Below are 266,050 nucleotides of genomic sequence, written 5' to 3'. Positions count from 1 at the left end.
TACGTTCTATCAGCCTGTCCGTCCATCCATCCATGCAGTGGGCTTCCCTCCCCTCCACTTCAGGCAAACCCAAGGCGGCACAGGACGGCCGCCTCAGTCCAGGGAAAACCTGGGTAGTCTCCCTTTTCTGATGACTCTGAGGTGAGAAGAATGTATTCCACAGACCTTTAAATTGCCCAACACGGTCTCAAGCCAGTCGTTGACAACCTCCGCTCCCACGTCCAGTGCAGCGACCTGTGAGCTCGCCCCTCTCCCCAGGGCCGAGCCCCAGCGGCCCGCCCCGCCCACCGCCCAGGCCTCCCGGCCGGGTTGGACTGTCAGGTGGCACTGTTTCAGGACCCTCAGTCCCAGTTAATCTTGAAGAAAACTGAGCCCATGCTCATACCCACCTCCTTTGCCAGGGCCTTCCCTTCGCTGGTGGTACGTAATTTTAGTCTCAAAAATACCCCTTAATGGGGCTGCAGGAAGAAAGGGCTCAGAAGGAAGCCAAGGGGAGTGGACTCGGGCTTCTCCAGGCCCATGTCCCCGGTCAGAACACAGACAGGAAGGGTAAGCGTGGGCCGCGATGCAGATACGGCCCAGGCTCCCTGGCAGCCTCTGCTTCCCTGAGCCTTGGAACAGGCTTCGGGGAGACGAGCCCCGCAGGCTGGAGGCTTGGTGCCAGCACGTGGGAATCCGCCTTCCCACACCCAGCTGCCTCCTGGATTCCAGTCAAGCCTCCAGGGGAGCCCAACAGTGAGACCCAGACCAGGGCCTGGGGCAGGAGGGCTCTTCCTCCTGCAGGGCGGGGAGCAGGGGGCCAGGCCTGGAGTCCCACTCCAGAGTGCTGCTCTATCTTCTCTCCCCTCCCATTTCCTTACGTGTCCCTGGGAAACCGTGTCACCCTCTTCAGGAGGAGGGAGCTTGTGGACCGCAGCGGGAGGAGCCAGGCCAAGAGGGAACAGGTGTGAGATGTGCAGCTCTCAAACTCCAGGATCCTGTGCCTGCCACCTGGGATGCAGAACCCCCGTGTGGCCAGGCTCCTCGTCCAGCGCCTCCGGTCCTCACCTGGGCCTCAGGTGCACTCCGCGCTCCATCACACGCATGCCTGCTCTGATCCCCTGTGCCAGGTGGGCACCATCTCAGGCGTCCCAACCCTGCCCCCACCCTCAGACCATCAGGTGCCTCCACCTCCACCCAGCACCTGCCTCCACACCCCTAGGGGTCCCACCTGTCTGCCTGCCCCAGAAGAAGGAGGCGTTCCCATTCACCATTGGGTGACACGCACCCCTGGCAGCTGGGCTGACACCAAGCCCAGCGTGCAGGCCCCTCAAAGGCCTCCCCCTTCAGTCCACCAGGCCTGGCTTCAGGGGGCAGGAGAGGGGGATGTGCAGACCACTGCTCCCTGGCCCCGCCCTGCTTGCTGTGTGTCTTCAGGCAAGTTCCTGCCTGCCTCTGGGAAACCCTGACTTTCCCATCAAACACGGGGGTGAAATCGTTGCAGGGCAGGAGTCTGCCACCTCACAGAAGCCCTCCACCCCGACCAGCTGACTTGGGTTTTCTGGGGTTAGAAGAGAAGGGATTTAGAATCCCAAACCCTAAGTCTCCAGAAGCCTGGCAACCAGGAGGTGCTGGGGTCCCATGGGGCCTCACCAAGTGGCATGGATCCCACTGGACAAGGGGGCGGGAGAGGGGACAGCCCTCCAGGTCTGGCCCTGGCCCACAGCCCCTAAACCCAATGCCACTGAGTGGACACAGAGCTGAGAGGTCAAATCCGCTTTAATGGGGAGTGGCTCCCAGGTCCTGCCTGGGCCCTGAGGGGGCGGCGCTGGCCGGGCCCGCAGCCTGCTTGCCCTTGCTGCCCTGCCTCCCCTTCTTGGTGGTCGAGCTGCTGGCCTTCCTCTTGCTGGGCAGCTCGGCCCGTGGCGCCAGGGCCACGGGATTGGTGGGGGGGGGCCCCAGGCGGGGCGGCGGCTCCTCGTCCAGCGCCTTGAAGTTGAAAAAGTAGTCCACGTTGGACACGGTGTCCAGGATCTCGGGCACGCTATAGTCAAAGGACAGCAGCTCTTCCGGCAGGTGCAGCGAGCGGATGTCGCCGGAGGAGTCATCCCCGCCACCCCCGCTGTCGGGCAGGGCGGGCCCGGGGGCCTTGTACGGGGTCCCCTCGGGCTCGGCGCCGCCCGGCAGGCAGTCGAACAGCTTCATGGCGTCCTCCAGCAGCACCTTCTCAGGCAGCACAAAGGCCTGGGCTGCCTCGGGGATCCGGGCCTCGCCTGCCCCTAGCGGGGCGTCCTCGGCCTCGGCCGCCCTGGTCTCAGCAGGGCCCGGCGGGTACAGCTGGCCGGGCCCAGTCCCAGGGGACAGCTCCTTGGCGGTGAAGGCCAGGGGCTCACCAGGCCCATGCAGCTGGCTCAGGCGGCCCTTGAGGTGGCCGTAGGTGCCGTGGGGCAGCGTGGCCTCGGTCGGCAGCGTGAGGAGCAGTGGCGGCAGCTTGCTCTCCTTGAGGGGCGGCGGGGGCAGCTCTGTGAAGGCCGGGGGCCCCCCTTCCCCGACGAAGCCCAGTGCCTCGGGCCCAGGTCCCTCGGGTGGGAAGTAGGGCAGGAGGTACTGGGGGCCCCCGGGGGGTGGCTGGTAGAGGGGGTACGGCGGATGCAGCGGGGGTGGCACCGGGGCCTTGAGGTAATGCTGGGGTTCCAGGAGGTAAGTGCCTGGCGAGGCGGCGCCCCCCGCCAGCCCCCCGCTGCCCACAGCTGCCAGCTTGTACAGGGACGACTGGCCGAAGTCAGTGGTGGCCCACTCGATTCGGTAGATGCGGGGATCAAAGAAGCACCCGCAGGGCGCCATCTGGAAACCTGCGGCCAGGGAGGACGGCCCTGAGAGGGGCAGTTGTGGGATCCGCCTGGGGATGGGGGAGTGGCGGCCCACACCGTGGGGCATGTCTGTGGAATGAAGGACAGGGACTGCTTCTGGGGTCCATTTGGGGGACAGAGACATAGGCTTTGCCTTTGGGGACCTACTTAGGGGTCAGGCTTTCGAGGCCCGTCTGGGGAATGGCAGGCACAGCCCAACCTTGGGAGGCTCGCCCACCTGGGAGCTGGGGACACAGGCCTGGCTTTGGGAGACCTGAAGGACAGGAGACAGGCCTTGCCTTCAGGGCCCAATCTAGGGGATGGGGGACACAGACCTTGGTGCATGGGCTCCTTTGGGGATCAGGGACACAGTCCTTGCCTTTGGAGAGGGGTGCCATCTAGGGATGGGTGGGGCAAGATGGCCTAGCCCATTTCTGAGTCATCGAGGGTCATGGTGGGACCAGTACCTGCTGGAGGGGCTGGAAACACCTCTTTCTCTGGGCTTGGGGGGTGGTACAGGTTGGAGGAACCTGTGGACAAAAACAGGCAGGTGGGGCTGGTCCTGAGGCTGGCAGGCAGAGTCCTGGTCCCTGCCCCATTGGGTGCCCCGAACCCCGACGCATACCTACAGCGGGAAGAGGTTCTGTGCAGGCAGGGGGGGGCTGGCTGCCCAGCCGCTCGGTACCATCCAGGCCCTGGGGACTGAAGCCGTCTTGGGGAGCTACAGGTGTGTAGAAGGGTTTGGGGCGCTGCATGGGTGGGCCAGGAGGGCAGCAGGTGGGAGCACAGGAGGCCCACCCGGAGAACAGGCTCAGAGTCCTACGGAGTTCTGTTTGTCCGGTTACTCCGGGCAGCGGGTTCCACACCGCGGCCCGCCCACTGGTCAGGTTCCGAGAGTGAGGAGGGGTGGGCAGGGGCAGTCGGGGAAAGCAAGGCAGCCAGAGACAGGCATTCCAAAGAGCAAGGCAGGCCCTGGGCCCCATCTGCCGCCTTCCGCCTCTGCCAGCAAGGCCTGCCCGACAGCTCCGAGGCCCCTTCCTCCAAGCAGCCTGCTGTGATCCACACCCACGCAGGCTGAGGCCCCCCCCTCTCATGAGCCCCTGTGGCTTCTTTGTGGTCAACGCCGCTCTGGGCACCAGCAGCCACCAGAAGGGGGACTTTGAGGAATGAGTGAGGAGGAAGGGAACTGCAGACACAGGGATGGCGGTAGGGAGCTCTTGGGAGCAAAGGGAAGCCTCAGGGTCACAGAAAGGCTGGGGTTTTAAAAGAATAAAATTTATTGTGTTCGCACACAGGGTGAGGGTGAGACTGGCTGGGCGCTCAGATGCCCCTCCCACCCCCACGGCTACTTGTACGCGTTGGCCTTGTGCTTGGGCAGGAAGATGAAGCCTGGCGGCACGGGTCCCAGCAGCAGCTCGCTGTGAGGAGGGCAGGGAGCGGGGTCAGGCCTGGGGCTGCCCCCACCACCTGGCCCCCAGCCCCACACGTCAGTTCCCCAGGCACCTGATGCGGATCCAGTCGGCCGCCCTCTGGCTGGCCATGAGCGTCTCCAGGTAGTCACGGCCCAGGTAGTAGGGTGGCCGCTCGTTGATCCTCTGTGGAAGCCGCTCCAGCAGGCCCACGGGCACATATCTGCAGGCGGGGGCAGCGGGACAGGGTTGGGCCCAGCTGCCCCATGAAGCCCCCCCAGCCCGGCCCGGCTGCCCCGCCCACCTGCACAGGAAAGACAGCCACTCAAGGAGGAAGCGACGGGTCTTTTCCACGCCCTGCGTGTCCGAGCCCCAGTGCTCCAGGCCGTAGTGCGTGAAGTCCCGCAGGATGTCCAGGCGCTCGGACGAGGAGATGTCCCAGTGCCGCTGCTCTTTGATCTCCGTGAACAGCCATGGCTTGAGCAGGGCACCGCTGAGGGCAGGAAGTGGTCAGTGGGCTTGGCGGCCGGAACCCCAGCCCTCAAAACCTCGGTCCCAAACCTCCTGGCCCAAGAGTTCCAACCCAAGACCCTAAGCCCATAATGGCAGAAATTTCCACTCCTCCCCACCCCTCCCAGCAGCCACCTCTGACATCTCCCTGTCCCACACCGGGCAGAGCCACTGGCTGGGGACTAACAGAGCAGTGGAAGGCAGGTGGGCAGGGGCACCAGCTGCTGGGACAAGCCCAGATGCGCCCTCAACTTCCCCGAGCCTCAGGCCAGGCGCTCGGGGGGTGAGGCCAGCTGGTCTCTGTGCCGCCAACGCCGGGGCATTTACCGGGCAATCATGATCCCAGCGACACCAGTCTGCAGGGCGCGGTTGGCATCCTCGTACGACAAGATGTCCCCATTTCCTGAAGGACAGAGGCCAGGGCTTCAGGGAGAGATGTGCAGGCGGGAATGCTGGGGCTTTGGGAGTTGTTGCCAGGCCAGCAGACTCCTCGGGGCAGGGAGGGGGCCCCAGCAAGGGGTGGGCGTGGGGGTGTGGCCTTTGGTGGGGAGGTCTGAGCTGAGTGGCTGGGACCCACCGAAAAGGGGCATGGGGCTGGCTGCGGTCACACATTGCTCGATGTACTGCCAGTCGGCCAACTTGGTGTAGCGCTGCTCCCGTGAGCGGCCATGGAGCTGGAGGAGAGGTGGCCGTGCGGGGAGGGAGGGAGGGTCCAGGGAGGCGGAGGGTCAGACAGAGACAGAGAAAGAGAAAGAGACCCAGAGGGATTGGGAGGGACCAGGCTGAGAGAGACAGAGAGAGAGACAGACACACAGAGACAGAGACAGAGACGGAGGGAGAGCCAGAGACCAAGAGAAGGAGCAGAAGAGGGACCATTAGGAGGGGATGAGCCTCAGGGGCCCCGACCCCCGCTGCACTCCGAGACCCACCGTGACCAGCGCCGCCCCCCAGTCCCGCAGCTCGGGAAGCAGCCGGTGAGCCAGGTTCACGCGCTCCTGGACGCCCGTGCGAATCTTCACCGTCAGCGGCACATCCAGCACCTGTGGGGACAGGTGGGGTCATCAGGGCCTGAGGCCAAGCAGGAGGACAGGGCAGGGTGGGGGCAGAGGGGAATCTGGGGTTGTACCTGGTTCATGCCGCGGACGATCTGCTGGAACTTGGCGGAGCGGTTCATGAGGGCGCAGCCCCCGCCCTGGCAGAGACCAGCGGCTGGAGCTCTGGAAGGCAGGACCCACACTGGGCCCGACATCCCTCTACTGCCGCCCAGATGGGGAGACTGAGGCCCAGAGGACCCCAGGTGTCCCCAGGGATTCCGCCCGCCCACACTCTGCCCTCCCTGGGGCTCTAGGGCCAAGTGGCCGATACCTTCTTGTACACAAGGTCAATGGGGCAACCGACGTTGATGTCCACGAAATCCACCTCAATGGTGCGGTTCAGCAGCTCGGCACACTTGGTCATGGTGTCAGGGAAGGCGCCCTCGAGCTGTGGCAGGTGGCAGAGCGGGGGGTGAGAAGCCAGGCCAGGCTGCCCCTCCCTGGCCCAGTGCTGAGGCCATCAGCTCCTGGAGAGGCGCCCGGCCTGCGGCTGAGACAGAGGGATCTGGGAGGTGACCTAGGGGAGCCAGACTCAACCTTACTCTGAAATTTGGCAGCTGAGAGCCCCTCCCATGAGGAAGCACCAACCTGGACGCCAAAGACATCCTCGCATGGGTGGCGTTTGAGCAGCGCCCACTCAGACGTCTGGCCCTGCAGCAGGTTGGTGCACACAGCCATCTCCCCGCACGTCACATCGGCCCCAAAGCGCTTACAGATCCGCCGGAAGGGAAGGTTCCCACACTAGGGACAGCAGGGGACAGATGCACATGTAAGTGCATGGCAGGCAGGGACCCCAGACACCTGCCCAACCCAAGACCCATAGGGCAGGGCAGACAATGGGTACTGGTGGGATAACCACGCTGCCACCACCCGGCCCACCCCGGTGTGGCTCCTACCGTGGTGAGCGGGGCCAGGTACAGTTTGCCACTGATGTCCAGCTGGAGGCAAAGAAAACGTACAGTGAAGCTCCACCCTCCACCTTGGTTTTCAAGGCCTCTCAGGCGTTCCTTCTCCCTAGTCTTTGCCCACATGCTTTGCCCTGCCCCCACCAGCCTGACTCCCTTTCACCTCTGCACCTCTGCACAGGTCAACCAATTCCTCCATGAAGGATGTTCTTTTCTCCACATTCTCCTCCACTAGAGAGCTTCTACTCAACCATCAAAACCCCGGTCCCCATGCCCTCTCTTCCATGAAGCCTCTCCCACTGCCTCCTTCTGCCCGAGCCCTGACCCTTTGGGGCTGGGAGCAAGTATCCAGCTCTATCTGCCCTTAGCACTGCTGGTGTCCTCAGCAGGGAGCCCAGGACACATACCCGCTTCTTCTCACAGGGCCGCAACCTGACTACATCCTCGTCTGTCAGAGGCCCACAGGTCCTTAAAGGGCCACTGGGAGTGACAACGATGCCCGGCTCCTGGGGGGCCTGCTGGGCGTCACAGTTGGCCTGCCCTGGGGCACCTTCAGCCTCTGTGGTCTCAGGGACAGTGGCAGAGGAGGCAGGGCCTGGCAACTGGCCCTTGCCCAGCTGGCGCAGGGCCTGCTCTGCACGCTCAAAGCAGATTTTGCGTTTTCTCAGCTGCTGCTGCAGGGCTTTGTCCAGGCCATTGCGGACAGGCGGGGCCTGGACCAACCCCTCCTGCACCAGATTCTGGCCCTCGGGCCCCAGATGGGCCCTGGCAAAGCGGCAGGTGACGCCATAAGGGCACCTGCCGAAGGTCTCAAAGAGCACACAGCAGGGGCCCAGGTCAGCTGGCTTGGTCTCCAGGTAGCGGCCCACGTCGTGCAGGAAGCGGCAGCGGTCCCCAAAGAAACATTTAGTGGCCGATTCCTACAGGGAAACAGGGTGGGCAATGAGGAAGGACAGGGAGATGCTGAGGCAGCCAGGCAGCCTGGGTTTGAAACTCAGATCCCTCCCCTCCTGGCTGTGTCCTCGTCAAGTCAGTAACCTCACCAAGCCTCAGTTTCTTCATCTGGAAGGTGGGTACAATGGCTTACATTACAGCATTCTGAGGACTGAATGGGGGGCAGAGAGGCATCTGAGACTTCCTGGTGACAAAGACACTCACCTGGATCAGGGAGGGGCACAGCCTGTTCTTGTCATAGTGGGTGGGCTTCACATGGGGCCGGCCCTTGTTCTGACCCCGGGCCCTCTTCCGAGCCTGAGGCTGCTCCCCAGGCTCAGCTGTCTCCTCTGGCTGCCCATCCTCTGTCTGCTCATCCTCCAGTCGGATCCGCTTGGCCTCAGGCTCAGGCAGGTCATTGCCACCAGGGTCTCCTGCCTTGGTTTCCTGGCTGGGCTTCTCCTGCCCTTTGGCTTCCAGGAATTCATGGAACTGCTCCTTGGTGGTGAGGTATCTGCCAGCACAGAGACAGGGGGAAGGAGGGTTTGTGGAAGAAGTCTTTCCCCTGAACTCAGATTCAATGAATTTGGGGGAAAGGGCCTGAGGACACTTGCCCCTGCTTACATGCTTCTGCTGATGATGTGCTCACTAGTTAGAATAGGCCAGCTGCCAGCCTGGAAGCACCTCAAGGCCACTGAGAGGACCTATTTTGTCCCTAGGTCCCCAATGCCCAGACTGTTGAGCCGAAATACAGGTATGAACCTGGCCATGTTAGGCTACAGGAAACTACAAGTCCCAGTGCCTTGTAACGGGTCCACAGCCGCCACGTTCCCACACGCCACGCCATCAGGCCTACAAGCCCCGGCACGCCGCGCGGCACTCGCGCCAGGCTCAAGTCCCCGACTGTTAACAGTGGCTGGCTGGAGGTGCACATGCGCTATTCCCGCCATACGCTGCGACTCAAACCCCGCCCACCCGAGCATGCACCGTGGTGTCCTTCGCGCATGTGACAGTTCCCAACGTGCGCGATCTCCGGAGCTCGCTGACCCTGCAAGCCGCGAAAAAGCCCAAACAGAAGATCCGGCGAGCTCCCCGTCCTGGGCCGCTGCCCCATCTCCCGGCATGCACCGCTCGGGCCGCGCTACGGAAGCCGAGAAGGCCCCGTGAGCTGCTCCCCCTGCCCGGGAGACTCACTGAGGTTTAATGGGCGCCACCCCCCGTTCCGGCTCGCTGGCTCGTGGGCCGCCACCACTACCACTCTCTGCTGGAGCCTCCGCCGCTCCCTCCGCCATCAGCCCCCCCTCACGCCCGCTCTGGATTGTTGCGGGAAGGCCTTCCGGGTCGCGCGTGTATCTCCACTGGTCGTGTTGGGGAAGCGCGCATGCCCGGGTCGCTCCAAGTGACGCCATTGTATACGCGTCGAAGTAGGGGGCGGAGCCTAAGTGGGGGTGGGGCCTCGGGTTCGGATATACCTCTGAACCCTTTGGCTGAACCAGAAATGTTCAATGATTCTCTAGGGGCTCTCAAACTGGCCTCTCGCAGGCCACAATCGACCTACGGAGGTGTTCTGTTTTCCTGATGGGGTTTTAAATTTTTTTCAATTCTGCTACTTTTATTTGGGGCATGCATGCAGCAAATAATGTGTTGAGTGCATGCGGACTAGACGCTTCCTAGATGCCCGGGATACAGCAGTGAATAAAAGACAAAAAAAAAAAAAAATCCCTGCCTTTAAGAGCTTACATAAGAGTGGTAAATCCAATCAACGTAATACATACGTAAGATATACTGTACGGAGACGGTAATGAAGCAGGGAAGGGGAAATGGGAGTGCCATTTTTCATGGTTGCAATTATTAATAAAATGGTCAGGGAAAGCTTCTTCACTGAGAAGGTGACATGTGACTATTTTTGAAAGGAATGAGGGAGAGAGATAGGGGTATCTGTGGAAAAGTGTTCCAGGCGGAGGGAACAGCCAGTGCTGGAGAAACAGGGAGGCCTGTGTGTCTGGAGCTGAGTGGGCGAGGGGGAGAGTGGGAGGAGGTAAGCACACCGAGGTAAAGGGGGCTTTTACTCCAAGGGAAGGGGGAGGGCTAACAGCCAAGGAGGGCAGAATCTAGTCATCATTTTCCACAATCCCCACCATACCGTTGTACCCTCCTAAAGCCCCCTGTTTCTGGAAGAGCCTTGATGCAGCACAGGGACCTCAGGGCTCTAGGCAAAGCCTGCCAGCTTCAAATGGCAGAACTTCCACTTACCAGCTGGGAACATTGTCCTTTAACTTCTCCGTGCCTCAGTCTCCTCGTCAGAAAAATGGGGCCAATAAAAATATCTCTTTCAGAAAGTAAGGATTCGATAAATAACAGTCAATAAATGTTAACGACCACTGTCGTTACTATTACTTTATTGCTATTCTTTGCCTTGAATTATGTGAACATGGTGCAGGGTGCAAAAAACCAATCCCTCAGCTGCCCTTACCTTTCACTGCTAAAAGTGACAATGCTTTCCCTGGGCAAGGAAGTGAAGCAGGGACTGTGTTCCTGGAGTAACACATGGGGAGATTGAAGCTCAAGGAGGGAAAGGATTTGCCAGAGGCCACAACGAGCTGGGAACTAGCTTTTCCAAGATCTGGGAGAAAATGGGAAGGGGGCCTTTTCCATCTCCAACCTCGGCTGCCCTCTATAGGACAATCTGGGAATAAAACAGTTGAATGGGGGATTCTGAAACCACAGCATCCTTGGGGGACTTCTTACTCAGCCTCCCTTTCCCACCTCCAGGGAAGGGAGCTCATTTCTTCCTGAGGTGCTCCCCATTGCCCTCCGAGGTTCTAGTATAGTCTCCCTGACATCACCCCACAGGCACCCAGACCCCTCAGAAGTTGGCCTCCCCTCTCTGGGCCTCAGCCTCAAAGGAGAACCCTCCTAGGGCTCCCTGGCTCTCCCCTGCCTTCTCTGTGTAAGGCAATCCAGGAAGGCTTCCTGTAAGCGGGGTCAGGGGGGAATAGACTGGCCATTAATACCCATGCATGGTGTTAATCTGATATGCTATTAATTGCTTGTTATTATTTATTATATTATGATAATGGTTTAATAGTACTCACTCATCAGTACTAGATAGTACTGAGTGCTTACTGTGTACCAGGCTCTGTTCTAAGCTCTTTTCATGTATTAACTTGTTTATTCCTCTCTCTGACCTTGTGTGGAGGGAAGGGGCATTCATTTCAACTCCACCTGAATCCATGGGCTGCAGAGGACCCTGGCCCAGGGGCTTGCCACTGTCTAGCTAGAGGCCTGGGAATCAGCTTCTCCTCCTGCCTCTCCCCCCACAGCCCATCAGTCACCATGTCCAGCCTACTTTTTCTCGAGAGTCTCTCTCCAGTCCATCCCCTTTCCCAGCAAACCACCTTCCAGATCTCAACCTCCCATTCTGCCTCCAACAGCCTAGCCTCCCATAGCTCTTTCTGAAACACAGATCTGACCCTGGCCCTCCCCTGCTCCCAGTCCTTTCATCGCTCCCTACTGCCCCTGTGCCTTGTACCACAGCCCCCAAATTCCTGAAAAATCCCTGCTGCCTTCCCCAGCTTCACTGGCCTTCATCACCTCCTCACTCCCTAAACTCAGGCACCAAGTTCATTCCAGACTTTCTGTGAGCCAGCCTGACCTCCCAGCCTTTGCATATGCTGTTCCCTCTCCCAGGAAGGCTGTTTCCTGCACCCAGTCACCTTGCTCATTCCACTCACCCTTCTGTTCTCAGCTTCTTCTCTGGAGAAGAATTCTTCATTGGGGATCTTCCCATTAAACTATGAGCCCAGAATGGGTGGGAGTTGGGTCTGCCAGGGTCACTTTGTGTCCCCAGCACTGGGCCTGCCACATGGTAGGTGCTCAGTGAATGCTTACTGAGTGAACGCCTCTTGTCATAGCTAGAGAAACTCAGGCACGGGGGTAGGACCTGCTCAGGGTGGGATGGAGTCCCATCTTCACTGAGGCTGTGACCGGCAGCTGAGGACTTCCCAAGTGCCACCATGGAAAATGTAGGGACATTGAGAAAGCTGTCCTCCCCACCCCGAACCAGATCTGAGTCAGACGAATGTCTGACCTCGGCTGATCTAAGGAGCAGGAGGGAGGCAGGTGGCACTGGGGCCCCTGAGCAGGTGGGGAGACTGAGGGACCCAAGCAGGGGTGGGGCCGGGCCTGGGGGAGGTGCTCCTGGCGCTCTCTTGGCCTCTGTCTCTTTCTTTTATTCTTCCTGTTTCTGTGTTTCCTTCCCTCTCTGTATCTGTCTCCTATCTTTGCCTGTCTCTTTCCCAGAAAGACAGGTCTCATCTCTATCCCCACCTTTCTCCCTCTGCCTCTGAGCTCTGTCTCCCTCTCTCTTGGCTGCTGCTCGCCCCCCATGCGTCCCTTTCTTCTGGCGACCTTTCCCTCCCGGTCTCTGTCTCCCTTGCCCTCTCTGTCCCTCTGGGCGGGAGCTGGGAGGAAGCGCGGGGCAGGTGCGGCCCGGGCTCAGTGCCCGGGGCCGCCAGGGCCGCCCCGGATTTGTGGCTGCGCGTCCTTTATCTGGGGCTGCAGCTGCCCCTTATCATCTGGCTCCAGGACACGAGACCAGGATTAGGGCACCCTGGGCCAAGGACGGGAGCAGGCAGGCCCTGGCGGGCGGCGGGCGGAGGTCTGCCTAGGTGTGTGTGCGGCGGGGTGCCCGCAAGCCTTAGGGGCTGAGGCTGCTGTGGGCGTCTGTGAGTGTGTGTGTGTGTGTGTGTGTGCGCGTGCGTGTGCACTGTGTGTTTCTGTGTGACAATGTGCACACATATGCAGAGCATGAGTGACTTTGAGGGGTGTCTGTGTGTGTGTGATTGTGTGTCGATGGGAGTATTCATGTTTCTACGAGCGTGTGTCTGTTATGTGTGTGTGCGTGTATACACACAGTGTGTACACATTTGTGGCTTGTGTGTGGGGGGTTGCCTGTGAGCTCCCCAAGGTTCTCAGCCCCAGCCCCGCCCCTCAGGTGTGCCCCGCCCCCATCCGCCTCCCGGTTAGCCGGTCGTGTCTGATGGCTTTCCCGCCTTGCTGACCTGGGGCCCCCAGCGGCAGAGCCCTCCACCTGTGACCTGTGGCTGCAAATGGCCCTCTGGGGACGGCTGCCGGCCCTGCTTTTCCCATCTTCTCCTGGAACCGGCCGGCTCCTTTCTGCCGCCCAACAGGCCTCAAGGGCCCCATCCGTGCTGGTCAGAAAGGCTCCTTCCCTGGTCCCCAGGGCCCTTGCTCTGACCCCTGGCCAGGAATGGGTGTCCAGCTGTGTTCCCTGTCAGGTTGAGGCCTCTCCACACCCTCAGGGTGAGGATAACTTTGTCAAATTAAGAGCCCGGAAGCCTGGTTTTGGGGAGTCTCTTGGCAGGTAATGAGCAGCCGTGTGCTGGGCTGGCTCAGTGACCCCAGGCAAGGCCCCTCAGTTCTCCAGAGGAGAACAACACTTCCCACGGCTGGGGGTTGGCACTGGGCCCAGAACATTGGAACCATTTCACAGATGTGGAAACTGAGGCACAGTGAGCTCAGCTACCTGCGCGTTGGGGGGTGGAGTAATGCTCAGTGTGTGGAGATGCTCTGGCTGGGGGGTGGTAGGAGGGACAGAGAACACAGAGGGCGCTGGACCACCTCCACCCCTGCAGGGCTGGTTCCTGGGGGGTCCTGAGGTGCAGCCTTGGGCCTGCAGGCCTGGACCAGCTCCTGGCGCTAAGATGGAAACTTCTCCACCAGCCAAGTCTGCATCTTGGCAGCAGCCACCCGCCTCCCAGAACCTCCGCCTGGGCCTCCACCCGCGAACAGAACACTCCCCTTGGGAGCAGTGACCATCTAGGGAGGGCAGGGGACAGGGGTGGAGGAGCGGCTGGGGGCAGTGGCTGAATGTTCTGGAGTCATGTAGCCCCAGATTTGAGGTTCTTCCTTGCTGTGTGACCTTGGGCCAGCGTCTTGACCTCTCTGATCCTCAGGTTTCACAACTGCCGAGTGGGCACAGAGCAGGCTGTGGGGAGGAGGTGTTGCCTGGAGCTACCGGGGGTGACCAGTGAGGAGTCAGTAAAGGAGTGGAACTAATTTCCCAGCAAACAGATGGTGGGAGGGGCGGGGGGGCAGGTGGCAGGGTCTGGGTTCTGGCTGCCCCTGTGCTGTCCCACCCCTGCCTCAGCCTTGCCCTTGGGGCCAGCAGGCTCTGGAGGGGCCACATGCCCTTGGGTGCCCCCTGCTTTTCACTGAGCTTGTTTCCCCTGATCCATGCGCTGAAGAGATCGCAGCCCCTACCCAAGGGCTGCACTTTAAGCGTGGGAGGCTCAAGGCTCAGTTCCACCCACCCCTGCCCCTCAGCAGCCCCAGTCAGGAACAAGGAAGGTTTAAAAATAAAGCATGGTAAATATCCATGTTTCCGGCAAATAGAACCAGCCCCTGAATCCCCTTGGCCTCCCAGGCAGCCCAGCCGGGCCTAGACAGCTCCTTGAAAGAGGGGGTGGGGACCAAGGGTGGGTGTGCCTCTGCATGCTCCAGTTCCTGGCTACAGTGTGAGTCAGCCAGTGTGACAGGGTGTCTGTCTGTCACTCCTTGTCCAGGGGGTGACAAAGTGTATGGATGGCGACCGAGAATGGCCGGGGTGCTGGGTTGTGTGAGGTGACACACTGGTGTATGAGGACATCACACCTGTGTCTGGTGTGATCACGTGGGGCTGGCTCTGAGCAGGGCAGGTCTCTGGGGGTGCTGAGTGTGACGGGGGCCTCCTCCATGTGTGTTTGGACACCATGTGTGTATCCTTGAATGTGGAGGAGTCTCCTTCCAGGTGGGAGTGTGACCGTGTCTCCCGGTGGTGCAAGGCAGGCGTGGGTTCCGGGTGTCCCCACTTCCAGCCTCCTGACCCACCTTCCCTGAGCCCCACCTCTGCACCCCTGCCCCTGCCCACCCCAGAGGAAGAACCAAGTCTTTCAAGTCCCTGTTACCAGGGCAACCATTTTACGAGCGTCCACATGGTGGGCACATGTGTGTGTCCTGCACCCCATGTGTCTGCAAGCCCCCACCCCCGTGGCCTCCAGCCCAGGCCGGGAGGCGGGCACAGGCATTGTGGGGTGAGTGGAGGCAGTCGAGGGGCAGCTGGTGACAGCTTAATGATGGCTGCCTGGGCTGGGGGTGGGCTCCTGGCCTGGCTGCGTGTGTGCAGGGGGGCTGTGCTTCCTGGACACGCCAGCATGTGTGCGCGCATGCGCTCGTGTGTGTACCGCAACAGTGTCTCCGTGACTTTTGTGTGCGCGTGGCTGTGGGTGGGGTGGACACACGATGCTCAGGGGTTCCGTGTGTCAAGAGGTTTGCTGTGAAAAGCAATGCTACGCTGTCTCCTGGAGTTTCCCCTGGAGCTGGTCCAAGGGCCCATGGGCTGCTAAGCGTGTGAATATTGAATATTGCACATGTCTCTGTCTCTGCCGGGGAACTGAGTGGGAAGGGGCTGCGTGTTGGGGCAATGAGAGCTCTGTGTCCGTGTGCATGAGTGTGTCCAAATGGGAATGAAGTATGACACCTATGTGAGTGTGTGTCCGTGTGGGAAGACTGGGTACGTGACCGCTGTGTGTGTGTGTAGGGATGGTGCTGTTCTCAGAAGGGTGTCCGGGAATGTGTGAAAACCTGGATGGCGCTGGCTGTGACCTGGCCTGGACCAAGATTTGAGGGTCTGCATGAATGGCCACAGTACACTCTTGGCCAGGGTGTACATGTCACTGAGAGTGAGAACTTGGAGACACCAAAAACGGCAGACACTTGGGCACTGCACACCTGCAGCCGTCATGGTTCCACATACTTACTCATTCGGTCCTTACAGCAATCCTGTTAGGATCTACTACTAATAGCCCATGTTACAGTGAGGAAACCGAGGCATGGAGAGACGAGCAGACCTCTGCTCTTTCCATCCTGGGCTGTGATCCGGCAGCCGCAGAGCCGCTGCTTTGACACATGCTCACCTTCATGCCCTCCACCCACCCACAAATTCACATTCGGGCTACACACACCCCGCTCACACGTCCAGCGCGCCCTACACCCGCAAGAGCCCGGGTACAGCAGATGAGGCTGCCTGAGTGTCCTCCATCACCGCGGACACTGCGTAGTATGGCAAGTTGTACAGGCCGCTGGAGTGTGTGTGTGTGGGCGCGTGTGTTGGGGGTTGGGGCGGCAGGGTGGTCCTAGGAAGACCTAACGCCCATAAAAACCCCCAGGCTGCTGGGATCAGAGGAATGCAGGCAGCCTGAGCCAGAGTGAGGAACCCATGGAAATCAGGCCGCGGGAGTGAGAAACCAGAGCACCCCGCCCCAGGAACGCAGGCGGCGGCCGGGACCCCGCGGGCAGCAGGAGCCTGAGTGCAGGGGCGGAGGGCCGGCCTGCGCGGCGGGTGTTTCTCCGTAACTAGGCCGAGGCGGGGCGGGGCCATGGCGGGTCCAGCCCCGCCCACCCCGCCCAGTCCCGCCCGTCCACCCACCCCCGAGTCAGCTTGGTACCGCTAGGGGGCGCAGTGGGAACGTGGAGCCGTCGGGGAGGGGGACGGGTGGATTTGGGCTCGGCGGGCGGGTGGGCGCAGCGCTGGGCGTTGGTGTTCAGGGAAGCGATGTCGGGAGCCAGAGGTGGGAAAGGCATCCCCTCAGGATCTGGCTCTGCGGCCAGACTGGGGAGAACTGCCTCTTGATGAGAGGCGCTTGGGACAGCGGGTATAGTCGTCGTCTGAGGGTATCACTTGCTGTCTTAGAGGAAAAGTTTTGGTCTCAGTTCTCTGGAATGCCTTTCTTAGGAAGGGGCTTTCTTTAGCTTTCTGGAAAGAGGACCTGGGTAGGAACTGGGGCCCCACAATCTTCAGTAGGATGGGGGTGGGGATTCCGGGTCGTTTCCACCGTCCAAGGGAGCGCCATGGCTCAACATTCCCTGGAGGGGATCTGAGGGAGGCGTTGGGGCGTCCCGGATTTACAGAAGATGCGCCTTCGGGGTTCCTGGAATATGGGTGGGAAACAGCTAATCTGGGGGGGACGCTGTTTCTTGAGGGGCTTCCTTGGTGAGGGGACTTCTTGGGGCCTTGCTTTCCAGAAAGGTTCTGGGCAGGACGAGTCGAGGGCATCTGGCAGTAAGACCAGGTCCTCAGTGGAGTGGAGGACCTTGAAGGTCTTGGAACTGGCGTCAGGAGTGCTGTGGTTCTTATCTCAGGAGGGGATCCTTGGAGGGGGGCATCTTGGGGCACTGGCTTTTCTAAAGGGGCGCCTCTGGAGTCTCCGGGGCCGGGATACATCGCCGTCTAAGGGGTATGTGGCCCCCACACTCCTGCCACCTGCGCACTTCGGGCCCCCCTCCGGCGGGGCCGGACGGGGCGGGGGCGGCTCCCTGTCCCGGGAAACCCGAGCCACCGCCCCTGGCCCCGCCCCCGGCCCCGCCCCCGGCCCCGCCGGCCGAGCTGTCCGCGGCGGGAGCAGCGGAGGCGGCGGGAGAGCGCGCCGTGGAGCCGCTCCGAACGCCGGGGCCCCTCGCGCCGCCGCCCCGGCGCCCCGCGCAGCGCGCCGAGGCCGCCCGCGCCGTCCGTGCGCCTCTGCGCCCCGCGCCCTCCGAGCCGCCGGCCGTCCAGGGCACCCCCTCTGCCCCAGCCTCCGCCGGGCCAGGATGGCCGCAGCCCGCGGCTGAGCAAGCCCGGGGGAGCCCCCATGGGCCGATCTGCGCTGCGCCCCCCCCGCGGCCGCCCCCTCCGGCCCGGGCCCCCCCGGGCGCCGCGGGTCCAGGCGGCCCGGATGGCGGTCGCGGCGGCAGGGGCAGGGGCAGGGGCCGGGGCCGGCGCGGGCGGCAGGCGCGGCATCCACTGACGGCTAGTCGGGCGCCCGGAGCAGGTAAGCAAGGGCAGGCGGGGGGACCCGCAGGAGAACTGGCGCGGGGGGAGGACCGGCCCCATGGACAGAGGTTAGGGGGCTTCCAGGGATTCCGGGCAGACGGGCAGCTTCCTGCCTCGAGCCGAGAAACAGGGTCAAGGGGCGACAGGTCCGCGCGTGGCAGAGGAAGGGGAGCGGGAGGGTTATCTTAAGCGCCTCTCCAAGCCAGGGTCTGGCGGTGAAGGGTGTGGGGGGTCCCTGTCCGACGGGGCGGGCGGGCTTTTGCCTCCTCAGACCCCCATGTGTACGTCTGAAGAGGGGTGGGAGCCAGGGCAGCCAGAATCCGCTCCCCAGCCTCTAGGAAGGCGAGACCCAGACACCCCTTCTGCCTTGTGGTCTACAAGGGGCTGCGGGGGCATCCACTTCCCGCAGACCCTGGGCGGGGGGCTGCCGTCGCGGCCCAGCTGCACGCATAAGTAAACATCTGTCAGTGGCTCGTTCCAGCCGCGTTCCCTGCGCGCCGCCGCCGCCGCCGCCGCCGCCGCCGGGGACACGGTGTCCTCCGGTAAGGGCCCAGCTCTCTTGGCCCCTGGAGCCGCTTATTAAACCACAAGAGGGCGCGAAACCATGGGGGGGCGGGGTCCCTTAAGGGCAAAGACCGGATTTGAAGGAGAGGGGGCTACGTCTTCCTTCCTTGCCTTTTACAAAAGACATCTCTTGCTCAGGATGGTCTCAAAATTCTCCCAGAAGGTGCGGTTTGTCAGTTAGTCTTTAGGCCGAGGGGCCTGCAGACAGTGCGCAGATGTGGGGTGGGACCCGATGGGTAAATGGCCTCTCCAAGGGGTGGTTGTCACCACTGCCCCCTCCCCAGGAAGTACCAGCATATACTGTGGTGCCACTGGCCCTGCTCAGCAGGCCTGTGGTTACCTGTAAGGCAGGGCCACCAGCCCAGATCTGGGGAGCAGGGCCCGGGCCCAGGGTTGAGGGTGCAGATGGCCAGACCCCTGCCTGCCTGCCCTACATCCTTTTCTCTCTGTTCCATGACACTCTTTGTCTGTCTTCAAGAGCCCCAGGCTGAGGAAGCCCCAGTGAGGCGTGCCTGGTCTAGGCGGATGTCAGTGGGGGGAGACTCTAGCATTGCCAGCTTCTCCCCACCCCCAGCCCCTTGCTTAGGGCCCTTTGGGCACCCCTCCCCACTCCCTTCCTTCGAGGACTCCTGAGGGTTCAGCCACCACCCCCAGGCCTTACAGCCCACTCCCAGCAAGCTGCAAAGAGCTCGTTCCAGGGGCGCAGGGAAGAAAACAACTGTGCCCCCTGCAGCTGGGCACAGTGTCTGAAATTCTACCATCAGTACTTGTCCCTCGGGTTACAGGCCTCAGTTTTCAGGGGACAAGAAATGGATATAGCTTTCAAGAGTCAGGGACAGGAGAAGGAACCAAAGTTTGCAACCAGGCACAAGGACATAATCAAGAGATTGTTTCCACAAACATTTGTTGGACAGCGATGGTGTGGCTTACTCTGTTTGGTGTCAGACTCCCGGGCATTGTCCTTCAAGGAAGACAGACTTAGAGCCCAGAGTGGGGAGCAAAGGCTCTACCTCAGGGAAGGAGGGTCAGGGGAGAATTCCTGGAGGAGGGACATTGGAGCTGGGGCTGTGAAGGATGAGCAGGAGTTTTTCACATGAGAACGGAAAGGGTGTTCCGGGTGGTGGAAACTGCATATGCAAAGATGTGGAGGCAGGAATAGAATGGGTAGTTTTGGAAAATTCAGGGGGCCTGGGTGAGTGTAGGAAGGAGAGATTGTACTGAAAGGTTGACAGAGAATTGGGCTGGTGCATTTGAGGATGAATACCTGGTGGGGGCTGGAAAGTCAGAGGAGAGAGGAATGGGTCTTTAATGCAACTGGCATCACTGGGCCCAGCTGTCTTCGCTGGGAGGCCATGGGGTTCCTCTGCAGACGCAGCTTTCCTGGTCCCCCAAGGTGGGGCAGAGGGGTTGAGACCTCAAGGCCTGCAAAGGGAGACAGGGTCTTCCTTCTGCCCAGCGAGCACGAACTGAGCACTGCACAGGTGCAGTGGGAAGCTGGCCCTCTCCATTTTGCAGCTGAGAAAATGGAGGCTGAGCAAGCTGGAGGAATCTTTCCTTCTTGCTCCATGTAATTCCAGAGCCCTAAGCTACTGTGTGCCAAGCTCTGTGCTAGGAGGAAGCAGAGAACAAGACAGGCACTTGGCAGGGCGGGGGTTGGGGTGGGGGTGTACTGGAGGCCAAACCAACCAGCCAGCCTCCTGGACTTTCAGGGGAGGTAACGGCCGCCAAGGAAGCCTGAGTGGGGCCTGAGGCACTTTGGTGAGGGGTGTTTGGGAGTGGAAAGATTTTCCCTTCAAATCCAAGTGAAATTAGGCTTTGGCTAGTCCTGGGAGAAATCCAGCAGGTGGATCTCACCTCCCAGTTGGGGGAACTGAGGCCCGAAGAGAGGGCACTATCCACGTTTAAATAGCTCAATATGTCAGGGACCCAGGGCCCAGGTTGAACCTGGGGAGATGGAAGAGGTGACTCAGGTCCCCTGGTTGCCAGGAAACCAGTGTTAGGGTTCACGCTGCACCTGGGGTCTGCGCCTCGGTTTCCCTCTCTGTCAGGTGGCCAGCTTTGTGTGGTGTCCTTCTGGCCACTCCCGGAGCACCCACGCCCCTGGCGCCACCCACTGGGCCCCACGCCAGCTGCTCAGTGGTGCCAGGCCTCATTAGGCTGATCCTGTTATCCCGTCCCAGGGCGGCCCCTCCTGCCCGCCCCAGATGCCTGTGAGGCCGGTCCCAGGCCGGCCTGGCTAAGCCACCCCAGCCTGGTATGGTCAAGGTGGGAATTTTACAGGCCAGCCGCAGAGGGCTGGGCCAGAAACAGCGGATCTGAAAAGCTGGCGGCCCCGCCACACACACACACTTCCCTGCCCAGCCTCCCCTAGAACACTACCGAGAGGCGGCGGGTTTGGGGAGAGCGCTCCAGGCACCGGTGGGGCACGGAGAGACGACCCTGTCTCCTAACTCATCTCCCCACGCTGCCCTCTGGCTCAGTTTTCTCCGCTCACACTGGCCACCTCGAAAAGCCATGGTCCTGCCTCCAAGCCTCTGCTCTTGCGGCTTCCCCTGCCTAGAACACTTTTCCTAGGTCTTTATGTGCACTCAGTGCAAATGCTGCCTCCTCTGAGAAGCCTTTCTTGGCCACTCAACCTAAAAGCACCCCCCTCCATCACTATGGCTTCACCTTGTTTTATTTTGGGGTTCCTGCTGCATGGTCAGCATCTAAATTACCTTCTTTCTTTCTTATTACCCATCTCCCTGATTGGATGGTGAGCTTGGCCAGGGTGGGCCCTGGTCACCCCGAGTTCCCTGGCTGGTCCAGTACACAGTAGGCAGTTGATAAATGTGGAGTTAATGTGTCAGGGCAGAACCCAGCCTGCCACACTGGGCTTTCTGCCCCATGGACCCTCTGTTAACTTGCCACTTCTGCTCTGCTGTGTATTTGAGAAAACCTCTTCCCTGGATCTCAGCCCCACTGTTCTCCCAAACAGCAGGACCTATCATGCCCTCCCCGCTTCTCCCCTCCCCCTCAGCACTACCCTGATTACTGAGAGCCCAGGGGTGGTGGAGGCATTGAGAGAACAAATTTCGAGTCAGATCCGGGTTCAGCCACAGCTCAGTCACTTAATTTCTGTGTGACCTTGAGCAAGTTGCCCTACCGCTCTAAGCCTCAGTTTCCCTGTGTGGTAAATAGGGCTAATAACAACAATATCTTTTCCAGGGACTACAGGAGAAGTAAACGTGTGGAAAGCACTTAGTATAGTGCTTGGTACTAAATAAATGGAATAGCCAACATTGCCGGGTCTTAATGTTATTATTCTTGTTCTTGTTGTTGTTAGGAAGGGCATATGGTACAGTGGTCAAGAATGTGGAGGAGGAGGCATTGCGGCTGGGGCTTTGAGGGATGAGTAGGAGTTTGCCTGATCACTTGCTGTAAAATCCCAGCTTGGCCATTTATGCTATTTGACCCTGAGGAAATCATTCCAGTCTTTTGGGTCTCAGTTTTTCTATGTACAAAATGGAGATAAAGTGGTTCACACTTCTCTATGAGTCACTAGTGTAAAGTGCTTAGAACAGCACCAGTAGTGTTGTTTGCTAGTGCTCATATTAGCTATTTTTTAAACTACTATTATCATCACAAAGCAACCAATGCAGTCTTCCCCAGAAGCCATTCTTTCTGTCTGTCCACCTCTCACCTTCACTTTGGCAAAGGTAGACCCATAACTCCTTAAGACAAGCTCAGGACCCAAGACTTGATTCTCACGGGAGCAGGGAGCCAGTGATGGTATAGTGATTGGGCAGCAGGCAGCTTCTGGGTTGGGGGAAGAAGAGGAGAGGCTGGGCCCCTACCTCTGGCCAGGCCTTGCAGGGTCTGCTGGGGGTTTCTGTGCCTGCACCCTCCCATCAGACTGCCTCACAGGCTGGCCCCCGGCCCACACAGATGCGACATCGGAACCAGCTGTGCTAACCAGATGTTCCTGGTTTACCCCCAGATGTGAGTTGCTTGTGCCTGCCCTGGCCTCCTGGTCCCCACCGTGGGGTAGGGCTGGGCCCTGGGGCCCTCCAAGGGAGGGGGCACATTTTTGTGGGCTGTGGAATTTGTCTCTTGCAGAACCGAGACTTGCCTTAAGAGAAGCCCAAGTCCCACCCCTCAAGGGGCCTCAGTTTTCCCACCAGTGGAACCTTAGGGAACCCCCAGGGGCCATCTGGGGGAATAGGCCCAACTGCCAGCCCCAGAGCTGTCAGCACCAATGGAGGAAGTGGATACCAGGCCATGCAAACACATGTGTCTGATGCCCGGGCCCAGCTGCTGCCATTGGCCAGGCCTGCAGGGCTTCATGGAATTAAATGGCCCACCAGATGAGGAGGGTGTCTGTTCAGCCCGTTGTACAGCTGGGAAACTGAGGCTCAGAGCCGGGGAGGAGCTTTCCCCAATGTTATCCAGCCAAGAAAAGGCACAACAGGCATCCAGATTCAGCTCTCTTGACCCCAAGTGCTACAGCGTCCAGACACGCCTTTCCTCACTGGCTGGCCCGCATGTATATGCCGCCCCTACATCTGCCCACGTAGCTTCCCAGCTTGGCTCGTTCTGCCTGTGGGCAGCGATGACAGCTCCATTAGCCACCGGGTCATTCCAATAGTGCTGAGTGGCCCCCATCAGGCCCTTTCTGAAGATGGGGAAACCAAGTATAGGAGGATCAGAGATGTGTCCAGGAGTGAGGTGCAGAGGAAGGAGAAAGGCACTTGTGGAGGGAGACACCACACAGGCAAAAGCCTGAAAACTGCGGACTGAATTATCAAAGTCCACCCTTGTCTTGAGAGGTCTCAGCCTAGGCTGTCCCTCCTGAACCGTCTGCCCAGTGAAGACAGACATGGACCCAGGCATTATGCTGGCAAGGCTGGGTAAGAGTGAGGGACCTGTAGCTGGGGAGGGGGGTGCCCAGATGGGGAACAGGAATGGCTTCCTAGGGGAAGGGCTATAGAAGGTGGGACTTTGAAGGATGAGTAGGAGTTCGGCTGATGGAGACAGGCCCCAATTCCAGGCCTCGCCCAGACTAGAGGGGTAAGTGGATGGAGGGAGGGTTATGTGAAGCAGGTTCCTACCTGAGGCCAGGAGCTCTGCAGTACAAAGGCTGTTGACCCCAGGAACAGGTATGCCTGGCGGGTGTTCCCTGGGAGGTTTATGGAAATGTGGAGCCCTGGAGTGTTGCCGGGACATCAAGATAATGAGAAGTGTTTCCTGGCACCATCAAGAAAACTGCCAGAAACACCCACACACCATCACCCTAATTGTCTGCCCTTTGGATAATTGGAAGGACCTGTCAGGCTGCTGTCTAGGGACTACTCATCGCCTCTTTAAGCCTCAGTTTCCCCTCTGTCCTTGCCCTAGCCCTGGGGATTCTGTGGCTTCCAGGTAGAAGTGGGGGACTATTCCAGATCCCTCTTGCTGCAGTTCAGGCTGGCCTGGCCCTCAGGAAGGGAGGTGCTCCCTTCCCCGGCAGTGAGGATTCTCTAGGGTCTGGACACTGTTGGGTTGGGAGGGGGCCCCCGGACAGGCCCAGCCTGGGCAGCGTTGGTGGCACTCGAAATGCCAGCAGGCGTGGGCCAGGGCTGGGTACCAGTGGCCAGGGCAGGGTAGTTCTCACCTGGGTCCCTCTGCCTCCCCCTGCCTCCCCCTTTTCTGTTCTCCTTACCGTGTCGGGGACGGTCGCTCTTTCCCCATGATCTCTGCAGCCGAGGACCCGACAGCACTGTTGACGCATGTGACACTGGGTGCGCATGCGCATATGGCCCGGATGTGGGATGCTGAGGATGATGAGCTCGCCTGTATACGCACAGGTCCACATGCTCACGGGAGGGCTTGGAGGCGGTGCATATGGGGCGTGCCCGTTCTGAATGCAAGAGGTGATGTCTGTCTCTAAGAGTGCAAACATGCTTGAGTGTGTGGGAGTGTATCAAGGGCGTGCGGGACCCCTGCGGACGTGAGAGAGCGTAAGGGCACCCAAGTGGGTGGGAGTGGGGGAGCTCCCGAGGGCAAGTCAGAAGGAGGCCCACCGATCATCTGTGAGCATGTGCGCACGTGTGCAAACACACGTGTGAGTATGGTAGCATTCAAATATGATCATGGTTGAGTGCTGTGTGAAACACCCACGTGTGAAAATGTGAGTGCAAAACACGCTAGCAGGTGAGTGTGGTGGTGTCCAGGTGTGTGAGTGTGAGTGAACCCACCTACCCATGACACAAGCACACGGATCGTGTGCACCTGGTCTCCTCCTGCCCCGTCCCCCGCCCGCCCTCCGCCACACCTGCTCCCAGTCAGGTCCCTGCCAGGGACAAACCAGTTGGGTGACCCCCATACAGAAAGGCCCATTGTTAACAGAGGCTTATCAGCAGCACCTGCCGGGCCCCCTCCACCGGTGGCCCCCTGCTCTCCTGGCCCCCATCAGAGCTCCAGGGGGTCTGCGGCTCCAAGGCTACCATGGGCTTTTGTGGCTGGCCCATTTCTGGGCATCATCTGGTCTACCCTCTCAAGCCCCCTGTTTTAGGCTGGTGCTGTGCAGGCATCTTGTTCCAGCCTAACAGGGAAACCAAGGCACACTACTCCAAGACTTGGGTGTGAGGACAGGTGGGAGTGTTGGGGGGGCCAGAGGGGGCTTTGCCCACGTGAGGTCTTAGGCCTGGGGGTATTTCCCTGCCTGTCTCCCCCTCCTGGGGTTGGGGGGAGGCCACCAGAGTTCTTAGTTCTGTGACCCTGGGCAAGTTACTTCACCACTCTGGATCTGTTTCTCCAACTGTAAAATAGGGATTAAGGACACCTGTGAGGTTGAAATGACTTAATAGTGTGTGCTAAGTTTGTAGAACTGTATTTCATATAAAGTAGGTGCTCATTAAGAATAAAGGCAGTGGGTTCAGGCACCTGACAAATGCAAGGGCTAACCTCAGCTTGCTGTACAACCTGGAGAATGAAATCTCCCTGAAGCCCACAAGGTCTTGCATGACCTGCCCCCATCACCTCCCAGTCCTCCCCTCCTCCCTTGTTCACTCTGCTCCAGCCACATGGGGTTGCCTGCATGATTCCTTCAACAAGCTTGGCAGGGTCCTGCCCCAGGGCCTTTGCACTTGCTATGCCCTCAGATCTCCAGGTTGACCCGGGGTTTGTTTATATGACCCCATGTGGGGGATCTCATTCTCCACCAACACCACCAACAGTACTAAGAATGCAAGTATCAAATACCACCTATAGTGGCAGGTCCTCAGGACGAACACCCAGCATTTTCTCCCTCTATGTGGTATGTATTGTGTCAAGGAACTGGGTATGAATCCCAGATCCTTTCCTAGCTGTGCCCTTGGCCAAGCCCCTCCCTGTCTGTTTTATGCCTGTTTCCCCAGCTGTAAAATGTAAGTCATAGTGCCGCCTTTGTGGGCTCAGCACCAGGTCAGATACACAGCAGGCGCTTAATAAGTGTCCTCTTCTACTTACTGTCTGGTGATGTAGGTTCTGTGCTGGTGCATCCATGGGGCGGAGGGAGAGGCGGTTCCAGCCGCTCTGCTCTTAACCACGCCCTGGGAAGGACCCATGCAAATCACATGCAAACGAGATGCAAATTGCACGCAAATAACTGCTTGCTGCAGCGCGGGCCAGCCTGTGCGGCCAGAGGCGCGCGCATGGGGGCGCCCGGCACCCCGCGGCCAAGCCTGGGCGCTGACCGCCATCCAGCCAGGCTTTCAGCGCTCCGTGTAAATGTTTACACCGGGCCAGCCGCCAGGCCCCGTGCAGACCGACACCAGGCGGCCAGGCGAGGGAATGTAAACGCGGGCTAGGGGCCACCCATTGGCGGGGAGCTTCTCAGACAGGGTGGATGTATGGGGGTGCGCATGGGTTATTAAACATCTACTGTCAGCACCCAGCACGACGCGACTAGGCAGCCACAGCACTGAGAAATCGGTGCCCTAACGGCGGAAGCTTAGGGCATTGGGGGAGGGGGGCCCAGCAGGGAGGCGCAGTCCGGGAAGGCTTCTTGGGGGAGGCCCCATCCAAGCTGAGACTGAAAATGGAACGGGAGTCGGGTGGTGGGGAGCCGAGAAGAGAATGTTCTGGTAGAAGGACTTGTGCAAAGGCCTGGAGGTGGGTTGAGGTCAGCTTTGGTTCATCGCTGCCCAGTTCTGGGCATCAGTTTGGAGGAGAAACCTAGGCTCAGAAAGGGCAGGAAGTCACTCCTGAGGACATCAAGGTCTCAACCTCAGGGTTCCTGCTTCCCAGACTATTCTAAGCACCACCTCTCCTCACCATCCAAGTCCCACAGTGCCCCCTGCTGGGAATGCGCTCACCTCCTTCCTTCCACTCTTCCCCAAGCTCACTGGGCTCCAACCACCTCAGCCTCTTGGCTGGATTGGCCAAACTTGGTTCAGACTCAGGACCTTTGCACTGGCTGTTCCCCCGGCCTGAGTTGCCATTCTCTTCTGCCTGGCCAGCTCCTACCTTTGTTCGAGTCTCAACTTTCCTCAATCCTCTGGAAGGCGCTCTGGGATCCCCCGCAGATGGGGGTGATTCTGGTTACCCCTGGCACAGAACCCACCCCCTCCTTGGCAGCATTTTTCACAACCTTGTTCAGTGGTTCCTTGATGAATCACTTCTATGTTACTATTGCTCATTAAGCAGGAGTGGTTCAAAATCAGGGGCCCCACTGTATCCCCGGTGCCTGGCCCAGCACTCTGTGTCCTTTTGTTGCCTGACAGACACACGGGGCCCGCGTGGCTGACCATCCTGTGCACGCAGGCTGAGGATGCAGCGCTGGAAGGCGGCGGCCCTGGCCTCGGTGCTCTGCAGCTCCGTGCTCTCCATCTGGATGTGTCGGGACGGCCTGCTCCTCAGCCACCGCCTCAGACCCGCGCTGGCCCCGCTGCGCCGGCCGCCTCGCACCCTGGATGCCCGAATCGCCCGCCTGGCCCAGTGTAAGCCCTTCCCCCTGTCTTGGGTCAAATCACCCCCTCCCCCTGACCTCAGAGCGGCCACAATGGTGGAATTTCATGCAGTGGAGTAGGGCCACAGAGGCTTATTTTAGATGGGGTGGAGGGAGGGTGCAAATCCCTCCAATGGCCTGGCAGGGGTGTCGGAGGGGATGGCTGCTGGGAACTGGGGTCTCTCGGCTCAGCTGTCACGAGGAATTAGGCTCTAGCCCTGATGGGCCAGGGGGCCAGATGGAGATTAGACCTGGGCGTTCGGCCCAGGCCGCCCCTGCAGCGTGGCGGGGGGTGGTGGTGGAGGGAGAGGGAGGCTGGACCTGAGGTCCTAGTGACCTGCATGGGTGGACAGGGACCAACGGGAGGGGGAGACAGAGAGAGACCTAGAAATGGGGAGAGAAACAGGCAGAAACGAAGAAGCACAGAGACAGAGAGAGATATGGGAGAGAACGGTGTGGAAAAAGGCAGGAAGGTAGAAAAGTGGAAATGCCTACCCCAGGGGTGTGGCTGCCATGGCCCAACTCCCCACTCGCCCCTGGCACCTGCCCTCTGCAGATTCTTATTGGGTCACGGTGGTGCCTGGGCCCCGACCTCCTCGTGTGCGCGCACACATGTCTACTCGTGCACCCTCATGGGCGGATGGGAGTTAGGTGCAGGCGGGGCTCGTGCGTGGCCCGCCGTGGGTAGAGGCTGTGTGCACGCCTGTGTGCATGTCCGCACCCGCCCTGCCGGCCCACACAATCCTCCTTTCTTGTCTTCACAATGGACAAGGGTGGCCTCGGGCGCAGGCTCCACTTCCGTCCCCCACCTCGTCCTCCCCTCCAGACAGCACAGTCCTTCCCAGGGCACTGGGTCCCAAAGACTTGGGTGGACCCTCCCCCACCGCCCCTCAAAGCTATCACTCCAGGCCCTAGGGGGCAAAGCACCCATGGTGGAATTTCAGGCATGGGGGAAGTTCTCGGCCCATGGTTGGGTCCTGCCTGCCCCACAGCCTGTGCCTGGACCCAGCCCTACTGAAGGAAGGGAGTAGCTGCTGATCCCCCAAAGTCCCATAGTTCTAGGCCCTGGGACTAATACGCTGATGGTGGAATTTCAGGCTTGGACCACAGTGGGTGCAGATCTCACCTCTGTGTTCCAGACCCTGTGCACTGGGCCAGGCTTGCTGGAGGGGGGCAGAGACAGATATACTAGAAGATTATTCACTGTTTATCTGAAATTCAAATTTAACTCGGCATCTGTATCTTATCTGGCATCCCCTGAGTTAACTCTAGACACGCACCTTTGGGGCAGGCACACTCACTGGTGGAATTTTAGGCACCAGAAATAAGCAAGGCTCAACCTAACTCCGGAGCAGGCAGTGCTAGCCACCCTACTCCTGCCCCTGGGCTTCAGAGAACTCAGGAGAGGCTACTCAATCACCCCCCACTTTCCACTCTCCCAGCCCCAGCCGGAGAGGCCTCATTGAGAAGACAGGGAAACTGGGGCATAGAACAGGGCTGTCACCTGTCTGAAGTTGTCCAGGGCTGCGAGTGGCAGAGCTAGCTCAGAACTCCGAGCTTGTCTGCTTTCTGAGACACCCTGGGGGCACAGACACCCCTCAGGGTGACAGACAGCCCTTCCCTCTCTGGCCTCCCAGTAAGCTATTTCTTTTGACAGCCAGGTGCGCCAGCCTTGGGGGCAGGTGGGGGCTAAACTCAGGACTTCCTGTCCCAACCGCAAGTGTGGCTGCCACTTGATCAGGGGCTGGGAGCCCCCTGCCTGCAGATCCACTGTCAGTGCTGCCTGCCATTCCAACGTTTGCACTTCTCTCCTGGGGCTGAGGAGAACTGGGCCAGGGCCAGCCACTTGGGAAATAAATTTAGGCTGCGGGGCCCTGGGAATCTGTGGCCCGGGGCACCTCCTGGCGGCTGTGGGACAGGAGAGCTGGACTTGGGCCAAATGGGCACACGATGGACGCGGCAAGGCTGCTGTTTGGGCTTGTTTTCTCTCCCTCTCTGCCACCTGCTAGTGGTGTGGCCTCAGGCAAGTCTCTGCCCTTCTGGATGCAATTTCTGGAGACGCCAGAGAGTGAGCTAGAGACTCATGACAGCTCAGCCAGAGTGAGGGGTTGGGGTGGGAAACAGCACCCCAACACTGCTTGGAAAGGATGTGCCAGCGTCCTGGGGCAGCTAGGGCCCAGTGGTGACAGGGATTTGGATCACCCCTCCTCTGCTGAACCCTCCTTTTCTTTTGGGGTGAGAGCAGCTCAGTGAAAAGAGGCAAAATCCCCAGTACCTCCCTGCATAGGAATGGGGTCCATAGAGATTGCCGGGGGTGTCCAGAGGGCAACACACCGGGTCAGCTCAGCTCAAGGTAGGGCAGGCTGGAAAATGAGCGAGGGTACCCAGAAAGGATGCGCCAGGTTCTGAGCAGCCCATCATAGGTGTAGGGTCCAGAGAAGGGTGCTGGTAGCCCTGGGGACCCAATGTAGAGGTCTGGATATACACTCCGCCCCCTGGGTGCATGGGCGGGAATCCGAAAGCGAGATAAGTGGTCCGGAGAGGGTGCACTAGCGCCTCCGCGACTCCACAAGGGTCCATTTTGCAGGGGAACAGCGAGGGAGGGTAGGGGCTCCTTCCCACCCACCCACTGACTCTCCCCCACCCCCTTCTCTCCATCCCCTCGCAGACCGTGCACTGCTGCAGGGCGCCCCGGACGCCGTGGAGCTGCGCGAGCTAACGCCCTGGGCCGGGCGGCCCCCAGGTCCGCGCCGTCGGGCGGGGCCTCGGAGGCGGCGCGCGCGTGCGCGGTCGGGGACACGGCCGTGCGGGCTGCGCGAGCTCGAGGTGCGCGTGAGCGAGTTAGGCTTGGGCTACGCGTCGGACGAGACGGTGCTGTTCCGCTACTGCGCAGGCGCGTGCGAAGCGGCCGCGCGCGTCTACGACCTGGGCCTGCGGCGCCTGCGCCAGAGGAGGCGAGTGCGGCGGGAACGGGTGCGCGCGCAGCCCTGCTGCCGCCCGACGGCCTACGAGGACGAGGTGTCCTTCCTGGACACGCACAGCCGCTACCACACGGTGCACGAGCTGTCGGCGCGCGAGTGCGCCTGCGTGTGACCCTACCTCACTGGGCCCGGCGAGACGGCGGCCACGCCCCCCGCCCCGACGGCACCCACCGTCCCGCCTGGCAAGCCCCGCAGCAGACTGCCCACGAGCAGAAGATGCCGCCGAGGCCTCAGGACTCTCGCGATAACTGTACTGAGATAAAGTGTGGAAAATCGAGCCCGCGTTGTGATTCCGCGCCCCGAAGGTGCCTACCTCTTGGGAAGGCATGAGGGCGTGTATGAAGGATGCGCCATCTCCATTGGGAAAAGGGGGACAGGTGCGGGTACCACCTGCAGGATGGTGGGAGGATCCCATTCGCTTTAGGGGAAGAGGAAATTAGATGCAAAGAGGGTCCTGTTTCCGGGGTACAAAAAGGAAAGGGGTGAAGGGGAATGTCGGCGGAGACCTTCTTTCCCATCTCTCTGCAGGCCCCTGTGCCCCTTCCCCGCGTGTCCCATCCCCATCTCCCCACAAGATGAGGAGCCTGAGGTCCAGATGGACCCATTCTTAGTGTGTCCCCATTCCCACCTCTCCTCAGTGTGTGCTTCTAGGGGGAAGGGGGAAAATTAAGGTTGGTAGAAAGAGGTGGAGTCACTTTACAGATGAAGAGATTGAGGTCCAGGTGGACTCGGGCCTCCCTCACTTGGGTGGGCCTCTGGCCAGTCAGCCCCCACCAGGGTGAACGACCACCAGGGTGAACTCCGAGCCACTGTCTCCTTTGACTAGCTAAAAATAAACACGCGCTGCCCATCTCCCTGGGGAGATAGGTCTGGGGCGGGTGCCAACCCCATCCAGCCCCAAACTGGCGCCTGCTGGGGCCAAGCCGGGTCCCCAGGGACTTAGGTCCTGGGCCATAAAAGCTCTGGCCGGAACTCCAGGGAGAATTTACGGCGAGCTCCCACAGAGGATGGAAAAAGAGCTGTGTGGTGTTTAGATTTGCCTGTGGTGTCACCTTGATGCTTGGCAGGCCCAGGACAGCGCTGGGTGTTGAGTTCCCAGCCGGTGGGGAGGGTCAGTAGGTCCCACAGTCAGAGGAGGGGCAGAGAAGGAGACGAGTGCCATGAGCCTGGGGGGCTGTCACTGGGGAGACCAGATGGCGTAGACCCTTCCTCTTCTTCCCCTCAGACTGGGGGGGGGGGTCTCCAGGGTGCAACTCCCCCTTCCCCCAGACAGCTTTCCTGAGGGTATGATCCCCTCTCTTCCCTCCTCCTACCTGACTGGGGCTCTCCAGCCCCTTCCCTCCTTTACTTTTGTGTCTCCTAGACTGGCCCCCTCCTTCCTTTTCCTACACATCTGCACTCAGGAACACCTTCTAAACATCACATCCTTCTCAAATCAAATCCCCATCCCAAACCTGGAGGGCTCAAATCACAAAATGCCCCTGGGAGTTTCACCCAGCCCGGCAAGAACATCCCCAGCTCCCTAGACCCCTGGCTGGAGACACTGAAGGCAGCTAACAGGCAGGACTTCCCAGGAGCCCCGAGCGGTGAGGCCCCAGATGGTGGGTGGTCTGCTTGGAAGGCAGTTTCAGGGCAGGCTGGTTGGCTGGGGTCCTCACCCACCCACACAAACTTCTGACTCTAAGGTTTGGGGTGGTGGATTCCTACACCATTTGGGCTGACTCAGCCCAGCCATAGCAGAGAGGCTAGAATTCCCAGACACTGGGGAAGCTGAGCCTCAGTTTCCCCATCCTAGATAGCCCTAAGCCTCAAGAGAGGGAAGTTGCTCAGCCCAGGACGCACAGCAGGAAAATTGCCAGGTCTATGGCCCCTAAAGCTTGGCTGCCTTGGTGTGCACATGAGTGAGCCTGTATGTGCGCGCGCATGCGCGCACACATCCTTGTACCCTCCTAGGGACTCCTGAGACTTTGGCCTCCCCATCTCCTACCCAGATCCAACCACAGGACACTGGCTCAGCCCACCAGAGAATCAGAACATAAACAGAGCTGTCACCACAGACCCCCCCCCCGGGCTAGGGCTCTCATCAGGGTGCACACACACACACACTCTCTCCCTCTCTCTCACAGGGCATAGAGACAGGATAGCACACAGACCTACGACCCACATGCTTACACGCTCAGTGGTTGATCACACTCAGAAAGAGCTGCCCTCAAAGTCACCTCATCTGCAAAAACACAGGGTCGCACATTCAGTCACACACAGCCATGGACATCCATGTGTGGTCATCATTTGTCACACCCACTCTCAGTCATACGCACAGCATCACACCCTCTCCTGTCACCCTCCTTCAGGTGGCAGTCCCCACCCCTCCTCTATCCTTGCGCTGGGTGTACAGGGTCCCCTTGTCCCATCCCTGCCCCACGTGGATGCCCAGACAGCTCCCACTCCCACCCCCTCCAGACCTTGGTCTCCTCCTTTCCAAGAGGCTTGACCCCAAGGGTTTTTCCACCCCTCGACGTCTGGGGCCGGGCCGTTCTTGGGTGTGGGGTGCCATCCCGGGCACTGCAGGCTGTGGAGCAGCATTTCTGGCCCCCTACTCACTCAGTGCTATCAGACCACCCCCGGTTGTGATGACCACAGATGTCCCCAGACACTCCGAGTGTCCACTGGGAGCAGAGTTGCCCAGAGGGAGAACCGCTGATCTGGAATAAGGGGGGGACACACCAGTTTTCCTCAGAGCGTTCCCATCTGGAAAGTGGTGTCAGTAGTGCCAACCTGCACACCCCAGAGACTGTCAATTAACAACAGCAGCAGTAATCTCCAGCACACCCACCAGAAGCATCGCCAGCGGGCAGGACGCCGAGGCCAGTTCCCCAGGGGGTGAATGCCTTGGTGGCAGAGGTCCCCAGCAGCCATGGCCCCTGGCAGGTGAGCCCCCCCAGCAGGTGACACTCCTGGCTAGCAACGTCCCAGTGAGGCCCGAGTCCTGGCAGCAGAGGTGCCCTGGGTGAAGTCCCAAGTAAGTGAGAGCTCCAGCAACCAGCGTCCCCAGATTCCCAGCAGGTGAGGGTCCCAGCAGCCCCCGCCCCCGCTGGCCTGCTTAGGTGAACCAAGAGGAGATGCTGGGCACCATCTGGTAGCTGGGCTCCTGCTGCAGCCGCCAGCAGGCCTTGCAGAACATCAGGGCCCAGCTGAAAGCCTGAGGCCACAGCATCTCCCGCCAGCGGAAGTGGCTCAGGTAGCGGGCCGGGTCCTTGGGGCTCTTGAAGTTGTCAACGTGGATGAAGGCTTCAGGGGGGCAGGAACTATTCGTAGTTGCTCTTGCTGGGGCCCAGCACCGCGGGCACGGCCCAGGCCTGCAGGGCATTCTTCCATAGCTTCTCCGTGATATAGTCGGGGTGCAAGGAGTTCTCGAAAGCGAGGTAAAACTCGTACTGGGACAGTTGCTGGGTCATGACCGGCCGGGGCCGCGGCTTGTGGCGCCTCCCGTACACGCCCACCTGGAGGTGGGCTTGCAGCTTCTGGTAGCGCCGTACCTTGGCCGAGTCTGCCCTCCAGCTGGACACCACTCAGGCCACCAGCTTGGTCTTGGCTGAGATGTTGACCAGCGCTCCGACAGGCTGGCCAGGCCATGGCTCGAGCCAGCCATACGGCATGAAGATATCCGAGTCCCTGCGGTAGGACATGGTGAGATTAAAGTATCCGTCCAGGCCTTCGGCTGTGGGGAGTTGCTGGGCAATTCCATGCTGTACCAGACCCAGCGCTGGCCGGGTGGCCGCGGGGAAGGCGGGAGCTGCGCCTTGGGCCTGGAGCTGACCTCTCGGTGATGCACGAGGACCACATCCGCCCGAGGGCACGCCCTGTGGTTGTCGGGTCAGCTGGCAGTCGTGGGTGCCGGGCCGCATCTCCAAGCAGCGAGAGAGCCACCCGGACGTTGAATGGCCATGTCCACAGCAGGAGGAGCAGGGGCGGGCGGGTGGAGGGCCCTGCAGTGGCCTGGCAGGGGCCCCCTTGAAGGCCATTGGCCTGGCCAACTCATTGAGAGCACTGGTGGGTGATCCCACCATGGTGGCCGCAGACTCAGGGGACCACCTGGGCTTGTCTTGGGACACACGCAGGTAGGAGAAGAAGCACAGGGCCAAAAGCAGCTGCAACAACACCGCAGGGAGATAGTGGTGCCAGGAACATTTTATCTTGGCCCAGCCTGGTGGATCCATGGGTCGGAGGAACTGGGGAAAGGGGGAGGGGAGAGTGGAGACTGCATCACTGATAACAGAAATGATAGCACATGCCCAAGAGGCGGACATGGATTATCAAAGTTAATCTTCACGAGTCCTGAGGTTGGAGGCACTGTTATTATTCCTGTTTTACAGATGAGAAAACTGAGGACCAGAGGCTCAGAGCCAGAAATGGCAGAGCTGGAATTCCAACAAAAAGCGTCTGTCCCCAGAGTCCACATTCTCCTAGCCGCTAAGCTCCTCGACCTCTGGACCTGGGATGGGCTCCCATGGCTCTCAGGTCCCACCTTGACCCTGCCCCCTCCCAGCTTTCCCAGATTCTTCCCCAGTCTGGTTATGAGGTGCTCCCCACTGTCCTGGAGTTGTGGCTTGAATCCAAGTCTCCGTCTGGGAGGGGTACAATGGGATTGGGTTTGAAGGTTATGTGAGGGCTCACCAGGTAGAGTAGGAGATGGGGCAAAGGGCGTTCCCAGCAGAAGAAACAGCCAATGCGAAGGCCCGGAGGTGACAGTGAGTCTGGCCAGTTTGCGGGGAGAGCAAAGGAAGGGCTCAGGACCTAAGTGCCCAAAGGTGACCCCTATGATCCCGCCCTGGTGATCCTGGGTGTCTCTCTGCCTGACCCCTTTCCCCCCAACTCCCTAGTCCTTCCTGTCCCCTCAGGCAGTCACAAAGTCCTCCCAGTCCTCAGATCCCAACCACTGGAGCAGAAATCTGGGACCCCAGCCCTGCCCCTCTCCACTTCCTGTGGCCCTGGGTCCACCCATTTTACAGATGAGAAGACTGAGGTTCTGAGCGAGCGGTATGTCTCTTGCCCAAATACACACAGCTAGAGCCATTATGATCCAGAATCCAAACTCTCGCCTCTTAATGTAATTCCAATCACCTCTCCCACTTTGCAGGTGGAGCTCCAGTCTACAGCCTAGCGCTGTCCAGTGGCACTTCCTGCTGTCCTAGAAATGTTCTATATCTGCACCATCTAATTTGGTGGCCACTAGCCCCTCTGGTTCTCAAGCCCCTGAAATGCAGCTGTTGTGTTGGAGAGTTTTTAATGCTAATTTAAATTTAAAAACTGATAGTCTCCGTCTGTAAATCAAAGACAACTTCAAGATAAAAAGTAAAAGCAAAACCCAAAGCAGCCTCCAAGACCTGACTGAATATCTGGAAAACTTCGCAGTCCATTTGGTACATCTTGGAGACGCATATGTGCTCCGACAATAGTTTTTATGGCATCTGATTACAGATCAAGGAACTTCCATGAAACTGAGTGTCTGAATTAGGTGTGCTGTGAATGTAAAATGCACACTGGATTTCCAAGAGTTAGGATGAGAGGAAGACTAAAATTATCTCAATACTTCTTACATTAATTACACACTGAATTAATACTTGTTTGGATCTATTAGGTTAAAGAGAGTATATTTTAAAATTAATTTCACCTGTGTCTTTTACAGCTTTTAAGTTGTAGCTACTAGAAAAAAGTATTAATTATGCATGTGGCTTGGGTTATATATATATATTTCCATGTTCACAGCAGCAGGTTTTTTAAAAAAGTCTTAATTTTTTAATGGGGGAGGGGTAATTAGGATTTATGTATTTATTTATTGAGGTACTGGAGATTGAACCCAGGACCTCATGCATACTAGGCATGCACTCTGCCCCTGAGCTATACCCTCCTCCAACTTGGGTTATATTTCTATTGGGCAGCATGTGCTGCTTTAGACTTTCCAGAAAAGGGAAATGAGGGATGATAAGTCATAATATCAAATACACTTGCGGGGGAGTGTATAGTTCAGTGGTGGAGGGTGTGCCTGGCATGTACAAGGTCCTGGTTCAAACTCCATTACAAAATAAATAAATGAATAAAAACCTAATTACCTCCCCTAACTGAAAAATAAAAATAAAAATCACACTGACCCTCTGGCCAGAGAGATTGGCCCAGTGGCTACAGACATGCCTGCAAGGGTGTTTTAGACCAGCTGCATGCCCATCAGCTGGCCAAATTAGGATCCCTTCTGACAACAGAACACTACGCAGTCATGAAAAATGAATAAAGTGGCCATATTGGCACAGCTCAGCAGGGTGGATCCAGGTTTTCTGGAAGCTAAATTTCCATCTTTTGGGAGCCTCTCTAAGAAACAGCAAACAAAATGGTGAGTCCAGACTTAGATACAGAAGCTAAGGTTTTTTTAGGGGGCCCTGAAGCTTAAGCTTCATCTGCTTTTTGGTAAGTCCACCTCTGCCTGCTATAAAACAGTTTCCAGAATTAGATAGCTTGGTCTAAATCTACATTATCCAACCCCATGTGGCTACTGATACTGGTTATGTGGCTAATGCAACAGAGGAAGTGAAGTTGTGAATGTCAGTAGATTTCAAGTATAAATTTAAAAGCTGAAGAATGTAAAATAAATTTTTTTGATTAAATACAACCTGTTTCACTCCAGCCATTGAAAATTTAGCATCCAAATAAATAAAGATGTGGTGCACACACACACACACACACACACACACACACACACACACAAAAACACTGGAATACTACTCAGCCATAAAAAAGAATGAAATAATGCCATTTGCAGCAACATGGATGGACCTAGATGTTGTCATACTAAGTGAAACAAGTTGGACAAAGACAAATATATGGTATCACTTATATGTGAGATCTAAAATATGATACAACTAGCTTATTTACAATACAGAAACAGACTCAAAGACGTAGAAAACAAATTTATGGTTACCAAAGGGAAAAAAGGATAGGAGAAGGATAAGTTAGGAGTTTGGGATTAGCAGATGCAAACTACTGTATATAAAATAGATAAACAAAAAAGGTCCTACTGCATAGCACAGGTGACTATATTCAATATCCTATAATAAGACATTATGAAAAAGAATATATACATATGTGCGTAACTGAATCACTCTTCTGAAACACAATATTGTAAATCAACTATACTTCAAAAAAAAAAGCCAGAAACACAATATTATAAATCAACTATACTTCAAAAAAAAGCCAAAAAAATTTAGTGTCCAAGTAAAGATGTGCTTAAACCCCCAGATTGCCAAGACTTCATATAAAGAAAAGAATGTTAAGTATCTCATTAGCAATTTTCTTTCTTCGTTTTTTTAAATAGAGACACTGGGGATTGAACCCAAGACCTTATGCATGCTAAGCATGTGCTCTCTACCACTAAGCTATACCCTCCCTCCCTCAGTAATTTTCTACACTGATTATTTATTGAGATGATGCTTTGGATGTATGGGGGGAAATAATATATATCATTAAAATTAATTTTACTGGTTTCTTTCTATTCTTTTCAATGTGTCTGATAGAAAGTTGAAAATTACAGAGGGGGGAAGGTATAGCTCAGTGATAGAGTGCAGGCTTAGTATACAGAAGGTCCTGGGTTCAATCCCCAGTACCTCCTCTGAAAATAAATAAATAAACCTAATCACCCCCCCATAAGTAAATAAATAAAATAAGAAAAAATGGGAAAACTGTTTTTTTAAGAAAATTGAAAATTACAGATGCGGCGGAAATCAGTTTTGTAGTTCCTCTGAAAGCTAAAGACAGAACTACCCACTCAGCCAGCAATTTCACTCCGAGATAATTACCCAAAGGACTCGCAGAGATATTTGTACACCTGTGCTCATAGAAACGTGATTTACAATAGCCAAAAGCTGGAAACAACCTAAACGTCTATCAGAGGATGAAGGGATAAACAAAATGCGGTCCATCCGTACAATGGAACATTATTCAGCCTTAAGAAGGACGGAAATCCTGGCACACACTACACTGTGGATGAACCTTGAGGACACTACACTCAGTGAAATAAGCCAGACACAAAAGCACACGTAGCATCCGGCTCCGCTTCCATGAAATCCCTAGAAGAGGTACATTCACAGAGACAGTAGATGAGGGTTACCAGGGGCTGGGAAGGTTGGAAGGGGACTGGTGAGGTTTTGCTTACTGGGCGGAGAACCTCTATGTGGGGGGAAGAAAAAGCTTGGGGAACAGCGCTGTTGGTTGCGTGCCACTGGGAATGTACTTATGCCACTGAACTTAAAAAATCTGATAAAACGTCAGATTTTATGACATGTATATTTTTTACCACCATCTACAAAAATACTGCAATATGGCAAAACCCACTGAATTGTACACTTTAACTGGGTGAATTTTATGGGGTGGGAATTAAATCTCAATGCGGGTGTTTTATAAAAAACACCGATAGTGGGCAGGCTGCTTCCGTTGGGCAGAACAGGTGTGAACCTCCAGGGGAAGAATGAGGGACCGGGCAGGTGGCCTTGTGTGATGAAAGGGAGAGGATTTGGAAGTGCGTGGCCATGCCAAGGTTTCTGGAAAGACACCCCAAAGACAGGCCTTTGGGGAGACGGCCCGGGGCAGGAGCGGAAAGGAGGCTGAACTTCGACCACATGCTACTTCGTGCCGCAGGGCTTCTGGCCATGCATAGGAGGTTAATGCATGTAAGTGTCATTAAAATGAATATAGTCTGTTTGTCCTAGGTTTATGGGAGTTCCTCCTAGGAGGCCCTTGGCAGGGACCTGCAGGAGTGCAGAGTCGGGGATGGGGGTTTGGGAGGCCAGGGCTGAGATCCCACCCAAGTAGAACCCAAGATATTTTTTCTCCTAGAAAGGAACTGAAAAACGCCACTGTACTGGGACACCACAAAGATCAGAAAAACCAAACCAAATCAACCTCCCCCCACCACCCCACCCCGTATCCCGGGCCCTCTTTTCCCACAGGAGCGGGTGGGAGGGAGGAAGGGCTCCAGAGGGCTGATGGGGGCCAGAGAGCAGTGGCGGCTCTAACCCAGAATTTTGCCAGAGAGAGGAGGAGAGAAATGCTCTGTGCCTCCTGGTTTGGCAAGTCGACCATAATTTCTCATACCCTTTCTACCTCTGGGTCACCCAATATTCAGAAAGACCCCTGGAAGTGCAGCCCCCAGGCCCTTCCTGGGCGGCAGCCGATGCCTCCTGGAGAGGGTAAATCTTCCCAGGGGGCCTTACCTGGTGGAGGTGTGGTGTGCAGGGCAGAGAGCAACTGACACGGAGGTTTAGGGCCGAGGCTGGGCTGGGCTCCCAGGATGTGGACAGTGCGATGCCAGGGAGGAGAAGGAAATGGACCTACAGCCGCAGCACAGTTCAGTCCAATGCCCACACCTGCCGTCATGTGACTCAGGGTGTCCTGTCTGCCGAGCCCAGCCATCATCAAAAAGCAAAGTGTGGGACTGGCCAAGATTTCTGCCTTAAGACCTTAGGAGGGAGGGTGTGGAGGAAGCTAGGGACTAGAGTCACTGCCCTGGCCTCCCCTGTGGCCTCAAAGCTCCCAAAACTTTGGGCATAAAGCTGACCCATCCATAAAGGGAAAGGGCCAATGCAAGCCACTGGTTCTCAAAGTGGCTTCTGTAGGGGACCCAGGGGTTCCTCGGAGGGTGGGGCGGGGCAGGTGGGCAGAATCTCTAGGTTCCTACCTTCACTTCCAGCAGATTCCACCCTCTCGTTCAGTCTCAGCCAGCAAATGTTTCTTGAGTTCCTGCTACGTGTTGGGCCCCAGGAACATCGCAGGAAACAAAAGAGCTGAGACAGATAACGCGCAGGTAACCTATGTAAGCAAACACAGGTTACAGCTGGCAATAAATGAGGAGGCTATGACCTGGTGTGGACTTCCTGGAGCTGGGAGCGAAAGTCTTATAAAAATCCTCTAAGCGAAAATGAGGCAAGAGCTTTCCAGGCAGAAGGGACAGCCTATGCAAAGGCCCTGAAGCAGCAAGGAATGGCAGCCTTGGAGGCAACCTGGTAAAGCGGGGACTTCACGTGCAGGAGCACTGAGCTCCGTCCAGTTGTGGTCAGTGGTGGATATTTAACACAAGGGCGATAGGGTGCCATGGGTGGCCTCAGCAGAGCAGTCCCCACCATGTTGACGCCTGTTTTGAGATGCTCTCTCAGGCGGCCACGTCGGGGACAGGGGTCGGGCACAGTGCAGAGGCAGGCAGGCAGGGGAGGGCGAGGCTGCAGCAGGTGAGTCCAACCCTGAGGTCCAGCTCTCAGGTACCATGACTTCCCTGTTCCCAGCTGAGAAATCACTTCTGTGAGGTTGTTTCCTACTGCCTGGAGCTCCACCATCTAAGGATCCAGTTCGTTTCAGACTGGTGGAGGTCCCTGGAGGCTGGGGGTCCCCCTCAGGTAGGACATTCACAGAGGACACTGACCCAAAGCTGTTCGTGGCTCGTTTCTGGAAGGCAGAATTATCTAGTGACTTATTAAAATATAACTTATGGAGGTCACTGCGTCCTTGGCCCAAGGCCAAGCCTTGATTGACAAGCCTTCAGCCTTCCCACAGCCACCCTGCCCGTTTGGAAACTGAAGGCCAGAGAGGGTCACTCAGAATCTCAAGGGCACTAAGAGGTCTCCATCTCTACAAGCAGCTTGCCAGGAACACTCTTTACCCCTGCCCCCTCGTTAATTCCTAGTCATCCTGCAGAGCTCGGTGCAGATACCTCTTCCAGGGGGCCTCCCCAGCTTCCTTCCCTGTCCCTTGAGCAGGATCAGAGCCCTCCTCTGGCTCCCACAGTTGCCTGGTGTCCACACACTTGACCCAGGTTTGGCCACACTGTATCGCTTCCCCTGCTGCTGAGCTGAAAGCCCTGTGGGGACAGCAAAGCTGGAAGAGCAGGAGGGTGGGGAAGAGAGAGTAAGGAAGTGGGCTGTATCTCAAGGATTTAAAACCCCACAGCAGGTCTCTTGCAGAGGGCTGGAGGGCACTGCCTATTCTGCATTTAAAAACAAATTGAAGCATAGTTGATTTACAATATTGTGTTAGTTTCAGGTGTACAGAAAAGTGATTCACACACACACACACACACACACACACACACACACATACATACATATATATTCTTTCATCATTATAGGTTATTATGAGATATTGAATAGAGTTCCCTGTGCTAACTTTGTTGTTTATTCCGCATTTGTTATCAGAGTTTGGCTGGCTATGTCTGCGAGTGTGTTGGGCTGGGACCCAGGTCCTACCTTTTACTCACTGATGGATCTGAGGCAAGGGACCCCCTGCTCTCAGCACCTCAGTTTCCCCCGTATATAACCCAGGGCCTGTGCTAGCACCACTGGGAGCACTCACTTCCTGTCTCTAGAGGAAATGAGCTCCCCATCGAGGGGAGGAACCAAGCAGGATGGCTCTGCTGTGGAAGGAGTCACAGTTCAATACCACTCTGAGATGTCCCTGAGGAGCCAAGGAGGGTGTTTATCGGCCCTGGGGCCAGCCAGTAAGGTTCCAGGTGGCCTCTGTCCGACAGATCCTGAGGGGCCGAGCCTGCAGCCAGAGGGAGGCCCCCGGTGCTGCTCCTCTCCCACCTGCTTCAGGGCCCCATGCCTCAGATCCACTGGGCACTGCATGGCACATGGGTGGTGGGGGCGGTGCTCTCCATAGGGGGTCCCCACGCACACCTAGTGTCCCGGGAATTCTAGCTATCTGTCACTAGGTCACTGGTGGGGTGGGGGCCGATGCACAGGCAGCCAGGCCGGGGGCGCTGACAGGGATTTTTCCATCCACCAACCTCCAACCCCGCCTTGCCTGGGTCTCCCACAGGCCTGAACTCAGCCCCACAGGGCAACGGGGGCTGGAGGACCCGACTGCAGAGAAGGGATGGATGGTGACTGGGTTCATGGGGGGCATTTGGGGCTTTTGAGCACCGTCACTCTGACCACACACACCCCTCTGGCAAGTCCTGTCAAAAAACAGGAACCAGAAATGAAGCGCATGTGTGTAACAGGGATACAGGTCACCTCCTCCCCATCCAACCTGCCCCTCCACCCATTGGCACTGGCCAGGGAACTCCTACGCCGGGGATATCATCCCTGGCGGCCACAGGGCCACTTGACCCTCCTTCTCAGAGTGCCACCTCCTCCAGGAGGCCTCCTGCCACTGTCCCTCCCATCTTTCTAATTTCATGGCCTCAAACCACCTATTTTGCCTACAATTTTATTTCAGATTTTATTGACATTTTTGCTGGCTTCTCACAGCTGGCGAGTGCTGCAGGGAGGGGGCTGGGATTTGAACTGAGACCTCCTGGCCTCGGAATGTGCAGCTGGACCAACCACCAGCCCCTGGGGTCCAGCCGTTGTGGGGCAGAGGAACCCCCTGCCCAAAGCCAGAGGGAGCCGGGCTCATCCTGAACGTGCTGTGTAAGTCTGGAGATTTCCTGCCTCTGGGGGATGCTTGCCCGGCGATGCCAGGCAGGGCTTCCCTGGAAAGGGGTTGGTCCCAGGGCCCAGAGTAGGGGCGTCTGGGGGTTCCCCTAAATCAGGCTTGGGATGAGCTGGGACCAGCGTGCAGTGGGACCACCTGCACCCCCAGCCCAGGTCTCTGCCTGCATTGGACCCTCAGTGCCTTGCCCAGCCTGGGCTGTGGGTGATGGAGCTGCCAGCCCGCTGGAAATTGCATTCCCCTAGGGCCTCAGGCTGAGGGCCAAGGGGCGGCTGGTGGCTCAGGAGGGCAGCACCCCCACCCCCCGGCCGGGATGGGTGACAAATGAACCACACGTGTGACATGGGACACATGGGAAGGTGACTGGGGTGAGGATGGAGCTTGGGTATGAGGAGAGGCTACCCTGGCATCTTCCAATGTTGGCCCAGGGGGCCAGGGCCCAAGGAGGGTTCCCAGTCTCCTCTGAACCTCAGAGAAACCTCTAGAAAGAGGGAGAGAGAGGGAGAAAGAGAGAGGTGTTCAGCTGCCAGACATCAGCTCAGTTGGAGGCGGTGACCACCTTGGGCCCACCCACCCCTGGGGGCCGGCCCTGCCCCAGCCTGCAAGGACACCCTAACCTGGCCCCCAAGGTCTGCCTCCTAAGACCCTGGCTTGCAGCCAGCCCACGGGGAGGGCCCCAGGTGTGTGGTGTGGGCGGCAGGTGAGCGATGGGCCCAGCGAGGCTGGCTCAGGCCCGGGGTCACCGGAGGGCCTGTCAGGGGCCCCCTAGGCCCCCCAGCCCCTCACCCGCCAGTGCCCCTCCACCCTTGGGCCTGGCTCCAGTCACACGCCTTGCAGGGATCTCCGCAGGCCCCCTGTGCAGGCAGGGACGCCGGGGCTCCAAGAGTGCCAGGAATTCCCCTCCGCCACCAACTCAGTCTCCCTTGGCAGTCTCCAGAGAGCAGCAATTTCCTCCAACCTCAGAAGGCTCTGGAATGTGCAGGAAGTCCTCATTTAAAGTCAGAATCCACCTGCAGCCTCTAAGTGGTGGGGCTGGGCTGGCACCGGGCCCTGTCTATCTGACCACAAGAGCTTTGGAGAACAGATTTTGCTCTCTGGCCGGTAGCTGTGTGACCTTAGGTGAGTGGCATAGCCTCTCTGGGCCTCAGTCATGTCAACCACAGAACAGAGCCAACACCCTCTTCAGGTGATTATCCTCCCCTACTTTCTCTGTGGGGCGGAATTGTGCACAGGCGCTGGAAACCCATAGGCCTGGGCCCCTGGCCCTCTTGGGGCCTCAGTCTCCCCTCCTGTGATATTGTAAGGAATGCGGCCTCTTCCCGCCCAGCGTCACGGTGCTGGGGGCTGCCTGGCAGGGAGGGAGTGGGGGAAACTCAAGGTGACAGAAACCTGGCGTCCCTGTGCTGCCCGCCCCCGCCTTTCTTCACCCCAGTCCCCTGGCACGTTGGGGTCTGCCTGCCTCTGGCACCCCAGCCCTGCCCGGGTTCATGGGGCTTAAATTTCAGCCCATGGTGGGTGAGGAGGCGGGGGCCGGATACGCTTCATTTTCCAATTTCTGGAAATAAAAGCTGTGGGGCCACCTATTGCTGAGTGGAAAAAAAGCCCATTGCAAAACTGTGCATGAAAAAACAACAGGTCTGCGTGCATCGCCGCTGCCGAGGGAGAGAGAGAGAGAGAGAGAGAGAGAGAGAGAGAGAGAGAGAGAGAGAGAGAGAGAGAGAGAGAGAGAGAGAGAGAGAGAGAGAGAGAGAGAGAGAGAGACAGCAAATTCCAGGGGCGACACGCGCTGGGGAACAAAGGGCGCTTTCTCTAGCTCTGGAAAGGTTTTGTGGAGCGTGTGTGGCAATTTCAGAGTCGGGAAAGCCAGGGAAAGTATTTTGCAAGAAAGAAAATGGTTTGGAGAAGATCTGTCGGGACAAGGAGATGGAAGAGCACGGATTTCGTTGGTTTGTTTTCGGAGGATGTTTTCCAATTTCCTAAGACACCTGTCCCTCCACTGGCAAAACCCTGAGCCAGAAATGCGAGTGACCTGGGCACCGGGCCCGGCCCTGCAGGGAGCAAATGGAGACGCCACGTGTGGAAGATGTGCCCAGAATCCCCCCCACCCCCAACCATTGGTGTTCTCCAGAGAGCAGCAATTTCCCCACACACAGGCTCTCCAACTGTTCCGGAAGTCCTCGCTTACAACTGGAATCCACCTGCAGCCACTTGGGTCCCCAGCCCAGCTGCAGTCCCTGGCTCAGCCCCTTGGCCTGAAGGGCGACAGTTCTGGGGGTGGACCTTGGAATGATGGTAGAGCCAGGCAGGAGGGAGTTAGGTCACATTTGGCTCATCTTCTGCTCAAGACCCTCCTGTGGCCCCCACCACCCCCATCATGATTCCAGAGGCAAAGCCCACAAGTCCTGCTGCATCTCCCCATGAGCCTCCTCACGGTTCAAGCCCCAGGACCTTTGCACATGCTGTTCCCGCTGTTTGGAACTCTCCCCATCTTGACACCCACATGAGTCCCTTAAATATCTCCCTCTCAAATCATTGTATTTCTAATTGCCTTGCCAGCACTCCACATCTCCTTTCTCACATTACTTTTCTCCACAGCAATGACTACCACTCAACTGGACCATGTACTGGACTTATCTGCATGATTTATTGTCTCTTGCCTGTCTCCCCCACCAGAATTAGCTCCATGAGGGATCTGGGTCTCCTTTGCTCCCTGCTGAGATTGGAGCATCCTGAACAGTCCCTGACACACAGGAGGGCCTTAATAAACGCTCCTTGACTGACTGAGGGAATGAATGAATGAACGAACAAACGAACGTACAGTACTAAGCACGCTGGAAAATTCTCCAGTCTCCTGGCTTGTCCTTGCCTCTCGCCAAGACTGGGAGCCCTGTGTCTCCAGGAGGACTTGGCACTCAGTAAACAGGTGCTGAATAAATTACGCCGTCTGGGAGTCCACAGAGACAGAAGTTTGGACTCGAACTCGGGGAACTGTAAATGAAGACTCTGAGGACTCTGGACTTCGGTGCAGGAGGGACTCCGCCCACCCTTTTCCCTGCCCCCAACCCTGACTGCCCCTGGCCACTGGCTGTCTCCAAGGGGCCTACAGGTGAGGCACTTGTGACCTGGGGTGACACTGGGCGGGCGACGTGGGGCTCGGATGGCGCTGGATGGCAGGCACAGGCAGGCAGGCAGGCAGGCGAGGAATGCTCTGGCGGACAGGAATGAATAAACAGGCTCCTTGGATGTCAGAGGTTGGGGGGTGGGGGACGCCTTGAACCTCATGCTTGGCTGAGGATGTTTGGACAAGGCAGGCGGCCAGGGGGTGTCATCAGTGCTAAAATTAGCCTCCAATTCCCGCACAGCCCCTCCCTCCTGGGCTGGGAGGCCAGGACAGGCCATCACTTACGTGAGTGCTAACTTTGCGCCAGGCCGGTCTCCTCCGGCACATGAATGCATTGAATCCTCTCAATGACCCTGACTGTCAGTACTATTAACAGTAGCGTCGTTATTATTATCATCCCCATTTTACAGGTGAGGAAACTGAGGCACAGAGAGAGCACTTGGTTCCAAGGCACACCACTCAGAAAGGGCAGGGCTGCAATTCAAACCTGGGATTCAGGGACGGTGCCCTCACCACCAGGACCTTGCAGAAGGTGGGAGAGATGACAGACCCTCGCCCCGCAGTGGGTACTTGTGAGAGGTGCACATGTGACAGGGAGGCCCCCTAGGGTCCTGCAGGGCCGGGGTCCCTCTGATCGGTCAGTGTTGGCCAGCATCTGGGTATTCACCCATAGCGCGGGGAGGCCAGCTGAGGCCCGCTGTCCACCCAGGCAGGATCAGAAAGGGCTGCCAGAGAGAATCCAGCTGAATCTGAAGTTCAGTTAAACATGAATCATGTTTTAGTGTAAGTATGTCCCGCGTATGAGATGTTCAAATTTCACTGGCCATCTGTATTTTTATTTGCGGGCCTGATTTTAGCTGGGGGGGGGCCCTTGGGAGAAGGGGGACAGGAAGGCAGGGAGGAGGTGCTGGACGGCAGGGTGACTCCTGCTGAGCGTGTGTGTTGGGTGGAGGGAGGACCAGTTGGGAAGGAGATGGGGAGGGGTTGCAGGCCTCTCTGCCCTAGCCCCTAGCCTTCCAGGGCTGCCTGCTCGGCCATTACTCATTTTTAATGGTGGTCACTGGGGCAGAGTGTGAGCCGGGAACACCTGGGCCCGAGGCTCCCGCAGCAGGCGGCCTCACTAATGGGGGCTAGAGGGTGAGTAGGGGTGGGGGCTGGGCGGGGGTGTGTCCCTGTCCATCAGGGGGCCGGCCTGAAGCAGGAAGGGTCCAATCTGGGGCAGGGGCAGGAAGGAGACCCCCACTGCACCCTGCCATTTCCTTTCCAGTTGAGATGGGAGACCAGAGACTGCATCTCTGGATATTTTACTGAGGTCCTCCTGGGCCCCAGGTTCCCAGACGCAGAGCTGGGGGCCGGGGCTGCTCTGGCGCTCCTAGCCTCCCCTACCCTCCGGCTCCCCATATGCCAGCCTCAACCAGGGTGGTACCCATGGGGTTATGGCACCCTCACAGCCGAGCTGGGCTGAGGAGTGGCAAGTGAGGCCCCGACTGGCAGCAGCGCTGGTGCTGGAACCCAGACCTCTCACTGCAGAACTGGTGCTCTCAGCCATGCTCCCTTTTCACCCCCGGAGCCAGCCTCCATGCTGCTCCTCTTGCCTGGGTTATTCTTTCCCCCTTCTCCTGGAAAGCTCCTATTCATGCTTCAGCACCCCTTTCTCTAGGAAGCCTCCCTGGACACCCAGGCTCGATCAGGTTCCTTCTCTGGGTCCCCCTCTGCCTGTGCAACCACATTACAGCCCTGGTCAGCTCAAGCTGTAACTGCCTGGCCACATGTCTGCCTTCCCCACTGGACTGTGAGACTCGGGAGGGTAGGCTGGGTCTGTCTTGGTCACCACTACAACCCCAGTGCCCAGGACAGGGCCCAGGACTCTGCAGGTAGAAGTGTTCTGGAGTCAGTCACAGGGCCTTGGCGTTATCTTCATTTGCTGTGTGACCCTGGGAAAACAGCTACCCTTCTCTGAGCCTTGGTTCCCCCATCTGCAAAATGGGGTATGAGCACTTCCTTCCGAGCCCGAATCACACAAAAGATGTTGCAACCAGGCTTGGGGCCAGGAGGAAGCTCAACAAATGCTTATCCAAACATTGAGACGAGTTGAAACCACAAAGCGGTGCCACCACACACCCACTGAAAACGGCCAAAATCCTGAACACCAACGCCACCAAATGCTGACAAGGATGTGGAGCAACAGGAACTCTCATTCATTGTTGGTGGGAATGCAAAATGGCTCAGCCGCTCTGGGAGGCAGTTTGGCGGCGCCTCACCAAACGGAACATACTCTCAGCACACGATCCAGACTCACGCTCCTTGGTATTTGCCCAAAGGTGTCAAAAACTCGTGTCCACACAAAAACCTGCACACGAATGTTTATGGCAGCCTATTCACGATTGCCAAAACCTGGAAGCCACTCAGATGTCCTTCAGTAGGTAAACGGATAAACCACTTGTGGGACATCCAGACAGTGGAATGTTATTTGGTGCTAAAGAGAAATGCGCTACCCAGCGGTTACAAGACGTGGAGGAACCTTAAATGCCCATTATGAAGAGAAGGAAGCCGATCTGGAAAGGCTATATACTGTATGATTCTAACTATAGATCATTCTGGAAAAGGCAAAACTATGGAGACAGTAAACGGGTCGGTGGCTGCCAGGGGTGGCAGGAGGAGGGTGAAGAGCCAGAGCACAGGGGATTTTTAGGGCGGTGAAACTGCCCTGTGTGATGCTACGGTGGTGGATGCCTGTCGTTCACTGTACATTTGTCCAAGCCCACAGGACATGAACGCCAAGAGAGAACCCTCATGCCAACTGTGGACTTCAGTTTATAACAATGTATCAGTATCAGTTCATCAAATGTAACGGATGTAGCATGCGAATGCCAGAGGTTAACAACAGGGGAAACAGTGAGTGCACTGGGGGAGTAAGGTGCTATCTGGGAACTCTGTACTTTCTGCTCAATTTTCCTTTCAACCTAAAACCGCTCTAAAAATATCAAGTGTATTAATTTGAAAATTTTTCGGGTAGGGAGTGCACCAACCCACGTGCACAGTGACATTTGCTACAGGGTTTTCATCGCTGCACTATTTCAAGCAGCAAGACTGGGAGGAAGGAAATGTACTTTGTTGGGGCTGACAACCCCATCACAGGAGGGAATATTATGCGGCTGTTAAAAGGCAAGAGACCATTCTTGATGGAAAGGAATCCAGGATGTAGTTATGAGGGAGTCGGATGGTCTGCCGAACAGCAGGGACAGAGGGTGTGACACCGTCTGTTTGTCTGGGGGGTGGGGACATTGCTGAGAGGGAAACAACCCAGCTGGCGACCTCTGGGGAGGCTGGGTGGCTGGCGTCTTTTCTGACCTTTCGTATGTTTTAAGTTGTGTGGCCTGAGTCTGTTTTACCTACTGAAAAAAAAACCCTGTGAAATATCTTCTAGAAAGAATGCTGTAGGGAAAACAAAATGGGCGAAATAAAAGCGTTTGGACAGGCTTTAAAAGAAGGAGGATTTGGGGGTGGGTTTAGGCGGGGCCGCGGGTCTGCCTGCCACCCCTCGTTTGGGCCGAAAGCCCTCCTGCGGCCCCCGGCGCCTGGCCCTCGCCCGGGCTCCCGCCTTTCTTGCTCTGTGTCAGGGGATGTTCGGAGCCCAGCAGCGGCCCTGGGGGTGAGACATGGGCTGGGCTGGGACCAGGCCTGATGGAGCCCTCACGGCTGGGCCGACCACCCAGCACCCCAGGAAGCCCCTGGGAGGCTTGGCTGGCGCCAGAGAGGGACCTGTGAGTGCCAGTACGTGGCTGGGGGTCCGGCCAGGCCTCTCTGGGAGTCACATCCAAGGAGGAGAGGAGGGAGGAAGTGTGGAAGGGAGCTACTGGTGGGGGAGCTCAGGGGCTGCTCTGTGCCTCAGTTTCCTCACGGGAAGTCACTTTCTGACTGGGAATGCCAGAGATGGCCTGTATGCAGAGAACTGGGGGCTCCCCTGGGTTCTGAGCTCCAGATGTTGAGCCAGAGAGGGTGAGAGAGGGCAAAGCTCTGTGCTCCACTTCCGGACCCCTGGAGTGACGACCAAGCTGGTTCTGGCTTTGAGGGCAGGCTGGGGCCCCTCATCCCCACCAGAACCCAGCCAGGAGACCTTTGGGTCTCCCTATTCCTGAGACCCCCAAACTCCCATCTATGTGGGGACCCTGTGGGCATTCAGGGCCCGGGCTCCCTCCTGGGACAGCCATTTTGGGGGGACACACACGGGCCGGGACAAGGGGAATGTTTTTAACCAGAAGCGCCTCTATGGGGAAAGCAGTGTGGGTTTCACGATATCTGGCAGGCAGCAACTCCCACGGCAAGAAATCCTGCCTGGCTTCCTGTGTCCACCTGGGAAACATGCCTGGCTTTGGCCCTTCCTGTCTCTTCAGTCACCCCCAGTCCACCCCACCCCGCCATGTGGCCTCCCAGCTGGGATGCGGGCAGTGCACGGGGCTTCTATCCTCATGGCCTTTGCATGCTCTGTTCCCTCTGGCTGGAACACCCTTCCTCCAGTCCCCCCGAACCTCCCACCCCTGCGCCGAGGCTGGTTTCTTTGGGTTCCTCCCTGACTTGCCCCAGGGAGAGAGGACCCACTGTCCCCACCACCCTGGCCTGGCCTTCACCTCACCTTGGTTTTCCCTCTGGGGCATAGTTTGTGTTTGCTCGGCTGTGCCCTCTGTTTTCCTGTTCTTCCAGACCAGACTTTGAGCTCCAGGAAGGTGGGGACCGTATCGGGCTAGTGGGCTGACGTGACCCCAGGCCCCAAACTCCCCCTGACACATGTAGGTGCTCAAGAGATACTTGTGTAAGTGAATTCTGAATCGTGACCTCAAGACTCTCACATATGGATGGTCCCTACTTGCCCTCCCACCCCCGCTTCCCACAGCCGTCTTCCCTGGGAGTGAAGTGGGAGGGACCCCACTCAGAACAGGGCTGGGCTCTGCGGTGCTCCTAGGCGGGGTGCTGACCCAGGGGTATAACGACCAGGATGTGCGCCAGGCCTTAAGGAGACACGCAGTCCACCAAACAACGCACACAATGATGACACAGGATTTAGAAGCCGACAGGTGTGATGGACAGAATCAGAGGTAAAGAGCAAGTGGGGCACGGCTGGCTGGGTAGGATGCCATTTCAATATCGTGTTAGGGAGGCCTCGGTGGGGAGGTGACACCGGAGCTGAGAACTGAGGGAGGTGAGGGGGGAGCTTAGGGGACATCTGGAGGGAGAGACAAGTCCAGGCTGAAGGCACAGTCCATGCAGAGTCCCTGGGGCAGGACTGTGCCGGGCGCGTTGGAGGAACAGCCAGGAGCCTGTGTGGCCGGAGCAGAGTGAGGAGGGAGGTAGGGAGGGCAGGGAGGGGAGGGGCAGGTGATGCAAGGCCTCGTGGGCCTCAGGGAAGACTCGGGCTTTTACCTTCAGGGAGGTGGGAGCCCTGGAGGGCCGTGGGCAGCGGGGCGGGGCCTGACTCGGGTGCTGACACTGGCTGCTTCGGGGAGGGCAGACTGGGGATCAAGGGTGGGAGCCGGCGACCAGGATGGAGGTGAGTACCCTGGTCCAGGTAGGCGATGATGGGGGCTGGAGGGAGGGAGAGGTGGGCAGATCCATTATCGATTCTGAAGGCAGACGAGCGTGAAAAGGGGTGAGAGGGCCAAGGACCAGCCCCCTAGGTCCCGCAGGGGCAAATGCCCACCCTCCTCCAGAGGCTCGTGCGTCCTCCCCAACCCCCAAACCCACGTCCAATGTAACTTTTAAAAGGCATTTGCGGGGGTATAGTTTTGCTTTTAAAATCACTTGGCCGCAAGAACATTTCCCTTGTCCCACTGGGAAACCTTCCAGAGGCAGTTTACAACGTTCTTCCCCAACAACAGCTGATAGCAGTAACAGTAATACTAGTGGTAATGATAAAAGGACTCAAGCTGAGTGGCTGCTGTGAGCCAGGCCCTGCGAGGTCACCTCCGGGGCCTCGTTCCCTCTCATCTGTCAAACAGGACCACCTGAATGGCTCACTCTTTGGGCTGCGGGGAGGGTTGGATGAGCTGCAGAAACAAGAACAAGGCCGCGTGGACCGCAGGGCCCTGCTGACGGCGGGGAAAGGCCGGAAGCTTTGTCCTCTGGTCTCACTGGGACGGCTCCTTTTCTCACACCCGGCCTGGCCTGGACGGCTGGGTCAGTCCTTGCGGCCTCATCCCCGCTGGCAAGTGTCTGTAGGGCTGGGGCCCTCGGGGAGGTGCCCACTGCCCCCAGCCCTTCCCAGCTCACCTGTGCCCCCTCACCCCCCCAATTCCAGGCCTTTGCTCCTGCTTTGCCCTCTGGCTGGGACGCCTGCCTCCGTCATGCACATCTGGAAAGACCTCTTCATTCCCGGGTCCTCACTACTCCACCTCGTCCAGGAAGCCCTCCTGCCCCTCCAAGGAGGCGCCGGCTCCCTGAGTCCCTCCCTCTCTTCCAGTCCAGACTGCTTGGGGCAGGGAACAGCTTCATCAAGGCAGGGCGTGGGGGTAGACAACACTGGAAGGATCCTTCTCTGCCCTCTGTGGGGGCTGCTGTGGCAGGAGGTGGGGTTCAGGCAGAAGGGTGGGAGGGGATTGGATCCTCTGGACAGGGGCGGTCCCCACGGGGCCTGCTTATGGGGATGATGTCAGTCCCTTACAGCCTAGTAAATGTTTATGGGCAAGGGGGCCTCGGTTTGGGGCTCCCTGGAGACCAGGAGGCAGCTGCTCCCTCCTGCCCCATTTTGGGGGGCCTGGGCTGCTGGTGGGGGGCCTGGCAGACCTGCTCCAACACTGGCCGCCAGCCCGCAGAGGGCTGGGTGGGCGGCAGCACGGCCCAGGTCTGAGCCGGCAAGAGGGGAAACCGAGGCTGGGAGGCATGAGGGCTGGCTGGCTGTGTCCTCCTCCCCTCTCTGGGCCCCAAATCCGGTGCAGGGTCTGGGCTTTGGGAGAGCCGGGGGCTGAAGAAGGGTGTGCGGGAGGGGGAGGCCCAGGCGCATCTGGTTCTGGAAGCTACTGCCGTGCGGGGCATTGAATAGGCCCCCGGCTCAGTCCTCAGCATCCTTGATGACGCTCATCGGTCCTACTTAGAGCAATGGGTCCGACTCTGAGCATCTGGCACCCCTGCTCCCCTGGCTGCGGCAGGTGGGCCAGATGCGGAGGGAGGGGCCAGCGGATGGAGCGGGAGGCAGAGATGGAACTCAGCTCCTCTGAGGACACTGAAGGGCCACAGGGCCGAGGACCTGGGGGTGACTGGCCATGGTTCTGAGCGTGGTGGGCTCTGCCCTCTGCCGGCCACCACGGAGACAGACTAGGCAGGTGAGAGCAGGGGACCCCACCCCCCGGAAAGGCATGGAAGGGGCGCTTCCCTGGGGCAAAGTCATCTTCCCTTTTGGGGAACACCTCTGAGGGAGGGACCGTCATACCCACTTGCCAGGTGGGGAACGGGGACAGAGCCAGGGAAGAACCGAGTACTGGGACTCAAATGCAGGTCCGGGAGCCCAGAGCCCTCTGTAAGGGCTCAGACGGCCCCCTGGGCCCTCCCCTCCCAGCCCAGGGGCCGGGGCATCTCCAGCCTCTCTCAGGGGCTCCAAGTCCGGGCACAGGCACCGAGGCCTGGGCATTAGCCCGAGCAGGCACCCACTCCCGGGAGGACGTGCTGGGCGGGGGCCGTGAGGAGCCAGCGGGGCGAGGCCAGCCCAGCACGCCGGGACTCTGCTCTGCCCACGTGTAGCCTCAGAGGCTTAACACCAGGGTTAGTTACCACCTGGGGTGGACAGAGGAGGAAAGCAAGGCTCCGAACTTGGCTTTCAACCATGTCCAGGCCCCTAGGGCAGGCTCGAGAGACAAAGGAAACAGGACAGGGCCAGACACTGGCGAGGGGGCGTGTGAGGGCTGCAGCCAGACCACCTGTAGCGCCCAGATTCCCCACCAGGACCCAATCCTGCCCTTGCCCAGCCCTTCTCCCTAGGGTGGGGCCCGGGAGAACCCTAATTTATGGCCCACTGAGGCGTGCTGGAACATGCCGGGCCTTCCCTGCTGGCTGCCAGGACGGACAGAGCCAGTTCTGCAGAAGGCCCGGGGGCCGGGCCGCGCCAGAATTCCGGGGTGGCCTAAATCACTGCGCCTGACTCGACGCCCTCCTTTCAATGCCACTGTGGGCCCCTGCCCGGCAGGCTCCTGGTGGCCTGTCACCCACCTGTCATATGGGGATGTGGCTCTGGGGCCAGGCCATCCGTGCCTCTACGCTCCAACGCCCAGGAATTCGGAAGTGAGCCGTGTGTGGGGCCTGGGCGTGTTTCCCACATGTTGTTGGCTTTGGGGGGAGGCCCAGAGAGGGACCTGCACGGGGGCTGTAGGAAGGGCTGTGGGTCACGGGGCCCAGCTTGCCGGACAACCGGCTGGCCACCTGCAGGCTCCTGCCCGCCAACGGAAGTGGCTGTGGCCCGGCGACCCCTGCCTGATGCCCGGCTGGCGCCACCGGCCCTGTCGGGCACAGACCCAGATGCCTTATCTCCCACTCCCGTCCTCGTCTGCCCGAGCCTCCCTGGTGCCGGCCTGAACCCCAGCCCTCTCTGGCAGGGCTTCGCCCTGGAGAAGGAGGGGAAGGGGAGGAAGACTCACACAGACAGACACAGAATTTATTTTCAGACGAACTTCAACCTGCCCAATGTCCTGGGGAGGCAGCGGGGCTCACACCTTGGGCTCTGCGAACACCTTCCAGCCCTCCATCTGGCCCATCTTGACCAGGGCAGCCATGATGCCCATGTACGCGCAGCTGGCAGCTCCAATCCCGAAGCTGTGGGCTGCGAGAGCGGGAGAGGTGGCATCAGGTACGTGGTGGGGCTTGCCCATGCCCGTCCCAGGAGCCGGGCTGTGACCCTGAGAGGACGGCCCTCCCTCCAAGAGTGGGCCACTGGCACGATGGACTCCTCGGGGACTGAGTCCCCGGACCCTCCAACTGAAGATGTGTGTGGAGACGGAGGTAGGCTGTTGCGTCCAGCAGGGGTCACGGGTGACATGTGGTGGGTCCCAGCCCGGGTCTGCCCTGTGGGCCACGAAGCAAAGCAAAGAGCGCAGGATGCCCGCTGAGGAGAGCCGCCACAGAGGGTGCGGGGCTCACACCCCACCGCAGACGCAGGGGCATGTGCCAAACCCAGACCTCAGCCCAGGTCTCGGAGCAAAGGCCAGGACAGCGCAAGCCTTCCTCCCCAGCGCCCTCCCAGGGGCCGCAGTGCTTTGTCTGCATGGCCTCCTTTCCTCCCGCCGCGGCCCGAGGCTGTGGGAGGCGGGAAGAGCGGTGTCTGCTTCCTATTCCCTGCGGCTCCGTTGTGCCAGGCTGGCCCGGGGGCCCCGCCCTGCCTCCCATCAGGGTGGCATCCTTCCGCTGGTTCCTGGGTGACCCGGGACCACCTGATCCCCGCTCTGAGCCTCAGTCCCTGCACGTGTAAAGTGGGGGTGGTGGGAGCAGCTCCCCAACAGGCTGTGCAGTCAGTCAACTAGCACCGCCATCCCTGTGCTCAGGGGCTGGTGGCGGAAGCAGGCAGTGACCTCGTGTTCTCTGACAAGGCACAGCAGACAGAGAGATCAGAAGTGAGGGCAGACTGCACATCGGAGGGTAAGGAGGGGGAGAGGGAGCTGTGATGACGCCGAGGGGAGGGCGTTCAGGCAGGGACACAGCTTGTGCAAAGGCCCTGGCATGTTGGAGGAACAGCGAGGAGGCCGTGTGGCTGGAATGGAGAGAGTGAGGAGGACAGAGGGAGGAAGCGAGGGCAAGGAGAGGACGGGACAGGTCGTGCACGACCCTGGGGGCCACGCTGAGTGTCACGGAGCCACGGGCGCGCAGGAGGTGCTTAGATGGCGGCTGTTAGTACTGTCAAACTGGCTGGGGGCCGAGGTTCAAAAGCACTGGGAGCTTTCAGGACAACTGTCTTCCCCTCTGCTGGGGTGAGCATTCTGCACACCTGGCCCCTCCTGGTCCCCAGTCTGGGAGAGAATGGAGAGGGAGGAGGGTCAGCAGAGTCAGGGGTGGGGGTTCACTCACTGCGCGCTCCCAGGGTCAAGCCTCCGGCGCAGCCTCCGATGAAATAGTTCAGAGGGTCATCGGGCTTCTCTCGGACCTGGGCGCTGATGCAGGAAGTGAGGCCGAATATGGCACCGATGGCGGCTGCAGGGGCAGAAGAGTCTGAGTCAGGGGCCCAGAGGGGCGTTGATGACCAGATCGGTGCCAGGAGGACCCCCAAGAAGCCGAGAGGCCCGCAGGCCCGCTCACCTGCGGTGAATGTGTGCCGCCCTGTCCTCGCCACTCCCTCCAGGAAGGAGCCCGGGGGCCAGAGTGCGATGCTGTAGGCAGAGACCATCAGGCCTACAGGACAAGAGGGGTCAAGCGGGTCAGACCTGGGCCTCCAGCAGCAGCCCAGCAGGGGGAGGCCCCTCTGCCATCCTACACGCCAGCTCCCTTCGTCCCCACGGCACCCACCACGACAGCTCCCAGCACCACCCCTTGGCCAGGGAGGGACTGTTACAGGGCTCACCCAGGGTCCCACAGCTGCTGAGCTGGGACTCGAACCTGGCTCTCCTGCTCCAAGGCCTGAGCCCTTACCCTCACTCCAAGCCACCAGGCCTGACCGATGCTAGCTCCTGCAGAACACTGCCTGCGTCACCGTGTCTGGCCCTCCGCCGGGCAGCAGCCCAGCACACGGCAGACACAAGGATGAGCCTGGGGCCTTGGCGGCTGGGCTGGCAATCTGGTCCCCCTCCCATCAAAGGTTCCATTCTGCTGTGGGGCCCAGGGCTCCTTGGCAGAGGCTGGCTTCCGGGGCTGCCAATGCCTCCCCCTCATGGCGGCTGGGCCCCCTCTGGGTGGGCAGCTCAGCCTGGGCTCGTCCCTCACACCTGGCTGGCTTGGCTGGCCACCCTGGTCAGCTTTTCTGACTCTGCTGTCGCCCTGGCTGCCCTGCCCCTGATGTTGGCTTTTACGCGTGAGGGGCTCTGGTTGAGGAGGCGGTACCTGGAGCCAAGTGCCGGGTGGGTGGCAAGGATCAATGTTCTGCCCTGGGGCATCCTGAGTGAACGCTGACCTGGGCCAGTGTGTGGGTTTGGGGAGAGGCTGGGGCACTCTCGGGCGGCTTCCCCAACGAGACCCTCCTTGGTGGACAGGTAGACCAAACCCACTTGGCTGGTTCTTTGCCACCAGGACAGCCCAACACAGGGCTCTCCACCCGCCAGCTGACCCTGCTCAGGGCAGACAACCACTCCCCTCCTTACAGACCCTCAGTGTGGCCCAGTTGCCAGCAGAGACCCCTGGGACTAGCCCATCCCAGATAAAACAGAAGTGGCATCTGCCAGGCGGCTAGGGCTCCCACCACCCCATCCACCCCCTCAGGGCCCAGGGGGCTCAGTCTCCTCTTATCTGTCACTTGGCAGGAGGGGAGGGGCCCTCAGACATGCATAGCGACTTGCCCAACGTCACCGGCAGAGCAGCTTGGAAGCCAGGTGGGTCTGACCCAAAGGCCAAGTGCTACCCTTCAGTGGTGCCCAGGGACACAGGCCCCACCCAGTCCCCAAGACTCTATCTTCTATTGCCTGCAGGCCCCCAGATGACCTTCCCAGCTGAGCAGTGTCCCCCCAGCCTTGGCTGGGGTTCATCTTCAGAGCAACCCTGAGGACGGCCAAGATAGCCCTCGCCACTTCACAGATGGGGAAACTGAGGCCCAGGGATGAGGGGGAAGGAGCCATATACACGGACGGCTCCCATGGGCAAGGCGCCCATCTGGGAACCCTGCAGACCTCATTTCTCCCAATCCCACGATGAACCCTAGGGTCCCTGCTCACCCTCAGAGGGGCTGAAGGCTGGGAAGAGGGTAGTAGGCTGGAGTCTGCTCTGGGGCTCCCCACCTCCCGCGCCTAGCAAGCTCCCATCCTCAATCTCTCACACATGCCCCCACCCAGCTTGTAAAGAGACTTAAGTAGAAGGGGCTTCCTGTCCCGCCTGGACCTGGTGAGGCGTGATCTCCAGAGCTGGGCCAGGAACGAGGGAGCCACTGACAAGACTCAGCAGTGGTCCCTGAGCCCAGTCACGCAGCAAGCCCTGGGGGAACCTCATCCACCTCACCCACACACGCCTGCTGTCCTGGCCAAGGGACGCTCGGTTCGCAGGCCACGCTGGACGGAGAGAGGGCCGCCACCATCCCACATCCCCTCACGAGTCCTCTAACTGGGAGTGGATGATCTGGAAGCCCCGGACTATCTCTGGGTCCAGGACTGTCCCCCCCAACCCCCAGCTCTCCTCCAGCAACCATTCAGTAAGTGATGCCCACCTCTGCTCCAGGAGCCCACCTGACACCTCTGGCGCCACAGCCTCCCTCCCAGCACGTAAGGGTCTCAAACAGGCCCCCTTCAACCCCTGAGAAGAATCCCCCCAGCCTCTCCACTTGCTCCTGGCTCCCCACTGGCTTCCTGAAGTAACCTGCAGACACAGTGTACATTCATTCATTCACAAACAGTAACTGTGTGCCCACATTCACTCATTCATTTGTTCAAAGGCACTCATTCATTCTAGTTACTATGTGCTGGGCTCCTCTAGAGTCCAGCCCCCTGCCCTCCAGGGGCTCATTGTCTCAGAGGAGTTCTCTGGGGTGAGGACCAGGGGAGGCAGGGGAGGGAGGAGGGGAAGGGAGGGGAGGATCCAGGAGAACCGTTTAAACCAGGTCTGGTAAGTTGAGTAGAGCTGGCCGGTGAGAAAATGCTGGTGGGGAAAGTGAGCAACACACTTGAAGACCCCTGGGGCGCAGCCGGGCTCACGGAAGCCAGTGACCACCCTCAAATCTGAGTCTCTCCATGACTGCCCGAGACAGCACCTCTGTCCAAGGTTCCCACCCACATCTGCTCACACACCCTCCAATGAGCCCCCACCTAGAGACTCCTCGTTCACTCGGCAGTACGCCACTCCTGGGACGCGCTGTCTTCCCCAGTGGCCCCTCAATGGGGTGTGCATCTGTGAGTGTGCACGTGTGCTCCCCCTCACAAACGCCAACCTTATGTCCTTCTCAGTTTCGACATCCCCTAAACCCTTCACTACTCCAAATCTCCCTGCAGGCCCTACACGCCTCACAGGTGACGTCCTCCTGCTTTAATCTCCCCTGAGACGCCACCAGGACCCCCCATCAAGTTCTGTGGGGCGCTCCCCAATGTCAGCGTCCTACAGTATGAATCCACCAGAATGACATACTCCGACAGTGACCTCTCCACACACACTGCCCAGCCCTCCAGGGCTCTTGAAGTGCCCCCAGAGAAGTGCCCCTGACCATCCTAACAAAATGTTATTCCAGTAGATTGCACATAACCCATTCCCTGGGACTTCCCCTTCAGCTCGCTCCTGAAGACCCTTCATATGGACCCTGGAGGCACATTTCTTGCCCCAGTAACCCACAGGAGCAGATTAGCAGGCCTGGATTCGCAGCCCTGGCTCCAAAAGGCCCCTGGGGAGTGAATACACCTCCCTAATTTTGTTTCTGCCTCTGAGAAATAGAGATGGTAATCCTGGATCTCACTAAAGATGCAGAAAATGACAGGGATGATTAGGTCTACCTGAATGCAAATGCTGCCCAGTGTAGACTCAACTTCTGCCAGGCCCTGCTTCAGGAGCTGGAGACACAGAGGTGGCTGAAACCATCATATCTACGCCTCAGGCTGAGACTGGAAAGGAGCCTGGAAGAGGCGAGACCCTGGGGTCTCCCCTGCAGGAGAATGCCAGGGCTGTGGGTCCCCACACACCCTTCAAGGCTACCCTTATAATAGCTGCTGACCCACTTCACCTATCGTTTCCTCAGCACTCCTACCACCCCTCTGGTGGCCCCAATAAAAGCTTCAGATGTCTCTGACCACCCAGCTCTCCTGGACCCTAAGAAGACTTCACCCTACTCCAACACCTTCTCAAATGTCTCCCCTCAGACACCTCAAAAATAACCCATAATCCTTCCAAATAATCTCAAGTCACCCAGTTGGGAAATCTCAGAATCTTCCAGCTCCTGCGACCTCAATAATGGCCTTGCCCTACTCAACCACTTCCCCAGAGCCTGGTGAGTGCTTCAATAATAAGCTCCACATCCCAGCACCCAGAGATTTTGATGACCTCATTGACCAGCTTGTCACATGGACGACGACCTCCCAGGGCCCCTCCCCCAACCGGCCAGACCCCCCCCCCAACGTCTATCTCACACAAGAGTTCCCCGTGGTGGCCCCAGACACCCCGACGACGACCACGTATCACTCCACGAGATTCTCAGCCCCATGGGACCCCCTCGGACAGCTCCCAGGGACCCCATGATCTCTCTGCGCCTTCTGAGTTAGTCCGTCATCCCTACAAAGCTTATCTTGCACAAGAGCCCCCCAGCATCCCAAGGCCGCCCCAGACACTCCGACGAAAACCATATGCCACCCTGAAAGATCCGCAGCCCCTCCGGGACGTCCGCGGGCAGCCCCCAGTGACCCGACGACCTCCTGGCGCCCTCAGCCCTCTGAACCCGGCCGGCGCTCACCAGCGGCACCACCGATACTGGTGCTGGCGTAGGCTTTGCGGTGGCACTCGGTGCCTTCGGGGATGTCCAAGTACTGGTGAAGAACCGTCTTACGCATGACCGCGCACCCCAAGTCCCGCACTGCAAGACCCGCCGGCTCCCAAAGCCCAAGGGCAGATGCCGCTCGCTCTCGCGAGACTTCCTGGGCGGCGCGCGCAGCCTCCCGAGAGGGCGGGCCGGCAACAAGCGAGCAACTTTATTGGGCGCCGCGGACGTGGACACGGCTTCGCTCAGGCGCTGGGGTCGGCTGGCATAAAGGAAGAGTGCTTGCACCCCTGGCCGACTTCTGGAGGGGAAAACTGAGTGCAAACAGGATCAGTAAAGACAGGTGTCGCTAGTTCCAGTTCAGAAAGTCCTGGGTCAGGAATGGTTTGAGTCCCAGGTGTAGGGCCTAAGTAGGGGCGGGACTATCAAAGATACTAGGCCAATCCACAGGCACGACATTGTACGAGAGCGCGCCCAAGTGATAGGAGCGAGACGACGTTATGGGGCGGGACATGGGGAATGTGGCCACTCCCAGCACCAGAATCTGTGGGGAGGCGTGATCACGCCCTACGGCCCGTCTTAAACAGTAGTCTGAACAGCGTGTGACTATTTAGGGGCGTGGCCAGGCTCAAGGGCTTGACGCGAAAGCGTCCAATCCCAGTGCTAGGATTCTTAGCGGCACGTAGTCTGTGCCCAGTTTGTGGCTAGTCCAACCCCTGGGCGGGGTGCAGAATGCTCTAGGCTGGGTGTGGCCAGACCCGAAACATAATCTGAAGGGGAATTTGACCAATCCGGAGTTGTATAGTTGTCTGAGAGGCGTGGACGTGGCCAATGGCGAGAAGCGCAGCCGGTTCCGGGGGGCTTGGTCAGGCTTGTGGGCTCTGACCAACAGGGCGCGTTAGCTTCTGAGTAGGGCGGGGCCTGTCTCAAGGAGTGACCATTCCTGTTGCCAGAGTCTGAACTGGGGCGCCACCAGAGGACCGGGCCAATCTGGGGCGTGGTTTGTCAAGACCTTGGCCAATCTTGGAATTAGGCCGGGCTCAGGGGCGGTGTCTCGAGTTGCCGGAACCAGTGAGGGTGTTTGGGTTTGAGGAAGGCGCGACCTAGTCCTGGGGGCGGAGCCTGATTCAGGGGGCGTGGTTGAGGGTGGTTCCGGGCCGCCCGTGGGCGTGGCCGGGCCTGGACTGCGGCTGGGGCCATGTCAGCGCCGCCGCCCCTGCAGATCCGCGAGGCGAACGCACACCTGGCGGCAGTGCACCGGCATGCGGCGGAGCTGGAGGTGCGACTGGACGCGGCGGAGCGCACGGTGCGCGCCCAGGCGGAGCGCCTGGCCCGCCACGACCAGCAGCTGCGCGCCGCCTTGGACGAGCTGGGCCGCGCCAAGGACCGGTGAGGCTCGGGGCCGGCCAAGTTGACTTCTCGGAGGAAGTGGGCAGAGGTGGAGCCGAGATTGGAAAGGAGGACCGGCAGGGGAAACCGTGTGCATTCTCGTGGAGCTGTACTATTGGTGGGATTGAAAAAACAAACACAATACTTGAATTAGTCGTCAGTATGTGAAGTTGAGAGTTGTCACACAAACGTGGGTATCTAACTTAAACAGGGGCCATTTTGATCACTAGGCAAAATCAGCTGGTCCTGAGTGATGCAGGGACCCCACCAACCACCTGCTATTGGAGCCATGGCAGGTTCTTGAGGAGGGGAGGATGGGATCATATCAGCAGTTTTGAAGAGTCCCTCTAGAAGGGTTAAAAGAGATGAGACAAGTACCTAGGGAGGAAGGAGGCGCTAAGGACTGGGTGGGAAGTAATTCAGAGCTTGTTGGATTCCTTACATCTTCACTGAGCACCTACTATGTGCCAGGCACTGTGCTCGGTATTAGGGCACATCTGTAAGACCTATGCAGCCCTGCCCTCAGGCAGACACACTGCTAGGCACTTACAGTCTGGGTGATCGGGGTTCTGATGGAGGGCCACACGACTCTGAGGGGGCCTGGCGAAGGCTTCCTGGAGGAACCGCTGTCTAAGGTGAACAACAGGAAAGGATGTAGTGGGGAAAGGGAACTGCAGGAAGAGCTAGAGGGATGGATGAGGGAGTGTGTTAGTCGGCTGAGGTTGTCGTTATATAATACCGTGGACTGGGGACTTAAACAGCAGCAAATTATTTCTCACAGTTTTGGAGGCTGGGAAGTCCAGGATCAAGATGCTGACGGACTCAGCTCTTGGGAAAGGTCCTCTTCCTGGCTTGCAGATGGTCATCTTCTGTGTCCTCACATGGCACAGAGAGAGCACGCTCTCTGGTGTCTCTTATAAGGAAATCCTCACGACCTCATCTAAACTTTACCTCTCAAGGCCCCATCTCCAAATACTATGACATCGAAGGGGTAGGGATTTAACACATCAATCTGGGAACGCGAGGACACAGACATTCGGTCCATGGCAAGGGGAGGGATGCTTTATCCTGACGGGGATGGAGGTTGGGGGCAGGGGGACAAGGACCTCTGGTTCTAACTGCCCCATCTTGCCTTCCTGCCAGTGAGATTGCGGCTCTCCAGGAGCAGCTGCTGACCTCCGAGGCTGCTGTCCAGAGCCTGCAGGCAGCTGTGCGCCAGAGGGACAAGCTCATTGGGCAGCTGCAGCCCCGGGCTGAGCTCCTGCAGGACATCTGCCGCCGCCGGCCACCCTTGGCTGGGCTGCTGGCCTCCCTGGCTGAGGCCGAGCGCCTGGGGCCTTTGCCGGCCAGTGACCCTGGCCACCCACTCCCTGGTGGGCCCAGCTCACCCCTTGCCAACAGTACTGGGGAGGAAGAGGACAGGGACCACCTCCAGCCTGTGGTGTTTGGGACCACTGTGTGAGTCCCAGAGCAGATTCCAGAATGGAGAAAGAGGGCCGTGATGGGGACTTTTTCCACTACCATGGGCATCCTTGGGTGTCACCAGTATCCCAGAGAGGACCTGGTGACAGAGCCATAATCCTGTCCAGGCACCAGAGCCTGCTATAGTCACAGGTTTCAAATGAGTGGCCTGCAGGCCAAATGTGGATGCTTAGCCCGGACAGAAGTTTTTTTTTAAAAACCAAAACTTTGAATCAATCACTCTTGTTGAAAAACTGGCAGCGCTTAAGCAAAAATCTGGATTTCTGGCTTCAGACTGGACTGTGCCTGCCTGGATTGGAGTCCAGGGCACCCTCTTTAGCCAGAGTGTGAGTTTCTTGGCCCCCTTATCTCTTAGGGCCAGATGTCTGGCTGCTGAAGCATCTGTCTGCGACCTCTCTTTCTCCAGTGGAGGCAGATGGCATCAAGTTCCACATCATTTGAGGTTTTCTCCCCCACCCCCTGTTGCCTTGAGTCTTGTTCCTTCTGAAGCTCTCCCCATCCTAAATCTTTTTCTAGCTCTTCATCCCAGCCCAGAATTGGGACTCTCAAGCCTCAGGCCATTTTTCAGGTTGTATGAAGACAAACTTTAAATTCTAGGTATTTTTTCCCCTAATTCTGTCCTTCCCTTAGTCCAGGGAAGAGTGTGCACACAGGATACGTTGAGATGCTGGCTTTGCTGCCCAGGCAAACTTTGGGCATCCTGTAAAGCTTTCTCCGATAGCGTCCTGCCTCAGGGCCTTTACACAGGCTGTTCTCTCCTCCAAGAATGCTTGGCCCCAGATGTCACATGACTGGCTCCTGGTTACTCAGGTCTTTGCACAAATGTCACCTCTGAGGCCTTCCCTCAATCACCTTATCTGAAGTAATCCTTCCCCACTCCCCTCCCACTGCCCCATTTCCTTTATGTAGCTTCTTACCATCAGACTGTAAGCTCCATGAGGACAGAGACTTTGTTGTTTGTCACCAGCACCTGGCACACCCTGGGACCTCAGTGGGAACAGGATGGGTCTAGGGGCCCTGCAGGGAGCCAGGGGTCCTAGCACATCTGAGATCCTCCCCTACACACCCCAGCCAGTGCAGCTTTTGTAGCAGTAACTGGCTTATTTTTTACATTCCCTAGAGAATCTATTTTTTAACTCCTTATCTCTACTCTGCCCTTCTTGGCCTGAGACATTTGGGGCACTTTGCTTTTATCAAACCAGGGAACCCTGTGCCCTCTGCCCAGCCCAAGTGCCCAGCCTGGTACCAGGACAGCTGTCTCCTGGTCTCCTGAACTCAGGGAATTGTCCCACCAGGAACCGCTGTGGGGCACAGCCCCCTCAGAGCCCAGAGCGCAGCGTCCATCCCGGGCCCCAAGGAGGGCGCCGCCTGCTGTCTAACAGGGACCCCTCAGCATGGTTAACAATGGCCCAGATTTCTCCTCGGGATGAATAAGGATTGGGGCGTGTTGCAGTTTGTACGAGGGGAAGGCAGGCTGGGGCCTGTCTGAGCTCAAGAATAAACCAAATGATTTCCTGGCCTTGGTTGTTCCTTTCTTCCTGGTGCAGGGGCTGCAGGTGGTCCCTGTGCAGTTCCTGGTCCAGGTTGGGGCCCTGCTGGGTGGGAAGACATGAGTTACAGTCCCGGGAGGTTGTGCAAGGCACCCTACTTGCCAGCATACCGTGTATCTGGTCTCCTCAGCCACCCATGGACACAGGCACTGCCCCATTTTACAGCTGTGGAAAGTGAGGCCTGGAGAGGTAAAGTGAAAGGCCCCAGGGTTGGGAGGGCCCCAGCCACTTCCAGTTTTTTATTGTGGAAGTTCTGATTCTCTTAAAGATGCGGAGATGCCAAAACAGAGCTATCATTATTGTGGTTACATCTTTACAGTTTTCTATAGAAAAACAGTTTGACATTTGTAATCCTCATAAAAATAACACAATGGACTATTTCTTTGCCTACCCAAAGAATTTTGGACTGCAGCAAGCCACAAGAATTTCTGCAGTAGAAAGTCACTGCAGTTTCTCATAAAAACGATGGTGCTGCATCAGCTGTGGCTGGAATCACAGTGCCTGTCACACGTGAGCCACAGCTTGGATTCTGACTGCAGCAGCAATTTTTGACACCGCCATTGTGCCATGTCCAAGTCCAAAGTTTGAAAAGCCTCTGATGAGCTCTGGGTCTCTGGGTGGTGGGTCCCCCAACAGGGCCCACGTTTTAAGTCCTGGAAATCCAGCATCATTTGTGATCCTGCCTGTTGGTGGAGCGCTCTCAGTTGGCAAAGATGTCCAAAGTCCCCATCGCAGGCGCTCTGGGATGGCGGCCTTGGTTCCTCTCGGGTTATGTGTGTCGGGGGGTCAGGGCCGCTTCTCTGTCCAAGACCGCAGCCCCTGGCTCTGCTGCTTGTTACTCACCAAGTGACGTTCTGAGAACTAGAAACCAACCACCAAAACACTCATATTGACAAAAATACCAGGAATTACTCTGTCCAACTCAGCGCTGAGTCTGGAGGGCCCAGCTGTTTCAGCTCAGCCAGCACTGGTCTCAGCACCTCCTGCTGGACGTGGGCCTGGGCCACCTCAAGCCCTTTAAACTCGGATCCCTCAGCAGCTTTGGCTGCTGCCCTGTGAAGAGCAGGGAACTGGTGAAGCCCAGAGAGGGGAGGGGACCTGCCCCAGGTCACACAGGAATTGGGCCTTGCCTCCCTCCATCCAGGACAGTGGTTCCTACAGGGCTGTAGCCCAACCCTCCTCCCTGTGGCTAGGACATGACTGTCCTCCCCCGCTCCCCCCCCACTCCTAGTCCGGGTCTGGCTCTATCCCAGGCCTGGGGGTGACTGAGCAGGACAGTAGGTGGGCAGAGGTAGCAGCAAGAGCAGTGCCCTGTCCCTCTTGGCCTGCCATACACCCCCAGAGGGCTGTGCCTAGGGCCAAGAGGCCCTGGCACAGAGAGTGTTACAGCTGGGGCCCCTCCCAGTCTCCAGGGCACTGTCCCTTAGCAACAGTCCTGCTGGGCAGGACGCACTGCCAGCGTTGGGCAGAGAGGCCATCTGGAGGACTCCAGGACAGACAAAGGCCAGGTGAGTGAGCAGGGGCAGCTGGCCAGGGTGGGCTGGCAGCACCGGCCCAGAGCCTGGCTGGCTGAGCAGAAGGCCCCTGGATCTCTCTCCCACTCAGCTGCCCAGAGATCATGGATGCTGTGGACGCCACCATGGAGAAACTCCGGGCACAGTGTCTGTCCCGAGGGGCCTCGGGCATCCAGGGTCTGGCCAAGTGAGCTGTCCCCTCACACCTTCCTGACCCCCCAGGCCCACAGACTGCTTTCTAACTGTGCCCCCGCCCCCCAGGTTTTTCCGCCGCCTGGACCGGGATGGGAGCCGATCCCTGGATGCGGGGGAGCTCCAGCGGGGCCTGGTTGAGCTGGGGCTGGCGCTGGACACGGTGGAGGCGGAGGGTGTGTGCAGGCGCTGGGACCGTGATGGCAGCGGGACGCTGGACCTGGAGGAGTTCCTGCGGGCGCTGCGGGTGAGGCTGGGCTGCGTGATCACAGCCAAGTCCCTTCACCCTGCCACCCGGGGTGCCGAGCTCTTGTGGGCTTATCTGTGGCAGCGCTGAGCCTCTGGCAGCCGCCCGAGCTCTGCACCCCCGGTCACCACTTCCCCCTTCCCAGCCCCCCACGTCCCAGGCCCGGGAGGCAGTCATCACAGCTGCATTTGCCAAGCTGGACCGCAGCGGGGATGGCGTGGTGACGGTGGATGACCTGCGGGGGGTGTACAGCGGCCGCGCTCACCCCAAGGTGCGGAGTGGGCAGTGGACGGAGGAGGAGGTGCTCCGCCGCTTCTTGGACAACTTCGACTCCTCTGAGAAGGACGGGCAGGTGGGTGCCTGGAGGACCGCCCCTGCCCAAACCACAGGTCCCCTCTTACGGCCTGTCTGCCCCCAGGTCACGCTGGCCGAGTTCCAGGACTACTACAGCGGCGTGAGTGCCTCTGTGGACACGGATGAGGAGTTCGTGGCCATGATGACCAGTGCCTGGCGGCTGTGAGCAACATGCACTTCCTCAGCTCGCCCCACCATAGCATAGGACCCCCCCCCCACCAAAACCCCTGAGCCAGGGACCCTCTCACCTGGGGTTTGAGCTGAGCAGCCCCCGGCTGGGGGATGGAGGGGAGTGTGGGAGGCCGCAGAACTGGCTGGACTAGGTCTCCAAGGGCTGCTTGGCCACCAGGTGTTAATGGGATAAACGTCCCAATGATGGGTCACTGGCTCAGGACCCCAGGGAGGAAGGCCCTCGCTGCCCACGCTGTGCTGACCCCAGGCCTCACCAGGTGCCACAGGTGCCCCGCACCCCAGATGCCCTGCTCAGTGAACCCTGCCAGCATCCCCTCCCTGCCCCACCCCCATGGTTCCCCGGGAAGCCAGGCAGCACCTGGGTGGGGAAGCAAACGGCTCTTCTGTGAAGCGAGGCTCTGCACGGAGGTGGCCAGTCTTGGAAGGCAGCTGAGCTCGGTCACCTGCCCAGGTGTGGAGCGTGGGGCAAAGGCCGCAGCCCACAGGCAGGCCAAGCTGCTGGAGGAACTGCGCCCGGAGGAGCGGAGGCCGTTCTGGGCCAGGTCATCCGGCTTCCTGAGGCCCCTGGGGCACACAGGAGGCCAGCGTTTTAGTTAAAAGTTTTAATGTAGTTCCCAAATACATTGCATATGACAGTCTTACATAAACGTTCCAAAACACATGGGCGTCATCTGGTTTTACTTGTCACTAGTTGGCTAAGGCTTAAAGCAGAGACGTGTGACCGGATCTGCTGGGAGGCCCTTTGGTGTCTACCCCCGGCTCGGGCTCGGGCTGACCGGGGCCAACCCGGGGTGTCGGCGGCACAGCTGTGGAGACGGCCTTTTCCTGACCCTCCGAGGGCGAGGCTGGGCAGCTTCCCCTGCAAACCCTCAGAGCCCTGTGCACGGAGACCTCTGCAGGCCTCTCCAGGAGGGTGGTGCCCGGCTGGCTCTCAGCCACGCTCTGGGCAGGGGTGGGCAGAGGGCACCTGCTCCTGTGTGTGCTGTGAGCATAGGTTCTGCCTGTGGTCTGGGACCAGCCCCCCGCCCCCTCCTCAAAGGCCCTGCTAGGGTCCCCCTCTGCCTGTCACAGAGGCCCCCAGCCCTGCATGGTCTTGGGCAGAGATGGCCACGGCTGTGAAGGAAGGAGCAGCCAACAGCAGGAGCAGGCTTGCACCTGGGTGCCCGACGATGGGCGACCCGTGCGGGGCGTGGCAGACAGGAGGACGGGGCTAGTGACCCTTTTCTCGATAGGCTCTCTCCAGGCCTGGGGCCCAACCCCTCAACACCCCACCACGTCGCCTGGAGGAACCCTGGTGGGGAACGAGTGGGGGCTGGCTCCTCGAGCAGCCCTCTGAGCACCCCCAGCGCAGGGCCGGGGCCGCAGGGTGAGGATGCAGCCCACGGCGGAGCTGTGCTGCTCACCACGCGGAACCGCCTTACTCTAGGAAGCCGGATATGAAGCCTGGGGGGGGGGAGGAAAGGAGCTACAAGTACAACCCCCAGTCGGAACGCAGGAGATGGGAGGTCAAGGTAGCAGTTAGCAGGACGTCCAGCAGGCCCAGTGTTTACACTCGTGTGGACAGACCCGGTGGCCTGGGCAGGCGGCGGGGAGAGGCCGGCGGCACGGGGAGGCGGGGAGAAGAACACGGTGTCCCAGTCCCAGTGAGAAGCCGTGACAAGTCTTAATGTGCCATTTCAATTCAAAGGGGAAGGGAAGAAATGTTCTTTTTCGCTTTGCTCATCAATATGATGAGGTCTCGTGTCCCAAACCACATTCAGGCAGTTCCCGAGTCTGCTTCTGAACGGGACGTGCGGATCCAGACTGTGGCCAACCCAGCGGGGAGTGTGGTTCCCGAGCCCCGCACCTCGACGCTGCCGGCGGGAGGGGCGGGTGGGCGGGCGGACAGACGGACAAAGCAGCAGGCTCGCGGGCAGCCGGCTCCCGGCGCTATGTGCTCCCGGCTGTCTGCCCGTCCCCTTCGTCGCCAGTGCCTGTGGGAAGCAGTGGCCTCACCATCAGGTCCCCGCCCTGGACAAAGCCCCATTCGCTGGGGCCAGGCCCCCCACGCCCAGAGGTCAGTCCTGGGACCGCCCGGCTCACCGCCTCCGGTGGCCCCCGATGGGGCCAGGACGTCGTCGTCATCACTGTCATCCTCGTTGGACGGGGCTGCTCCTGGCTCTGGGGCGGGTGTCTTGGCCTCCTGCTCCTGCTCCACGCGGCTGCGCAGGGCCAGGATGCGGTGGTGCAGGGCCGCGTACAGTTGGCCTGTGTCCTTGGAGCTGGCCTGGGGGAGGCGGAGGCAAGTGCCAGGTTATGAGGCCGTGTGGGGAGACCCCCTTCCGGTCAATGTGGTCAGTATGGCCGCCTCCCCCACCATACTGGGACGCCACAACCCCCAGGCTGGGATTGGGAAGCAGCCTGACCTCTCCTCGCCAAACCTGGGGACCACCAACCGAAACTCCCTCAGCCCCTGGGCCTGTCTTCCTAAGGGGTTCACAGAGCCTGTGGCTGCGCCAGCCCTCAGTGAGCCAGCCCGATCCACTCATTTTGGGGACTGGCCTGCCTAGACGCCCCTCCTCTCCCTGGCCACACCACAGCGCAGGCTGCAGGGTGCTGTGCCATGGAGCTCCCCTGCAGAGGGCCACCCCTCAGTCCTGCCTGGTGGAGCCTCCCTTCTGAAGGGGTTCAAGGGCGCACCACCCTTGTCTGGGGGGCTGTGTGGGCAGCTCCCTTGCATGAGAGGCTGGCAGCAGCGCAGCCTGAGCCGGGGCTGCTCACCGAGATCAGGAAGACCTTCACGCCCTGGTCCTCGGTGTCCATGGCTGTGATGCGGATGCTCTTCTCACTGGCCTTGTCTATCTGCATCTGGGCCCACAGCTTGGTGTTGAGGATCAGCCGCAGGCTGCCCTGGGTCCGCATCACTGCAACCGACAAGGCTGTTCAGCCCTGGTCCCCCAGCCACTGCCCACAGCCAGCTATGAGGACACACAGGGTCTGGAAGGGAATCCAGCACCCCAGGGCGAACTACCACGATTCTCCCAAGGTCCATGAAAGCCTCCCACCTGTCTGCTGGACAACAGCCTTGGCACCACCCGCTCCCTGGCCCAGATCCAGAGGCCACGCCCAGTGCATGGAGCAGGTCGGGGCAGCTTCCCTGGGGAGGTGGAGAGCAGGAGGCAGCGGGAGGTGCGCTGCATAAAGAGGTGGGACAGCGTGGGCTGCACACGGTGGGCACGTCATGAGGCTGATGCCCTCTGACTGTCCCCCACCTGCAGGCCAATGCCCAGTCCCTGCCCTATGTTGTTTCCTTCAGGAGAAAGGTCGAGGCCAGCTGCTGTTCAGAGCTCCCATCAGGAGGGAGAAGACAGACTGAGAGCAGCACATGGTGGAGAAAAACGGGGGCAGACCTTTCCTCTCTGGAAATGCATGGGAGACCCCAAGTTCTACCCACAGCAGGCCCAAGGCCAATGTCACCCTGGCCGTGCCCTAACCCCTGCCAACCGCATGGACACAAGTGACCCCACGACTTCCTGCCAGCCCAGCTCTCCCCACTGGAACAAACCTGGAGAGGGTTAGCAGTTGTCACCCCAAGCCGGGGCTCCAACTGACCGGATCTCCTCCCACTCACCCCCGAGCCCTCTGAGCCCGGCCCCCAAGCTCAGTCTGCCCCTTGGGGTGGGGCTCGGAGGGAAGGCTGTGTTGGGGGGAAAGGAAAGCGCGGCTGGGATGGTCTCAACCAGGGAAGGGGCACGGCCACAGCAAGGCTGGTCACTGGCTGATGACTGAGGAGGGGAGCCGAGAGCTGGGGCTCAAGACACTGCTCTCCGTCCATGTGGGCATCAACAGTCTCGCAAGAAAAAGTGAAAAAGAAATCGAGAGACGTCTACAGGGGGAAAAGGAACGGAGCCCAAACAGAAGGGCCATTGTCATTTCTGTTCCAATCTTGGGATGATTCTGAGCCCAAGTGCATAAAAACGTTACTGAAAGGATGCAGTGGGACCTAGGCCTGGGCCAGGAACTGCTCTGTAAAGGCCAGTGGGCAACTTTAACTTGAGAGGATAAAAAAACCAAAAACACCAGAAACACACATACATCTCACACATCTACACTTGATTTTCTTTAAATGTGTGTGTCTATGAACACCCTCCCCGACACATGCACCCCTGTAACAAGCACACTGCTGGGTATACGGTTCACATACAGGAGGCCCCAGGACCACTGTTCACAAGACCAAAAAATTAGGAATGATCCAAATGTCCATTGATAGGGGAATGGTTAAGTACATTCACTGTCAATAGAGTATTAATGGAGAAGTTTTTCAAAAACAGCCACGTTTTAAGGAAAATTGAATGACAGAGGAATATACTCACAAAATAGCAAGTGAAAGGGCAAGAGAAAAATTCACCCCCACTTTCTTAAAAAAGATTCACAGGACAAGAAGGGACTGCCAGAAAATACTTAGAGATTCAGAGATTTTAGTGGATATCTGACTTCCTCCTTTTCCTTTCTACTGCAAAACAACTGGCACATTTACTATCAAAGACTAAGTTAAAAAGCCATGAAACCCTTTTATCCACTTGCACACTGGGCAGGAGGAGAATCACAGGGGCCCACAGTGCCCCGGGCCCCCCGCGGGAGCCGGCCGCAGCTCACCCAGTCGGGACTGTAACGTGCCGTCCTCAGTCGAGGCCATGTCGTTGAGCCTGAGCAGCCCCCGGCCTCGCTCCACCCACGACTGCGAGGTCTTGTCAAAGACAAACAGCTTACACTGGATCTGGAACACAAGGCGGGCCTCTGGGTGAGCAGGGGTCCTGGCTGGGCAGACGGACCCTGGGAACCTGCACAAACTACCAGGGTCAACAAACTACGGTCTGGGGGACACACCCGGCCCTTGGCCAGTTTTCATCCTGCCCTCAAGCTAGAATGGATTTTACATCTTTAGAGAAGAATTAAAAAAAAAAAAGAAAGAATCCTGAAGGAAATGCAAGTCAGAACCACAAAGAGATACCACATCATACCCACTAGATGGCTATAACCAGACAACAGACGGTAACAGGGACTGAGGAGGGCGTGGAGAAATCGGAACCCTCAACCTCGCTGACAGGAATGTGAAGTGGTGCAGCCACTGTGGAAAACAGTTCTTCAAAATGTTAAAATGGAGTTACCACACGGTCCAGAAATTCCACTCGTAAATATCTACCCAAGAGGAACGGAACCCGTTCCACACGGACACTTGCAGGTCAAAGTCCACAGCAGCACTGTTCTCAACACCCTCAAGGTGGAGGCAAACCCAGTGCCCCCTGACAGGTGAACGGATCAGCAAACGTGGTTCATCACCACAGCCATGCAAAGGGGTGGAACACTGACACACGTTACAACGTGGATGAACCTCGAAAACATGACGCTCAGTGAGAGAAGCCAGAGATAAAAGGCCACGTAGCGCACGATTCCTTCCACGCATAAGAAATGTCACAGCAGGGCACATCCATAGGGACGGAAAGTGGGTGAGGGGCTGCCGGGGGCTGGGGAGGGGCTGTTAACGGGCACAAGGTTTCTTTTTGGGGGACTAAAAAGTTCTACCTTAGTGGTGACGTTTGTACAACTTGTGAATATACTAAAAACCACTGAGCTGTATGCTTTAAAGGTGAATTTCATAGCATGCACTTTTTATCTCGCTGAAACTGTTAAACATGAGAAAAAAAAAAGCAACAGAGACCATACGTGGCCCTTCACAGAAAAAGTCTGCAGATCTTTAAAAGTCACTATCTCTCAACGTGGATGGATTAAGAAACGCCTGTGAGCGATGTAAAGAAATACCACTAAAACCGCCTTGTTAACAGCTCCCTGATGCTGTATACACGTGGTGTACAGATACACCCAGGCACGTGCGAGAGGAGGAGGAGCAGAAGGAGGCTGGGCACACTGGCCGCGCTGCCCTGGGAGAGGAAGGCGGGTGGGCAAGCCTGCAGGATGGCTGGGCCACGGTGATATTTCCCCCTAACGACCGAGCACAGTACCCACCCTCGCTGTGACAAGAGCAGCACAGCTGCTGGTTCTGGGCGGTAAGAGCAGGCGTTACCACAGCCCGTAATTCCCTGAACTATTGAGAATGTCTCGAAGAGAGCCTTTTGCTCCAATACAAAGAGACACAAGAAGCAGGGTAGCACCTGCTAAGCTCTCAGCAGAACTGTGGGGAGGTGGCCGAGACGCCCCCTGATCCGCCTCACCTGCAGCACGTTGCTCTCCGCCTCCTCCCCGGTGATGACTTCCACCTTCTCCAACAAACACTTCCGCGCCGTCGCCTTGGTGTAGGCCGCAGCTGACTCGGCCAGGGACTCTGCAATGTTATTAGCTAAACGACATTGACTATTTATTTGGTGGGGGGTAGGATGCACCTCAGAGGACACCAAAAGGGGTGGGTCCGGCCTCAAGGGTGCCAGTGACCCCTGGCCGCCACACCTGGGTCGGAGTGGACCTCGGACATGCCATGTAACCCTGCCTCGGAAGCTGCAGGGAGACCACCTGGGAGCAGCCAACGTGTCTCCAGATTTCCCATTTCCCACTTGGGACAGACGTCAGAAAGACTTCTGAGAGGGCTGTGAGAGAAGCTCCCCTCCACTGCCTCAGGGCGTGAGGAACAGGTTGACAATTACCTCAACCCTTCCCCGGGTCCCCGGGCAGCAGCACAAGCCTCACTGGTCTAAGATAAACGAGTCCCCTCCCCACTCCTGGAAAGCCAGCATGGCTGGAGGATGTCTGGTTCACGTGTGGTTGCTGCTGCTGCCGCCAGGTGGTCCCGTCCCTCCGTCCCTCCAGCGCAGGGTGGGGATGGACAGCCTCATCACTCTGTGCCCCTCCCGTCACTTTGTGCCCCTCCCGGAAGCCAGAGGACGCAGACATACCTTTCTCGGGGGTGGCCTCCTGGGAAGAGGACTCGGACCCAGACTCGGCAGCTGTGTTTTCTCTGTTGGCATCTGAACTGACCTCATTTAGTTTGGGTGGGCTCTGTGGGGAGGGGAGGCACATGGGAGGAGGGCGTGTGTGGGTGGTGCCGGTGGTCGGGTGGCTGCGGAACAGGAAGCCCCTCCTGGCATGGCCCTGTCCGGGTAAAGAACTTTCTGCTGACAACAGCTTTTCCTTCCTAGCTTCCGGGACCTGCCGAGCCCTAGCTCCACGCCCACTCAACGCTCCTCAAGTATTATAAGACAGCCCCTGCTCAACACCTTCACAAAATAAGCAGCTCTCAGTCCTCACAGATCGCCCTGGATGCCATACATGCACTGCCCCTGGAGCCCCACGTGGGGCCTCTACGGCATCACTGGGAGGTGTGTGCCACCAGCTGACCTCAGACTGCCCAGTAATCTTGGCCTGTGAGGCAGGTCTTTGACTAATTCATCAAAATTGAAAAAGGACAGTGCTGACCCTTGAGAGAAGTAGGGGGCTCCTGAGTGCAACACACGGAGACCAAGATGGCAAGAATTAGGTGGGCCCCAAACAGCACCTTAGCCACACTTACCATGGACCCAGCCGGGCCATGTATGATTGGGGAAGAAAAGGAACACAAATAAGGGAGCGGGTCAGCAACCCTAGAAGCCTGCCCTGGGCTGGCTGGGCCCCCTGGGACCAGGAGACGGCCCGAGGCCACCCACATGCCTTGGCTGTGGTGTGTCAGGAGTGCAGGGGACACTGCAGGGGTCCCTGCAAGACCCCCAGCCCCCATTCTGGCTGCAGCCTTGTGGTCGGGGTGGGGCTGCCCCCCTTGATTCCAGAGGTGGCTCAGGGTGGTCCCAGTGGCACATGGCTAAGGACTTCGGCCTGATGGCTGTCCCCACCACCGCTCTTAGCCAGGAGGAAGCGTGTCAGCATAAGGAAAGACAGGAAGCGTGACCCTGGCTCCTGGAGGGCCTCCCTGGGCTGCCAGTGCCCACAGCCCTGCCCTGGTTTGAGCTGCTTCTGTGCTGGGTCTTCTTTCTCTTACTTTATTTGCAAGACAAAGGGTTCTACTTTCACAGGAGCCGATGCAGCAGCCACACCCCACACGTGCCCTAGACCCAGGGGAGGCTCTGAAAGCCTCCCGGCCCCGAGGAGCACCAGTCCCCAGTGGGGCACTCACCAGCACACGCTCGCTCATGTTCTGGCCAAACACGAACTTGCTGCTGGCAGCGTCGGCGCTGTTGGCTGAGTTCTCTAAACTGAAGAGAAGATGTGCTATGAGTGTGTGGTGTCACACAGGACAGCGCCAGGCAGGTGTGCCGCCTGCACGTGCCATGGGCGCACGGTCTGAGTAAGTGAGACCCAGACACCTGGTGTGGAGAGCACAGTCAAGGCCCCATGTGGCCTTGCAGGATGGGCTTGGCTTGCCAGGGACAGGTGCCTGCCCCAACACCTCCCCTGCCAGGCTGCACCGCACAGCAAACACAGACCCTCAGCTTCCAACGCCCAACACACCGGACACCCGCCTTCCCCTCACCCTCGGCCTGCAGGTAGGGGGCACCACCTCAGAGGCCGAGTGCAGGGTACTCCATCCATGTCCAGGAGGGAAACCCGCTGGGCAGCAGGCTGGGGCGGTGAGTCTCTGCTGCTCTCTGGCCCCCTCCCCTGGCCCACACCAAGGAGGCGACACCTCCCACCAGGCTGTGGGGGGGCCACACAGGACAACCTGGGTGAGCTCTAGGCCAGCGGTGGCTGCTGGGGCTGTCACACTTCATCCAGTTTAAGGTATCACAGGCTGCACGTGCCTCCCGATTTGGGAAACGCTGAAGTGCAAAACATGCATCTTAAAATATCTGATGCACTCTGCAGACTGGGGTCCAGGCAGCCAAGCAGCAAGGTCACTGCTCATGCCAGGCCTCCTGGAGCTGAAGCCCATGTCCTACTGCTCTGTGTGGGTGACAACAGGCTGCCGAGCTACCACCAGCCCGCTGGGTCCCATTCTGGGCACGAGGTCTGGGTGACAGGGCTCACTCTGAGGGCTAGACTGGACAACCCCATAGAACTGGGGTGTGGCCTCAGGTGCCTGAAGCCCCCCATCCTGGCCCCTCAGCATCTGCACCCAGAGGGGAGGCGGAGGGGCTGGAGGGGGACTGGGCTTCTTCTCTGAGGAAGGCCCAGGATGGCTCCTGGCCAGGGGCTGCCTCCTCCCTGGGCCCTGAGTCGGGGACAGTGGGTGGCTATGGACCCCTCTGAGGCCAAGGCTCTCCCCACGCAAGGCTGGCACCAGGCCCGAGGTACACACCTGGAGCTGATATACTGAAGGAAGTAGTTGGTCGCGGCTGGTGTTTCTGAACTGGGGTGTCCAGCGTTCTCCATGTCCGCTACTTCAGTGTTCTCGTTTATTAACTGTGAAGCAGAGACGAAATGCTCAGTGCTCGGAGGACGGCAGGTCCTGGAGCTCTAGCACTCAGCCTGTCTGCACAACCCTTATGCTGCACCGCAGGGCTCTGTCCACGTGCGTACCCTGGGGTGCGGGAGTCCACAAGGCACTAGGGAGCGTTTTCCATCTTATCTAAAAAAAAAACACCCTCAGGCTGGCATCTGGTTGGCATTTTCATCAATGCTCCTGTGCCGAGAGATCACAGGTGGCTCACGAATCTCATATTCTAAGGGATTTATTACAAACGCACTAGGAGCAGCGTTTCCTGAGGGCGTCCTTCATGCTGCTGAGCCAGCTCTGTCATGTGCTAGCTGATGTGATTCTCCGGTGAACACTGAGGGGGGATCAGATCCTTATTCTTAAACAGGCAGGAGAGGCTCAGAGGGGTTAAGAAACCACGGCCGCAAGCTGCCCTCCATGGAGAAGCTGGGATGCGATCGTCTCCAGACCCCCATGAGACATGGCCCCCGCCCCAATCTCAAGGCAGCGAGGAAGACTCAGCCTGATGGCCCAGGCCAGGCCCCCACCTCCTGCTTCCTCCTCCCGGGAGGCAGCAGCCCCCAAAGGACTCATCATTTTGCTAAAGCTGTGCAGTATCAACGCCTGTTTTGTGCCTCTCAGGGAATCTGTGCTTCTGTCGGACAGTGAGCACCAAAGGATGAAGCATGCGGCATGGCTGGATGCTTTCTCTGCACAGGAAAGGCTTTTGTTTCCTTGTTTCAGGCGTTCTCACCCTCTGTGTCACTGTCCCCAGGCCTGGATCATTACCTGGGGGGCCATCCTGGGCACCGTGGGGTGTTGCTCAGCATCCCTGGCCTCCTCCGTATCAGTGGCACCTACCCCTCTCCTTGTTGTGATAACCACGAATGTCCCCAGACACCACCACTGACACTGCCCCTCAAGTTTCCAGAGGAGCTTCTTGCCAGATGAGCTACTGGAAATAGCATAGAAAGACCTTCTGGCCCCATGGCTGGGAAAGGTCTTCCCAGAGGGTCAGGGCGTGGGGTCCAGATCCCAGGTCCCTGCCACTGCCAGATGCTCCCCGCCCCCGACTCAAATCCAGACTAGACCAACACACCTGGGGGCAGCCAGGACGTGACAGATCCTGATGCCTCCTCTCGGAGAGAAAACAGTATCTTTCCACCTGCCCTACTTGAAAAAGAGAAGGTGACGGCTCTCAGCTGGGGGTGATTTAGTCCCACGGGGAACATTTGGCACCATTCGGGGACGTTTACAGTTGTCACAACTGGGGACAGGGAGAGCTGTGCTCCTGGCATCGGGGGGAGGTGGGGGGTGGTGGCTGCTGCTCAACACCCTACAGTGCTCAGGACAGGCCTCCAGCAACTAAGGACCCAGCCTACACCTTGCTAGTGCTGAGACACAGAAACCCTTCAGTAAGGAAATAAAAATCTCTCCAGTGATGTCGAAAGCATGGGATCCTTTGCTACAAAAACATCAGTCCTCAGGGCCAAGTTGCCCCACCCTCGGCCTGGCTCCTGGGAGAACGAGGGAGCCTGCCGCCAGGAGCCACTGCCGAGCCCCAGGCATGGGGCGGGGCGGGGCAGGCGGCTGGGCTGTGTGCCAGGAGCCGGCCAGGGCATGGAAGGGATGCAAAGCAAGCAGCTGCTGGCTGCTGAGTCATCGGACCACCCCAGAAATGGTGCCCCCCCCAAAATCCTGGGGAGGCGAGAAAAGATCAATTCACTAGGTCAACAGCTTGACCAGTCCCTGGTCATGTACCTTAACTCTGTCCCGCAGGTTCTGCCCAAACACAAACGCCTGCTGTGCGGCCTGCTCTCTCTTCCCACAGTCCTCCTCCTCAGAAGTACTGTTAGATGCGTTCTTCTGGGGCTCCTTCTCCTGGTGAGAACAAGCAAACACGACAGCTGAGAAGACGGGACAGAGCAGCCTGATGAGCAAGATGAGCCACCTCACACGACTGCATCTGCCCAGCGCGTCTCCACCGCACACGCCCTGGGCAGAGGGACCAGCAGGACCCCTGGGACCGGCTGGGCCAGCCCTCTCCAGGGAGGGGAGAGCACTCGGTGGCCGGGACGCTTGTCACCGGGGACACCGGTGGAGGTCAGGGCACGTGGTCTCCCTCCAGCTCAGAGCTGCACGGCTGACTTCCTGCCCTGGAGACCCCAGCCACCGCTTTCCGAGAAGCAGGATGTTGAGGAAATGACTCTCTTTCCAATTCCAGTAACTGTGATTTGAGGGTGGGGGGCTCAGGGACATTTGAAAACTGGACTGTAGACCATCGATTTCACCATCTGGGCATGAATATCTAAGTGGGGGTGTGGGGGGCACGGGACCTCAGGCAGCAGCTTATCTGCTGAGAGGGGCGGGGCGGGAATAAACACACAGGTGCAACCTGGCTCTGCGTACGGAGGCCCTGCTGCGAGACTGCTACTTGGGTTTCAAGTCTGTCTCTGCTGACTGCAAACGTAGGCTCTTCGTTAAATGCCCCTTATTTTCCAGCTGCTACGCAACGCTACAAGAAAACATATGCTTCTGGCCTATATAATCCCAGGGCCCCAAAGGACTTTTTTTTTTTTTTTAAAACAAGCAATTTCTGAGCTGACTCCCAGGCACAGTCCTTCTACTAGAAGTAGCACACGTATGCGAATCCCTGAGCTGCTCAGCTGCAGAAGAGGGAGGGGAGACGCCCATCCAGGGATAGCAGGCCGAGGCCCTGTCAAAGCCCTGCGTGCGTGGGAGCGACTCGAGCCCTGGGCAATCCGGCCCTCCATGCAGAGCCCTTCTCATGGCCCCTTTCTCTCAGAGCCATAGAGTTCCTGGCAGTCTGGCTACTTGGCCAGTCAGCTGCAGGGACACAGGGACACCTCTGAGCAAATTCAGATGCCTCAGCACAGGCCGGCTCGGGCACTGCTCAGGGCAGCCAGCAGTCCATGCACTCGGTGAAACCCTCCCCGCCCCGTCGCCGACGGACCTCAAGTGCTGGTGCCTCGTCAGAGGGACTTCTCCGGGCAGGGTTGTCTGGCGAGGCGGATGCTGCGGCTCCTGGGCAGTCTGCTGGGATGCTGACCCCATTGGTGCCGCTGCTCGGGACTGAGGGCAGAAGGACAGCCGGGTCTCAGGGGCTAGTGCAGTAACCCCTCAGTGCTCCCTCCGAACCCTGGGCCCGTAGTGTAAAGTCTCCTTTTTTAAGGAAAGGATCTGGTATCACTACTGAAAGTCACAAATTCTTAGGTTAAAAAAAAAAAACCCAAACTAAAACTGAAACCTCAGAAAAGTGAGAATACCTTAATGCTTATTCCACAAAGAACCATGTGAATTTTCAGTGTATTCACAAACAATAGCATTAAAGGAAAAAAAAAAAGAAGAAGAAAATATATTTGGGGAACAATTACGGGTTTTATAAAACCGGATTTACTGACAGAGTCTTTATTCTATGCACTTTCCCTTTTTTTAAACAGTTGAGATTATACAACACGCACAACTTTAAATCTGGCTTTGACTGTTCAAGCATTGGACCAAAAAATCTCCCAGGTAATTAAATGCTCCACAAATGTTCAGTTTCTCCCAGGTGGGATGCCGCACCGTTTCCGATCAAGGTTTTGAATAGCAGGGGAAGATTAAGAGAAAGAACAGTTTGTCAACAGCGAGGAAATCACGGAAGAACTGAACCCACTCCCTGTGCAAATGTAAGAGACGGGCGGTGCAGGAGGTGTGTCTAACGCTGTCAAGTAAGACGGCAAAGTGCATCTGATCAAATCACTCTTCCAGGCTCTTAGACACACAGAGCTCAGTTTTGCCTGCGAACACGTAGGGACAAACCCGCCCTGCTCCGGGGGGGCCAGCCTTCATGATGCCAGCGGGCGCAAGAAGCACGTCCTCCCAGCAGCCGTGGCCTCAGCGCTGCAGGGAGATGGGAAACGCCTGTCCCCCTGGCTCATCAGGGATTTGAGGATCGTTTCCCCAGCGCTCTCCTCCCCCAGAGCGTTCGGCAGAGAGGGCCAAAGCCACCATGTGGAGACCCAGCCGTCCCAGGGAGACGCTCCCGGGCCGTGTGAGCCCAGGCGCCAGGCCCGGCTTACTCACCCGGCTGAGAGAGCGCCCTTGGCTGAGGGGCCTGGAGCACCGCCGGGCGGAGCACGCTCCGCTGCTGCTCCTTCGGCTTCTGGCTCGGCAGACCTGGGAACAGAGATCAGCATGCCCGGGCCCTCAGACCACATGGCAGAAAGGCCACCCGTACCCTCGCTGGCTCTCGGGTGCTTTACAGAAAAATCAGCCTCAGGAACCCATCTGTTGTCCCTCCTGGGCTGGACTTTCCAGGGAAGCACATTAAAAACTAAAACAAAACCCAAGATATTTCCCTTTCAGACCAACTCTGGCTGTTGCTATTTTTACCTGTGATTAAATGAATCCCCATGACGCTGATCCTGCCTGCAAACGCACCCAGTAGGAACAGTAACCCTACAGAGGGAGCCAAGGGATAGTCGTTCTCAAGTGTGGGGCTCAGGGTCACGTGCAGACAGCGGGGGAAACAGTGATGCCACAGCTGACCCAGAGTTTAGGACTCTGCTCGCGGTCGCAGGTCGCAAGGTACCCTTTGCACCTGCTTCTCCAAATGCCACTCTGAGAAAATCCCTCTGCCAAACATACAGGACAAGGCCACAAGAAGGCTCCCGGCCCTGCACGGGCTTCCCCGCTGGACCTGCTGCGCTCGGACAGCACCATCGCTGGGCCCTGCTCACCAGCAGCCACTAAACTGTGCACACGCTGCTGGCTGGGGTGAACGGTGTGGCGTGCTGTGGCCAGAACGCTTTGCAGAGGCAGTCTGAACCAACTGAGCTCTGGCCAGGCACAGAGCCCAAATGTCCCACACCAAGCTGAGCCTGCCCCCTGCCACTGTCTCCGCAGGGGGCGGGCTCCCAGGTAGGAGAACCTTCTGGGTCTGACAGGCTGTTTGACGAGGCTGTCTGGTGCTCACATGTCATCAGGTATGTGAGACGACCCAGAGAGAGGCAGAGCCCAGAGCACAGGCAAGTTGAGGCTGCCAGGCCCTGGAAGGGGGCGAGAAGGCCACTCCACGCTCCTCTTCAAAGGCGGACACCTACCTGCACTGGGTGCCTGGCCATGGATGAGTGTGGGCGGCTTCAACCGGAATCCACTGCTCTTTTCCTCTACAAGCACAACACAGAAGATAAAAGCATGCCTGCCTAGGCCGGGGAAGCAGAACTGGGAGAGGTCAGGGGCAGGAGAGGACTGTGGTCTGGGCCTCAAGGGAGAACCAGGAGAAATATCTCCAAGTCAAAACAGCAATGTCGAAGCCCCCTCTGATTCCCTAGTCTGTAAGGCAGCCTGGGGCAGGGGGTGGGGAGAGGAGGAGGGCCGCAGGCAGGGCCGGTCAACCCACGGGCCACCTCCCCAGCTGCCTGCCAGGGGCTGAGGGGCTAGGAAGCTGTACTGCACTCGAGGGCCCTGAGGGACGCCAGGGAGCCACAGAGTAAAGGTCCCTGGGGCCTGAATCCCTTTGCAGGAGGACATGTCTTGCCAGAGGACATGTCTGTCATTAGGAAAAGCCTCTGTGCTACCAGCAGATGTTGGGGAAATGAGACACGCTTTCTGCGGCGAAAGAGCAGATGTGGCAGCCGGTCAGCTCGCTCTCTCCAGATGTGCCGGAGCGAGCGCTTCACCGCGCGCTCATGAGAGCACAGGGAGGCCCGGGAGCAGGAGGCGGGGTCGCCCGCAGGCCTGTGTCTGGGCTGACACCCATGCAGGGCTGACAAATACAGGGGCTCCTGGGGTGGCTCAGTCTGGCTGCAGCTCAGCCACGGTGTGCAGACCCCTCACTCTCTACATCTTGGTGACTCTGCCCTCCTCAGAATTGGGCAGCAGGCGGGGGTGGGGGTCAGTCTAACGCAATCCAGGACCAGAAGGATCAGCATAAAAAGCTTTGTGGCTCTAACAGCACAGTCTGCCTCAGGAAAAGCACGGGGACAGCAGCATTTTGCTCCACCAGAGCAGCCGCGATTTTGTGTTAAGGTCTAATTCATGGGAAAAAACCCTCGTCAGGGCTCAGGGAACAAGATCAATACAGAGAAACCAGTTGTGTCTTTCTACATACTAGCAATGAACAATCCAAAAGTGAAGCTAAGAAAACAATTCTGGCAGGGAGGATGTAGCTCAGGTGGTAGAGCGCATGCTTAGCAAGCATGCTAATAAGGTCCTGGGTTCAATCCCTAGCACCTCCTCTAAAAGTAAGTAAATAAACAAACCTAATCCCCACCCCAAAACAGGAAAACAATTCCATTTATAAAAGAAAAAAAATACTTAGGAATAAATTTAACAAATAAAAACTACAGAACACTGGTAGAAGTACAGATTTAAATAAATGGGAAGATACCCCAAAAGGTCACATGGTACATGGTTCCACTGTCATGAAACGTCCAGAACAGGCAAATCCACAGAGACAGAACTGCATTCATGGCTGCCAGGGGTGGGGAAAGACGAAACGGGGAGGGACTGCTCAGGGCACAGGGTCTCTATTTGGAGTGACGACAATGTTCTAAGGTTAATTCCGGTGATGGTTGCACACCTGCGGATATACTAGAAACCCTTCAACTGTACACAGAAGCATACCACAGACACACCTTGTTAGCCCAAACTTTCAGGTATGAAACAAAATCAAATCTGGGTTCCCAATCAAACAAGAGGCCCCCTTCCTGCTGTCTGCATGTACGTGAGCCAAACTGCTCTCCTTGGGCAAAAACAGGGTCATAACAACTCTAACTGCTAGCTTGTTAGTACAGAGGAGCTGAGCCTGAAGGGCTTCCAGGGGCCTGCGCTGGTGGGGTTGGTGTCTCTCCTGTAAGAGAGGGGTCATAAAAACCACACTGAGGAGAGTCAGACAGCCCAGGATACGTGGGAAGACGGGCTGCCAGATGTTCCTTTGGGGAAAGGAAATGCTGAATTATATTTCCAAAGCTCAGGATTACTCAGAAGATGATCGGCAATTTAGAAACATAAAAAAAAGAGATGAAATTCATAATTTAGGTAAGTTTTAAAAAAAAGTCCTTAGAGCCGGCTTTGCAGTGTTCACACTGAGGCTACAGACTGATCTCCACCACTCTGCTCTGATCCATTTGACCCTTGGGATTGACCCAGGCTGACCAGCAGGGGAGACAGGCCCAGACAGTCCCTGCCACTGACCATCAGTCCCGGGCATGGTGCCTGGCCCACCCCACCCCGCAGATGCACAGGAAATCCATGCTGAATGCTGCAGTAAATCGACACACAGACAGACAAGGCGTGCCACACTTCTGATGGCAACCGGGGCCCTGGGACAGAAGGGGCCCAGAGCAGCAGGGAGGTGTGCTTTTGGGGCAGCCGGAGGCCCCCGTCGCAGGCCCCATCTCCACTAAAACAAATGCAGTCTCTTCTCACAGCCTCCGGAAGCTCACTTTCCCTGCAACACAGTCAGGGTGCAACGAAGAGGCACTGTCTGGTGGCCAGAGCACCACCATGCACGCCATGGTCACAGCGGTGCAGAGGCCACTGTACTGGGGTCTTCTCAAGGGCACATGCGTGCCCGCCCCATGAACTTGCTGGAGGAGGAAGACACTCCCTCTGGGGCAACCCCTGCCCTCCTCCAAATCATGCCTGAAGCAAGCAGGCTTCTTTCTGAGGGCGCATTTTGCCTGACCTCAGAGACCCCCAAATGACGTCTGAGGCAGGCAATGCTCACCCTTGAGGGAATCCTGGATTAAACCAGGAGGACAGATCAGAATTTAACCTGATGTGTCCCAGAGGTTAAAAAGAATCCAAGAGAAGGCTGTCTGGTGGGGACTGGAGCAAAGAGTAAATGCATTGAGGACAAAGGGAGCCAGGTTTCTTACTGTCAGAAAAGAGAGTTAGAAATATAAAGGGGGGAGCCAAAATGAACCCTGTTGGCACAGGACTGGAAGCATCTATGTGAACCTGGGGTTCCCTACACATGCAGATAGAGAGAGAGAGACAGAGTCAAACCAACTGTCAAAGTTCTAACAACTCGCCTCTTCCCTTGATGGCGCCCTCAAGCCCAGTATGACTTATCTCGCCCTCTTTTGAAGTCGGCAGTGAATTTATATAAGGCAGGTTGAGTTACAGAATTCGGGTGGTTACACTTGCTCATTAAATCTTTTATGAGGAATTTCAGCCACGTGGGAGAAACTTTCAAGAAATCCTGGAGCTGGGTCTCTAGTGAAAGACCGAAAAAGGAAGGCTCCACATTCTTTGGAAAGGATCACGCTGTTTTCCTTAAAGCTTTAAAGCTGTGATTAAATATATTTATCCAAACGGATCTAAGTGATATGAATGAATGTGAAAATTTAATACCCAGAGAATGGGTCTGGAGAATTACACAAGCATCAGAGCGGTTACCGCGGGGATGCGGAGCGGGAAAGAGGCAGGCAGACACTCATACTCGAAGTATTTCCGATTTTTTAATGATACTGATGCATTATTTGTGTAAAATTTTGAAAGATGAGTATTACATTACAGCTTTTTTTTTAAAGGACTCGAAACCCCTCGTACCCAGGCCCGGCTTGCAGAAACAGGAGTAAGGGCTTATGAAGCCTGCTTCATACTGGATTCCAAATCTACGAGCTGACGAGTTAGGAAACATTTAGGAACTGAAAAAGAATGCTGATTTCAGACTGTCCATTCCTATTCAAGATCTTATTTTGCAGTATCAACTGCTGTCCATCCCAGGAAACCCCCAGCGACTGGCTGTGACAGGCAAAGGGATGGGAGGGCTCACCTGGTTCTGAGTCAGAATTGCCTGCAGATGGTTCGCAGAAGGTTGATGGCATAAAAACATTGTTTTTTGATACTGTTGACAAGGAGGTGCAGGCAGGGGAGGGAACAAGAGGAAAAACAGCATGAGTAGGCGGGCAGACATGCACGGGGTCACTGCTCCCACCTGAGGGGTCATCTCCAGGCCCCACCGTTGGGGCGGGGGGTCAGCACTGCGAACCTGGCCTTTAGCTACTTCCAGTAAAAGTGATACCCTGGGATTCTTTCTACAGCAAAAAAAAGTGGGTCTTCAGTGGAACCACCTCAGTCAGTCTGATGTCGAGCAGTCAACTCTGGTCTACTGTGGCTGCCTGCCTCGTCCTCATGCCGCTGTGGGCACAGCCAGGAGGGAAGGAGACGCGTCGGATATTCTGAGTCTCCCGTGGGGCTGAGCCTCAGCCCTGCTCCTTGTCACCAGTTGGGGCTCACAGGTTGGCTGCAAACCCCCTCCCCTCAACTGTTTAGGGCCTTACTTTACAACCTCAAGTGCTTCCTAGGGTGCGGCCCAGGCAGTAACAGCAGGACTGAAGAACTAACTGTGTGGACAGAGGCAGCAAAGAGGAATCAGAGCGCAGTGCAAAGACCATGCTGTCAAGTGCGGCCCTGCTCATCTCTCCGCTCCCTGATGCCTGAGAGCCCAGTGTCCCCTACACGGTGACACATGAGAGGACCGGAAGAATGCCTGGCAGTCCTTTGCCCCTTCAGCCTATGGCCACAGCACAAATCACCTCCTCTCCTCTCTGCCACACCTTCTTGGTGCAGGAAATGTGGTTCCGCAGGGGACAGTGAATGGAGGGAATACAGTCAGTGGCCGGAAAGTGTAAGGCCTTCCATAGTAAGGCCCATGCAACAAGTGTGCAGAGACACTTAAGAAAAGGATGTCAGCTGCGGCCTGGACTGCAAGTCGTCTGCAGGGCCCCTCAGGCCACAGCCTGCCCAGCAAATGACAGTGCCTCTCTTCAGGGGGTTGTGAAAGAGGATGTGGCAATGCCCCAAATAAGTAGTCAGGGAAACAGGTATGAAATCAAACGCGTCACAGGGACGATCTGAAAAAGACACTTTCTACACTGTACATCCCTGTGACGTGCGTATCACTCTTGTAAGCAGAAACAAAGCTTCCAGGAGTGTCTTTCTCCCTTAAAGGGATATCCTTAAGGCTTACAGCTGTAAATGTTTTACATGAATTCCCAAGAATGAACTTTAAGCTGGGTAACTGGAGAGTATCTAAGTCAGTACTGTGGAGCTCATGGGACTTTGGCAGAGGGGACCGAGCCGGGGTAGGGAGCAGAGGGGGCAGGCCCTACCGCAGCTTTCACCCTTGAACGTGCAGAAGCGTGCCCAGGCTTGCAGAGCCTCCCAGTAAGCAGCCCCAGCATCTCCCTCTACCCTGGGAACCTGCCTCTTTCCGCACCAGCCTTTGTACAAGCCCCCAGGCTGGTCTGCGGGGCTGTGTGTGAGCAGAACTTGTCTCCATCTGGTGCTTCCATGCCCTGGGGCCCGGCCACCTCCATAGGGACAGGGTCCCAGCCTGGGCTTCTCAACTGGACCGCTGAGGTCTAGGCTCGTGGCTGAAGGGTCAGGAGAACACCCTACTGCCCACACCTCAGTCTCCAGACACAGCCAGCCAGCAGCCTTGCAAGGCAGACACGCACCGAATGGTCAGAGCCCTGATGGTCCTTTTCAGAGGGAGGTTAGTCCACTAGGCCCCACCCCTGCACAGTGTCACGGTCCCGCGTGCGGGCTGGGGAGACCTGGGCTAGGCTCAGGCGGCTCTAACCTCGCTCCCAACAGAGACAGAGTCTCAGGCTGATTCTAACTGGATGAGCACAGGAGACGGACGACGGGTCTGAGACACTGGAGGGGAACAGCAGGCCCACAAACACGGACGCTGTTACTGTCCAGTGAGGGTCTGCAACTGTTACCTGACTGTGAAGGTGGGAACTGGGTTAAAGAGGACGTCCTTTCTCGCTTGACAGGAGGGCAGTAATTTCCATCTTCTCGGTCAGAATCTACAAAATACGAGGAGGGGGAGAAAAATGAGGCTGCTTCCACTTTTACAACCAAAGATGGTAAAACATGTGAGAGATTTCCTCACCTTCTCCACCTTCGGGGCTGGAGCCTCCGGCTGACCTCTGAAATGAGAACACACGTCAGGGCAGTCAGAGGGCCGGCCGCCTAGGGCCCAGCAGCTCCTGAGTCCCGCCACGGATGGGTCCAGAAACGGGGTGCTGAGGGCGCACGGCATGAGCTCAGCTACTCGAGTCACAGACGGACTTTCAACCTAACACTCAAAAGACTCCCCCCGGGAACCTTCAGCGTCTGCCTTACCAGGCCTTGTGCCAAGGCATCCTCTTAATGGCTGGGAAGACACTCACAGCACCGGATCAGTTTCCTCGTTTCTCCACCAGGTACAGCTAAGTGGCGTGCCACCCCCGAATTCAAACAGGGAAACTAGATTGGATGTGGCCAGAGTTCCTTTTGCCCAGAGCTGGAAAGCGACCCTCTCTCCACTCTGGGGGGCAGCGAGACACTAGCTGTGGTGGTTTCACTCCCTGCCACGGCACACCCTGCAGTGTGGAACCCTATTTCAAGGTGGCCTACTGTTTCCAGAGCAACCAAGAGCTTTAGGCCTTGGACCAAAGCGTTCAGAACAGAACCACAGGTACAACTCAGACTACAGACCCGCTGAGCAGTCACAAGCTGAGAAAGCTGGCTAAAGAATTTCCTCCTTAACCTTTGGTTTTAGAATGTGAGCAACCAGCAATTGAGAAGACTTAAAATGAGCACCCCCCCACCCCACCCCAGGATAATACACAATCCCTCTGGGACTTACAATTCCTCAGAACTGAGCAGCCAAAAGCAGACTTTGAAGGGTGGACATCATTCCACCGGGAGTACCGGTTTCAGAGCAAGCAGGGAAGCCAATTTTCTTATTTTCAGAAAAGCCCCTCAAGGCTCAAGTTTAGCCAAATGAGGACCACCTGCCTCGAGCAGCTGTTTGGGGTTAACTGAGATGACGCCTGTGAAAGTGCTCCGCCTGCTGCAGGCAGCACGGGGGAGCAGTGACCGCTGTCAGAGAGGGAAGTGCGGACGAGCAGCCGGGGGCGGCACATGGTCCCCGGAAAAGGCTGAAAAGTATTTCCAGCTCCACAGGCCACATTTGGGCCACGTGTTGTAGATTCTTTATTTTTGTTTTTCCAGTCCTTTAAAAATGTAAACACCACCTTAGCTCTCAGGCTGGAGGACAAGAGGCCTCGGGCCAGATGCGGCAGGCCCGTCCTCAGGATGGTGAGCCCACAGGGTAAGAAAGGCACCCAACTGGTCTCCGCCCTCCCCGCTAGGGACCGCCCATCAGAGGCTGGGAAACACACCCTCAGGGCCCAAAACAAAGTAAAGCACCCGAGGAATCAAGCAGGCTGGCCCCTGACAGGCACAAAGGGGCAGCCAGAGCTCGAGAGCTGAGGTGAAGGCCTGTGGAGCCTAGTCAGCATCTCCCTGCTCGGCCACTTCCTAAAGATGAACCCGGGCAAACTGTGTCACTGGGCCGGGCTTCCCCTTCCTCCCATGGAAAACGGAGGTGCTGGCGCTTCCTCCGCAGGGGGTGCCGCGGGGCAGGTGGAGCAGGGCTGCAGCTCAGGGTGGGTGTGAGGAAGAGTCAGGTGAAGGACCGGGACAGGGACTCTCGGAGGGGTGAAGAAGAGGGTCCAGCTCTCTGGGGGCTGAGCCACACCCCTGCAGCACCATCCTGCCGGCCACACTCACATCCTGGAGCCTCATCCCCAAAACATCAAGGCCTCCTGTCCAGAACTTCCCCACCTCAGGTGACACCCTCAAGGTGAAGCTCCAGGTACCTCCCCCTCCTCCACAGCGGCCCAGCCATCCCCAGCCCGCCCCCGCCCACGCCAACAAGCATTTCGACTCTACCAAACCAGCCCGTGGCAGCCTCAAGGGGCCTGTGGGATACGCAGCTTCCTGCATGGCCGAGAGGGGGACAGGCGCAGAAGAGGACTGTGGTCTGGGCCTCAGGGGTCACGGGCCTGGAGAACCAGGAAAAATGTCTCCAAATTAAAACAGAAATGCCGAAGCCCCGTCTGATCCCCTGGAGACGGACACTCTCTCTGGCCTCTGCAGACACTGCTCCCTCTCCCGCTGACACACTCCTGTCTCCACTCTCTCTTCCCTGACCCCCCAGATGAGAACAAACCCTTCGGGCTGGTGGCCTCACGGCTCCCTGAGCTTCTCCGTGGTCCTTATCCCAGTCATGTGGTCTGTGTCAGGGTCCCCCAGGGGCCTCTAAGTTTCAAAAGTGTCCTGGCCTCCAGGACACCACGGGGGCTCGCATGGCTTGGGTTTAGTGAAAGCACGTGGACCCCACGCACTCCGCCGGCCTAGGAGAAGCAGCCAGGGCACGCATCCCCCAAGCTATACACAGAGCAATGGACCTGAGAGCTGTGAGGCCTGAGGCTGGCTGCCCACCACCTCGCTCTCCAGAGGCCTCCTCGCTGGCTCCCTAGGTTCATTTCCACACGTGTGACGATCCCAGGGTTTTTCCTGCTACCGGAACTAAATGTATCATGTCCTGTTTTGTGGCTGAGCAAGTGGCCTGTCCTGGAGCCATCCCCCATGCCCTCAGGACTGCGAGCTCTGCGGCTGTCAGGTCCTCTCTGCTGCGTCCTGCTTCTGTCTGGACGTTCAGTGTCTGATCCCTGAAACTGGGGCACTGAGTCTCCAACACTGTGACCAAATCCTCTCTTGTCCATTCCTCCTCCGTGCACTCCCCTACGCTCACGGGCCACTCCGGCCAGCGGAGGCAGCTCCTCTCCACCCAGCCCTCCAGCCTCTCTCGGGCCTCTACCCTGCTTGTGTGTCACAAAACTGGACGCTATCTACTGTGTCTGTCTGCTGCCGCCGTGAGGCCCTGCCCTGTCTGTTCCGCTCGCAGCCCATACACCCAACACTCAGGACACCACACGAAAGACGCTTGGCAAGTTACCTACTGCAGAAACGGAGCCGTGTCCTCTGCCACAGCCCTTTGGTCACCTGGAGAGGAAAGGGCACCGGCCAGAGGAGATCAGATGCTCCTAGACCCCCCAACCCCAGGAGACCCTTAAACCCACACCCTGAGTCTACTCAAGAACCAGCCCACAGGCCTGTGGCAGATCTCCTGGTCGTGGAAAGGCTGGGAGGCCAAGGCCTGGGAAGGACAACACAGGAAAAGTTCCCTACTGGGAGGACCTTCCAGAAGCTGCTGGAACCCCCTGTGGGGTCTGAAACAGCCGATTCAGAAGCAGTGAGCAAAGTGACACCAGCAAGTCTGCTCAACAGGAACTAGTGTAAGACAGCAGAGAGGCAGAACGCAAGGCCAGGTCATGTCCGCTTGCCTTTGGAGAAGCCGGCCCGACAGCTGACATCCTCCACAGCTGTGCCTGCGCCTGCCCTGGCCGGGGAAAGCCAGAGCTTGACGCCCGGGCCTGGCTGCTTCCCGCTGCCTTCCCCCAAAGCAGGAAGGGGCCTGGTGTGGCTGCCGTGGCCCCACACAAGGCCAATGCCAGCTCTGCCCGCAGACACAGCAGCCTGGTGGACAGGGCCTCTTCCACGTCACACTCATCTGGGGGCCACCCCTTGCCCAACCAAGGGAGCTGTTCTCCAGGGGTCAGTCTGGAACATGTCTGGACACACATGGGGTCAGGCTCTGCCTGTCCAGCTCCTTGGACCCTAGAAGCCTGCAGCCCAAAGCCCAGGGGCCACACTACAGGGACCCCATAAAGAGGCTCTGAAGAGCAGGCTTTCTGGATCTGCACGTCTGGGAGGAGCGAGGACACAAGTAGGGTGTGGAAGGCCCATCTCCTCCGTGTCTTCCCACCCCAGAAGCCACCTCTGCGAGGATTAGGGCTTCAGGAAGTCACCTGGGGGACGCTGGGCCCAGCACCCATTCGGGACACTTTGATGAAAATATCCTTGGTTAACACTCACATGAGGAGACAGAAGAGAAAAAGACCAAAGACAACCCTTGAATGTATTTTTCTGGTGTCAGGACAGCACGAACAAATCAGCACGCCCGGACTGCGTGCTGGGGGCGCGTTAAGGTTGGGGGCGGGCGGGGCAGGCAGTGTGCGCTCTTCTCCCCTCAGAAGCCACTGGAACCTCGGGAGGAGCAGCCCACTCTATGAAGTGTGCAAGTCCCTATCGTAAAGTACAAAACAGGGAGAAATGTCTAACCCAGGATGGGGCAACCATAGGCGTGAGATGCTTCTGTTCTTTGTATAAGGATGAAACAATGAAAATGACAACTGTTCAGTTTATTAAGGATTGCCACTTTCCCCCAAAACGTGGCTCTCCAGGAAACAAGGTGCCAGGCCGGTCTGGGAGGAGGGAGGGTGCTGAGACACAGACACAGACAAACGGGCAGTGAGCAGGAATGAATGGCACTGCCTCCCTGACAAGACCAGAAAACAGGGCCATGTCAGGGAGATTCCTCCCAGAAAATGCCAGGTACCATCTGGTCTGCCTGGGGCCCAGTGACCCCCACCTGGACTGCCTGGGACTCGGTGACCCCACCTGGACTGCCTGGGACCGGGTGACCCCCTCCTGGTCTGCCTGGGACCCGGTGACTCCCACCTGGACTGCCTGGGACTCAGTGACCCCACCTGGTCTGCCTGGGACCTGGTGACCCCCATCTGGTCTGCCTGGGACCCGGTGACCCCCATCTGGTCTGCCTGGGACCCGGTGACCCCCATCTGGTCTGCCTGGGACCCGGTGACCCCCATCTGGTCTGCCTGGGACCCGGTGACCCCCACGTGGGCTGCCTGGGTAGAAAGCTTGTGGGCTGCGTCTGCAGGGAACGAACGCCTGAGGAGAAAAGCTACCCAAGGGAGGGGCCTGCTAAGGTGACTTCGTCTTCATGGACTACAGGCCAAGACAATGCTGTTTATTCTGTGACTGAGGGAACCAGGTCAGAAATCTGTACCAAAATGGGACACCGAATAATGGAAAATAGAGGCGGCCTCCCAAGATTCGAATGTTGGGCAGGCCGGGACGAGGGTCAAAGCCCATGCAGACGCCAGAGGGTGGGGGTAGGCTGCCCTGCAGGCACTCGTCCCAGACTTTCTAAGTTTCCTGGTGGGTCTCATAAACATGTGTTAGGCTTGACACCGCCTTGGCTCAGAGCTTCAGTCCAGCGGACTTCAGCCAGGCTCGGAGGTAAGCACTGAGAACACTCACTTTCTCTGGATCAAACAGAGAACTTAATCTGGATGTGGTTTGGTCTCCTTCAAGCTGCCTTCTGGGAGCCAGGAAGCCTGATATATAGAGACTTTTTCCTGGTACTGAGCCTTCAATGGCCAGAGTTCTGATGAGACCGAAAGATGATAAGGGCCCTTTATAAGCAACAACTTAGCAAGCCATCATTTATTACAAAGAACTCGCAGCTTTAATTCCCTGGAGGGATAGCGGAATAGAGAACAGACGAGACTTGAGGGATGAGACCCGCTGGGGAAAGTGGGCGTGTCCTGAACTCCAGTGTGGTACAGAGCCGGCTCCCAACCTGCTCTGATGCAGAAGTATCTAGCCCGAGTTAGCCACAGAAACACATCAACCCCCGAAGAAGCTGGGATCCGGGTCCATCTGCCCTGGTTAATGCCCTGACTGACCTAAAAAACAAAGATGACTTTGCCTTGAGCAGGCCCAATCAGTGGAGAAGCCAAATGACGGGAGCCACTAGCAACCAGACAAGGTTTCCTCTGAGAGTGTGAGTTGACTCAGAGCTGTCACCAGAGGATGACGATGGCGGGGCTGGACTCGACGGAACTGGGGATTCCTACAGCTACGGATGTTACAACTAACCAGCTCATGTGTGTACATCACACACACATGGCCTTGGCCCCTAGGCTCGTACTTCAGAAATTGCTCCCCAGTCCTGTATCTCTCCCACAGTGACTTAAGAACCCATCTCCAGTTCCCTGCCGTCACACTGGACCTTGCATTTGTCAGGCTGGGCACTGCTTGAATTTCTTGGAATTACAGCTACTGACTCAAAGTCCACAAGAATGGAGAAGCCGAGTTCCACAGGCCAGGCCTCAGAAATCAACGTCTGGCCTGGCCACAGGCAGAAGGTGGGCCCCCACGGTGCTTCCTGCACAGGCCTCTTTCAGGGTGGGGCCCAACTGCTCTCACCAAGTGGGCATCAGACAGAAGAGGGGCCCACGACGGCCTACGTGCCTCTCTGGAAGAGCAGCTGCATGACACAACCTCCACTTGTTTGCTGCTCTCAACAGAAAACCCCCACCCTCTTCAGTTGGAGATGCCCTGGAAGCTGTGTTTTTAAACCCGGGCAGCAGCAGAAGGCCCGGAGCCTCTCGGGCAGATCCACACGAAGATCATGGAACCGAGAACACGACTTTCTGCGCCTGTGAAGGCCAAAGGTACAATAACTCATAACACCTGATTCAGGAGAAGGTTCCAGGGGCTGCTCTGCCCTCAACCCAAAAAACAATCGCCTCTTAACCCCTGCTGTCAGCCCTCGTGTGAGGGCTGCACTCCCAACACTCTGGTGTAAGCACCTCCTGGCCCGAATCTTCACTGGGCTTCTGAAGACACTTCACTGCCCCGAACCCACTTCTATGCAACAAAGGACGGCCCCCTCCCCACCCCAAGCACACAGTAAAGACTGTTTCTTCTTTTTCCACCACAGACTGATTTCTCCAAAATATTAAAACACGACTCCAACCTCACCTTGACCGAGCATCATTCCTTCCCGCATATTCTAGGGTTTGGTGGCTCTACGTGAATTTTAGTGGTCTCCTTGAGGACACAGGAGACTGGGGATGTGACACAAGGAATCATGAAAGGCCTGGGGTAAGGCCTGGGACTGTGACACCCTGGAAGGCTGCCCAGGGTTCAGTGTGGCAGAGCGGGGTCCTCTGTTTTCTTGTAAAAGAGTAATTTGTCCCTGTTGTGAGAATGGGGGACTCTGTCACTAGGTACCGAGAGGACGAAGGTTTCGATCCTGAGTGTAGGATAATGTTTACCTTTCCCAATTTATCAAACTCCAAAAACTCAAGACACTTCTTGTTCTCGAGAGTTCCCAATCTTCTCCACCTATAATCTTCAAAAGCCTTCTTAAGACAAAGATAAAGGGTTCAAGGGATTCCCTCTGGATTCAAAGGAAGTCTTTTCTTCTTCCTGCTTTGATTGAAGACAAGCAGTTCACAGCCTAACCACAGTCCAAACACAAATGGTCTTGCAAAGCAATCTGTGCCAGACACCTCCCCTTCCTACAGATCAAGGAAGCTGGAGCTATTTGTACTTCTAAGACACTGAACTTGAATGCCCAAATTCAGGGAGAGGAGAAAGAAAAACGGAAGGAGGGAGAAGGGGCAGAATTTGACCTGGACACCTCTAACCTGCTACTCAATTCCTCTTTTGACCCCTCATATCTCTTTCAGGAAACAGGATTAGCATCTTGCTATGGGTATGTATTCCCACAACGAGAAAAGTCTCAATGTGAAAGGGGACTTGCTCTTTCCCGACTTTCTAGCAGCAGGAATTAAGGGAGCTGAAGAGATCCATGTCGTCTTCTCAGTTATCATCAGCTGCTTACGATCTGGGGTCTGGATCTGAGGGACGCGAAGGGAAAGGCGCTGGTCTGGGTTGGGAGCCCCGGGCCGTGGGATGCCGGGAGGAGGCGGACTTACCCCTGCCAGTTCTCGTGGAAAAGGAAGCAGCTGGGCTTCAGGAGTGCTGGCGGAGGCGCTAGCGGGGGCAGGAAGCTCTAGGGCATGCTCACCAGCTGACTCGGGGTGACCCGTGCCATGGTGGGGGGCCTCAGCCTCCCCCCGAGGCTCCTCTCCCGAATCCGACAAGTCTTTTTGCTCTGCAGAGGACTGGGAGCAAAAAAGACAATTTTCCTTCAATGTAAGTACAGCCTGCAACGTGGGGCGGGGGAGGGGGCAGGGATCAAAGGTCTGGAGACGCTCAACTGTCAGCAGCTCCTGTCGGGGAAGACAGGCCAAGAAAGCCTGCATGTGCCATAGACTTGTGTGCAACCAAAGCAGCCCCCTGGACGGACTGACGGGGAATGGACGTGGACCTGCTGCTGTTGGACTCTGCATGGAGCTCTGAGGTGTGCAAGAAGTCTGGACCCTCGTTTTCAAAACTGGAAGGTGGCCTCTGGGGCATGGAGATACTCTGCTGATGGGCAGTGAGTGAGGAAAAACACTCCTGGTGATCAAATTGGGGGCGGTGCCTCTATCAAAGGGGGGACAGGGGCCATTATGTCAAACTGTTCCCTGGGGTCAATCACCCATCTCCTCAAAAACACGCAGGAGGGGAGGTGGTCTGCCCACTGGGACGCCATGCGGCTACAGAGCGGGGCACCTAGGGCCAAGGGCTTGTGCATCTCACTACAGTTCCTCCAGCACCCTTCCACTTTGTTCTGCTTAAACCCGAGATGAAGGAAACACTTTCTGGCTTCAGTGAGTGCAGATGTGGGGAGACCAAACGAGCTAGCAAATTCAGCTAAAGGAGGGAGCCCCTTGGCCTAGGATTCTCCCAGGCCCACTCCAAACATCTTGGGTAAGGGCTTATTTAGATAAGAGCTAGGGCGAGAGAAAGCTGGTCCCGGAAGTCTTCGTCCTTGAAAGGACAGCACCCCTGGCATCCTTCTTGGGATTCTGGAGGGACTTCTATGGGCGGAGGGCTCTGTGGCCAGGGCTCTTCTTAAGAAGTGGGTTATGAAGCTGGTGTCCTGGAACAAACAGGTGGGCTCCGGTCCCCAGACCTCCCACTTGGCATCGTCCAAAGCCTGTTTCTATCACTTTGTGAACCAATGACCACAGGGCCACCCTGTCTCCCTGCAGATGTGGCTGTGTTCCTCCTGACTGTGAAGTGACTGAAACGTCGTTAGATAGGGCTTGGGGACTATTTTAAAATGTGTGAGCCTGTTGGATAAAAGGAACTATATAAAGAGGATTTATGAGAACTTTCATTCTTAGAAAAGGAAAAGTAACACAACGTTAGCTCATCCATACATCTTAAAGTCACCCATATCGACACGCCCTACGCAGGGGAGACCTGCGGACACAAAGAACTCCTCCCTAAGCTGGTCCTCAAGCCTGCCCCAGGGCACCGAGGCGGCCCACGCACCCGTCTGCTGCTGCCTTACGGCTAGAGATTTAACACCTGACGAGAGAAAAGTTAGACCCAGAGCTCTGTGGGAAACTGCCAACCTCTAATCAGAACCACTTGGGATTTTTTTTTAAATCCCTGCTTTTAGAACATAAATGTTCCTATGCCCTGTGCACGGCAGACTTGTAACGAAGCCTACGTCAGAGGACCGAAGAGAAACGCATGTGCTGCTCTAGCACCCCACTGGGTCTGAGCATCTCGGCAAAGCAATGGGCCCTAGAGAACCAAGACGGAGCCTGCAGTTTTTCAGCACGTGTGTCACAGTCAGACACCAGGATTTTGGTAGCCTTTGACATCATCCTGAAAGGTATGTGGCTGATAAAAAACACGCACAGAGGAGATGCCCGTTACAGCAGCAGTGCGCTTCCGGCGCTCCCAGCGACTGCTGCTGGGGCGCTGCCAGCCTCGTGACTACAGGGCGTGACCCTGCCGGGCGGCCTCGAAGCCGTCCACCCTCAGAGAAACAAATGTCTGGAAGCCAAAGGAAAGGAAAGAAACGTTTAGTCATCACAAACACTGAAACAACCTCCAGAAGGAGATTCAAATTCTCTTCATGTTGAACAGGAAAAAAACTGTCTCCATTCAAGGCAGTTAAGAAAAGAAGGTTTCACTTTTGGCCCTCGAACACAAATGCAGGGAAGCTCAAGCATTCTGCGGACAGTGCCATCTTGAGGCGGCAGGGGAACCCGGGTGGATGTGGAGACAGTGCCCGTGCTGTCAGGCTGGCTCTGGGTTTGGGATTCGGGCATTAGGACTTGAGCTCCAGGTGCTGACTGCTCTCTCCAACAGGGAACAGGAGGGGGATGTGACACCTCGTCCTGAGACTAAGTGATGCCACGGCAGGCCACCGCCACCAAGCTGCGGTTTGCTGCCAACGCAACTCGAACCGTCTGTGGGACTGACAAAAACTCCTGTGTGGCCACACTGCCCAACCAAACCCCAGGTGCCTGGGCTGGCGGCCTGATTTTTTCTTTTCCACTTCAAATCTTTTCTCTCAATCACAAATCGGTAATAACAGCCGGGCCTGTGGAGTGTGCATCTTCGGAGGGGACGTGGGCTCTTTGAGTGCATCTCACTGGGCGGCTGAGAGGCCATTTACTGAAAGACGTTAATGGTCCCGCAGTTGACACTGGGACTTCTGGATCTTTGTGGATCATGAGTGGCTCAAAAAATAGCCGTATGGGAGATTCTGGTGACAATTAGGATAATTTCAACGTGGACTGTGTGTTGGAGGGTATTTCTGAGTTCAGGATCATTTCCTCAGGATTGACAATGGCACTAGGGCCATGGAGAGGAATGGCCCTACTCCTGGGAGATGCCTGCAGAAGTACTTGGGGGAGAACCGTCAGGTGGGCACACCTTACGGTCGGGCGTTCATGATAAAAACGCTAACCCTGAAGCCAAGTGAAGGACACCCAAGTGTCCGTGGAACCGTAATTTTAATTTTCCCAAGGACCTGAAAAAAATTCCAAAATAAAAAGTTGGACAAGGAAGAAAAGCTCACTCAGAAAAAGACAACAGCAACCTGAACAGATCCTCCCAACTCCTGCCTCCGTGGTGCGAGAAGGGAGGGCTGAAATCGCGCAGGCGAGAGGAAGAAAAAGCGAGGGTCTCAGGTTCGCATTTTTGTCAGAAGCGTGGTGGCCGCTCCCTGCAGGTGTGCCTTCCCGTCGCCTCCCCCAGCTCGGGAGACACGAGGCATGGGGCTCGAGTCTGAGCTGCAGAGAGAGGAGTGGGGCTCCGGTCCACGCGGCCACCCCCAGCCGATGGCTCAGACTCCTCTGGCTCCCGACCTTAAACACAGAGGTTTTCGGCGTCCTTCCGGTGACCATGTCACACGAGCATGACAGGAGCGGAGGGCTGAGTGTGAGGACCCGGAGGCCAGTTATTTTTAGAAGCCCATCTAGAGCTGGCGCCGAGTCAACAGTTTGATTTGCACGTTGTGACGATGACCAGCGCCCTCCTCCCTCCGGGCCAGCCTCGCCCAGTGTACGCAATTTGCACTCACCTCCTGAAGGTGAAATACCTAAGTCAGCGCTGGATCACAAAGCAACAGAACCACCTCAATGGAGAAAACAGTACTGAAATGACAGTTAGCAACTTAAAAAGGTTTTAAATTCAGCCAAACGTCACATTTTAGTGTTTCACCCTGTTGGCTGTCCGAAAGTCTTCAGGTTTTAAGAATTATTCATTCCTATCACTTGTTTCAAATATGAGTCGACTAACCTTTTCTGTAAAGGGCCAGATACGAAATACTTTCGACTTTGCAGGCTACACGGTTGGTCCAAACCACTTTGCCTGCTGTGTCCAGTGTGACAGCAGCCTCAGCTCATGGGCAGGGGTGGGTGCGGCTGTGTGCCAAAAAACTTCATGTACAAAAACAGGCAGTGGTGGCAGGCCTCAGTCTGCTGACTGACTCCTGTTTTAAACTACAAGTGGTTCAAAAGATAATCATCATAACATTCAAAATTCGAGTAAATCCTGATTTTACAGAAAATGTCAGAGAAGTGACTTTTGTATGTGAAGCAGAAACCAAACACATCCATTTCTAAAACCCAGAAGAAACGCAGCAGCCCCTTCACAGAGACTGAACTTCAAGAGGACAAACGACAAAACCACACGCCGTCACGCTGCACGTGCTGGTCAGGGCCCGGGGCAGAGGAGACAGCAGGGGCTGGTGTATCTTGAAAACAGCACCTGGAAAACTGCAGCAAAATGGGAAGAACACTTCCTTGGGTTTTGTGATGCCTTCTTTAGTAAAAGAATCAACAACGGCACAGACCGATGTGAGAACGAGCCTAGCAGATAAGCCCAGCTAACACCAAAGGTAACTTGCGCAGGGGCACGGGTGGGGCTTTAGGGCAGCTGCGTCCCCCACCCTGCCCCGCACGGACACACACACACGCCCTTCCTGGCACAGCACCTGAACACAGCCCGGGAAAGCAGGGCCGCTCAGAAGAGAAGTCTGGCCTCTCAGACCGACAGACAGGGTTTACAAGCAGTAGCTGGGTGGCCAAGAGTCCCAAATCACCAGGCCAGCGGCCCCAGACTCAGAGCCAGCCACCCTGCCAGGGGACTGGAGATGGACTGGAGCATCTCGTCCGTGGGTCACAAGCCCCGAGCCGACAAGATCCTCAAATGCTGTCCTCGCTAAGATACAGACGGGTTTTAGGACACCCCGCGTCAGCGCAGTCCTCTAGTCACCCTCAAGTCTTGCTAGGGGGATGAAATGACACCTGCTGTCCTTGGGCATGAGGGGAGGGACCTCCCATGTTTTGGACAGATGGGGTAGTCCTCCTATAAGCTTGGGAGGCATCACCACAGAACATCAACCACTCTGGACACAACCCTGAGCTTCCACACTGCTTGTCAGGGAGGGACAGAACCCCAAGGACTGCACGAAGCTGGAAGGCACTGCCGCGCCCACCAGGCCCCCGACAGGCTGCTGGCTCATCACTGAGACCGAGGAAAGGTTATTTTCAACACGGGCACAATCCAGACGGTTAGAACCCAAGAGGGGGAAGCAACCATCAAAGACGGGTGCTGAGTATATAAAGCAAGCCGACTAGTGATTATTCTAAATGCGTTTACGCCAAGTTGGTTGGGGCCAAAAAAAAATTCCCCCCAAATCTTTAAAGATCTTACATTCCCCCTTCACCTCCACACTCTCTCCTCTCCTTTCCTTCCGTCTTCCCTCCCTCCCTGCCCTCTTCTCCTCCCTCCTATCTCTCCTCTCCTGCTGGTTTACCTGAAGTATTTCTAGAACAAATCATCAGGAATCAGAAAGACACTTTCTACCACTGTTTTTTCAAGCAGGGTTTCTGAGTCTAGTCCACACACACCCCGTCTCAACCTCCTGCTATGGGCACCTGAAGGCTCTGGGCCTTTCCCCTCCAAGCTCAGTGTGCAGGCTGAGAAGGCAGAGGCATCCTCGGCCGTGCGACCTGGGGAGAGAGGGCTCTGGGGGAGAACAAGTCAGAGTAACCCCGTGAAGAGAGAACATAGCGCCCCTTACCTTTTGTCCTTTATCCTTCTGAAACACAAAGACGGGCGGAGCAATGGCAGGCTTTTCTGCAAAAAGAAAAATTGGTGTTTTTCCCCCCAACACTATATTCGTATAGTAAACACAGCTACATTTGTTTGTAGTAAGTTAAAAGTAAAAAACAAACCCAATATAAAACCTGTAACTCAAACGAACATCAGATCGCTTAGAAAACAGTCTCTTGACATGGATGCGTGTAAGTGTGCGGCTTGTGAAAGTTCGACGCGATGGGAGGAAACGTGCACTTTTCCGTGTGTGTATGTACATGTACAGATAAGAAGGCTTCAAGACTCACTCAGGACAGGCCGCAGCACTGACGGAGGGAGCGCGGCAAGCTGCAGGGTGCCCAGGCGGCCGCTGCTCAGTGCTGCCAACTGTGGCACTGCAGGAACCAGGCACAGACGACACGTCTTTACATGGCAGCTCCCCAATTTCAAATGCTGGAGACTGGTTTAGGTTTTTAATTTTTACGTTTTCCAAATCTGCAGGTCAGCTGGGGCAAGGGGGCAGCCAGTCTGCAACCTCTGCCCACATGGTACCTGCTCCTTGGAGAGCTTACTCCCCTCAAGTCAGCCCAGCATCCCACCTGGATCTCCAAGCCAGCGTCCATTTAAAAAGAAATGTATGGAGCTGTGCAAAGTCTGAGAGCCCATCTTGCACAGCTGCTGCTGAAAGAAGAAACGCTGTGGGAGGCTGTCACACGGCTGGACCAGGGGATGTGCCCATCCTTCACAGGCAGCACCGTCTGTCTCTCGTCCAGGGGGAGCTGAATCCACAGCCCTTTGCCGCTGGCCCCTGAGTGGGCGGCAGCTCCAAAGTCAGCTGCCACCCAGGGAGTTCTGGATGAGGACCACCTTACCTCGCGGGGAGGCTCGGGTGCCGCCTGCCTCACTGCCTTGGGCCTGGGTGCATGAGCCCTGCAGGGTGCACCTGGGGCCTCCCTCAGCAGCAGAGCCTGGTGGGCAGAAGGTGGATAGGAAGCCAGGGAGTCCTGAATCTGGGGGGCACCTGCACAGCCCTGCCCTTCCCTCAGTCGGGGAAGCTGAGGTCCAGCAGGAACCTACACTCAAACAGCTTTAACAGAGCAGGACTGCCACCCGGAAGGGGACACGGTTCGCCGGCCATGAGAACACTCAGGTGGGGATGCGGTCAGAATGTCTGGTCTAGAGCATCATGGAGACACCCGAGAAGAGGTGACTGTGCTGAAGTCTCAAGGGGAAGAGCCTGGAAGGGAGAGGGGCAGGCTCGCACAGTGATGGGGTCTGAGGGGCGGAGGATGGCAATGCTAAGGATCTGGGACAGTTGTAAAAGGAGAGGGGGAAGCACAGAGAACAGTCTGGGGAAAGGGGCAACGTGGGGAGTTCAGTCAGGAGGCAATAAAGAATAAAGAAGATGGGCAGGGATGAAGCTTGAGAAGTAGAAGGGCAAGACCGAGATGGTCAAACGGACCCCATCCCACTCCCCAGCCTGCAGAACCCCCACTCCATGGGGGGAGTGTACGACAGACGCCTGTCTTGACTCTGTGGCCACAACCCACTGACGGTGACCATTCCCTCCACTGTGCTCCCTGGGTCTGGTTCACCATGACAGTCCTCACACGCAGCGCCCACGGCGAACACTGGGGTGAGTGATATCTGAGACTGAAGTGCTACATGGGAGGAGGGTCTCCTGTGCTTCCCCAAACAGCCACCCCCAGCACAGACGTGCAGCCACTGCTCCACAACCCCGTAGGAGGGGGTGAATGGGTCAAGTGCTGCAGGGACCCTGGGGACAGCAGCGGCTTATACACACCATGGCTACCATGGGGCATCCCAGACACCCGGCCCTGCCCTTCACCCCACACGCCCAACACCCAAGGCAGGCGGTCCAGGCGGTCCAGGCGGTTGCAAGGCACGGAGGTGCACAGGAGCTGGCATATGGCCAGCCCAGCATCCCCCCAGCTCCCCATTCTTTTTAGGGAACCAGCCCTCCCCCAACTCTGTGATTTAGATGGACCCCAACCCCAGGGCCTGGAGAGATACATGAGTAAGGCCAGGCTGCTGGCTGAGGTTTGGGTCCAGGACTTTCTCTGGAGCCACTGGGGAATGGGTGCTCTGTCCCTCTCTGCTGGGGGTGCTGAGCTGGTGGAGGATATGCCTGGGGCTGCCAGCAGCTGGGTGTCATCACTAGGGGCTTTGGAAGCAGAGCTGGGGATGGAGGAGGAAATCGGAGACTCTGCTGGAGGCAGTGGGTAGAGCAGTTAACCCCACCCTCACCCGGACTTTTCAGTGAGGCCAACCGATGCTGCCTTCTACCTCAGTCAGCCTGAGCCTGATGTGTGCCCCCTTCTCTAGCAGCCTCCGGCCTGAGAGGCGAGGCCTGGCTGCTGCAGATGTCACTGGACACGTGGTGCAGACAGTAGGAGACGCCCTGCCTGGCCTGGCAGTGAGGGGCAGATGCTTCCTTCTCTCACAGCAGGAGCCCACCACCTGACAGACGGCGCGCTCGAGGGGTCTGCGGTCTAGCTCCCCTACTCAGGTACCAACTCCACGGGACGGGAGACTCTCCCGGGGTCCCCCTGTGTCCCATGGTATCTGGCACCCTGCAGGGATTCCACAAGCATTTGATGGGGGGGTGGGTAAGGGAGGGGGCACTGGAGAAAGCGACTGCCAGGCTATCAGGAGGGACGAGAATGGAGACAGAAGCACCGGGTGCAGAGAAAGAGCCCTCACCCTCTGTGCTGAGCTGTGAGGGCTGCCTGCCGTGCACAGGTCCTGCCCAGTGCCTTGCGAACGGCGTGGCAGGTCCAGGAACAGGCTGGCAGAGGTCCCACCTGCTGGCGGAACGATCCTGCACTGCAGCTGGGCATGCAGCACAGCCGGGGCAGAGGGAAGTGATGGAGGAAACACGGGGCTACTGAGCTCTGAGAGCAGATCACCTCATTAACTCCGGGCTCCTGTCTCTCAGCTGACCCCTGCCAGCACTGCCACAGCTGAGACCTCCCTTCTGTTTCTGCCTCTCCGCTCACCCCCTTATGTGCAGCCTCTGCAGAGAAGCCAGAACCACTGGTGTGAAACTCATGCTTAAAACTGGGCAACATCCTCCCAGAGGGTCAAAGGCCCCTCAAACAGGCCAGCCCCATCGGCCAGAACTGTGGCACTGAAGAGTCCCCTGTCCCTGGCACACCCCACACTTCTGTCCTGCTTCTGGACTCCTGCCTGGCTGAGTCCCTCTGCCTAGAAGACATCTCACCTTCTCTTCCGTGGCCAACACCCACTCAGGTGCAGTCCCCACCCCCTTCAGAAAGCCCCTAGTGTGAACTGTGCCCCTGAAGCACGCTCTGGCTTCTGCCCTGCCTGGGTTACACCAAGGCTACCTGTCAGGGAGGCTGAGAGACCACAGACACAGCATCCGGCACAGCTCTGCATCCCCACCCGCCACCCCGTCGCGCTGGGTAAGAACCGTCCAGTAAACATTTGAACTAAACCCCCTGTACTTCTTCACATGTGTAACACCAGCTGCTATGTAACCACATAAATATTTATCCAGCCCTTGTTCGTGCAGGGCACCACTGGAAAAAGGGGAAGAGGAAGCCGGAGGCAGAACACTTCAGGATAAAACATCTGCTTAAAGGTGGGGAGGGGGGCAGTGTTTGCCTTCTTGGCCTGGCACCGCGGAGCTGGGAGCTCCCAGGGAGAGCGGGCGATCTGTTTTCCTGCTCACTGGCAGTGTTTACCCCTGGAATGGAAGCTCTGTAAGAATGGGGCCTCCGTTGTGTTCCCTCTGCATCTTCACAGCTGAACACAGAGTCTCAACCATAAATGTGCTCAACAAGCAGTTAAAGTAAGTGAAACGTACGCCACTCAGGCTGGGGCTGGGGAGGCCCGGGCCCTGGCAGCCCACCTCGGCTGCCGTAAGGATCCCTGCTGAGAGAAGGTTTGGCAGTCATGAACTTCAGTCAGTTCTCCACCAAAAACACAAAGCATCAGAGTCACGTGAGTTTCATTTCTGCTCAGCTCCAGCAGGGCCGAGTCCATAAACTGCAAATCAGTACTGATCACAAGACGATAGCACACAGGCGCCCTGCTCCTAGCAGGACTGCCCCTGGCTCAGAGAAGCCACAGGTTGCTTTTTAACCATCCCACGTCACTGCTGCTGGTTGTCACCAAATAAGCAGCATCGTTCAGCTACTGAAACCCAAGTTTAGGGAATGATCTGGTGACGGAGGCAACGAGGCCTCTGCGACCTGCCCGAGCTCCCAGCCCTGCTGCTCTTTCATGAGGGAAGGGAAACCACCACCAGAGATGTGGTGAGAGACCCAGGCCAGCACAAAGACCTGAAGTACTGAAATGTGAATCAGATAAACGCTATTTGATCCAGACTCTGTCCACTAGGTGATTTTCTGTGCATTTTGGTTCTGTGAAATGCTCCATGATCAAATCATCAGTCTGTAAAAAGCAGCCCACCTGGAGCACTGTCTGGACACACTGGCATAGGAGGGTTAAGAAACCCTTCACCAAATGTCCCCCAAAATTATCTGACCAGGGAACCCTCCTTTCCAGGAACACTCTCAACAAGGCCTGAGGACTGTGGGAGACTGTGGCCAACACTTGTACGAAGTGGGGTGGGATTCAGACCCCCAGTCACCCCAAACAATGGCCCTGCCTCTGGGGAGCGCAGGCACTACCGTCTGGGATGTGCTGAGTGCTTGGGCCTCACCTGGACTTCCCGAGGTGCCCAGCGCTTGGTCTGAAGCCCTCTCCTAATCCTCCGCCACACGCCCCTCCTCAGCTCCTGTGCCCCACAAGGCACCCTGCTAGAGCCCAACTGCGATCCCAGATTCCTGCCAGGGGAAGTCCCCTGCCTCCCGGGTTCCCCAGGCAAACAGTGTGTGTGCGGGGGAGGCCGGAGGATGGACCTGGCCAGAAGCTGAAGGAGCAGCCCCCGATGACATCCAGCTCATAGCGCGGGCTCTTCCTCGGGTCCCCTGCCACCCTCCACCTGCCTGTGAGGTCTGGATGCAAACGGGGCAGCTCAGCAGTGATCCCCAAGGACCTGGCCTGTGTCCCAGGTCTGTGTTCCAAGTCCTGGTGATAAGCACAGACAGGTAAGCCCAGGTGTGGAAAGCCGCCGGTCTCTGCTCTTGTTCCATACCTTTACCAGATGTCTGGGACCCTTCCGTACACACCTGTTACCCCATCCTCTTCTGGGCTCCATTCCCAGAGGCACTGCTGACATGGCTGTGACTGTCAGGGTGCTCCGCCCACCTCCCCCAGCTGCACCTCCTGCTGTTTATAGATTAAATCACAACATGCACCTGGCAACTACAACTTCCAGAGATCCCACACATCTAGGTGCTCACTGTGTACCAGGTACCATGCTGGGGAGCAGTGGTGATGTGGAGAGACAAGTCCTCTCCTGCCAGGAGCTGACATGAGGCAGAGTTGAATGTTACAACACAGGGGAAGCCCAGACTGCAGAAAAGGAGTGGATCAGGGAGGGCTTCTTGAAGGAAGTGCCATCTAAGCAAAGGGATGAGCAGCATTTAGCCAGCTCACCTGGAGCAGGGAGGAATGATGCAGCGGAAAGCAAGGAGCACAAAAGGACCTGCAAGAAGGTCAGGGTGGTACCACCTGACTCCTGACCCTTAAAGACAGAGGGGAAGCACCAGGGCCACAGGACTGGGTGCCCCTCTCTTTTAACCTGGCCCCTTCATACCTGCGTGGCCTAGGGCAGAAGCTCCTGGAAGGTAAACACCAATCACACTCAGGCAGTTCCTTTCCTGAGCAAATGAACCAAAGATGGCTCCAAGGAAGCCAGGGGTTCCAGAGGTGCAGGCTGCCTCCTGACCCAGGGGGCCACACTCCACTCTCCTTGTAGGGAGCAGAGGTCTCTGGGTAAGAAAGGGGTCATCTTTCTCCTAAAGCAGAAGCTACTGACCAGGGGCCCAGGGACGAGGGACAGCCCTCAGATGGCGTGGGAAGTTCTAGAAGCCCCACCCTGAAGTCGTCGCCACAATTTGTGCATGACATCTCTGTACACTGCCTCCTCAAACAGTGGGTAAGGAGGGGCAAAAGGAGAGGAGCCTCAGGCTTGAGAGAATCTGGACAGTGGGCTTCCTGACACTACTGCTACAAGCAGGCCAGGCTACAGGGCTCAGCGGTTTTGTCTGTCTTTTCTGCCCAGAGACTGACTGGCAGTAAAACCAAAGTGACTCATGTCTCTATTTCAGACACAGCAGGGAAAGGGAACAGAGAGGGGGTACTGCCCTGAAGCCAGCCTATGAAGGAAGCACCCCCTCTAGGGACAGTGGGATTGGAGAGCAAGGAGCTAGTCTGGACCCCAGAGGTGGCCCTGGGGTGGAAGGGTGTGTGTACCAACCCTCCAGGGTGACAGAGGCCTTGGGATCCCATCTTTGGACTTCCCCGGCCTCTGCCGCAGACTCGCTGCAAGGACAGTCCCAGAGGGGGGTCTTCTGAACCCTGGGCAGGCTCCGTTCACAGGCCAGCAGTCACCGGGCGCCGAGGACTGACGGGCAGGCAGGTGCTCAGCGCTTCACCCACATCGCAGTCCTGAATCTTCACAGCCACCCAAAGAGGCAGGTCCTCAGTTTACAGAACAGGAAATGGAGACTCGGGAGGAGCAACATGTCCAAGGTGGGGCTGGGTCTCCAGCCCAGGTGGGCCTGACTCTGAAGCTCACACCCTTGACTACGCTGTGACTCACACATCACAAAGGCAACAGAGAGAAGTCCTGACCCTGGTTTGCTTCCTCCCATCTTTGCCACTCAACTGGGCCTCGAGGCAAAGACACCGACACACTCTTCTTTTGAGAAGTGACATCAGGAATAAAGTGGCTGTCAGTTAACATTCTGGATAAACATCTATGGAAGAATACAAACGAGACTAGAGGGCGAGCGATGGGTTTTGGGGTGTGCCTGAGGCTCTCCACAAGTCATGTGACCACCTGCATCGGACAAATGTGCAGTTAAGCCAAAAGCAGGTCCTTACGATCCTCAAGGAGAGAATTAAGACACACTCCAAGGCTCTGTGGTGAAACAAGCTACGTTGTCTCTATCTGTCAAACGCATCACCAGGGGATGCTCTGTATAACACATTCACAACCTAGTCTGAAAACACATGTTCTCTGCACAGCACCCTCTCCAAAAAAAAAAAAACTTTCCTTTTTCACGCTGTGCAGGGAGCCACGTGCACAAACCCCCTGGGCAGGCCTGCCCTGCAACAAGCTTTGGCGCCCCCCTGGCTGCCTGCTACCTTTGTCTCTGTTAAACTAAACAGAAGAAAATACGTGTACCCAGGAAAACACCCAGAGAAGGGAACCTGGAACATCTTTGTCTGCTCTGTTTATTCCCCTCCTAAATGATGACTCGAACACTGGCCAGGAAACAGCCCCCATCTGAAAAGCCACTTAGAATTCTTGACCAAAATGTCAGCCAGGTACTTGTGCAAAATGAGCTTTAATCCTGGGCTGATGTGTCTTAATCTTCTTATCTGGGCAAAAAATATGGAAAGCATTTCGCCAACACAAACAACAGTCTGTTAATACATGGCAGCTGCTTCAATCCTGCGACACTTACTATCTCAGTTCTTCGAGTCATTTCTTTTCTCGGGAATTATTATAAACAGTTCTGTGCAGCAACAGAAAGGTGAGTTTGTCACCGAAGTGTCAACTGTTCGCCAACTAACTCTCCTGTGAAGAATGGAAGTGATCTCAATCATGCCGTTGCTAGGCGATGCCTCTCTCCACCTCAGTGCACCACATGCCCAGCTAGTGGGTGGTGCGCCCCTTAATTCTTTTTTTGGTACCGGAATATATTTTTCCTCAGACAACTCTCAACTGGTCTCATGGAGATCATGGGAGGGAGCACAGTCTTGGGAGGTGATGGTATTTTTCATTTTACATTTTTCTTTCTGGAATGCTCTTCATCCTGCCATTACCTTCACCTACTGAAAACCAAGCCACTTTTCAATGCTCTTAAACTCACCTCACATTTCTAACAACGGAGGTAATAAGCAACTCAAAGTTGTTGAATGGTTCTTCTTAGACCTGGTGGCAGGCACTTTAAATAGCCCGTCTCACTCAGTGTCATCACAGCCCCATGGCACAGATATTATTTATCATCTCTGATTTACAAACCACAAAACAAGAATGAGAGGCCTTGGGCAGGCAGGTGCCCTGTCCAGTCATACAGTTGGTGAGTGGCAGAGGTGGGACCAGAACCCTAAGCCTGACTTCCAAGCTGGGGCCTCACGTCCCCTGTGACCCTTCTCAGGCCAAGCCACATCCCACCTCCTTTACTTCTAGAAGTATTGGCCTGCAGCCCCTTCCGACCCCTCCACCCCTCATCCTCCATCCACTCACATTACAAGCACTGGGGCAGACCCTGCATGCTGGATACCTTTGTGCCTTAAATCCAAGAGAAACCCCATAAACCTATTAAATAAATCACACAAAGTCAGCAACCTCACCAGAAACTACTGAGGAATTCAGGAAACCAGCACTTCCCTATCCTGCCACTAGATGGCGTGGTATGAGCACAGCCAAGGTGAAGTTCAAGTGGCTGAAGGTTCAGGGGAAAATTCAGTGAAGACAACAGAAAACCCTGCAAAAAGGAAATCTAGGGACTAAAGAACCACTGCTGAGGCTGCAGACCAGCTGATGAAATCCAGGAATGCGGGCGCTGGTTTGTGTGTATGTTCAGATCGGCCTCAACCACCTGTGGCTGGGACCCCAGGCCAGGGAACTCACTTTCTCCACACGCTGCCTGTGCCTGTCTGACAGGGTTGATACCTGCCCCCAGTCAGTTTTGAGAAGGACTGAATGGAATGATGCACATCGGGCACCTGGGGAGGGGCTGGCAGGCACTGTCCCTGTCACTGCAGCTCTATGGGGAAGACTGCAGGCACACCAGCACCACCTCAAAGACATGTCTGGGATGGTCGCCAGGCCCCCAACAGTGATAACCACCTCACGGTTTGGCCCCTTCCAAGAGCTTCCTGGACAGAAGACACCTCAACACAAGTGCTCAGTTACTCAGAATCCCGAGCCCTTCTGAGGCCGAGGGGATCACTGAGCTGAGGTCTGACGGAAGGCCAACCAGCCCAGCCACGATCACAGCAGCATGGCTTACTGAGCACCCGCTACGTGCCAGGCCACCGGAGACAGGATCAGAGGTGGATGAGGTCACAGCCCTCTAGTGGGAAAAGAACAGAAAAACAAGCAAGGAGCCCGAGGCATGCAGGGATAATCAGATGCTTCTGGAGAGAGGAGCTGCAAGGCAGGCACCGCAGGGCGGTGGGAAGGAGTGACTGGGCAGCAGGGGACCGAAAGGGGAGTGGTCGGGTAAGGCCTCTGCGAGGTGTCATCTGAGCCTCAGACACAGAGGAGCGAGTCAGGTGAAGGCAGAGTACATCGGGCAGAGGGAACCCCAAGTTCCCAACAAGGTCCTAAGGACAGAGAGAACCTGGAGGCCAAGGGCGAGTTTCCTTACAGGGAGTGGGGAGGTGAGTTTGGTGAGGGGGGATGATACAGTCTGATTTGTATTTCCAAAAGATCGCCCCAGCAGTGGTCCTCATGCAGTCCTTTCCATTTTTGTATGTTAAAAGCTCTGTCATAAGACGCTGGGGAAGGTCACCCTGGGAGGGGCAGGAGTAGTTGCCAGGGGACCAGCAAGGAGCCCTCGGGTTGCTGTCCAGGTGAGAAGTAGCAGTGACAAGGTGGCTCAGCTAAGCCGTGTGGCCTCGGAGATGGCGCAAAGTGGATGGAGCCTGAATATTCTGAGACGGAGCCTGCTGGTGCCTTAGTGGTAGGAAGACTGAGATGACTACTATGGGGTGTGAAAGTACGTCTTGCTCACTCAGCAGCAGACGCTACTGGTGAACACAATTCTCACTCCTCTGATGAGAAGACCCCACAAGCAGGGTGTCCCCTCCACGTGGCACTGATGATGAATAACCAGGCCCCGGACTCTTAGGTCCCCAGGGGCCACCACATCAATGCTGCGAAATATCCTTTCTCCTCTGAGCAAAGGGTAGCCTGCTTTCTTACTCTTGCTACCTGAGAAGCCAAACTCGCAAGGTCTGTTTTCCCTACTCCAGCTCTGCTGTTACAGATGCAACACAGGCATGAATGCAGGGCTGATCTAGGGAGTTTAATTTAGCAAAGGCATTCTGAACTTACTGCAAAAGCAAGGCTGCCTCCTAAACGTGCTCATGGAGAAACCACTCTTGTCTGTCAGTTTTCAAGGGAACAAGTGCCCAGTGAGTCAGCACTACTGACCCACTGGAGGGATGAGCTGGGCTCCGAGACTCGGGCTGGAGGTGGGCATGCTGGACAGGCTCTCTTCCTGCAGACATGGCTTGGGCTTCAGCCCCTATGAAAGGGCAAGACCCAGACATGGAGCATCTTGGGAGGTCCTCACCTTGAATTTGGGAACAGTGCTGAAGATCATGGAAAACACCGTTCCTCTTTAACAGGGATGTGAAGTTCACAATGCCACAATGCCTACGGCTGCCAGGAAGCCGTAATGGAAATAACAGGTCGGGAGGATGAGCTCTAAGACCTGGCTGGCAAATAATTCATTCCTGGATGGTTTTATTTAATCTTATAACCCAGTAGTTCTCACCAGGGTTGATTCCCTTCTCCACCCCCACCGGGCAATGTCTGGAAACATTTCTGGTTATCATGATGAGGAGAAGCTACAAATGCCATCTAGTGGATGGAGATCAGTGATGCTGATCAACACCCTACAGTGCACAGGATGGTCCCCCAACCACAAAGATTGATCCACTCCCAAACACCAACTGTGTTGAGGTTGAGAAACCGTGTACTAATTATTCAGCAAAAGACTGAGTCAGATTCCTAACTCACATTACACACCAAAATAAATTCTCAGTGCATACAAACCAGGTGTGACCTCCACCCTCGACAGCTTCTGTGAATTACCTCCTCTCTCCCTCCCCGCTCAGTTTGTGTGTTTAAATGTGTGCAGCATTCTACGGCTTCAGATCAGATGATTATGTCACACAGAGTCCCTGGGCGGGGGTGGGGGGTGTGTGGTCAATGGAATCCCCTAACTCAGGGGTTCTCACATGGGGGTGATTCTGTCCCCGAGGGGACATCTGGCAATGTCTGGAGACGGTGGGTGCCACTGGCACTATGTGGGCAGAGGCCAGGGACAAAATACACAGGACAGCTCCCACTGGTGCCAATGTCATTAATGCTGAGGTGGAGAAACACGGCTCTAACATGAAAGGAGGCATCCAAACCAAGAGTAACAGTCAGCAGTAACTGACATGTATCTGCACAGGCCAGCAGGCCAATCACCCGCCATATGTCCCTTTCACACAACACTCCCCAGATCTGATTAGCACTGTTCCCATCCTACAGATGCAGGAACTGAGGTCAAAGAACCTGCCCAAGCTCCTGGGCAAGGAAGCGGCAGAGGCAAGACACAGGACAAGGATGCTTCCAACTGCGCCACAAGCTATTGACCGGAGCCTGCCGGTCAGTTCCTGTCTAAATCCTTCCAGGCTAGAGACAGGAGAAACGCATGTGGATCTCCCGACAGGCCCCGCTCGGGCCCTTTACACTGGGGCTCCACTATCACGTGCCAGTGGTTCCTAAATTTTTGGGCCTTGGGACCTCTTTCCATACTTGTAAATTACTGAGCATCCCCCAGAGCTTTTGTAAATGTGAGCAACAGCTATACTTACTGTATTAGAAATTAAAACTAAGAAAATGCCAGAAATTAGTTAATTTACTTAAGATAATTACAGTCAGTTTACCTAGATAATATACTTTTATGAACAATAACTATTTTTGAAACCAAAAAACTAGGGAGAAAAGGGGTATTATTTTACATTTTGACAGATCTCTCTAATATCTGGCTTAACAGAAAACAGCCAGACCCTCCTATTTGCCTCTGCAGTCTATCTGTTGCTACGTCATACTAGCACAGCCTCCAGGAAAAACTCCACTGTCCATTCACAGAATTCCTGTGAAAAGGGCAAATGATGTCTTTGTGTTGTTAGGAAAACAGTTTTGAACTTGTGGTCCCCTTGAAAAGGTCTTGGGGACTCCCGGGCCCTGGACTGTCTTGCAGAACCACTGCTACACGCTGCTGTCTGAGCACCAACAGTCTGAGGACACTGAATCCTCAGAGGTTCAGAGACCATCAAAAGCCTTCTGCTGAGGTTCTTGGCTGGTGTACCCTGAGTGCAGGGAACGCCACAGCTAAGAGATGCTACGACAGGGATGAAACCCAAATGCCAGCCGAGGTCAGACAGGCACTGGAAAAGGAGGAAGTGGGTCAGGTCTCAAGCAACTTGGGGGGGCTGCTGTCCAGGAGGGTGCACAGTCTGCCTCAAGGCGGCAGCTGGTCCTCAGTCCTGGCCCATCATTACTGTGCAGGAGCGCAGGCGGAGGCTGGATTGTTTCTCAAGAGAAATCAGAAACCTGGATTATTTTCCCCCCTGAAATCTCAGAATTCTTAAGTATTGGCTCCTAATAAAAAACAAACAAAGAAAAACCTAAAAGGGCCAAATTATACATGTCTGCTTACCCCTGAAGCAAGTTTACAACTTCTGCCTGTGGGTTTTTTCCCCACTTCCATTACAGTTTTTTATAGGATACTGAAGATAGTTCCCTGTGCCATACTGTAGGACCTTGTTATTTATCTATTTTTATGTACAGTAGTCTGTATCTGCTAATAGTCCCAAACCCCTAATTTATCTCCTGCCTTTGGTAACCATAAGTTTGTTCTCTGTGAGTCTGTTTCTGTTTTGTAAATAAGTTCACCTGTGTCAAATTTTAGGTTTCACGTATAAGTGATGTCATATGACATTTGTCTTTCTCTGTCTGACTTTCTTCACTTAGTATGATCACCTCTAGGTCCATCCATATTGCTGCAAATCTGCCTGCGTTTCTGACTCTGGCTTCATGTCGTAAGATACCTGTGGGGTCCTAGACACCCTGGGCCTCCTGCAACAATCTCTGTAGTGCAGCCCACACATCAGTTTTTATTTTCCTCCACAACCTCCTTAAACTTAAGCGTGAAGCACAGTCAGGGTTATGATTCACAGCAAGTGCCATGCAACAGTGCCAAGCACCACGACAACCAAGATGCAGTGGAGAGTGGACACGCAGGGGCTTTACTCGAAGACCATGTCCTGTGTGGTTTTCTACCAAGCAGTGCACACCCACACCTGACACAACTCCATGGGACCACAGGAGGTGACTGCACAGAGGTGGCAAAAACAAATCCCCCTCAAACAACACAAGGAACCCCTGCTGCTTGCCGCCAGCACTACTGCCAGATCCCGACTAGACAATGATGCAAACCCATGTGCTCCTGCTTGCTTCAGAGTACCATGGAGAGCTACCACGGCTTGGCCACGTCAACACCAGCCTCCTCTGCCGTCCGCCTTTCCCACGTAGTTTTCATTATGTGACAAAGGCCCTTTCCAGATCCCCCAAATGCATCCCACTGCTTCCCCAAGTGGCCCTCATTTCCCACTCAGCCCCAGCTTATTCTCTGTGCCTGAACTCACTAGGCCAGAATTCAACTGGTATCTAAAATGCCCCCTTTGCCAGCCCCCAACACTGTTCGCCCCTCCCAAATGCCATCCTAAGTACACCTGCTCTAGCCGTACCAACTTCCGCTGCCTCCACTCACTTCAGCTCCCTCCGAGTACAAGCACACAGCAGACCCTGACCAGCCCGAACCCCTGAGGACACAGGAGGGTAATGGGACTGCGGGGGTGATTCCATTTTCCAGTTAACTGACAGGCAGGCTAAGCACGTGGTTGAAAAGTTTTAAACTTGCAGAACTACAAGCTTTTGTGTCTCTACACAGGATCCCAGGCAAAACTTAAATTTTCTTCCAAGTGCATAAAGGTTTCTGCGTGGCACCCCAGCTGCAACCAGACCGCACCTGCTACAGAGACAGGAGGCACCAGAGACTCAAATGTACACACTTGGATCCCAGGACAAACCCCAGAGTTAATGCTTATCATAACTTCATGAAAAAATTTTAAAGTTGCTTCTCACTTATCCTAAAAATTAAGCTTAGGGCAGGGGAAGAGGGAGGTGAAAATCAAGTGAACTGAGGATTCCAGCTGTCTTGAGTTCTCGCTCATCAATAAAAATCCACTGCATCTCAGCCTCTCAGGGGTTAGGTGAGAACTGAGAAAAGCCAAACTACCCTTGAAAAATCTCTGGACTGATACTTGGCCAGTCCAGGTCAGTGGGTCTCAACTGGGGGCAACCGTGGGCCCCCCCCAGGGGACAATGAATCATGACTAGGGGCTGGGGGAGGGTGCTACTGGCATCTAGTGGGTCAAGACCAGGGAAGCAGATCAACATCCTACAATGCCCAGCGCAGCCCCACAACAGAGAATTACCTGGTTCCAAATGCCTGTAGTGCCCAGGCTGAGAACGCATGGCCAGATGATCACACAGTGAAAGGCAAGACTGGCCTCCCACCCTGGGCACACCCCAGGGCCATCTCGTTCAGTGGAAGTGGATTCACTCACACTGTTCAGACTCATTTCTTGCTCTGCTGAGCACTTGAGCTAAATGTGTCACAACATAAGTCCACCATAGTAAAAATAGCTACCATTTACTGTTTATTATCGTGCTGAGATAGGTGCTAAATAATTTATATGCATTCATTCAGCCAAGGCTCAAAGCAACCATGAGATAAATATGATGACTGTTATTCTCATTTTACTGGTGAGGAAACTAAGGCCCAAAGGGGTAAAGGATATGCCCAAAGTCACTCAGAGTTTAAGGCAGAGTCAACACACAAACCCAGATCCCTACAAGGCAAAGCCTGTGCTCCACCATCACGTTACACCAGGGGGTCTCAACTGAGGGTGACTCTCCCCACCTTCTGCCCTGGGACATTTCCCAATGTCCGCAGACAGTTTTTGGTTGTCATGACCCCTGGGGTAGGGGTGTGGGGGAGGGCATGCACTACGGGCATCTTATATATAGTCAGGGATGCTGCTTCAATGCTCAACACCCTACAAGGCACAGGACAGCCCCCTCAACAGAGAATCATCTGGTCCAAAGTGTCAATAGGACCAGAGCTGAGAACACTGCTTCAGACTATCTCTCAGGTTCCACAGGCCAGGAATGATTTATATGTATGCAGTATCTTTTAAGGCTGGGGTGTAGAATCCATGACTTCCCATAGCTCAGATATGCTTTGCTAACACTCTTCTCAGTCTTCTTTACCTTTACAAGGGACAAAATGCTGCCTTCAAACCTTGATGCTGGTCTACAAGGCAGAATAACTCCAAAGATAGGATGATAAGCCACTTTGGGATATATCAAGAGTGAAATCCCAAGAAGAGAATATCTCAAGACACAAGTGTAACACACACACACACACTCCCTCTCTCTCTCTCCTGAGAGAGAAGCATTCCAAATGGCCTTTAGAAGTCACAGACCACAGAACTACCACCAAAGGACTTTGGGAGTTGCCGTCACCATCCCTGAAGAGATCACCATCCAACAAGGGCCAACAAGATGCTGTACTGGATACACAACTGGAAGTGTTTCTTTGTACACAAGCACTCCTAAGCTGTACTACTCAAGCCAGGGGTTCTCAACCCCAGCCACATATCAGAATCACCTGCACTGCTTTCTGACTCTACAGATGCCCAGGATTCAGAGGGCCTGGGTGTGAGGAGGGGTAAGTTTAGGATCTCAGCCTGCAAAGACAGAAGCCAAGAGGGCGTTTGAGGTTAAACAAGAGGGAAATCACATGTCTGGGGCAGTCCCTAAAGCTTCAAAACGCACAGGCAATGAAGTCCTAGCCTACATAGAGAAGAAGAAATCAAACGTCCCAGTGGGCTGCACTAGTCAAAACCAGAAATGGAGTTGAGAAACATCTAACGACCAATTAAAGGATGGCAGAGATACACAAGGCACAAAAAAGCACTAAGATTGTATTTTTTGTAGACAGCTATGCCAGACCTAGTGTCAAAGGCAAAGTGCTAGATGAGTGTGGCACTCACTACACTTCAAGTACAAAACACTCTGTCTTCTCTATTTTACGTTTACCCGTTCAACTATGCGATTTACAATCAAGCCCTCAGGTGTCAGTGCATGTGCTAGAAATGGTATCCGTGGGACCCAGGAATCCATGACTTTCCCTTTGTGCTCAAAGGTATACCTCACAATGAAGGGCCTCACTGATGAATTCACTCCTTCACTCAACAAACACTTCTTGGCTACCTACTCCATGCCAGGCACGAATTCTAGATGTGGGGGAATCCATCAGTGATTAGAACAGAGATCCTCACTCCCGTGGAGTTTATACTGAGGAGAAGGGTAGTCAAACAAACAAGTAAACCTGCATGCGAGCTGGCAATCAGTGCTGTGGAGTAAAATAAAGCAGGATAAAGGGGTTAGGGAATGTGGATACAATTTAAAAACAGGTGGCCAGGGAAGTTCTCAGTGATAAAATAACAACTGAGTAAAAACCTGAAGGAGGTGAAGGAGTAAGCCATGAGGGTGTTTGGAGGAAGACTGACTCAGGCAGAGGAACCAACAAGTCCAAAGGGGTAGAGGAAGGAAGAGATAAGACTACTCAAGGGACACTGAGAAAGCCAAAGTGCTTAAAGCAAAGTGAGTCAGGGAGAGCGGTGGGGCAGGAGGACAGGGAGGCATCAGGGTGTCACGCTGGCTTCCAGCTGAGAAACTGTTAGGTGGGTAAAGGTGGAAGGGAGGCCCGAGCACTGGCGGTGAGAAGTGGTCACCCTCTGGAAATATTTCTAAGGCAGAGCTGACCAGATTTGTTGTGGCATATGAGAGTGGGGAGTCAAGGACGACTGAGGTTCCTGGCCCGAAAAATTCAAAGAATAGACCTGCCACTTACTGCAATGGGAAAGACTGTGGGATGGGCAGGTTTGGGTAGAAAGATAGGGATTTTGTTTGATGTGCCTATTAGATGGCCAAATGGAAATGGTGAATATGATGTTGGATGTATGAGTCTTGAGTTCAAGAAAATGAATGGGCTGAATATGCAAATATATAAAGTATGCCATAGTGACTCCCATTTATCCAGTCCCCATTCTGCCTTTAAATGGATCTTATGAATGGAATGCCTCAACCCTCTTATAAAAGAGATGTGGCATAAATGGGGGGGGGGGCTCTGAAGCCAGACCACCTTGATTCACATCCCAGCTCCTTACTGGCTTTGTGACCTGTCTTGGACAAATAACTCCTCTAACTCAGTTTCCTCATCAAGAACGAGGCTAACGGTGCCTTCCTTAGGGAGCTTCTGTGAGGAGTGAGTATTCCTCCAGATAACACACCCAGGGCTTGGAACAGGACCTGGTACCATCCCAAATGCTCTGCCAAGGTGAGCACTCATTATAGTCATTCGTACACTCGTGAAGCTCAGTATGGAAACCTCAGGACAGCAGGGAGCATGGTTTGGGGGAATCAGGGCCAGGCAGGTACATAGCTTGCCTGGAGTTGTGCACCTAGAAACAGAAGGAGCTAAAAATAGGCCTCAAACGTCCGGAAGCTACAGCGATATCAACACCACTGTTGATTTCATCAGACATCAGCTTATGGAGTGCTTTCTCTGGGCACTGTAACCTTGTCAAAAACGCTCAGGTGGGGTGTCAGCGCTCCCGAGAGGTGGGAATCACACAGTCTCTTTCTCTCTCTGGAAGCGCAACAAAAAAGGGCCGAAAAGCAGCACGGCTTTCGGCGGCTCACATCCTGCGGCCGGGCCAAAATGAGGGGAGACGAGGCGCGACTCTCGGGTCGCCACGAAGGATCCGGGGGAACCGGCGGGAATAGGGGGACTGAGTTCGGGTGTGGGGAGTGAATACAAACCGGACCATCTCCATCCTGGGAGTAGGATAGGCCAGCGGAGGACGGAAACCCCACAGGATTAGGGGGTGGGCGGGCTTGGCAGTTAGGCCGGGGAAACGAGGAAGGCCGGGGAAGTGAGGAAGCCCGGGTCCCCCAGAACGAGGGGGCGGGGAGCGTGGCGCGCTGGGCCCACGACCAGGCCCTGTCTATTTACATCCGAAGCCAAGGCGCTGAGGCCGAGCCTCCCGCCCTCTTCAGCCCCCGCCCTGGCCTGCGAGGCAGAAAGGCTTCAGGGCCGCGGTCCCGCGGTCTCCCGAGTCGTCTGGCCAGACGGTGGCAGGGCCGGGGCTGCCGGGAGTGATGGGCCAGGCCGGTGAGCCCGGCCTGAGGGGACGCAATGGGGAGCGGCTGCGGGGCCTGCTTGGCCGTTCTTCCGGAGCAGACAGGCCCCCCGCACGCCGGGGTGCTCACCCTCCGGCCCTGTGGGTCCTGGGCCTCCCGCCGCCCGTTCCCCGGCCGTCAGCTGGCCCCCGACGGCGCCTCCCCTACCTTCGTTCGCCAGGTCCGCCATTTTACTTCCTTAAGCCCTCCCACAAGGCCCCGCGCCGGCCCGGGCTCGTCTGCTTTCTGCCAGAAAGTCCCGCGCGTGCGCACTTCTCAAGCCGACTCCGAGCGAGGCGGGCAGCTCGCGCCTGCGCGCTGAGCCCAGCGCGGAGCGGAGCTCGGGATCGCGGTCCCGGCCAGGACAAACTCGGAGCACGCGCCTGCGCATTAACCGCCCCCGCCTCCTTTTCCCGCCGACAGAGGGGGCGTGGGCAGGACAGGGCGCATGCGCAGTGGGCCTCGCGCGCATGGCGGGCGAAGCAGGAACCGCCGTTCTGTGAGGCGGTGAGGCTGGAGTGGGTCTTGACACTCCAGCTCTTCGCTTGTTTTCCGGTCCTGTCCCCGCGGCCGGAGCGTGAGCCGCCCAGGGCGCTGCGGCCGAGGCCTTCATCAAGGTAAATCCTTGGGGAGGGGAGGCCTACAGAGGGTCGGGGGGCACCCTGTGCCACCCGAGGCCTCAGTTTCCCCTTCTAAGGGACCAGTACTTTAGGCAAACAATTTCAGAGGCCACGTGGAGAAGTTGGGGATGGTTGGGAAGGAAGTAGAGGTCAGTGGTCGAAGATCACTGCCTGGGGGGTAGAGGCGGGACAGGTGTTGGTTGGGGGACTTGATCTCACCAAGCCAACGGAATGGGAGCTGCGGGACCCCCAGACCCCGATATCCCGGACCAGACAGCGCCTGGCACCGAGCCTCAGTTGAGTGTCTTCGTCGGGAACATGGGCAGATCAGCGCTGCAGGGCTTGTGGAGATTATTGGACATGCTGGACTCATTCGCGACTCACCTGCTATGGATGCCTCAGAACATCCCGTGGGCTCTGCCCAGATCCACCCATTGCCCCCAAATGGGCTTTCCCTACCCTAGGTCAGACCTCTTCATCTCTCTCCTGGAAGGCCTGACAGCCTCTTCCCCTCTCTGCTCTTTTTTTTTTTTGGAAATAGGCAGCACACAGAGGAATCTTTAAAGAGTAAATTAGATCAAGGGCACAGCTTTCCTCAGTGGTTCCAAAGGGCTTTCTGCTGAACTTGGAATAACTTCTAACCTCTTATTCAGGTTTACAAAGCCCCCCCTAGTTTTTGCTGCCATGCTCTGCCTTGCTCCTTGCAGCTCAGCCACATGGGTCTTCCTGTGTCCTGGGAGCCCACCAAAACTTCTAGCCTCAGGACCTTTGCATTTGCTGTTCATGTCCCATGCCTTACTTAGGTTTGAGTCCCAGCCCCCCTCCTTCTGCTCCAGTATGATCAAGAGCCTGTGGGCCACATCTGGCTTGTGAGCTAAGGAGGCTTTATGATTATTGGGAGAAAATTAAAAAAAGAATAATCGCCCATGATGTGAAAATTGTATGAAATTTAAATGTCAGTGCCCATAAATACAGGTTTATTTGGAAACAGCCGTATTCACATAATGTCTATGTCTGCTTTTGAGCTGCAACAGCAGAGTTGAGTCCTTTTAACAGACTGTCACACCAACAAACTTAAAATATTTACTCTTTATAGAAGTTGGCCAACCTCTAATCTAGGACACGTGTATTTACATGGTCCTGTACGTGTCTCTACAACCAGTGGTGTGTGGTGAATGTTTAACAACTTTCTCTGGGGAGAGAATGTGTGTTTCTGTCTGTCTGTATTTATTTATATGTGTGCCTGTGTTTATATAGTTCATGGTAAATTTTACTATTTTCCCATCACTTGAGTCTGGAAGACAACAAAACAACAAATTGAACCCTGAAACAGCATTGTGATAAATAAAACATAAATACATAAAACAAAACATAATCTCAAAAATGAATTGAGCTCTGGCTTGTAGTGTTGATTTTATTGGTATAAATACTTCAACTCTGGCCAATTTCCAGCTACCAATGTGAACGTCACTAACCAGAGTTGAGAAGATGTGCGGTAGGACACGAGGTTTTTTTTTTTTTTTTTCTTTTTTTTTACCTCTAGAGCTTGTTTTTTTTTGCTGCGGTCGCCAGACGGCAAAATACAAGAATCCCAGATCCCAGCGTAGGCTTGAATCAGAATCTGTATTTTAGCAAGATACCGGGGCTTCCTATGCTCATTAGATCTTGAGAAGCACTCTTCAGGAACTGTTAAATGGAACTTTGATTTATTGCTGGGGATGGGGCATATTTAATACTACTAAAAATTTCCCCAACTTTTACGTAACAGATACCTGATTCCGCTACCCCGGATTTTTGCCTCCAGGCTATACGCACAGGCCGCAGACCTTGAGTGAGAAATTCTCCAGAAATAGCTAGAACATCGATGCTGGAAAGGACGCTGTGGTGGTCCAGTCCATCTGGTTACCTGCAGTGCGTAGACTCAGGTTTCCTCATCTCTTGCTTATGGGTATCACCATCTTCATTATATTTCATTATATATAGCTTTTGGGTAGGTGTTCTTGGCCTTTGTCATATATCTGAAGCCTCTGGCCTTTAATAAACTTAATACTTTTCTGTATATGGCTTTTATTTACTTATTAAAAAATGTTTTTAGGGGGAAGTGTATAGCTGAAGCGGTAGAGCACAAGCTTAGCATTGTACAAGGTCCTGGGTTCAATCCCCAGTGCCTCCTCCAAGAATAAACAAGTAAATCTAATTACCTCCCTCACAGAAAAACAAAAAAAAATTTTTTTTTTAGTGACGGATAGTTGATTTACAGTGTCATGTTAATTTTTGGTGTACAGCATAGTGATTCAGTCATACATATATATTCCTTTTCACATTTTTCATTATAGTCTATTACAAGGTATTGAATATAGTTCCCTGTGTTATACAGTAGGACCTTGTTTATCTATGTTACATACAGTAGTTTGAATATGCCTTTTGATAGTTTTAAGTTTACATTAAATAGATATCTGTAGATCACCATTTCAAATAGAAAACCACTAAGCCATGAATAGGAGATAATTGTTAAAAAAAATTTGTTTTCATGAAAACTTTTGTGTTTTCAGATTCTGGGTAGAGCCTGTTGCCTGCCCAGTGCCGAGGCCTAAGCCTGCTTTTCCTTTGATGGGGAGGTTAGCAGAGGATCAGAGCGGGTATTAAAGGCGTATTATCACTCAGCTGAAACTTCTTGACACGATGAGAAGCGTGAAAGAGAACTGAACATGGGTGAACTGTAATCCCTGAGGTTCGGTGTCGCTTAACACCCTGCCTCCACGTCTCCAAAAGCCATGTCATAGCCCACATCCAGCTCCCATTTTGGTAGCCTCCCAGCAGCACGTCATCACTTGCTAAATATAATCCAGCTGTGGTTTTTCAAGGGCTGTCGGGAAATGCTCAACCTGTCAGCCTGATGAGCCACTAACTTGCCCACGGCTTCACGGTTCTCATCCTGCTGCCCCAGCTCTGTCTGGTCTCTAACAGATTAACTTAGTATTTTAAACGTATTTGTTGACTACCTAGTGTGGTGGTTTAAAAACATGGCCCCAAACCCTTTAACCCTCTTCCCATCAAGAGGTGAGGTCTCCGATTCCCATCAACAGGGGCAGGCTTGTTACTGGTCCATTAGTGGCCATGACACCATGTGATGTATGAAGTGAGGTCATAACAGTGACAGGATGCATCTTCCTCCTGCTTTGCTGGAACACTTGCCCTGAAAGCCTCCACTGTCATGCCCTGAGGTCGCCATGCTGTAAGGAAGCCAGAACACACCAAAACGCAAAGCCCTGAGAGCGACCTAGCCCTTCCCCTTCCTCACCCCCATGGAAGATAAATGACGGTTGCTGTTATAAGCCACTAGGTTTAGGAACGTCTGTTACACAGCAATACACAGCCACCACACTGACGATGCCTCGGGCCCAGGATGAACAAGACAGACCTAATTCCACAGAGCTTTGCATTCTTTTGTGAGGAGACTGACAATGACAAGCAAAAATAGTTTGAGATAGTGACCAGGGCTACAGAGAAAATACAACAGCATATCATGACAGAGAGGGGATACTTTAGATTGGCTGTTCAGAGAAGTCCCCTCTGAGGAGGTGACACTCTAATAGAAGACCTGCAGGAGAAGCACTCTAGCCAGAACAGTGAGTGCAAAGGTCCTGGGGCAGGAACCAGGTTGGTGAGCTGGAGGGGCAGTGAGGAGCTCAGGATAGCCAGGGCAGAGCGAGCCAGGGGCCACGCAGTTGTCAAAGGAGTATGAGGTTTTTCCCAAGACAAGGGTTGGAAGTGGGAGATGGATCCAGATGGTTTACCTTAAACTGCTGATCGGCCCCTCTGCCGCCTGCTTCCTCCCTGGCTCACCAGGAGACAAGTCCGAGGACCCCCATCCCCAACCTCAGCCTGGGCTGGGCTCTGACAACTGGGAACTGCTTTCTCTGCAGCCGAGTTGGAAATGTCTTCTGTAGCTGGGCCCCATAGCTGTAACTCAGCTCTCATCTTCCCACTGTGGGCAGGGGCAGGCATGTGCTGTATCTGCTCTCTGGCCAGCCCCACACTGAGGGTGAGGACCTAGAGATGAACCAGCTGCGGCTCCTCTCCTCCAGGAGCTGAGTCAGGCGAGGGTGGAGGGAAGTCACGCTGGGCGGCCTCGGCTCAGCACCCTTCCTTGCCCTCCTGCCATCCGCAGGGCCGAGTTCTTGATAGCGGGGTGTCCCTTGTGGACGGACACACAGGCCGAGAGGGGGACCCCTGCCCCAAGCTGAGACACATTAGCTTCCCTCCCTTCCTTTGCAGCAGCTAAATGTCACTGAGTCGAGCTCCTACTGCTCTCCACAAGACAGGCAAATTGAGAGACGAGTTGTTGGGGGAAAGTGACTTTACCTGGAAAGCCAGCAGACCGAGAAGATGGTCTAGTGACTAGTGTCCCAAAGAACCATCTTGCCCGAGTTAGAATTCAGGTTTCTCTTAGACTAAAAGGGAGAGGAGTAAAGTTAAATAGTTCTTAGCTCTGATCAGCCTCCAGAGGGCATGTGTTAACTTCTTCCCGACCGCAGTCATTCACAGCTGGGCCCGGTTAGGGTGTTTCCTGTGAGCTAAACAAAGATATTTTAGCTTAATGCTCATTACCTGGGAGGCAGGGGTCCCAAAGAATGGGCCATCAAGTATAATTTAAGCTTATAGGCAGCATCCCTTTAGTGATTAACTTGCAGCAAAAGCAATACATAGATTAAAGTAAAAGAAACAGATCCAATATGGAGTCAGATTTGTTCTTTCCTATTACATAAACAGGGTATGGAACCATACTATGCTTCTCTTACTGTTTCATTTGTAATTAAGAAGTTTAAATTTTAAAATAAATTCAGACTTAACAAAGAAGTTGCAAAAATCATACCAAGCAATTCCGTATAGCCTTCACCCAGCTTCCTCAAATATTAACATCTTAGGTAAACAGCACAGTGGTCAAAACCAGGAAGTTCACACGGGTACCATGCCATTCACTCATGTACAAACCTAGTCTGATCTCATCTGCTGACTGCCAGGTTTTGTTCCTGTTCCAGGATGCAGCCCAGGACCCCTTGTTGCGTTCAGATGTCATTTCTCCTCAGTGTCCTTTAGTCTGGGTTAATGCCTCTGTCAGGTCTTTCCTTCACCATGACGCTGGTGAGGAGCACTGCCCAGCTATTCTGTAGAATGTCCCTTAGTTTGGGGTTTGTTTGCGGTTTCCTCCTAATTAAATTCAGGTGGTGGATTTTTAGTAGGAATAACACGGAGTAGCTCCTATCAGAGGCAAGTGATGTCGTTTTGTACCGTTAACTGACAACAACTCAGATCACTTGGAGACGGCCAGGCTACTTTTCCGTTTGTAATCACGGAATATCTTGTGGAGAGATAAAAAAAAATAAAAAGACTATTTGAGGAAGAGGAGGAGAGACAGCTGGGGCAAAGGGGAAGCTAGCCCTTTCATTCCGCTGCTTCAGTAAGCAAAACAGTCTCCCTTCTAAGCGAAGTCGGAGCTGGCGGGTTTCCCAGGTGAAAAGGAAGAGGCTGTGCCACACAGTGACCACACGGGGGCGGCAGAGGACTGGGGTGCGATCAAAACTGGGCCCAACAGAAAAAGCAGTTAGAGCCTCCCGAGCAATTAGACTTGCGGAGACTCAGAGGCGCTGCACCTGCTGAGGTCTGGCACCTTCCGGGAACCAGGTCGGCTTGGCGCTGGCCGGCGTTACTCCCACCAAACATCCAGCACCTGAATTTAACTTGCAACCCCCAACACCACCTCTATCAAATGTAAGCAAACAGGGAATTTGCTGGAAAGCGACGCGGATGCTCACAAGCCCAGGGAGGAGAGATAAGGAACTGGGCAGCCCCAGTGGGTCTAGGGGGCTGGGACCGTAGAGCAGAATCGGCGGGGCGCCCCCCGAGGAGGTTGCTTTCAGTCTTACATTCAGCTCACAATTCAGATTCTGAGGTGTCGGGTGGGTCCAGCATGATGGCACGTGCTTAATCCTGGCCTCCACCCACTTGATGCCTCCCTCAAGAATTTACTGAGTGACAGCCTTTAGCCAGGGGGGTCCAGTGGGCAGCTGTACAGATGAGGGTTGATGGAGGGGAGTTTGAAATCCACTTTGAGGCCACAGGCCTCACACTCCTGGGCCATCACTTCTAGAATGACACCCCCAGTCCTTGCCAAGATCTAGGAAGCCCTCTGTCTTCCTCCCAGTCCCCCCCTACCTCCCATCCTCCAGCTCACCCTGCACCACCCCACACGCCAGCCCCTCCGTCCCTCGCAGCCCCCTCAGTGTGTGTGAGTGCCCTCAGAGAGATGCCACTTGAAGCAATGGGAGACAGGCCACCCTGCAGAAGGAATCAGGGTGTTCTCCTCGAAGACCAAGGTGGAACGGATGCCAGACAGCCAAACCCCACAGGGTGCTCACCACAGAGATTCGCGAAGGGACCCACGACCTCAAAGTAGTGGTGAACCACTCTCCAGCACTGTGGCTTTCAGTACATGTGTGTGTTCAATGTTACCTGCACTGCATGCATGTGTATACACACATATATGCTAGATAAAGGTTTTACCAAGCCATGTTTATCTTTGTTAATTACATGGACACTCCTGATCTTTTCTTTCTATCCTGGTCCATCAAAAAGAAAAACAGGTCCAACCCACCAACATGACTTCATAACCCCCCTGGCCTGCAGCTGGGCCCTTGGCTCCAGCAGGCCCCTCGCCTCTGCCCCACCTCCAACTCCACCACCACACTTCCGTTCGACCCCTCCCCCCAGCTTGTACCATCTTCACAAGGACCTAATTGACCCCCTTGCTTCCATTTTCTTCCTGTGTAATCCATCCACCAGAGTAAGTCTTTCTGAAGCCCAGCTTCCATTTTATTTATAAAAAAAATTTTGGTGGTGATCCCCTGAATGAATTTGACTTTCTTAATCTGTCCTAGATTTGGGAAATACATTTGGAGTAAGACAAATCAGAGCAACTCACCCCCAGAGCTTATGGGAAGGATGGATTTGCCAGCCATCACAATAAAGTATGGCACAGGAAATATGGGGTGGAAGGGATGCTATAATCTCAGGGATCTTCCAGGAAGGCTTCCTGGAGGAGGCATCAATTACAACAAATGCTAAAGAGGAAGGAGTGTGTGTATGTGGGGTGGGGGGTAGGGGTGGGGTTAGGCAGGAAGAGCAGTGAAGGTGACAGAACCTGAAATGAGACAGGGAGGAGTTCCAGGAGAAAGAAATCAGAGAGTTGAGTGGGTGAGGGCTGGTGTGGGGCACAGGATGAAAAGGCAAGTGATAAGTGAAGTGGTTGTCAACATCTCAAAGATGCAGAGAACTGGTCATGGTATTAGCCAGCGGTTCTCACCTGGGTGGATACTGCCCCCCAGAGGACCTGGGCAATCAAAATCTGGAGACATTTCTGGCCCTCACACCTCTGGGTGGGGCACTACTCAATGCCTCACAGTGCCCTGGATGACACCACACCTCCGAGACTTATCCAACCCCAAAGGCCAATAGCACCAAGTTTGAGAAACAGTTGCTGAATGCTTACTTCAGTACTTTCTACAAACCAAAATTAAATCTCACAACACTGCGAGGTTGGTTTTTTCCAGATGGGGAAATCAATCTAAGTAATTTACCTGAGGGCACAGCTGGTGTCCTCGCTCCCTGCTGGGCTGCCTCTCCAGGCCAGCAAAGCTAGGGGAGTGGCAAGGAGGAAGCCTTGTGGGCATTTTGAGAAGGCAGGAGGGGTGGAGCCAATGGGGTGGCCCTGAGTTCCTGGCTCAGGCAGTTGGATGGCCAGTGCAGCGGATACTGTGATGTAGATCTGGGGAGGTCTGGGTGGCCAGATGCTGAGCTCCTGTCTTGCTCTTGGGAGGGCGAGGCACTCCCCAACCTCTGAGCAGCGGTGGGTGGGCAGCTGTGGAGCAGGTCAGCAGCACATGGATGAGGCCACTGAGGGTGTGGAAGAGGCAGGACCCAGGTGCCAAGGGGCAGCAGCCAGAAAAGTGGGAGGAAAAGGGGGAGGCATGACACTCCCAGCCAGGGGGACTCTCCCTTCGTAGCGCTCCTGCAGCTGGTGTGTGTGTGTGTGTACCTTGCATCTTGCTTCAGAGTCCCTGCTACCAGAGAGTTCTTGGAGGCAGGAACATCTATGGGACCCCCTGCATCCCACCTGTGGCTTACTGAACTCTGACTGGAGGTCATTAGGGTTGTAACAATCACCAGGAACCCAGGTTCCTTCTGCTTCATTGCTTTGCTGTCCTTATTTTATGACATCTTCCTTGATGTTCAAGATGGCTGTTGGTGCTCCAGCCATCTAACCTGCATTCCAGCCAGCAGCCTTAATTTTCCCATGTGTACAATTAGTTGGGAGTGGGAGTAACACCTACCTTGGAAGGTTGTCAAAAAGAGAAGAATGGACAAAGCATCTAGCGAGAAGCCACTGTGATTAGTCAGAGCCTTCCAGAGGCTCTTGGTAGGACGAGGTCCTCTGTGCAGTGCTTATACCTGGGGCCCTACCTACTCGTTGGCCAGTGGGCCTTCAGCGGGCTCCCCTCCTCATCTCTCCTCCAGTTCCTGGGGCAGGAAGCACATGGGCATCACCTGTGCTCACGAGCCTCTCCAGCCACTCAGATCCCGGGTCCCCACCCTAATCCCATAGGCAAGTCTATCTGTAGATGGGGCCCAGGCATCGGCGATTTTGAAACAAGCTTACACACTGATTCTCAGGGGAGAAGTTCGGCCCTGCCCCTGTACCAAGCAAGCTGTGAGAACTACCAGTGTGCTGCCTCAGCGGCTGGAGCGTGGATTTATTCTGCTGAATGAGTCTTGTCTGCTTACAGTCTCGCCCTTCCTGGGCTAAGAGTGCCTTGCCCTCTCTGGCCCAGCGCTGGCCTTGCTAAATGAAGCTGGGGAAACTGCTCCTTCCAAACACTCCCCAGAGAGCTGGGGGAAAGCACCACTGCCTCCCCTCTGCGGGAGGGAAGGCTGCCTCCTCCCGGGCCGCTGGGGGGGGAGGGGCTGCAGTGTGGATTGTGACCCCCAAGACGGGGATGTTCGATGTGTTTATTGCAATGAAAAACGAGAATGGGCTTGGAAAGCTCTTTACTGTCATTTATATTCCTCCTCGTGGAATCCTGCAAAGAACTAGACAGAGCATAAGGCAGAAACATGTGGAAGAAAAGGCAGGCGTCACAATCCATGAGCTGTGAACTTGAGTGTCTCCCGGGGACGGAGATGTTCATTTAAAGACATTCCTTCTGTCTGATTTCACCTGAGTCTGGGGCTCTCAGGCCAGACGAACGCTGCGGTCATTCCGGGCTTCTGGCTTCTACAGTGCGGTCTCTCGCCCTCCCCTCGGCTCTCCCCACGCACCTGCGAGGGCCCAGGGGCGCAGGGAGCTCCTGCCTGTCGGGAAGCAGGCTTTTTAAAGGCCACGTGAGTTTACACTAGTACCTTATGCATGAATGAGAAAACAACACTGGGGACCGAATATACTGCAATGTACACATTCGTAAGAAACGTTCTAGTAACAGAGCACAAAACTATTGTTATAAACATATTTCCAAAAAGAGAAACTATTGCATTTCAGAAAACGGTGCTTCCTAGACCAGACGTTGGTCTTTCTTCTTTGCAGGTGCTTTGGGGCAGAATTCTTGCACGGAGCTCACTGGTGCGACGTGTTCCGACGGGTAGATCCGGAGCATTCAGAGGTCAGAGTTGGGCAGGTCCTTGGGCCTTGTTTGTCCCCAGACAAGAGTTTTGACTCTGAGCCATCCAAGATGGGACTTGCCGGGGTCACAACGCTCCAGGATCACGACTTCAGAGGCAGGCGTCCCGGAAGGTGCCGTGGAGCGGGACTCGGGCACGGCTGTCAGGGCGCAGACTTGGGACGGCTGCTCTCTGTGGGCGCTGCGGGAACACTGACCTTCCGGCCCCCTTGGAACAGACTCACTTCAGACCTAACGGTTCAGCTTGACGCTGGCTGTGACCTTGCGGAACCCCAATCCCTCCAGCTGCTGCTAATGCTTCTGGGTTTGATTTTTTAAGGACAGCACCACGTCTTGGTACGAGCAGGCCTGTTTCGGTGACTTGTTCTAGGAGCCACAAGGGGCCAAGGGCTGTGTGCCGTCCAGGGATGCGGCGATTGGCTGCTGCCTCTGGGGGCCCGGCCTCTGTGCCTCAGCGACCGGCAGGGCAGAGGCCGCGGTGTGGGCTCTGAGACGGCCCCTCCCCACCACCGGGCACCAGGGGGGCTCCAGGGACGCTGGCCAGCTCGGCCTTGCCCGCCAGCTACAGGGGACATCCCTCCCTTCCCGGGAGCCACGGTGAAAACTGGAATCAGCTGAATGGAGGAGATGCCCAATGTGGTGATACCGACTTAGCCCACAGGGCCCTGCGGGCTCTGGAGGTGGGATGTGTGCAGGGAGGACAAGAACATTTAGAAGAAGGGAAAGACAGTCTGAGTGGCTCAGGTGAGCCGCTCGGGCACCGGGTGCCCGACGTGAGCTTCTGGTCACAACTGGTTTCTTTTGGAGGAGCAGCGTGTTCTGGAAGGGCACCCCGGCCTGGGGCCCCGGGAGTCAGCGTAAAGGTCACTTTGTCTAAGAGGCACTATTGCAATGGAGCTCGGGGAATCGGGCCGGAGCCAGGGAGGCGCCGCCAGGCTAGACGCCCTGCAGGGAGTGGTTGGGGTCACTGCGCTCCCGCTTCACCCGCGGCTCGCCCCGGCCGCGGGCCTCCGAGTGGGCCTCTGCACTGTGGTCCTCACCGATGTCATCTGTGGGGTCAGTGGTGGGGCGGGGGGCACGGGACGGGGAGGAGGGGGAAGCACGTCTTCAGAGGGTACGACCAGGCTGGGTGCAGGGTGCCGCCTTGGCTCGGGGCTGGGTTAGGCCTGTTCGCCTGGGGCCCTCCTCCCTGAGACCACCCGTGGCTGGTACCCATCAGCTTGGGTCAGGTTGCCATTTATGGTGGGTCCCCTCACCGTGCCGGGCAGGGCATGGGTCCCCAGGGGCAGTGCTCACTGGCCCACCTGCCCGCCCTCTCTGGACATGGGTGCAGGAGGCCCGTGGCCGCCCTAGTCCTATCTATGGCCTTGCTCCTCAGGGCTGGTGGGGAGGTCCCAGGATTAGATGTAATCCAGGAGGAGGGGGAAGGGCCTCTGCTCTGAGCCCCCAGCTGGGACGCCTGCTGCTGCCCATGTACCACCCCACCACCCCGGGGTGGTGGATCGGAAAGCCTGGGACACACCCACCTTTGTCGAGCAGTGTCAGCGACAGGGAGGCGAGGTCGTTGAACTGAAAGACAGAAGTCCAGAGTGAGGGGCCCCCGCAGGGTGGGTCCCGGGGAAGTCAGCAATGTCTTCATCCACCGTGAAAACGGGCTGTTGCTATGTAAGCAAGAGGGGATCTGCCACGAGAAGTGGTCCTGATGCTGCTGGGCATCTGGGCATGTCCCCTCTGACCCTCTCTGGGCCGTGCCTGGGAGCTGCCAGAGGGTGGACGGGTGCCCACCGCCCAGGCCAGCAAGGGGCCAGAGGCTGTGGCCTCCGAGCAGTGACAGTGAAGGACCAGCCACTACTCATCATGGGCTCACCGTGTACCAAGAGCTCTAGAGCATCACCTCATCCTCAAAACAGCGCCATCACGACCTGGCAATTCCACTCCCAGGTTTATACCCCAAAGAATGGAAGCAGGTGTTCACACAGAACGTGGACGTGGATGCCCACAGTGGCACCAGTCACACTAGCCGACAGGGGGAAATGACCCCAATACCTATCAACAGAGGATGGCTGAGCAAAAGGCTGCCTATCCATGCAATCAAATGTTACTTTGCTGTCAGGAAGAAATGCTGATAGGTATGGCCACACAGGTGGACTTGAGGACACAGCGCTCAGGGAGAGAAGCAGACACCAAAGGACACATGGCGTGTGACTCCATGTACGTGAAGCGTCCGGAACAGGCCAGTCCACGGAGACAGAAGCTGGGTTCCCAGTTGTCAGGGGCTGGGGGAGGGGCTGGGGTGACTTGAGTGGGGCTGGTTTTATTTCGGGGGTGAGGGAATGTTCTGGAACTAGAGAGGTGGTGGTTTCACACAAACTTGTTTACTTTAAGGGGTTAAAATGGTACATTTTAGGTCATGTGTATTTCACCACAATGAACTCCCGCGTGGGGGTGGATTCAGAGGCGGGACGTCCTGCCCAGGTGACACGAGCAGGTGACAGGGGCTGATGGGTCCGTCGGGCTCCCCCCCCATGCGCACCCCCTGCAAGTGTGTTCTCCCAGCTCCCCCAGCCCGTGCCGGCCCCTCCTCCTGTGCCAGCCCTCACCTCGCCCATGACGGCGATGGGCGTCTCCCCGGTGGCCTCGGCGACACGGTGCTCCACCAGGTAGAACATGTACTCGTCATAGAGCAGGCGGATGAGGTGGAAGGAGCCGAAGCTGGCAGCGCTGCGCAGGGTCAGGTCCCGGATCACCATGGAGCTGGAGCGGCAGACACAGGCTGGCACCTCCACACACCAGGCTCCCCTCCCACCCCGAGCTGGCCTGGGGGCCCCAGACCTGCGAGGGGCCTGCCCGGCATCCTGGCGTGACGTGCACCTGATGGCCTGGGACCCAGGCCTCCTCAGAGCCAGGACCAAGTCCCCTCCAGCCGTAGCCCCACCCCGCCCCCCTGCCTCTCCTGGGTCAGCGGTTTCAGGCACCTGAAAACAAGACTCAAGCTCAGGGTGCTTCCCCTCCTTCACACAAAGCAGGGGCTGGCAAGCCTCGGCCCCGCCCAGACCAGGTCCAGCCTTAGCCCGTGAGCCAAGTTCACATTCCAGCGTCCATAAATAGACTTCGACACCATGCCCGTCATACATGTGTCGTGTGCCCATAAAACCTCATGACTCGAAAATACCTACTATCCAATTCTTTACAGAAAAAACGACCCCTGACCTAAAGGGGTTATTTACATGGTACCCGACCCAAAGCTCTGGCCTACAGACACCTCTGTCACACAGTGCCAGACAGCGGACGCCCGTCTCAGAACTCACTCTCTGTGACGTCTGATCACTGTGGCAGCAGTAAAAGAAACAGGAAGGGACAAGACAGGAGTGGAGCCACGATGTAACGAAACAAGGGGGCATCGCTCCGGGGTGGCCCTGCTGCCCTGGAGTCCACGCGTTCTAAACCCAGCCGGAGTCAGTGCGCTCTGGCCCCAGGGGAAGACTTGCGCACAAGGGACACAGACGGCCAGCCAGGCTTCCCCAGAGAAGGCGGCCACTGAGCTGCAGCTGTCAAATCATTTCCTTCTCTGTAAACCCTCTCTCTCTCTCCCCCCGGGGGAGGTTCCTAACCACTATGGCTTTGGCACTGCCCGATTCAAATCGATGTTTGCTCAAAGAATCTTCTGGAAATGTAATGTGCCTTGGTTTCTCTTTTAACAGGTTAAACCTGTTGATGCTTGTGTATTAACCATGGGGCGTAGGCGCAGGTCGGTAAAGACAGCTGACAGCAGATGGGTGTAACTTTCTTTTCGCATCTTCCTGGGGCCCGTGTGTAGACACACTCCGTGGTAGTTTTCTTCGGCACTGGAGAGAGCTGGCTCCAGGCGGCTGGGCTTCGAGATGCCCTGGAAGGGCAACCAAGGAGGGGACCTGGGTGGTGTCTGCCTGCTTCCAAATTAGTGCCTTCGAAAGTGAAGGTCACTTGAAGCACGTTCATGAACGTGAAGACGGCGTCAGGGGGCAGAGTGAGCAGGCTCGGAGTTCGGGATATTCTGCTCAGAAGCTTCTTTGGCTCTGAAAGGCCGACCCCTCAACGAGTGAGCGAACACGGACCATGGGTCCCTGGGAAGGGCCCGTCACCCCTCCCTCCCGTCTCTCCGCCCTGCCTTCCCCGTCCGTCCGGTGGGTGGTGCTTGGTTCTTATGTTGCTGCGGTATCACAGGCCAGGGAAGGAGCCATGGGCCAGAAGCCATGCTCTGAAGGAGACCCCAGGCCTGAATGCTTCAGCTCTCACTCTCCCTTTGTGCCCACCCGGTGGGCTTCCCAGCCCCCCTTTCTCTGAGGCCCCTCTGGATCGGGCACTGGTACCCAGCGCCCCTACCCTACAGCCTCGGTGTCTGGGGCGAAGCTCTGGCTCCAGGTTTTAGCTTTTCTGAACCATCCTGGTGGTCACCTCTGCGTGTTCTGGGTTCTCCAAATGGACCCACAGCTTCCTGCGGGGGAACATCAGCGGACTCCAGCTGGAGAGGCTGGCCGTGAGCCTGGCCGTCACCCACCAAGCCCCTGCCCACTACTCTCCATTTGCTGGTGGACGCTACAGAAACCAGTCCCTTAAACCTAACAAGATGGAGTGAGGGAGAGTCTGGTCTGGACAGAGAAAAGCACCCCCTCTACCGCAGGAAGTACCTCCTCTCCGCAAGCCCGGCCCACATTTTCTGGGCCAGGCCCCTCCCGCTCCCGCCCCGTCCGCACGGGGGAGCACGGCAGCGTGGAACTGGTTTCCCCTCGGGATTCTGACCACCCTGCCCTCCTGCCTCCCAGCCTCCGAGATGCTGCGTGGACGTCTGGCGCTGCCCTGGTTCCTGGCCCCATGGTGTGACCTGCCGTTCCCTCCCCGGAAGCCTTTCCGATCGCCTGTCTCTTCTCCTTGGTGTCCAAACTGCACAGTGAGGCTGGGAACCTCGTTCACTGGGCGGGGAACCCTGCAGCTCTCGGCAACTCCAGCCTCAGTTCTGGGAGACCTTCTTGATGATGTTTCTTTTTAGTTTCTTTCCCTCCATTTTCTGTCTCTTAAAAAAAAACTCTGCCAGCTGGATAGTAAACCTCCTGGGTTGATCCTTTCATGTCTTTTTCTTCATGCTTTTCTTTTATGAGTTCTGTCTCCCAATTTTCTTTCTTTCTCAGTATTTTTTTCTCTCTCACCTTTACTTCCTGTGATGGTTAGTCTTCCGCGTCAGTGACTGGCGGCGATGCCACCAAACGTTAGTCTGGGTGTCGACGTGGTTCCCATCTCCCCTTCATCCACTCGCCCTCCCACCAGGGCTGGGCCTCGGCTACTTAGATCAAGGGCCTTCAGAGCGAAACCGAGGTTTCCCTGAGGAAGAGGGAGCCCCGCCCGAGGACAGCAGCATCCGCTCCCACCGGAGTGCCCTGCCCGCCAGCCCGCCCTGCGGACCTCAGACGTGCCGGCTCCCCGATCACGCCAGACAGCTCCCCGAACCAATCCCCTTACATTCATTCACACCCACACACAAAAGTCATGTACTACAGTGACACCTATCATTTAAAAATCCATCCACCTGACCCTCACCCAGGACCACCCCGTGGGGACAATGAGATGCTGGGAGCAGATACCCGTCCCTCCCTCCTGCTCGCACCTGGCAGCGAGGGGACAAAGGCTCGGTGATGCTTCCCGCTTTGCTGGGCTGGCTGTTCCCCACCCTGGTTCCCACCCGCGCTCCTCTTCTCCCTAAACCCGTCCTGGACGCACCGTGGGCTTCGCCCCGCGAGTCACACCAGGGAGCGGAAATCAACACCCGTGCTCCTCAGCAGGCAGGCCCGAGACAAGAGTTCCTGCCTGCGGAGGCCTCTGCGACCCAGTTTGAGACCCCAGGGGGCTCTGGGGCTGCCTCTGGGAGCCCCGGGAGGGAGGCCCACTGGAGGGGTCTGTGGGTTCCTGCCTCCCCTGCCCACACAGCCCTCTGGGAGGTGAAGTGGGCATGTACCTGTAAAAGGACCATTTCAGCAGGAACTGCCGGGCAGCCTTGGGGAAGCTGGGGCTGCCTGCGTGCTGCTTCAGCACCTGGGTGACCACGTTGTCCAGCCAGCTGGCCCACTGGTCCAGGGAGCTCTGCTGCTGCAGCGTCAGCTTAAAGTCCTGCTCCAGCCGCTGTACCACGCTCTCCTCGCACTGGCACACCCACGAGGCCTGCTCCTAGGGGGCGCGGGTGGCCGGCAGGTCAGGGCGGCGGCACCGTAACGGCTCCCAAGGGCGGCCCTGAGCCGGATGCACTGAGCACGAGTGCCTGCCTGCCCTCGGCCTCTTGTAGGGCAAGGTCAGCCCCGCTCCACGGGCAGAGACGGATGGACACCCAGAGGGAACCTGCCTGCTCCCAAGGGCCCAGATCCCGGCTGCCTGCCTACAAAGCCCTGACCGTACTGTGCCTTCACACTGTGTTATTTCTAAGTGGTCCTTCCTCTACGTGTGTGTGCATTTACTCAGTGGATAAACCCAGGACCGGGCCTGGATGCAGATCTGGTGGCAGGACCCATCCGATGGCGGCCTGCACTTTCCTAAGCCCTGAGGAGAGAGCCGTGAAAGTGGCAATGGGAAGGCAAGTTTTTTAAGAAAATGGACCAAGGTGTCGGTCTCGGTGCCCAGACGCCAGGGGGACATGAGTGATCTCCTAGTGGAGCCCGGGGTCCCTAGGTGCACTGCAAGGTTGGGGAGCTTCAGTCCAGACTCCTTTCAAGCAACAGAAACGTGGGCCAGGCGTCGGCTTGGCTGCGGGCAGTTCTGTGGGTCTTTGTGCATGTTTCTAGAGGGTTGAAGCCTAGGCCAGCGGAGTGGGTCCCGTGCCCGTCCGGGCCATGGGGAGCCGTGTGGGAGAAGGTCACCTGCACGTTGGCGAAGTCCACGCGGTTGAGGTCGCTGAGCATCTGGTTGATCTGGGAGGTGTTCTGCAGCACGGCCCGGGCCGCCTGCGCCAGGTGGTTGAGCGACGTGTACCTCCGCAGAGTCTGGGCGAAGGCGCTGACCACGCCCACCTGTGGCCGAGGGGGGTGCAATTACTGGGCAAAGAGGGGCCCACCCTTCTGACAGTCTCAAAGCCCCCGAAACTGAGAATCAGTGAGGGACACAGGTGCCACCAACATGTGGAGCGGCGCCACAGTGGACGCCGCGGCACAGGTGAGCGAGGATTCAGGACGGCGTGGCTGTGCCCCTGCTTCTGGTATCCCTTGGGCTCTCTGGGGTGGGTGGTAAAAATACAGATTCCCAGGTGCCTCTGGAGCAGACTTTGCAGGGGTGTGGCCCCGGAATCTGCGATTTCGAACAGCTACCTAAGCAATTCCTATGCGTCCCGAAGGTCAACCCCAGGTTGAGGCAGGCAGACCTGCTGCCCAGATCCGGCCCCACCTGTGTGAGCCGGCTCTGCAAGGATGCTCGAGAGAATGGAAGACAGTCATCTCTTTTTCACAAGGAGGCCAGATCTCCACATCTGACATTCTGATCAGTGGCCAAGACTATAGCGTTAAGGGTGACTATAAGGAGATTAAATCCCCCTCTGAAGATAAACAGAGAAACATTCAATCTGTTCTGAGTCCATCCAAAAGCTTCACAGCAATGAGATCTTCTGTCGCGCCCTCCTGGCCAGTGCCTGTCCTCCATCCGCGGCATCCTCGGCCTTCCTGGCAGGACCACTTATGCTCGGGACACAAGGAGCAGTCTACTTTCTCTGGGGCCCAGCGGTCCTCAAGTTCCCCCAGGGCGGAGGTGGGGGAACCCCTCCTCGGACCCACTTCCGGCTCCCTCGTTTCACCATACAGCAGGGCCCCAGGGGGCCCCAGGCCAAGGCCTCTGCCCCCGGGGACCAGCGTGGTCTGGAGGCCCAGGCTCTGCTCGCACAGTTACCTTGGTCTGGATGACCTGCTGTGGGAAGTCGCTCATGGCGTTCGTCAACCAGCCTTCCAAGCTCTTGGCGAAATTACGGATGGCCTGCGTCAGGGTACCTGGGAGACACGAGCCACGTGCTACAGTGAGAAAGGCAGTCTCACCGTGAGAATCAGCCTGTGTAAGAGCTGCACGTGCCGTGGGAATGACCACCCTCGAAGTCCGAGCAACACAGAGGAGAAGAGACAGTGAGCTGGTGGTTGTCACCCGGAGCAAAGGGAGCCTGCTCAGTGCCCCACATCCTCGCATCCTCACCCTCAGGGGCCTGGGAGCCCCAGGGAGAGCCCACATGTAGGCCACGCAGGTGGGTGGGGGCAGAGGCCCTGGGACAGTCCCCCAGCATGTGTCTGCCCCAGGCCGGGTGTAGCCATCAAGGCCCCCCATTTCCTTTGTCCTCTGCCGGAATAAATAGGACCTGCTCTTTCATGCTGAAGAGTCGTAGTGCTGGGAGGAAGCTGAGCTCGGCGTCAGGTCAACCTGATGTTGCTGGCGGGGGAGGGCTGTCCCGAGACCTTGGCCCCTCTGGGAGTCTCCTCTGGGGAGGTCCTGGGAACCCCACAGTGCCAGCACCCCCTACCCCCACCCCAGCTGTGCTGGCGCAGGCTGCTTACTGGGCACCGGCCGCAGCACGTCGGGGATGAGGATCTCCACCAGCGCCTGGTACAGGATGTGGTCACAGGTCCTCATCCACCTGAGGACGGGGTCGCATTTGCACAGAGACACCAGCTTGTCCTTCGGGAGGACGGCACCTTCTGGCTCCTCGTCACTGCGGGGGAACGAGTGGCACTGAGGGACACAGATGAGCCTCGGCCTGGCAGCTGGCCACCTGTCTGGGACTCACAGAGCTGCAGGAGGCACCAGCTTTCGTGGGACAAGCTGAGTGAGGCTGCAGGACCGCCCATGCAGGGCTGGGGGGACCCTTGTGGCAGGCCAGCCCCCCACCCCACGATCACCCCTAAGTTCCTCGTGCTGGAAAAAGTGGATGGGGGTTGGAGGGTCGAGCTCAGTTGTAGAGCACGCGCTTAGCACACACGAGGTCCTGGGTTCAATCCCCAGTGCCTCCACTCAAAAATAAAAAAAATAAAAAACACCCAAAAAACAAAAAACAGGGGACATGCCATACGAGTCACAAATCAACTTGGTGTGAAGACCACACGGGCCTGAGGGGGTCTGAGTGCCAGTTCCTGGGAAGCGGGAGCACTTGTCTGTGGGCCACAGTGTGGGTGTCAGCAGGCGACGGCCTGCAGGGTAAGCCCGGCCCGGGAACAAGGCCTGGCTGCGGGACAACGGGCGCTACCTGGCGGGGAGGGAGGCAGGGCCGTCACCGGAGGGGGCTTTAGAATTCCAGAAGGAAAGCCACAGCTTCTCGATGTAGTGAAACTGGAGGTTCATCACGACATCTAAAGTTGCCTGGGAATCAAAGCAGCTGGTTAAACACGAGTGTGCACACACCACGCGTCAGAACACGCCGGGTGAGCGGCCGGGATCCAGACTGCGGGGGGCCTTTCCAAATCCAGAGAGACCCTGGGAGGGGATGGGGGTGAACGAAGGGGCCCTGGTTCAGAGCAGAGTTCCCATCTGCTCCTTGCAGAGGGAGGAGGCGCCAGTCCTGTCTCCCCTGTCACGGCCTGAGGGACACAGGTGATGTTCTGGCTCTGACTGCACGCAGCTGACCACCAAGGCCTGGGGGAGGCGCACCGAGGTGCCCCCGGAGCCCCACGCCCAGGCTGGGGGTTGGGAGAGGCGCTGGGGGCGGTCACCTCGCAGTGCCGCCGGTAGGCCAGCTGCAGGGCTTTGACGTCGTGCAGTGTGATGCTCTCCTGCAGCAGGACGCTGCCCAGGTCGGGCGCCGGGAACTCCGGGAAGACATGGGACACATCTGGGGGAGAAAAGTGGGCTGATCAGCAGAACCGCAGAGGGCGCACAGGCAGAAGCCGGCCAGCAGGAGGGTGGGCTGGGGGACCTCGTGACAGCGGAGGCAGAGTCTCGGCTCCCACTCGGGGCCACACAACTTTCAAGCCTTGGTTTTCTCAGGTACAGGGCCAGGACACCACCGTCAACTCCCGGTAACGTTAAATACGCCCCCACACAGAGCACGGGGCCTGGCACCCAGCGTGCGCCCCATCCCCCAACATGGGGGGTCTGGGGCGGTGACACCCTCTCCAGAACACCTAACACAGAGGGTTCTGTCAGGGCTCAGAAGACAGACTCTAAGACACACAGGCCGCGGGTGTCAGCGTGTGTGAGCTTCCCTGGGCATCTGGGCGGCAGGCTCTGGGTCAAGGCGGTGCCGGCCGGGCAGGGGCTCCCCCAGGAAGGAGGGCCAGGCCGCCCTGCATCGGGGCACCGGGAGGGGATGGGCTGGGCTGAAAGTGCCCGTCGTCTTCTTTTTGATGGGCATTTCATTTTATGTACTAACTGTTCTCATGGTCGCCTCATACATTAATTTTGGGGGCATATGCTGATTATTCTTAAATCTCAGGGAGTCCACAAAGAAGGTTTATCTAGAATTTTCTCTGTCATTGAACAGGTGTCATGCAAGTAAACTGTCTACCGCATCCCTTTTGGACGCTGCGGGGGCCGGAACCCACTCCCGGCGGCGCCCGGCGGTGCCCGGCGGCCCTGAGCCTTTGCGGTGGGCTCACCGATGTACTGCTGGTGGTGCTGGCTCTGGGCCGCCATGGCCTGCTCCGGTGTGCTGTGCAGGCTGCCGTGTGAGCTGCTATCCCCGAGGCTGTCCATCTTCTGGGCTGGCCGGTACCTGGTCAGGAACATACGTGTCTCCATGAGCCCCCCGCAGCGCTGCCTGGAAGGAGCCCAGGGAGCAGAGGGCTGAGCAGGACTTGGTTTGAGGGGGGTGTACATGTAATTTTCTAAAACTTGTGGTCAAGCAGAAGACATACAATTTGCCATCTTACCCAGTTTTAAGTGCACAGTTCCCTGGCTTTAAGCACATTCACGTTGCTGGGGAACCACCAGCCAGCTCCAGAACTTCATCTTCCCAAACCGAAACTCTGTCCCTGTTACACGCTGCCCCCACCCCCGCCCCTGACCCCACCATCCACTTTCTGTCTCTGTGAATCTGGCTCCACTAGGGACCTTCCTAGGGGAGGGACAACACTTGTCCTTGTGTGGCTGGCTTCCCTCACTGAGCATCACATCCTCAAAGTTCACGCACGTTGTAGCAAGTGTCAGAATCTCCTTCCTTTTTAAGGCTGAGTGATGTTCCCGTGTGCGCTTGGACTGCGTTTGTTTATCTGTTCATCCGCTGATGGACACTTGGGTTGCTTTTCGATGTATATATTCTAACGCCTCTCTCAGAAAACAAGTGAACTTCTTTACACAGAGTCATGAACATCTTACTATTGTATGACCCCAAAGGAAACTCTGAGACTTTCGTTTTGCCCCGAGCCAGATAGCAGTGGGCCGTCTGTCCAGGCAGCAAACTGACGATGTAACAGGGGAGGGCTTCCCGAGTGACGTGCCGCTCCGAGCACAGAGGGCCGGCCCCGGGGGTGCCCTTCCCTGCGGGCGGTGGGGCCAGGCCCACTGTGGGAGAGGAGGGGTGCTGCCCAGACGCGTGCGGACGGCCTGACAGGGGCAGGGGGGCGGCTCCGAGTGTCCGTGGCACAAGCCTGTCCTTGTGAAACGTGCATCTAAATCTGCTGGGTATGTAGACTCACAGGGGTTTGCCAGGGCCCGAACCCAACAATGAAAGCTGTGGAGTCCTTGTCTGAGGACAAGCAGGTCCAGGATGGACTGCTGATCCCGGAGAACATTCCAGAGATTGTCTCCCATGACTGCCAACTCCCATGGGGTTGGGAGTCACCGGGATACGTTAGAGCAGCTAAAATGAGGTTTTAGCCACACAGCTCGGCCGTGAGGGGGCCACGTGGAGGTGAGGGGTGTGCAGTCCCTGCCCTGGGGCAGAATGGACCCTGGAGAGGGGCCGAGGACAGGGAAGGGCAGGAGAGGTGACAGGATGGGGCCAGGGAGATGACCTCCAAGTGGGGCCTTGAGCCAGGCGTCTCCCGCTATGGCTGCAGAGGCCCAGCTCTGTCCCTTGTTTTGAAAATAAAATTTTTTTGGTGCATGGCCGCACCCACTGGTGTGCAGATGGTCTGTGAGGGGTCTCCACAGACAGCGTCTGCCTGCAGAGCCAAAGACATGTGCCCTCTGACCCTTTCTAGAAAAAATCTGCTGTTCCCTGCCTTAAAAGCTGAGTAGGTCTGTAATGCATGGAGGAGAGAACATTCCAGAAAATGACCAGGACTTTCTAGCCATCAGATCCAAAGGTCAGGAAAAAGCAGCAACTGAAGTACAGCAGCTTCTTTCTCCTGACTTCCAGGGTTATGTTCAGTGTTCCTTCTCTTTCCTCTGTGTGGCTGAAAAAAATTGAAAGATCTGTGATTCTAAAAGATCTGTGATTTGCCTTCTGGAAAAGGAAAAACTATGGAGATAGAAAAAAAAGATCAGTGGTTGCCAAAGGCTGGCGGGTCCTCACAGAGGATTTCGAGGGCAGTGATCTACTCTGTACGACCCCGTACCAGTGGGTGAGAGTCGTTACACCTCTGTTCAGGCCTGGAGAACGAACAGCACGGGGAGCAAGCCCTAATGTCAGCTACGGACTCGGGGCGACAATGAGGTGTCGATGCAGGTTCATCGACTGTAACAAATGGTGGGGACGGGGGGCTTGTGGGAAAGCGCTGCACTTCCCACCGACTCGTGCTGTGACCCTAAAACTGCTCTTACAAAATGTCTACATATGTCTGGAAAAGAGGCAGATCTGCAAACTCTGTGGCCGGAGGAGGCCACACCCCCAGCCTCTCATGTCCTGCCGGCCTCACTCCACACCAAGTACCCGTGAGCTCTGGGCTCTCCTGGGGCGCTGACCCTGGGGGGAGGGGAGTCTGCCTTCCCCACCGCAGGGTGTGTCTGGTGGCCAAGAGGCGCCCCCTGGCCGCGCACCCACCTCGGCTTCTGGGGCGCGGGCTGCTGCCGCATGGCCATGTACTGCGTGTCCTCCTGCAGCCGGCTCAGGGGCGAGTCTGGCTTCAGACGGATCCCGTAGTAATGGTACTTGGAGTTGCCCCTGGAAACCAAGCACCCAGGGTCAGCTCTCTGCGGACGTCCTGAATGACCAGACAGGTGCTCTGTCCGTGGCCTCCACCCCGGGCTTTCGGGGCCATGTTCCCTGGACCGCGTGGGAAACATTCACAGGCCATCCCCGGGTCAGAGAGCTTCAGGAAATTTGGTAATGACTTCCCCCTCTGGGACATTCCCCTCTCGAATGTCAGTGTGATAAAGGCTCTGAGAAGTCCTGAAAGAACCAGTTCAACTCTGCTTAACCCAGCATGGTCTAATTATTATTATGATCATTATCACCACAGTCTGGGAAACACTACCCTAGTCCATCATAGAAGATGAACAAAGCGCTTTGAACAATTTCAGTAAGAAAACAGGTCAGGGGCTCCACAGGGGAGAAGCCCTGGGTAACAGACGTGCGGCTGTGCAAACACCCCACTTGTGCACCGTTGTTTCTGCCAAGCTGGCAACGGGGACAAGCTGGGGAGCCCGGGTCCTTCCCGGCTGAGGTGTGAGCCGAGCCGGTGCGAGGAGGGGGCAGCCAGGGAGCCGAGCCCCAACCCTGAAGGCAGCATCTGGAACCCTCTGGAGGGGGAGGCCCCCGGGCAGCAGAGGCCGTGTCCCCAGGGACCAGGGGCTCCCCTCCTGCCTCCTCTCCGTGATCTGTCCGACCATGTTCTATAAGGACGTCCTCAGTCAAGGATCCCAAGGTGGCAGAGAACTCTCTGCACCCCATCCTTTAAAACACACAGGATGCCCGCTTCTGAGAGGGCTCGGAACAGGGGAGGGCTTCCCGAGTGACGTGCCGCTCCGAGCACAGAGGGCCGGCCCCGGGGGTGCCCTTCCCTGCGGGCGGTGGGGCCAGGCCCGCTGTGGGAGAGGAGGGGTGCTGCCCAGACGCGCGCGGGCTGACACCCACAGGGCAAGTTTATGGCCCGTGATGTTTCCTGGTTGTTGGCCAAGGGCAGCTGCTGTTGGACCGGTGTAGGCACAGAAGAAAGCACCAAGAAATAGTAAATCCAACTGTACTAGAACATCCAGGGGTGGCTTTTGAAAACGCCTGTTCACTGTGGACATTTTCAGATGAAGAGAGAGTGGGAAGCCCGTGTTTGTCACCGGGAGAGAAGCCACCGCAGCCCACGTGTGGCTGCCGCCAATTCAGGGCCACTCCGGGTGCACCCGGACGGAGGCAAGGCCACCTGGAGGGGAAAGCTCACGTCTCCCGCAGCTGGATTTCCGTAACAGGGAAGAGAGCGGGCGGGCCTGGGGGCCGCCGGACCCCCCCCCCCCACCCACCTGGTGCCCAGCCGCCGCGTCCTCAGGCCCATAAACACGGAGCGGATCAGCTTCCCGAAGGAGGCGGCGTTCACGGGGTCCAGCTTGTGCTCCTGGCAGTGCCGAAGGTAGTGGTTGTAGAGAGAACTCCTGGGCAGGCTGACCCCTTCTGCGGTTTCATAGTTATCCAAGAGCCACTGGAGCTGGTAAAGAGAAACACCAGACGCTCACGCGGCCGCACGGAGACAGTCGCGCGCTTTCCACTAACGCCGTGAGGGAACTCACCTCCACTGCCCTGATCGGGTTCAAGAGATTTGGGGCTCCTTAATGAACAGATAGCTTCTTGTCCCTCGCTTATTGATTCCTTCCATTTTCAGCCAGATTTTCAGTTTCCTGGACTTAACTTATAAAAGCCTGCCTGTGATGGAGAACTTGGGTCCTGCCTTCCTAGTCGTCAGAGCGCGCACATGTCCTGCCCCGCACGCCGCTGAAACACCAAATGTTTCCTAAACCTGTGGGAGTGGAGGTAATCTGAACCCCGGAGAGAGAGGAAGATTAAAGAAAACTCGGTGGCCCACCAGGACCGCGCCTGCGTTAAGCTAACATCGCCGCAGTCCCCGTGCTCCTGGCAGAGGAAAACAGACGGAAACGGAACAAGACCGAAAGGCCAGGCTTTGTGCTCAGGCCTCCCGCTGAGGGGACCAGCCCTGCTCCTGCTTATCCGAGTAGTGGGTCTGAACCAGGGGCCATCGGGCCTCCTGTCACCACGCTGCCTGCCGCCTGCAGCCCTGGCGTCCATGCTGTTCCCGAGGACTGTGAGTCCATGGCACAGCTGTCTATTTGTCTATTCCTGTGACCTGAGGGTGAAGGAGGGACAACTACAACGGGGGCATGGGAAGAGGGGGCAGCAGCCAGAGCCCAGGGGAAACAGGAAAGAGCCCTTCAGCTGCCCCTTTGGGAAAGAACATCGCGGTTTTTTACTTTCCATCAAATCACCCAGATATTTAATTTTCAAGCTTTCCTTAAATGCTTATTTTTTGCACGAAGGTGGCAGAGCACCACCTTCTCTCTCCAAGGCTTTGCTCCCGCCCAGCGGTCCCACCTTTAGGCGCCGTCTCCTTGGCCCCACTTGTCCTGACCCCTCGCTCTCTCTTGATGCTGTAAACGGAATCTTAACTGTGAAGTTAGTGACGGCTTAATCCTAGCACACGGCACAGCCCCTCCCCTCTGCACCCCTCTCCTGGAAGCACCCTTCCCCCACCCCAGGCCGCCCTGACCACCCCTCCCTGCTTTGACTCTGGGGCTGAGGGGCTCACGGGGCTGGGAATTCAGGAAGGAGGGCGCGGGTGGCACAGAGGCACTGGCCGTCTTCAGTGGATGCTTGTTCGGCCTGCTTCACACTGGCGTTGGGGTCCCTGCTCCACCAGCCACACATATGAGCTTCACCAGCCACTTGGGATAATTGCCGCCCTTCCATTTACCTTCAACTGGTTTGGAAGCCAGGTTGGGGAGGGCTGGTATCTGCTGGCCCCTGAGCTCCCAGGTTTTCCAGAGCACTCCCTGTCTGGAGCTGACCCATCTCCCTGATGGAATGGGGGCTCCAGGGAGCAGAGACAGAGTGGGGCTACCCATGTTTGCGCCCTATAAGGATGCTTCGAGAAATGCTGACCAAGAGGAGGAGGGGCCTGGAGAGAGGCAGGGACCCCACCACGAGGGGAGCCTCCAGGTTCAGAAGCTAGAGGTGCTTCCTCTCTTGGCCGCCCCAGCTGGAGAGCACAGGCTGTTTCTCTGGGAGCCCTCCGTGGGCGGGAGAACCTGGGACCAGGGCTCAAACAACTCAGGGGCTGAGCTGGCCGGCGAGTCAGGCAGGCGGGTCCTCAGGCCACAGGGCTGAGGCCAGGTCCCACGGGCGGTGGCCTGGAAGGGCCCTGGACCAGGCCCCAAGCGGTGGAGGCTAAGACCCCACCCAGCGCGCCCCACGACTGGCTGGACGTGAACAGGAAGGTCTGGGAAGCACGACCGCTTCTGCTCCTCAACACCTCCGCCAAACCCCGAGACTGAAATGAAAAGCAGGCCTGGCGGGTGACTGCGCGGACGCTGACACAGGATGGGTGGCTAGCTTCCTCCTAAGTGAGAGCTGACGCCGCCAGCAGCCTCCAGAGGAATAACTGGTTCACTTCCTCCCTCTCTGGCATCGAGAGGTTACCCAGAAGGGAGACAGACTGGAGCTGGACGAAGGTTTAAGCTCCAGGAAGGTTGGGGCCTTGCCAGCAGGCCGAGCGAGCCACAGCGGGGTCTGCGCCGTGCAGTGCGCGCTTCCGGGGGCCAGTGCCTAGCCGCGCGTCCGCGTCGGGGGTGTCGGACTCCGGAGGCCCCGTCCCCCCACCGCACAGCGCCCGCCTCGCCCGCGGCGCCCCGACCGCGGGCCCCGGGCCCTCCACGCAGCACAGGGGAGGGCGGGTTCTGAGCGACTCTGCAGCAACTTCTGTCTGCCGATATTTGCACCAATTCTATGTCCACACAAACACGAATAAACAGAACTTTTTCCAGTAAAAAGCGCGTATTTATCCACATCGGTGATCTGTCAGGACTGCATTCTTCTCAACGAAAACGATCAAATCCCTCCTTTTCAGGAAAAAAGCAAAGCCCAACACCCCTGGCGGCCCAGGGCCGGCGGGCACCTGCCCCTCTGGCCTGCAAACGGGAGGCCGGGCCTGGAGGGCCGGACTCGCCTACCTGCCCAGCCCCTTCATCTCTCAGGATATTTGCTTCCACTGTTCGGGGCAAACGCGCCTGACCCCGGCCCCCGATTGGCTGGCGCAGTGTCATCTGAGCAGCGCCAGCCCCTCTGCGCTTCTGCGTTACTCTGGCCCCAAAATCCAGCTTTGAACCTGCCGCTTCCATCTACCCACCGCCTGCTCTGGGCGCTGGGGAGACAACTGTGAACAAAAGACAGAAGCCCCTGCCACACAGAAATGTCCATTCTCGTGGCGGCGGGACACCCACGGTAAATCAGTGAAGTGCACGGAATGAGAGCTGGTGCTGAGTGTTAGAGGAAAACCCAGGAGAGGGGGCTGGGAGCTGCAGCGAGGGTGGGAGGGGGCTGGGGGGAATGCAGTGTCCTGGGGGGGCGGGGGCGGGGCCCACGGAGAAAGCGACAGGCTGAGCAAAGATGGGAAGGAGCTGAGGGAGGGAGCTGTAGGGAGGTGTTTCAGGCACCTGCAAAGGCCCTGGGGTAGGACTGGGCCTGGTATGTCCGAGGAACAGTGAGGAGACATGAGGCTGGAGCAGAGTGAGTGAGGGGGAGAGAGGGAGGAGGGGAGGGCAGGGAGGGGACGGGGGCAGGTCATGCAGGGCTTTGTGGGCAGTGGGGAGGATGTGGGCTTTTACCCCCAGGGAGGTGGGAGCCCTGGAGGGCTGTGGGCAGGGGAGGCGCGGGGCCTGACTCAGGTCTTAGTAGGACCGCTCTGCTGGACAAGGGCTGGCTAGGAGGTGGCCACAAGGACGCACAGGAGCGACAGGGCGGGGCCGTGGCGGGGAGACTGTGGCTGTGCTGAGGTGAGAGAAGTGGTCTGACTCTGGATGGTTCTGAAAGTGAGGTTAAGGAGCACTTGGCGGGGGGCTGTGGGAGGAGGAGGGGAGGCAAGGGTGAGCTCCCAGAAGGACGGCGCTGCCCTGGCTGAGCTGGGAAGACGGTGGGAGGCCCAGGGGTCCTTGGCAGGGGGGTGTCGGGGCTCCGCCCCGGACACGCGTGTTCAGCAGCCCCTTCAGGCTGGCCGGTGGACACCCAGGAGGGATTTGAGGGGAGAGGCCCACAAGGTTCAGGAGCCCAGGCGGGGTTAGCAAGGTGGTAAGAGGTCGGGGAGACTCCAAGAAACAGCACACTGCCACAAGAATTTGGAGCTGCCAGTTCTGGCCACGCCCCACCCGTCTGTGGGGCATGGCTTTGTCCTCACACCGCTACCTGAAGGCTAAGTGATCTTCGACTGCTGGTATTTCTTGATTTAAAAAAGAGTCGTATAACCTGAATACAATTCACCTAAAGCAGGCCCTTCTCCCACGGGTTGGAAATGATAGTTTATTCAGGAGGCAGAGGCCACCTCCCACAAACCATGATGGGGCCTCTCCAGGTGGGATCTGGGGGACAGCAGAGGGGCAGCCCTGGCGGGGGGCCTGGCCCGTGAGCAGGGATGCAGGTGGGCGACAGTGTCTCCATCCCCAGCGCAAGCTCCTTTGCCTCCAAAATAGTTATTTCTGCCACCCAGTTGCACTCTTCCCTGTTTTAGAGACGGCTTGAGGACCACCTCCTCCAAGGGGGGCAGGCTTCCACAATAGGCTGGAAGGTCCTTTCAACACACAGACCCCCAGGTCCGAGCCCCGAGGGCAGCTTGGGGAGCTCGGGGTGACCAGGACGTCAGCTGGGTCTGGAAGGCACTGGCCAACCTCCTGGGCTGCGGGCATTTTGTCTGCCCGGGCTGGGCTGGCAGAGGAACCGGGGCCACGGCCGGTGACGCCGGTCCTAGAGATCTCAGCCGGCCAGGACCATGAAGGGGCCTGCAGGACACACCATCTCCTGTAGCCGGGCCACCCCTCCGTCCTCCCCACTCTCACACGTGCCAAGACAGACTCCAGGCAGGTTTTGTGCTGTGAGTGGGGTCGCGTCCTCACACAGATCTTACTTCTGTCCTCTCTGACTCCAAGTCCCCAGCCTCAGATCCCACTTCTCCCAGGTCCCAGTGGAAGAAAAACAACTCAACGCCACCCTGCCAGGGAGAGAACGGACACGGGGTTCTTCCTGCTCAGAAACGCCAGCCATTGTTGGGAAGCAGCCAAGGCAAGTCCGCCGTCCAGAGAAGTGTTAGAAAGCCAGCGGCACCCCTGCAGCGGAGGCAGCAGCCCAAGCGTTTCCCACAGACATTTTAAACTGCCCTAGGCCGGCTGCCTGCCTGGGGCCGGCGCCCCACCCTGCCTTCCTCCACCCGCTTTCCCCTCCCCCGGAGCTGCCCCAGCGCCTGGCCCCACGGGCTGCCGCTCAGAGCTGAACCCTGGTCCCCAGAGCAGGGACTGCCGTCCTGCAGGCTTTCTACACCCTGGGCTCTGAGTCTAAGTCTACAGTTTCCCCTCCCTAGCCCTGCCCATGGGGTGACATGGCCTGGCCAGGATGGACCAGAGGGGACACGACCCGCCCCGCCTGCTCTCCCCCAGGGGACCAGCCCTTGGAGGCTCAGCCGTGGTCTGGAGCTGCCGGCCACGCCTGTGCCAACCCCACAGCCCAGAATTCGCTGGCAGGGCTTCTGTCTCCTCAAATCACTGCCTTTCGGCCAGAACCTCATTTTGAACGTCCGCCTGAATGAAAGTCTTGATGGGGTCGCAGCTGGGGTCGTGTTCGGCTAAAGGGGGCTTCTTCTTAATGTTTCAGCTCTCAAGAGAGTGTCCGGTCCCCGCCTCAGTGCTGTCAGAAGCACTTCCTGATTTCAAGATGCCGAACCAATTTCAGTTACGTGGAAAGCCGGCCTGAGAGCATCTGGAGGCGTGAAGGGCAGAGGGCGGGCAGTGCGGAGACCCCGGCTCTCCCTTCCCGTCCGCCCCGGAGGCGGAGCTTCTGAGCCTCACCTCCTCCAGGCCCCTCCTGCCCCACAAGGCGGCCCACCTGGAGGCAGGGTCCCCGCTCGGCCTGGGGCCTCCGATTGATCACGGCTTCCCCATCGGAGAGACATTTTACGCAGCTAAATTCAGAGGGATTAGTTGCTTTGCACTTTTCTCAAATTACCATCTTTTTTCCCCCAAAGAGCTGACAGCAGGAAATTAACTAAGAATCTTTGTGGCCTCCCCGACCCTGTGTCAGTGTTTGGTTGCTGCTTGTTTGAGCACAAATCTTTTCACCTGTGGGCAGGAGGTTCTGGACACCAAGCACTGCAGTCCCCTAGCCGTTTCCCTTCACTGTGGAAGGATGTTTTTGCTAGAATTCTAGGTTGATCTCCCCCCTCCCCTTGTGGGCACTTTAAAGGTGTTGTCTCTTGCTTTCTGTTTGTTTTTAAAATGCCTTTGAAGGTGCAAGCAGGGTAGGGCAGACCAGCAGGTCGACACACACTTACATGGCTGTTGAGTAAACCGCTTTTGTGTGATGTGACCCCTTCACTTTTTTGGAGGTTTTCAATCGCCATTTCAAGCTAAAGAAAATGTGCGCAGAAACAAAACAAAACGGAAAGAAAAAAAAAAGGGAAATCAGATGGTTAGCATCAGCCAAGTTTTTTTTTTATTAATATCCAAATAAAGAATCGCAGGCCTACAGGGTGGAAACCAGGCCGCACGCAGGCAGGGTGGCGGGTGGGGGCGGTTAGAGCCTCGGCAGGAGCGTTACTTCGCCGCGCATGCGGAGGAGCCAGGAGCCGGTCAGGCACCAGCAGCGGGTGGAGCCACACCGTCACCCCTGGCAGCTGAGCTTTAACGCGAATACTCAGCCTTGCTTAAGTTCAGGTGTGAGCAAAGCCAGCGTAATGACCGCTCGCTGTGCCTGCCTTGATCTGTGCTGGGAAGATCGGTGATCACAAGCCCCGAGGACAGTTGGTGGCACTGACCTCCCTGCCAGCCCGACCTGTCGCAAAGCCCAGGGTCTCCCAGCTGGAGGCTTTGGGGATTACCCATGGGCCAGGACCCCAGCCCTGCCATCAGGAGGCGCAGCCCCGGGGAACACTGGACGATCACAGACATAAACTCCCGAATGTTTATGAAGCTGCGAAGGCTTCTGACACGAGTCCCGGACCTCACGGAGGCCAGGAGGTGAGCTGCTGCGGCAGGCCTATACAAAGGAAGAGACATCAGCCAGGCACGGCTCCCACCACATCCGGCCCTGACTTGCCATGGAAAATGCCTCCTTCTGCTGGGGGAATCACCTCAACAGCCAGGGGACGTGAAGACCTCAGAGACACGTGCGCAGAAGCAGGCTGGACGCGTTCAGAAAGCGCGGCTGGACCGCTTCCCCAGAGCCAAGCTCAGGAGCAAGGGGGACCCTGCTTCGCCCATCACCTCCCCTGACCACTGCTGTGAACGTCCACTCTTCCCACTGCTATCCAGCATTGTACTGGAAGTTCCAGCTGGGGCGCCGGGCCGCAGCAAGACATAAAAGGGATCCAAACGGAAAGGAAGAAGTAAAACCACCTCTATTTTCGGATAACGTGACCTTTTATTTTTTTAAACGGAGGCACTGGGGATTGAACCCAGGACCTTGTGCATGCTGAGCACCTGCTCTACCACTGAGCTGTACCCTCCCCAACATGATTTTAAATATAGGAAATCCTGTAGAATCCACTAATAAACTGTTAGCTCCAGAGTGGCAGGAGACAAGATCCACAGACAGAAATCAATTTTATTTCTAAGTGAGGAACAATATGAAAATGCAAGTATGAGAACAACCCTGTTCACAACAGTATCAAAGAGAATAAAAGATCTAGGAATAAAGTTAACCAAGGGGGTGAAATGCTTGTATGCTGAGAAAAATGATAAAGCGTTGTTGAAAGAAATTAAAGGCCTAAACAAACAGAAAGACGCCCTCTGTTCACAGACGGGAGGACATAGTGTTAAGATGGCCACGCTCTCCTAACTGGTCTACAGACTCAACACAACTGCAACTACAATTCTGTCAAGCTTCCAGCTGCCTTTTCAAAATGGGGAAGTCGACCTTAAAATCGATATGGCATTGCAAGGGACCCCAAATAACCCAAACAACCTTGAAAAAGAAGCACAAAGTTGGAAGATTCACAAGTCCCCATTTCAAAACTGATTACAAAGTTACAGTAGCCAAAACAGTGCAGCGTCGGGGTAGGACAGACAGACAGCTCAGGGGGGTAGAACTGAGTCCAGAAATAAACCCATACATCTGGGGTCGATTGATTTCCTTTTTCTTTTTTCTTTTTTTTTCAATTGATTTTCACCAAGGGTGTGAAGACCATTCAACAGAGAAAGAACACTCTTTTCAACAAATGGCGCTGGGAGAAGTGGACAGCCACGTGTGAAAGAATGAAGCTGGATGCTCACCTCACGGCCTTTACAAAAGTCAACTCAAAAGGGATCAAAGGTGGGGGGAGGGTATAGCTCAGTGGTAGAGCACGTGCTTAGCATGCATGAAATCCTAGGTTCAAGCCTCAGTACCTCCATCAAAAAATAAATAAAACCTAATTATCCCCCACCAAAGACAAAACAATCGAAAGGGATCAAAGAACTAAAGGTAAGAACCAAAACTATAAAACCCTTAGAGAAAAACATGAGGTAATCACGTAAAGTAAGATTATCTCCATGACCTTGGATTTAGCAATGGATTCTTAGACGTGACACCAAAAGCACAGAAAACAAAACAAAAGATAAAAACTTTCTAACGAGATAAACTGGACTTCAGCAAAATCAAAAACTTCTGTACATCCAAGGACACTATCAAGAAAGCGAGCAGACAAACCACAGAATGGAAGAACATACTTGCAGACCATACTGCTGAAAAGGGTCTTACACCCGGAAGATTGTAAAGGGCTCTCACAACCCGACCACAAAACGACCCGATTAAAACGTGCGCAAAGGCCTAGAACAGACATGTCTCCAATAAGCACAAAAAAAGATACTTAAAATCATTAGTCATTAGGGAAATATGAACTAAAGCCACAATGAGACGCCACTTCACACCCACTAGCATGGCAATTAAAAGAAAAAAAGAAAAATAAGTGTTGGTGAAGATGTGGAGAAACTGGAACCCTGGTCCATTCCTGGTGGGAATGTGAAATGGTGCAGCCACTGTGGTCAATGGTTTGGCAGCTTCTCAAAAACTTAAACACAAAACTCAGCCAAACCACATGACCCAGCAATTCCACGATACCCAAGATAACTGAAAACAGGTGTTCCAAAAAAAACTTGTTCACAGCAGCATTATTCATAATGGCGAAAAAAACAGAAACACACAAATGTCAATCACAGATGAGTGGATAAACCAGACGTGGTCCATACAAACAATGGAATATTATTCAGCCACAAAAAAGAATGAAGGACTGATACACATTAGAATATGGATGAGCCCTGAAAACACGACACTCAGTGAAAAAAATCAGACACAGAAGGCCACATGCTGTGCGATTCCATTTACATGAAACATCCAGAACAGGTGAATTCATAGATAGTTGCCCGGGTCCAGAAGAGGTGGGGATCTGGGGGTGACTACCAACTGCTAGAGGGCTTCCTTTCAGGGTGATGAGAATGTTCTGGAACTAGATAGACTGATGGTTACACAACATGGTGAATGTACCAAAAGCTATTGATTGTACCCTCTCAAATGATTAAAATGGTGAATTTTATGTTAAGCGAATTTTACCTCAAGAAAAACTATATAACTGGTTTAAAACCCCTTTAGTCTCTCTTGCAATTTGAATGAATCTCTTACCCACATGCATGGTTCTGTAATACCACGCCCTGGTCACTTGGAAACTATTGGTTCAGAGTTTGCAGATCTTGCAAATGCTGACATCTCATCATATGGTATCGAAAAAAATTACATTTGTTAATATCAGTGCCAATCTCTTCAGAAAGATACCAGCTTTCCAAAATTCTATTTCTTTTTGGGCTTGAGAATGCATTGGCAATAAAACCTGTTTTCCTGGATACGTCAGGCTCACAGACATTCATTTTTGGGAAAATATGTGCCAAATCTCTGAGTCTGAATAGTCATAATTTGTCTATCATCCTTTCAAGGAAAAGCAGCGTTTCATGAAAAAAAAACTGGCTCATTCTGCTCACAACTCACCTGCACTTGGGCTTTTCCTTGCAACAGTCATCACACCTTGGCAGACAGCAGCAGAACCTTCCACCACACAGAATATTAAAAAGCTGTGTTCTCGAGGGTTGAGATTTAAAAAATATTAATCATTTTTACTGCTTCGTCAGGGATATTCTTGAGTGAAACTGATATTTGGCATTTCTCCTTTCTTTTCTTCTCTTTCTCTCTGCTGTGCGTGCATGCCGCCGAGGGTACAGGGGCATCTGGAGACTCGGACGCGTCTGCCTTGGTGTGTGCCCAGCTGTGTCAATTGTGCTGATTTTGCATCATTGGGGCAAACGTCAACACAGGGAAAAGGGTAACTGATGAGTTGGTATTATTATGAAAACAGTTTTGACCTCGTGGAGCTCCTGAGAGGGTCCTGAGGACACCCAGAAGTTTGCCAGACATGTAAGACTGACTGCTAAAAAGCATGGCGTTGTGAGTATGGTGGAAAAGAACAGAAATGAACATCAGCTGTATGGGAGTACCCTCAAAAACCACAGCTGTTAAATAGTGTCTGAATAAGCCTGCTGATACGTTAAATTAACTTAAAGCACAGCAGAACGTCCCAAGGTGTTCACCGTGTTTTAAAATGAAAGCGTCGGGTAAACTTGTGAAGGCGGTGAGGGTCAGGAAAACATCGGAGATTGATGCCCAGGAGCCAGGCCCGAAGGCGCAGCGCATCCAGCAGAGGGCGCTGCGCCGCCGCCTCCCAGCGCCGCGGTCCAGCGTCCTGGGAAAAGGGCTTCTCAGCACTTGAACTTGAAGACCGGCACTTGAGTGGGAGGCTTCCTTACAGACCCCACCAAGCTATTCTTAGTGTGCAAGCACAAAGGCCTTGATCGGTCCTCTCGGTGCCTGGAAAAGTTCGTGTTTAATCTTTAAATATGCTTAAAATGGAAACTAATTTTATACTTGACTGGAGTTTACTTTTTTGTTACTTAAAAATTACTGAAGTGCTACCTGCACAGGCCCACATGTCAAACAGTAAGGACGAGCCAAGGAGACGCAGCAGCGGCCCCTCCCCACTCCAGGGCCAGGCAGCTTTCCCTAAAATCACTTTTGTTTTCTGAACTTCTGGGAGACTCCTTCCATCTTGGTTGCACACCCTTGTGCCTCTATTTCTTGACTTAGCAGGAGCTTAATCTTTATTTCCGACTGGGTGCAGTGCAGCCCACGTTCCTCCCTGTCGGCCGTTTAGTTTCGCTGGTCTCGCCCGCGTGGATGAGTGACAGAACGCCTGGCGGAAGGACACATGGGCTTTAAGGCTCATTCGGCTTAATCAGCACTCGCGACGGAAGGCACAGTGTCTCAGGAACTCACGGTGCCAGCGGGGCGCAGACAAGTTTGAATAGCTCCCAAGTATATTAAATTCAGTCCACTATTTAAAAAATTTTTAAAGGAACTTAAACAATTCCTTTCCTTTCCTGTACAATCCTGGCATAATCTGATCCATAAGGGCTAGACCGTGCCTCCCAAGGGAGGTGAGCTGACTTCTCCTCTGAGTTCATTAGCAGCTGCCCAAATGGCCACTCCATTTATAACATAATAACTGCCTAAAATGACCTGCCAGACCAAGGTCACCCCCGCAGAGGGCCAGCAGCGGCCAGTGTCGAAGCAGCAGGCGCAGCTCCAGGCTGGTCTGCCCTGTTCAGTGTCCCGACCCCGCCTCCTGGACTAGACGCGGGCAGGGGACGGGATGATGCTTCTGAACACGCAGGGAGAAGCAAGGACAAGGATGGAGAACCTGCTGGAGTTAACCTTATGCCCTAAAACAGAGCTGGTTTTTGTGACCAGAGAAGGAGGAAATAAAAGTTTACATGGTTTATGAACAACGCTTTTGGATCTTTAAAGAAAATGGAGAGTGTTTTAAAAGAACAAGAGCAGCAGGCTGGGAGTTCGGAGGTTAGGGCAGTACAATCACAGAGTCCCGTCTGGAGAAAGGAAATGCTGCAGTTAAGGGAAGGGCTGGTAGGAAGATGGACAGGACCACAGGGCTCACTGCTGGGGAGGGGGAGGGGGCATTTTCAATCTGTTGGTCCATTTTAATTTAGCTAATGAAACATTTAAACATTATGTAGTAATATCATATGTGCTGGCCACACCAAAACCTGAGTAGCCCAGAGACATCCAAGTCTCCGTCCAGGGCCAGGACTGGGGTGGGGCCCTCAAGGCACCCGGGCATCAAACTGAAGGAGGTGCTCATTCTGCAGGTCGTGCCGGGGCAGGATCAGCCTGGAGGGGAGCAACTCTGGAAATCTGGCGTCCTGGGCACCTCGCTTGCCCCACCTCATCGCAGCCCTGCCTCAGCCTCTCCCGGGCTCCTGCCCCTGCCCTTGTCCCCAGCAGCTGGGTCCCGGGTCACATCCACGCTTGCTTTAATGGTTTCTCCTCGGTTGGCGCTGTATGACACATTCAGTTCCGCTCCTTGTGTTTATCACTTAATCTTTCGTGGAGCTCTTTCTGAGCCAGTTCTTCTAGATCAGGAGTTGGCAAACTTCTCTGTAAAGGGCCCAAGAGTAAATATTTTGGGCTTTGTGGCCCAGGCGCTTTCTGTTACAGCTGCTCAGCTCGGCCCCTGTAGTTGGAAAGCAGCCACAGCTGGTGTACGAATGGGTGGGCGTGGCTGCGTGCCAATAAAACTTTATTTACAAAACCAGGCAGCTGACAGGATCTGGCTGGAGGGCTGCAGTCCGCTGCCTCTGCCCCCAGAGATTTACTGAGCAAACGTACATCCCTCACGGGATTACACCATATAGATTACACTTCGCTGCTCAGCTGACTTTTTGAATGTTTTCACTAGAGGAGGGACTGCTGCACTGAACGTACTAAATGCTACTGAATTATATGCTTTAAAATGGTTAATTTCATGTTATATGAATTTTGCCTCAATAAGAAATGTAGAAGGTAATGCATACATGTGGCTAAAATTTAAATAGGAAAAAAGGTATTAAAAAAACCTGTTTTCCTCTTTTCTTTCTTCCTCATAGAGGTAATTTTTTTGAGGGGGTGGGTGGTAATCATTTTTAACAGCTAGCAAATATGTTTAGTTCTTCTTGTAGTTCCAAGAACTTTAAAAAATAGAGTTCTACTTCTTAATTCGTTAACTTAAAAATATTTTTAACTTATAGTTTGGAAATATCCAGACGAACAACAAAGCTGTTGTTAAAAATAACACAAAGCATTCCCACTGCCAGTCAGGTGGCCTCTCCAAACGTCAGCATCTTACATGACCTGGACATTAACCCCCCACTGTTAACCAGTCGAATCACTGGAGGAACGTCCTGCTCGTGGACCGGGATCCAATCCGTGGTTGCACACTGATCATCTGCATGCACAGCCAGGAAGGAAAATATCAGGAAGACAAGGACCGGGCAGAGGAGCCGAGGAAGAGGGTTTATTAGGGGGGTGGCCCGTTCGCTCGCCGTAGCCCTTGACATGTTCTGTGGGTCTGTGTCACGTATACAGGAGCAATGACTTCTCCGGTAAGTTATCTGACACTCTGCAGAGTAAGCATAAGAGGGCATTCCAGTACGTCATTCTTCAGTTTTGTCGCTTACAGCGGAACAGAGACGGAACTTCGGACAGGTCCTTCAAGGGGGCGCTTCTGAGTCAACACAGGCGCTGCTCCCAGCTTGTAAAACCAGACTCAAAAGTGATGATGTCATTAAATGTGTGTCAAAACCTGCAGAGTGTACAACGCAAAGGGTGAATCCTAATGTAAAGCAGGGGCTTTGGTTAATCATACTAATGAGCCAATGTTGGCTCACTGACTGTACCAAATGCACCAAACTTATGCGACATGTTAATAACAAGGAAAACTGTGTGCAGGTGGGGTGGGGGTCATGGAGATTCTCTATACTTTCTGCTCGATTTTTCTGCAAACCTAAACCTGCTCTTAAGAAAAGTCTATTCAGTTAAAAATAAAGTGATGCTGAATATTTTAGAGAAAAAAGCAGATGCACTAGTGGCAAAATTCCTTTATCAAACAATGTGCGTTTGCCGGCAAAACTTCTGCTCTGGCAGCTGGACAAAAGCTCTGATGTGCAGAGGGTGCAGAAGCTTCTAGGGCATGCACGTTATGCATGTGAGCGCGTGGTCCCAGCAGGATGTCCTGAGTCTGCGTGGACGATGCCGGCTACAGAGAAGAGCTGTGGGGCGGTGGACAAGCCACAGTGAGTTGTGCTGCGTGGATGGTGCACCAGCCCAGAGGGCTGCCAGGGAGGGTGGCTGCAAGGATAGAGGGACACGAGAGGGAAACCAGGCTACACGCAGGGAGCCATGGACGATGTGGAGGCTCCGCCAGCCCTGACTCGGCACAGACGGGAGCAGGTCCCTTACAGACACATTCACTTGGTGCGTGGCCATCTTCACAGGGAGCTGGACAGCGGATGCAAGATTCGGCTCCTGTACCCCCGTGTGCTAGTGGTCAGGCCCGGAAGCTCACTCGAGTTCTGAAAGCAGGAGCCGAGTTTCCGATGACGCTGTAAAGAAATGTCTCTGATTTCTAGTGGCATATCTCAGGGATGTGGCTTGGATATTGTAGAAATGGAATCTATCATTCCGGGGCCCCAAATATCGTGGCTGTTAACGTGGAGATCTCAGGATTTTCCAAGGAGACTCGAAGTGTTCCACGGGGCTGGGATGCTGGGACTCTGGAGGGCTTCCCCACGTGGGGGTGGACGGAACGGCTGGTGCTGTCTTAGGCGTGTCTGGAAATCACATCAGATGCCACGCAGCTTACAGAGTTCTTCCCGTCGCTGACCACGGCCAGAAAAGGACGGAACTGATTTGCTGCCGTCCTCCGAGGTGAAGTGCTGGCCCTTCCAGCTTCAGTGCAGCAGGTGCTCACAGACCAGGTGTCCAGCCCACCTGAGTGGGGTCCCCAGGGCAGACACCCTGACCTCAGTGTGATCGGAGCACCCAGGGCCACGGCTGCCTGTGTGCTGGCGCTTCTCGACCTCCAGGAAATGTGAAGTTCAACAGGCCAGCCACCCTTCACCAGGCCAGGTCCGGGAGCCCTGCTCAGACCCTGACGGCACGTCCTCTCATCCTAAAAGCTGGATAGGTGATTTGCCTTCATCAGCCCCCATTATGTGGCCCATGGGGGCTGCCTGTTTGCATGGGGTGGGGGGGCTCTTCTCGAAGCCCCAGGGGCCCCCCAGCCTCCCCCTGACACGACCCAAAGGGCGGACCTCTCAGCTGGGCATCTCTGCTCCACGTGATCAGAAAACAGAAAAAAGCACAACAGGGAAAGTTATCCAAAACTTAGCAATTGGGCAATTCAATTCTAAGATTTAAGACACCAGTGAAACTTTAACCAGAAATAAGACTCAAGAAAATGTGTCACCAAAACTCAGTGGGGCTGCTGGTGCCGATTTGCTCTGGTCTTTGTGCTCCATTTTCGGAATTAACTTGAAATCCCTCAGAACAACTCTGACATAAGAAAATTGGTAGCCGTGGAACGCCGACTCCAGGAGTCATCATTTATTGCTGTTGCAACCTCAGGGCTGCCCCGTTTTGGCTCCTGGAAAGTGCCTGGGATCTCCGTGGATCCTTGTGAGGTGGCCCCACACCAAAAGCCAAAACATCACAACGGAGCAGGTGGAGTCCGGGGGCAGGTGCTCATCCGAGGTGGTCCCCCTCCAGGACCTTCACAGGGTGTGAGGGGTGTGTGTTTGAGAAAACACAGCCTGGTCACAGATTTCCAATCGATTCTAAAACTTGATTCTTCTAATGCAACCCAGATGACAGATCACAGGAACCGGGCGGCCCGGGGTTGGAGCTGCATACTTGTTTGCCGCGAGATGGTGTGGACACTGTGACCTGTGACGGCAGTAGGTCTGTGACCTGCGACCCCAGGTTACTCACTAGTATAAGCTGACGCAGTTTGCTGACGCGGAGCCACCACACTTGTGAAAGTTAATGCTGTCTGTGAGGAACACTTCTGATCGACAGTGGTTCTAAACTCAGGTCCCCCAGCCAATTCTCTGAGGGTGGGCTGAGGCCCTGGGGGCACTGAGTGAGGCTGGTGCCCCCGGGATGGAGTGCAGGCACTGCCCCACAGTCACGGCTCTAGGGAGCAAGTGACTTCTCTCTACGCCTGTCCTCAGAGCCGGGTCCTGGGAAGCACTCTGGACTTAGAGAGAGAGAGGACAGCAAGAGTCCAGGAGCCTCTGATGTCAGGGTGACCCCAAAACACATCAGGACCAAAAGAGCAGGGATGAGGCTAGAATGTCACCTTCTGCTTCAGATTAAGCCCACACAGAAATAGGAAGTTATTTCTCAACTGACAATTACTCCATCTAGCCCATCATATCTATAGTCCAAGGAGGAAAAAACACATGATCATATAATGTTGAAAAGGCATTTGAGACAAATTCATTTTCCAATTATGATAAAGACTCTCAGAAACTAAGGAATGGAAGGAAACGTCCCCAACCTGAAAAAGGGTATTTGTGAAAAGCCTACAGGTAGCATTGCACTTAAGGGTGAAAGACTGAAGCTTTTCCCCCAAGGCTGAGAGCAAGACAAGGATGTCCACTTTCACCACTGCCATGAAACAGCATACTGGACATTCTCACCAGCATAATAAGGCAAGAAGAAATAAAAATCATCCAGATTGGAAAAGAAGAAATAAAATCGTTCTGATTTGCAGACCAAAAAAACCCTTAGAGCTAAAAAGTGAGTTTAGCGAGGTTGCAGGAGGCAAGGTCAAGAGCCAGAAATCAACTGTATTTTCATACACTAGCAATGAGCACTTGGAAGCTGAAATTGAAAATCAATACCATTTACAGTAGCTCCAAAAACATGAAATACTTAGGTGTAAATCTAACAAAATAGGCACAGGATCTGCATGCTAACAAATACCAAAAGCTGTTGAAAGAAATCAAAGATGCTCTAAATAAATGGAGAAAACATACCATGTTCATGGATTGGAAGACCCAAAATAGTGAAGATGTCAATTCTCCCCAAATTGATATACAGCTTTAATGTTGTTTAATCAAAAATCTCACTAGGAATTTTTTGGGTAAATATAACTGATTAAAAATTTTTATAGAAAATTCTAAATTTATGTAAACAGCCAACACAGCACTGAAGAAGAATAAAGTGAGAGGGATTGCTCCACCCAATTTTGAGGCTGACTCTAAAGCTGCCGTAATTAAGACAGTGTGGTATTAGCAAAGGGCCAGGCGCACAGATCGATAGAACAGAACAGAACAGAAGGTCCCAAATAGGCCAATGGATTTTTGACAAAGGCACAAAAGCAATCCGATGGAGAAAGTACAGTCTTTTTAACAAATGATGCTGGAACAACCAGTTGTTTCATATGCGTAAACATAAGCCACAACAAACTTTAAGTCTTATACAAAAGTTACCTCAGGATGAAGCAGAGCTCAGTGTAAAATGCAAAACAATAAAACTTTTCAAAGAAAACACAGGAGAAAAATCTTCATGACCAGGGGATACACAAAGAGTTCTTAGGACAACATCAAAAGTATGATCTTTTCAAAAAAGAAAAACTGACAAATCGCATTTGATCAAAATCATTGGAAAAAAATTTTCTCTCTGTAAAAGACACTTTTTTTTTTTTGAACACAAGCACAGCTTTATTCAATGGCCAAAGAGTCAAAAGCCACTTTTAAGAGAAAGAAAATACACTCCAAAGACTGCAAGGTAATATTTGCAAATCACATATCCAGCAGGGGCCTTGTATCCAGAATATACAAACACTTCTCAAAACACAACAGTAAGGAAACAAACAACCCAGCTAAAAAAATAAACGACTTCAATGGACACATCACCAAGGACTGTCTACAAAGGCAAAAAACGTGAACGGAGGCTCGCCACCCCGGGTGATTATGAAAATGCAAATTGCGATTCCTCATGTCAGGACTGCCTAAAGGAGGAGACCGATCTGCGGCACAAATGAAAGCACACGCTTTGCTTGTATTGTTTGTTCGCTGAGGGGGAGGTAATTAGGTTTCTTCATTGGTTTCCCCTTGGAGGAGGTGCCGGGGATTGAACCCGGGACCCCTTGGGTGCTGAGCATACGCTCTACCACTTGAGCTATACCCTCCCCCCTGAAAATGCAGATTACAACCACAGGGAGACACCACCACGCGCCTACGAGGGATGCTGACAATACCAAGTGCCGGCGGCGAGGCAGAGCAAGGGGGCCTCACACGTGGCTGGAGGAGCGCGAAACAGTACCACCGCCCAGAAAGCACTGGCGGTTTTGGACAAAGTTAAATGTACACTTAACCGCAGGAGCAACCCCACTGGTCAGTATTGACCCCAAAGAAAGGAAAAGCTATGTCTGCATGCGGGAGTCCTTCGAGCTGCTTTGTTCAGTCACTGAAAGCTGGGAAGGGCCCAAGCGGCCCTTGGATAAACGAGCTCTGGTGGAACGGGGCACCTCTCAGGAGCAAGAAGGACCCACTGACTCAGGGACAGCTGGGCGGGATCTCTGGGGCCCCACACAGAGCGACAGAAGCCGGTCACAAAGGCTCCCTTTACATGACATTCCCCAAGAAACAAAACTGCAGTGACAGAGAACAGACAAGCGGTTGCCAGGGGGTGTGGGCGAGAGGGGGTCGTGACCGACAAGAAGTACCCGAGGGAGCTTCTGGGTGACGCAACCACTCTGTGTCCTGGGGTGGGGACAGGCACACGAGTCCATATGTGCGTCGAAATTCACAGGTCTGTATGCCAAAAACGCCCGTTTTACTCTGCGCTAGTTTAAACAATAACAGTGAATATGGAAAACGGAGTTTTAAAAGCAGATACGACGTAAAGCAGGTGAGCCCCTGTTTCGGGGTAACAATTGGGTAGGGCCCTGGCTTCGTTCAGCCCAGCTTTCCTGCGGAGGGACTGATCTCTGAGAGGCTGGTGAGGGTCACAATGGGACACCCGTGGGGGACGCCATCCCACATGCCTCACTCACAACCGCCCACCGTGGCCATCTGCCTTCTGTCTTGACCGAGGGAGGGACTGAGGGTCAAAGGGGTCGGTGAGCCGGCCCGTCTGAGGCTGGCGGGGCTCCGAGACCCACGCTCCAGGCCGCCTTCTACTCACCGTCCCTGCTGCTGCTGGGAGTCTATTCAGGGCCTAACCTGCCGCCCCCGGCAGCCTCGGCCGTACATACCGTAGCCGGCGACGACCGGGACGTGTGGGCCAGGGAGTGCCTGGTGCTGTCCATGCCCCCGTGGATGAGGTAGGCTCCTGCGCTGGAGACGATGGGGCTCCCCCCGACATCCACGGTGATGCCCACCATGCTGTGGGAGGGGACCCCGGGCGGGGAGGAGCCTGCCACGGTCACCTGGGCGCCGCCCGGGGCTTCGAAGTAGGACGCGGCGCTGCTGGGGGCGTACATCTGGGGCTCGGGGTTGTAGGCGTAGGCTGTCCGCCTGCCGGGAGAGAGAAGGCTTCGTGTCAACGTGGGAACCCAGGGGGCCCAGCCCACAGGGCAAGGTGGACATGAACTGTCAACAGAGCAGAGCTCATGGCCATCGTCTCTGCCAGTGTTCAGGTGACAGCTGGCTGGTCGACAAACTGCACATGCAGGCTGCTCGCAGGTGCTCCTGGGGGTGAAGGGCTGGATCTGACTGTGGTTACAGGGGGTCTACCCTGGGGGCAAGACCATGGAGAGCTAGACACACACGCCCGCGTGCACAAGAGTGTAGCGGCCGCAGTGCTGAACGCGGCTGACGTCAGTGCCCTGCTTTTGAGACCATCCTGCGGTCGTAGACGATGTCAACACGGGCAGGGGGTCCGGGGCTAATTTTGCAATTTCCTGTGAGTCTCTAGTTTTTTCAAAAACAGCAAGTTAAAAAAAGTGTATTTACATAATAGAAAGAATTTCTAAGTGATTCCAAGAATTCCTCTGATGTTCCTTTAACATCTGGATCAAATTATTAACCATGTCGGTTGAGAATTACATTTTAAAGATCCAGCCATAGTAAAAGGAGACCATTCAGTAGAGACTTTCCTCAGGGGTGACTACAGGTTTGTGCCATGTCCTGAGGGGAGGCCCCTCTGGGGGGCAGGGCGGCCCCTCTGATCTGCGCTCTGGTCCCCCGACCCCTGGGGACATCCTCTCTGACTGCAGGGCAACCAAACCAGGACGCTGACTCGAAGCCTCCTCCAGACCTCACTGGGGTCCTGGGGTTCACCTGCGCTCCTCTGTGTCACTGCGTTATAACCCTCAGGGCTGTGCTGGAGACACTCACCGACTCCAGCAACCATATCTCCCTAACCACAACCACACCCTCACGTGCAGTCCCAGAACTCACGAGGGGAGTCGTGGAAACCGGAGGCAGAAAGAAGCAAGAGGACGCGCGTCTCGAGCGCACAGTCAGCTTCTGGGAATCGCATCGTTTTCTGCCCCGAGCATCACAGGGTCCAAAAGCAGATACCCCTAGACGCCTTGACAAGTGGAAAATCCAGCTTTACCAGCATCACACAAAGCCAGAGGTTAACAGGGGCCAGGAGGATAACACAGAGCTCCAGAAACGGCTCCTGGGTCGTGGAGGTGGAGTCTTCAGACGCGTAAGTTGGATTGCCTTTTTAATGGAGGTACTGGGGATTGAACCCAGCACGACTGCATGTGTGCTGAGCACATGCTCTACCGCTGAGTTATTTCCCTCCCTCCTTTTTTTTTTTTTAAGACTGCCTTTTCTAGAAGTAAAACTACAAAGGCCTGTGATTTCTGAAATCTCCACTGGGCTGATACTGCCGTAACAGTTGGGACTTGTCACCCGAGGGGTAAGGGAGAGGACTTTGTGCTGACACGTCCCCCATGGGCCACGTGAGCGTGGAGGAAAACGGTGGGACGTGGCCCATGGCTGGTTCCCTGCGAGGCCCCTTGCAGGGAGGAGGACACGCACGTACAAGGCTCCGTTGGTGTAGACGGCGTCGCCCCCCTCCACGTACTGCACCTGGGGGGGGTACACGTGCTGCACGGGCTGCACCTGAAACAACAGTGGATACCTGGCGTTACACAGTCTCCTTGTCCACGTTTCCAGATCATTCGGGCACAAAGACCTCTTACTGCCTTTCATGAGCACTGAGTAAGTACCCCACTACAGGCTTCCTGCCCGTGGCCAGCACTTCCGGAAGGAGTACAGAGATGGTCTCGTCAAGGCACGTGTTCCCGGCAGCCCCGGGGGCTCTGCTGCGCTTGCTGGGAGCTGCCTGTCTCTACTGCGGGGCAGGGGGGAGGCAGGTCGGGGCCCCCGTGACGTGCGGGGAGGATGCCTGCTGTCTGCTGGCCACGGGCAGAGAGGCCGGTCCCGCTGGATAGCGGAAGCCAGAGGTGTGGACAGAATGGGGACCTCGGAGCATCGGATCCCCCCATGTCACTGGCAGGGCAGGTGGTCACACTCTCTACCGCCCCCTGTTGCTCCCTGCCGTGGCCCTGGTGCCCCTTCCCAGCAGTGGGGCGAGGGTCCTGGGAGCCATGCTGGAGAGACAGTGAAATTCTGAGCAGAATTGGCAGGAGCGATGTGCCCGGAGTGGGAATGGGAGATGGGGAGGGGGCAAAAGGGGAGATCCCAGCACCTCTGGCCTCATCCCTCCCTCATCTTCAGTTCAGAGCCTTGGTTGAGGACCCCCAAGGGACGCTGGCCCTGGGGTGGAGGCCCAGGGCTGCGTGTGCAGAACCTCAGCGTCTCACGGCAGAGGGAGGCTTGCGGATGCCTAATTCAACCCCGCTTTGGGTGAGGGGAGCCAGAGTCGGTCTCTCTGTGTTCTCCCTACAGGACTTTGTGTGCAGCAGCGGGACAGGGCCGAGCCCCACCCTGCCGGCAACCCAGCACGCGGACGTGCACACACCCAGCCCTGGGAGGACTGCCTGCCGGGGAAGGCACCGGGGTGCACGTGCTGGGCAGGTGTGGTGGGGGGGGCTGGGTAAAGTCCAGAAGTCAGCCCCGAAGTCTGAGCTGCCCAGAGAGAAACAGCTGGGACAGGCCCAGCCCCACAGATGGGGGAAGCTTCTGGAATCAGAAGCTGTGGTCGCCCCTCCCTTGAGGAGCTAAGGCAGCGCCGCTGGTTCCCTGCCAGCCGGCCCAGAGCCTTCCCGGAAACCACATGGCCTCAGACACACATCTCTTAACAGGCTACTAAATTGAGCAGGAGCCCCTCGAAGAGAGAGGCGTGTCCAGGTCCTGCCATCTCCATCTTATGTTCAGGGTTATTTTCAGGCAGGAGCTGATTTTAACTCAGCATCTTACAGAGCAGGAGTCGGCAAACCCCAGCCCTCGGGCCAAACCTGGCCCACCCGTTCTTATAAATAAAGTTTTATTGGCACACAGCCATGCCCTTCCTTTATGACTTTGGCGAGTGTTGTGTGGTTGTGCCAGGGACCATCTGGCATGCAAAGCCAAAAAAATTGTACAGTTAGTCCTTCCCTGGAAAAGGTTTGCCGACGGCTGCCCCGATCACGCTGACCGTCTGAGCTGATGATCTATGCTGCTACCGCGCGGTCCAGCTTTGTTCTCAAATAATGAATTTCACAAGACGCGCCCGTCTGAGGGTCCAGCACTTGCCTGCGGATGGGTTTGCCTCCCCCGGAGGCTCCATGCTCCTCCAATCCAGAAACCTCCGCTATCTGCCTGTGTGTCTACCGCAGCACCCCGCGCTCTACCTAGGGGCTCGCTTGCGCCCCAAAGGCTGCATATCTGAATGAATGAAAGATCATCAGCTTTCTTGGCTTGTCGCAAACTATCTGCAGCAAAAGATTTTTGTTTGGTTTTAACATGGCTTCCAAACGAACTTTCTGGTAAGGAACTGAAGACATCAAACAGAAAGGGAGAGCAGCAACAGAAAAGCATGCATCACGGTTCTGAGAGGGCTCCCGAGCACGAGTGCCAACCGCATCCCGCGCCACCTGCGCTGTGGTTACCTGCTGTGGCACCTGCTGGACTCTGGGGAGGGAGATTGGCTGCATCTGGGCCCCTTTGGGAGCCGAGCCCGCTGCCTGGACCAACACCCTCTAAAAGGGAAGGAGAGAGGACATTTAGGCTTGTCAGAGGTGAGTCCTGCAAACAAACACAGGTTACAGCCAGAGTGACCGCCCGGTTCCACTGTGGCTTTATGGGAACAGGAGCAGGATAGGAAGGGGAGGAGAGGAGAGCACACGGTCGCACGCACTCAGGTGGATGCAGCAGGGACGCACACACGTGCACGAACACACACGTGCAAACGCGCCACACGGGCCTCCACCCGCCCCCAGCGCCTTTGCCTCCTTAGGGTCTGTGGTCAGCAAGGTGACGTGGGCTGAGAGCTGGGGACTGAGGAGAGCCTTCTGGCCGTCTGTCCATAACTCCCCCCTGGATGAGCACTGGGTCACACACCACAGCTTCTCAGTACACACAGGACCCATCCCTACCTGACACATGAGAAGCCCAGAGGGGTCAAGGCCAGGTTGAGGTCTCATGGCCTCAGCATCGTGAGTTCTAGAACCAGACTCAGCCCAGGCCAACTCCAGGGTCTCCGTGGCTGCTCTCTGGGCCCCTGTGTCGTCCTCACAGTGGGGCTTTGTCATTGTGCCCAGAGGACTGGTTGGACACACAAAGCTAAGAAAATGTGAAGGATGCAAATGTCCTCCAGAGGTGAGGGAGGTTAGGAATGTTTTGTTTCTGTAAAGCTGGGGCTTCAGAAGTCATCGACTGTGACTCTGTGATTGTCCAGCGTGGACCCTAAATCTCCCTGATCATGGTGATTCTGCAGGGCTTTGCCTAATAAACACCACTGTTCTAAGAGAAGTCAGCAGGGACCCAGCCCCCAGGAGCTCACCACCAAAGACAAAGAGAACACAGATGGTACAGGGATCAGCAGGATGGATGGATGAGCACAGTGTGGTCCCTCCACACACCAGAACATCACTCAGCCAGAGACAGGAGTGAAGCACTGACACCTGCTTCCAGGTGGACGGACCCTGAGAACACGATGCTCAGGGAGAGAAGCAGACACAGAAGGACACACAGTGTGTGACTCCATGGATGTGAAACGTCCAGAACAGGCCAGTCCGCAGACACAGACAGTGGATCTGTGCCTGTCAGGGGCTGGGGGACAGGGGTGGGGAGTGGCCGCTAACGGGGTGCAGGGTTTCTTTTGGGGGTGAAAACGTTCTGGAACCAGATGGAGGTGGAGGCTGTAAAACATTATGAGTGTCTTCAGTGCCACGGAATTCACTTTAAAATGGAGAATGTTGCATCATGTAAATTTCACCTCAAATAAACAAATAAGAATAGTAAGGATTCACACGCACACGCCCTCCGGCGGAGCTGTCCAGTATGGGAGCTACTAGCTGTGTGGCTGTGTGGCCACTGAAATTTAGTTCGATTTAAGTAAATTGTGGAATTCAGTGCCTCAGCTGCACTGGCCACGGTGCCAGTGCTCAGAGCCTGGTGGATGGCGCAGGGCTGAGAGCTGAAGCAGGAAGAGCCTGTCACGGGGACAGAGGGGGCAAGAATGCCCCTTTGTGGTAAGAAACTGGGTGCTCACTGGTCAGGGAACTCGGGGCAGCCTGTGGGTGAGAGTGCTTGGACGGGGGGGCAGGTGGGTGGGGGACACAGCCACCAAGGCTGGGGTGGGGGACTGGATCCATCTCCAGTAGGGACGGATCCCAGGAGCCCAGATGGGCATAGCGGCCATGGCAGGACCTGGGACCAGTCAGACTGCAGGGAAAACAGTGGCCACCCTGGTCCCGGGGTGCCAGAGACTGGGGCTCTGCGAGAAGGACCCGGGGGAGCTCAAAGTGGAGCGCTGGTGCACCAGTCTCGGTGGGCACGGAAACAATCAACTAGGCCACAACCGCAAGTGGTAACGCCCTCCTGGCCCCCCCCCTGGGGCGTCCATGCTTCCAGGAAATAAGCACAAAACATGTCCAACTATTCATTCTAAATTGAATAAACTGCTTCAATGTCTGCCTTTCTGCTTTTGCTGAATTTTGGGTTTTTTTCCTACCATAATCAATTCTTTCTTTCACGTTCCTAACTTTCAGATTCATAAATCTTAGCTGATCATGTGACCACAGTGGACCTCTGCACACACCTATGATTTCCAGTCTGTTCTGTGACTATCAATTTCATGTAGTCTTGTCAATAACTTTATGTTCACATCTACTTTATGGTGTATTTCAATCCACTATAGAAATCAAGAAGTTGGGAGAGGCTGAATGTGAAAATTCTCTCTGCAAATTTTGATTCTAATGCTAGATTCGGTTTTCAACCACATCCTAAGAATTCTAACTTCTCTTTTGCCTTATGGATAGAAAGTCTCTCTGCCTAAAAGGGTCATTTCCAAAGTACAAGAAAATTTCTACTAGCAAATAAGAATGAACTAAGTCAGAGTTGGGGAGTTCTTTCCTTTTGAGTTTGTCCTTGGTGAGACCTTTTAAACAAACAGGGAAAAAGCCAAATTAACGGGGTACAAGGCGGGCAGACGAGGGTGTGGCTATTTCAACAGCTGCAGGCGTGGAGCTGAGAAGTCAAGTCAGAAGAACAGAGATTCCTCACTCTGCTGATTCCAGTGTTTTTCAAAACCAAAGTGGACGCATCCACATGGTTGCGCCGTTGTTCCCGGAGCAGCCCGGGTGGCCAGCGGGCTGGTCTGTTACCTGCGGGGAGGCTGGCACCGGCTGGGCCACGGGCGTCTGGGCAGCCGCCGACGGACACAGAGCCACAGAAGCCGGTGAATCAGATCCGCCCTCTGAATTCTGCATGCTCAGGTCTAGAGAGAGGCAGGGAGAGAGTGAGTGGCGTGGGGCTGCAATCACCAAGCCCAGGGAGGCAGCTTTGGACACGTACAAGATGCACGAGCAATCATTACCCACAGCCTTCCAAGTTCAAATGCAGGGACCCTGGCCAGACTGGGAGAGACACTGCACAGTCGTTCCACAGTGGGGAGAGTTGGGAGAGGGGCAGGGAAGGTTTTCCAAATATAAACCCCAAAAGAGCCCCGCAGGAGTTTCTGCGTAACAAGCCAGGATAACAGCTTCTCCCTTTCCTATCTGATCAGGCTTAACTATATTCAAGGGCTCATACAATTTTTAAACTCACTTATCCAGAAAATCAAAAGCTCCTGAAGGATGCTTGCCATCTGCAGAGCCACCACCCCCCAAACTGTAAGCACCTCCTCTGCGGGCAGGGCCTCCCCCCGGCACCGCTGGCCTCAGGGCTGGGCATTCTCTGTGGGGCTGTCCGGGCACTGCGGGGTCTTGAGCAGTAAGGTAAAGTGCCTTCTGTTTCTAGAGCCCTTCGCCCAAGAGAAAGCACAAAAGTGTATTTTTTTTTTTTTGCAGCTGGGTGCATACATTTTCCAAACAGGCAGCTTCAAAATTCTCTATGGAAAGACTCACTTAACCTGAGCATGAAGTGGCCGGGGATACAAACTCATTCCAGGAAAATGCCAACAGTCAGACTTCTTTCATCTGAAATAAATGCTGGCTACCTTTAAGGTTTTGAGAAGCCGCTCAATCCACAAACGGCAGAGAGAGGAGGTGGCTTTATGGTCACACACCCCTGTCCCCATCCCTGTCCTGTCCTGGCCCCATCTCTGAGCACATTCGCCCAACGCGTAGAGTCCCGGGGCTACTGACTCCTGGGGAAGCCTGGACAGTGTGGCACACACCATGGTGCCTGGGACACACTGCCCCTCCAATAAGGAGTGGAGAATTTTTAAAAAAGCCTTTTTAAAAAAAATGCAAAGAAAAACTGATAATAGATTAAAATAATTTGCCTAAAGGAAGCAGAAAGGGGTGTGTGTGTGTGTTTGAATCTGAGAGTGTTGGCTTAATCCTGTGTTTACTGACTATTCCCCGACTCCCCCTTCCCCCTCCCAGATGCCTTTGGGGCCACGAGAGCCACTGGATGGACCACGTCCGTGTCTGGCACATTATTCTGTTTCCCATGACCTTGACTCAGTTCTCACCACCAGATGTCCCCAGAGCCACGCAGTGACAGGTGCCTCCTACTTTCTCTGCTTGTTTCAGAGGAGGAGCTTGTGAACTTCCAATCTTCTGTTTCCTGGGGCTCCAGCTTTCTCTGTCTTCCTGATCGAATTGACCTTTGGAATTATTCTGTTGGAATTTGTTTAATTGAGGTCTCTTATTTTCAGTTTTTTCTGACTGTTTACACCAGGCATTTGCACACTATACACCACTGTGTTTCCATCTGAAGCCAGGAAGTAGGTAACTTCAGTGGCACCACGAGGAAAGGGACTAGAACTCACTGAGACCGGTTCCTTGTTCCACCAGCTGCAATGATTGTGCTCCACAGCTGAAGTCTTATTGAAACAAGGAGAGCCTGTGAGAGTGTTGGGATAGACAGGGGCCCACGCTCTGCTTCCTGTGGCCAGAACACACCTTCCAGAATGCAAGTTATTTAAGATCAAGCAGCGTTTTCAGGTGAGCGTGTTCCCCAGTCTAACACACCCCTGACAATGCACTGTCCGTCGCTCACACTGCTCAGCGTACGTTGTTCAGACCCGAGTCAGCAAACTTGTTCTGTAAAGGATCAGAGACCTCTGGAGCCACATGGTCTCTGTTACAACCACTAGGCTCTAACATCATAGCACAAGAACAGCCATGGCTAACATATAAATGAATGATCCTGGCTGTGTTCTAATAGAACTTTATTTATAAAAACAGGCGATGGGCCAGGTTTGGCTCATGGGCCACAGTTGCTGGCTGCTGGTCCATGTAATTTGGGTTTGATAAAGTGATGTGGTTTTGGAAGGCGGGTGGAAAAATTAGACTGTCTGGATTCAAAGTCTTGAGGCCCACACGCTCTTGGTCCAGTGCATGGTTCTTTTTGGCCACATGTCACCAACATGACAGGACTATAGGGGGCCCCGGAGAGTGACTCAAATTGTTAGGAGGATGGAGGGGCTGACCTTTAAAGACAAATGGAAGTAATCAGATGCTGGTCTGAAATGACAACAGTGGTGCTCCCGGAGCTTATGTGAGGTCATGAATAAAACTGATTCCTCAAATCTGGGAGCCCCAGAAGCCAGGTGCAGCCCTTAAACCTGAAGATGGGAGTTCGAATACAATGGACAGGTTACTTTGGGGAACTTAGTGGGTTGAAGAGTGTGCCCCCCCAAATTCACGTCCACCCGGAATCTCAGAATGTGACCTTATTTGGAAATAGTGTCTTTGCAGACGGAATCAAGGAAAGGACTGGGGTGAGATCATACTGGGTTAGGGTGCCCTAAATCCAGTGACAGTGTTCTTGTAATAGACAGAAAAGGACACACAGAGGAAAGAAGGTTCTGTGATGATGGAGGCAGGGACTGAGGCATGTAGCTACAATGCAAGGCCAAGGATGGCAGGGCCACCAGCTTTGGAAGAGGCAGGAAGGCCCCTCCCCGGAGGGGTCACAGCCCTGTCGACACACTCCTCTCCAGAACCATGAGAGGATACATTTTTGTTGTTTCCAGCCACACATTCCGTGGTGCTTTGAATGGCAGCCCCAGGAAACTCCCCAGGGCCCCTCTCTCATCCTGTGAGAGGTTTTGGTGTCCTGCTTCCACGCCAGGCACGACTCTGGCAGCTGACACACATTTCTCAAATGAATGAAGACTTCAGTGACGCCTGAGTATTACCTCTGACACTGAAGTGCGAACATTTATATAGAGCGTTTCAGATAGTGAGTCTACCACAGCACTTTATGAAACAGATAATAATACACAGAATTATGATTTCAAGAGGCAGTACAGTTGGGAGCTATAAATAGGTTCATAAAGTTTCAGAAAATTTAACAACTGACCTGGTTATTTCAGGGGGACCTAGGACTCTCTGACTGCTCTGCTCTCCCCGAATGCATCCTTGATGTTAGGATCAGACAGACAGACAGACGGACAGATGTCATGTGGGCCAGAGCCTGGCTGCTCTGATACATGAACACACAACACGCCTATCCAAAGAGAGCATGGACTCCTTCCTCACCCACCTAAGGTATTCAAGGTTGTAGGTTACACATAAGCTGATCCAGTTTCCTGAAAATGTTTTCTTTGGGTCCATTAATCAAGGGTTCTCAGCTCGTCAAAGTTTAGATATTTTTAAGGTTTTTTAAAAGGCATGCAAAAGAGCCCTGGTTTTTAGTAATGACGCAGCAAACTGGTTGGACTAACCCTCATTCAGATAACAGCAAAAAATCTGGGCAAAGTATTTTTTAAAAGCAACTATTTCAGGGAAATATATTCAATAACTTTTGATAACCTATAATAAAAAATAATACAAAAAAGAATATTTATATATGTATAACTGAATGACTAGGCTGTACACCAGAAACTAACACAACATTGTAAATCAACTACATTTTAAGAATTAAAAAAAGCAACTATTTAAAGACCATGGAGGGTGATCAAACCAGGGAGACACTGCTGGGGAGCCCACCAGGGAAAGGCTGCTGTCAAAAGTCAGACGGGTTGGTGACTCTGTGGCTTTTTGCTCGGAGGCACACCCCAATCCACAAGTGCTTGGGTGGCAGAAAGCTGCAGCATGGTTGTCTTAAAGTTTGAAAAGCAAGAGTTCACAATGTTGCGGGGAATCCCGGAAGAAGAGCCACAGAGAGAGTGAACCCCCAAATCTGACCACAGAGTCCACCCAAATCTTTAGCCAACTGACTAGAAACCACACATGTGAGGGAGACATGGGGGTCTTGGAGAAAAACCAGTAATTAGAAGATGAAAAAACTATGAGGAGATTTCAGCTGCTACTCCCTGCAGGAGGGACAGAGTTTGAGTCATGCCAAGTTAAATACCATCAGGAGAAGATAGTGGAATCCAGAGATTCTACAACATATCATTCACGATGTTCAGAACCCAATAACACAAGAACTATGACAAGAAATAGGAAATTGTGATTCATACTCAAGAAGAACAACAAAGGAGACAGTTACAACCCAACCAAGATGATCCTGGTGATGCAGATAAAGCAGCTACTGAAAATATGCTCAAGAACTTAAATGAAGTTGTATGCACCATGAATGAATGTATGGGAATCTCAGTGGAGGAAGAGAAACTTTTAAAAAGAGCCAGGCAGAAATTTTGGAGCTGAAAAGCATAGAAACTAAAATGGAAACTTCACTGGATATGCTTAACAGCTGATTAGAGATGGCAGAAGGAAGAGTGAACCTGAGGAGAGATCAGGAGAATCCAATCTGAAGAACTGAGGGGGAAATATGAAGGAAAATGAACAGAACATGCAGTTTAACATACTGCAAGTCCCAGAAAAAAAGGAGAGAATGGGAGAGGAAAAAAGACATATTTGAAGAATGGCCAAACATCTCTTAAATTTGGTGAGAGACATCAACTTACAGGTCCCAGAAGCTCAACAAACCCCAAGAAAGATAAATACAAAGAAAATCAACTTAAATGTGTCATAGTGAAACTGTTAAAATAAAAAAATAAATAAAATAAAATCTTTAAAGCAACTAGAGAAAAATTCACACTATATTCAAGGAAACAACAGCTTGGATGACAGCCAACTTCTCATCAGTAACAATGGTGACTAGAAGACAATAGAATGACATCTTTAACGTGTTGGCGGAAAAAAAAAACTGTCAACCCAGAATTCTGTATCCAGCAAAGCTATTGTTAAAAGGTGAAAGAAAGACATTTTATGCTAAACAAAACTTGAGAAATTTTGCTGCCTACGCTATAAGACAAGCAAAAAGTAGTTCTTCAGGATGAAGGGAAATAACACCAGATGGTAAACTCGGAGCTACAAGAAGAGATAAAGATCACTTGAAGTGATAAATATGTGGGCAATTACAAAAGACTCTACTGTTTTCTTTCCTTCTCTTAATTTCTTTAAAATATCTGTATCTATTTAAAAAATTTGTAAGTCTCTTATGGGATCTGTAACACATGTAGATGTAATCTGTGTAAGAGTGGCAGCACAAAGGAATGGGCGGGTAAATGGCTCATGCAAGGTATTTTACATGATATAGGAAAATATTACCTCCATCCAGTTTGTGATAGAGATGCATATTGTAATCCCTATGGTAACCTCTTCAAAAATATAAAACGATACAGCTAAGGAACTAATAGAGGAATAAAATGGAATACCAAACATAACTGATTATCCCCAAAGAAGGCAGGAAATGAAGAAGAAAAAACAGATGAAACAAAAGGCAACATGGCTTTTCTAAATCCAGACATATTAATAATTACAATAAATTTAAATAGAGTAAACATTTGAATGAAAAGGCAGAAATAGTCAATCTGGATAAAAAACGAGAGTCCATTATATGCTGCCTAAAAGAAAGCCTCTTTAAATATAAAGGCACACACAGGTGGAAAGTAATAGGGTGGAAAAAGACATACCACGCAGACACCAATCTTAAGAAAGCTGGAGTGGGTATAAGGATCAGAAAAATAGACTTCAAGGCAGGAACATCACCTTGAAGATAGCTTGAGATAATGAGGGACATTTCACCATGATAAAATGACCAATTTATCAGGATGACATAATCATTATAGATGCACCTAGTAATAATACAGCTTCAAAACAGAACTAAAGGAAGAAATCAATAAATATATAATTATAGTTAGAGATTTTAAATACCCTTCTCTCAGTAATTTTGATAGAAATTAAACAAAAATGTCAGTGAAGATCCAGAATATCTGACACTATCAATCACATTGATCTAACTACTATTTCTAGAACACAACCACCAAAACCTGCACATTCTTTTCAAACGTACATGGACTATATTCACCACGATGGGTCATATTTGAGCCTAAAGTCAGTCTTATACATTTCAAAATAACAAAATTATATAGAGCAGGTATGTGCTTTGACCATAATGGAATAAATTAGAGATCAGTAGAATACCTAGAAAAATGCCAAAATATTTAGAAAATTTAAAATACACTTCCAAAATAACCCACAGATCAAAGAATAAAGAGAAATTAGAAAATATTTTAAACTAAATGATAATGAAGACATCACATATCAAAATTTGTGAGATGCATCTAAAGCAGTGCTTGGAGGGAAATGTTTAGCTTTATAAACTTCTATTTTTAAAAAAGGCTCAAAATTAATCATTAAGTGTTCAACTTTAGGATGCTCTAAAAAGACAAGCAAATTAAACTTAAACTAAGTAAAATGAAGGAAACAATAAAGTAAAAATTAATGAAAAAAAACTAAACCTCTCCAAATGATGGAGAAAATAAACAAAACCAAAATTTCTTCAAAACTGAAATTTCTTCCAAAAGGAAATGAGCTACCAAGCCATGAAGAGACATGGAGGAAACAGCAAATACATATTACATTTGGCCATTGAACAACTCGGGTTAAGGCCACTCCACATGCAGTCAAAAATCTGAGTATAACTTCACAGTTGGCCCTCTGTATCCACAGCTCTGCATCTTTGGATTCAACAAACCACAGACCACGCAGTACCGTAGTATGTATTTATTGAAAAAAAATCCACAGGTAAGCAGACTCGTGTGCTTCAAACCTGTGTTGTTCAAGGGTCAACTGTACTAACTGAAAGTAAATGCATTCATACTGTACGACTTCAGCTATATGGCATTCTGGAAAAGGAACAACTACGGAGACAGTAAAAAGATCTTTGGTTGCCAGGAGTCAGGGAGAAGGAGGAACGGATAGGAGCACAGAGGATTTTTAGGGTAATGAAAATACCCTGCATGATACTCTACATTTGTCCAAACCCATAGAAAGTACAGCAGCAAGAATGAACCCTAACGTAAAAACTGGACTCTGGGTGATAATGATCTGTTATGTAGGTTTATCAGTTGTAACAAATGTACCTTCTGGTGGGGGATGTTGATATTGGAGGAGGCTACGCATGTGCAAAGGCAGAGGGTATACGGGAAATTTCTGTACCTTCCTTTCAATTTTGCTTGAATCTAAAACTGCTCTTAGAAAAATCCTAGAAAAAAACAGAAAAGATTGACAACCCCCTCCATTAAAAAAAAAAAACTGATAAGAATGAAAGAGAAAAGAAAAAAACCACAAATAGCCGATTTCAGGAATGAAATGAGATATACCACTACAAATCTTACAGAAATCAAAACGATAATAAGAAACTATTATGAACAACTCTAGCCAATACATTAAACAATTTAGATCTAATGAACCCTTTTTTGAAAAATACAACACACTAAAACTGACACCAGGTGAAATGGAAACCATGAATGTGTACATCTAACAAGGAAATTGAATACATTATTGAAAACCTTCCTACAAAGAAAACTCGAGGCACAGTTTCACTGGTGAATGCTATCAAACACTGAAGAAGGAATTAACACACAAATTCCACCAGAAAATAGAGCAAGGAATACTTCACAACTCATTTCATGAGGTCAGCAAAATGCTGACACTAATACTTGATAAAGATATCACAAGTATTTAGACCAACATCCCTTATGAACACATAGGCAAAATCATAACAAGAAATTAATAAATTAAATCCAGCAATATATAACCAATATAACCCATACTTGTGTTGTCAATGATTTTCTTTTCCTAGTGAAGCCCCAGCTCTTTTTCTCCTCAATGATTTCTGACAAAGGTGCCAAGACAATTCAACAGAGAAAGGAAAGTCACTTAAACAAATGATTTATCTGTATGGGAAGAAAAGAACAAATTAACCTCAATCTCTACCTCACACCATGTATAAAAATGATTTGTAAGTTAGATCACAGACTTACACATAAAAGCTAAAGCTATAAAACTACTGAGAGAAAACAGGCAAAGGTTTCTTAGAAGGGGTGCAGAAAGTAATAAACATAACAGAAAAAAAATGATAAATTAGATTTCATCAAAAGTTAAAACTTCTGCTTATTAAAAGTTTTCATTAATAACAAAAATTGGTAAGCTGTAGTCTGGGAGAAAATATCTGCAAAACATGTATCTGACAAAGGACTTTTATCCACAATATATAGAAAGTTCCTACAACTCAATACTAGGAAGACAACTTTATGGGCAAAAGATTTGAATAGGCACTTCAAAAAGATATACAGAGGCCCCAAAAGTACATGAAATTGTGCTCAACATTGTTAGTCACTAGGGAAATGCAAATTAAACTACAATGACATGCCACTAAAGACTCACTACAATGGCTAAAATAATATCTGACAACAACCAGTGTTGAGAGCACACGGAGAAACGGTAACTCTCACACTGGTGGGGATGTAAAGCGGTAACTCTCACACCACCACTGGAAGAAGGTTTGGCAGTCTTCCAGACCGTTAAACCTACCCTTCAACCCAGAATTCCTCTCCTAGATGTTTATCCAAGAGAAATGGAAACATGGCTTCCAAAAATTTGGAAAGCATGTTTGTAGCAGTTTTATAGCCAAAAAGTAGAAAGAACCCAAACGTCTATCATCAGAGGAATGAATGAGAAATTCCAGATTGTGGTAAGTTAAACACGTGCAGGGTATTCCCTCAGGCAAACACTAAACACACACACACACACACACACATGCGCACACACACACACAGCTAAAAAGCTGATGGGAGAATACTACTCACTGATAGAAGAGTGTGAACTACTGAGAAACATAACTCATGGCTGAACCTCAACATCACTGCACTGAGTGAACGACAATGAGTCCGAAAGAGGACATACATAATACAGAACGGGCACAGCTAATTAATTTAAGGTTAAAAAAACCAGACGAGAGTGGGCGTGGGGACTGACGGGGGAAGGGACAGATGGGAACTGAAAGGTGGATGGACACATTCTCTATGTGATAGCGTGTGCATTACATGGACTATCCATCTGTCAGAACTGGACAGCTGACATCTGCACATGTACTGTCCGTAAATCTTAACTGAGAGAATCCTTTACTAACAAGTGGAGGATGGGGAGTGGGTGTAGGTAAAGGCAGCCAGGATGCAAATAACCATAGAGGGTGGAGGTGATTACTGGGGGTTCAGTCTCTGGCGCGTGGCTTTTGTTGATGTTTGAAATTTCCATAATAAAAAGTTAAACCCCCAAACCCATCTGGCTATTAGCTTGCGGCCACAAAGAATGTGCAAGCACGCTGTCCTTCTCAGCAGGCGCTGCTCTGCCAAGCTGGCAGCTCTTGGAGGCCAGGCGACCAGCAGTTTTGGGAGTCCTTCCTTCTGGGGCTTGTGAGACTGGTTCAGGGTGATCCTCCCCCGGGGGCAGCAGGACCCGGGGCCAGGGCACCAGTCAGTCCCCCACAGCCTGAAGTCCTCTGCTTCTCCTTCTCCTTTTCCTGGCTCAGCTGGGACGGGCTCCTCAGTGCTCACAATCACCTTGGACGGCTGTGCTTCTGCTCCGCACTTGAACTTGGCAATGGGACTAGGAATCATTCCTTGCTGTCCTCCCCACTGGTCCTGTCACATTCCTTTGTCCCTTCTCCTGTTTTTCTTCCCCAGGCAGGGATCTGAGCTTTCTTTCTCTGAGTCCCTGCATCTCTGGCTGCTCTGGATAGGGTTCCGGGACCCAGCCTGACCAGGTTGGCCCAAAGCTCTTTGTGGTTCAGAGACACGCCCAGTGTGCTGTTTACAAGCCGAGCACAGTTCATTTGCCATCTGGTCCCAGATAAGGGCAGACTTAAGAAATAAAGCAGGGAGGAGCAGCCACGTTGGCACAACTTCCCCCGCTTGGCCGGCACAGCGTTTAGGAGGCACATGTGACCTTTTCGTGATGCCACCACTGAGTCACATCCACCCCTGAGAGCATGGGCGAGGGTTCCTAAGTGTCTGTGAGGGGCAGAGGAGAGACCCTAGGTCAGCGGCCCTGGATGACAGCCTCGATGAATGAATTTGCCCGGGCGCAAAGGGAAGAGGCTTCTGTTTACAGGAAAATACTCCAGTTGCCTAGTAACCAGTAATGACAGGAAAGGAAATGCAGAAAAAGCGGAGGGCAAGTTCTGGGCCGGGTTCCTGGCCCGGGCTGACTCACAAGGACCTGAAGCAATCTCCCTTCCGCTCCTGCTCCTCCGGAGGCGAGGCCGAGGCGGGGGTCACCTGCCTCACACGGGTCGGGCTGGGATTTAGGAAGCAGCTTGTCATGTCCTGGTAATTAGGGAAGAGCAAGCCGAGGGGTTTTCATCCCTTTCGTTCTGACTGGCCCATTGACTTCCACTCTGGGCAGACGTAGGCCTTTTACTTTTACTTGGGGGAGGGACACACAGCCTCCTCCGGACATCAGTGCGTGCTCTGCCGGTACCTGGTGGCATCTGGATGGCACCAGGGTTCATTTGCCCCCAAGAAGGCAATTCACTTCTCCCCTGTGAACAAGAAGCAACAAGTCCAGAAGGTTCTCGAGAGCACAGGTTGTTGCAAACGCCGGGGTCTGCCCCAATGCCTGTGTTGACATTCCCAGGGTTATTAGGGGGATCAGAAAAATCAGGTCCCTTTGCTTCTCTTGGGTCCCCTGTCAGTCTGAGGCCAGATCAAGGGAGCAAGCCACGTGGGGGTTAGATTCTGTCTCAACTGACAGTCCCTGCTGGCGTGCGGCCCCTGCTGAGTGCCAGGCCCCTGGGGGCGACTGGTACACTTGGAGAACGAAGTGTCCATCTCCTCCCTGCCGAAGAGTGGACTCTTCAACTTCCCATGATGGTAGAAACCACATCTTTTCGCCTGGATCATTGCCACGCGTCGCTCTCCACCGTGAAAAGGCATGGCTGCAGGTTCCCAGGCTGGGCACCGCGGACGCTCGGGCTGGCCCGAGCACTGTGGGTGCTGACGGGACCCCCCAGCCCCCACCCACCAGATGCCAGGAGGACCCCATCCCAGTCTCCAGACACTGCCCAGTGTCCGTGAGGGGGGGCAGGGTCACCCCGACTGAAAAGCACTGTTCTCAGCGAACATGCAGTGTCTGGGACAAAGGGCGCGTGGGAATAAACTCACAGACAGACTGAGAACAGGGGAAAGGACCACTGCGGTGATCTGGGCAGGAAATCGCTGCAACGTGCGGAATCAGAGGGGAAACGACTGGGCCCTTTAAAGTCGGCCCTCTGTGTCCGGGCGTCACAATTTCAACTCTCATCCAGGGGGACCGATGTTCCTTCTTTGCCTAGAGCTTTTAGCTGCCCTGACATTGCTCAGTCGCTTTTCGGTTTTCCTCTTTTGCAGCAGTGGCCTTTGAAGGATCAGCGCTGGCTCCGAGTCGCCCTGGAATGAAGTATCTGCAGAATTCAAATTCCTTTTTCTTTTGGTAAGAACTGGGCTTCCGCTCCTGTTTTCTTCTCAGGAGCCAAACTTTCCCTCTTTCTCCAGCAGAAAGAGGATCAGGCCCAAGTCCTGGAAACTGGCCGTCGGGGCTCTAAGCACGACGCAGGGGGCGGGAGGCAGCGGCGCCCGGCGGCCCCATGGGTGGGAGAGGCCGCTCAGCTCCAAGGATGGTGGCCTTTTCCCCACTGTAACGAGGCAACACCCTCTTGGTTTCCTCTTGAAGAGACATGATTTGACTGCTCATGTAAAAATTATCCAGACTAAGGGATAGTTAGCTCGTCTCAGATGTGGTCTGATTTTAGTTGCCACTGATGATGTAACAGCTTCAGGGGAAAACGTGAATTAAGAAACCACCCAGCCTGCACTGACACTTTCGCCCCACAAATGTGCTCCTGGCCGGCGACCGGTCCCAGCACTTCTTAGTAATCACTTCACCACCACAAGACTTGGGTTCTGGGAAGTGGAAATTCTCCCCCGGGTGGGGGTGTGGGTGTGTGCTCTGAAGTTCATCACATCAGCCCCTTATTTGTCCTGGGAGAGTGGGCACCAGGAGTGTGTTGTCCACTTCCTTATGTACACACGGACACACACGCACTCACACCACACACATGTACAATCACGCGCACACACACACAGCCACACACCCGTGGACACACAAACACACACGCACACACAGGCACATGGGGGCACACATACACACAAGCACACTTACACAAAGGCATACGTGTGTGCACACCCATTACGGGCTAATGTGAGAAAAAAACGGCCCGAGGGAAGGGTAGGGCTCCGCAGCGGAGGGTAGGCTTAGCACGCACGAGGCCCCGGGTTCCATCCCCAGGAACTCCGTTAAAGCAATCAACAAGTAAACCTAATTACCTTCCTCCTCCTCCAGAACAAGAAAAGGGAAATGGTCCAAACCACTCGTAGGGCACTGCTGCCAGTTTCTTACTCCAAGTAAGTTTCTAGTCAACCAAATGCTGACCAGTCCCATAATTCCAGCAGGAAAACACAAACGACACTTACAGTGAAAAGGAAGGGGATCTATGTTTACATATTTGTACCCATGCACACAGGGGGAAAAAACCCTCAAAACCCAGGTTTTTCTCTACAGATAACTTGCTCATCCTGGGACTCGGCTCAGACATTGTATCGCCATCACCCCACTTTCTGACACAGCGTCCTCCTCCTCCTCCAGCCCAGATCCCGACCCCACGTGCCCACCCCTCTCTTCCTGGCACCCTCCAGCCCCTGCTTTCCTGCTGCAGCCACAGAGCTGAGTGGCTGTGACAGAGATGCCAAAGCCGAGACGCGTGGCAGCCCTCCTCAGAGACGGCCTCCACGGGCTCCGTGCGGGGTGCAGGTGCGTGTCTCAGGGCCCGCAGCTCCACAAGGGCCCTGGGCTTTAGTTTCTGCACAGGTCCAGGGTCTTAGGAGGGCGCCAGACTCAAGTACAGGGACTTCCCCAGGTGGTCAGTTCTCAGGCAGCTGCTCCATGATCAGCCTTCAAGTAAGAAACCAAAGGCTGAGGCTCAGAGAGGTCAAGCGATGAGCCAAAGGCCACACAGCACGAAGTGGCGGGGCTGGATCTGAACAGGGTCTCCTTCCTTTAACAGGAGGCACGAGTCTGTAAAGACCCCTGAGTCCCCCACTGTCTGTATCAGGCAGAGCCCCTGTTTCCTTCCCATGTAAATTGTTCCCCAGCCCCCACGCCAAAGAGCATCCAAAATAAGAACTTGAGCTCAGAGTTCTGCTTTAGAAGTCGCTAGAATTTAGCTCATGTTACCAGAGCTCTGAATCATGGCCACGGTCCGGGTGAATCCACCCCGGGCCGGCTCACTGGGCTCCCCTAGCTGGGGCTGCACGCCTGCTCAGTGACTGCAAGGGACTTGTAGAAGGCAACCCTGACATCACTGCTCCCATCGTCTCTTTCCAGAAGCGGCTGCCCGAGTGTCGAGCTGGGCGGTGTTTCAGAATTTACAGCCCCCTGACCGACTGCGCATGTTTGAAGCCCGGGTTTACTCCCAGCCCTGGAGGGGGCCACCTGCTTTCCCTCTCTCCATCCGTGTCCCTCCCTGCCCTCTTCCAGCGTTCCCTCTCCACGCGGGCACGCGGCGCCGTCTCCCCCACCCGTCCTGCCCCTGCTCCCGCACACTTCCGCTGTGGCTCTAGGGAGGCAGCCCGGCTGCCCCGATTCCTGACGGCGTGTTTACATGGGATGGCCTCCCGACCCCTCGGCTCCTCCAGGCCAACCCAGATGGAACTCGGTGTGCCGGGGCTTAGCGGCCTGAGTGGGTCCCCTGCCCTGTACTGCCTCCACCCTGCAGGGCGAGGTCTCTGCAGGATGAGGGCGGCCAGTGTGGCTCCAGGGGTCCAGACCCGTGGTGGCAAGGCGGGCACGGCGTGGAGGCTGGACTGGTGTCCCCGAGAGCACTGAGGTGGCGCCCGCCAGGTTGGGACTGACGGACCCTGTACAGCTGGGCTGAGGCCAGGCCGGAGAGCGCCAGTCCCTCCAGGCCCCCCGCACCCTGACCCCGCAGCAGCTAGAGCAGAAGGAAACCACCAGTAGCTGCAGCTGCAAAGTGGACCAAGAGCCGCAGGGAGCGGCAGCTAGGCCCCGCCGTCATGGCATCTCATCACCTGGGGCAGGGCTCCCCCGGCTTGGCGCCGTGGCCCCTGGGCAGGGTCGCTATTGGATGTGGGGCGTCCCGGGCACTGGAGGGTGCGGAGCAGCCTCCCTGGCCCCACCCACTAGACGCCAGCAGCACCTCCCAGTCTGACCACTATAAATGGCTGAGACATCACCCAGGGTCCCCTGGGGGCAAAGTCAGCCAGGGATGAGAGGCACTGCTTCCTCTCTTCGGGAACTGCTCAGAAAATATAACCGCATTTTAACACAATTCCCAGGAGGCTCGTATGCATATTAAAGCTTGAGAAGCGCTGCTCTAAGCCAGGGTGTCTTCCTCTCAGCACCAGAGACTTTCCAGGAGGGTCATTCTCTATGGGGGGCCGTCCCGGGAACCGTGGGGGTGTGGAGCAGCTTCTCTCGCCCCACCCACTGGATGCCAGGTGCATCCCCAGCTGTGACGACCAAAGGTGTCCCCAGACATGGCCCACTGTCTCCTGGGGCAGGACCGTCCCCAGGGGGATCCACTGGTCTAAGGCCACAGCCTCGCTAAGCATGGCACTTTCAAATCAACCAAAAACCCTCCTCTGTGCTCATGGTCTTGGACATACCTTCAACCACACAGCTGTGCACATGTTTGGCCTCTGGACCAGGCAGTCTTCCTCTAGGAAACACAGTCTGGGTCTTAGTCACCCCATGGCCCCCTCCGAGCCCCTAGCATGTTGCACGGGATGACCCCCCGGGCATATCCAGAAGTGAGCGGGGGAACGAGGGCCCTGCTGCTGGGGCCACTGCCTGCACTGTCCACCTTTCCTGAGCCGGCGCCGGCCCCTGGCCCAGGTTCTCGGGGGTGGCTTCAGCAACGTCCTGTACCACAGTAGGTGGGGAATACGCTGATTTAACTTGCCCCCTCCTGCCCACCGCCTGAGCCTTCGGAGCGCCCCACACAGCAGGGAGGAGGAGCCTGGAGGGGTGACAGGTGACAGGCCGGGAGCTTCTTCCTCAAGAGCATCTTCTGGGTCTGAGCCAGGTGACAACCCAGCAGGAGACAATGCTGCCTGGTGACAGGCCACTTCCTGACCCCTCGCCCTCCCCAGACACAGCCAATAACCACGGGGGATGGGCAGTGCCTCCGTGACGGATTCGGGCAGCGGGGAGGCGGGCTTTCTTCATCCTCCCACCAACACACACACACACACACACACACACACACACACACACACACGGGACCTTCCATTTTACTACCCCGTCCCTCTCGTCCTCACTTTACCCCGGAATTTAAAAAGCAGACAAACGGCCTATCTACAAATGGAGAACTGCCACTTGAAATCACAGCACTGGAGGGGCCCTAGAGCAGGGGAGGGTAGAGCTCAGTGGTGGAGCGCATGCTTAGCACGCATGAGGTCCTGGGTTCAATCCCCAGTACCTCCATTAAAATACAGAAATAAATAACCCAATCATGCACACCCCGGCCCCACAAACCTCCTAGCACAGGTCTTCCAACGATGGATCATTTTTTTAAATGATCAATTTAAAAGAAAGTTTTAAAATCAGGCTACAACTCCTGAAAACTGACTTACCGAAACTGGGACCAGGTAGGAAACAGTTTTCTGGAATGCAGAGTCGCATTTCTTTTGGAAGGATTTGCCTTCCTCAGAACGGAATGATCTGCAAGTCTCCCACAGCTACGGGCTGCAGGAAGAACCATGTGTGCTAGTTCATCTTTGGGGGAGTCCTCGTGTTAAGTCAGAACTTACTCGTTTTGATTCCAGCAACACTCAGTGTAATTGCATCTTAATTATTGCATCTAATAGGGATGGTAGCTAACAAGCTTGTTTTTTGTTTGTTTTACAGCCTGCTTTTATTTGTTCTAAAACACAAATGACATCCCATTATGAGTTTTGGCTGCAAAAGAATCTTGGGAAACTTGTTCAGATACTTTAAATTGTCCCAAGGCATTAGCTGGGAACACTGGCACTAAAGTGCAGTGCATGTGTGCTCGGGGTACCCAGCCACAGAGCGGGGTTGTCCTTCAAAAAGAAACAAAAATCCATCCAACTAAGCAGGTCTCCCTGCGAGAGCTGTTGACTGACCACCCGACCACGGGCTGCCGTGCTCCGATACAGGCGCACTTTCGCGGTTGCTGGGGCCTTCGTCAGCCAGACTGCACTCAGGTTGAATGAGGCAGGATCAAGTCCCCTCCAAAAACCTGCCCTGACTAACACGGCTCAATTTATAGCCCTGTTTGGTGGGCGGGGCAGGGGGTGGGTGGCACAGGGAAGAGGGAAAGAAATGTGTCACCGGCTTTGAATGAAGTTCAGGGGCAGTGTTTACCTAAGCAACAAACGCCGGTAAACAATCGCTATCTCTGGCTGGTGAGGAGGACGTGGGGGGTGGGGGGGGACTGTTCTGATCAAAATCCACCCCATGGCTGCAAAGTGCCCCTCACCAGGGTGAGGAGTTAGTGGGAACATACCTGCTTCCCCTAGTAAGCATGATGTACACGTTCCCCTGAGGGTCACCTGAGCACCCGGCTTCCTAAGAGGAATACTGAAGAACCAGAAGGTTCAGGCTTCAGTTTCCATCACCAGCCAAACTTGCACGTGAGTGTCTTTACGTGTGAGCCGTCAGGGTTCAACACCTGGCTCTTCTGATATTCTTGTACAACAGGATATAAAAACATCATGCTGAAACTCGCCCGGGAAGTTGCAGCTTCTCGCTGACATAAGGAAGGTAGACTGGACAGGTATTGATTTATAAACACAAGGAATGAGATCAAAAAAGACATTCAACTGAAGACTGAAATAAGTCTCTAGTTGAGAGCAGTCAAAGACATATTCAAATAGCTCAAAGTTTTGTTTTTCCTCCCCCACAGCTCCTCTTGGTTTATACAGGATGAAATGTCAACATGACAACACACTTTCTTCTAAGTAGACCCCAGGTGGACCCAGGTCTACCTGTCGTGGCAAATCAAACTCAAACGTAATTTCACCAGAGGAAAATATATGCAGATGTTCAATTAGAACCTGGAGTCCGCGGTCCTGGCGCTGTTTGCCAGCCCTCATTGTTTGCTGAGTAACAACGGTTGCCAGGGACAACGTAGTCCACTCCCGTCTCCAAGAGCCTGTTGCTGGGCAACGGTGAGAATACTTCCCAAACCAAACAATGTCATCCCCGGAGCAATCCCCTCTATCTCACATTAACCAGATCTAAAAAAAACCCTCCCAAATATGTAATCTATTATTTTCAGAAGCCCGAAGAGAAAGGCAAATAATCTCCTCTCTATAGTAACCACGGGGAAAACAGTTTACCATATTTGTTCTGAAATAACAAAACCCAAGAAAGGACCAACTGTCTCCGCGGAAAGCATCACTGGAGGGACTTCTGCGATCCTTCCTAGTGCTGGGAGGAGAAAGTGCCTTTTTCTCCAAGAAGAAAGAATTTATTTATCATCAGGCCAACAATGTAGGGTAGCTCATAGCTGCATACGGGTCTTCCAGGCAGTGACCAGAAAAAGTGAAACAGCCTGGGGAGTCAGCTATTTGAAAAACACGTAAGAACAGAGGAGTAGATACCCAATTAAAAAGCCTTTTGAGAATGTCAAGTGCGTACGAAATAGGTGCAAACGGAACCGAGGACTCAGCATTAGAAACGCCTCCTGGGGCTGGGCCGGAGGAAACTTACAGCGTGTGGTCCCGGTGCCGGCTCTCCCCGCCCCGCGCAGGGAGGGGACTCTGGGAGAGGAAGCCAGGCCACATCAGGGCCCCCAGATGGCAGGAAGCACAGGGAGGGACATGCAGCCCCAGAAAGAGGTGGCAGGGAGGTCCCGAGGGTTGGCCAGTCTTGACCCACAGAGAAAACAAAACCAGCTGAGCTCAGACCCTGCGTGAGCTGGGCTCTGCGGAGCCGTGCAGGCGGCACGCCGGCTCCCGAGGCTCCGGGACGGGGAGCGGGAGCAGGCAGCACTCTTACAAGGCAGGGCGTCGAGTTCTAAGACATGGTCTGGTTTTGAGGGGAGCGTGGCCAGAAAACCTTACAACATGTTGACTGAACGGCAAGTACATGGCTCTAGCCGCAAGGGCCCGCTTTCTCGATGATGGAGGCGCAGGACGCTGAGAGACGTGTCCTGGCAGGAGCGCACCTTTGAGCTCTTGCCTGAGGTCCGGCCCCGGGTACGAGTTGTCAGGGCTGCACAGTAACTTTTTTTCTTAAGATCTCATCTTAAGATCTCATCCAGAAGGGGCTCCTAGCATAAATTGGACAAGATCAATGCGAGTCTCTGAGAAGAAGGGAAGGTGGAGTCCACGCTGTTAGGAGCTGAACCTGGGCTCCGGAGAGACCAGGAATTTGAGGCCAGACTCTAGGGCCGTTAACCCATGGCTCAGCGGTAGCGTAGAGCAGTGACCAAGCTGGTCTCTAATCTGAGGGGAGACCGCGAGCAGCCAACATCATGGGAGTTGCCAGGGGACGCTGCTGAGTCTGCCTGGACCTACCCCCCTACCCCCGCCACGCGAAGGGAGGCTCTGACATGCAGCCTGAGGACCCCAAACCCCATCTCCGGGAAGAGGACTGACGCAGAGGTCCTAGTTGCTTTAGTCATTGATTTCAATCAAAAACTACTTATTGAATGCCTAGCATGGGCCAGGTATTGCCTGGGAATCAAAGCAAACCAAATTGCCTTCCTTTGTGAAGCTTGTGTCCCAGTAGGTAGTGGAGGGAGGGGATAGAGACAGTAAACAAAAGAAATAAGAAAAGTATATCCTATGTCAGATGGTGTCAGATGCAGAGGTGGGGGCTGCTGGGGTGGGGTGGGCAGGGCAGCAATTTCTAAAGGGTTGTCACATGTCTCCCTGAGAAGACTCACTAAAGAGGTGAGGAAAGAGTGGGGCAGAGCCATTCAGATATCGAGGGGGAAAGCATTCCTGTGGCGGGAACAGCCAGTGCAAAGGCCCAGTGGTGGGACCAGATTTGGCTGGTGACTAGAGTGGAGAGAACCAGGAGACCAGGAGGAGAAGAGGTCCACGCAGACCATCACACGGGCTTGGCTTTTGCTTAGGGTGAAACGGAAGTGACCAGAGCATTTCAGCCCAAGAGCGACATGCTTTGACTTGTGTTTTAACCAGGTCCCTCTGGCTGCTGGGTTGAGAACAGGTAAAGAAAGAGATGGGGGGAAGTAGGGAGAGCAGTTAAGAGGCTACTGTGATAATCCAGGTGAGAGATGGTGACATGGCCTCAGTGACAGCAGGGAAGGGGTGCAAAGCAGTCAGATTCTGGATAAATACTGGGTGTGGAGTCAGCAGGGCTGGCTAAAGGTTGGATGTGGAGTGTGAGGGAAAGGAGTCAAGAGCGTCTCAAAGATTTTTTGTAATTAAAAGGATGAGATCATGAAAACTGCAGGAGAAGCAGGCCTGGGGAGCACCTCAGAGTTGAGTTTTACAGGTGTGAGGTGTGAGAGGCTCAGACATCCAAGTTGGGATGCTGAGAGAGCAGATGGATATGTAAGTGAAAGTCTGAGGGGCAAGGAATAAGCTGGAGCCATCAGTGTATAGATGACATGGGCCAGAGTCATCCATGTATAGAGGATGTGGGTTGGAGCCAGCAGTGTACAGAGGATGTGGGCTGGAGCCAGCAGTGTATAGATGATCTATTCAAAGCTATGAGTCTGGCCGAGCTTGTCAAGGGAGAGCAGAGGCCCAGGGCCATCATTTAGAGATCCTAAAGAAGAGGGGATCCAGCAAAGGAGCCTGAAAAGAGGAGGCCAAGGAAGTACCAGCGAGTGGTGTCCTGAGCACCAGGTGATCGGGGGCTGGGAAATGACCACTAAGTTCAGACAGAGAGGTCACCATGACCACGACAGAGCAGTTCCAGAAGAACGGTATGAGCAAAAGTCATAGAGATTGGAGTGGGTTCAAGAAAGACCAAGGGTCATAGGCCTGGAGACCCAGGAACAGATAAGTCTTTTGAGGAATCTCTGCTGGAAAGAGAAGGAGAGGAACAGAGTGGCAGCTGGAAGGGGAGGCCAGTTGAGAGAGGGTTTCTGAAAGTGGAAGACGGGACAGCAGGTGTGTGTCGTGATGGGCAGGACCCAATGGGAGGGAAGTGACACAGGAGGGGAGAATTGCTGGTGGAGCATCCTGGCACAGGTAGGGCAGGACGGGAAGTCCTGCAAGAGAGAGGAAGGGCTGGCCAGAGCCAGGTGCATGGACGTCTGTCCACCAGTCCCGGACAGAAGGCAGAGTGTCTGCCAAGATGCAGGTGTCACTGAGTCACAGATGGCTCACCCCAAACCTGAAAGTCCCTTTGGGGAGCTCTTGGCCCCCAAACCCATTCTTCAGTCATGGGTTCCCTTTGTTACGATTCCAGGGCCTCCCGAGTCTACTCTGGGGTGGGACTTGGGCATCACGCATGACAACTCACTCAGGGCTACAAACTCACAGCAGAAACTCTAACAGACCCTGAACTTGGAAGGGTGAGCCAAGAATGAGCCCACAGACGGCCTCCCTGGGCCCCAGGCTTCAGGGCTCCCACTGACCATGGTAGGAGGTGGGGGCTTAGGAAGGTGCACAGGTCATGGGGGTGGAGCCCTCTTGAACGGGATTAGTGCCCTTCCTTATAAAGGGGACCCCAGAGAGCTAGCTCACCCCTTCCACGTGAGGACACAGCGAGATGTCTGTGACCCAGAGAGGGTCCTCGCCGATCATCCCGGAACACTTAATCTCAGACTTTCAGCTTCCAGAACTGTGAGCAACACATTTCTGTTGTTTATAAGCCGCTCAGTCTGTGCTGTTCTGATACAGCAGCTTGAACGGGCCAGACAGACCAACACTTGCTCCCAACCCCATGGCTCCCCCTCCACTGTCTAACAGAAGCCCCGTCCTTCAAGAAAAATAAAGGCGTATTTCTTACTAGGTCATGCCTGAACTATGTGAGATTACCAAGAAATCTAACGTAAGCTAAACGATTGAGGCCAAGAATCTTGCTGTGAGAGTTTTGAGATCAGAGGTCGCTCGCTCTGGGCGTCGCACGGCCCTGGGCCAGCTTGCAGAGTCCTCGTCTGCCTTAGGAAGGGAAGGACCTTCATGGCTTGCAAGTGGTCACCTGTCTCTGGGCGACAGATATCTCTCAACTGGCTCAGGACTGAAAATCTAGTCTGAGATCCCTTTGGCACCACCCAGGGATCTGAAGAAATGAAAATGAAGCAAAGGAAGGCAAAATTAGAAATAGTGATCGCAAGGGGGAGGGTATAGTTCAAGTGGTAAAATGCATGTTTAGCCTGCATGAGGTCCTGGGTTCAATCCCCAGTATCTCCTCCAAAAATATATGAATAAATAAATAAACCTAAATAACTCCCCCTCCAAAAAATGTAAAACAAAAAAGAAAAGAAAGAAATAGTGATTGCATCTGCCATCAGCCTTCTCCTCACCTCAAACCCCTTGTCCAGTCCTCCTGGAAGAAAAGGATGTTCTCTTTCTGGCCACGTGAAAGTTTCAACCCCCAAGCCAAACCTCAGAGTGCCCTGACAAAATGGAGAAGAACGGGGTTTTCGTTGTTGCCGTGGTTAGACCCATTATTCTAATTAAGGCCAAAGAGAGAAATCTTGGAGGTGTTTTAGGTTTTTTAGCCAAATTAAGCCTAATTCAGTCCAAGAAGAGACACTAAAATCGATTCCATTTTAGAAAGGCTTTCTCATCAAAAGCACGGCGGGAGGAGGGGAGTGTTATTTTTGAAATTGAAAAAGACACCATCAGACCTTGAGAATGTTTTAACTGACTTTCCTGTTACATCATGACTTGAGATGTGGGGGAGGGTCTAGCTCAGTGGTGGAGCGTGTGCTTAGCATGCACGAGGTCCTGGGTTCAATCCCAGTACCTCCATTAAAATAAATAAACCTAATTACTTCCCCCCACCCCAAAACAAACAAACAGAAAAAGACTTGAGATGAGTCTTCCCTCCTCTCAGCAAACACTCAGCGGGCGTGAGGTTGGGCAGGACCCGGACTGGGAAGCCAGCAAGCAGCTCACGGGACCCGGACAAATGCCCAGCTTCGTCTGTTCTGTTTTTGGCCTCTTCATTCCCACCCTGTATTAAGTCAGCTCCCAAAGCAGAGAAAAAGATAGTCTGGAGGGAAAAAAAATGGAATAAAATGTTCTAGCTCTGTTTGAAAGGTGGAAAAACAGACAGGTACCCTGAAACATGGCTTCCTATTCCCCCCCCTCCTGTCTCGTCCGGAACGAACGACCATCAACTTGGACAAAGAGCCACCTTTCGAACCCTCCCACGTTTCAATCCTGCTTCCAGTCCCCCTTCCTTTGAGAAGTCCCGGTGGCTTGACCACCGTGACAGTTGACAAGCATGTACCACTACTTGGGCATAATTTTCAAAAAGATAAATATTTGACAGATTTCCATCCAAACGGAATTTGAAACTACTTGAATAAGGGAAAAAGTACGATCGAACCTCGGGGGTGGGGCGGGGAAGGCCCTTGATAGCTTACACGGGCTGGAATAATGAAGACACGTTTGCATTTCTCTTTAAGTCAGATCCTCCTTTTTTCTGGCGCAAGTGTCATGTTGAAGATGAGATTGAATGTGGGTGGCTGAGCTCAATAATTTGGGCTGCATGCTCCTCTTTGGGGATCTAAGCATCTCCCCAGGATGCTGCTCAGCCCGCACTGATTAGGAGAGCACCCGTGAGGACGCAGGACGCCGGCAGAAAGCGGCCAGATCCCTTGCTCTCTAGCACACAGGAGGTGTGCATCTCACCCTTACACAGGAATGACTGTGGACAACCTCTCAAGGACTTCCTGGCAACCTCTCGACAGGTCTGCCCAGGCAGTGCCCAGGGCAAGGTCGACACTCAGGAAGACAGAATATGGATGACAGGCAGCCACGCCCCAAGTGGCCGACCTTGGCCAAGGGACGTGGGCTGCTGGGACCACAGGGGACAGACGTGGAGCGGGGGAGTCTCATCTCAGTGGAGGAGAGGAAGAGCATCCTGGACCTGTGTGGCCTTCCCCCAGACACGCAGCACAAGCCAAGTGACGACGTCCCAGGAATATATGTAACACAATGGCTGAGAGCAGGCACCCGGATTGGAATCCTGGTCCCTCCACCTGCTGGCTGGGTGACCTTCGGCGAGTGCCTTAAACCTTTCTGAGTTTCCGCTTCTGTATCCATAAATGGAGGAAATAAATCCTGTCTGGCTGGTGAGTCACTGTGTTAAATAAAATGAAGCCTACAAAGCATGGGGTTTGCTTGCCAGCCCCACACGTAGTAGGTGCTCAGGAAGTATCAGCGTCGTGGTAAGTCGCTCCATTCGAACGCGACCAAGATCCACTGCTGGGTTTTGCCTGTTTCAATACCTGAAGCCCTAAAAGCCGCCATGTGCTTTCTTCTTTGTGATTTCAAAACAAGGGAGAGAAACTCTCCGGGGAGCGCCCCGTGCTGTGTGCTGTAGCCATTCCAGGGCATATTTGTGGGGTTCGTCATTCTGGCCAAATACTTCACACTTGATTCTCTCCCAGCATTGCTCCTTCCAAGTGAACACGGCCACGCTGCTGTTATAAAAGTGTCGTCTCATCCTCAGCCCCCTTTCCCTGCTCAGAAATCCCGTCCTTCCACAAGAATACCTGGTGAGTTTAATTCCTCATTAGGAGATCCTTTTTGCTTTGCCTCTTTTGCCACAAGTTTCCAGGGTCTGCATCTAAACCAGTGGCCTAGTCTCCAGCAGGTGATGGTGCCTGCGGTGTCCCCACATGTCCCTATGCAGAGGTGGAGCCATGCAGCACTGGTGCTGGGGGTGGGCAGGGGGATTCTTGTCCTAGAGCAGGGTCTGCCTTTGCAGAAAATGACCTCTGAGCATCCCTTGAGACCTAGGATGTGTTTAAACCCACACAGCCTGAGGATGAAGAGCTAGTTGAAAGCAGCGTCTCTTTTCCTCCACTCTCAGAATTTACCCTACAGAAACACACGCTGGAAAGGTATGTGGACACACACTGTTCACCAATGTGCATAACAGCATGATTCTTAAGAGCGTCAAAGTAGAAACAACTCAAATGTCTGTAAGCTGATTAAGCAAAATGTGGTCCAAGCATACAGTGGAACATTACTCAGCCATGAAAAGGAGAGAAGCTCTGACATTCGCTACAACGTGGATGGACCTTGAGAACACAATGCTCAGTGACAAAAGCAGACACAAAAGGACATACAGCGTGTGGTTCTACGTGAAACGTCCAGAACAGGCCAATCCAGAGAGACAGAAAGTGGATCTGTGGTTGCTGAGGGCTGGGGAAATGGGGAATGGACAGTGACTGTTAATGGGCACATGGTTTCTCCTTGGCATGATGGAATGTTCAGGAGTTAGTGGTGATGGCTCTACAACTCTCTGGCTATACTGAAAACCACTGAACTGTACACTTTAAATGGATCAACTTTATAGTATATGAATTATCTCTCAATAAAGTTGTAAAAAAAATATGGGCAAAAAAGAACAAGGTACCTTCCCCAAGACAGATCTCCAAGACACACAGTGCCTGGCCCAGAACAGACTCTCAAATACTTGAAGAATGAATCTATGTAAAAAAAAATGCAACTATATATGCTCTAAAATAGGTAAATTCATTAAAAAGGTCTGGAAGGACACACACGGTATTACTACCAGGGCTTATCTCATGGGAGGCGAAGGAGAGAGGAGGATCAGGAGAAACTTCCATTTCTTAATGACTTCTGCAGATGACGGTCCTTTATAGGAGCAAGATTTTTGTATAACTTACATATCCTTTAAAGAATGGTGCTACCTCTGTAAGCCCTCGGAGGCACGTGGGCTCGTGTGAACACGCAGCTGCGCCCGCAGGCTGCTGTCTGCGCAGGGAAGCCCGCTGCTCAGCCCACCTGGTCTGCCGGGCGCTGCTGCTCTTACGACCGAAGCCTTTACTGTTCATTCAGCATCCAACACAAAAAGAAGCCTTACTGGGTAAGTCAACTGTGGGACATTCTCTCGGTGGAGCATGACCTTGCAGTAAAAAGAGCAAATCCCTGAAACACACACCAGCATGATGGATTTCAGATGCTTTCCGCTGAGTGAGAGAAGCCAGTCTCAAGAGCCATGTGCTGTGTGTCTCTGCGTACGTGACACTGCGATGAAGGCGAGGCTACAGGGACAGGGAGCAGCGTGGGGCAGCAGGGGGACAAGGGTGGGGCAAGGGTCTTACTGCAGATGGCCAGCTCAAGGGACCAGGCTGGGGCGTTGGGGTTGTTCTCTGCCCCCTTGGTGGGGGGTGGTGGCAAGGATCTACGTGCGTGTGAAAACTCACAGAGCGGTATGGAAATGTAAACTAGGAGTGAGCCAAAGGAACAGACTGATTTACTGAGGGCCAGGCATTGGCTGAGGCTCTGAGGATTCAAAGGTGTTGACAGCTCTGCTCCTGGGGCGCTGACATCCTTGGGCAGGGGAGTCAGACAAGATACCAGTCGCCAGAGACACAAGGTTATTTCAGGAAGACCTGGCAGGGGGACAGAGCTAGGGGTGGTGGGGGAGACGGGGGTCCCAACTTCTTGGCAGGCCAGTTGAAGGTGCCGTGGAGGATGGTGTTGATCTGAGAGCAGACCAGACATGGGGAGAGGTGGGAGTGAGCCCTCCTGGCACAGGGAGCAGCAGGTGCAAAGGCCCTGTGGCAGAGGAGGGCAGGGCTGCTGCAGGGTCAGCAGAGAACCCAAGGGCACCTCCAGAAGTCTGGGGTTTATTCCAATTCCTGAGGGAAGCCCCAGGTGGGGGCACAATATGATCTGACTTATCTTCCTAAAAGAGCCCTCTTTTTAGATTGTTAGGAGAAAGAGTGAAAGCAGGAAACCACAGAGGAAGCTCCCACAGCACTTACTATTTAAAAGTTTCAATGATAATTAATGCTTAAGTTCCTAATTGAGCTTCTTAAGACCTATATATGGAAGCTGGGCAGGAAAAATACCATTCTATGAAGAAGCTAAGTAACATTCATCCCAGTACATGAAGGGTTAACTAATTAACTATTTAGTTAACAGGAAAGTAAATGACAGCTTCTACAATTTAAATGCAGGTAATTATACACTTTGATCACAGCCCACAAGCAACAGCTGGCTTATGAATCCAGTGTGAATTGTCCCTACTGACTTATAAACACCATTATCCAAAGAAATAAATTCTTTATGAGTGTGCACTCAGTTTTTAAAAGGGGCACATAAAAGAGGAGACAGGAAATGAACAAGGCGTTGAATCTGCTGTTCGGTTACAGTTACTCACTGTTAGGGATCAGTACAGTACACTGATTTCAATCAGGCGTGGGCCAACTTTCTATAAAGGGCCAGAGAATAAATGTTCGTGGCCCCGACCATCTACTTCCTGTCTCTATGCATTTGACTCCTCTAGGGACTTCATATAAGTGGAATCATACAGTATTTGTCCTTTTGTCACTGGCTTATTTCTCTGAGCATCATGTCCTCAAGGTTCATCCATGTCGTGGCAGGTGTCAGCATTTCCTCCCGTTTTAAGGCTGAGTAATGTTCCACTGTGTGGATGGACTACATTTGGTCTATCCATTCGTCTTTCAATGAACTCTTGGGCTGTTTCCATCTTTGGGCTCCTGTGATAGTGCTGCTGTGAACATGGGTGTGCCAGTGTTTGTCTAAGTCTCTAGGTATTATTCTAGAAGAGGAATGGCAGGATTGAATGGTAATTCCATGTTTAACTTTTTTAGGAACCACCACACTGTTTTCCACAGCAGCTGCACCATTTTATATTCCCCTGGGAGCGTGCAAGGGTTCCAACCACTCCACATCATTGACGATGCTTATTATTTTCTGGGTTTTTTTTTTCATTTTTTCAATAGTAGCCATCCTAATGGTGTGAAGTGGTATCTCACTGTGGTTTTGATTTTTATTTTTGACAATGAGTGATGTTAAGCATTTTTTCACGTGCTCATTAGCCATTTGTATATCCTCTTTGGAGAAATGTCTGTTCAAATGTTTGTCCATTTCTTAATCAGGCTAAGTGGGGTTTCTTTGGTGTTATTGTTGAGTTGTAGGTGTTCTTTATATAGTCTGGATAGTAACCCCTTATGAGGTATATGATTTGCAAACATTTTTCTCCCATTCCATGGGTAGCATTTTCACTCTGTTGATAATGTCCTTTGAAGTATAAGAGTTTAAAATTTTCATGATGTCCAATTTCTCTATTTGTTTTTTCGTTTGTTGCCTCCGCCTTTGGTGTCAAATCCAAGGAATCATTGCCAAATCCCATGTCATGAAGAGTTCCTCCCATGTTTTCTTCTACGAGTTTTATCATTTTAGCTCTTACATTTCGATCTTTGACTCATTTTGAGTTAATCTCTGTATGTGGTGTAAAGCAGATAACGATCCCACTTCACTCTTTTGCATGTGGATAACCGGTTTCCCAAGATCATTGGCTGAAGCACCTGTCCTTTCCCCACTGAATGGTCTTGGCATCCTTGTTGGGGTCAATTTTTATAACCAAGTAATTAAAGTTAAGTAATAACACATGAGGATCTAATCTTGCCAGAAAGAGCACCACAAAAGTGAATTTGTGAAAGAAGCCGACATAAATTAGATGAGTTCTGCTTTTCTGCTTCAATATCAGTGGCCACATCTGTGCAGACCCCTTATTCCTGCGTCCAGTGGGGACTTCCTCACTATTATTTCCATCCGGAATTTGAGTGAAGCTGACTCCCAGCGCTCTACAGAGGTACATACACACAGGAGGGTCCCTTCCCTGCCTTTTCTGTTTACTATCAAGTGTTCGATTTTGACCTCATTCTTGCTCTTCTATTTTTAAAACCTAGAGGATACTTGGAAAGTGGTTTCTTTCCTCTGCAATATGCCTGTTCACACGATGACAGCAGGTTCCTGTAACTGGGTCTGAGGACTCAGCAGGGGTTGTACTTCGGGGAATCCGTGAACCTGAACTTGAACGTGAAATTCCAGTCGGAGCACAAGTGTCTGTGCCTGTTCTTCTGGGAGAAACTCCCAGCTTTCAGCAGACTCTGACAGAGGCCCGGGCTGAAGAAAGGAGAAGAACCACTGGGCTATATGTTTGGTTTTTTTTAAACTTCACAAATTCGAGGACTCCAGTTAGACAAGCCTTGGAGGACCCAGGCAGGTCAGCAGTCTTTAGGAGAAATGGACACAATTAATTCACTCCCTGGAGGGGGTGGAGCGTTGGCCGTGCCTGCCCCTCCCACCACCACAGAAGGCAGACAGGGCCAGACGGCGGTCACAGGAGGGGAGGGTCACCTGCCCTGTCTCTAGCAGGAAGCCACAGCTTGGAGGTGGCTAGACTGTTCGGCCATCACGCCATCTTTTGGGATTCAAACAGTCCAGGAAGGGATCGTGCTGATAATTAGCCCATCCTTCAATGACCACCTTGGTGGTAATTAACCAACCCACAGGCCACCAAGCCCAGGAATGCCGCAGATCTGAGGAACTCCAAGAGAGAAACCTCGGCCAGCAGGTAATTAAGGGGAGAAGAGCAATGTTGTGGGTTGTTTTTTTTTTTTTTTTTCACATCCACCCTAACTGAATAGGACCGAGGAAGCAGACATGATTTGGCATCGATTTGGCATCTGTGGTGGCCCTTTGGTGGCTGACACTAACCAGCGCTGCGGTGAAGAGCTCAAGGTGAGCCCACTTAACTCCTACCCCAGGGAAGCAGTCCCAGCTCCTCCTGGGGGTCTAGCAGCCATTCCAGCAGTGTCTCCACTCTCAAAAATTCAGCTAGGACCAACGATTGCGAAGTTACGGGGAAGTCATCCCAAGGCGGGTTTTAGCTCTATGTGAATGGGCTGAAATGTGGAAATAGTCAGCTTTCTTGATCTCTAAAAGCTGATTTTTTTAAATTGATTGGCCATTCCACATTTTAATTTCTTACATCTCACTGTTCGAGAGGGTTCCAATACTGAGGCAACGGTTTCAGATGCTGGGTTTCCCACAAGAGCAGAAATTCATTTCAGAAATTACCCATGGGTGACCTGACTGGCGCACCAAATTCCAGAGTCAGTGCGATCTGCCGAGGGATACTAGTCCTCGGGTGACAGCCACTGGGGCCGACTGTCGGCAACCAGAAGAGAGGAACCCAGACTTCCTCGGGAACCCTGAGTGTTGTCTAAACCTCAGCCCGGCTCTCTGGGGCCAGAAAGATGGGGAGGATGCCAGGAGAGATGCTGAATGTGGAGGTAATGCTGGGATCTGGGAAACGCACCGTCTCACAGATGTTAGGAGGCCAAGGGGATTCAGCCTGCAGGATGCATGTGGCCAGACCAGGGCTCTTTTAATTATAGCAAACAGGAGAGGATAATACAGTAAACACTATTCCCTTTACCTTAAAGGAAGTGAAAAGTAATGTTAAAAGTGCTGGGAAGTCACGGGTCCTCCCCTCCAAATCACACCTCTGAACCGGCGTCGGGTCCACAAACGCCTGATGCTGTGCTGAGGGCCAGTCAGACGTAACCTGCGCTGCGTCAGACCGGCCGCTGGTTGGCTTTTTCTGTTTAGGGTCCAACAGCCAATATTGCAGGCTCTGCGGGTTGGATATGCTCAGTGGAGACTACTCAGCCCCTCCAACGTAGGGCGAAAGCAGCCCCAGATGTTACGGACACAGGTGAGCACATCTGTGGGCCAATGAACCTTCACTCTTGGACACTGCAATGTGAGTTTCATACGATTTCATGGGTTCCAATACATTATGCTTCTGTTTGGGTTTTTCCCCCAACCACTTAAAAATGTACAAAATCATTCTTATCTCTAAGAGAGAGCCTAAAAATGATTCTGGATAAACAGATGGACAGGTAATCAAGCAGGCCATGTGATGACAAACTACATTCTAGAAATCTCAGTGGCCAGAGGCTCAAGGACACTCTGAGGGTGACAGCCCATGCCCCTGTCATGTCTCTCCCCTGGAGCAGGAGGACGCAGTGTCGGGAAGTCTCTGGAATGACATGCCCACAGGCTAGAGCGGGAGCCATGTCAGGAGGCAGAGGGGACCAGCGCTCAGGTCCTGTGTGGATCCTGACCCCTGCCTCCCCCACGTAACACTGACCTGCACCCCTGAACCTTTATGATTCAGAGGTCTTGTGGATCTGTGGATACAAGAAGACGGTAAAAGAGGATACCTTTGAACAGACATTTCTCCAGAGGAGGTCTACAAGTGGACAATATGCAAATGAAGACATGCCCAACATGGTCAGTCATTTGGAAAATGAAATTTAAAACCACAACTAGAGACCGCTTCACACCTACTAGGTTGGCTACAATAAAAACAAGGGAAAATAAGACGTGTTGGTGAGGATGTGGGGAAACTGGAGCCCTCCTACACAGCTGGTGGGAATGGAAAGCGGTGAGGCCGCTGTGGAAAACATTTGGCATTCCCCCAGGAGCTAAACGTGGAGTCGCCGTGTGACCCAGCAACTCCACTCCCAGGTCTACACCTGGGACAAATGAACATCTATGTCCACACAAGGACTTGTCCACAGGTGTTCAGAGCAGCGTTACTCGTAATAGCCCCAAAGGAGAAACAACCCGAATGTCCATCAGTGGATGAATGGGTAAGTAAATCGTGGTCCAACCATACAACAGAGTATTATTCAGCCATAAAAGGGAAGGAAGCCTTGTCACTCACTACAACGTACGTGAACTTCAACCCATTATGCTCAGGGGAAGAAGCCAGTCCCAAAAGGCCAAGTGTTCTATGATTCCATTGTCGGAAATGCCCAGAACAGGCCACTCCACTGAGACAGGAAGTAGATTAGTGGCTGCCAGGGCTGGAGGGCCGGGGCAGGGACTGTTAAGGGGCACGAGGTTTGCTCGGTGGGGGTGAGGGGAGGAAAAGTTCTAGAATTAGAGAGTGATAGAGGTTATGTCACAGTGCGAACATCCCCAAGAGCTGCACGGTACTTTAAAACAATGAGTCTTATGTGAATTTTATCTCAATGACAAGAAAGTGACAGGGCAAGCATGGGTGAACGCGAGACGAGAGCGGATGGACGCTGTGCAAACCAACATGTCCCCATGCTCTCACCCAGGCAGAAACGGGGCGCGGAACCGCTCCAACAAGGAGGAAGCTGGGCCTGACAAGCTGCTAGGTCACAATTCTTTACGACGCTTTCAGGAGCAAGCTCGGTTAACAAACAAAAACACTCCTTACACGCTACTCCTGAGAGACTTTCTGTTTGAAAACCTCAGTGACGTAGGGTGAGATGTTAGGAAGTCTGTTTTCAAAATGCCAGAACATTTGGCCAAACGTGTCCCGTAAACAGCACCAATCGTGGGGAAGGAGTGAGGAATGAACAGCGAGAGGCAGGTTCTCACCATCGGGAATCTGAAATGAGACTATGTCCCAGAACCTCCCTCTGGAGGATAAAGAAGCGATCGTTTCCGGAAGATTCGACATTCATGAAACTCGAACAAAGGTAAACCAGATCAGGTCAGTGTCTCAGGAGTCTTAGAGGCCATTAAAAAGAAAAGTATGATTCATTAAATTTACAGTGGGGGAAATCTTCGATTAAGGATGGATAACTTGGGGTGGGTTTAGCTCAGTGGTGGAGCATGTGCTCAGCAGGTACGAGGTCCTGGGTTCAACCCCCAGTACCTCCACTTAAAAATACCCAAACAATAAATAAATAAACCTAATTATTCCTCCCAAAACAAACAAAAGAGTTTTTTTTTTATTAAAAAGGATGAATAACTTTATTCCACTCAACAAGAATTCTGGTTTTAAACCATTGGTGTGGAGTTAAGAGGTGTCTACACTATGAGAAGTCAGTGACACAGGGGGACAGAGGTTGGCTCCCCTGGGAGCTGGCGAGGGCAGACATGGCCACCGGAGCACCAGTCCCTGGCTGGCACCAGGGGATGTGCGCTGGCCCTTGGGGACAGGTCTCCTGCTGCAACAGCGGCAGTGTGAATGCTTTGGTGGCCTGTCACGGTAGCAAAGAGGTGAAAACCACGTATCAACAGGGAACTCAGAGGGGTGGGAAAACATCGTTGCTGGGTGAGAGACAGCTCAGAGTCAAGTTAACAAGCATGAACTTGTGTTGGCACAAACCGGCCAAGCCACGGAGCCTCCTCAAGAGGCCCCTGCGGCCACGGGTGCAGCTCGGGGCGACAGACTGGGTCTGAGTCACCCGCATGTGGGCTGTGACGTGGACAGAGCAGGACTGACAGGGAACAAGTTTCAGAAGCAGGGGCTGGTCCAGGGAGAGGCTGCCAGGCGTCCTGGAACCTCCCGAATCACAGGCAGAACACGAGGGTGCGTCTGTTGTGTGTTTCCGGCGGGAGGACACACGTGTTCACCTGACTGTCAGAAGGCCCGAGACCCAATGTTCTCTTAAGGGGACCTGGAGTCAAGGCACCTTGTAAAGGGCGCCACGTGGGTAGGGGTGGGGTTGGCGGTGTGGTTTCAGGCAAGGACACAGGGGGACGTGACCTCCACTGCGGGACTGCAGCGTGAGTGTGAAAGGGAGCTGGTGCAAAGGGAAGGGAGCCCTTCCAACCGGCAAGTCCCCTTCTGAGAGTCTGCAAACGTCTCCCGCAGGCGCATAAACATACTCGGACAAGGAAGTTTCCTGAAGCAACGTCAGTAAAAGCGAAAAAGGGTAAATGAACTGCCCCTCATAAGGAGCCAATTAAATACCCCAGGACACGTCCGCCTGGTGGGATCTCACATAGGAATGTGGAAAAGACGCAGCACACACACAGAGGACAAGGAAAGATACAAACTAAACACTAGCTGAAAGCAGCAGGTCGCAGAAAACTGGGCATGATACAATCCTCTCCTTTTTTTTTTTTTTGCTTGCATCAGAGGAATGAAGCTCTGACACACACCACAGGATGGATGAACCTTGAAAACATGCTACTCAGTGAGAGGACCCATCACAAAAGGCCAGAGTGAATGATTCCACGGATGTGAAATGTCCAGAACAGGCAAATCCACAGAGACAGAGAGTGGGTTGAGTGGGTTGTGAGGGGCTAGGAAGGAGCTGGGGGTGACTGCTCTTGGGGACAGGGTTTTGTCCTGGGGTGATGAAATGTTCTGGGACTAGACGGTGGTGGTGGCTGCATCGCCTTGTAAATATACTGAAAACCACAACATTGTACACTTTATGAAGGGGTGACTTTTATGATATGTGAATTACATTTCAATTAAAAAATAATGAAGTAGCACTGAGTATGTTTCATCTGCATACAAAATGTCTGAAAGGATCGACTCTGAACTCTGCCAGCGGAGGGAGGGGCAGGAGGAGAGGAGAGGGGGAGCCAGAGGCTCTCTCGTCCCTTTTCACTTTTTCGTACCAGTTGGATTTTTTACAGTGAAAAGATAGGACTTCCGTGATGGAAAAGAGGAAGTCAACAGGTTTAGGGGGCCTGTCCATAAGGATCCCAAAGTCCCTAAATGGTCACAAGGGAATTCTGGGATCAAATTGCCCAGTGGCCCGGAGTGGACACCTGTTTGCAAAGTCCAATCAAGATCCTTTGGGAAAATGGCAAACATTCGAGTCGGGGGACCTGTGCTACGCAGCCCTGTGAGCGACTTCAAACTGTGAGGCTGTGAAATATTGAACACGGTAAGCAGCTCAGCTGCTGGCCCTTTTAAAGAGCAGGGATTGGGGGTGGTGACATGAGGAGGGTATAGTTCAGTGGTAGAGTGTGTGCCTAGCATGCAGAAGGTCCTGGGTTCAATCCCCAGTACTTCCACTAAAAATAAATAAATAAAACCTCATTAACTCCCCTCACAAAATCCAAATTAAAAAAAAAAAATTTTTAAAAATGATACCTAAAAAAAAAAAATAATACCTTAAAAAAAGAGTATGGGTGACCTCAAGATCCTGTCTGTCTTCATGTTAACGCTCTTCCCTGCACCGCCGGCCACCGTGGCTACTGAGCTCTTGGAATGCGGCCCATTCGAATGGAGATGTGCCATGGGTGCCAAACACACACTGGGCTTCAGAGACTTAACACACCAGGATGTGCGCTATCTCAATGAAAACTGCTTCATATTGACGCTGTGTTACAGTAACAATATTTTGGACCTACTGGATTAAAAAAATTTATTATTTAATTAATTTCCCCTCTTTTTACTTTGCAAAAGGTAGCTAATAGAAACTTTAAAATTACACACACAGCTTCCATGACATCTCAATTGCACAATCGCAGTTCAGCAGACTCTGAGAATAAATCACCCAACTGTGAAATCACAAATATCTTATGAAGCCTTGTTCTACTGGAAAGTAGGCAAAATGCTTTTAGAGCACGATTAGATCTTGATCTAGTAAGAACTGGGGTCAATTCAACAAATCATTACTCTATTTGGTGTCGTGCAGAGACAGTCAGACCTGGTCTCTGTCCTCAAGGTTCTTGTACCACATGAGAGAGAAAAGGAGACACAAATAACTCCTCTGTGGCAAAGGTGACAGGTGCAGACTCCAGGCGGAACTCAGTACCATGAATGATGGGGCGGGGAATCTGGGAAGGTCTCATCCTGAACCCGGCTGTCCGGGCAGGACCATCCCACAGCGGGGTTTGGGGAGGGGTGGGGGCAGACGGGGCGGGCGGACTAGTTCAAGAGCTGGAGCCAGGCACAGGCAGGGTGTGTCCCGGGGGTGGGGCAGGTGGAAGAAGGGCAAGTGGGCCGAGCTGGCTGGAGCAGAGGGCGCGGCCTGAGGGTTCTGGGGGGGGGGGGACGGGCTGCGAACGCCGGGCGGAGCCCCTGCGTGCCATCCTCTCTCACAGGGCAGAGGTCGGCAAACCATGGCCCACGCCCGGGCCAAGTCCGGCTCAGTCTGCTGCCTGATCTTGCACGGTCCACAAGCTAAGAATGATTTTCACATTTTCCAATGGTTGAACAAAATACCAGAGTCAAAATATTTTCTGACACCTGAAAATTACATGAAATTCACATTTCAGCACCCACAAGTAAAGTTTATTGGCACACGGCCACCGCCATTCAGAGCGGGCAGTTGCAGTAGGGGCCGTCTGGCCCACCCAGACACCTAAAATATTTACTATCTGGTCCTTTATGGAGAAGGTTCGACGCCCTCGCCCCTGACCCAACCCCAAGTTCCTTGGAATATTAAAAGATTCCACAGGCTTTCTTTGCTCAAATAAAACAACAGCACTTTTGCCAATTTACAGACAAATATGTGATGGAGACATTTCTCAGACTGAAAACAGTCTGCCCTACAAATATTTCTCAAACCCTTGGTACAGGGCTCCTGTTATCTGCTAGTGAATAGCCGGAAACAAGAGAACACTCCCCACAAGCACTGCATCACCGGGAAACACTCATCAGGCCGTCACGCCTGATTCCACAGCAGAAGACGCCGCAGCAGAAGTTTTAAAAGACGTGCTCGTAGGTGCTACCGTGCTGCAGCATGATATTTTAGAATCCAATCATGTGCCAATAAAACACTGCAAGTTCACGTGATTTAATTAAACGTGCTGGCAGTCAGTGGTGTCCCACAAAGACATCATGCAGCTCCCCACCTCCAACCAGCTTTCAAACCCTTCACATGGCCAGAGCCACAGCAAAAGCTAAGGTTCCAAACACTGGCAAATGGTCTATAACTCGGCAGAAAGGAGCATTCATTTGCTCCACAAATTCTCAGTCCTGTGTTTTGTTGATGAACTAATTCTAACAAATCTAAGCACATTTGTTTCAAATTGACTTTCAACAGAGTAAAACCTTTGAAAAGTTCCAACACAAACATGAATCAAGCCACTGCAACTGGCTTGACGTAGAATTAGGCATCTAATATCCTCCACTGTGTCCACGGCTCCCGGCTACAGGACTGGCAGCAGTCTGGCTGTAAGACCACATCCCGAGGAAGATTCCTGCGCTTTCTGGAAAAGAACCTGACTTGCAGTGTTGGCGGGGCCAAAAGGGGAGTCGACTAACAGTCAGAAGCCTTTGATGAAAACTTCTTTGGGGATTTTGTAAAGGAAAACTAGGTATTGAAAGGGCCAGAATGTTCATTTAGACCAAATCAAAAACATGGAGTTTTGAAGGCTATCAGATCTCAGGCAAGGGTTTCATGATTCTTGCTTTTTTATTTGATGTAGGCCTTGCCTCTGAAGAATGCTCTGGGCCCAAGTGTTTGATTCACTCATGTATGGAGTAGGAAGCCCTCGGGGGAAGTGTGGCAGGGACGGTGGTCCCTGTGCCCTGGAAGCACACAAGAACAGGAAGTAAGACATGGAAATCACTACCGCCCGTCCACGGAGTCTTGGGGTGCTAAATCTATGTGCCGTGGCACCTCTGGCTGATTAACCCCATGCTCCCTAACCCAGAGGTGATTCTGCCCCCCAGGGATCTGCCACATCCAGAGATGTAGCTGTTGTCACGACTTGGGGGTGGGGTGGGTGTTCCTGGCAGGTGGGAGCCAGGGAAGCTGCTCAACCTCCTACAAAGCCTAGGACACCCCTCCACAACCGCCCTCCCACCTACAACGATCCAGCCTCAAAGCCAACAGTGATAAGGTGGAGAAACCGGGTCTGGTCTTCTGTTTGCCCCCTTAGCTGACGGATTAAGATCGCAAGGTTCCCTGGTGAGAGAGCATCAGAGGAAGGTCTTGAAAGAAGCGTTAAGGTTTTCAACAGTAGAAATGAATTTCAGAGAGAGGGGAGACCAAAGGATAAGACCTGTTTAAGGCAGGGAAAGCCCACTGGGAAGTATCATGAAAGACAGGCAATGAAAGAGGAGACGGGGTTGGACCTAGCCCAGCCTTGAACGCCGAGCTAAGTGTGATGAGATTACAACAAAGGGGAAGGGGCCAGTCCATCCATCTGGCTACAAAAAGCAGAGAGAAAGAGCCCATCCGCTCCTCCTGAGGTGGCCCAAGAGAGCCCCAGGGAGGCGGGCTGGGAGGACATGAAGAGATAAGAATCGTGAGCCAAAGGAACAAGGCCGATGCAAGGATGGGGAAGTGACCCCAGAGCATGCTTACTGCTGCTGAGCTAACGGCTGAAGAAATCCTGCTTCCAGGACAGGAGAGGAGGGCGGGCTTCCCACGGCAAGGACTCCAGTGGCCACTGGGGTAGAACAGAGAGAGAAGCAAGACTGTGCAGACCACACAAATGTAAGGAAGGAACCGGAAGTCTGGGTGGGGGCCCAGGTCGCTCCTGGACGCCACTTCTACCTCTGCCACCCTGTAGTTTGTTAGATCTGAAGACTGCTGATGGGTGAATCTCTTCTGGGGCGGCTGAGCCTCCCCGGGAGCACAGTCCAGGTGGCAAGAGCACTGCCAGTGATGAATCCAGGCATGCAGGGCTTCCAGAAATACCTTCTATTCACTCCTGTTTGTCACTTGAAGAGCTGATAGTAAAACCAGATGTGATTTACACAACCAGTGTAGTCCTGAATGGTCCTGCTTCACGCCTGAACTCCTGGCCAGAACATCAGTGGCCAACGGTTGCGGACAATTTTAAATTTCTCAAGCATCCTCTCCCCTCTTAACCTCCTACACAACGCTATATGCACACACTTGGGTGGGTATCTGACTCATGGTAAGCCCCTCGCATGTCTGATATTTGGGGGTCACAAATATTTGCTGAACTGATGGAGACTGAGAAGGTTCCTCACAGAAAGGAGTCCCGAGTAAGGTGAATTCTTCCAGAAGTTGAAGAAAATCGAAGCACATGCCTGAAACTGTTTTCTGTGGGTCTGGAATCCAAGTTTATTTTTCCTCCAGGCAGGCTCCATCTGTACTTATTCTGAGGAGAAGAGGAGAGGTGGGAAAGCTCCGGGTGGTTTTCTTTGGGTTCTCCCTGGACCGGGTGGAGCAGGAACACATTTTTGCGGGCTGGTAATTTTTTTTTTTTTGGGGAAACTGCTTCCCAGGCCTTACCCCACAGGTCACCTTTTGGACAGAAACGGATCCTGGAAACATGGCACTGTTTCCCAAAGATAAACAGTTTGCATTTTAAAAATATAAGCATAATTAAGTGTTGCTGTGACTTCAGGAATGGACTGCTGTATCATGAGTGTGATTTCAACAGTTTTCCAAAAAGGCAGGTGCTCGTGAGCCAAGACTTCTGTTGCTCTGCAGGGACGCGTGCTTTTTCCCTTCTGCTGGGACTGTCCCCATCTGATCGCTCTGGTCTCTACAAGCCCTCACACTCCCTGGTGCTCAGTTCTTGAGTTACTTCCCTCTTTGCCTTCACAGCCCTTTCCAGGTTTTTCCTGGGACCTAAGAGTCCCTTCAAAATCTCCTCTGTCCAGCAGGGTTCACAACATCCAAATGTGAAAGCAGTCCTAGGGTTCATTGAGGGATGAAAGGATAAACAAATGTGGTCCATCCACACAGTGGAATATTACGCAGCCTTAAAAAGGAAGGAGATTCTGACACCTGCTACAACAGGGATGAACCCTGAGGCCATGATGCTCAGTGAAATAAACCAGACCCCAAAGGACAAATACTGTCTGATTCCACTCATGTAAGGTCCCTAGAGGAGTCACATCCAAAGAGACAGGAAGTAGGACGGTGGGGGCCAGAAGCTGGGGAGTCAAGTGTTTCATGGGGATGAAGTTTCAGTCTGGGAAGGTGAGAAAGTTCTAGAGATGATGGTGGGGATGGTTGCACAACATGTGAGTGTGCTTCATGCCACCGAGCTGTGACTTTAACACTGATTAAAATGATCATGATTAAAACGAACATAAAATGATTGTTATTATATTTTGCCATGATTTTTTAAAAAACCACTTTCCTCTGATTCTTCACTGGTTTCCTGCTCCTTGAATTTGGATGGCTCTGCCTTTGGCCTTCTCTGCTCCCTCTCTGCCTCTCCTTGAGTGAGTGCATCTGTTTTCATGATTGCAATGACCTATCACATGCTGACAGCTCAGAGATCCTGTCCTCCAGCCAGGACTGCCCCCTGACTCAGCTCCAGACCCCAAAATCCACACTGCCCGCACTTGGAGTTCCCACACACATCTCAAGTGCCCCAAGCCCACGCCTGAGCTCCTGACCCCCCCCCCCCGCCCGACATCGGCGTCTCTGCTCCCTGAAGTGGCCTGTTCCACCTGATCCCCAAAGTCAAGACACCTGGGAATCACCCTGGACTCTACCCTGCCCTTCGTCCCACAGCGAGTCACCAGGTCCCTGAAGCCCCCGGGAACCTGAGAACCCCGCAGCTCTGTCCTCCCCAGCATCCCCGGCTGGTGTCATAGGCCCTGGTCACCCTGCACCTGGACCATGGCAACATCGACTCTCCATCACCAGCCTCCAGATGCCAAGCCTTCTGATACATCTGCCACAATCCCATGTGCTCACCAAGTGCTTCCCCAACAAACCTCTCGGCCCAGCAGCAGACAAGCCCCACCTGTTCAGCCAGGGGTCGGCAAACTTTTCCCTTAAAAGCCCAGACAGTAAGTATTTTAGGCTTTGTGGTCCATGTTTGGCGTCTGTCGCAAATAGTCAGCCCTGCTGTGGTCTCAAAACAGCAACCAGAGATGGCGTGTAGATGAGCGAGCATGGCCGTTTCCCTCGAAGCTTCACTTCCAAAAACAGGCCGTGTTTGCCGACACCTGCTCCCATCCAGCCTCATCTCCTCTGCTCCCTGCGATCAGCTTCCAGAGGGCACAGCCACGCCGTGGCTCTCCTCACCCGTCTGCTGGCACACCACTCCTGAGATTCAGCTCCAGCCCCCTCCTCCTCGGCACCTTTCCTGGCCCCTCCAGGGAGCGTGGCCTCCCTCCTCTGGGCATCATGCTGCCCTAGGCAGACCTCCAGTACATCTGCATTTTGAAACTTCCCCCCAAGTTAGTCTTTAGTCTCTGTAATCTCATAGGATAGTGCTTGGCTCAGAGAGAAATGAATGAACGAATGAATAAATGAACAATGGAGAAATAGCAGAGGCCCAGGAAGCAAGTCTTTCAACAAATGACCCGATGCCATGGCTCTGACAGCTACAGGCAGAGGTAAAATTTACTGAAAACCTAATTCAGACATAAAACAGAAGCCAGACTCATCTCCATGGCCTCCAGGGCCCTCTGCCTCTCCTTCTTCTGCTCACCAGCCAGCAGCCACACAGCCGCCCTTCTCTGCCTTGACCAGGCCCAGCTGATCCCTCCTGCCACAGGACCTTTGCATCTGCTGCCCCTTGCCTGGAAGGCTCGTCCCTCTGAACTGCACAAGGCTGTGCTCTTTCATCAGTTCAGTCTCAGCTCAACTGTTAGCTCCTGAAGAGCTTCCCTGGATGTCAGTAGCCCAGTTCTTACACACACACCACACACACACACACACACTCTCTCAAAATAACTGCAGAGATCTTAGTAGAAATAGGCTCACTGCGTATAGCACATCTGGGCTTTGTTACATTGTAAATGATAAACAATCATTGTATCTATCAGGCCATTACATGTAAGTTCTACATATTTTTAATGGCTTTCTATGTTTCTTTTTTTCATTTTAAAATATGGATTATGGCGTGTATAATCTGATTCACGGCATCTGAAATCCACTTGCTGTATGCATGTGTATTATCTGTAGGCTTGGGAAATCAACTATACTTTTTGGAAAGTCACAGAATTCATAAAAATTACAAATAAGGTTGTCAGGGCATAAAACTGTGCTTTAAAATATCCAAAATCTATGTATCATAAAACAGGAATGCATTTCAGGAAAAAAGAAGTGAGGTGTAGCGAGGAGTGGGGCCAGGCGGTCCGCTCCCGAGGGCTCAAGTCCTGGCATGAACACCAGGCCGGTTCGCACCTCCAAGTGGCTGATTTCCAGACTTTGACCAGATTGGCAGCTAAGAGCCAGAGATAACAGAGAAGGGGAACCCGTTTTTAAATGTTCTCCTCTGAAAGTCCTGCCGGCAGAGCTGGCCGCTTGGCAAAACCCATCTGAGCATGTGATGCTGGGGACTCATTTCAGATGGACCTAGACCTGAACCGAGACGAGTTGCTTTGAGCGACTTTTCTGGTTGTTTTTGGTTTTGCCCAGGCCCTCCCGCTTGGAGAGCACTATTTTGGACAGGAGAATTTCTATGCAATCAAAGGGTATTTCCCACCTTAGACGGTGCAAGGCTCACACACTCAGTCAAGCAAGACGTATTTACTGAATGTCTCCTCTGTGCTTGGTGGTCAGGAAATCAAAATTAAAAAATCAAAAAACAAAATTAAAGAAGCGGGGGCAGCTATAGCTCAGCAGTAGAGTGTGTGCATAGCATGAACAGGGTCCTGGGTTCAATCCCCAGTACCGCCATTAAAATTAAATAAGTAAGTAAATAAATAACCTAACTACCTCCACCCCCAAAAAACAAAACAAAACAAAAAAATCATCTCAGGCAGGCCATACTGCTCATTTGCTTCATTCTAATAATAAAAAATAACATCAAAAACAATGGCCCCTCTACTGCACACCTGTAATGTGCCCGGCCCCGGGCTAAGCAGTTATAGACACGATTCCTAACATCAGAACCACACAAGCAGACTCTCAAGTCTCGGCCTCATCTTGCAGATGCCAAACCTCACCTGGAGTCTCAGAGCCAACGTTAACCCCTTCTCTGCCATGGCCCCGAAGCCCGCCCTGGCAGCATCTGGTGCTATGACCCGTATTTTCCCTTCACTCCTCCCTCCGGTCCTGTTCATCCAGTCTGAGCTGTGCTGAGCCACGTAGATGGTGCTCCATGGCAGATAAGGAGCAGCTCTTTATTTCCACATAAGCTTTCCCCAGAAGTGTGCAGGAGATTGTTTATTTACTCATTTAATAAACATTGAGTGCCTACTCAGTGCCAGAATTAGTCTCAGCCTGGGGGACACCGAAGTCCGTAAAACACACCAAACTTCTCACTGAGCTGACATTCCAACAACAGCAATAATAAATCCATGTTACAGACAGCGTGTTGGCGATAAACGCTAGGGAGAGCGAGCGAGCAGGGAAGGAGACTGGCAGCGTCATCCCTTGCAGGTGAGTAGATGGCCTGGGAGTTTCAGGGAAGGCTTGAAGGCAGGGAGGGATAAGCCCCCAAAGGCCTGGGCCAAGAGCTTTCCGGGGAGAGGTTTGAGGAGCTCCCAGGAGGCCAGTGGCGCTGAAGTGGGGCACGTGGGATCGCAGATGAGGCCAAAAAGGAGTTGGGCTAGGGAGCCCGGGTGGGGAGACTTGGGCTTTTGCGCTGAGGGAGACGGGATCGGGGGAGAGCTCTGAGTGAGGTAGACACAACAGGACACGATATGACCCCCTGGTTAACAGGCTGCAGTCACTGGGACAAAAGGCGCCCATGGCTTGGACCAGGGGTTGGCGGTGGAGGTGTGGTCAGATTCTAGGTCCCTCTTTTTTGGTGATGGCCTGAGAGAGAGAGGGATGGAGGACGACTCCAAAGTGTTGGCCAGAGCAACCAGGAGAGGCCAGCTGACATTCACCAAGGGAGCTCAGAGCCCAGGAGGAACAGATTTGGGGGATTAAGAAAGCCGATCAGGACTGATCAGAATCTCGGTCTCCACTAGTCAGTGAGGCTCTTCCGGCTCTCCTCCCCAATCTCTGTGCCCATTCTGTCTCCCACATGCCCCCTCGGTCCTCGGTCCCCTCCTGAAGTTCTCCCATTTTTGTCTTTTCCTATAAGAATTCCTTTGGTGATCTTGGGGTTTCTAAGAAGCATATAGGTGGTTTTCAGTTCTCTCTCTAATTCCCAGTGCCTATTCATTCATTCATTCATTCATCTATTCAGTACGGCCTCTGGGCCAGGCCCATGTCTAAAACACCACTGCCTGTGATGGAGCTAATCGCCTTGAAATTCTAGAAAGGAAGTCAAAACACCTTTTTTAAAAAAATACAGAAGCCGATAATCCCTTATAACAAGGCCAAATCCAAAAAGTTCTGAAATATGGAAGTTTTTTGGTAAATTTGGCACGACTTGTTTGGTGACAAAACCTGACCTAAACTGGCTTGTGGTTGCTTATAGTCCTTATCTACCCTGTTCAGTGTGACTAGTCACACAGTTTTGTGCAAAAAAATGGATGTGCTTGTTGGGTGTGCCCTGGGCTGGGAGTTTCGGGCACCAGACTGGTACTTCTCTGCCCCCGCGTTCTGTGAGGGTCCCAACAAACAAGACGGTTTCTCTGAGAACTTCCCCTGGTTTTACAAAAGTTTCACATTTTACAAATAAGTAAGTGCGCATGGGGGAACATATTACTTCAACAAGTGGTCAACCTGCATTAACTAGAAGGAGTCGAAGATATTATAAGATATGGTTCCTTCTGGCCCTGAAATTTTACAAGTAAAACAACCTCATGTGGCTATAAAAATCCTAGAAATACATTTAAAATTTTGACTCAATTATCACATTAATTAAAGTTAGATTAATTAAATGTTGATTACCACTAATTAATTTAAACTCAAATCTGAAACTACATATTAGATCTAAGGGATAAGAGCCAGATAAACAATTTCCCAGCATCTGCACTCCTAGTTCCATTCTGGGAGTGCTTCAGTGACAAACATGGGTAAAAGATGAATACTAAGGTAACGTGCACTCTGCACCCAGAAAGCAAATACCAACTGAATTTCAAAGGACTTGTCTGTTACTTGGAGTAATTAATAACTCCGTCCTTCTCCGCCTGGATTCCCCTTCTGAGCATCTCCGAGGTTTATCTGGGATGAGAAGAACGCATAAAGGTCTAAATAATTCACATTGCTTTTACCACAGAGGCAAACTGTTTCTGAACTCATTCCCGACACAGATCAGTTGGAGTATCATAGGCGCACAGAACCAGTTATCTTTTCCATCATGTATTGTGAGAAGTCTTTTTAAAAAATGACTACCAAGTCTCCTCCGATGTTTTACCAAGCCTGTTGGCAAGATTAGCGCCAGTAATTAAAGAAATTAAATTCCTTTCCGGGGGTGGGGGTTTACCATACATTCTTTTTCTCTGGCCAGAGTAGGTGAGTAGCCATTTCTAAGGTTATTTAAGAATTAGTTCAAGTTTTTAAGCTTGAGTGGGAGAAAGGACAGGTAACCTGGTACTCCCCAGGACAGAGGGGAAAGCTCTTTTATTTTTTTAATTTTGGGGGGTTTTGGGGGGGGAATTAGATTTATCTATTTATTTATTTATTTTAATGGTGGTGCTCGGGATTGAACCCAGGACCTCCTGCATGCTAAGCACTGGCTCTACCACTGAGCTATACCCTCCCAGTGCCAGGAGTCTTTATATAAGCAAACAAATAATATTTCTGATTATGAAGCAACAAGATAAAACTATGTTGACAATATGTGCAGGCAAAAAAAAGGTTATGTTGTTAATGTTTTCTGTTGTTATTTTGTTGGGGAAATCCTAGTTGAAATGGAGAGCCCTGCGTCAGGTTTGATTATTTTGGATTTGCAAAGATAAAACTTATGGGGAGGCAGGAAAACTCATGAAAGTCTGTACTGACAGTTAAATGCACAAAACAAGAAAATAACTGCGTGTTGGGGCGGGCGGGGGGTGGGGCGGCTCATAATAAAATCACCCAGAAGCAGGAATGAAGTCTCGGGGAAAGGCAGCCCTGGACTCGCGCGCCGCATCCTGCCCTTCTCCCTCATTCCTGCGGGGCAACCAGGAGGTTAAAATTAGGACCGTGAACCACCCCCGCCGCCGCCGCCGGAATGGCAGGGGCAGTTGGGCCCCGGGGGCCCTCGAAATAGCCACTAGGATCGGAAACCGAGCTTTCCTAGCGCCGCGGCGAGAAAAACCAACAGGCACGAAGCCGGAGGGAGCGCCGCAGCGCGTCCCAGAAGGAAAAGGACAGGAATCAGGAGCATCTGCGGGGGGTGTGTGCATTTACTGGGGTCTGGGTGGGGGCTGGGTTCACAAACACACACACGCACTTGCACAACCCCCAGAGAAAATGCCACCGAGCAGTTTGGGCTACAAGTTGGGCTCTTTAAACTGAATAATAAATTACTAAATTAAAAAAAAAAAAGCCCTTTCGGTGAAACTTTCCTTGCTTCGCGATCAATCCAAATAGGGGAGCTGCGGGTGTACGAAGGGCTTCCTGACGGGCGTGGAAAGGCTGGCGGATCCGGGACCCCCCAAACTTAGGAATGCGGGGTTAAAAGGGAGAGTGCAGAGGAGTGTCCGAGGAGCCCTAAACACGAGGATCGGGGTGGGGGGGGGGGCGGGCGGTGAGAAACGGGTGTCTGGAAGACCGATTCTTGATTCTCGATTCGCTTATCGGGGAATTTGCTGGCAAAAAAAGTGAGGAGGGAAGTGGTTCTTCTCTTGGACCAGCGCACCGACATTTGGTTAAACAGTGAGAATTGGGGGTACAGAGGGTCATCAAATTCATTATTTGGAAGCGGGGTCAAAACGAGGTCATCCCCGGGACACCCCAAATCCAAGAATTTGCGGGGAAGGGTGAGAACGGATCTTTTAGGCCCTCCCAATTCAGGAATTTGAGGGTAAACGTGAGAGAAGGGTCTCCGGGGTGCCCCAATTTCAGAGATTTGGGGGGTAAACAGGAGGAGTCCCCAGGCGCCTTCAGTTCAGGGAGTTTAAATGTAAAAGTTCGAGAGGCATTGTCAAGGTGCCCTCAATTCAGGGCGTTTGAAGGAGTGAGAAGGGGGTCCCCGGGCACCCCCAGCTTAAGGATCTGGGGAATAAAAGTGAGAAGAGGTTTCCCAGGGGCTCCAAATTCAGGGAGTTTAAAGGCAAAAGTTTGAGAGGGGTTCCCTGGATGGTCCCAACTCGGGGATTTTGAGGGTAAGACTGAAAAGGGGGTTCCTGGGAACTCCTGACTCAGGAAGTTTTGTAAAAAGTGAGGCGATGGGTCCCCACCTTCCCCCGAGTTTGGTTAAAAGGAAGAAGGGGTCCCCGGGAGTCCCAAAATCGGCCGCGCCTTCGGGACTCGGGGTGCGGAGGTAGGTACCGCGGACGCGCCATCCCGGACGTTAGAGGTGAACGGCAGGGACTGCGCTGCCCGCTCCCCGACCCCCGGATCGGGGTCCCCGCCGCCCCCCGCACTCCCCGGCCGGGTCGGTCGCATCGGTCACCTGGAGTTCGGGCCGGGAGTTCGGGCAACGGCTCCCGCGGCGGCGGCGGCGGCTGCTGCTGCGTGTTGGTCCCCGTTGGTAAGTAACAGTCTCCACGGCTACAGTCTCTATGGCGGCGGCGGTGGCGGCCGCGGCCGCTCCTCCTCCCGCTCCCGGCGCCCGCCCGCCCGCCTCGAGCAGCCTGCCCGCCCGCCGCGACAGGGCGGGGCGTTGTTATCGGCAACGGTTTCCAGGTTCCACGCCCCACCGCCTCAACGGCCCGCCCACGCCCGCCTCCAACTGGCGCGAAGAGGGCGGAGCGAAAGGCCTCGTGACTTTCCATTGGCCGCCTGCGGTGCCCGTCAGAGGGGGGCGTTACCCGGCGAGGAAGAGGGCGACGCCCAGCCAATCGCCGCGAAGGAGGGCGGGGCTTGGAAGGAGGCGCGCGCGAGTCGGAGCGTTGGCAATAGAGGCGCGCGCGGGCTGGGTGCCGGTGGCTCGGCTCCCGGTAGGCCGAGTTTCGGGGACCCAGGGGCCTTTGCTCATTACACAGACGACTGTCGGCATCCTGGCACAATCTGGCTCCGGGGTCAGCAGATTCCGACCCGCGAGCCACATGCGGCCCACTGCCTCATTTTCATGTACCACAAGCTGGGATTTTTAAAATACTTTTTGAGTGGTTAAAAAAAAATCAAGAAGCTTTTGTGACATGTGGAAACTATATAAAACTCTATCTTATTTTATCGAATCCAGTATTTTCAACTCAAGGGTTGGCAGACTACGGCCCTTGGGCTGAATTCTGCTCCCCTGTGTTTGCAAATAAAATTTTATCAACACAGTATCCCGCATTTCTTTAAGGGACCCAAGGCTGCTGTCATACCACTGGGACAGGGTTGGGTAGTGGAGAGTAGGGTGTTTGCACAAAGATGGGATGGAATAAGCAAAGTCTAAAATAGTTACTATCTGGCCCTTCACAGAAAGTGTTTGTCAACCTCCTTCCCTCCGTTTACTCCCAGGTAGTAGGTTCAACTTTTCCAGTCGGACAAACAAGGGACCCTCATAGAGTTTTTATGGGGGAGGGGTTGACAATAAACAGAATAAAAAAGCAAACAGATAGTTATTTGGGAGAAGGGGCTGCAACACCAGGAGAGAAAGCATTGTCTGAGAGGAGGCAGGCAGAGCAATTTAAGGGAAGATTACATTTCAGCCTCATTCATTCAATGAGTAATCATATTCGTCAGCATCGACTAAATTATTCTTTTATGCCAGCAAGTGATGTAAGCATTTTTCATATGCTAACTCAAGTTCAAGCTCACAGTTGCATCCTGAGAAAGGAACTGGGCATTATATATACCCATTTTAGAGATTAGGAAACAGAGGCCCAGAAAGAGTAAGTGAATTTGTAATCAAACAGCTTCAAACTCCTGCAGTCTGGCACCAAATCCCACACCCTTGACTACTAGATGGGTGGTTTTCAAACATTTTTGACCACAACGCACAACAGGAAATACATTTTACCCAGAGGCCCACACACACATATTTAACTAAAATAAAATATTCATGACATGGTACTTTAGGTGATTTTTTTTTCTATCTTGCTTTGTTTTAACGAAAATGCTGATGGCGGCTCACTAGCTTTCTAACGGATCGCTTCCTGCAGATTTTCATGTGATGGAATCTTAAGCCTGGGACTGCGGGAATCTGCTTCTGTCCTCCAATTATTAATTTAGTCAGAAATGTTTACCAAGTGCCTACTATTTGACAGGCCTTGTTCTGGGTGCGAGGGGCACAATTCCCATGCTCACAGGAAAAGTGACACTGTAGTACCTGGGGGCCAGTAGGGGGGGCTTATTTTGGACGGAACAGCCAGGGAGGGCCTCCCAAGTGTGGCCAACCAGGATAGCCGATTATGGGGTTTCCCAGGACATGGGACTTTCAGCGCTAAATCCGGGAAATTCCCAGGCAAAGCCGGAAGAGCTGGTCACTCTAGGCCTCTCTGAGGGGGTGACATGGGCCAAGGTCAGAATAACAAGGAAGAAGAAGAGAACATTTCAGGAATTCAAAATCACTGGGATGGAAACTAATGTGGAAAATACAAAAAGCAGGTCCTTGGGTATGGGTGGAGCAGAGTGGACGGGGAGGGGTTGGGTGGGGGTGGCGAGTCAGAGGATGGAGGGGGTCATTTCATTTGAGGCCTCACAGGCCATGGGAAATGGTCTTCGTCAGATTGGGAAGCCATGGGAGGGTTTTTAACAGGGGCAGATGTATTCTGACTTGTGATTTGTGATTTGAAGAGCTCACTGTGTGGGGAACAGACTGTCAGAGACAAGAAAGACAGAGAAGCTGGGAGTCTGTTCCAGTTCTCCTGGACTGAAAAGTATGGTGGCCTGGATCAGGGACCTGGCAGCAGAGGCAGAGATGAGTGGGTGGATCAGGGGTACATTCTGGAGAACATTCTGATGGACTAGATTTCAGGAGGTGAGGGGAAAAGTCAGAGTGGGACAGGAGGTGCCTTGGAGCCCTCAATGGATAGATGGATAAGTAAAGCATGGGAAAGCCACATGGCAGAATTTTATTAGGCAAAAAAAAAAAAAAAGGAATGAAGTCCTGACATCACTAGGACATGGGTGAATCTTCAATACACGATGCTAAGTGAAAGATGTCAGTCAGAGAAGGTCACATATTGTGTGGTACCATTTATGTGAAATGACCAGAAGAGGCAAATCAGGTACAGATCAGTGGTTGTAGGGGTTGGAAAAGGGGAAATGGGGAGTGACTACTCAGAGGTATGGAGTTTCTTTCGGAGGTGATGAAAATATTTTAAAACTGACTGTGGTGATAGTTGCATAACTCTGTATATATCCTAGAAACCACTGAATTACATGTTTTAAAATGATGACTTTCACAGTATGTGAATAATAGCTCGATAAGGTTATTAAAAGACTCTGCCACCATATTAACTAGATTCCTTTTCATTTTTAAGTGTAACTTACTGATGAAGTTTTGGAGTACTGTCACCCGAAGTCCATTTTACCACAAGCCAGCCCTGCGTGTTTTATCCTGTAATTTTGCCCAGGGCGGTGATTTTTAGGAACACGTTCATCACATTAGAGCAGAACTGACTGTACAAAATAAGTTATTTCAGTTCGAAGTTAGAAAGCAGGAGCTTTAACCTGGTCAGGTGACAGTCATCCTTCACAAAAAGACAAGACAAGGTGGGGAGCCTGCCTGGTCAGTTTTTAAGAAAATCGAATAACCCTCAACCCTTGAGTTAAGGGCAACCTCCTTGGAAAGGCAGCAGCAGTCCGTGACATCACCACTCTCTCATCCAAGGGCCTGATTCTCACCCAGGTCTAACAGTCCTGCATGTCTCTCTTCCTGCTTAGCTGCTGGGAGAAGACTGAAGTCTTCGGAGAAAGAATACAGAGCTGCACCTGCCCCTGTCCACCTACGTGGAAAAGGCTCCTTGTTTGAAAGTTACTAAGAATTTCAAGATGTCAACAGCAGAGCAATAATAAATCAAGTGCAGGAGACTTTGAGAAGCTGTCCTCGGTGGGGGGGCTGCCACCTGCATTCCCCTTTACCGGGCCAGACTCACTACACTGACCACCGCTTCCTCTCTCCCCAGTCCCTAGGAATCGTGGCACCATGTCCTGCTTATCCTCTGGGGAGGGAAGCCAGAACAGGCTTCAGGATGAGATCTAAGATGCCCCCACGCCGGCTCTCTGAGCACATCTCGTTCCCGAGAAACACACATCTCTTCCCAAACAAACCCACTGTTTGCAAGCCCGTCCAGATTTAGCAAGTTGCCTTGGCTCGGCTGCCGAAACAGCCGGCCAGCCTGCCTCTCGTCCTGCAGCATCTGGCAGGATGCAGATACCAGTCCAGCACGCCTCGCGGGAACGCCAGCATCACCCACTCCCTGCTCCCAGCGGGTTTCCTTGGAGCCAAGGCGTGCCCTTTGAGTCTCCTCCTTAGGATCAGAGGGAGGGGCAATCAGACCCCGCTGTGCACTCAACCCTCCACACCCCCTGGACATTCTCGGCCAAGACATCCTTTTAAAAAGTTCCCTTCTGATGGTACCCTCCTGTTCCTTCTTGGTAGGTGAACAGCCTTTTGAGTTGGGAAACCCTTTCTCGGTTATTTCCTCTGAAAACCTGCTCTCTGGACTGGGGCCCCCAGGGGATATTCCATACCTTTGTGTCTTGGGGACCCGGCTGAAATGTCAGTTTACAGCCCTGTTTCATTTGCTTTTCTGTGGGCTGCCTCTCCCCCGTCCGTCCTCCGGTCTAAGTTCACTTCCATTAGGGCGAGGACCTCTTCTGTCTACTCTCCTGGACCCCGAACATCTAAAGCAGAGGTTTTAAGCCAAGAGTGACTCTGCCCCACAGAGGACATCTGGCAATGTCTGGGAACATTTTTGTAAGTCAACTAGTGGGGTGCGGCTGGCAGCTACTAGGTAGAAACCAAGGATGCTGCTCAACACCCCACCATGCACAGGACGGTCGCCATCACTGAGAATTTATCTAGCGCCAAATACCAACAGTGCCTAGACTCAGAAACCCGGCATTAACATTCTGGGAAAGGACTCAGTCTGATCCCTGGTTCGCACCGTGCACCAGAATGAAGTTCCAATAGGCTAAACTACGTAAACTAGGGTGCCCCCCCCACCACTCAGTTTGCATATTTCAACGCATGCAGCATCCTAGGGCTTCCGAAGGTCAGATGATTATGGAACACAGAGTCTCCTGGGGGTCCACGGAATCCTCTAGACCAGAGGGTCTCATCTGGGATGATTCTGCCCTCCATGGGACACTGGGCGATGTCTGGAGACATTTTTGATGTCACAATAGGGGAGGGGAGCTACTGTCATCTGGCAGGTAGAAGTGGGGCAAGCTGCACCCTACAATGCCCAGGATGGCCCCACCACAGAGAAGGATCCGGCCCCAACGGCAGCAGTGCCGAGACGGAGAAAGCTGGGCCTAGAATCGGGCTTGGAACACAGCTGCTCCTCAGTAAATTACTGTTGATTAAATGGACAGTGGAACACCAAGCCTGCAGATGCAACCTCCTTGCCAAAACCTATCTTAAATTTTTTTAACTGAGATAAAATATACATAAAATTTATCATTTAAACCACTTACCGGTGCACAGCTCAATGGCATTAAGCAGATTCACACTGTCTTGCAACCATCCCCATCGTCCATCTCCAGGACTTTCTCCACTTCCCAAACTGAAACTCTGTCCCCATGAAACACTCACTACCTCCCCCCAGCCTCTGGCCCCACCGTCTACTTCCTGTCTCGATGAATTTGACTCCTCCAGGAGTGGAATCAGACAGTATTTGTCCTTTTGTGTCTGGCTTCCAGCATAACGCCCTCAAGTTTCATCCGTATTGTGTGTCAGAATTTACTTCTTTTTAAAGGCTGCATAATATTCCATGTGGATGGACCACATTTTGTTTATCCATTTGTCCATCAACACACAATTAGGCTGCTTCCACCTTGACTACTGTAATCATGCTGCCATGAGTATGGTTGTACAAATAGTCTCTCTTCAAGACCCTGCTTTCAATTCTTTTGTTGCCCCAAATCTCTTAAGGCTAGATGGGCAAAAATGCTTCCGTCAGGAAAATGCAAATGAAAGGAATGCATATATGACGGGGTTTAAGACTCCAATTACAATCCAGGGAAGATATGGAAGGGATGCTCTGTGATTCATCCTTAGCTTTTCATTGCAGTCCCACGATTTCCCACTCAAACAGTGGTTCTATGTTATGGCAGGCCGGGAGGAAACGGGCGTGAATTTCCAGCAGGAAATCTCAGCTCAGGACTACCCTCTGTTCTGTCGCTCTCAGCTCCTCCGTATTCCTATTCTGGCCCAAATGACCCCTTATCACGAAGTGCTGGGTCCCTGCTGACATAGGACACCCAGGGCTCCTAAGTGGATGAAGGAAAAGCTGACATTTCCCCTAGTGGACTCTGCTTTCAGTCTCTTCCAGCAGGAAAGCTTTGCTTGCTTAAAGAAGCTACTCAAACCACACAGCAATCTCTGGAAGATGAACAGGGCACAGTTTGGAGTGGAAACGGCCCAGCCAGTGTCTGCGGTACAGGAAGTCACAGAACCAGAAAAGCTGGGTAGCAGTGGTGGGAAGGGGGCATACAGAAGGCAGCATCTCGACAGCTGGGTCCTCTTACCTACGGAACCGGGACAAGTGGCAACAAGGAGGAATCCCTTACAGGGAGGGGCCACTTGTCCTGGTTTCCCTAGAACTTCTGTGCTACTAAAACTGAATTCCAAGAAGTTAAACAGAGTTACTGTACAACCCAGCAATTCTACTAGGTATAAATCCAAAGGAGATGGAAACATTCGTCCACATGAAAACTTGTCAACGCACATTCATAGCAGCATTACTCATGTACAACAGCCTCACAGTGGAAAGGACTCACATGTCCGTTGACGGATGGAGAAACAAAATGTGGTATATTTACAGGATGGACTATTATTCAGCCATAAAAAGGAATGAAGCAATGACACACACTACAACTCGGATGAACCTTGAAAACATTCTAGGAAGTGAAAGCCAGACTCCAAAGGCCACATATCGTGTGATTCCACGGATGTGAAACGTCTAGAATAGGCCAATCCACAGAGACAGAGAGTGGGTTTGTGGTTGCCAGGGGCCACGGAGGGAGGAGTTGAGGGACTGCTTAATGGGTCTAGGGGTCTGGGTTTCCTCTGAGGACAGTGAAAATGTTCTGGAATTAAATAGTGGGGTTGGTTGTACCACACTTTTAATTAAAACCACTGATTTGTACACCTTAATATGATGAACTTCATGTTATGTGAATTATATCTGAATAATAATAATAATAATAACACAGGATTAGGTATCTGGAGACCTGTGTTTGGAGTTAGACTGGTGAAAAGGAAGCAGTTTTGATCACAGGCAGGGGGTGCCACAGAGCACCTGGCCTCCCAGAACTGCAGTCTGAAACCATAGCACTGAATGATTCCAAAGATGGGTCTCTTCCACCTGGAAGAGTCCACAACTGAAAACATCACAAGTTAAAGTCGGGCATTGAGACAAAATGAACAAAAAAACCTCGAAACATCCCCACCAATAAAAGACTGATTTTATAAAGCAGCATTCAGCAAAACAATGGAATATTATACAGCAGCGAAAAGAGATGAAGCTAAGTTCCTACTATAGAGCATAGGGAACTATATTCAATTTCTTGTAATAACATATAATGGAAAAGAATCCAAAAAGAAAAAAATACATGTATGTGTATGTATAACTGAATTCTTTGCTGTACACCTGAAACTAAAATTATAAATCAACTACACTTCAATAAAAAATAAAATTAAAAAAGAGACGAATTTATGTGTGCAGATGTAGGAGAATGGCTATAATCTACATATTAAACAACAAAAAAAGTAAGCACAGAACATTGAACACTGTCTACAGGGTTTTCCCATTTGTGTTTTTCAAAGAGGATATTTGTTTACAAAGGGGATAAAGTTACACATGTACTACCTTTTAAAGTAAATATGTAAATATTTATCCAGTAAGTGCTGGATCATTTGCCAATATTAACTCATTTCATCACCACAATAACTCATGTATTATTCGTCTCATTTTACATATGAGGGAGCTGGGTGTGTTAGTCATCTCATGCTGCATATCAAATTGTCCCCAAACTGAGCAGCTTAAAACAACAAACATTCATTATCTCAGATAGTTTCTGTGGGTCAGGAATCTCATTGTAGCTGCACTGGGTGGTTCTAGCTCAAGGTCACTCATGAAGTTGTGGGCAAACTGTTGGCTGGGGCTGCAGTCTCATCAAATGGCTGGACTGGGGAGATTCTCTCTCTCTCTCTTTTGTTCATTCTTCCTTCTTTCCTTTCTTTTTTCTTTCTTTCCTTCCTTCCCTCCTCCTTTCCTTTTCTCTTTCTTTCTAAAGTTGTGTAAGAACAGTTAACACGAGATATTCCCTCTTAACGAAATTTGAGTGTACAACAGAGTATTGCTAACTACAGGCACAACATTGTTCAGCAGAACTCGAGAACGTATTCATCTGGAAACACCGAACCTTTATATCCATCCAACAGCAACTCCCCAAGGGAAGAACTCACCTCTGAGCTCACTCCCGTGGTTGTTGGCAAGCCTCAGCAACTCGTTGGCTATTGGCTGGAGACTTCTGTTCTTCACCACTGGGGCTTTTCCATAAACTGCCTGCGTGTCCTTTTGATGTGGTGGTGGGGACACGGCAGCTGGCTTCCCCCATGCACTCAAGATGGAAGCCAGTCTCTTTATAACTTAATCTCGGTGGTGACATCGCATCAATTCTGATGCATTTGTTAGGAGCAAGTCAGTAAGTCCAGCCCGCACCTGGGGGAGAGAATTACATAAGGATGTGAACACAGGGAAGTGGACGCCACTGGGGAAGTATCGCAGAGGCTGCCCACCACCTCGCGGGGTACGGAAGGGGTCAGTGCCTTGCTCAAGCTCACAGAGCCAGCTAATGAACTGCAGAGCGGGGGTCTGAACCCAGGAGGTCTTGCCCGCACGCCCTTGTGCTTGACCTCTAAGCTCTACCACATCTCCTCCGTGCTCTTCGGCAGCATGCTTGTATATACAGAGAATATTTCTGGGAAAACAATAAATACAGAGTAAGGACATGCCTGACAGTAGGAGGCAGGCTGTAGATCTTTTCACACGGTGCAGGCTGCCTGCCTGTCTGCCTTTGTGTGTGTTTACCAAGTGCAACTATTACTTTTCCAATCAAGTTTTGGGAGGTCAGAAACCGCAGAGGCATAATAAAATGAAAGGATCTTTTTCTGCCAAAACATAAAAATCAAACCTCCCCAAAAGTTTAACCATATGTTTACAAGAAAAGAATTAGCCAGGTAAAAAACAACAACAAAACACAGGACCACTGAAGTCTAGGTGAGTCCAAGAATGTGGTAGCTTTCCAAATCTCCTGGATAGGATTTACCCTCCGTGGTTGTTAAACCTTTTTTTTTCCCCTCCCAGATGGGCTGCTTCCTAATTGACTGTTTTTATTTAACTAATGACTGTCAATTAACCGGTGCAGTTAGAACTTTAAAGGCCATTTAAGCATCGGTGGGTGGTTTCAAGAGGCGCTGATTTGGCGCAGACCTGAGTGTGAGCATCTGATCCTTTCACGGGCAGCATAAAAGGACAACTTCCATAACGACAGGGTTTCTGAATAGTGGATCTTGTATGGAGAGCACCTGAGCGCCACCAGACCCTTACTTTTCTTCTGCCTTTCTCGCCATTCGTCACATTTCTCTGAGACACCAAATCATTTCCATAGCAAATGGCTGTGACCTCCAACAGCCTTCAGAGGGGCAGGCTGAATACACATCAGGCACATTAAAAAAAAAAGTCCCATGTTTTCAGCCAACTAGGCAACTGAGAAGGAGGGAAATAGAATGTTTGTGCCTATATTCCATACTGACTGCGAACGGAAGGAGGAAAGAGGAGAAAAGAGAAAAAAAAACAGAGAATTGGGGGGAAATGAACAGGGGAGAGGAATGAGAAGGAAAGAAGTTAAATAAAAAAACAAAACAGGAAGAGAAACACTTCAGCGACAGAAGCCGCCAAGAATTCTTACTGCCCACTTTACAGAAACGGACCTAGGAATGTCTGCTTCTTAGCTCATAACTGCAAACGCGCTAGCTGCAGCGGAACATGGGTTAGTTAACTAGGCAGGACCCGGGCAGGAAATTGAGTGACTTTTAGGAAATTATACTAGGATTGGCCTAATATATTGGCAGGGCCCACTGATGAGGGAGGGGGAGGCACTTAGCAGCTCCTTCGCATCTTCTCGGACACTGGTTGTCCACGTTACCTGGGGGCGGTACCACAGGTGAACTCAGTTCCACATTCAGCAAGAACGGGAGATCACACATCGGGAAAAGAACATAGAATTGCATAAACTACGTGAATGGGTACATGGAAGGAGACACTTACACGGGCGGACTAGCCCTTCCTCCGAGTTTTCAGATGGACGCCCCTGTGTGTGTTTGTTTTTTTCTCCCAGACCATGGTCATTTCAGAATATCCACTTTTCGTTCTCTGGGCAGTCCTCCTTGAATCGGCAAAGCTGAGAGATACGACTTCCTTCCTGGGGCCATGAGTGAACGGATTCACGTTCAGGACTTCTGGGCTTTACACACACATGGAAGAAAACTCCTGAAGTTCTTCAAGTTATGGCGGATTGTGGTTTTTCACCTGGATTTTCAGTTGATGGAGTGATACCGTACAGGGGAAAGAGGTTGCTCTTTCAATCCCCATCAGGATGTACTTATTTTATGCTGTAATGAGGAGAGGTAATAGAGATGTTAATTAATGTAAAGATATGGACGAAAATCATCAAAGAGCAAGGCTGTAACAGGAAGTCGGAAGGTGATGTCTAAAACTGAGGTCCAGGGGGAGGGTACAGATCAGAGGTAGAGCGCATGCTTAGCATGCACGAGGTCCTGGGTTCAATCTCCAGTACCTCCATTATAAATAAATAAACTTAATTACCCCACAAAAAAACCCCAAACAAGTTTTAAAAAAAATAAAGGGAAAAAACCTGAGATTAATATCAGAGAAAATAGTGTTACCAGTGGTTGGCTCCTGGGGGAGGGGTATTTGTGGAACTGGAAGAGGCACAGGTGGAACAGGGCGTTATCGTTTTGTTATAAACCTTTCTGATTTTTTTTAAACTTAAAAAAATTTTTTTATCGACATATAGTTGATAAACAAGGTTGTTTTAGTTTCAGGTGTACAGCAAGGTGATTCAGTTACAAGTAACTGAGTCACTTTTCTGCTCTTTTTGATACTCAAACAACAAAACAACGTGTATGAATGACCTTAATAAAAAAGTTCAAACATAAAGAAACAACAGACTGAAGTCAGGGAACTCCACACCGGCTGCTGGCTATAGGGAGGCCGCGCTGTGGTCCCTGCAGCCGGGCAGCACAGATGGCAGCCCCCACCAGGGGGAGCTGTGAGAAAACTTACGGTTCTTCTCCGGAAAAATAAAAATGAGAATCACTCTGGGGACTCTACCATGGGAATCGCTGAACTACCCAACGCGTCTGAACTATTGCTTGTGTCAAATCTGGCCCTCTGCCTGAATTTGTGGGGTTTTTTTCTTTCTTGCTTTGCTATTTAATTTAAACTATTTTTATTGTGATATGATCGACATTGTATCAGTTTCAGCTGGACAACATAAGGGTTCCATATTTGCATACATTGCAAAATGATCCCCATAGTGAGTCTAGTTAACGACCATCACTTCACAGTTACAATTTTTTTCCCCTTGTGATGAGAACTTTTAAGATCTACTCTCTTAGCAACTTACAAATATGCAACACAGTATCCTTAACGACTGTCACCATGTTACACATGAATCCCTGGGACTTACTTACTTTATAACTGGAAGTTTGTACTGTTTGACCACCTTCACCCGCTTCCCCCATCCCCCACCTCTGACAACCATCAATCTGTTCTCTGTATCTGTGAGTTCAGTGTTTTGTTTTGTTTTGATTCTACATATAAGTGAGATCATACAGGATTTGTCTTTCTGTCTGACTTCCCTACGCATAATGCTCTCAAGGTCCCTCCATGTTGTCTCGAATGACAGCATTTCCTTTTTTTGTGACTGAATAGTATTCCATTCTACACATATACCTGTGTGTGTGTCTCACACTGTCTTCTTCCTGTCATCTGTCAACGGACACAGGTTGTTTCCATGTCTTGGCTGTTGTAAATAATGCTGCAGTGAACGTGGGGGTATGGAGATCTTGTCAATAAGTGATTTCATTTCCTTCATAAAGACCCAGAAGTGGAGTTTCTGGATCATCTGGTAGTTCTATTTTAAATTTTTTGAGAAACCTCCATACTGTTTTCCACAACAGCTGCACCAATTTACATTCCCATCAACAGTGCACAAGGGTTCCCCTTTCTCCACATCCCGAGGGAACATCTCACTGCAGTTTTGATTTGCGTGTCCCTGATGATTAGTGATGGTGAGCACCTTTTCTTGTACCTAATGGCCATTTGGATGTCTTCTTCAGAAAAATGCCCATTTAGGTCCTCTGACTTATTGTGAGCACCCGGGTTCTTTTACAGAGTTGCCCTCAGCTTCAGTTCATTTTGCCCTTGGCCTTGGAGGAGGGGGAGTCTTCCGGGGTCAGCTGGGTTGGGGTAGCTGGATTTTGCCAAATCAGGGTTTCTCTTTCTGTAGCTGCTGCCTCTGTGCAATCGTGCTCTCTATTGTCAGACTTTTCTCGATGAAAATGTGCGCGGTGGCCTGGAATAAACTCTGTCCCTCTGCTTGGAGGAGGGGCTCCTCAACCAAGCGGACAGCGTGGTCATTGCTGAGAGCCAAGGCTCCAGGAGAGTGACGGCAAGGGAGGCGCTGTGGGGGATGCAGAGTTCCTCTTGCTGTCTTACCTGGGCCAGGTAAGACAAAGGTAAGACGAGGTCAACGGAGGGATGAGAGTGGGAGACAGTTACTGCTTTTGCTGCACCACAGGCTCATTGGGGAGAAGAGGCGGGGAACGGAGCTTGCAAAAGGCTTATCTAGGGAGCACGCTGGTGGAAGGGCAGGAAGCAGGACGGGGCTTCAGAGGGAGAGAGGAGTTCACCTGCCTCCAGGGAGGCTCTGCAGGTGGGACAGCCTCTCAGAGTTGCCCGAGTTGGGTGAGGGGCGGGGACGCCGTGCCCCGACGCCGCTGCGGGCCGCCCTGGGAAGGGGGCGTGACCCTAGACGAGGTGGTGCTATTCAAGGGAGGCTGACCCCAAGGGACCGACAGCAGAGGCCCGCTTCCGGCAGCACTTCCGGAAGCTGGAGGACATCCTTCATCTGGGTGAGCATTGCTGCATCCGCCTGGTCCTCCCCGAGCCCGCTTCAGATCCCAGCCTTCCACTGCAGAAGGGGGCGCCACCGCCTTCCCATCAAGGGCATGACCCCAACAGTGACCCCCATCACCTGTGTCCACATCCCATAGGTTGGGATTTAGCCAGATGGTCACACGTCGCAACAAGGGGCCCCGGGGAGCAGTCCTTAGGTGAGTGGCCCGGAGAAGCAGGGGCAGAACGGCTCGGGGCGGCTCTCCCGGCCGCCGCGGCCTCGGCGCTCTGCGGAGTGAAGGCTGCTCGGCCGCGGGAGCGAACCACCCAGGAGGCTCCAGAGACAGTGGGATGCTCCTTGTTCTCTTCTCTTGGGGGAGCAACTATCCGGTTAATGAATGTGTACTGTGCACCTGCCGTGTGCCCTGCCGGGCACTGCTGTGGGCACTGGGGACGCAGCGATGAGCAAAACAGACCTAGAGGAACGGGCGGCAGACTGAGGACGCCCAGAGCAGGGCAGCGGGACCGAAAGTGGGGAGGGTGGGGCTGACACCCCCCTTCCCCAGTGGAAGGCTGGGATCTGAACCTCTCCCGACCTCCCGGCCTAGGTCAGCTCCCCCAGCAAAACCTCTCGACCAACACACGCTGGGTGTCTCTGCACACGTAAGCTGGCATTTGCTTGAAGGATTCTAGGTCCCCCCGCTGTCTCCCTGAAAGGACTTCATCTGGTTTTGCACATCTTCGTGTCCCCCACATCCAGCGTGATGCCCGACGTAAGGGCTGTAGTTCCATAAAGACTTCACAAACACGTGCAGGAGTGCAAGGCACGAACGAACGGACAGGTGGAAAGAGAACAGCTGTCCTCCCGCCCCGGAAGCAGTTTCCTCCGGGACTTGGGGCGGGCTGGGAGGGGGAGGCAGCGACAGACAGTGACGTCACAAGAGGCGGCTGGGAGGAAGGTTCCGGAAGGCTGAACGGGGTGGAAGGGCTGTTGGGAAGGGAAACTGCCCACCCTCCTGCCTCTGTCGCCACCGCCATCCTGGCTGGAGTCAGACAGCAGGGGCTGGGGAGGGCAGCACATGTTCAGGCTTCCAGGAGGAGCAACTTGCTCATCACCTTTGTGGAGGAAGGAAACACCCTGCGCGCCCAGATGTCCCAGGAACCCAAGACTTGCTGTGATGGCCAGAACCATACCTGGTGAACAGTGGCAGGTGCCAGTGGTGTGGGAGAGGGGCACACGGGGGTTCTTGGGGATTCAGAATCTGACAAGCACATTTGACTTCCGATGTCAGTGTGACATTCAGGCATATCTCACAGGGAGCTGGATTCACCACAAACACACACTTTGGCCTTGAGGTCCCTCAGGAGCTTTTTCTATTGCATTTCCTAACTGGTTGCTGCTGGTGCACAAGAAAGTCACTGGGTTTTGAATATTAATTTTTTACCCAGTCAGCTTACAGAACTGTTTTTATTTCTAATAGCTGTTGGTTGATTGAACAGTCTAGGTAGCTGATCACATTATTTGCAAAAGGGCAACGTTGTCTGTTTCCAGTCTTTATTCCTCTCACTTCTTTTTTTTATCTTACTGCGTTGGGTAAGGCCCTCCAGATCAGCGCTGACTGGTAGCAGCGACAGTTGGTGTCTCTGTCTTACTTCTAACTTCACGGAAACTCTGCCAGTGCTTTTGCTGTTACTGTTAAGTATAATATTTATTGTGTAGTTCTGGTAGGTATCCTTTATCAAGATAAGGAAATGTCTTCCATTTCTTCTTTGCTAAGGGATTTTCATTTAATAGTGGATATTTCATCAAATTCTATCTTGAGGAGATTATACAGTTTTTCACTCTTGTTCCTTAAATTCATTGTAACCCACGCTGATAGATTTAATTAAATGTTGAATAACTTTTGCATTGCTATCATAAACCCCACATGGCCTTTCAAAATTGTGAAACACATCTTGTGTATAAAATAACACACAAAACATTTTGATGTATAATTAACGCAGAATTTAACGAATAGCAGTAAGTTTCTGTGTACCTACTTCACTTTATGAAATAGAGCATCACTAGTAACTTAGAAGCCCTCTGTGTCCTCCCTTTTCCTCATGCTCCTCTCTCGCCTGAATGAGGCAGCCCTACCCTGAAATGCCTGCGGAATTTTCCCTCCTAGTTTTACCACCTAAACAAGGACTAGTTAATGTTGCCTGTTTGTGAACTTCATACAAATAAAATCATCACTGCCACCTGCTTCTCCATCAGCATCATGGCCAGGAGAGGCATCCAAGTTTTTGTGTATGTTCCTACACTTCCATCACTGCATCGTATGCCATAATAGACCTGCATTCACTCTCCTGTTGACAGACATTTGGGCTGTTTCCATTTTGAGGTTCTTGTGAATACTGCCACTTGTCCGTGTCTCCCGGGGCAGACATGCAAGAGTTTCTCTTGGGTGTATGTATCTGAGAGTGGAAATGCTAAGTCAGGGACACGCACGTGTTCATTTTTAACCATTAACACCACTCTGCTCTCCCAACAAGGCATGCCATCTTTAGCTCCCCCAGCAGCGAAGGAGAGCGCCCACTCTTCCTCTCCAGCATCTGATGCATTTTTGCAAGTCGGCTGGAAGTGAAAGGATGTCTCATTGTGGTTTTAATGTGCGTTTCCCTGACTACCAAGGAGCCTGAGCATCTTGTCCTGGGTCTATAGCTCATTCACCTTTCCTGTTCTGGGAATTGTCTGCTCCTGGTTTGCCCCTATCTCCCAGGGGATTGTCTTTTTTTAAAAAAAACAAAGGAGGAGGTCTTTGCATATTCTGTATGTGAATTCTTCCCTGGGATATAAACACAGCAAATATTTTGTCTTGGTCAGCAATTTGATTTGCTACTTTCTGACGTCTTGATAAACAGACATTCTTCATCTGGTCAAGATTCTTTTAATCCACAGCTGGATTCGACCTCAGCTTTTGGAGAAGGATCATATCATCCCCACTTACAAGCTGCTCACGAATGATGAGTTGGTCGCAGGATCAGAGAGAGAGAACTCTGCTGTGACCACAGGCAAGCGCACCTTGCCGTGTTCTAGTCTCCTCATTGGTAAAATGGGGGACAGCAACGGTAGCGACCTGGAAGGGGTGCTGTGAAGATTACACGAGTCCGCGCACGCAAGCCCCTCAGAGGCGTGCCTGCAGAAAGACCCACATCACCCTCTTTTAGTGCAGTTGTCCTTTGGTATTAACCACAGTTTAGCTCTTGCTGGTTTTACAGGGAGCCTCTCAGCCCAAGAACACAGGGAAGTGTCTCTCTTTGGAGGGCTCCAGGCACTACTTCTGTGTATAGAAAAGGCTCTAACCGTGCTTGCTGGTTTCATATTGTAACTGCCTAGTCTAGGCTAAGCTTTCTCAGTGTCGGTGCTTTTGACCTTTGGGGTCGAATAACTCTTGGTTGTGGGGTGCTCTCCTGGCCACTGTAGGATGTTTAGCATCATCCCCAGCCCCTCCCCACTAGATGCCAGGAGCCTCTACCCCCAACTTGTGACAACTGAAACTGTCTCCAGACACTGCCGCGTATCCTCGGGGGCGATCCACTGGTTGAGATCCATAGGTGTACTGAATCAATTATTTAGGTCTGTATTCATTCAGCTAATATTGACTGAACCCCTTCGTGTACCAGGCATCCTAGGTGTTAGGGATACAATGATCAATAAGACAGTCACATACACATACACACACACACACACACCTGTACACACACATTTCAAAGCCAAATCCTGCAATGTAGGGAGAGAAGGTGGAAGGAGAGGGTGGAGGGTTTGGCTCAGCCTGGGATAACACAGGATGTTTTCCCTGAATGGACTCAAACAGAGGCTGAGTTTGGGGAGGAAGTGATAGATGAAGATGAGTGAGAACAGTGTTTGGAGCAGAACAGACAGCAAGTGCAAAGGCTCTGAGATGCCAAGGAGCTTGGAGTGTGTGGAGGGTAGAGAGAAGGTCCCAGGAGCTGGAGTTGAGGCGATGGGGGTGAGTGGCATGAGGCGGGGCTGTCTCTGTATTTCTTCACCTCTACATGCCCCTAGTTGCCTGGAGACCAGCCACAATGCACACTTCTATACCCGGAAGATGCCGAGCTGCTTCCCACCTCACGGCCTTTGCACCCCTTCCCTGGAACACTCCTTTCCAGTAGGACGCCTCATCCTTCAGGTCTCAGCTCAGATGTCATCTCCTCTGAGAGGCCCTCCTGACCACCCCAGTGCTCTCTACCGGAGTGCCCTGTTCTATTGTCTCCATTCTGGGCATCACTAATCTGAATTTTCTTTTTTGTCATCGAAGGGAGACCCACAGCACACAAAACTCCCCATTTTAGAGTGCACAGCTCGGTGGCACCCAGTATCCACAATGATGTGCAACCTTTCCCCCACCTTGCTCCAAAATATTTTCAGCACCCCAAAAAGGAAGCCATACAGTCATTAGCCATCCTTCTCCATCCCCAGCTCCTGGCAACCAGGGATCCACACTCTGTCTGTGGACTGGCCTGTTCTGAACGTTTCACATGAAGATAATCACACACTGTGGGACCTTTTGTGTCTGGTTCTCTCACTGAGCATCACGTTCTCAAGGTCCATCCACGTGGTAGCAAGTGTCAGTGCTTCTCCCCTTTTTGGAGCAAAATCATGCTCCACTGAGTGAAAGGACCACATTTTGTCCATCCATTCATCCACTAATGGGCGTCTGGGCTGTCTCCACCTTTCGGCCACTGTAAACTGTGCTGCCGTGGACGCGGCTGTGCACTCCTGGTGTTTTTCACACAGCTTTAGAATATTCCACCATATGGAGATTCCACAGTGCGTATTACCAAGTCCCCTGTTGCTGGATGCTTGCATTCCCTCCTTCCTGCCGCTGCTCGGTGTTGCAGTGGCCAGCCTCTGTAGTCTAAGTACCCGTCAGGTGAGTCATTCTTTGGTGTTTCCAGTTTACTTTGGTTTGTCTTCAGCTGGGAGTTCTAGTCCTGATTTTATTTTATTATTTTTGTGGAAACAGATAGCTCCTGAAAGTCCTTTATGGTAGCCCCAAACAGCCTGTCATGGTGCCTGGCCTGAGGTAGCCCTTTTATTACATGTTTGTTAATTTTTTATATTTCATCATAAATTTCACTTTGGAGTAGGGGTATACAATTCTGGTACATAGTACACCTTTTCTTTTTTAGTATGCCAAAGGAAACCATTATTTATGAAACATTAATTGAGCAGAGGAAATTTTTCTCTTTTTTCCCCCTTTTTTAATCCTTATTTTTTATTGAACTGTAATCGATTTACAATGTTAGTTTCAGGTGTACAGCAAAGTGATTCAGTTATACGTCTACATGCATACATATGTATTTTTTCAGTTTCTTATCCATTATGGTTCATTACAAGAAACTGAATATAGTCCCTGTGCTATACAGTAGGTCCTTGTCATTTTTATATATAGTAACGTATGCTGTTAATCACAGACTCCCAATCTATCGCTCCCACCACTGGCCCCCTCGGTAACCAGTTTGTTTTCTATGTCCGTGAATCTATTTCTGATTTGTAAATAAAATCTGTGTATTTTTTTAGATTCCACACATAAGCGAGATCATATGATACTTGTCTTTCTCTGTCTGACTTATTTCACTTAATATGATAATCTCTAGGTCTATCTGTGTTGTTGTAAGTGGCATTATTTCATTCTTTTCTATGGCTGAGTAGTATTCCATTGTATAAATTATACCACAACTTCCTTATCCAGTCATCTGACGATGGACATCTGGGCTGTTTGCATGTCTTGGCTATTGTACATAGTGCTGCTATGAACACTGGGGTGCATGTATCTTTTTTAAATTAGAGTTTTCTCCGGATATATGCCCAGGAGTGGGATTGCTGGATCACATGGTAAGTTTATTTTTAGTTTTTTAAAGGAATCTCCACCCTGTCCTCCACAGTAGCTGCACCAATTTACATTCCCACCAATGAAATTTTCTCTTTAGGCTGATAGAATAAAAATATAGCTGACTATAAAAATGCTCTCGCCAAGTAACACATATTTGGAAAAGTGATGAAGACTTTCCAACAATTAACATGTAACTGACATGTTACGCACAAGACGTGAGTCTGTATCAAAAATGAGATGCTACAGGTCATGTTATTTTCCCCTTATATTTTACCTCCAGCAATACCTGAAGGCCCCATGGATTAGTCAGAAAGTATTTTTAAATTCTCCATTTAAAATATAATACTTTTTTTCCCCACATATCGTAGAATTCTTTTTTTTTTTTTTTGGTAGACAGTTCTATGAATTCTGACAAATGCTTAGACTCATAAAACCAACAACACAGGCCGTTTCCCATTCCCACTCCCCAAATTCCTTCATGTGCCCCCATCAACTCCACTTCCCACTTCAGCCCCTGGCAACCACAGATCTGCTCTGTGTCACGACAGTTTTGCCTTTTCCAGAAAGTCATGTAAGTGGAATGACAGAGTAGGCGGGCTTTGCGTCTGGCTGCTTGCACTCTGCGTCATGCCTCTGAGACTCACTCAAATTGTTGCATCAGTAGTTTGCTCCTCTCTGTGGCTGAGTTTTGCTGTGTGGATGTACCACAGGGAAGGGACGGGGCAGGTCAGGCTGGGCCTTGTGGGCGGTGGGGAGGACGTGGGCTTCTGCCCTGAGGGAGGTGGGAGCCCTGGAGGGCTGTGGGCAGAGGAGGGTCACGGTCATACCAACATTTCACTTTATTCTTATTTTTTACAGTTTTTATTATGGGATGTTTCAAACACACAAAAAAACAGAGCTGGCAGTGTCACGAGCCACCCACAGCCCACAACGCACCCACTGCCTGGCTCCAGTGACTGTCAGCGTGGGGGAGGGTGGAGCTCAGTGGTAGAGCGAGTGCTTAGCATGCACGAGGTCCTGGCTTCAATCCCTAGTTCCTGCATTAAAAATAAATATATAATCCTAATTACCCGTCCAAAATTTTTTTAAAATACAACTGTCAACATGGAGTTGATCTTGTTTATTTCCATGCCCTCACACCCCTGCTGGATGCTTTAAAGCCAACCCTACCCAGCACATTACTCCAGGTTTCAATGCCTTAGCGACAAGGATTCCCTTCTCTAACTGAGTCCCAGAGCCACTGTCCCACTCTAAAAAGCATCCCTTCTTCATGTCACCCGAGATCCAGGCAGTGTTCAGGTCCCCCACTGCCTCACAAACGTCTTGTTTGCATTAGGATCCAGCTGGCACCTATACAGGGCACAGATGTTGGGCCCCACCCTTGACAGACGATCCCCGGGGCCTCGTTCGGGTTTATTTTACGATGCACCTTTTCCTAGCTACGTGCTTCCACTGAACTACAAAGCTGGCACCTGCTGGCGTGGAACTGGGTGCAGGTCCTGGGGCACCACTCGCCAGGTGTTTGCCTGCTGTATCCCTGGTTCTGGTGGAAACACTTGGAGTTGGGAGAACACTGATCACAAATCTAGAATTTAGAACAACTGCTTGATTCTTCTATCCAGCACCTTGTTGATCATAAACAAAATAATACAGTTTTCCTCCACGGAAACCACCAAAATGTCACTTGCAATCAATGTCAACCAGCTCTTTTGCTCCACAAATGGACAGTGGAAGGTGTCTGGAGACATCTTTCGATTCAAACAAATTGATATGTTGGATTTATGAGTTAAATTACATGCTTAAGGGGGATCTGATTAAGGAAACATGTGTGGCCAGTGTTTTTATGTTTGGGAAATTCTGATTTGTTAAATTCACAGGCTCATTCAGCATCACTCTTTAAGATGTTTATGCAACTCAATTAGTCTGCTTGGGCCGCCATAACAAGACGCCACAGAACGGGTAGCTTAATAGAGACTTATTTTTGCTCAGTTGTGAAGGGCTGGAAGTTGGAGAGGGAGGTGTCAGGAGGCTGGTTTCCAAGAGGACTCTCTTCCAGACGGCTGCCTTTGCACTGTGCCCTCCTGTGTGGAGACAGAGAGCTACTTTTCTCCTCTTCTCAGGACTTCAATCCTATAGGATTAGGGACCCACTCTTATGACTTCATTGGACCCCGATTACCACCCTCAAGGCTCCGTCTCCAAATACAATCACATTGGGGATTTGGGCCCCAACATACAGATCTGGGGGAACACAATTCAGCCCATGAAAATAGCTATTGACTTATGTTATGTAGATGTCTAGGAGAAAGGTGTTTAATAGATTTAAGGATGAACACATTGAAAGTCAAGCAAGGTTAAGGAGGGATGGTTGTCCTTCGCTGTACATAAAAGGCTTCAGGCAGTCAAGCCCAGTTCATGAGTGTGTATGGGGCACGGGCAGCCTCTGGAATCTGCACTGCCCTCTACCATTGGGCTAATGACCATGTGACCTAAAGTCTGATTATTGATGAACATCCTCTAAGGCGGCTGCACTAATTCTGACCACAATATATGAGAGCACCTATTTCCCCACATCCTCACTAATATAAGGTCTTCTTCAACCTTTTTGGTCTTACTGAATCAGACAGGTGGAAATTGTGTCATATTTTCTATGGCATTTCGCTCTTGACTGAGAGGGAGCATGTTTTCCTGTTTTTAAAAGTCGTTTTAAAATTTGTTTTCAGGGAACTGCCTATTTCAAGCCCTTTGCCCATTTTCTCGTGGGTTATTAGTCTTTTTATTATTGATTCATTGGAGGTCTTTACATATTAAGGATATCAGGCCTTTATTTAATAGATATGTTGTCCTTTTTTTTTTTTTCAGTTCACTGTTGACCTTTAGATTGGTGTTCTTTGCTATGAGGAAAACTAAAAACTTTTCATGTAGCAAGATTTACTCTGTTTCTCTTTTATGCCCTTTGGGTGTTCATGTTGTACCATCTTTACGGCAGCCAACCAGAGCAGAATTCTCCTGTGGGAGTTGCTTTCCTGCAGGAGACTTCAAAATGTTTTCTCATCCGTATGGGCCCGTATACACTTGGCCCCTATATTCGAGCTGTTTAAGAGTCTCTTTCGGAAACTCACAGACTACTCTGGATTTTACAACTGCTCTATGATCTGGCATACAAACCACTCTCCTCTCCTCCTAGGCCAAGGACAGGCATGACTAATCAATCCCCGGGTATCTAGGTAGACATGGGAGTTGGCTTCAGACCTGCAACCCCTTGGCCAGTCCTGCTAAGTTCTCTACTTTGAGCCTTGCAGGACCATGAAGAATGGTCTGTGTGGACCCAGAGGGGCTGAAACCCTGATAAGCCAAGACGAGGAAGCTGAGGACATGGAAGTAGAAATGAGCCAAGAACCAGGTAAGTTGTGTGCAGGAGAGAAAGGTGCGCTGACTCAGCCACAGCTTTCTATGAAGGAGTCTGGGCCCAGAGAGTCCAGCCACTCCCTGCCCTCGGGGGCCAAGTCTACACTCAGTGGGGAGTGGAAGTGGCAAGAGCAAGTGGGGGACAGCTGGCCATGTCATTCAGAATGGAGCTCCGCTAGCCGCGTGACAGTGGGCGAGTCACTTGCTCTTTCCAAGCCTCGTCTGTATCACTGGCTGGGGGTGGGGGACACTGATAACAGTACCTCCCTATTAGGATGGGGAGCCTGTGTGGGTAAAGCACATACATACGTAACAGTATATGTTACATATCATATGTTATATATAGTGCAGATGTAGTGTGTGTGCATATGTATGTGGCAGACACAGTAATATGTAACAGTTAACGTACTGCAGATATGATATATACAGTGAAAATTGTATCTATATAGTGCAAGTCTAATTATACACATTCATGGTGTAGATGCAATTATACATATGGCACAGAAATAGTTATATATGGTGCAGATGTAACTGTATATACATTGGGGCAGATGTAATGATATATGTAATACAGATATGTGTATATATAAAATATATATAATATAAACAATATGGAATTCTAGTTAACAATTCAAATGCTAAACGTTGATTCAAATCAAATGATCCACGTGTTGAAGAGTGCGATGGATGGACAGAGGCAGCTTACTTTGAAATGTATCAAAAGGACCACGCTGTGAAGGTTGGATACACAGACGGATGGCTGGGTGGAGATGTGTTAAGGCACATACAGCAAAATGCTGGCAGGTGTGGATCTGATGCTGAGTGCGAGGGCGTTTGCTATGCAATCCAACTTTTTGTGTGCTTGAGAATTTTCATAGTCAATTGTTGAGGGGGTAAGGAAGGGGTAAATAGGAGAGGGGGAGCTTGCACAGACCAGCGCTGACCATGTGACTGTGTCACTTGAGGAGTGGGGTTCTTTCAGGACAGCCCCCCACAAAGGTTGTTTAATTAACAAAAGCATCTGTCACCTGACCCTGTTTGCAGTTACTCTAAGGCTATGGACCATTCATCGAGATGGAGAAGTCCTTCTGAGGCTATCGAAACACGGGCCAGGCCATGAGATCCCCATGACCATCCCTGAGTTTTTTCAGGAGTCAGTAAACCGATTTGGGATTTATCCAGCCCTCGCATCAAAGAAGGATGGAAAGTGGGAAATTCTGAGTTTTAATCAGTACTATGAGGCTTCTCGGAAGGCTGCGAAAGCCATGATCAAGGTAAATGAGTCATTCCTTCCTTTATTCGCTCGTTCATCCTGTATTAAGTCATTCATCTACACATATGTACAAATGGGACAAAATGCATCAGGCAACCCAAAGGTTAACTGGTGAAAAATTTCCTTCTAATCTTTGACCCCTCTTTTATGGAGGGAGACACCATTTGCAGTGTTTGTATATTCCTTTGGGGAATAAGTTATGCATATATATTACATAATTCTGCATATGCACATTTTCACATCCACAGTAGCATACGATACCCATGGATCTGCATCTCGCTTTTTTTCCCCACTAGCATAGTATATGTATGTATTAGTTAGCTACTGCTGCATAACAATTGCTCCAAAACTTAGTGACTCAAAAGGACACAGATTTATTATCTCTTGATTTCTACGAGTCAGGAATCCAGGAGTGATGCTGTTGGACGTTTCGGGTTCCAGAGCTCTCATGAAGTTGTAGTCAAGTTGTCAGCTGGGGCTGCATCATCTGAAGGCTTGACTGGGGCAGGAGGGTCTGCTTCTAAGCTTCTTTACAGACAGCTCTTGGCAGGAGGACTCAGTTCCTTGTTCTATGGCCTTCTTCAGAGGGTCGCTTGAGTGTCCTCAAAACATGGCAGCCTGCGTTCCCCAGAATGAGTGATCCAAAAAGAGAGGGTGAGCCGAATGGGAACTGTGATATCTTTTACAATCAAACCTCAGCAATGACATCTATCACTTCATCCACGTTCTATTGGTTACACAGACCTTGACACAGCACAGGAAGGGATTGCACAAGGACACAAATACCAGGAGACGAGACTCACTGGGGGCCATCCTGGAGGCTGGCTGCCACATTCGGAGATCCTTCCATATTGACTTATTTTTTTTTAATCCATGTTCTTTTCAACTGCAAACACACGTATAACAGTAGTGACTACCATACATGGTGCCACAGTGGACCTCCTTTGTACAGTGAATTCCTACAAAAGAGTGCCCCTTTATGGTCACTGACAGCATGTGTGAGCATCTCCTTACCTATATTCTTACCAACATCATCATTGTCAAATGTTCATCTGGGCCAATCTGACAGGCGTACTAGGCAGAATTCTCAGGTGACTCCTCTGAGATTTCCACCCCTTGGTGTATTTATGCTGTACAATCCTCTCCCTGTGACTGTGGGCAGGACTTGTGACTATGATGGGATCTCCCTCCTGTGGTGGCAAAGGCGAAGAGACTTCTGCAGATGTAACTGAGGTCTCTAATCAGTTGACTTCAAGTTCATCAGAAAGGGCAGGTGCTCTGGTTGGACCTGACCTAATCAGGCGATCCATTAAGAGAAATTTTCCTGTTGTCCTTGAAGCACACTGCCATGTCACGGAGCAGGCCAGGTAGCAGGGAAGGCATACAGCCTCCAGGAACTGACAGCAGTCTTCAGCTGACGACTAGCAAGAGAACAGGATTTTAGCCATTCCATCACTGGGAAATGAATTCCACAGGCAACCTGCAAGCTTCAGGTTGCAGGGGCCCCCAAGCTTCAGAGGAGATCACAGTCCCCACTGATACCCTGACTGCAGCTTTGAGAGAGGCAGAGAACCCAGTTATTCTGCCCCTAGGCTCCTGGCCCTGTAGAAACTGAGACAACAAATGTGTGATGCTTTAAGCTGCTCTATCTGTGGTGATGTGTTATGCAGTCACAGATGATGAATATAACAGGCATCTCATACTATAAAAGGGTATCTCCTGGTGGTTTTGATTTATAAGAAATCTGATCACATTTTGACCAACACCTGAGTTTCTCTCTCCCCTCCTCTGATGCTCATGGGTCTTCATCAAAGGACTGTGAGAGGTCAGAATTAAGAACCATCTGCTTGGGCTGGGTTTCTTCTTGGCTGCCCCACCCCAATGCCCTAGTGCCCTGGTTAGTTCACCTCTTCTGAAAGACAATCCTCTTTAGCTCTGCCCTCAGTTCCGGAGTTCCAGGGCCCTTGCTCTCCTAAACCTTGGACATCCAATCAGAAATAAGTCTATCTGCACGTTAGTAAAGACACTCTGTTGACACTCTGTCTACAATGAAGACAGCCTCTGTGTCACTAAGCAGAAACACTTGGCATTGTGTTCTGAAGCATCAGCAGGCAGATGCCTTCCAAATGCTTATGTTTTTCCTGAGAACAGCAGGCCATTGCCAGCCTTGCCCCAGATGACTAAAAGAGCCAACAAAATTGGAATTTCCAGGACAGAAGGGGGCCCTTCCCCTACGATGATCACCTGCATGTCCAGGTTTCCCAGTTCATCCTCAACCACGTTCAGATCAAGGTTATACCTTTAAAAGTAATTTATCACCACTATAGGGTATCATTCTTTGAGTACTATTATTCAAAATAAAAATGAATTCAATAGGAGGGATTAAAAAAAAAAGAACAAAATAACAAGTGCTGGTGAGGATATGGAGACACTGGAGCCCTCATGCACTATTGGTGGGACCCTGTAAGACAGTCTGGGTAATTTTGTAACAGTCTCACAAAATTCAACTCAGAATTATCATATATGATCCAGCAATTCCACTTCTGGGTACGTACCCCAAAGAATGGAAAACAGGAACTCAGATAGATATTTGGACACTCATGTTAATAGCAACAATGTTCACAAGAGCCAAAAGATGGAAGCAACCCAAGTGCCCATAGATGGATGAATAAACAAAATATGGTCTGTTCATATAATGGAATGTTAGCCTTAAAATGGGGTGAAGTTCTGACTCATGCTAAACATGGATGAACTGGGAACATTATACTAAGTGAAAGAAGCCAGATATAAAAGATGAATATATGATTCCACTTATAAAAGGTCCCCAGAGGAGTCAAATTCACAGAGACAGAAAGTAGACAGTCGGGGCCCAGGGCTGGGAGAGGGGCATGGAGAGTCAGTGTTTCATGGGGACAGAGTTTTGATATGGGAAGATGAGGAAGTTCTGGAGACAGATGGAGGGGATGGTTGCACAACAAACTGAATGTGCTTAATGAACTGAACGGTACACTTAAATCATTAAAAATAAAATGCACAAAGTTAGAATAAATAAGCGGGGCATTATGTAGAGGGAGGTAAACCAGCCTCGCAAGAGTTAACAGAAAATATCATGCTCCAGATTTGAGCGTCAACACTGGGTTTTCCCTACGTGACCCCATGGGCTCTGGGTCTGCTCCCACCCACCCAGAAGCAAACCGCCTCTGTGTTTCTGTTTTCCGTTTGTCTGTCTGTTTTTCTGACTCCCCAGCTGGGCTTGGAGCCTTTCCACTCAGTCGGCATCCTTGGGTTTAACTCCGTCGAGTGGTTTATTGCTGCTCTTGGTGCCATCTTAGCGGGGTAAGACCGTGCGCTCGGTTCCCTGTGAAGACTGGGTAGCTGCTGCTCCGGGCCCGGCAGCCCTGGGCTGGTTCCCCCTGAGATGTGGACAGGGATTTCAGACACAGCCCCGGGCCAGCAGGCAAGATAGACACACACACCAGTCAAAGGACCTCAAATGCATAAGGTAGTTCTTCAGCTCAGGAATGAAAATACAAAAGGATTTTAAATGGGCAAGAGACTTGATCGGAAACATCATGAAAGGAAGTAGCCAATAAGCACCTGAAAAGATCCTTGAGGTCCTTAGCCAGCAGGGAGATGCAAATTAAAACCACAACAGAATGGTTAAAAGCAAGAACAAAAGGCTGTGAATGAAGGGGACAGGTGGCTGGGGTGGGGTGAAGTCCAAATCCCACCTCTTATTTGCTTTGGGACCCTGAAAAAGTGACCACCCTGCCCCAAGAGCCTCATTTTCCACATCTGTAAAATGGGGTGCTGTGAGGGTTCCATGATGGATGTCACAGTGACCTTATGGGAGTCGACACTCTCACCATCACTGTCATTTTTGTTGACATCGTCACTGTCAAGTTGTGGAGGGAGGGAAGCTGGTGCCAAGGCTGTAGACTCAGAATTTGCCTGCAGACTCCTCCCCTCCCCCACCTCCCTGGACATGCTGAAGGCGTGTGTGCACATGCACATGCATGTGTTTTCTCTTCCCAGGGGCCTTTGTGTTGGTATTTATGCCACCAACTCTGCGGACGCTTGTCAGTATGCCATTGCTCACTCCAAAGTGAACATCCTGGTGGTTGAGAATGAGCTACAGTTGCAGAAAATCTTTTCGGTAAACCCTCTACCCAATGCTGCCCGCCAGTCACCTGGGGGTGGGGAGGGGCGAACCTCAGGGCTCTGACCAGGTGCCCTGTAGCTTCCAGGGAGATGATAATGATCAGGTGGGGTGGTGGGACTTGCCCCAAGCACAGGTTCAGTACCAATCCCCCCACGACCACTTTTGGAATAACTGGCAAAGCCACTTTGTAGGGGAGTAGGGTGGAGTGGACAAGCTTAATTTCCAATTCATATTAATTTCCTACTCGGCTTCCATTTAAAAAAGGTGTCTGTGTATTATTCTATATACAGTCCACTGTTTACTATTTTTCTTTTAGAAATGTATATCTTTGAAGCTTTGCAATCCTTATAATCTTCATCTCTTACAACTGTCCTCATTTCTGAAATGTTTTTGTCTTTCTCTTCCATTTCTTTCCTAAGTTCTACCACTCCATTTTACTTCTGATGTCTGGCTCTCCCCCTGGGTACTTGTATGTTTGCTTTGTGTTCTTCCTAACCAGCTGCGTTTACCTCATTACATCTTACATTTTATGTTGAAATACTGGGTGGTAATTTTCCTTTGCTTCGGGGTGACTTTCCTTGGTGTCCAGTGAAATATGACTCCTCCTCATTCCTTTTTTTCCCCTTGCAGTATCTTTGTATGGATGTTGTAGCAATGTTTCTGATTACTTGTGTTTGAATGAGCTGCAGCTGCCTGAACCAGCTTTTGGCAGAATGACCCTAAGGGGCAGGGGGTCCTGGGAAGGGGTGAGCCTAGATGACCAGACTTCTTGCTTGGCCTAAGAGCCACTGTGACAGTTTCTTTAATACCATACTCCATCTCTTCTGAGTTAACATTTCTCCACTTTTTAACATCCTTGGAGTTGAGATGTGTCTTGCCGTCTGCGGCATCCTAACACTGCTGGCCATGTGTCTTCCCACATTTTAACTTCTCTGGAATGAAAGTAGATTTTCCAGACTTGATGAAATCCAGCTAGACTCACTTTTTCATTGGATTGGCTAGAGATGTCACAGACGCAACTCTCCTTCCTTTGTGTGAACAGGGTACAAGAATCCCACAGGCCTGGCTACTTGAAGCTCACAGTTCTAGGTTTAAGTAGAGTTCTGAACCTGCCCCAGGTTCAGCCACCTTCATGGAGGATTTTCATGGCCTGACTCCAACTAGAAGGTTAGCTGGATCTTGGTGCCAGGTGAGGAAGAGCTGGGAGGGACATCCTTCACTTCACCAACCAAGACCCACACGGTGTAGCTGAATTCAGGGTGCTGTTGTCCTCATCCATCTTTAACAGCTGCAGTCTACTGACACCGACCACAAAGAACCCAGTGGTTCTAAGAGCAAGTTGCTTAGTGTCAGTCAAGACAAAGAGCAACGTTTCAGTGTGCAAGGGAGAGGAGAGAGGCTGGGGTCCCTGTGAAAGAGAGCTCAGGACCTGCTCTGCCAGGGCTGGGTTGCCAATTAGATCCACGCAGAACTTTCTTTTAGATTCCGAAGAACAGGATACAGACCCTAAAAGCAATCATCCAGTACAGACTGCCGGTGAAGGAGACCAAAAATTACGACCTGTACTCTGTAAGTGTGCGAGGGGGCACTGAGCAAAGGTGAGGGCGGGGCCTTGAAATGGAAGTGGGCGGGGACTCAAAAGGAAGTGGGTGGTGAGAAAGGGAGAGGGCGGGGCCACTGAAGGGACATGGGCGGGGACTCAAAAGGGAGAGGGGGAGCAAGGAAGAGGGCGGGGCCATACAACGGAAGTGGGTGAGGCTGTTGAGAGGATTTTTTCTGGCATTAAGGGTCTTGTGGGAAGGTGTGTTTTCTGGTTATTTATTGCTGTGTAACATATCAGGCGTGTTAAAATTCACATTACTTTAAGTTTAAAAATTTAATTTATATTCAAACCAGAATTATAAATTTATTTTCCTGGCTTTAATAGACACAAAGTCATTTTTTTTAAAACCATTAGCCATTTTTAATATATACAAATATGTATATAGGGGTGCACATTTCTGCTATGGCTTGGACAAACAGCCCTGTTGGAGCCTGTCTTTATTTAAAATTTTGATGTTTTGTCCACCATGGATTTGCTTTGCTTTGACAGTGACTTTAAAAATATTGCATTAAAATATTTATCTTGATTGCCAAGCATCTTTTTGGCATCCCCCCAAGTTTTGCACCCAGGAAGCCCCTGGTCCTCACTCTGGTCCCGACACTGCTGCTGGGGCTCCGCCAGCACGTTTCTGGGTCTCTTTGGGGTGTCTCCATGCGATGTCTCCAGTAGGATGACTTCAGGACCTCTGGACTCATTTGGTGGCTCAGATCTCCAGAGAGGATGTTTTGAGGGAGAGAAACATCCAGGGGGAAGCTGTCCTGCCTTTAATGACCTATTCTTGGAAGTAGAATATGGCCCATCAAGGCCAACACATGGACACAGAGTCCACCTCTCACCGAGAGAGGGACAAGGCTTCTGAAGAGTGTGTGACATCATAAATGCTGTCACAGTCAACTTTTTGAAAATTCACTCTGCCTCAGGGTCTTCAACAGTCAGAAAATGTTTGGGTGCAAGCAACAGAGACCCACTTATGCCAAAGGAAGGGTTTTTTGTTCTCATCTTTTAAGGATACAATGAGTTAACTCACAGAAGCCAGGGCAGGAGGCCTGTGACGGGCCAGGACAAGCTCCGGTTAATTTCCACGAGGTTACTGGGCCAGGAAAGCCACTACCCAAATCAGAAGCCCTAAAATGTCATGGAGTTTATCTGGTTTGCCCTCCGCGCAAGTGGGAGGAAACATGTCAGTGATCCTTTCTGGCCAAAGCACTCACCAGCTTTCACACGTTTCAGAAAATATTTGAATATTAAAACCAGAACGATGACTAACCAAGTAAGACAAATGATCAGAATTGTAGACTTTTTAGAGGTTAAAAATGACCATCACAGCAGCATACCTTAAGCCGGGATAACATAAATAACTCATTTGTCAGAAACAGTACTTACAGCAGGGGTTCTCAACCTCGCGGGCAACTGGCTGGAAGACTCTTTGTGGGGGGCTGTCCCATGCATTGCAAGATGTTGAGCAGCATCCCGGGCCTCCACCTACCAGACGCCAGCAGCGGCTCCCAGCTGAAACAATCACAGCTATCTCAGACGTTGCCTAATGTCCCCTGGGCGGGGGGGACAATATCGCCCCTGGTTGAGGACAATGATTTATAGGGGAGTTTTGTGACACAGAATAGTATCCACTTCTCTGCAAGGGTAAGTAGAACCCACCATTTTTGATTCAATTTAGAAAAACATTCATTACAAGTAAGAGAAGAAGAAAGAGCCTGAGGAGGTAAAAGGTGAAGTTTGGGGGCAGAGGGATGGCAGATAAGACAATTAACTGGGTGGGTTGTGATGCCTGGGACTGGACTTGTGACCAGTTTTCAAGAGAGAGGGTTGGACTGGACGAGACTGGGTCTGGTGTCTACCCAATCCATCATCTGTGGCCATGGGAGGATGGGGTTCCACACAAGCCACCGGGGAGCACTCTTTGAGGGGAGGGCTTGGGGCACCTCTCAGAGGAAGGACAAGGTCCCTCCGAAGGCCTGTGTCTGCTGCTCTCACCACTGCCCTCCCCATCAGAGATGCGCTTCCAGAGGGGCCAGCGTTGCCCTGAGCAGGCTGCAGGCCGTGCTGGCCGTTTCCAGAGGACCTGGACTGCCCTCTATCTTGCAGACAGGACGTTACCCTCCAGAGCCTCATGGGGCGGCTCAGAGGTAGAATTTTTGCAGGGCCCAGGGTAAACGGTTCACACAGCCCAGCAGTTCCTTCCGAGGCACCAAATTCTCGGGTAATTAAGAGCAAAGGCTCTGGAGTCAGACCACCTTGGGTTAGAATGCTAGTCCCTCTACTTGCTCTGTGACCCTGGGCAAGTAACCACCTCTGAGCCTCAGCTCCTTCATGTGCCACAGGGAGAGGATGTATCTACTACCAGCAAGGGTGCCTTTGGTTGCAAATGACAAAAGCCTGACCCCCAGGTGGCTTAAGCTTGCAAGATTACTTGCTAGCTCGTGTAACTACAACCCCCGGTGTGGATTTCAGGCACAGCTAGAACCAGAGGCTCGACTAATGTGACTGAGGCTCCAGTCTCCTCTCCTGGTGTCTTGGTTCCACCCCAGCCTTATAGTCCTGAGATGGTCTGGCAGCCCCTGGGGGTCACACCTTCTTCATGTTCAGATGATTCGTTCGTGTCCTAGCACCTCCTGGAAAAGCCCTGGCCTTCCCTGTGACTGCAGCACCCAAGGTCACGAGCCCAGACCCAGTCCAACCACTGTGGCCGAGGCAGATGGGACTCTCTGGCTTAAGCCAGTCAGGGTTGCCTTCAGCCGCATCAGTCTGGTAACGAAGGAGCTGGAGGTGCCAAGTGGAACCTGGGAAGGCAGAGGACAGACAATACTGAACCGCCCTGTTCTGAGCACTTTACTTGTATTAACTCGCTTGCTGCTTAGAACCACCAAGGAGTTGGGTTCTGACGCCATTCCCATTTTACAAATGAGGAAACTGAGGCCCGGGGAGCTTGAGCAGCCTGGCCTGGGAAGTGGAGGAGCAGAAGCAAACATCTTAGGGCTCTCGTGAGAGGTACCAGGACTGGCGCAGCCCAAGCCTTTCCTCCTGCTGAGAACCACGCTTCAGGAGGGGCTGCTGGCGCCAGACGGGCCTGGGGAAGGGGAGCTCCCAGGGTGCTGAGGTCGATCCCACACCCCCAGGGTACCCTCACCCTGACACCCTTGTTTTGCTTGTCTTTTCTTTCCACAGTGGGACGATTTCATGGAACTTGGCAACAGCATCCCTGATTCCCAGCTGGACCAGATCATAGGGAGCCAGAAGGCCAACCAGTGTGCTGTGATCATCTACACTTCCGGGACCACGGGCCACCCCAAGGGAGCGATGCTGAGCCACGACAACGTAAGTGCTGTCTCCAGAGACAGGGATGAACCGGGCAGCTCCCTGAGGCCCTTCACTCTGGAGCAGTGGCCTTCAGGCTGCTTTCATTCCTGCCCCACAGGGACACAGTGGCATTTAGGGGCCCAGCACACAGTAGGTCCAGAGCCCGTGGGATGTAGAGAGTCATGCAAACAGCTCCCAGCGGACGGCACAGCACAGGGGTTGAGATCAAGGATGCCAGAGCAGACCCAGCTCTACCCTCTTGCCCCAAGCCTCAGTTTCCTCATCTGTAAAATGGGTGTGATGTAACAGTCCCTGCCTCATGGGTTGTTTTGAAGAGTAAATGAATTAATATCCAGAGAGGGGATGTTAAACACGTTAAAGCTCGTGGATGAACACTACGCAGAGCCCGGTGAGGTTTTTGTTAAAAACTGAAAAATGGCAGTGAGCAGCGTGCACGGTGTGAGGTTTCAAAGCAGGAAAGCGTCCGGTGGGACGTGCGCCCAACTCGCTCCGCTCTGTGAGTCAGAAATGCTGCTGGTTTGTTGGTTGGTGGTGTTTTGTAATTAAGCTTATTTATTTTTTAATGGAGGTACTGGAGACTGAACCCAGGACCTTGTGTATGCTAAGCACGCGCTCTACCGCTGAGCTATTCTCTCCGCCAAGACTGCTAGTTGAAAAGAAGCGTTTCTATTTTACAAGAGCTTTCCCCACCAGCCTAGCTTAATAGTTGGCGTCACACACTGGACTTTGCACTGGCTGTTTCCTCCGCATGTAATCCTCCTTTCTCAGAGACTACATGGCCTGCTCCTTCACCTCCTCCAGCTCCCAGCTCAAACGTTACTGCCTCTGGGAAGCCCTCCCTGACTTCCACGTTTAGAATAGCAAACAAGAATAAAACACCCCATGAGTCCCTGACCCCTCTTTGGCTATTTTTCTTACACTGACATGTTATATAGTCACTTGTTTATCATGAACGTCAGTGCCTTGAGGGCAGGGGCTGTCTGTCTTGTTCACCGCTGGGTCTCCAGTGCTCGGTGTATAGGGCGACACAATCCATTTTGCAGAATGACTGAATGAAAAGGAGCTGACTAGGCCCTGCCCCATCCTGGCCAGTATCCACGCTCCCAGTGGCTTTGTGTCTGGTGAGATGCTCCCCTTGCGTAGGAGGGACAGAGGCAGAGCCCCTGGAGGGAGGCTGCCTGGATCTGAACCCTGGCCCTCCCACCTGCTACCTCTGTGACCTGAGAAGATTTCCCTAACTTCTCTGGCTTTGGTTCCCCATGTGTGAGTGGCTGCTGCCTCTCATAGAGTTGCTGTGAAGGTTTCCTAAAGTGTGTCAATTAGCGCTGGCTATGTAACAAACCATTCTAGAACTCAGCGACAGAAGACACCAGCAGCCTGCTATGTCTGGGTCTGGAATTTGGGCAGGGCTCGGCAGAGGGTCTTATCTGCCCCACCAAGTGTCAGCTGGGGTCACTTGGCTGGATTCAGCGGGCACCCAGGCTGGGCTGGAAGGTCCCAGGAGGGCTTCACTCACGTGTCTCACGTGGCCTGGGCTTTCTCACTGCACGGAGGCATCTAGGGTGCTGAACTTCTCAACACGGCACTGGCTCTCGAGGGCGAACATGCCTTGACCCGAAGGCAGGAGCTGCAGTCTACAAGGGCTCAACATCAGAAGTGACCTGGTGTCACCGAGCTCCACTCCGTTGGTGAAAACAAGTCACAAGACCAGCCCTGTGAAGGGAAACAGACTCCAGCTTCGGACATGAGGGCTGGCAGGGAATTTGCAGCTGACTTAAACCTCCCGCATACACATGAGAAGCTCAGAACAACGGCTGGCATGCGGCAAGCCGCAAAGATCTCAGCTGCTATTATTTAAAAATCACCATCATCTCCTTTCCAGCAAGTTAAAGCTAGTCCCATATTCTCAACACATGTCCACAGCACAAGGTTTCTCCCATGTATAGGCACTGTGCCAAGCTGAGATAAACACATTAACCCCTCCCAGAAACCCCACGAGGTGAGCCGAGTCATGAACCCCTTTTACGGGCGGGGAAACTGAGGCTCAGAGATGGGAAATGACTTGCTCAAGGTCAGAGAGCAGAGAAAGGTCTGAGCCAGGATCTGAACGCACGAGTGTCTGAACCACTGTAAATTAGGGTCTCCACACACCCAGCCCCTTTTCTCAGCAGATGGGTACTGGGTTCCACGAACCACAGAGAGTGACAGTGCTTATGGGGGCAGAAGTAAAATTCTTCCTTCCTGAGGCCCAGAGAAAGAGGGGGAACGAACCTTGAGGGCCAGTTACTACAGGCCATGTGCCTTGCATGCTTCATTGCACTTAAACATCCCTTTGATTTCCTCATTCATTCATTCAACAGAAGTTTATTGGGCACCTGCTATGTGCTGGGAAAGCAGCTTTGGACAAAACAGACCCCATCACGGCCCTCGGGAAGACAGACAGGGAAGGAACAAATAAAACCCCTCGGGTTGTGGCGAGCAGTACCCAGGGGGTTAGACAGATGCTGGAAACATCAGTCTGGGTGGTGTGAGACAGCCTCTCTAAAGAGGCAGTGTTTAAGCTGAAATTTAGCATCCAAGGAGGCAGCTGTGGAGAGGGTTGGAGGAATAACATCCCAGGTGGAGGAAATAGCCAGTGCAAAGGCCCTGAGGCAGGAACTTGCCTGATGTGTTTGGAGGAACAGTGCAGTGGCCCGTGTGGCTGGATTAACCAGGTAACTGTTCGCCAGAGATTTATGGTACCGGTAAGAAAATAGAGATTGTAAAATGATAAATATGCTAAGAGTTTACTTCAAGGTATGCACTGGAGAAAGAAAAATACTGATAGGCTAATTGTTGGGGTGTTTACACGACGGGATTATGGGTGCCCTTATTGTTTGTGGGACGATGCTTGTTTCATAGTGTTATGTTGGACAAGAGGAGCCTCTGTGCTCATTTCACAGATGAGCGAATAGCAGCTGCAAGGGATTTTAAGCCAATAGCCCAGGGTCACTCAGCTGGCAAACGGTGGAGTCAGGATTCAACTCTGGGATACAGACTGAATCTATCAGATTTTCTGACTTTCTGGGTAGACATTCCGACTCTAGGGTTCTGCTGTTGGATCCTAGGGCGTCTGGTAATTCCTGAATTTCACAGCTTCCCACGAACCCCCAGGCAAGCCAGTTAACTGCTCCGTGCGTCCAGCTCCCCGTCCGTAACATGGAGGGAACTGCGGTCACCCACCGTAGTGCATTCAGACGGGGACCGGCTGACTCAGTCTTTGTAATGCACCAGAGCAGTGCCCAGCATGCAGGAAGGGCTTTGTGTTTGTTCAATAACTGCATCTTCACGCCCCTCCAGCGAGGACGAGGCGCCCTGGGTCATAAGCCTGACTTGTGTTCCAGATCACATGGATGGCAGGGGCGGCGGCGAAGGAGTGCAACCTGTCTTTAGCTCCCAAAAAGCAGGAGGTGGTGGTCAGCTACCTTCCGCTCAGCCACATTGCAGCTCAGATGATGGATGTCTGGATACCCATGAAGGTCGGGGCTTCCATCTACTTTGCTCAACCAGACGCACTCAAGGTATTAAGGTCAAGGGCCACGTGGATGGGTGGTTGGTTCTGTCGAGCCCCAGGCCTAGGGCTCATTCTCTGTCCTCACCTCGTGCTCCCAGTTAGCAGCATCTGAAACCACTGACCACTTTATTTTAGTGTTCGTCTTCATCCAAGTCACAGTACCCACATATGGCTGTACAGACTGTACACCGAACAATCTAAGAGTAAGATGTGAACGGTACTGAAGGCAGAATGTGTATGCACGTGTGTAGTTTTGTTTGTTTGTTTAAAGTCAGTGTTCCTAACTGCAGAAAACTCCCCAAACCAAATGCTTTTGGCAGTTAAATCTCACCATGACTGATGTGGAGCTGTTTGTAGTCTTCATTTTATCCCACTTACTTGGGAATCTGCGTCTCTGCAGAAATATTAATGTGATGGATGTCAGCCGGCTTGCCCAGACACCACTGTGGGATTCATGTAACACCTGAAATATGCACCATGTTACCTTTCTGAAGGCCAGATAACTCTAATTCCAAAATACATCTGGCCCCAAGGGTTTGAGATAAGGGAGTCTGGACCTGGTCTAATCAACCAAGAGAAGGTTCTCCTGGGATGAGCTGAAGTGGCTGAGGAGAGAGGGACCTCTGCGGTGCAGGTGTGGCTAACCCAGCTCTGTCCCCTGCAGGGCACCTTGGTCAACACTCTGCAGGAGGTAAAGCCTACTGCCTTCATGGGGGTGCCCCGAATTTGGGAGAAGATGCATGAGAAGATAAAGGAAGCTGCTTCCAAATCTTCAAGCTTGAGGAAAAAGGTGTTTTCATGGGCAAGAAATGTTGGTTTAAAGATCAACACAAAAAGGATGCTGGGGTAAGAGATGGATCCAGTGGGGCCAGGCGTGGGGGGCACTGGGGTGTGCTCAGCCTTCCCCAGCTCTCCATGGCTGCAGAGCGCTCCCTGGCATTCGTGTTCACAGGGCTCATGACACGCCCATGAGCTACCGCATGGCCAAGGCCCTCGTGTTCAGCAAAGTCAAGAGCAGCCTGGGCCTGGATCACTGCCACATTTTTATCAGTGGGGCCGCGCCCCTCAACCAAGAGACATCGGAGTTCTTTCTGAGCCTGGACATACCGATAGGCGAGGTGTATGGCTTGAGCGAAAGCACAGGGCCCCACTCCATGTCCACCCCGGAGAACTACAGGATTCTCAGGTACCTGCCTCCCGGGCGGATTCCCGCTCCTCCAGCAACACCGGGTCAAAGGGATGAAGACGGCGGGCGGGGCGGGCGGTGGGCCTCTGGGCTAAGACGAATCCTGACTTGGTGTCTCCAGAATGACCCCTGTTCTCCAGCCTCCAAGGCCCCAATCTTCATGGCTGTGGGAAGCCCCAGTTTGTCCCAGAGCCTGTGGACAAGGGGAAGGGCTCTCAGAATGTTCTGTGGACCCTCCCCTATTTGTCACTTGCGGGCTCTGCCTCCAGACTGCCCACCCCAAGCTTGCCTCCTGAGGCTGCAGGACCCTTCATCTCCATGATGCTTTATCTCAAAAGCATCCTCAGGCCCTTTCTGGATTTCTTCCAAGCTCGGCTCACCTCAGGCTGCAGGACTGCACCCCGTGACACTGAAACAGCAAGACTACCAAAGGCAGGTTCACTCTGAGTCTGAGAGCCATGTTTCTTCCCAGGACCTTCTGGTTGTGTCCTTCCCTGACCCCGCCCTGCTGCCACACCACAAGTCTCACTCTCCCCTCCTGCTTGGCCAGGGTCTGGCTGCCTCTGAACTTAGCTAAAATGGGGCTCAGTCTTCCTAGTCCGGCAAAACCACCTCCTGCCCCTTATTTTTACTCTGCACATCAGTTTCTCCCCCTCCGCTCCATAACCTTATCTGGGTGTTTTCTGCAGAACCCAAATGCCCACTGGAGTTTTTCCAGAACCAAAGAGTGGTCCTTCCTTAAAGAGAAGAGACACTGTCCCAATCCTGGAGGAAAAGTACACATTTCAGCCTCTATCTTCAATTATCTTTTTCCCAACAAGGAATACATGCATATGTCAAAAATATACAGGTCAGAAGGTATGAAATGCTAAGAGTGAAAGGCGCCCTCCCTCCCACCCCACAGCTCCAGTTCACTTCCTGTGAGCTTGCTAGGGCTGCTGTACGGAAGTTCCACCAACTCCCACAACAGAGACTAGGAGTCCGAGATCAAGGTGTTGGCAGGGCTGGTTCTTTCCGAAACCTGTCAGGGAGAATCTATTCCAAGCCTCTCTCCCAGCTTCTGGTGGTGTGCTGGCAAGCTCTGGCATGCCTCGGCTAGCAGAAGCATCGTCCTAGTTAACTGCCTTCATTGTCATGTGGCCTTCTCCCTGTGTGTGTCTGGGTCCAAATGTCCTTTTTTTATAAGGACACCAGTCATACTGGATCTGGGGCCACCCTATTCTGGTGTGACCTCCCACAACAACTCTATTTCCAATAAGGTTACATTCTGAGGTATTGGGGATTAGGACTTCAACACAGGAACTGGGTGGTGGGTGGGGAATGGGAGGAGCAGACACGGTTCAACCCGCGACGCCCTCCCAGGGGCACAGCAACCACAGCATGCTCTTTTGAGTTAGCCTGGCCTAAGCGGTGCATCGCTTTATACACACACGTACTTCTATCCCACATGGAAACATTTTCCACCTAAAAATGGACACGAACTTTCCCTTTCTGAACTATTGCTTGCTGTCTGGAGCTCAAGAACCAAACGCACTCAAATAACATGGTAACCTTGACTATCTGGATTAATAACACAAAATTCCACTCAGTCCTAACTCACGCTATCCAAGCTCAGGAACCAAATGGATTTAGTTACTAAGGGATTCGTATTTTGTAGGGAATGTTCCGTAACAATGCAGAGCTGCCTCATTTTAAACAGCCGCGCTGTATTCCACTAGATGGATGTACTACGATTTTATTTAACTAGGCCTCTTACTCGTGGATATTTAGGGCTTTTCCCCCAACCAACTGTCACTGTGGCTGATGCTAAAGTGAATGCTTTGTATAGGCACCAAATATTTTGCTAAATCAATTAGTAAAAAATGGTATCTCAACGTCACTTTCATTGATATTCCTTGTATCATGAGTGAAGTTGAAAAAACTGTTTCCTAATATAAAGGCCATTTTTATTTAATGTTCTCTGAACTCTGGCCATGTCATCTGCCCAAGTTAAATACTGGACCCTCAGTCCTTTTATTATTGGTTTGTTGGCACTCTTTAAGTCTTAAGAAACTCAGCCCTCATTGTCTTTGCTGTAAGTGGCAGATATTTCACCCCTAGGTTTGTCATTGGTATTTTGGTTTTAGTTAAGGAGTTCTTTGCTGTGCAGATTTTTTTTTTATCCTTACCTGGTTGAATTCGTCAAACTTTCATAGATTCTGAGTTTTTCTACATTCCTTGAAAAGCTCTTTGTTGTAAGGAGGCTCTTAGTAAATTTTAAACTTCTCAGGCCTGCCTTCTTTTTTCCTGCTAAGAGAATCCCCACACTTAACCCTAAAACCACTGACCCTTCTCACTGCCAGTAAAAGAGATCTCAGCAAGGCAATAAGAAAATACTTCCTTTTCTGCCAGCCTCCTAAGCGTTCTCTCTAGCAGAAGCAATTTTAGAGCCAGATCTTGGGTTGTGCTGTTCCGTCCTGTGGAAGGAACTTTAACCTCTAGAGAGATTCCGGTTGGTTGTTTTACTTAATTCAGCTGGTCACAGGGTACAGGTTGACATATCTGCTTTCTGAAAGATGAGGGGGTTCTGCTGCTGTTTTTAAGCCAGGAGCACTCTGTCCTTCTCCCGTTTATGTGAAGATAAGAGCAATCTACAACTCTGCTGGGTTTCCCAGTTCACAAAGTGATCGAGACTTTGCCTCACTTGATTGAACAGGCCCTCCCTCCTTCATTCGCTAAACACCCCCTTGTGCCCACCAGGTCCAGGAGAGGGTGAGAAAGCAGACCCAGCCAGGCCAGCTGAGCAGGGTGTTAGGTGCCCGGGCCGCAGACCCAGGCTGACCTGGGTGGGTGACCTCGTCTCTCCGAGCCTCAGTGCCTCCTTCCCCTCCCCTGGCAGTTCCGGCAAAGTCATGACTGGGTGTAAGAACATGCTGTACCAGCAGAACAAGGAAGGCATTGGGGAAGTCTGCCTCTGGGGCCGGCACGTCTTCATGGGCTACCTGGGAAGTGAGGATGCGACCTCAGAGGCCATCGACAAGGAGGGCTGGCTACACTCCGGGGACTTGGGCCGCGTGGACAACAAGGGTTTCCTCTACATCACGGGCCGCATCAAAGGTACTGGGGCTTGGCTCTGCGAGGGCCTCCTGTAAGCAGGCCCACCCTGAACCTTTAGGCTCCCAGCCTCCACCTTCCATGGGAGACCTTGCACAGATGTACAAGGACACCCCAGTCCACACTCCACCTCCAGCTCTGTCCTTGGGCCCAGCACTTGACTCTCGGCAGGATGGACCTGGGAAAGATGCCCAACACTGCCCTGAAACCTCTGTTTCCTCCCCTGTAATTCAGGGATAATAACTGCTACAGAGCTACAGTGATTAAATGGGGAGTAAATGAAATTATGCAGAACAGGGATCAGCCGACTTTTCCCATAAAAGGCCCAGTAATAACCATGTTTTTGGATTTGCATGACATGGGTCTCTGTCGTAGCTGCTCCACTCAGCTACTGCAGTACAAAAGCAGCCTGGACAATATGCTCACCAATGGACCTGGCCGCATGCCCGTACAAATTTCATATGATTTTCATGTGTCACAAACAGTATTCTTCTTTGGATTTCCTTCTGACCATTTAAAAATGGAAAAACCATTTTCAGCCCCAGCCATCCAAAAAAAAAAAAAAAAGGGCAGGCAGAAGGCTAGATTTAGCCCTACAGAAGGCTGCAGTCTGCCAACCTGTAATGTAGAGCACTGGGCACGGAGCCTGATGTAGGCAGTAACTACATTATTCCCATGTATAGTAATGTCAGCATCATTTCCATGATAAGCAACAGAAACCCCTTCTTAAAACAGGTTTGAGTTAAAAAGTGAAGCTATTGGCTCAAAATCAGAAAAGTCCAAAAGGTCTTGTCTCAGGCATGGCTGGATCCAGGTGCCCAAATGACATCACAAGGAATCTCTCTGTTCTTCTGTAACCAAGCTGGCCTCTGAGTTGATGCCATCCTTGAAGAGGCTTTTCTAATTTGGTGACAAGCTGGCTGCCAACTGTCTAGTCTCATCCTGACCCCCAGGGGACAAAAAAAGTGTATCATTCCCAACAGTTTCAGCAAGTTTTTGGCCTAATTCTCACTGGATCTTCTTGGGTTAGTATCCCAACTCAGAAGGAATCACTGTAGAGGATGGAAGACGCTGACTGGTCAGACCTGGTCCCACCCAAACCACATAAAGATGGGGAGTGGGTCCCTAAATAAACCCTGAGGAGGAGTCAACCTCCTGGGCAGAAAAATGCCAGAGATGTCCATCACATGATCGTATCGATTATCACTAGTGCTACAACGGCCTCAGTAAGGGCGACTGCGAGATCATGGGAGGAGATGGAGAGCGTCCGAGTGGTGGGACAGGAGGCAGCAAACATCCTGGGAGGAAAGAACAAGTAAAGAATGTATCTGGGGCAGGAGGAGGAGCTCTGGGAGAATTTCAGAGGCAGGGGGAAAAAGTAACACTCTCCGTTTAGAGCTTGCCAAAATGAGGAGTGCTGCACGCGCTCCCAGGGTAAGGCTGGACAGAGGTTCTCCGGGGATTGTCAAATGAAGGAAACAGCAGGAGACAGAGAGGCAGGGCATGGTCAGAAGCATCTGACGATCCTCCAAGCAAGACACACTGGAGAGTCCGGAACAGGGAATGGGGGACCAAGAAATGGGCAGTGAGTTAATAAGACCCTGTCCAAGTGGAATTCTTGATGAAAATTTGAAGCAACTGGAGGAAAAGGGGCAGAGTGACTTTGGCTCTGAGGCTTGGAGCAGGACACCGTTGAGAGTCCTGGCCATGGGCAGAGGCCCTCCTCTGCTTCCGGAGTCTTCTAGGTGAGTGGCTGCTTGTGCCCCTCTGTGATCCTCAGAGGGGCAGGGCTTTGGTATTGTCATGGTTGAACCCACCACCAGCTGCGCTTTGTTCCAGAAATTATCATCACTGCCGGCGGCGAGAACGTGGCCCCCATCCCCATCGAGAACCTGGTTAAGGAGAAGCTCCCCATCATCAGTAACGCCATGCTGGTGGGAGACAAAGCCAAGTTCCTGAGCATCCTGCTGACGCTGAAGGTGATGTGGGTGTTCTGGGCAGGGGCAAGTGCCCACTGCCTGGTCCTCAGAACTGGCCGGGGAGTGGGTGGGGATGCTGGGTGTCATGACGGGGTGTCTTGGAGCAGTGTGAAGTCGACAAGACAAGCGGGGAGCCGCTGGACAACCTGACCTGGGAGGCCATCAAGTTCTGCCGGGACGTGGGCAGCCAGGCGAGCACCGTGACCGAGATCGTGGAGCTGCGAGACCCCCTGGTCTACATGGCCATCCAGAAAGGCATAAACGCTGTGAATCAGCAAGCCATCTCCAACGCACAAAAGATCCAGAAGTGGGTCATCCTGGAGAAGGACTTTTCCATCGGTGGAGGAGAGCTAGGTGAGTGGCGTGGGAGCCAGTGGCCTTGGCCCTTGGAAGCTGGTTCCTTGTTAGTGTCTAGTGGCATGTGGGCTCTGAGGAGATGTGTCTTTTTCTGGGAGTCAGAGGGGACCAGCCATGGAGCAGGAGGGGATGCCACCTCCAGCTGACTAGTGCCCGGGTCCCCCGGACCACACACACACACACACACACACGTGCCTCAATCTTTTTATCTCCAAGTTGTAAACGCCTTGAGGGAAGCCCAAACCCCCTGGTAACCGGAGCCTGGGGAGCGACTCCCGAGGTCACGTGTTCACCCCACCATGGACTTGCTGGGTGACTTCAGAGAGACTGGCCCTCTCTGAGCCTCACCTATAAAATCGGGGGGTGGGGGCCCCCCTCACCGGGTACATGGTCCTCAGCAGGCAGACTTCGGCACACCCTCCACCTCCTGGCTCGGAATCCTCCCCACAGCCCAAGCACAAAGTGGGGCTCTGTCAGCCCCACTGATGGCGAAGGCGGTGCACCCTGGAGGTCGACGGCAAAGCCGGCCACAGCCCAGCCCCAGCCACGAGGCCCTGCTGCCCGGTCACAGGCAGGGCTTGTGGACTCTTATTTCTTCCCCTCGACTGAACTGGTCTCTCCTCTCCTGACAGGTCCCACGACAAAGATGAAAAGACACTTCATAATCCAGAAATATAAAAGGCAGATCGAAAACCTCTACCACTGACTTCTTTGGCAAAGCTGCTCCGGGCTGCCCCGATGGTAAGACTGGCCTTGCTGGGCTGTGCCTCAAACAGGTCCAGCAGAGGGGGCCCCCTGAGTGGCAGGCGGGTCTGCGAGGCCACGTGCACACGCGTTCGGCTGCTGTGGGTTCTGGATAGTGTCTGCCCTCCACTCGCACTCTGCCAGGGCTGGCAGGGCACACGGACTCCTTCCTGGCTGGCTGCCAACACTGCTGGTTGCGTTTTCACTCATCTCACAGAGGGAGCAGGGCCATCTTCCCACCTAGGACCAGAGCTGTTGTTTCTGTTTTTCTGTCAAATGCCCCAATGTTTCCTTGCGGCTTATTTGGCGAAGGCCTTCAGTCAGAAACTTTGGTGGGGGAAGATCCACCTGCTGGGAACCAAGGAATGAGGTGTGTCAGCCCATCCCAGGGGGTGACGGATGGAGGCCTGAGCTCCTTCCACCCCTCCTTGTGCTTCCCCCAAAATCTGGGTCACAGAGAGCCCACGTGATGCCAGGAGTCACTGATAGGATCGTGGGAAGCCAGCTAGAAGTACGGCGCAGGCAGAGAGCAGAACACATCTTCAGCTGTCCCAAGGGCCACCTGTAACCCTCTCATGACCCAGTCATCCCCTTCAGATGCCCCCAGCCAACACACCTGTGTCAGTTTACCAGGACTGCCGCAGAACAAAGTACCACAGAGCACGCGGCTTAAACAACAGGAATTTATTTTCTCAAGGCTCTGGAGGCTGGAAGACACCAAGATCAGGGTGTTTCTGAAGCCCCTCCTTGGCCTGCAGACGGCCGCCTTCTCCCTGTGCTTCTGGGTCTGAATTTCCCCTTCTTCCAGGGACACCTGTTGTATTGGATTAGGGCTCACCATAATGAGCTGCTTTCGACCTGATCACCTCTCTAACGACCCCGTCTCCAAATACACTCGCATGCTGAGGTCCTGGGTGTCAGGACATCGACATATGAATTTGCGAGGGGGGCATAATTCAGCCCAGAACACCACCATATTCGTTTTCTGTTCTTCATCATTAACTGATTTAACTCCTCAGCACCTTCATTTGTCCAAGCCTCGTGGGTGAGCCCAGCAGTTAAACACAACACATTCATTATTCTGCATCTTTTGCAAGACTCCCAGTTTCACTTTGCAGCTGGGTAAGAGACCACCCCACACTGGTGCTGGAGGGCAGACGGGCCCTCCGTACCTGTGCTGTCCACTACAGCAGCCACTGGCCACGATGTGGCCCAGCTGGGTTGAGGTGTGATGTGCGTGTACACACACTGGGGTACGAGATAAAGTAAATTACCTCATTAATATTTAAAAATATCGAATGAATGTTGGAATGACGCTATTTTGGACATACTGGGTTACAGTAAATACAGTACCTAGCTCAATTTTACCAGTTCCTTTTTTGTGTGGTTACACAGGTGGCTCACATGACAGTTCTCCTGGAAGGCACCACACTCTAAAGTTCACGGGAGGGGGCGATGGCTCAGTGGTCAAGTGTGTGCTTAGCATGCATGAGGTCCTGGGTTCAATTCCCAGTACATCCATTAAAAAAAAAAATATATATATATATGTAAACCTAATTACCCCCACAAAACAATTAACAAACAAAAATAAAGTTCATCAGGGAGGGATTCCACTTCTTTTCTAATTTCTAAGTGGATCTGCTCATTCAGGAATATTTCCATTTTACGGTGACTCGTGGGGACCCAGGGAATGAACACACATGCATCAAGGATTCCCAGGTGATAACCTGCCTTTCTCTGCTCTCCAGACTCCAACAGGAAGATGTCATCGCGATGTGATCGGCTGCTCTGGGTGGGGACTGGAGTCTCTCTTATTTCTGAGAAGCCAGATTCCCTCGGGTCACTCCTCCTCGTCCACCTGAGGAAGAGGTACGCCCTTTCTGACCTGCCCCGCCTTCGGCAGCAACAGGCCCGTCACAGATCTTTGAGTTACTGTGAAGCATCAGGGTGTGATCCCGGGGAAGCTCACAGGGAGGTGTCTGAAGAACTGCCTGTTTAGAAGATCTGACCTTATAGGTTCTAACCAGATGTTTTTCCTCCCCAGAGGGCTGACTGAGCCATCAGAGAAGAAAAGCATCCACAGGCCTGAAGAAGAACTGGGCCCCCAAACCCACTCGTCTTCCTGGAAGCAGCCTGGAAAGCCATCCAATAAGTTCCAACAATAAAGCGCTTCAGCATCCCGTGCCCTGGTTTTTGGCCATATGAAAACATCTTGGCCTTTGTTGAGAAGCTCAGACTCTAAGATCAGTTCTGGGTTCAACCTTCTGATTTGGGGGGTGGGGTGGGTTTTACATGTAAAAGTAGACCCCCATCTCACAGAGTGGCTGTGACGGTGCATCGAGATGACAAATGGGGAGCAGTGTCTGATGCCTCTCAGCCCCCACACGTGTTCACGGTTTTCATCGAAGCACCCTGTCAGTCCTGGCTGACAGCTAGGGTTCTCAGTGGCCTCTGTCTTTTGAGAAAGGTGAGTTTGCTATTGTCACAGGGTCTGAAACAGCAGAAGTTTGCAAGACGATGGAAGTTTCTTGTCCGACAGTCCATGCAAAGACAGATCAAAGCTGACAGGGCATATCCAGTGTATGTCCCTGAAAGAATATAGGTTGGGGGGAGCCAGGGTAGGGGGACATCTCCTAGCGCAGAGGGGACAGCCCATCAGGACAGGAGGAAGCAAACTTCCAGTGTCCCCCAAGGTTCTAGACAGCCAGAGGGACCCCTTTTCCTTTAACTGCCTTTTTAAAATGTAAAATTATGTACACCAGAAATTAACACCACGTCATAAATCGACAGTACTTCAATAAAAAATAAATACAATAAAATTATAAATAGATCAGAAATGTATGGAGACATTCTCCTTGCAAAAAAAGGACTTGATGCAGATAAGGCTAAAGCCGTTACTTGGTGGCTCTCCTCATCCACTTGGTAAGTTCTTTATATGCAAGTATAGTCAATCCTCTTTATTTACAGATTCCATCTTTACAAGTTTGCCTGCTCACAAAAATCAATTGTAACCCCCCAAATATGCTTCTGGCACTTTTGTAGCCATCTCTGGAAATGCACGTAACAGTGAAATTTTTAATCGCCATCGTGCACGTTCTCAGCTGGATGTCCAACGAGCTGCTGCTCTGCCTTCTGGCTTCAGTGCAGACTGTGAACGCGTGTCTCCCTGGGGGTCTATTTAGTGCTGTGTTTTTCGCATTTTTGTTGGTGATTTTGCTGTTGAAACAGCCCTCAAGCACAGTGCTGAAGTGCTGACTAACGCGCATGAATGCAACGAGGCTGCGACGTGCCTCCCTTGAGGCATGAGTTATATGCTGTTGGCCATGAGTTCACCACTAAAGAATCATCAACGTACACTGAATAAGGTGTCCCTGAACAGAAACACACGGAACACAAGGTGCACACTGATCAGTGGATAAAAATGTTGTGACAGAGAGAGGGGAACAAGCGTGGAGTAGGAGCATGTGGAGATCACCTCCGCCCACGAACACATCAAAAATACATCTCAGCGTGGAACAATTCTCACAGGAAATTGACTGGCAAGTGGCAGATTTCTCCTACAACCAATGCTGCAAGATCTCCATGTACCCAGGTAGGATGAGAAAGAAAGGCATCAGGACCCCTGAGGGATCTGTAAGGCAGCGAAGGTCCATCCGGGCAGACTCGCCCTGGGGAGTCCCATACCTGTGGGGAAGCCCGCTGGGACAGACAGGGGCTGGAGAAGCCTGGACCCTACTGGTGAAAAGCACACACTGCGGCTTGCTAATAATCAGGGCGGAGAGAGACCAGCTCTGGTGGCTTCCCCCCTGCAACTTCTAATCCAAAGGGGCAGACGCCCAGACCCCCCAGATCCACACTGCAGCCTGGTGTGAGATCAGGGCAGAGACTGGTCTCACTGCGCAGAGACAGAATGGGCGTCTGGGGTGTGATGCGCTCAGTACACGCGCTGGGCCATGGGAGCACTCAGGGGCTAAGTGCTGAGTCTCAGACAGACAGGCCCTGGGAGGGACTTGACCCAGCTGTGCAGAGACAGCCCGAAAGCCTGGGGTGTGGGGGCAACCGCGGAGCCTACTGTCAGCACCGAATGGCGCCACGGAGATGCACGGCAGCTGGACACTGAGTCTCGGGCGGACACGCCCCGGGAGGGAGCACACTTCCCAGGAGAGCCCCAGCCCGCCCGCCCGCCCTGCACACAGCTGGGAGCCGCATCTGGGGCGGACAGCACCGCGGCCCCTAGTCCCAGCCTACTCCACGCCACAGCCTAGCACTAGGTCTGGGATGAACACAACAGAGAAAGGGACACAACTGTAGGCTGCTTCTGGGTGGAACTGCAGGCACCTGCACAGGCAGCACATAGGTTCACGGTGACCACACGGGCCTCACCTGCTTCAGTGGTCACCTCCTCTGGGGCAGGGTGTACATTCAGGGCAACAAAGCCTGATCGAACCTGACCCTCAGGGCTTCTATTCCAACAACCAGGGAGCAGACCCCACCCCGACAGGTGGGTGATAGCCATGGAGAAAGAAGAGGCCCTGACAAACACCCAGCACAGGCTCTGGACATCCCCCACGAAGGGGATAACAGCCCACACACCCTGAGGAAAGACGCTGCTCGCGTCCGTACCAAACACAGCCCTCACTCCAAAAATACTGAACTCAAAGGCCTACCCAGGGACACTCCCACATAAAAACACCCCTTCAAGATCACAGTAGATGACTGTTTCTCCTAAATTCATAGAGACAGAGAAAGCTAAGTAGAATAAAAAAGCAGGGGAACTACTCCCAGTTAAAAGAACAAGAGAAATACCCTGAAAGAACAGTGAAACAGACCTCAGCAGTGCACTAGACCCTGAGCTCAAAAAAGAGGTAATAAAAATGCTACCAGAATGAAGAAAGGCCAGTGACAGGAATGCAGATCACTGTAACGAGGAAGCAGAAACTATAAAGATGAACCAATCAAAATTAGACAATTTAACTGCTGAGCCAGTTCTAGAAGCCAATCTAGAAGCAATGAACAGCAGACTGAACGACACAGAAGAACAAATAAGTGATCTGGAATATAGAAAATGGAAGTCACCCACCCACTCAGAAGAGCAGACGAAAGACAAAGGAAAAAAAAAGCAACATAAGAGATCTACGGGATAATTCAAAGCGTGCCAACCCGCATGTAATGGGGGTTCCAGAAGCAGAAGAGAGAGAGAAGGGATTCGAAAAGTATTAGAAGAAATTGTGGCTGAAAACTTCCCAAACCTAAAGAAGGAAACAGATAGCCAGGTACAGGAAGCACAGAGGGTCCCAAACAAGATGCACCCAAATAGACTCATACTGAGAATTGTCATAATTAAAACAGCAAAAGTTAAATATAAAGAGACGATTCTACAGGTAACAAGAGAAAAACAAACTGCCAGTTACACGAGAACCCCCAGAGGGCTATCATTGAATTCTCTGCAGAAACTCTGCAGGCCAGAAGGGAGTGCATGATATATTCCAGGTCCTGAAAGAGGCAAACCTGCAACATAGGATAAAGTACCCAACAAGATTATCACTTAGAGAAGAAGGAGAGATAAAGGACTTCCCAGCCAAGCGAAAACTAAAAGAATTCAGCAATACTAAACCTAACATTAAAAAAATACTGAAAGGTCTTCTCTAAATAGAAGAGAAGCAAAAATCTATAGGAAAGAGAATGATAATTGGAAAGGCAAATATATAAGAGGGTTGAAGATCACTAAATAAGCCAGTAATCGATTAAAAATAATAAATTATATAATTATATAATTACAACTACCATTAACAACAGAAAGATAAGCATGAAGATGTAAAACAGGACATCAAAATCACAAAATGTGCGTAAGGGGAGTATAAAAATGTACATCTTTTAGAATATGTTTGAACTTGAATGACTATCAGTTTAAAGCAAGAAGATATAGTTTTGAGTCAACATACTTGAAATCCAGGGCAATCACAAATCAAAACATACAACAGACTCACACAGAAAAAGGAACCCCAGCAAACTACAAAAGAACACTATCAAACCACAAAAGGAGAGAAGAAAAAAAAAAAGAAACAAAGAATTACAAAAACAACTGGAAAGCAAGGCTTAAAATGGAAGTAAGTAAACCCCTATCAAGGACTACTTCGAATGCCAATGAACGACATGCTCTGATCAAAAGATACAGAGCGGCAGACTGCATTCAAAAACCAGAACCTACAACACGCTGCCTGTAAGAGACTCGCTGAAGGGCGAAAGACAGCACGGACTGAAAGGCGAAAGACAGCACGGACTGAAAGCGAGGGGATGGGAAAAATATTTCATGCAAGCGGGGAACAAGAAGAAAGTGGGGGTAGCAATACTGAAACCAGACAAAACAGACTTTAAAATAAAGTCCATGGAGAATGACCAAGAAGAACATCATACAATCATAAAGGGATCAATACAAGAAAAAGATATTACACTTGTCAACATTCATGCACAGGCAGGAACTCTCGAGGCTGACATCTTTCTGGGGTCGCTGGCACTGGGACCTGGCCCCACTCAACAGTCCAAGCCACCTGAAGACTTCCTGAGCCCACAGCCACCTCCAGACATGCCCCCAGGCACGGCCCTGCCCACCAGAGGGGCAGGATCCAGCTCCACCCACCGCTGGGGGGGAACCAACCCCTCCCACCAGGAAGCACAAACAAGCCTCTAGACCAGCCTCACGACTGGCCTCAGACACCAGAAGCAAGAAGACTATGACCCACAGTCCGTGGAACGAGTCCACAACACAGGCTAGACTCAACCCTGGGACCAGCCGGCCCTGGCCATTGGCTGACAAGAGAGGAGTGCACTGCTGGGACACAGAGGACGTCACCTACAGAGAGCCACTTCTCCAAGGTCAAGAAACGTAACTAACCCACCACATACATAAAAATACAAATAGAAATTTAGACAAAATGAAGTGGCAGAGAAATATGTTTCAGACAAAGAAACAAGATAAAATCCGCAAGGAAGAACAAAGTGATGTGGAGAAGGCAATCTTCCCGAGAAAGAGTTCCAAGTGATGATCATAAAGATGGTCAGAGGACGTGGGAGGAGAATGGATGCACAGACCAAGAGTTAGTTTACGAAGAGTTAGAAAATATAAAGAACCAAACAGAATGAAGAATACAGTAACTGAGATGAAAAATTAACTAGGAAGAACCAATAGTAGACTGAGTGAGGCAGAAGAACAGGCCAGTAAGCCAGAAGACAGACTAGTGTAAATCAATGCCACAGAAGAGAAAAAAGAAAAAAAGAATGAAGATAACCACCTTCGGAATCCAATCCCATATACCACCCCCAGGTTTTCTGCCCAGTAAACATTAGCCAAATCTTGTAAGTCATTCGCAAGTCTCCAAGGTCTGACTTTGCAAGTGGCCTCCCAGAGCACCTGAGACTTGATTCCACTTTAGGTGTGGAGGCAGGGGTAGGGGGAGAGGGGGAGAGAGGAAAACTGGCCCCGATTTGCAAGGTAAACATCTCATTTGATGGCAGGACAGGTTGTTTTTGCTGGAGGGAGGCTGAGTAGGGATGGCTGAGTTCAGGACACTGAAGTCACCCATGTTCTCCCAGATCATACCATTCCAATTCTCAAGGTGCCTCTTGTCTCACAT

General features: G+C 53.4%; 10 protein-coding genes and 3 long non-coding RNA genes across 42 annotated transcripts; 6 read left to right on the top strand and 7 right to left on the bottom strand.

The window, feature by feature from the left end:
* Positions 1-1,740: 1,740 nt before the first annotated feature.
* PRR22 (proline rich 22) lies at positions 1,741-3,868 on the bottom strand. Of its 2 annotated transcripts, none has more exons than XM_072947876.1 (3): positions 3,454-3,868; positions 3,296-3,358; positions 1,741-2,918 (listed from the first exon to the last, which is right to left on the bottom strand). In XM_072947876.1, the coding sequence occupies exons 1-3, from the start codon at positions 3,809-3,811 to the stop codon at positions 1,759-1,761; spliced, it is 1,581 nt and encodes a 526-aa protein (XP_072803977.1). In that variant the 5' UTR covers positions 3,812-3,868; the 3' UTR covers positions 1,741-1,758. The 2 variants fall into 2 exon arrangements, with proteins under 2 accessions (XP_072803977.1, XP_031545529.2); XM_031689669.2 differs by having other exon boundaries at positions 1,741-2,831; positions 3,454-3,863.
* A 214-nt stretch (positions 3,869-4,082) lies between these two features.
* DUS3L (dihydrouridine synthase 3 like) lies at positions 4,083-25,632 on the bottom strand. 2 transcript variants are annotated; one of them, XM_072947874.1, is made up of 14 exons: positions 25,582-25,632; positions 23,795-23,925; positions 7,905-8,193; positions 7,154-7,666; positions 6,738-6,779; positions 6,430-6,582; positions 6,113-6,229; positions 5,874-5,939; positions 5,677-5,787; positions 5,325-5,421; positions 5,075-5,150; positions 4,542-4,730; positions 4,332-4,460; positions 4,083-4,246 (listed from the first exon to the last, which is right to left on the bottom strand). In XM_072947874.1, exons 1-14 carry the CDS (start codon positions 25,615-25,617, stop codon positions 4,174-4,176), a joined length of 2,022 nt encoding a protein of 673 aa, XP_072803975.1. In that variant the 5' UTR covers positions 25,618-25,632; the 3' UTR covers positions 4,083-4,173. The 2 variants fall into 2 exon arrangements, with proteins under 2 accessions (XP_072803975.1, XP_006206426.2); XM_006206364.4 differs by lacking the exons at positions 23,795-23,925; positions 25,582-25,632 and adding an exon at positions 8,874-9,073.
* On the top strand, positions 17,128-30,313 carry NRTN (neurturin). 3 transcript variants are annotated; one of them, XM_072947879.1, is made up of 3 exons: positions 17,128-17,548; positions 26,878-27,053; positions 29,730-30,313. In XM_072947879.1, the coding sequence occupies exons 2-3, from the start codon at positions 26,885-26,887 to the stop codon at positions 30,152-30,154; spliced, it is 594 nt and encodes a 197-aa protein (XP_072803980.1). In that variant the 5' UTR covers positions 17,128-17,548; positions 26,878-26,884; the 3' UTR covers positions 30,155-30,313. The 3 variants fall into 3 exon arrangements, with proteins under 3 accessions (XP_072803980.1, XP_072803978.1, XP_072803979.1); XM_072947877.1 differs by having other exon boundaries at positions 26,838-27,053; XM_072947878.1 differs by lacking the exon at positions 17,128-17,548 and adding an exon at positions 22,209-23,003 and having other exon boundaries at positions 26,838-27,053.
* Positions 30,314-32,339: 2,026 nt separating this feature from the next.
* LOC102528105 (3-galactosyl-N-acetylglucosaminide 4-alpha-L-fucosyltransferase FUT3) lies at positions 32,340-34,259 on the bottom strand. Its single transcript, XM_072947027.1, is given in 6 exon segments — positions 32,340-33,340; positions 33,342-33,751; positions 33,754-33,910; positions 33,912-33,960; positions 33,962-34,038; positions 34,107-34,259. Coding segments are annotated over 6 exon segments (1,044 nt in total). The 3' UTR covers positions 32,340-33,142.
* A 19,996-nt stretch (positions 34,260-54,255) lies between these two features.
* Positions 54,256-60,341, bottom strand: NDUFA11 (NADH:ubiquinone oxidoreductase subunit A11). Its single transcript, XM_072947026.1, has 4 exons — positions 60,168-60,341; positions 55,901-55,993; positions 55,673-55,795; positions 54,256-54,434 (listed from the first exon to the last, which is right to left on the bottom strand). The coding sequence occupies exons 1-4, from the start codon at positions 60,262-60,264 to the stop codon at positions 54,322-54,324; spliced, it is 426 nt and encodes a 141-aa protein (XP_072803127.1). The 5' UTR covers positions 60,265-60,341; the 3' UTR covers positions 54,256-54,321.
* Positions 60,342-61,112: 771 nt separating this feature from the next.
* VMAC (vimentin type intermediate filament associated coiled-coil protein) lies at positions 61,113-64,581 on the top strand. Its single transcript, XM_015240911.3, has 2 exons — positions 61,113-61,580; positions 62,724-64,581. The coding sequence occupies exons 1-2, from the start codon at positions 61,390-61,392 to the stop codon at positions 63,040-63,042; spliced, it is 510 nt and encodes a 169-aa protein (XP_015096397.2). The 5' UTR covers positions 61,113-61,389; the 3' UTR covers positions 63,043-64,581.
* Positions 64,582-64,822: 241 nt separating this feature from the next.
* RANBP3 (RAN binding protein 3) lies at positions 64,823-118,980 on the bottom strand. Of its 11 annotated transcripts, none has more exons than XM_072947866.1 (19): positions 118,882-118,980; positions 100,468-100,523; positions 94,961-95,149; positions 87,364-87,400; positions 87,191-87,277; positions 85,234-85,305; positions 81,551-81,616; positions 80,532-80,624; positions 79,420-79,538; positions 78,207-78,326; positions 76,329-76,432; positions 75,207-75,285; positions 73,996-74,098; positions 73,321-73,445; positions 71,747-71,867; positions 69,872-70,014; positions 69,194-69,377; positions 67,470-69,084; positions 64,823-65,473 (listed from the first exon to the last, which is right to left on the bottom strand). In XM_072947866.1, the coding sequence occupies exons 1-18, from the start codon at positions 118,901-118,903 to the stop codon at positions 69,041-69,043; spliced, it is 1,764 nt and encodes a 587-aa protein (XP_072803967.1). In that variant the 5' UTR covers positions 118,904-118,980; the 3' UTR covers positions 64,823-65,473; positions 67,470-69,040. The 11 variants fall into 11 exon arrangements, with proteins under 11 accessions (XP_072803967.1, XP_072803968.1, XP_072803969.1 ...); XM_072947867.1 differs by having other exon boundaries at positions 73,321-73,430; XM_072947868.1 differs by lacking the exon at positions 85,234-85,305.
* On the top strand, positions 66,224-67,193 carry CAPS (calcyphosine). The gene is made up of 4 exons (XM_006206362.4): positions 66,224-66,313; positions 66,388-66,565; positions 66,711-66,917; positions 66,984-67,193. The coding sequence occupies exons 1-4, from the start codon at positions 66,231-66,233 to the stop codon at positions 67,083-67,085; spliced, it is 570 nt and encodes a 189-aa protein (XP_006206424.1). The 5' UTR covers positions 66,224-66,230; the 3' UTR covers positions 67,086-67,193.
* A 197-nt stretch (positions 118,981-119,177) lies between the features above and the next one.
* Positions 119,178-121,392, top strand: LOC116285093 (uncharacterized). The gene is made up of 2 exons (XR_012063007.1): positions 119,178-119,330; positions 121,102-121,392. It is a non-coding gene; the product is annotated as an uncharacterized lncRNA (long non-coding RNA).
* A 7,029-nt stretch (positions 121,393-128,421) lies between these two features.
* On the bottom strand, positions 128,422-227,818 carry RFX2 (regulatory factor X2). 13 transcript variants are annotated; one of them, XM_072947856.1, is made up of 21 exons: positions 226,663-227,818; positions 224,953-225,296; positions 223,089-223,344; positions 168,772-168,884; positions 166,054-166,143; positions 165,698-165,829; positions 164,043-164,122; positions 162,298-162,559; positions 149,452-149,526; positions 143,378-143,559; positions 141,969-142,088; positions 139,642-139,757; positions 138,757-138,875; positions 138,294-138,406; positions 137,608-137,762; positions 136,958-137,055; positions 135,943-136,092; positions 135,051-135,259; positions 131,665-131,818; positions 130,591-130,633; positions 128,422-130,113 (listed from the first exon to the last, which is right to left on the bottom strand). In XM_072947856.1, exons 4-21 carry the CDS (start codon positions 168,874-168,876, stop codon positions 130,001-130,003), a joined length of 2,316 nt encoding a protein of 771 aa, XP_072803957.1. In that variant the 5' UTR covers positions 168,877-168,884; positions 223,089-223,344; positions 224,953-225,296; positions 226,663-227,818; the 3' UTR covers positions 128,422-130,000. The 13 variants fall into 13 exon arrangements, with proteins under 13 accessions (XP_072803957.1, XP_072803951.1, XP_072803959.1 ...); XM_072947850.1 differs by lacking the exons at positions 223,089-223,344; positions 224,953-225,296; positions 226,663-227,818 and adding exons at positions 170,085-170,232; positions 171,048-171,182; positions 214,971-215,153; XM_072947858.1 differs by lacking the exons at positions 223,089-223,344; positions 224,953-225,296; positions 226,663-227,818 and adding exons at positions 202,800-203,038; positions 214,971-215,153.
* Positions 197,274-202,057, top strand: LOC140688370 (uncharacterized). The gene is made up of 3 exons (XR_012063006.1): positions 197,274-197,463; positions 198,504-198,609; positions 201,808-202,057. It is a non-coding gene; the product is annotated as an uncharacterized lncRNA (long non-coding RNA).
* A 972-nt stretch (positions 227,819-228,790) lies between the features above and the next one.
* ACSBG2 (acyl-CoA synthetase bubblegum family member 2) lies at positions 228,791-260,603 on the top strand. Of its 4 annotated transcripts, none has more exons than XM_031689255.2 (16): positions 228,791-229,037; positions 237,028-237,128; positions 238,178-238,407; positions 241,654-241,742; positions 242,442-242,562; positions 244,051-244,137; positions 247,355-247,504; positions 250,891-251,067; positions 251,725-251,906; positions 252,013-252,246; positions 255,125-255,342; positions 257,179-257,318; positions 257,426-257,672; positions 258,308-258,416; positions 260,168-260,288; positions 260,464-260,603. In XM_031689255.2, the coding sequence occupies exons 2-14, from the start codon at positions 237,032-237,034 to the stop codon at positions 258,379-258,381; spliced, it is 2,046 nt and encodes a 681-aa protein (XP_031545115.2). In that variant the 5' UTR covers positions 228,791-229,037; positions 237,028-237,031; the 3' UTR covers positions 258,382-258,416; positions 260,168-260,288; positions 260,464-260,603. The 4 variants fall into 4 exon arrangements, with proteins under 4 accessions (XP_031545115.2, XP_072803963.1, XP_072803965.1 ...); XM_072947862.1 differs by having other exon boundaries at positions 228,797-229,023; XM_072947864.1 differs by lacking the exons at positions 258,308-258,416; positions 260,168-260,288; positions 260,464-260,603 and having other exon boundaries at positions 228,797-229,023; positions 257,163-257,318; positions 257,426-257,608.
* On the bottom strand, positions 234,396-252,416 carry LOC140688477 (uncharacterized). Its single transcript, XR_012063209.1, has 4 exons — positions 252,251-252,416; positions 249,024-249,220; positions 245,555-245,680; positions 234,396-234,763 (listed from the first exon to the last, which is right to left on the bottom strand). It is a non-coding gene; the product is annotated as an uncharacterized lncRNA (long non-coding RNA).
* Positions 260,604-266,050: the final 5,447 nt, after the last annotated feature.

The sequence above is a fragment of the Vicugna pacos genome, chromosome 22 (genome assembly GCF_048564905.1).
Source record: "Vicugna pacos chromosome 22, VicPac4, whole genome shotgun sequence".
NCBI lineage: Eukaryota > Metazoa > Chordata > Mammalia > Artiodactyla > Camelidae > Vicugna > Vicugna pacos.
The sequence above is the reverse complement of the archived record's forward strand: the minus strand, read 5'-3'. Positions and strand labels throughout refer to the sequence as shown.

Excerpts from the sequence above, each read along its gene's own strand:
- PRR22 (XM_072947876.1), bottom strand. The coding sequence starts at position 3,811 with ATGGGGCCCAGGGCCTGCCTTGCTCTTTGGAATGCCTGTCTCTGGCTG. Across the intron at positions 3,359-3,453 it reads AGAACCTCTTCCCGCTGTAG|GTTCCTCCAACCTGTACCAC; the intron begins GTATGCGTCGGG and ends TTTTGTCCACAG. Across the intron at positions 2,919-3,295 it reads GTTTCCAGCCCCTCCAGCAG|ACATGCCCCACGGTGTGGGC; the intron begins GTACTGGTCCCA and ends TTCATTCCACAG.
- DUS3L (XM_072947874.1), bottom strand. The coding sequence starts at position 25,617 with ATGGATGCACCAGCACAGAACCTACATCACCAGACA. Across the intron at positions 5,151-5,324 it reads CAGCCCCATGCCCCTTTTCG|GAAATGGGGACATCTTGTCG; the intron begins GTGGGTCCCAGC and ends TCTGTCCTTCAG. Across the intron at positions 4,461-4,541 it reads TGGCTGTCTTTCCTGTGCAG|ATATGTGCCCGTGGGCCTGC; the intron begins GTGGGCGGGGCA and ends CCCCGCCTGCAG.
- VMAC (XM_015240911.3), top strand. The coding sequence starts at position 61,390 with ATGTCAGCGCCGCCGCCCCTGCAGATCCGCGAGGCGAACGCACACCTG. Across the intron at positions 61,581-62,723 it reads CTGGGCCGCGCCAAGGACCG|TGAGATTGCGGCTCTCCAGG; the intron begins GTGAGGCTCGGG and ends CCTTCCTGCCAG.
- RFX2 (XM_072947850.1), bottom strand. The coding sequence starts at position 171,125 with ATGACCTCACATAAGCTCCGGGAGCACCACTGTTGTCATTTCAGACCA. Across the intron at positions 170,233-171,047 it reads ACTTCCATTTGTCTTTAAAG|AATAATTCCAAAGGTCAATT; the intron begins GTCAGCCCCTCC and ends AAATTCCAACAG. Across the intron at positions 136,093-136,957 it reads AGCAGGTCATCCAGACCAAG|GTGGGCGTGGTCAGCGCCTT; the intron begins GTAACTGTGCGA and ends CCTCGGCCACAG.
- ACSBG2 (XM_072947862.1), top strand. The coding sequence starts at position 228,977 with ATGTCCCAGGAACCCAAGACTTGCTGTGATGGCCAGAACCATACCTG. Across the intron at positions 242,563-244,050 it reads AGTTGCAGAAAATCTTTTCG|ATTCCGAAGAACAGGATACA; the intron begins GTAAACCCTCTA and ends ACTTTCTTTTAG. Across the intron at positions 255,343-257,178 it reads CATCACGGGCCGCATCAAAG|AAATTATCATCACTGCCGGC; the intron begins GTACTGGGGCTT and ends GCTTTGTTCCAG.
- CAPS (XM_006206362.4), top strand. The coding sequence starts at position 66,231 with ATGGATGCTGTGGACGCCACCATGGAGAAACTCCGGGCACAGTGTCTG. Across the intron at positions 66,314-66,387 it reads GGCATCCAGGGTCTGGCCAA|GTTTTTCCGCCGCCTGGACC; the intron begins GTGAGCTGTCCC and ends CCCGCCCCCCAG. Across the intron at positions 66,566-66,710 it reads AGTTCCTGCGGGCGCTGCGG|CCCCCCACGTCCCAGGCCCG; the intron begins GTGAGGCTGGGC and ends CCCCCTTCCCAG.
- NRTN (XM_072947879.1), top strand. The coding sequence starts at position 26,885 with ATGCAGCGCTGGAAGGCGGCGGCCCTGGCCTCGGTGCTCTGCAGCTCC. Across the intron at positions 27,054-29,729 it reads AATCGCCCGCCTGGCCCAGT|ACCGTGCACTGCTGCAGGGC; the intron begins GTAAGCCCTTCC and ends ATCCCCTCGCAG.
- NDUFA11 (XM_072947026.1), bottom strand. The coding sequence starts at position 60,264 with ATGCGTAAGACGGTTCTTCACCAGTACTTGGACATCCCCGAAGGCACC. Across the intron at positions 55,994-60,167 it reads CAGTATCGGTGGTGCCGCTG|GCCTGATGGTCTCTGCCTAC; the intron begins GTGAGCGCCGGC and ends CTTGTCCTGTAG. Across the intron at positions 54,435-55,672 it reads CTTGACCCTGGGAGCGCGCA|CCCACAGCTTCGGGATTGGA; the intron begins GTGAGTGAACCC and ends CCGCTCTCGCAG.
- RANBP3 (XM_072947866.1), bottom strand. The coding sequence starts at position 118,903 with ATGGCGGACCTGGCGAACGAAG. Across the intron at positions 73,446-73,995 it reads GGAGGCCACCCCCGAGAAAG|CTAATAACATTGCAGAGTCC; the intron begins GTATGTCTGCGT and ends AATGTCGTTTAG. Across the intron at positions 69,085-69,193 it reads ATCGGGGGCCACCGGAGGCG|GCACTGGCGACGAAGGGGAC; the intron begins GTGAGCCGGGCG and ends TGCTTCCCACAG.